Source organism: Ovis canadensis, chromosome 20 (assembly GCF_042477335.2).
Source record: "Ovis canadensis isolate MfBH-ARS-UI-01 breed Bighorn chromosome 20, ARS-UI_OviCan_v2, whole genome shotgun sequence".
Lineage (NCBI taxonomy): Eukaryota > Metazoa > Chordata > Mammalia > Artiodactyla > Bovidae > Ovis > Ovis canadensis.
Genome location: NC_091264.1, coordinates 41829613 through 42101833, shown reverse-complemented (window position 1 = coordinate 42101833; position 272221 = coordinate 41829613). Strand labels below are relative to the sequence as shown.

Below are 272221 nucleotides of genomic sequence, written 5' to 3'. Positions count from 1 at the left end.
CTAGAGAGGAGTTCTCTGCCTCAGGGGAACTGCAGAGAGAGGGTGGAAAGGGGCTGAGTTCACTTATCAACATCCCAGCTCTGTGGTCTGCTGGGCAGAAGTTAGTCTATCCAAGCAAAGCAGTTTATGGCACATTTCTGTTTATATTAACAAGAAAATACTTTAGGAAATAGAAAACTATCACTCAGCATATCTATGATTTCATCTGGATTGATATAGCTTTCTAAAAAATTGGATTGCCTTATCTTACTCGACTCTGTTTCATTTAATATGAGTAATTGTCCAACCATTCATAACTTTAGAGTGTACAAATATAATGAATTCAATATCGTACTATTTCTATGACACCCTGTACTTAAGGCCCTGCTTCCAAGCTCCTGTTCCAGCTTCTCCAACCAGTATCCTGTTCTTCTCTGAAAGCAGAGTTCGAATCCTAACATCTCCAGGCAGCTTCCAATCTAGAATCACTCTATGAACGTCCAGAAGACGTTCTCTTTTCCTTTTCTCCTGGGATGGCAGGCACTTCCCACCATATCTTCTCTCCTTCTGTGGATTCAGAGCTTCTCTCCGACAAGATGCTGCTCAATCCGTTCTTAGGCCGTTCTTTGCACAGAGCTTGGTGTGTGGTAAACAGTCACTAAACATTTGAAAGCTAAATAAATTGAAATGAACACTCACTGTTGCTGACAACTTTAATTGTTCTGTCCTCTTGGGGACACGTTGGGAAGACTTCCCAGCCTCCTTTCTTGCCACGGGATCATGTTGCTGTCAGTGGAGCAGGAGAGGACCTGATGTGTGTCCTTTCAGATCTGTCCCATCACAACCTCTCACGTGCGTTTCTCCACATTCTCACTCCTTCTGCTGAAGGATGCTGGTGGGGCTGAGGTCTAAGCCCCTGGGAATCCTGAAAAGCAGGAGGGGTTCAGAGGGCTCATGCTGGTACCAGGCACCAGTTTGGGGGTGGACTCCATGAGTGCTCTTGGGGGTGTCTCTAGACTGCTTCAAGAGTGATGCTTTCAACTTTGCCCCGCTCCTGCACCATGAGTGTCACATTTTGGGGACCATCTCAGTCTCCAACTTCCCTTTCCTCAGGATGAGGGACTTCCAGGAGTTCTAGCACCTCGGTGGCTATAGGAGATACTTTTACAATGTGGATATAAAGAACTTTCTAGGTGGTCCAGCAGCTAAGACTGTGTACTCCCAAGGCAGCAGGCCAGATTTCAATCCTTGGTTGGGGAACTAAATCTCACATGTTGCAACTAAAGGTCCCATATGCCAACTGAAGACCCCATATGCTGCAGGTAAAGAACCACGAGCTGCAACTAAGACCTGACCCAACCTAAATAAGGAAATAACTGCTTTTTCAAACTGGCGCATTGGGAAATAAGAGAAACATCAATGAAGTCAAGTACATTAAAAAAAATAAAGAAATAACTTTTTGTAAAAATGTGGATTTAAAGATAAGAGTTTTCCACTGATGAAAGAAATCAAAGAGGACACTAATAGATGGAGAAATATACCATGTTCATGGATTGGAAGAATCAATATAGTGAAAATGAGTATACTACCCAAAGCAATTTACAAATTCAATGCAATCCCTATCAAGCTACCAGCCACATTTTTCACAGAACTAGAACAAATAATTTCAAGATTTGTATGGAAATACAAAAAACCTCGAATAGCCAAAGCAATCTTGAGAAAGAAGAATGGAACTGGAGGAATCAACTTGCCTGACTTCAGGCTCTACTACAAAGCCACAGTCATCAAGACAGTATGGTACTGGCACAAAGACAGACATATAGATCAATGGAACAAAATAGAAAGCCCAGAGATAAATCCACACACATATGGACACCTTATCTTTGACAAAGGAGGCAAGAATATACAATGGAGTAAAGACAATCTCTTTAACAAGTGGTGCTGGGAAAACTGGTCAACCACTTGTAAAAGAATGAAACTAGATCACTTTCTAACACCGTACACAAAAATAAACTCAAAATGGATTAAAGATCTAAATGTAAGATCAGAAACTATAAAACTCCTAGAGGAGAACATAGGCAAAACACTCTCCGACATAAATCACAGCAGGATCCTCTATGACCCACCTCCCAGAATTCTGGAAATAAAAGCAAAAATAAACAAATGGGATCTAATTAAAATTAAAAGCTTCTGCACAACAAAGGAAACTATAAGCAAGGTGAAAAGACAGCCTTCTGAATGGGAGAAAATAATAGCAAATGAAGCAACTGACAAACAACTAATCTCAAAAATATACAAGCAACTTATGCAGCTCAATTCCAGAAAAATAAACGACCCAATCAAAAAATGGGCCAAAGAACTAAATAGACATTTCTCCAAAGAAGACACACGGATGGCTAACAAACACATGAAAAGATGCTCAACATCACTCATTATTAGAGAAATGCAAATCAAAACCACAATGAGGTACCACTTCACACCAGTCAGAATGTCTGCGATCCAAAAATCTGCAAGCAATAAATGCTGGAGAGGGTGTGGAGAAAAGGGAACCCTCCTACACTGTTGGTGGGAATGCAAACTAGTACAGCCACTATGGAGAACGGTGTGGAGATTCCTTAAAAAATTGCAAATAGAACTACCTTATGACCCAGCAATCCCACTTCTGGGCATACACACCGAGGAAACCAGAATTGAAAGAGACACATGTACCCCAATGTTCATCGCAGCACTGTTTATAATAGCCAGGACATGGAAACAACCTAGATGTCCATCAGCAGATGAATGGATAAGAAAGCTGTGGTACATATACACAATGGAGTATTACTCAGCTGTTAAAAAGAATTCATTTGAATCAGTTCTGATGAGATGGATGAAACTGGAGCCGATTATACAGAGTGAAGTAAGCCAGAAAGAAAAACACCAATACAGTATACTAACACATATATATGGAGTTTAGGAAGATGGCAATGACGACCCTGTATGCAAGACAGGGAAAGAGACACAGATGTGTATAACGGACTTTTGGACTCAGAGGGAGAGGGAGAGGGTGGGATGATTTGGGAGAATGACATTCTAACATGTTACTATCATGTGAATTGAATCGCCAGTCTATGTCTGACGCAGGATGCAGCATGCTTGGGGCTGGTGCAAGGGGATGACCCAGAAAGTTGTTATGGGGAGGGAGGTGGGAGGGGGGTTCATGTTTGGGAATGCATGTAAGAATTAAAGATTTTAAAATTTAAAAAATAAAAAACTAAAATTAAAAAAAAAAAAAATAAAAAAAAAAATAAAAAAAAAAAAAAAATAAAGATAAGAGTTTTCATTTATTAATATTTATAAAATTTATTTTACTGAATTATAGTTGATTTACAATATTGTGTTAATTCATACTGTATAGCATAGTGATTCAATTTTGTATATATATATACATGTTCTTTTTCATATTCTTTCCATTATTATTTATGAACAAAAAATAAGAATTTGTAATGTGTCAATCAGGACATTCTGAAGTAAATTTACTATTTTTTTCCCTGCAAGTAAGTTGTGGTGAAAATAATTACTATTGCAGTTTGCTGCCATAGTCTTCATTATTGTGAAGTTTTACCTCAAAGCAAACGTCAACATAGTGAAAAGTCACATCATATCTTAATAATACTGTGAAAGTAGGTTGCACCCCATGGATCTCATAAAAGGGTCTAAGTGATGTCAAGGATTTCAAAGACCACATTCTGAGAACTGCTGTTTCGAATAAACCAGTGACTCTCCCAACTGATCCCTGCCTTTGCCTCCTCTTCATTTTGGAAAATCCTTCTCCCTGAACTGGACTTCCTGCCTTCCCAAACTCAGCTGAGGGCCCTGCCCCTTGGCTGCTCTGGAAGAACACTCACCCCCTAGAAAGTGATGCTGGAGAGTGTCCTCAGTCTGGAAGGGAGGTGGGGAGACAGGTGTTTCCCCTTTGGGATTGGGACAGTTTGTGCCTGAAGGCACCACGTGCTCCTATAACTAATTTTGGTTTAGTTTCACACCAACTTACTATGAACTTCCCTGGTGGTTCAGATGGTAAAGCGCTTGCCTACAATGCGGGAGACCTGGGTTCAATCCCTGGGTTGGGAAGATCTCCTGGAGAAGGAAATGGCAACCCACTCCAGTATTCTTGCCTGGAAAATCCATGGACGGAGGAGCCTGGTAGGCTGCAGTCCATGGGGTCCCAGAGTCGGACACAACTGAGCAACTTCACAACTGACTATGTCTTCATATCCCAGACAGAAATATGACATAGTGTCTAAGAGAAATAATATTGACTGTTTCACCTCACATGGCTAATGCATCTGACTTGAGGCCCGCAAAGCATGAAGGGCAGTCCCGTCCAACAGAACATTCTGTAATGAAGGAATCGTTCTATATCTGTGCTGTCCAGTCAGGGAGCCACTAGCTGCATGTGGCTCCTTAGCACCTCAAAGGTGGCTATTGTGCTGAGCACTTTAATTTTATTTTCTGAGCGAACTTTTAAAATATTTTTATTTATTTTATCGAGGTATAATTGATTGACAGTGTTGTCTTAATTTCTGCTGTATAGCAAAGGGACTCAGTTATACACATATATATTTTCTTTTTATATTCTTTTCCACTATGATTTATCCCAGGATATTGAATACAGTTCCCTGTGCTATACAGTAGGATCTTGTTATTATCCATTCTATTTTTTTAATTTGTTTTTTATTTACTTGGCTCTGTCTGGTCTTAGTTGCAGCATGAATGATCTTTGTGTGTCATGTGGGATTTTTTCATTGTGGGGCATGTGCTCAGTTGCTCCACAGCATATGGGATCTCAGTTCCATGACCAGGGATGGAACTCTCATCCCCTGCATTGCAAAGGATTCTTAACCTCTGCACCAACACGGAAGTCCCCTGTTTATCCATTCTATACATAATACCTTGTATCTATTAACTCCAAACCCCCAGGCCATTCTTTCCCCCAACTCCCCTCCCCCTTGGCAACTACAAGTCTGTTCTCTATATCTGTGAGTCTGTTTCTGTTTCATTTAATTTAAACAGCCATGTATAACTGGTAGCCAGCATATTGGCCAGTGCATACCTACAGTTTTCTTAATTTTCAGTCTCTTCCTCCCAAAAGATACTGTGTGACTCACAGGTTGATATATATCAAAATTCAGTCTTCACATGGAAATCATGGATTTGTCTATGCAAGTCTTGTGTATTTTAACAACGAGAATGTTCAGACATTAAGTGAACCCTGGCTTATCACCTTAAGGTCGCAAGAGTTCAAAACTGCCCATCACTGGAGATAATCCTTGTCCTTATTACACTGAGCACTTGTTGCTTTCCTTAACCTACTTAAACATAAGTAGACACAGAAGTCTTCACTTAGCCCAAGAGGAAGTATTTAATGAACACAACAGATATCGAATATCTTATAGGCCCTGTACATACTTGTAAAATTAAAGCAGAAGAGGTAACCTTAGAATCCACCACCTTAAAATTATTTTTTCTAATAATTTTATATATGTATTTATTTTTGGCTGTGCTGTGTCTTCATTGCTGCATGGGCTTTCCTCTAGTTTCTGGGAATGGGGGCTACACTCTAGTTGCAGTGTGTAGTTTTCTCATTGTGGTGGCTTCTCTTGTTAAAAAGCGCAGGGCCTAGGACATGCGAGCTTAAATGGTTGCGGCTTGTGGCTCAGAAGTTGCAGCATGCAGGCTTTAGAGCACAGACTCAGTAGCTGTGGCATCCAGGCTTAGTTTCTCCACAGCATGTGGAATCTTCCCCGGCTGGGGTTAGAACCTGTCTCCTGCATTGGCAGGTGGAATCTTTACCACTGAGCCACCAGGAAAGCTCCACCTTAAAATTCTTAACTTCTTCTATACTTTCCCTTCAAATTCAATCAATTCTTTTTCCCTTCACCCTTGGACCCCTCTCTTGTAGACAAAAATATACATGAATTTTTTACACTTAAGGAACACAGAGTTGTATGACCCAAAGATGAAAAATCATAGAAAACCATAAATCATCTCTGTGTCAACCAGACACTCAAAAAGATACTAATATGAGCACATGCTCCTATTCAAACACAAAGACAGGACTTTGAGCTTGACAGGACTTCCTGGGCGGTCCAGTGGTTAAGAATCGCCTGCTAATGCAAGAGCATTAGGTTTGACCCTAGTCATGGAACTAAGATCCCACCTGCCATGGAGCAGTAAAGCCCATATGCCACCACTAGTGAAATCGGTGTTCCCTGCAGCCCGTGTGCCACAGTCTGTGTGCTGCAAGGGAGGCCCTACACGATGCAAGGAAGATCGCCCGCGCTGCAACTAAGAACCAACACAGCCAAATAAATAAATTCTATTTTAGAAAAAATAAGGAGAAAAAATAGAAAAAAATTATTAATTTGTTAGAAAAAATAAAAAAGGAGTGGAGGGGACTGAGGAGGGAGGTGGAACTGAAAATCCCCTCTTACTCAGGAGAGTGAGCTGACTTGGGAAATGGCATCTGGGGAGTGCAGGATGGGGGCCACTGAGGTCTGTGCTCATCAACTTAGAGAGAGAAACTTCAGGTATTTCCAACAGCAGGAGGATGCATAAGAAACAAAAAAACAAGCACAATGGAACAAAATATTTCCAACATGAGGATTACAGTTCTTTTTACTTTGTCATTTATCATTTTCAACACTTTATTACTTGTTTTACTGTGAATATACATTAAATCATATATCATACACTAAACACATACATCATAACCAGAATTATAAAGGGTTGTCTAAATTTTTAAGAAGGAAGGCAGCTAGGTAGAAAAGTGAACAGCTGGGGACACAGAGCTGGACCTGCTGGGCTCCATTCCTGGGCTCTGGGGAGTAAACTCGCACAGAATTTTCTTCTCTTCTCAGGACTGAGATCTCTGTGGAGGCCAAGCAGTTCTTTCCCTTCTTTTTAGGGTGTCATCATTTATTAGAACGCCATCACCTCTTTGATGCTATTAATATGGTCTTTGTATATTACATGGCATTTTCAGCTATTTGCAGTGGGCAGAATCCAGCCCATTTTTCCAGTGATGGAATTTCTATGGCAGAACAACTCAATCAAAATATGATGGGTCCTGGAGCAGAGAATGCGTGTCCTAACATGCAATCTGAAGATGATCAGTCAAGGGTTTTACAAGCACAAGAAGTTTTCAGGTCGTTTTTCAAAAGTATCTTTTCCCTGCCCGCAAGAGAGTAATGACGGTACACAGTGGCTCTCCATCCTGTCTGCTAGTTCATCTGGTGTTTCCCCAATGCACTTGAAAACTTATATCTAGACAAACCCCTGCACACCAGTGTTCACAGCAGATCCCCTCTTCAGTGTGGGCTGCACATGGTGACTTCCTTCTAAAGGTTACAGTATGGAGAGTGGGGAATTACAAATAAAAAGCTCACAAAGAGAAACCTGGGAATTGTACCTTAGCCAGGAGATGAGGTGAACTGATTAGTGATATTTGAGTGGACAAGTATACACCCTTGCTGCGTGGAGAACATCACTCGCCTCTGTGGTCTTCTTCCTAAAAACCCGAATCAAAGAGAGAGAGATTCTACAGTCTCCCCGAGGAGTTCTCAGAAGGATCAAGGTCATCAAACCCAAGAGAAGTGAGAGGGACTGTCTCAGCCAGAGGAGCCTGGGGAGACATGGTTGGGACTTCATATAATGTGTGACATTTTAGGGATGTGGTGAGGGTTGGTGGAGTTGACATGTGCGGTGCTCGGAACAGTGTCTGGCACATACTTGATGCTCAAGCCTTGTCTGCTCTGGTGGCTAGAGGGAAACAAGCGGGGAGAGAGGAGAGGACTGCCATTCCCAACTCCAGGGGATCTTCCCGACCCAGAGTCCAAACCTGTGTCTCCTGCCTCGGTAGGTGGATTATTTACTGCTGAGTCACCAGGAAAGCCACCCCAGAATTACTTGTATTTAATTCTGAAATCCATTCAGGAATTTTCTCAGCACGAATTTGGTGCTTGTTGGTGTTGAGCTGTTTGCATCTCAGCACCTGAAGGGTGAGTGTGCTGAGCGGGGTGTCCTCTTACACGAATGCTGTGCCTTGTGACGTTGCTCAGGAACCTGCGCTCAGAATCTGAGACAGCTGGTACAGAAGAGACCTGCAGGGTCATAATCTAACCCTCCATTTACAGGAAAGAAGCAGAGAACTGTGGCGGTTGAATAACTTGCCCAGTTAACAGAGTTCAAGCAAAATCCAAGTCTGCAAGTTCCCATCCAATGCTCTTGCAATACATCTTGGACCTGAGTAGGCATTTAGAGAAATTTACAGCAAACAGAAATTAAACTACAATAATTTGTTTTCCTCCTGAGACACTGTATCAGTTGCTTATTGCTGCATAATAAATTATTAAAAAATCAGCTACTCAAAACAACAAACATGTATCATCTTCTAGAAGGTCTCTGGTCCTGGGTCTCTCGAAAGGAAACAGTCAGCCAGGGTTGCATCATCTGATGGCTTGGCTGGGCTGCAGGCTGTTGGAACAGGGCCTCAGTTTCTAGCCACATGGACCTTTCCATAGGGCTGCTTATAACATGTTCCTTGTGTCTGTGCTTAGTCACTCAGTCGGGTCCAACTCTTTGTGGCCCCATGGCTACATAGACTGTAGCCCGCCACCCTCCTCTGCCCATGGAATTTTCTAGGCAAGGATACTGGAGTGGGTTGCCATTTCCTACTCCAGAGGATCTTTCTGACGGGATCGAACTCGTGTCTCTTGCATCTCCTGCATTGGCAGGCAGATTCTGTACCACTAGCCCCACCAGCATGCTTATAACATACCAGTGGGCTTTCCCCAGAACAAGTGATCTGAGTGAGAGAGAGCAACAAAGATGGGAGCTGAAGTGAGTGTTATGTCCTAGACTCAAAGTCACACACCATTACATCAGCCTTACTCTCTCAGGTAGAAGTGAGCCATTAATGTAGCCCACACTCAGAAGAAAAAAAATTAAGCTTCATCTTTGGAAGGCAGGGACATCAAAGCTTTCCTGTATGTGCTAAAACCAAAATTAAAATTAAATTTTTTTCGGGATTTTTAAAGTCAAATACTAGAGTAGATCGTATATATACTTTAACCATACTAAATAGCGCTATTTTGATTTCTAAAGTGCTGCTACCGAACACATCATTATAAATCAACTATATCACAGTTAAACAAAATGAAACAACAACAATAAAATGCTAGCACCAACTTAAGCTTTTATCAGAAATGTGTAAGTGTTCATGCAGCTGATGTGTTTGTTCTAAAAAACAGGTATACTATCATGTAAGAATCAAATCACCAGTCTATGTCGAATGCAGGATACAGCATGCTTGGGGCTGGTGCACGGGGATGACCCAGAGGGATGTTGCGGGGAGGGAGGTGGGGGGGGGGGGTTTCATGTTTGGGATCGCATGTACACCCGTGGTGGATTCATGTTAATGTATGGCAAAACCAATACAGTATTGTAAAGTAAAATAAAGTAAAAATAAAAATTAAAAAATAAAAATAAATAAAAATGAAACAAACTCAGATAAGGGAAGGAAGGAAGTGTTAGCCACTTCCTCGTTTGCACAATCAACCAGGCATTTTCTTTTCAGACAACTAGTTACTTCTTTTATTTTGCTTTTAGTCCATATAGCTTGGCATTATATTTTTAGTATATACAAATAGTGCTTCCCTTTAGTATACCTACGTAGTATTTTTTTATATCTTTGAAATATCCAAAAATAAGAATAAAGGAGGGAGGAGAGGAGGGAAGGAAGAAAGGAAGGGAGGAAGCAGAAAAGACAAAAGAAAATAAAAAATGAAAGAAGAAGAAGAGAGAAATTGGAAATGCGTATAAATAACATTTTCAAGTTGCAAGGAAATAAAACAAATTTAGGCAATACCTATAGAGTAGAGATTTATGAGAGCTTTGTTAGTTATCTGTTGCTGTGTATCAAACTACTTCTAAAACTTAGTAGCTTGAAACAATAAATATCTATAGAGAAGGACAAATATCATACAATATCACTTATATGTGGAATCTTAAAAAAATGAGACAAATGAGTTTATTTACAAAACAGAAATAGACTCATAGACATAGAAAACAAGCTTTGGGTTACCAAAGGAGAAAGATGAGGGGAGATATAAATTAAGAGTTTGGGATGAACATAAACACACTGCTACATATAAAACAGGTTAAAAACTGCTATATATAAGATAAGCAAAAAACAAGGATCTAGTTCATAGCACAAGGAACTATATTCAATATCTTATAATCACCCATAATAGAAAAGAATCTGAAAAAGAATATATATATTTATATGTATTTACTGAATCACTTTGCTGTACACTTGAAAGTAACAAAACATAGTAAATTAATTATACTTCAATTTTTTTTTTTAAATCGTCTATTACCTCAAAGAGATAATACAAAACAAGCAAAATGGTGCAAATGCTGGTAGGAGAAGTTGGAAAAAAAGGATTTTACAAAATGGAATAAGTATATTGGTATTGGTGTACAGATGGAAATTATTTTGTTAGTCCCAGTCCTCTAAGAAACAAGTGCTGGGACTTCCCTGGTGGTCCAGTGGTTAAGAATCCACCTTGCAATGAAGGAGACGAGGTTGGATCCCTGGTCAGGGAATTAAGATCCCACACGCAGTGGAGCAACTAAGCCTGCACGCCGCAGCTAGAGAGCTTGCACACCACAGCTAGAGAGCCTGCACGCCGCAGCAAGAGGTCCTGAGTGCTGCAACTAAGACCCAAAGAAGTCAGATAGGAAAATATTTTTAAAAAGGAGAAGAAACAACTGTCAAAATGGGATTAAGATCAGCAGGATTTTATTAGACACTTGTCAGAGAATACGGAGAGGGCATCAGTAAAGATGAGAGCTCGCAGACCAAGATCCAACTCTGATCCCAAGTGACGGACAGAAGGAGAGGCTTACTGGACTCTGCAAGACCATCAGACAATCTGACCAGAGTTAAACAAGGCCAGAGGGAGTCCTCAGGTCACAGCTGGTCATCTGAGGAGCCCCATGTCCCCCAGGAAGGAGCCTCCCCAGGTGTCCCTGCTGAGACCAGTTACTATCTGAGAACAACCCATGGGGAGCAGGTAAAGCGAAGTAAAGTGAAGTGAAAGTGTTAATTGCTCAGTCGTGTCTGACTCTTTGTGATCCCATGGACTGTAGCCCACCAGGCTCCTCCGTCCGTGGAGTTCTCCAGGCAAGAACACTGGAGTGGGTTGCCATTCCCTTTTCCAGGGGATCTTCCCAACCCAGGGATCAAACCCACATCTCCTGCATGGCAGGCGGATTCTTTACCATCTGAGCCACCAGGGAAGCTGAGCCTCTGCACAGATGCTGCCGTGGATTTCAGAGCACAGAAGCCCCAGCCCTTGTCCCTTACCTGGGAGTGTGACCTACATCTTCACACCTAATGAGTCTGGGCCTCTGGAACTCAAATCAACACTTCTGTTACTGGACTTAATTACATCCCTCCCAACCAAATTCTCATGCTGAATACTTAAGACCAATGAGACTGAATTTGAAGATGGGGCCCTTAAGGAGGCAACTGAAACTAAATAAGATGGTAAAGATTACCCCAAAATGATAGATTTGGGGCATTATGATAGATCTGGTTCTGTTCAGTTCAGTTGCTCAGTTGTGTCCGACTCTTTGTGACCCCATGGATTGCAGCACGCCAGGCTTCCCTGTCCATCACCAACTCCTGGATGGGTCTGGTATCTTGATCATTTTCCACTGCTCACAGTAAACCAACCCCTTTCTTCAGAACAACTGACCCTATAACCTCTCCTGTGAGGTGTGCAAGCTGAAATCTTCTTTTCCCAAATCCAGATAGTGTTACCTCAAATCCAGGAGTCAGCTCTCTGCTTGTAGTCTGCCGGGAGATAGAGAGGTGAGAGTGAGAGGAAGGGGAAGCCAGGAGAAGTTGAAAAGCAAAGGTAACAAATATATTCTGTTAGCACCACCAGGAGGTAACTGCATTAAGTCTGCACTGTACCCCTCCAAATGTTTCTTTAATGACATACAAGCATCTGTCCGCATATCTGAGGTTTCTTTGTTATTCTTCTTCTTACAGAAATAGGCTAATACTGTTCATGTGTTCAGTCGCTCAGTCGCCTCTGACTCTGTGGCCTGTAGCCCACCAGGTTTCTCTGTCCATGGACTTTTCCAGGCAAGAAGACCAGAGCAGGTTGCCATTTCCTTCTCCAGGGGATCTTTTAGACCCGAAAATCGAACCTGAGATCATTAATATAATGAACCTACTGTTCATAACAGTCTGTAATTCATAGATGTCCTTCTGTATGTACAGATTAAACTCCTCTCTTAAATAGCTGCGCGTCAGTCTATACTCTGGGTAAATCACAGTCTATCTAGTCTTTCACTTGATGAGTACTTGATCTGTTTCCAGTGCAACACTACAAATAAATCGACAATAAACATCCTTAGATGTTCTTAACATGAAGTCTCTATAGGAGATATTCCCCACTGTAGATTGCTGGGTCAGAGGGTGGTAGGTATTTTCATTTACATTGTTAGATTATGTTTATAATTAAGGAAACTGTCTCCAGTCTCCAAAGTTTCCATTTTAAAGAACACCCCTGTCCCTGTGTCTTTATCAGCTGTAGATGTTATGGCTAATCAGTTGAATGATCTTTCATGGGTCTGTAGACCATTTGGAGTTATAATTAAAGCTTTTAATGAGGCTGAACTGCCAAGTTTATCTCTGCCTCAAAGGGACTTCACCTCCCCTAGTGATTCAGCCAGGATCAGTGCTACTTTGTTCCTCAGCAGTCTGGTTCTGCAGCTGGCTAAGGACATGGTACCCATGCTGAACACCACAGAATGTAGTCAAGGGCTTTGAGGGGTTTGGAAGAAGGTTGGACCTAGAAGTGTGAAGGGTGGGCAGGCAGTGGTAACTAGTCGAAGTGACCTGGGCCTATGTCCTTGGGGAATGGTCTCTTCACCCCACCTGTCTTCCTTGTTCTGGAATGAGCTTGCTCATCTCTCAGGAAGCCTGAAAAGAATTCAGTCAGAAAGACATTATTTACCTGTGTCCAGACTTGAATTCCAGTAGAGTTCTGGAGCCTGTCATACCCTCTGTGTCAGCTCTATCCAGGTGCCCTTCCCTGAATTGTCCCTGTCCTCCCTGGTGGCGCTAGTGGTAAGGAACCTGCCTGCCAGTGCAGGAGCAATGAGTCTCCGGTTCGATCCTGGGTCAGTAAGATCCCCTGGAGGAGGGCATGGCAACCCACTCCAGTATTCTTGCCTGGAGAATCCCATGGACAGAGGAGCCTGGCACACTACAATCCACGGGTTGCAGAGTCAGACACAACTGAAGATATTAAGCACCCTCCCTCCAATGATGGGGATGGCACCCAATTTGAACACAGAAGATTATTGCAACCTTCTCTAGTGTCTTCATTCCCCCTAGGCAGTAAACTCTTTGAGAGCAGGAGCTGCCTTACTCCTCTGCTCACCCCCAGAGGCAAGCGCCGCTCCTGGCACTCAGTAGGCACTCAGCTGTGAGGCGGACGGACCAGTGTGGGGCACAAGAGTGGGAAGGCAGAGGCCCCAGGAGGAGAAGGGCCCACAGCGCAGAAGCAGTTTCTTCTTCCTTCCTTCCCGGTTCCAGCCGTTGTAGAGAGAGGGCTGCCCGGTGAGTCAGAGGGGACGAGTTTAGTTCCTTGGAGGGGATGGGGGAGGGGAGAGGAGGCTTCTCCTCTCTTTCTGTGCATATGCAGCTGATTCATTATCCCCAGTCTCACCACCCATTCAAAGTCTTCCTCCTTCTTTGGGGTCCTGAGATGGGATCATGGAAACAGGGCAGGCTTGGAGGGAGGAGTCCTGGGTACCCATCCAGCTTTGCTCCTGGGCAGTGTTGTAGACTGATTATTTAAACCCTAGAATCTCAGGTATAGATCTCTGAAATGGAAAGTTCCTCTTCACAGGAACACTGAGAAGATTAAAGGAGACAGTGATCTTAAACTCCTGTAGGGAATTCCCTGGAGATCCAGTGGTTGGGACTCTTTGTTTCACTGCCAGGGTTGGGTTTGATATGGGAAGCTAGGAAATGGCAGGCATGCCTCACAGCACAACCAAAACAAAACAGAAACAATTTTTTTTTAATTACAAACACAGGTAAATTAAGGTAGGATTTATGTATTTATGAATAGAGCAGTTCAGTGAATCTATTGACAATTTTTAACAAATACCTGCAGCAGTGTCATCCAGAGTCCTGTCAAAGTATAGAAAGGTGGACATTCCCTTTGCTCCCTTTCCTTCTCACTGGTCTGGTGACTGTCACCGTAGACTCGTTTGCCTGCTTTGAAACTTCACGCACATGCACTCACAGAGTGTGCTTCTCTGTGTCTGGCTTTCTGCATCTGCAGAACATCTCTGTGACCCACAGACACTGGGTCCAGGTTGTTATATGCATCAGCAGTTCTTCGCTTTCACTGCTGAGTAGGATTCCCTTGCTGGGCTTCCCCAGTGGCACTAGCGGTAAGGAGCCTGCCTGCCAGTGCAGGAGACCTAAGAGACCTGGGTTTGATCCCTGGGTTGGGAAGATCCCCTGGAGGAGGACATGGCAACCCACCCCAGTATTCTTGTCTGGAGAATCCCATGGACAGAGGAGCCTGGTGCGCTACAGTCCATAGGGTCCCTCAGAGATGGACGCAGCTGAAGCGACTGAGCACAGCATAGCACATTCCTTTGCAGACTGGACCACGATTTTTGGACATTTGAGGGTATTCCCAGTTTTTGGATACTACAAATAAAGAAACTAGAACATTCTTCTATATGGTTCTCAGGGACATATATCTTCATTTTTCTTGAGTAAATACCAAGGAATGTATTATAAACACTGGCCATAAAGTCTTTGTTGTTTTATTTTCTTTGAAGATCCATAACTTAATTTCCAAAGAGATTCTTTTATATTCTATAGGCAATGGAAAACAGTTCAGGTTATTTCACATTTTTGCCAACATTTTACTTTTAGCTTTTCTGATGGGTGTGTGGTGGTGGTTTAGCCGCCAAGTTGTGTCTGACTCTTGTGACCCCGTGGACTGTAGGCTGCCAGGCTCCTCTGTCCATGGGATTCTCCAGGCAAGAATAACTGGAATGGGTTGCCATTTCCTTCTCCAGGGGATCTTCCCAACCCACATTACAAGCAGATTCTTTACTCACTGAGCTACAGGGAAACCAGTGATTTCTAAATTTTGACTTTCTATTTTCCCCTGACTTTTTTTTTTTTTCTGAGAACTTTGTCACATACGAATTTCAATTCATGTATCTTTATTATAAGCCAGACACAGAGAAGGCCATACTCTGAGTGCCTTTGTATGAAGTTTTACAAGAGGCAAAACGACTCCTATGGTGATAGTTACCAGATCAGTGAAAATGAAAGGGAGCAAAGGGAATGTTCTAGGGTGAAGGCAACAGTCTTTTTTTTTTCCTTTTCTTTTTTCTGGGGAGGAACATTCTATACTGTGAAAAGGGCTGTGGATGACACCGCTGCATGCATTTGTTAAAAACCATCAGTAGACTCACTAAAGTGCTCACTATACTTACACTCGTAAAGCCCTATTTAAGTGTTTCACTCACTTGTGTTGTTTGTCTTTTTATTATCAAGTCATAGAAGTTGTTTATATACTCTGGATACAAATCCTTGTCAGATACTCTTACAGCAAACATTCTAACAAAGATCCCCCTGTTTTTTTTAGCACTTCAGGTAAGCAAAATCTACTGATTTTTCACACATTATCAAGAAAAATGGCCCAGAGCATGAGTTTCTAGCTAGCCCCCAGGAACTTCCCATTATTGTCTTTGTATTCAGAAACCAGGCCGAAGTACTTCATTTCTCTGAGGGACCCAGGGCTATTGGAGGAATTCATTCTTCAGTTTGTAAAACCTATTTCAGAAGATCTCTCTGAAGATTGTGGAAAGAGCTAAATAAATGTTAATTCCCTTTCTCTAGGCTCTGGATCCAAAGAATGCTCAGAATCCAACCCTGCCTCCCAGTCCTGCCTGCCCCACCCACCCCCAGAGTTTGACACCCAAGGCTTGTTTGTGCCTGTGGTCCTTACTTCATCCTTCTTTCTTGGTTTCAGTCACTTCCTTTGGCTTCTGCTCACATTCCTCAAGGAAGTCCTTCTGGTCAAGGTCACTAACAGAGTGTTGTTAATTCTAGTGGAGATGTCTATATCCTCATCTTTCTTTACCTCTCATCAGCCTTCCCCACATTTGGCAACTCTTCCCTTTATTTATTTTGTTCAGTTCTTCTGGATTTACTCCACAAATTTTTTACAAAGTAATTCTAGTTGGAAGAATAGAATAGAGAAAGAATTGTAAGAAAGTTTTATAGAGTCACCAGGTTTGTCAATTTGTAACATTTTAATATTGCTTGCCATATGTGATATACATAGTAAACAGTAGAAACTTATGCAGACAGTCTTCATTTGTGGTTTTGATATTCGTGTTTCAGTTAACATTTTCCTGGCCAGGATGGCCTGGGATGTGTGTGTATGTGTCTTGAATTTGATGGATGCTTTTATCTTACTAAGGACTTTTAGGAAAAAGGATTTACTAAATCCTTTTTGTTTGGCATGTTTTAAGACTCTGGGGAATTTCCTGGTGGTCCAGTGACTAAAACTCTGCTCTCCCAATGCTTGCCAGCTGAGTTTGCCTGTTGCAACTAAAAAGATCCTGCGTGTGGCAGCCCAGACCCTGTGTAGAAAAACTCTGTACATTGTTTCTTGTCAATCTATCATTCTGTAGCCTACTTTTTAAGTTACCATTGTGTATGAGATGAACCATGCTTATGGGAATAGTTCATTTGTTTTCATTGACAGATAATAGCCATGGTATGAATGCATGCTCAGTCCTTCAGTCGTGACTTTTCGACCCCATAGGCTGTAGCCTGCCAGGCTCCTCTGTCCATGAGATTCTCCAGGCAAAAATACTGAAGTAGCTTGCGGTTTCCTCCTCCAGGGGACCTTCCCAATCCAGGCATGGAACTCTTGTATCTTGTGTCTCCTGAATTGGAAGGCAGATTCTTTACCACTGAGCCACCTGGGGAATGGTATGAATATGCTACAATTTATCTCTTTTTACTTTTCATTGACTTTTCCTTTGCTTTTTATGGCAGACCTGCTGCCTGCAGTGAACTTTTGTCTCCTTGGTCCCTATGCGTCACGCTAGAATATGTCTGTAGGAGTGGAATTATTGCACATCTTTACCATGAGATGCCAAATGGTTCTCCAGAGTGACTGTATGAATTTATATTTATGATCCAGCTCCCCACCCCCACCCCATGCACCCTTAAAGCTATGACACACTGTTCTAGCTTTCTTCTTACCACACTGGCTGTTCCTTCCCAATCTCCTTTGCTGGCTCCTTTTGCTGTAAATGTTGGCATGTTTAAAAGCTTTACCTGGGCTTCTTATTCTGTTCTTACTAACTTCCTAATTGCTCTAGTTCTATCCAGCCCCAGGATTTTAAATATCATCTATATACAGATGGCTTCCCAATAGGTATCCTGCATATTTCCAATGGTTTCCCAGGTGGCTCAGTGGTAAAGAATCTGCCTGCCAGTGCAGGAGATGCAAGAGACCAGTGTTCAATCCCTGGGTTCAGAAGATCCCCTGGAGAAGGAAATGGTAATCCAGTCCAGTATTCTTGCCTGGAAAATTCCATGGACAGAGGACCCCAGCCGGCTACAGTTCAAGGGGTCACAAAGAATTAGACTCAACTAAGCACACACACACATACACACACATATATTCTCATAGTTTAAAAAATAACCATACCAAAACAGGTACTCAAATATATTACAGATGGGATTGTAAACTCGTAATGTTTTCTCGAAGTGCATATGACAATCTCTGTCTAAGTTTTTAAACCGCATACACCCAGCAGTACCACTTCTAGGAGTGTATCCAAAAACATACTGGCATATCTGCAAAATGACTGTATTCAAAATTATATGTTGTTGTATTCACTTTAAAAGAAAACAATCCAGATGCCTACAGGTAGGGAACTGGTTAAGAAACACTGCATATCTATAAATAAAGTACCATAAGAAATTTTTTAAAAAATAAAAGAACTTCCTTGGAGATCCAGGAGTTAAGACTGCTTCCATTGCAGGGGTTATTAGTTGGACCCTTAGTGGGGCAACTAAGATCCCACATGCCTCCTGGTGCAGCCCAACACAAACAAAAAAGAACAAAAATGAAAAATGAAGACATAGGAAGCTCTTGAAATGTATATTCATGGTATCTTGTTAAACGTAAAACAGCAAGTTGCAGGAAAGCATATAGTAAATCTTATCTGAAGGGGAAAAGAATATATATGTATAGAATTCTGTTTGCTTGCATATGCATGAAATGTCTTTGGAGGAATAAACAAGGAATTCGATCAGTGGTTGCCTGTTAGGGATGGGACAAGAGTGAAAGAGACTCCTATCCTTTTTGAAGCATTTGAATTTTGAACCAAATCAAAATATAAAGTAAAAGATAATTCCAAAGAAGAAAATTGGAACTGAAAAAACTGAAAAATAACTTGAAGAATTTTTACCTTCATTAAGGTTTTTATGGGAAATAGATGGGGAAATAGTGGAAACAGTGTCAGACTTTATTTTTGGGGGCTCCAAAATCACTGCAGAGGGTGACTGCAGCCATGAAATTAAAAGAAGCTTACTCTTTGGAAGGAGAGTTATGACCAACCTAGATAGCATATTGAAAAGCAAAGATATTACTTTGCCAACAAAGGTCCGTCTAGTCAAGGCTATGGTTTTTCCTGTGGTCATGTATGGATGTGAGAGTTGGACTGTGAGGAAAGCTGAGTGCCAAAGAATTGATGCCTTTGAACTGTGGTGCTGGAGAAGACTCTTGAGAGTCCCCTGGACTGCAAGGAGATCCAACCAGTCCATCTTAAAGGAGATCAGTCCTGGGTGTTCTTTGGAAGGAATGATGCTAAAGCTGAAACTCCAATACTTTGGCCACCTCATGCAAAGAGTTGACTCATTGGAAAAGGCTCTGATGCTGGGAGGGATTGAGGGCAGGAGGAGAAGGGGACGACAGACAATGAGATGGTTGGATGGCATCACCAACTCGATGGACGTGAGTTTGAGAGAACTCCGGGAGTTGGTGATGGACAGGGAGCCCTGGTGTGCTGCAATTCATGGGGTCGCAAAGAGTCAGACAGGACTGAACGACCGAACTGAAGGGAATTAAAGGTATTTTAATGTCTCAAAATTATATCATTCTCTGATAATCATTTCATAACGTATGTAAGTCAAATCAGTATGCTCTACATCTTATATGTGTACAGCACTACTCTATGCCAATTATATCTCAATAAAACTGGAAGAAAAATAGATTAAGGTATGAAAATAGGTATATTATTCCTTAAATCACTATCACCATTTTAGTTGAGTATGTTGTTTTTCTTTTAGTTGTATTTTCTTTCTTTACATATCTGTCTTTCATTCATTAAAAGGTAAAATAAGGGCACGATTAATCAACATGTGAAAGTTGTTTGCTCACGGAAATTGTCTATTTTATTTTTATTCTTTTGGCCTAGCTGTGTGACTCGTGGCATCTTAGTTCCCAGACCAGAGACCCTAACCAGCCCACAGCAGTGAAAGCGCCAAGTCTTAACCACTGGTGAAAGCGAAAGTGACAGTCCGACTCTTTGTGACCCCAAGGACTGCAGCCTGCCAGGCTCCTCTGTCCCTAGAACTCTCTAGGTGAGAATATTGGAGTGGGTAGCCATACCCGACCCAAGTATCAAAAGTGAGTCTCCTGCATTGTAGGCAGAATATTTACCATCTGAGCCACCAGGGAAGCCCCTTAACCACTGGACTGCCAGGCAATTCCCACTTTAAAAAATTATTATTTTTTTAATAGTATTTGACAATTTTTTGATTTAAGCAGAAAAGCCCAATCTAGGAGTTTCCCAGGTGGCTCAGTGATAAAGAATCCTCCTGCCCATGTAGGAGACCCCGGTTCAATCCCTGGGTTAGGAAGATCCCCTGGGGGAGGAAATGACAACCCAATCCAGTATTCTTGCCTGGGTTCCCACAGACAGAGGAGCCTGGCAGCCTGGGGTCATAAAGAGTGGGACATGACTGAGATTGCTCTCAGAGCCTACAAAGCATTCTTTTGGTGGTTGGACCCATGCTTGTAGTTTCAGCAATCTCAGATCGCCCTCTAGCGTCCATGTCCAAGTCTCAAAAATTAGATAAATCACTTCGCTGTTTCTCTTGTGTCCTTAGTCGCTCAGTCATGTCCAACTCTTTGCGACCTGTGGACTGTAGCCTGCCAGGCTCCTCTGCTCATGGGGGATTCTCCAGGCAAGAACACTGGAGTGGGTTTCCATGTCCTTCTTCAGGGGATCTTCCCAACCCAGGAATCAAACCTAGCTCTCCCGCATTGCAGGCAGATTCTTTACTGTCCAAGCCATCAGGGAAGCCCAAAAGGATGTGGGCTCCATCAGGATTTGAACCCAGGACCACTCACACCTGAAGCGAGAGTCACACTCCTAGACCAACGTGACTCTTTGGTGTTTCTCCTAGGACACCTGACTGAAGCCGTTTGCCAACACTTTCAGGGCCCTCATCATTAGCCCATTCTGTTAACCTGTAAGTTTGTCCATGCCTGTCACCTTATGTTACCCTGTCTGGATCAGAAAGTGTGATCAGAGCTCCTCTGTCATCAGAGGCCCAAACATTTGAGGTAAAGTAAGAGGAGGCCCTGGAAGTCAGCGTCCTGAGGGGTGAGGGAGGACCTGAGGGTGCAGGAGCCTGTCTGTGGAGCTGCAGCAGCCCCAGGTGCTGAGTGTCGAGCTGTGCTTCCGGGGCACCCTCTCTGACCTCCGCATCTGGTCCCTTCCTGGCTGTTTGCAGTTCCTGTAACCCCAAGGCAATCAAACACTGGGTCACTGGGGTAAGCGTGCGGCGCCAAGGTGGATCAGGTGTGGTCTGGTTTATTCTATATCTTATACCTTCCTTCTGATATTAGAAACCAACCTAGAGTCATAAACCCTTGCTCTTCCTGCAAGAAAGTGGTTCTAGTAGAGTTCTCAAAGTGCAGACCCAAAACAGGCTACACTGGCATCACCTGGGATGCAGTTTTCAGGACCTACCCCAGACCTACTGATGAGAACTCCAGGGCTGGGGGCCCAGGGCTTTGCATTTTAACAATCCCCCCAGCAGAATTTTCCTGTTCAAATCAAGCCCCGCCCTGCCCACTCTTCATCTCAATATTTAGTAATTGTGATTCCTGAGCAGTCAGATGTTGGAGGCATACTTTCTTGCCAGGAAAGAAACTGGCAAAGCTCCCCAGTCAGCTTAGTCTGAGTCCTGTCCTGTCCTAGGCAAAGGAATGCATGTCCTGGATTACGAGTCGTGTTCATTTGTCCTGGGTGTCCATTGGGTTCCCACTTATACTCCAAATGCAGCTCATATGCTGTCTCTTTTATCAGGTTTTTGTAACTCCTTGCTCAAAGCTGCCAGTCTACATTTATGTCCCCAAGGCACCTGTGCAGGTTGCATTTACCATTTGTCTTAACACTTCCTCACCCATATTAGCCTGAGCAAGACTGAGCCAACCTTGAGCGCCAGGAGAGTGTGGTTCCATCAGCCCCAGTTCCTGCTAAAAGCAGCGGCCAGCACACAGTAGATATTTAGCACATGTTTGCCAAATGAATGGTCTATAATTGAGAAGGAATTGAAACTCGAAACTATAAGCCAAGAATGGCTGGCAGATTTTCCAAGTCCTTTTGTTGGAACCCAGAGCTCACTGGGGTTTGCTTCTGGAATCTTCTCACCTGTCTTCTCTCATCAGGCATTTCCATCCCTTCCCAAAGTCCATCTAGAATAAAATATCAACTTTCAGGACTGCCTTCCCGATCAGCCAAGTCCAAATCCCCAAATAACTTCTGTCCTGGATCCACATGCTCACTACAACCCTGAGGGTAGTTTCACTGAAATTTAGATTACCAATGGGATGAGTCATGGGGTGGAGCGGGGGTAGGGGGACTCAGGTTGACCTTAATATTAGGAAAGTTATCTTTGCATTTTTAAAGAAAAGCCTGCTTGCATTGGAAAGAAGAGAGAGAAAAGATAGTTTTAGTATGTGCAGGAGTCTTCAGGTGAAAAACTGGAGACACCTCCAAGAACGCTAGGACCCACACTCCATGGCTGAATGACTCACTCATCTGTCACCCAGGTGGTGCCTAGGCGGGCTTCCCAGGAAGTCCAGAGTCATCTAAGTCATCAACATTTTCTGGGAATCCAGGCCACACATTTAGTATCTCAGGGACTCAGATTCTCAAGCTGTGAAAATGAAAGAATCCATTCTACTCTCTCAGATGTGGTGAGATTAAAATTATGTAACAATCAGTAATTGATGGTAAGATCTCATGGGTGAGTGAAAATCTCTCTGTCATGTCCAACACTTTGGGATCCCATGGACTATAGCCCCCCAGGCTCCTCTGACAGTGGAATTCTTCAGGCAAAAATACTGGAGTGGTTTGTGCCATTTTTTTCTCCAGAGGATCGTCCTGACACAGAGCTTGAACCCAGGTCTCCTGCACTGCAGGCAGATTCTTTACCATCTGAGCCACCAGGGAAGCCCAATAATAGATGGCATTCTTAGTGTTGCCTTCGTTGCTCAGCTGACTTCCAAATCCAAGAATGGATCACGGATTGTGGAGGAAGAGTTCAATTCTTTCCCCTGGAGGACCATCAGTAGGGATTTCTGCCCCATGATGTCAGAGGAGAGATGTTTCAAGGTGAGTTGGGAAAGGAGAGTTTAATTTTTCCATTAAAACTTCATTTTGCACATTTTAATACATCATAATAAGTAAGTTATCCCATTAGAAAAGTCAGGGGCTTCCTTAGTGGCTCAGTGGTAAAGAATCTGCCTGCTGATGCAGGAGACAGGGGTTTGGTCTCTAATCCAGGAAGATCCCACATGCCTTGGAGCAACTAAGCCCATGCCCACAACTATTGAGCCTGTGCTCTAGAGACCGGGAGCCGAAACTACTGAGCACCTGTGCCACAACTACCGGAGCCTGCTCACCCTGGAGGCCATGCTCCGCAAGAAGAGAAGCCGCCACAACGAGAAGCCCGTGCACCACAAGCAAAGAGTAGCCCCAGCTCGCCGCAACTGGAGAAAGCCCGTTGAGCAATGAAGACCCAACACAGACAAAAATAACTGGCCAACTAACTAATCATATTTAAAAAGTTTGTCAAAATAGAAACAAAAAAATAAAAGAAATAAAAAGTTTGTGACATTGTGCAGTCACAAACGATATATAACAATATATAAAAGCAAAAAGGTACGAAACCGTCAAATGTCTCCACGGGGAGGGACGTAGTAAGCTCTTTGGCAGGTCGTCACTTCTTAGCTACGCCCAGTTGCACAAACTGCTTCCCACGTATTTGCGTGTCTATACAGGACTGCATAGCTGTAGTTATACATTATGAATTATTTTGAGTCTTAATTTGAAAACTTCATTATAATCAATAAATAACTTTATATATTATAAACTCTCCTTAAAAACTGCTTTTACCAGCTGTATACTATTTCCAAAAAAAAAAAGAATATACCCACTCTTCTGTATCTTTTTTGTACCTTTACAAATAAAGTTTGATTAATTTATTTTTTATTTGTGGTTTCCCTCATGGCTTGCAGGATCTCAGTTCCCCAACCAAGGACTGAAATCAGGACACAGCAGTGTCCTAGTCTTAACCACTGGACAACCAGGGAATTCCTTGATTAATATTCTTGCTCTGAGGATATTCCTCTGTGCTCTAGTTGGGATTCAGAGCTTTCACTGCAGAGGCCCAGGTTCAATGCCTGGTTGGGGAACTGAGATACTGCTAAGCCACCTGGCATGGCCAACATTTTTTAAAAATAAAATTTGCATACCTAGACAGTATTCTGTATTTTATTTTAAAAATGATGGATTTCTTGAATAAAAATTACTGGGTCAAAGAACATGAGCATTTTTTTGTGGGGCTGCATGAGGTCTCAGTTGTGGCAGGATCTTTTGCTGTGGCACCCTGACCCTCTAGTTGTGGGGGGGTCCCGGCGCTCCAGGGCTCAGTAGTTGCGGTGCACTGGCTTAACTGTGCCCGCATGTGGGTGCTACTTCCTGGCCCGGGGACTGAACCGGGGTTGCCTGGATTACAAGGTGGAATCTTAACCACTAGATCACCAGGAAAGTTCTGCATGAATATTCTTAAGGCTTGTTATACGTGTTTTCAGGGCTTCCCAGGTGGTTCAGTGAGTAAAGAATCTACTTGCATTGCAGGAGACACAGGAGATGCAGGTTTGATCCCTGGATCAGGAAGATCCCCTGGAGGAGGGCGTGGCAACCCACTCCGGTGTTCTTGCCTGGAGAATCCCACGGACAGAGAAGCCTGGCAGGCAACAGTCAATAGGGTCAAAAAGAGTCAGACACAGCTGAAGCGATAGAGCACACTGGCAGCCTACATGTTTTCAAATTGCTTTTTGAAAGAACTGTGCCAGCCTATGGTCAACCCATATTTATTGAACCCCTGCTATGTACTGGGACTGAGCTAGATTCAAGAGATACAAGTGGTGACAAATAGATAAGGTTCCTGGTTTTTATATATATATATATAATTTTTAAAACTGTGCAGGTTTAAGGACCAATGGCAGAATAGAATTTGGTGATTGGTAACGTGTTGATGAACGCCTTGATGTAGGACCCTGAGAATTTGGGATAATCAATATTGGGACCTGCTTAATATATGCTGCTGCTGCTGCTAAGTCACTTCAGTCGTGTCCTACTCTGTGCTACCCCATAGACGGCAGCCCACCGGGCTCCCCTGTCCCTGGGATTCTCCAGGCAAGAACTACCAGTATTGAAAACCCACATCAACCACAACTATATTCCACATAATTCTTGTTAATGAGTTAATGGGAACAGATTCTTCTTAGTTTCATCATGGGATCAACATTTCTTTACAGACTCAACTTTTATTTATCACCTTTTCAGCTCTGTCTCACCTTACCCAAGCCTTCTGTGTCTCGTCATTTCTGTATTTATTTAGCCTTTCCATTCTCTGTCAGGTATGGTTGTGCCCTGCTGTAACCCACATGACACTTACCTTTCGAGTATGTTTTTATACTCCGTCCTTCTCAGCAGTATACAGATTTTTCTTTTTCAATCTTCTCTGCTGTACCCCACCTGTCATGTTAGTTCACCCTGACAGATTACGCTTGCTCACCCTGACGTACTGTGCATAGCATGCCCTGTACTGGTCCAACTTGCTCAGCTCTTTCTTCTCTGAGGCATCTCTCCCATACCCTATATTTTCCATCTCTTTCTGAATTCTATCTTTACCAAAATTTACCCTTCCCTGGTCAGCCTGCCCCTCTTGGCCTGTCTCAAATCTTTCTTACTGTACTGTTTGGCTTGAACCTACCCTATATTTTCCAGTGTGTACTACTGTAACTGAGTCCAAGCTCTCTCTGCTCACCACACAACAGGCCAATAAATCCAAGAGACAAGGTGTTAAGGCAAGGAATCCGACTTTATTTGGAGAGCCGACTGACCAAGAAGATGGCAGACTAATGTCTCTAAATAACCATCTTGTTGAGGCCTGGATGCCAGGTTCCTTTATGGATCAGAGATGAGGGGCTGTGAGGAAACAAAATAAAAAGACTACTTAATTCTTGCAAATACCTCTTAGAGCCTTAGGCAGGGGGCGTTGTTAGTTTTGCTTCCTTACAGCTATTTCAGAGGTGGTATGAAATGGAATATCTCCTGCCATATCAATAAACAAAGATGCGCCCCCTCTGCACCCGCCCCCTGCCCCTCCTGAACTTCTGAGCCACACGAGTAAGCATCAGACAAGTGGTGCCATTTCGCACACAAAGAACCCAAGAATGTCACAGTCCCTCCACAGATGGGCAGGCTCAGGTTATCTCCCTGTGATGTAAACAAAGGCACTTTAGTCTAAGGGTCAGGAGGAGGAGGACAGGGTTCCCTGAGGCAGGCTACTATATATGCCTATACTAACAGCAATGCAGGAAACCTGGGTTTGATTGCTGGGTTTGGAAGATCCCCTGGAGGAGGGCATGGCAACCCACTCTAGTATTCTTGCCTGGAGAATCCCCATGGACGGAGGAGCCTAGCTGGCTACAGTCCATGGGGTCACAAAGAGTGGGACACAACTGAGCACCTAAGCCCAGCATACATTTATTGATAGTTGTGCTGGGTCTTTGTTGCTGAAGGCAGACTTTCTCTAGTGGCAGCAAGTAGGGGCTTCTCTTGCTGCGAGCACAGGCTCCAGGTGCACAGGCTTCGGTAGCTGCAGCACTCAGGCTCAGTGGCTGTGGCACATGGCTCAGTTGCTCCACTGCCTGAGGAATCTTCCCGGGCCAGGGATGAAACCCATGTCCTCTGCATCGGCAAATGGATTCTTATCTACTGGACCATCACGGAAGCCCCAAGGTTCTTATTTTAAAGAATATATATTTCAATGATACAGATGACAAAAACAAATATTCTGATATCACTGATAATTGCTCTGGAGAAAACTATGGCTGGGCTAGAAGATTGGTAGTGGTGATGGCAGGGCCAATAATTCAGGGTTTGTTAGACACCACACTTCTGAGGCCTTGACCTTGGGCCACTGGACAGAGACCTGAATGGAAGAGGGGAGCCAACCAGGTGAGTTTCTAGAGAAGGGGTGCATTTGGGGCGTCACAGCCGGGCCAGGAGCCCTGGGCAGGACCGAGCGGTGTTAGAGGCCAGTGTGCGTAGACGAAGGAGCTGGGCTGAGAGTGGTGGACTGAGGCTAGGGTGGCCAGAGGGGCCCTGTCATGAGGGGCTTGTAGGCAGTGGTGAGGGGGTGGGAGTTCCTTCTAAGGAGGGTAGACACTGCAGTGTTCTTTGGGGTGTGGTGGTGAGGACATGCTCTAATTCACAGCTTAAAAGATCATGTCGTCTTTTAAAAGGTCAGTTTAAAAGACCATTCCCTAGCAGTCCAGTAGTTAAAAACCTGCCTTCCAATGCAGGAAACTCTCCCTGGTCAGGAAATTAAGATCCCAAGTGGCTGGGAGCAACTAAGCCCACAGGCTGCAACTACTGAGCCTGCAGCCACAGCTACAGAGAAGCCCTCCTGCTGTGAAAGATCCCATAAGTGGTAAGAAAGAGCCGGTGCGGCCAAATAAATAAATAGAAAGGAAGGTGCCATTCCTTGAAAAATAAAAACGAAAGGAAAAGGATCTTGCCTTCTGTTATGTGGGTAATAGCAGGGCTGGGAGCCCACCTGGAAGACTAGCCTCTTACTACTGAGCAGAGCATGGTTCTCGGATGGAAGCAGTAGAGGTGTGAGAATGACTGGATTTCAGTGTTGATACATTTTAAAGACGATGTTAGCAGAAAGCCTGTGAAGAACTACACATCTATTCACTTAATTTTACAGGTAATTTCAGATGGCTTACTGCCCCGGCCAGCACAGAGGGTGAGAAAGACCTGACATGGGGCGAGCGCATAATGAAAAGACAGACACGTTTAATTTGGCAAGCGGGAGAGTCAGGGGGCCTTGCTCTCCATGGCAGGAAGACAAAATGGCTCCTTTCAGCCTGTACTTTTATTCGCAGAAGTCACAGCAGATCATTAGGGAATAGCTATACTGGGGAGTTTGATTAGCACACCATCAAGAGTCAAGTTAAGGCTCTACAGTTGATCAGGAACATCTTGTTTTGTTTCCATGGGGACAGACACAGGGGTAGGCAGTGAAGGGGAGCAGAGAGCATGTCCCGCCATTTGGCATGCTAACTAGGACAATCAAGAGGGCACAATTTGCCGTATCCTTGAGTCACGGGACAGGTTCTGGTCTCTGCTCTGCCAGGCTGCAACAGCTCACTGCAACAAACTCATTGTGAAATACAGGAATTATGTAAAAATCAGGGCTTCCCTGGTGGCTCAGTGGTAAGGAATCAGCCTTCCAATGCAGGAGACACAGGTTTGATCTCGGATCTGGGAAGATCCCACTTGCCGCAGGGAAACAGGCCCATGCACCACATCTATTGAGCCTGTGCTCTAGAGCCTAGGAACCTCAACTACTGAGCTCAGGTGCCAGCAAATATTGAAGCCCGTGTGCCATAGAACCTGTGCTCTGCAGCAAGGAAATCTACAGCAATGAGAGGCTTGTGCCCTGCCACTAGAAAGGAGCCCCCATTCACCACAACTAGAGAAAAGCCCAGGCAGCAACAAAGACCCAGCACAGCCAAAAATAAATAAACATTTTTTAAATCAAAATCAAAATCATTGCCAACAAAATATAAATTTTAAATGTTAAGTCTGGGGTTCAAGTTAGAATGTTACTAGGCAAGCTGGGATATCTGAAACGTGTTGAAAAGGAGAATTTACTGTTTATCTAACCATGGATTTCATTGGCTCAAAATCTCTTAGGATTAGTGCATGAGTCATGGGTGGGGCGATGGTTCAAGGTCACTTTCTGGCTTCCTGTTTCCGGTTCTTATTTAGAGTCAAAGCAAATTAATTTCAAAATATTCAAAGATGACATCAACATCCACAATGTCACTGAGTAAATGTAAAATCCTCAGGAATTCAAGGAGATTCTACTTTTGCCCCAGCAATGACCTCACTGTGGGCAGCTGAAGATCCAGGGTCCTTTCTGAGGCTGCCAGGATGTAGGGGCTACTGAGCTATAGCCCTAAATAGAGTTATCCTTTCTACCTAACACGTCCCACAAAGAATTACAGCCAGCTTCAGAGATCTCATCTGAACTAGGATTTTGGTTTTCTGGTGTTGGTTCTGTTCAACCATTTGTGTGGGCTTAAAGTATCACAAAGATTTTCTCTTAATGATATTTCTTTGAGGGAATTTGACATCCACCCTAGGTGGCTCTGGGACTTCCCTGCTGGTTCAGTGGTGAAGAACCCACTCACCAATGCAGGAGACCCAGGTTCAATCCATGATTTGGGAAGATCCCCTGGAGAAGGAAATGGTAACCCACTCCAGTATCCTTATCTGAAAAATCTCATGAACAGAGGAATCTGACAGGCTACCGTCCATGGAGTCAAAAAGAGCTGCGCACAACTTAGCGATAAAACAACAATAGTTCTACATCTTCATCGTGGTGATGGTGACATGGGCATGTAAATTGCCAAAACTCAACCAGCTATATGTTTCCAATAGGTGTTTTATGTAAAGTATATACCTTCAAAGTTGATTTTTAAAATAGAAATCTCTTTGGAATGAGTCTTTTGGTTAGGTAAACTAAAGAAACAAGACACCTGGTCTTTTTGCTGAGAGCTATGCCTGGCACATCTGGAGGGAGAGACTGGGCAATTTACTCCCCAGTGGTTAGGCAGTAAAAAAACAGCCGTCTACTTATGCATTTAGAGAGAGATCAAACAGTTATGGCAAACTTTGAATAAAAGACAGACCTAGATAAAGAATAAATATGTTAGAAATCATAAAATTACACTGTTAAAAATTCATCTCCCCTGTAGCTTTTTTCTCCCTTTCTCTTATCTTTTTCTTTCCTCAAGCCTTTCCCCCTTCCCTCCTTCCCTTTCCACTCTTACCTTTACAGTTTATCCCCATTTTGAATCACACGTCTCTCATCTGGGACTGGTCCAGGACCAAAGCCCAAGTCAGAGCTCACTGTGGCATTTTGCCAGCATCTGCAAGGCTCTGCAGCTATTGTATCATTTCCGGAAGTCACCCTGGTCTTTGAAGAAAGTCACACTAGGTCTAGTGTGTATGTTTTCCTGGATCCTCAGTTTTTGCTTTCCTCTGGGGTGGGTGGACGGGATTCGAAGGCCAGCTCCGCGGCGGGCGCTTTCCTTCCAGAGGGGACGCGAGGCGGTAGGGAATGTACTTGGATCCTAGAATTCAAGAGCGGCCCCGTGGGCTCGGGGGCTCGGAAAAGTACCTCCCGATTCAGAATCGACCCAGAGGGTGCTTGAAATAAGTCAGGTTCCGGGATCTCCCTTCGGACCTACCACTGGGAATTTCCGCGGACCCGGGCAGATCTGCGTTTTCACAGCCTGCAGATGTTAATTGTTGAGCAGTTTGAGAACCAGAAACCTAAATGCAGCTCACTCCTCTCCCAACCTGCCCATAAATTCCTTCATTCTCCTTTTTTTTTCTAAACCCACGAACAGCGTTTCTTCCCTTTAAGCCAGAGTTGGAGGGGAGGGGTGATCCACTGAGGGTTCACCGAGCTCCGCCCTGGATTATGTAAACTCCCAACACTCAGATAGTTTTCGGTTTCCTTTCCCGACCCTGTAGTGGTCCCAGAGGTCAGCGGAGAGAAAGAGGCCCGTGTGCCGGTGAGTCCAGGGGTACAAAAGGAAGAATGGAGGAAAAGTAGTTTATAGAGCAAAGCAGGGGAGTCTGGAGGGCCGGGTGGGCGGAGGAAAAGCACTTGGTACAGCGGACTAGCTGCGACGTGTGATGTGGAAGGAGGCAGCCACGGCTAAAGCCAGGCGAGCCCCCAAATCTGAAGTCTTACTTCCCACAGAGAGTAGTTGGCTTTATCTCTCATTACAGGCATCCCGAAATTCTGGAAAACAAACGTAGCATGTTAACGATAGTATGAAAAGTCTTTGTGGGGAGAGGGAGAGGGTTCACCTAAGTGAACCAGTTTGCTGGAGCAGCCACACCCAGCAAGTCTTGGAAAGAAGACTGACTTGGGGGAAAGGGCTTGTCGAGCTGTCAGGAGAGCTGGCTTCCATCTGCCTCTCTATACCTTCCCGACTCCTTTCTTTCTTTCTTTTTGGTTGCCCTGAGTCTTTGTTGCTGCACGGGGGGCTTCTCTAGTTGCCATAAGCCGGTCTAGAGCTGGGAGGGGGGGGTTCAGTAGTTGTGGTGAACCAGTGAAGTTGCTCAGTCCTGTCCGACTCTTTGGGACCCCATGGACTGTAGCCTACCAGGCTCCTCCATCCATGGAATTTTCCAGGCAAGAGTACTGGAGTGGGTTGGCATTTCCTTCTTCAGGGGATCTTCCCAACCCAGGGATCGAACCCAGGTCTCCTGCGTTACAGCAGCCACTTTACTGTCTGAGCCACCAGGGAAGCCCAGTTGTGGTACAGGGGCTCCGTTGCTCCCGGGCATGTGGAATCTTCCCAGACCAAGGATGGAACCCATGTTCCCTGCATTGGCAGGCAAACTCCCTCCATTCTACTACTCGGTGTGGGGGGGGTCCACTTTCACTTGTGAGCTTTAGCAGTGAAAAAGAATCTCTCTGGGATGGGACAGGACCCAATCTCTGACCTGCTAAATAAATTATGATGGTCAAAGTAATTAACAAAAATGATGTGAAATCTAAGAAATGTTAAAACTTTCTCAGGCATGACATTTGGGTCCACAGCAAAAGTATTGCATAAAGGATCTTAGTGGAATGGTTAGTAATGAGAGGCAGAGTACAACTTCTTAAAAGCATTTGCAGGGACACAATCATGAAATGAACACAGTTCCTGATCCCAAAGTGACTCATTGTCTACTGGGGGGGATGTATAAAATGGTCAGATGGGGTTCAAGGCAGGGCACACTTTGTTCCATCAGGGAGGTTTCAACAAGGGCGAGACCAATTATTCTAAAACTGGAATCACTGAGGGGGCTTTAAAGGATAGGAAGCCTAGGTCCAACCCAAGGGATTCAATTGGTTTTGGCCATGGCCTAGAGATATGGAAGTAAAAACTCTCCAGGTGGTTCTATAAGCAGTCAAGTTTGAGGACCATGGTGTACATATTCCAAAGACCAAAAGATGTGCTTTGGGGATAAAGCACAGCTTTCAGTAAAAGAAGACTATCAGGATGGTATTATTGTTATTTTTGAAATATAGTTCATATATCACTTAATTCACCCTTTTAAAGCAAACAGTTAAAGAAAGAAAAGAAAATAAAAGGGTAAAAAAAAAAAGCAAACAGGTAGTTTTTAGTATAATCCCAAGGTTTTGCCACCCTTACCACCATCTAATTGGGATGCTCTTTTAGGATCTGTTGTTCTGATGGGCTGGAAGGCAGAGGAGAGTAACCCATAGGAGAGTGATGTGTAAGCAGTGGCATCCTGATGTCACAGAGAAGTGGAAAATGGTGCCACCTAGCTGGTTGTGGCAGCTTCCACTTAAGATGGAGTAGACACACTCTGTGTTAATTCTGCAGGTGGGGCAGCTGTGGATTGCTTGGGGGCATTATGGTTATAACTGGGGACAGACCTGTGTTTAGGAAGCCTTTGCAGTTCTCTAGGCTGAGGTAGATGAAAGCTTGGACTAAGGTAGCTGCTGTGGGATTGAAAAGGGGTTGGAGGAGCTGCCTGTGAGTCCATGAGAGGCAGGGGAAAGGGGATCAGAAGGGACCAAGCTGGTGATGCTTAAAGAGAACTAGGAGAGGCTGGTGTGTGGACTTTGCTTGTAGACCTGTTGGGTTTGAGGGGAGGATGGGCCCAGAGGTGCAGACATACTGAGGCAGCTTGAAAAGGGAATCTGGAGAGGCTGGTGTTGGAGTGGATCATGGGGAGTCATCTCACTAAACCTGTGATTCCCCAGGGGCTGAACCAAAAGTTTCCTAGGGAGAATGCAGATACTGATAGGCTGAGGCCACCAGAAGACACATAGCAGTCAGTCGGAGGAGGAGAAGGAGATTAGAGGGAGGGGACATATGTATATTTATGGCTGATTCATGTTGTTGTACAGCAGAAACCAACCACTGTAAAGCAGGTGTCCTCCGATTAAAGATAAATTTTTAAAAGAAAGAAGAGAGAGAAGGATTTGGTCATTCATCTGGAGTAGTGACTTCTGAGAGGCAGAGTTGCTGAAATCTACAAATCTGGTCTCAGTAGACTTTGTGTTTGTTTTCTCAGCTGCAGTGATTCTTCCTTGTGGCAATTCGTCTGTTCCTTGCTTGGCTGAGCTTTCTTTCCTTGCAGAGGGTGAGGGCTACTCTCCAGTTGGGCTGAACGGGCTTCTCGTTTAAGGTGACTTTCGCTGTGGAGCAGGAGTTCTAGGGCGTTCTGGCTTCAGTGGTTGCGGCTCAAGGGTTGAGTTGTTGCTGTGGGCCGGCTTAGTTGCCCCGAGGCATGTGGGATCTTCCCAGACCAGGTATGGAACCCGTGTCCCCTGTTCCGGCAGGCGGATTCTTAACCACTGGACCACTGGGGAAGACCCTGGCTGGTCTCAGTAGACTTTTGCCAGTAACTCTGCTGTGCGAGGTGGAGGGAGGTGGAGGTGGGTTGGATTGGAAGAGAAATTGTGTCTAAAGGAAGAGCCCCCAAAGGCCGGAAACGTTGAGATGTCTCTCAAGCTCACTCTCCGCCTCACCTCCCTGGCTTTTCTAGCCTTCAGGCATTTTAAATCACTGCAGATGGTGACTGCAGCCAAGAAATTAAAGACGCTTACTCCTTGGAAGGAAAGTTATGACCAACCTAGACAGCATATTAAAAAGCAGAGACATTATTTTGCCAACAAAGGTCTGAAGAGTCAGGCTATGATTTTTCCAGTAGTCATGTATGTTTGTGAGAGTTGAACTGTGAAGAAAGCTGAGCATCAACCAATTGATGCTTTTGAACTGTGGTGTTGGAGAAGACTCTTGAGAGTCCCTTGGACTGCAAGGAGATCCAACCAGTCCATCCTAAAGGAGATAAGTCCTGGGTGTTCATTGGAAGGACTGAAGTTGAAGCTGAAACTCCAATACTTTGACCTCCTGATGTAAAGTGCTGACTCACTGGAAAAGACCCTGATGCTGGGAAAGATTGAGGGCAGGAGGAGAAGGGGACTACAGGGGATGAGAGGGTTGGGTGGCATCACCGACTCAATGGACATGAGTTTGGGTGGACTCTGGGAGTTGGTGATGGACAGGGAAGACTGGTGTGCTGCAGTTCACGGAGTGGAAAAGAGTCGGACACGACTGAACTGAACTGAGGAGCAGAAACTGACGGGCTAACCAAGCAGAGGGACCGGGGGCGGGGCCGGAGCCGGGGCGGGGCCGGGGGCGGCCGGGGCGGGGCCGGGGGCGGGCAGGGAGCGGGGCCAGGGCTACGGCCCCAGCCGGTGAATGGATTTGCTGGCGCGACTTCACCACCGCTCAGTTCTCCGCCGCGGTTCCTCGGGTCCGCCAGCTTTCCTTCGGTCCCGGAGCCTCTGGCAGGGAGACAAGATCTGGGCCATGGGGCTCTCTCGTGTCTGGCAGTTTCTAGCCGTCGCTGCCTTTTTAGTGTCCCTGGGTAACGCCGCCGGTGAGTGGGGTTCTTTGAAGTCTCGGTCCGGACGGAGCCCGGGGTGGTTTCAGGGGTCCGGGTGGTTAATATTCGATGGGATTCGGCGAGCGTCGCGGGGACCGTCTCAATTGCGGGTGGGGTTGAGCGAATAGAGGAGTTGGGGTGGTGGGAGGAAGGTGGGGGGCGGGGAGGTGTAAGGTCCAGGGGCGGCCGGGAACTTCACACGTCGTGTGGCGAGCCCTGCATCCCACGTTTCAGTCTCTTTCCAGTTCCTAGCCTCTGCTCTCCCTGCCCCACCTGCCCTCCCCGGTGTCCTCATCACATGCCTGAGTTCTCAGAGTCTCCTGATTGACGAGGCAGCCTGGTCCCCACGCTGCTCCCTGCCTGCCCCCGTCCCGCCCCGTTGCTCTCTTGAATGGCTTTTCTTCCAGGTCCTCCCAGACTCAGGCGATCACTTCTTTGCCGTCTATGGGGCGCCCTCTTATGCCCCTGAAAGCTGTCCTCTCCTATTCTTAGCTCTGCCGTCTCTTCTCACTTCTGGCCACCGGAAACAAGGAGTTTCCAGGTTGGCGGCGCTCGGGGGTCCTCAGCCCCGAGAGTTGGGGCCCTTTTTCTAGTGACCAGGGCCTCTGGGAAGGGGCCAGCTCGATCCACACTGTTCCTACTGCTATGGGCACTGTGGCGGCTCCTGAATCACTGACCAAGGTTAGGTCTGAGGGCTTTGGGACCAAAGGATTCTTCCTGCGATTTCCGTGGTCTCCCCTCCCCTCCCCCCTTATTTCCCCCTCCCCCACTAACGTGAACTCTAATTTTCCGCTGTTCTTGTGGTCCCACGACTGAATCTCTCCTTACCTCCTCCCTTGCTAGCCCTGGAGCCCCCTCAGGATTTGCTGTCCCCGCTCCTTGCAGCCCCCTCCCCTCCCCTCCCTGCTGCCCCCTCCTCTCTACCGCTCTCTGATCACTTCCTAGGGCGTCCCCACCCTCATCCCTTTTCCCACTACAGGTCCCTCCTCCGCTCCCCTCATGGGTCTTTTCCTGCGAGGACTGGTCACCTGCAAGGCTCCTACCTCCCCTCAGCTTTCACTAACCTTACTTTTCTTGGGATGACTTTTACCCATGAATTTTCCCCTGCACCCCTCCACACTGCCCTATTTGCATCACCAGGGGGAGCTCTCCTGCCAATGATCCCTGGGCCTTGAGCACAGTGCCCAGCCCCTGGGGGAGGACTGTCCCCAACTTGACACCCACCCTCCTACCTCCGCCCCTTGCAGGCACCTGCTCTTGGCCCTCGTCCAAGGGGGGCCTTTCCCCCAACACGGCCCCTCCCCACTCCTGCATCCTGAACCTCACCCTCTGGATTCCTCCACTCTCCAGGGCACAGGTGCTGGACTCCACGAGCCCTGGTCCCTCTGCAGCTGCCCCCATGGCCCCTTACCCTGCTCCCACCCTTGTCCGAGTGCCTTGGGCCCTCACCAAGTTTTCATCAATCACAGGCCCCATGGTGCCCAGAATCTCCACCTCACTCTCACCCTCCCTCACCCAGGGCATCTCTCCTCTTTTGTCTTTACCTTAACCCAAGGGTGGGGGGGGGGGGTCAGCCCTGAGCCATGCTCATCCCTTGCCCTTCAATCCCAGGCCCTTACCACATCTCCTCTGCAGTCCCTTCCCTTCCCCCACATTAGGAATACTGCCCTTGGTCCACTGCCCACCTCCTTAGCCTTCATCACCCTCTCTTTGGTTCCACGACCCCAGTGGGCTCTCACTATCTCAATCTTGTATCTGAAATCCTTGTTTATGCCACTTGGTCAGCAGGCCTTTCCTACAGGGAGTCTTCTCCCAGGCTCACCCCATGCTTACTGGCTGCCTGACCCGAATCCTCTGAGGAGGTGTGACCTCACCCCTCCAGCCCCTCCCAGTGTAGGTGGAAGGGTAGGTGCTTCCCAGTGTGCACCTTGGCTCTCAGTTCCGTCCTCTCTTGCCACTCCGACATCTTAATTCTCCATGACCCCCGTGCGCACGGCACTGACTCCTCTCCCAGGGGACACTGGCAGGTGCAGCCACCTCCCCACCCAGGGCCTCACCATGCCTCTTTGCACTCTGAGCCCAGACCCACTCCTTCACCTCCCCCAGGTTACTGGCCCACCTTCATCTCTCTTGGGGCCACAGCCCAGCCCCTCAGGCCCCTCTGCCTCCTGCCTCACCCTCCCTGGAGCCCGCCTTGTCCATGATGAGCCTGCACCAGGAGTGGCAGCCCTTGGTCTCCATCTCACCTGGCCCCCCTCTGACCAGGGATCCCTCTGGTCCTGGGTCTGACACTGCCCTTCCCTCCCTCTGACTCCACCTCCCCTCACCCTGCTCTTCCTGCCTCTCCCCTTGCCCTCCTGCCTCGACCCTTAGGGAGCCGGTGCCTCCCTGCCCTGGCACTTATCCTACACGTGTGTCCATCACCCTCTCCGTCCACTCCTCGAGTCCCCTCTCCCTCCTTCTCTTTCCCATTTTCCCGTATGGAACTCCTCATTCTGGTCCCTTGTACACATGCATGTTCTGCATCCTCAGCACCTGGAGCAGGTCAGGACACAGAACTTGTCTGTTAAACATCTGATGTGCAGTTGTCTCCAGAAAGCAGTTTCATCTGTGGTTCCTCCTTCCCCAGGATCCCACAGTCTTTCTTACAGCATCAAAGTGCTCTCCCGGGATGGCTTTGTGCAGTCCGGGTGTTTTGCTGAGGGATACTTGGATCATCAGACCTTCCTGCACTATGATCACAAAAAAGGCAGGGCAGAGCCCTGGGGACGGTGGGCTGAAAAGCTGGAAGCAGAGACGTGGAAGACAGAGTCCAAGGACTTGAACGAGACCTGGAAGGAGCTTGGAAAACTCCTAGCAGAGATCTTGTCACTGCAGAAGGAGAAAGGAGGTGAGAGTGCAGAGGGGGCAAGAGTGCTGTGGGCCATTTTCCCGGAAGGTCTGCAGCCCAGAGCATGGGCCTCTTTCCTATGAATTTGGGGGTGGGGGTGAGGAAGTGGCCTCTGTGAGTTCAGCAGCACAGGGAAGACATGGAGGGGACCAGGGAGAGCCCTCTATCTGGACTTTCTCACTTGGGTGGGAGGACAGAGGCCCTGGGCACCAGAGGAGTCACTGATGGGGGTGGGGATGGGGCAGGCTTCCATTCCCTCCAGGAGACTGTGGGCTGCAAGATCCATGAAGACAGCCACCCCTGGGGCTTCCGGCTTCTCCACTTCAACGGGGAGCTCCTCCTCTCCTGTTCCCCGGAGGCCCATGGATGTGCCCTGCCCCAGTCCTCGGCTCAGACCTTGGCCGTGGAAGTGGTGAAGTCTTGGGACACAGACGGCTTTCTAAGCAAGCATTACCAGGCCCACGTGCAGGGAGAACTTTGTGGGAGACTGCGGGGCTACCTGGAGTCCTGGACGGGCTTCATGGAGAGGACAGGTACTGACGCTGGGCCAGGCCCTTTCTCTGCCCCTGTTCCTAAAGCCTCCCATCCCGACTTGCCCACGGAGACCCTCCCTGTCCTCTGGGTGCGTATGTGCTCTGTTGGCACGGTGTCTTGGGGTTTCTTTCCTGTTCTGTTAAATCCACTGTAGAAAGATGGTTGGGTTGGGGGGAAATGAACTGCCCCTGTGATAGTCATCCAGGGGAGCAGCAGGTCCTCTGACAGAAACTGTACGAGGGGAGGTGGGTGTCAGGCAGCAGAGGAGGCCCTTAGATAGGGGTGGCCTCTAGCTCCCAGCCTGCCTGATCCAGAAAATTCCCTCTAATCCCCAGGAGCCCACCCTTCACAGCCCCCTCCCCAGCATCAACAGTGGACCCAAGAGAGTGAGGCCCATGCCACCCCTCCCCTTCTCTGCCAGAGGACTTGAGCCCCAGGGTGCAGAACTTGGAGCAGGCCTGGGGGGATGAGGGCTCAGCCTGAGGTGGACAGTGAGGAGGAGCAGCCCTGTGCGCTCTGTCTTCCTTCGAGGGAGCAGGGCTTGGCCACAGGCCTCACTGGCTCTGTGCTTTCTCCCCACAGTGCCCCCAGCTGTGAATGTGACCCGCAGCCAGGACTCGGAGGGCATGGTCCACCTCACAGGCAAGGCTTTTGGCTTCTTTCCCCGGAATATCTCAGTGGTCTGGTTTCGGGACGAGGAACCCCTGAGCCAGGACGCCCAGGAGTCTGGGGGTGTCCTGCCTGATGGGAACGGGACCTACTACAGCTGGGAAACCATAAAAATTCCCCAAGGAGGGGAGCAGCCAGTCAAGTGCATTGTGGAACACAGCGGAAATCACAGTGCACACCTCTCACCCTTGGGTGAGACTGGGGTGGGCCTGGAGGCGGTTGTGACCCTGGGAGGGTCAGAGGCCAGGGTCAGGGAGAGGAGAGCAGGTTGTGGCTCTGGGGTGCCCGGGTTGTATATAATAAGGTCCTTTTCCAGGAAAGACCCTGGTGCACCAGATATCATGGTGGATCGTGAGCATTCCTGTTGTTGTTTTTATCATCGGATTTTGTGTCTAATGTTATATTAAGAAGAGGAAGACAGCATCAGCTACAGGGAGGCCAGGTGAGATATCTGGGCAGGGGCGCTCTGCGTGAGATTCGGCAGCGACGAGGATTTCAGCCCCCTGCCCTGTTCTCAGCTGTCTTTGTTTTCTGTCAGGCTCACGGGGGCCGGTCTGGGGAGCATGTGTTGGATTCTGTGCTGGTTGGGAGGGTCTAGGTGATCCGGGAATCAGAGAGAACCTTCAGTAAAGCGTCTGTACCTGGTGAGGAGGCGGAAAAACTGAAGAGGAATTCAGAGGAAAGGTGATGATTTAAGTGCCTGTCTGCATTTCTCCCCCCTGGGTTTTCAGTCATTATTAAGAATCCAAGTGAAAGAATCCTAAGGCTCAAACTAGGGGTCAGTGGATGGTCAGAGCCCTGCCTGTGATGTCCCCTTGCCAGGCCCCACTTAGAGATGTCTTGCAACCTCTCAAATTCCTCCTCCATGAACTAGCTTCTGAGTTCAGTTTCTTCCGGATCACCCCCAGCCTGCACCTTTCTCAAGTTCCCATCAAGTGCCCCCATGCTAGCTGGGCTCTCCTTCCCCGTAATATGGAGGACTAGTAGATATCCCTTGACCATTTGAGGAGAGGAGGCCAGTCAGTCCCCAGGCAATTGGGGTCACTTATTTCACCCTGTCTCCAGGTTTTTCCTATCTAGCCCCTTGGGATACTCTTTAGGGCAGGGCACTGGGTCTGCGCTTTGTGGCCTCATCCTGCCCCCCCGAGTCATTTCCCTTCCTCATGGCGGTCACTGCCTTGTAGATTTGGAGGAAGGAATGGGCTCTGTGACTACTTCCCCATAATCAAGTGGGTTGAGGGGAGAGGAAAAGAGAAGCAGAGCTTTGTGTGTGGCAAAGAGCAAAGGCAGAGCGTGGGACAGTGAAAAGTTGGCAGAGACTCGGCTCCTTCTGTCGAGGCCGCCTCTTCTGTGTCAGGTGCCTTGTTGGGGGCGTGGTTTCTTATCCCCAAAACTAATTCCCTCATCAGCTGGCCTTCGGCCTGGGCACACAGGGTGGTTAGTTCTCACAGCAGCAGACTCTGTCCGTGTAGCACCCAGAGCAGGGACCCAGCAGATCTGCAGTTCCTCCTGCTCTTATCTGGGGAACATCAGTTCTGGTGCCTCTGGGGCAGAAATGGTTGTCTTGTACGTATTGGGGCATTTGCTGGGAAAACCGTGAAAATCATGTGCTAATTTCTCAAAATCACTTTTGAAGTTTTTAGTGTGCACTAAAATTGTTTATGATTTCAGGTGACAAACCTTAATAGGATTTCCACGCATATTGAATGAAACAGGAATTCAAATGGGGCGCTCCCGCTGGGAGGTGGCGGGTGGGATGGCAGTCCCAGAGTGCAGAGGGGGCCTCATTCTGGGGAAATTTTCAAGAAGCCCAATCCACATTGAAAAGCAGATCCCCTGCAGGTAGTGAGGGCGAGTCCTGGTTGACTCCCTGGCTGAGCAAGGCAGGAGGGCCTGCTCTGCCTCAGCCCAGCCCAGCACTTGGAGTGGAGCTGGGATTCCCAGGAAGGTGCAGCAAGGGCCAAGTGCAGCCTAGGAGCCTGGGCCGAGAGTGAGGGTTGGGGCAAGGCCAGGGATGCTCCAGGGTCCGGTCAGGGGGAGAGTCTGTGGCAGCCCAGTGTTTCTAGACGGGGCTGCTGTCCCCTGGGCCTCTGGATGGGCTTTCTAGTTGGGAGCTGCTGGCTTAGGGCTGGGGGTGATGGGGAGGGGGGCTGCAGGAGGTGGAGGTCAGGGTTGAGGTGGAGCCGAGCGGTGGAGCAGGTGCTTGTGCGGGTGAGGAGGCCGACAACTGAGGAGGGAAAGGAGCTGTGCGTGTGTCCACTCCCGGGCTCGAGGAACATGGAGCTGGGTCCTGTCTGTGAGGCAGCCTCGCGTTGCATTAGAGAATGGATCTGGGTTCAAGGCGGAAAGGCCTTGGGTTTTCACTCCGGATCTTGTCCTTGTGTCCTGCGACTTCTGTCCCTGTCGTGGAGGGTGGTGGCAGCAGGGACAGGTGATGATGTTGATGGAGTCAGGGGAGGAGTTCAGCAAGAGCTGAGAAAAAGGCAAAGAAAGAACAGGTGTGTCTTCCCTCAGAGGAAGGCAGAATCTGACTTTGAAGCAACTGAAGGAGAATCTCTGAGGGAATAAAGAGCAATATTCTGCAACCACTTGGTCAGTGATTTATTGGTTTTTCTTTTTCCCCAGAGCCTATTAGCCTACAAGACCTGGATCAATTCCAGACGGAACCAACTGATCATAATGGCCTCACACACCCAGAATTTCAGTCCTTGTGTCAGACTCCGGCTCCATCAGTCTAACAGGGGAAGCTTGGAATCTGCAGCCAGGAGGCCTGAATTCAGTTCCTAGTTCTGGTCTTAATAGCACTTTTTCTTTGTTGTGTGTTCTGTTATTTATCTTATTATTTTAAAATTACTTTTATTTTTAACTGGAGAATACTAGCATTATAATGTATCAGTTTCTGCCATGCAGCACTGTGAATCAGCCATAAGTATACATTTATCTCCTCCCTCCTTCCCTGCCACCTCCCCCATCCCACCCCTCTAGGTCGCTGAGCACCAGGTTGAGTAGGTAGTCAGGTCCTGTCCCCTCCCTGCCTGGTGCACAGTAAGGTAATGGGAATAGAGGACTCATTCCGTATCTGTCTATCCCAGCATCTTTTTACACATGATAATAGATATGTTTCAGTGCTGCTCTCAGTTCGTCCCACCCTCTCCTTCCCTCACAAGTCCATTCTCCGCGTCTGTGTCCCTATTCCTGCTCTGTAAATAGTTCATCAGTACCATTTTTCTAGATTCCATATAGATGTATTTTTTATTATTATTATTTTTGAAGGTAGTTGATTCAGAGTGTAACACATTCCTTCTTCAAGTCTCCATTTCTTCATCTATGAAATGAGAAAACTAGTGTTTATTTCCAGTTATGGTTAGGGTGGTTAACACCAGTAATATATTTGAGGTGACTGCAGCTGTACCACACTGCTGCTGCTGCTGCTGCTGCTAAGCCGCTTCAGTCGTGTCCAACTCTGTGCGACCCCACAGACGGCAGCCCATCAGGCTCCCCCATCCCTGGGATTCTCCAGGCAAGAACACTGGAGTGGGTTGCCATTTCCTTCTCCAATACATGAAAATGAAAAGTGAAAGTGAAGTCGTTCAGTCGTTTCTGACTCTTAGCGACCCCATGGTCTGCAGCCTACCAGGCTCTTCCGTCCATGGGATTTTCCAGGCAAGAGTACCACACTAGTAACTAATATTGCTTTTGCTTTTTAATTATAATAGAGCACATGGACAATAAATTATTACCAATAAGCTTTTTTTGCCGGTTTCCTTACTGTGGCTTCTCCTGAGATGACTATGAGCAGATTTCTGCATATATGTTACTTCATGCCTGCAACATCTGTATAATTTCATATTAAAAGTTGTAACTGCTCTTTAAATATACACATCTGGATTGCATTTTGTTTCGTATGCTGGGAAGGGACAGTGTGTAAGATTTCTGAGTAAAAGGAGAGTTTTCTCTCAGCCTTGAGGAGGCTCTAATAATCCCCCACCTCTCTCCCTCTGGCAGGCTCAGCATAAAGGGCCAGGGGATAATGCAGTGGGACACCTGGGGCCAGTGTTCAGTGCCTGACCCTGGGGGCAAACTCCCCTGAACAGTTGTCACCCGCATGTGATGAAGCAGAGCTGAAGCGCGATGTCGGGGGAGGGGACCGGACAGGGTTTGGGGGCTTCTGATTAGGACTCGGGGTCAGTCTGTTTCGAGGGTGCCGGGACTGTTGGGGTGAGTGTCCTGAACTGAGAGGGTAAAGGAGCCCAGAATGTGGAGGCATCAATCAAGCAGCAGCATCTCCCTCCATCAGCTCAGACTGATTTCCACAGGGCAGACGGGAGGTGAGGCTTCTCCATTGGACCCACAGTTCTTCCTGACTTCTGGTCTGGGGGCACACAGGTGAGCGGTGCTCTCCTTGGTCAGGACAACCTTAGCCCCACCCAGGTAAAGCATCTGTGGCACGCGTGTTCTAAGGGGCACCTCCCACAGACCCGAGACGGGGGACAGGAGCACTTTCTGCAGCAGGACCTGACTGGAAGCAAGAGGGTGGTGAAGGGTTCTCCTAGGCAGGGCCTGTCCCCTCCCTGTCTGGTGCACACGATACACAGTAAGGTAATGGGAATAGAGAACTCATTCCAAATCTGTTTATCCGAATGGGATGATATATTCTTGCATGGTTTGATTCAAGGTTAACCTCATTCACGCAGTTTGCATGCATGTTTCGAGTATTCTTGCATTTTAGTAAACTTTCACGTGCCATTTGTTGTACTCAGCTTTCATTAAGCAAAACTTTCATCCTCAATCATTTTCTTGTGTGATAGTTTAATCAAAGGCACAACTGTCTGTAAATTAAGAAGTCAAATATCTGTGCTTGATTTCTCATGATACAGACTCTTATAATCCTGATTCTTCTCAATTTCTGCTTTCCCGTTGGAGACCACTTTGAATGATTTTTAGCTGATTCTTTTCGCTTTTCTTTCCAAATCTCTAAACCCGGTGCTTGTTGGAACTGCTGCTTGATTTTTCTGTCACAGCCACTGTCTGTCGCATAACACAGAGGCTGATGCAATAGTTCATGGTCACGGCTTTCTTTCACTCTTCCCATCCCTTCAGTTCCCACTTTATTTATATATGGATCATACTTAGTTCATTCAGCTTTTTCTTTTCCCTGACTAGTACACTTGTCAACTAAAAAGATGCTCAACTTAAGACTTGTGAGTTAAGTTTTACTTAGGGCAAAATGAGGACTGCAGCCTGGGAGACAGCACCTCAAATAGCTCTGAGAAACAACTCTAAAGCGATAGGGAGGGAAGGTCAGTGTATATGATTTTGGTGAAGAGGGGAGTTCAGCGCAATCAAATACTTATCTTCCAAAGGTTTTCTGCTAGTCACAAGGAGCTGATCTCACCGTGAAAGGACTTAATGCTTTTCTACATATGAGGAAGTGAAGAGAACCAAAGGCCTGGAAAAGGTCAGTTTTCATTCTGATCCCTAAGAAGGGCAATGCCAAAGAATGTTTAAACTATCATATGCTAGCAAAATTAGGCTCAAAATTCTTCAAGCTAGGCGTCAGCAGTATGTGAACTGAGAACTTCCAGATGCACAAGCTGGGTTTAGAAAAGCCAGAGGAACCAGAGGTCAAACTGCCAGCATTTGTTGGATCACAGAGAAAGCAACGGAATTCCAGAAAAACACCCACTTCTGCTTCACTGACTATGCTAAAGGCTTGGATTGTGTGGATCACAACAAACTGTGGAATAGTCTTAAAGAGATGGGAATATCAGACCATCTTACTTGTCTACCGAGAACCTGTATGCAGGTCAAGAAGCAACAGGTAGAACCAGACATGGAATTACGGACTGGCTTAATATTGGGAAAGGAGTATAATAACGCTGTTCACTGTCACCCTGCTTATTTAACTTATATGCTGAATACATCAGGCAAAATGCCAGGCTGGATGAATCACATGCGGGAATCAAGATTGCCAGGAGAAATAAATATCAACAACCTCAGATATGGAGATGATACCACTTTAATGGCAGAAAGTGAAGAACTAAAGAGCCTCTTGAGGCTTTGTGCGTGCTGATTATGTTCTATGAAGCTCTCATGAATCATGAATTCAGCTCTAATGATTGCTCTGTTTGCATGACTTTTTCAAGAAGTGGGGATACTTTGGATATTCCATCAGTTTTTCCTTTTTTGGAAATGTCATCCTGGACCCTGCTGACGTGCTCCCACCTGGTCTGGATTCCTCTGCATCGGGAACAGAGCCATCCTCCTAGGATCTCCCTCCACCACCATCTGGGCAGCACTTTAAAGTGCTGTAGATACTGCATAGCACAGGGAACACTACCCAGCACTCTCTAATCGCATATATGGGGAAAGAACCTAAAAAAGACTGAATATATTTAGAGCTGATTCACTGTCTTGTACAGCAGAAAGTGACACAGCATTGTACATCAATTACACTCCAGTGAAAACAAAACAAACAGGTAAGGAAGCATTTCTCTAGCCTGGATGGCATTTATTAGTCACTTATTCTTTCAGCCAAACCTGAGTGCCTGCAATGTACCAGGTCAAGTTCCAGTTCCAGATCTTTGCTATAACAATTGAAATTTGACATTCTTATCCATCCATCTCACCCCCTCACCTCATAAGGAGCATTTCCAGATTAGGAGAATTCCACACTGAAAGAGTCTTGGTAGGAGGCAGAGACCACCTTTCTCCATTAAAGAAGAAAATCCACTTTCCCAAATATTCTTGCCAGAGTGCACAGCATGATGCTGAGGTCCCACCACTCAGGTGACCACATGCCAGACTCTACTCAGGACACTGACACAGAGAAGCTGGAACTATGCAGGATGCACCTGACAAGGGTGTCAAGAGTGGCAGTCACACCACCTCCAGTTGTCAGGAGCCTCAGTGATGGCCGTCCTCAGCACAGGGTCCACGCCCAGCATGAGGGGCTCACTGTGTGAACAGGGACACTGTGCCCCAGCAGGGGCGAAACTGCCTTTGTGGGATCTGGCCTGGACTGGACACGGTGAATCCTGTTCCCGGGGAGCCATATATATATAGTACTGTATGTCTAACTTAATTTGGATCCCATTGTTAGCTCCAAGAATGAGTGAGGAGAACTCAACCTGGAGAATAGTTTCAGAGAGCAAAGATTTCATTACATTGAACTGTGAACCACTGCCTAAGTCTTCAGGTGGAATAAAAACTACATTATTTCTCAACATCACACCTCATAATTGTCAAAATAAATTCCCTTTTCTTTCTGAAGAAAAAAAATGCTTTTAAATGTGGATTTAAGGCTCCTCTCTGGCCACTCGCTCTCATAAACCTCATGGCTTCCCAAATTGGCTGATCATCAGAATTGCTTGTGGGGCTTTTTATGAAATGCTCAGCCTCTCCCCAGAAGCCCCTTCTCAGAGTATTAGGACAAGACCAAGGGATTGCTTCTTTAACAACCTCTGTGTGTGAGGCTGATACACAGCATGTGGGAATCCTGGTCTATGTTCGTTCTTGCTACTAAAAGTGTGATCTGAAGACCAGCAGCATCAGCCCCAACCTTATTACAAATTCAGATTCTCAGGCTCTACTCCCGACTGTCTAGATCTAATGAGGGTCCAGGGGAGCACCAGCATCCCCACCCTGGAGACCGCACTAATCCTACAGGCTCCACCACTGCATCGCTCACCCTTCACCTCCTGATTCTGCTCAGCAGTTAAACTGACGCTTCTAGCGAGCAGTCACACCAGGTCACCTTCTATTCAAACCATCTTATGAGTCCACATCTTTCACAGACATCAGACACCTTCTAATATGCTGGAGGCCCACATGATCTGGCCAGACACTGGATCTCATCACAGTTCCTCACTCCTCCAGCCACACCTGCCTCCTGGCTCTTCCTTGAACACACACACTCTCCTGCCCTCCTGCATTTGCACTGGAGGCTCCCCTGCCTGGAGGGCACTCCCCCAGACATGCTTGTGGACATTCTTTCATGTCCTTCACATCTTTACTCAAATATCATCTCCTCCACGAGGCCCACACTGACCACCCTAGTAAAACAGCCACATTCCCTGGACCCACACGCTTATTGGCAGACACTTCCCTCACTTATTAGGCTCACTTTGCCCCATCTCTCCAGAACACACTGCACAAGGCCACCGAAGTGTATCTGTTGTTAGTTCACTGAGGTTTCACAGATGCAAAAATAGAGCATCATCTATCAGGCACACAACAAATACCAGATGAAGGAATGATCAGGGTAGAAGCCTCTGTATTCTATCTTCATTAATGTGGACTCAGGCCACTTGACTCTCGCACAGCTACAGCACAACATCCCCTCACACTGACATCAGTGCTGCCTGTGCTTCCCCACCAGAGCGCATCACCCTCCCTCCCACACCGACTGTCTGCACTCTACACACAATGGTATTTTCTCTTCAGAAAAAGCGACAGGTCGTATATTCCTCCTGCTGTGACTATTAGGCACCGCTCTTTAAATCCAGGAGTTTGGACTGGAAGTGGTCTGCAGTCTCCCCAGCTCCTCACGTTATGCTACTTGGAGCACAGACACATTCACAAGCAGCTGCAGAAAGAAGAGTCCTGGGATCTGATGTCACAAAGTGGGACCAAGTATCACTCAGTCCCCACAAGGCAGCGCTCTCACACTATAGAGAAAAGAATCAGGAACCAGTTCAGGTAGGTCATGTAAGGGCTGACATTCTCCACAGCCCCCCACACGCTCACATGTCCCACTCAGAGACCCCCGCCACCAAGTATGTCCCCTCTGCCCCAACTCCTCTCCCAATATAGACGCCCCAGAGTCTCACCTATAGGAACCGTGAGAGACACATCAGAGCCCTAGACACCGTCATTGCCTGGAGGAGAACAAAACCAGGACGTGGTCAGAACCCACAGGAGAGAAACTAGAGATGGCACATTGAGAAGGGCGAGTCCCGCATGGCCTCCTGTCGCACCCTCACAAAGGTCTGAGGAATCACACCCTCCATACTTACTTGCAGCCTGGGTGTAGCCCCCTCCTATTTCACCTGTGAGAAGAAAGTATCATGTGAGCGACCAGGGAGAGACCGAGTCAGAGATCCTAGAACTCCCTAGTCCTGGACGACAAAGAACTTTTCAGAACTGTGACCAAAAATCCAGGAGAAGCTCAAGAAGGAGATGTGAGGGGACTGGACCAGCTGCCCTCCTGGAGGTCTGTCCTCAGCAGGGACATTCCCTCCTGACCTTCAAATCCTGAGAAACAGGCCCCCAGCTGGAATTACAAAGAGGAAAAATTAGTCTTTCATTTTCACATGTACTTTAGGAAAGGGTCAGTCTTAACATCAGCTCAGATTCCACATGTGTGTGGAGGCTACTTTACAGCAACAAGGCAGGCAAACTTCCACCTGGGCCAGAAACCTGCCCAGTGAGACAAGAAAACTCAGATCCCTCCCTCCTTTCCCTACCTGAGTGTTTTTTCCACCAAATCACAGCTCCAGTCACCACAGCTCCAGTGACCATGAGGAGAAGCAGGCCAACAATGATGCCCATGATGGGGATGGAGGGCTGAGGAGGTTCTGTGGAAGAAAGGGAAGGAGCCCAGACTTCAGGCTTCAGTCCTGACCTTGCCATTCATGTCCAGAAGGGCTCCTGCTTTATCTGAGAGGAAGCTCCATTCCAACCCCCTCCTTACCCCATCTCAGGGTGAGGGGCTCCTGAAGCCCCTCGTGCTGCACACGGCACGTGTATCTCTGCTCCTCTCCAGAAGGCACCACCAGGGCCGCCCACTTCTGGAAGGTTCCATCCCCTGAAGGCCTGGTCTCCACAGCCTCCATGTCCTGAGTCTGGTCCTCCCCATCACGCTGCCACGTCAGTGAGATCTCCTCAGGGTAGAAGCCCAGGGCCCAGCACCTCAGGGTGACCTCACGGTCAGAGACGGGGTGATGGGCCACATGTGTCTTTGGAGGGTCTGAAGAATCAGAAAATTCACATTCCATGGGCCACTGAAGCAGTACCACGTGACCATGCTGAGAATGGACGAGATAATGGGTTTGAAAAGAAGCAGCACAAACACTGGACACCAGCCTGGACTCCAAGATTCAGAAAAACTCCTAATCCTTGGAAAGTTCTGGAGTCAGGGTGAGTGCCAAGGTAGGAGACTCCATGTAAGGGGAAAATACAGAGTAACGGTCCTGATTTGGGAGGAGGCTGAATGTCTCAGAAAAGCTACAGTCTGGCCTCCTAAGATGGTCTCAGGGTGAGAACAGGCCTTGAGAGAGAAACTCATGATTCACAAGATGGCAGTCAGGGTCAAAGGGCACCGCTGACCAGTTATTTCAGGGATGGGTTAACTATCTTTCAGAGAAATGGGGCCACTGGTGTGTCACTGTCTTGTACAGAAATGAAAACCTGGGGGGATTCCCCCCTCTCTAGACAAGAAGTTGGGGCGGTGTTTCCAGAAGGACCCCATTTTCCTCTCCTCGTGGAAAGCCGGCTCCAGCCTGAGGAGATCAGGGAGGCCCGGTGCCCCTCATACCTGCCCGCAGCAGCGTGTCCTTTCCGGTCTCCAAGTGTCTGTGGAGCCACTGCACGCACTTGACCTCCAGGTAGTTCCGCTGGAACTCTGCCTCACCGGAGATTTCCCACTTGCGCTTGGTGATCTGAGCCGCCGTGTCCGCCGCGGTCCAGGAGCGCAGGTCTTCGTTCAGGGAGATGTAGTCCGCACCGTCATAGGCGTTCTGCCAGATCCCGCGGAGGAGGCGCCCGTCCGGCCCCACGTCGCAGCCAAACACCCACTGGAGGGTGTGAGACCCTGACCCGCCCCGACCACCCGCGGTGATTAAACCCAAACTAAAAGTGAAACCGGGTCAAGCCGCCCCCGCCCCGCCCCGAATCAGGGGGCGGTGAGGGTCCCGCAGTGTCGGGGTGACCCTCGACCCAGGGATTCGGGGTGACCCCAGCCGGTCCCTGGGGATGGGGGTCGTGACCTGGACCCGGGCCCGCGTCGCTCACCGGCCTCGCTCTCGTTGTAGAAACCGCGCATGGTGTTCAAGCCTGATCGCAATCTCTGTTGAGCTTTCTTGGCATCTCGCGTCATCTCCTCCCAAAATTCCGGCCCCTCCTGCTCCATCCACGGCGCCCGCGGCTCCATTCTCGGACTCGGGGCGTCGCTGTCGAACCGCGCGAACTGCGTGTAGTCCACGTAGCCGACGGCAATGAAACGCGGCTCCCCGAGGCCGGGCCGGGACACGCAGGTGCAGAAATAGCTCAGGGAGTGGGAGCCTGGGGGCGGGGAGGGGTGAGATCCGGCCCGATGTTCCTCCCGGCGCGGGTCCCGGGTCAGAGGTGATGGGCCCGGGAGTGGGGGGGAGACTAGGAGCACGTGAGACGGAAAAGGTCGGAGAAGGACCGGGACTTCTTGGGGGAGAGAAAAGGGGGCGGGAAGCGGGGGAGGGGCAGGACGGGACCAGGCGGGCGAGGACACGTCTGGGCGAGGGCGGCGGGGTGGCTCCTTCCCTGGGGGTCCTGCCCCCATCCACAACCCCCGGGCAGTCCCCTCGCCCCTTCCCGCAAAGGTCGTTCCCTCCCGACCCCGCACTCACCGGCCCAGGTCTCGGTCAGGACCAGGGCCCCCGAGAGCAGCAGGAGGAGGGTTCCCGGCCCCATGACCCGTATCCTCGTATCCTCGGGGTCTGGGGAGAAACTGAGTCCTGCCGGAGGGTGAGGGTGTGGGGGGATACAGGTGGAGACTTTAAAACCGGGAACCGCGGGGCCGCTGATTGGCTTCTAGAAACCAGACACCCAATGGGAGTGAGAACTAGGGCCGCGACACGAGTGTCCGGGCAGAAAGGCACAACACAGTTTGCGAAGAGAAAGTGAAACTCGAGGAGACTAGGGATCCCCCAACACGGACAGTTCCCTCCCCAAACAAGGCCTTTGACTCTGAGACTCTGAGACCTTGAGAACCGCAGCCAGTAACTGGGACTTTGCCCTGATCCTTCCTCTCCTGCACCGAGAACTCTGCAGTCACACTGTCCCCGAGTCCTGGCCCAGCGACTGTGTAGTCAGATTTTTAGAACATTTTGGTCAGGATATTTATACAGTCCTACAAATTCGTGAGGACCCCAAGGATAATTTTGTTTATGTGGTTACTTCTATCGATATTTTCCGTAGTAGAAATAACAGTTTAAATATTTTCACCTATTTTCTTTAGAATAATGTTAATAACCCATGTTTTTTATATGAAAAATAACAATTTCTGCAAATAAACTCTATAGTGAGAACAGTGGAAGTTTTTTCATTATTATATTTTTGCAAGTCTTTTTCTTGTCTGTCTCACTGGGTTTTATGTTTACTTTTGCATTGAATCCATTATTTTGATTGAAATCTATGAAAATAAAAAGGACCATACATATGTAGGAGTAATATTTTTAATAACCTTTCCTGTTACTTGTGTATGTTTATCTTTGATACAAAACTAAAACTACACAAGTGATAGTTTCTTGAAGGGTATTTTCTCAGTGGACCTGAAACATTATCACTATTTCCTATTCTGTTCCATTAAAATCCATAAGCCTATTTTGCACACTGGATGTCACTTGTACTAATGTAAGATATTTTTTTAAGTAATTCATTGTTTCACTAAGTTTTATAAATCTTCCAGTGTCATTCCTCCTTTCAAATAAAAATTGCATTCCATGAAAAAGAGGGTAGTTCAGCTCATACAAATGATTTTCCTTGGGACATAGGACTTTGGAATGTAGCAGAAATGCTTGATGTATACTTCCCATGTCATCATAGAAGATAGTTCTTTTTAAGAAAAATAACCATTTATTAGCATTTTGAGATACAACTACAGCCTATTATTTTCCTAAAAGAAGCAGCTCATTTTTACAGTAAACAGGAAACAGGAAAACAACAGAGCAATATTTGTGCAAGGCATGTATTAAGATTAGAACACCATTTTCGGAATTTTGCTTAAGCATGAAAAACTTGAAAGGCCAATATTCACACCAGTTGTTTTTTTTTTTTAAGTATTGATAGTTTTTGATACTTTGAAATAGCAAACCAGGGAAACAGGAGAGCAACCTGTATTAAATATTAGCAGTCAATAAAGTCTCAAATGATGGCAAGACATCAGCTACCAAGTTAACCAGCAAGATTGTTCTAAGGGAAAGAATTGCAAATGCAACATTTCCGAAGGAAGCATTAAAAACAGGTAGAGCATATATGTCATTAAAATGTTATATCTCAAAACGAGAAAGCTGACATTCAGATTGACACAAAATAATTCTAGACAAGCGGGTAAGATTCATTAATATTAAATTTCATTAATAACATTAATGAAAAGTTTATTAGGAAGAAATGTCAAGAATATACTGAAGAACTCTACAAAACAGATCTTAAAGACTCATCTAACCAGGATGGTGTGATCACTGACCTAGAGCCAGACATCCTGGAGGGTGAAGTCAAGTGGGCCTCAGGGAGCATCTCTATGAACAAAACTAGTGGAGGTGATGGAATTCCAGCTGAGCTATTTCAAATCTTAAAAGATAATGCTGTTAAAGTGCTGCACTCGATATGCTGGCAAATTTGGAAAACTCAGCAGTGGCCATAGGACTAGAAAAAGTCCATTTTCATTCCAATACCCAAAAAGGGCAAAGCCACAGAATCTTCAAACTACTGGACATTTGCACTCATTTCACACGCTATCAAGATTATGCTCAAAATTCTCCAAGCTAGGCTTCAACAGCGTGTGAACCAAGAACTTCCAGATGTCCCAGCTGGATTAGAAAAAGCAGAGGAATCAGAGATCAAATTGCCATATCCTTTGGATCATAGAAAGAGCAAGAGAGTTCAAGAAAAACATCTACTTCTGCTTCATTGACTACTCTAAAGCCTTTGACTGTGTAGATCACAGCAAACTGTGCAATATTCTTCCAGAGATGGGAATACCAGACCACCTTACCTACCTCCTGCAAAACCTATATGCAGGCGAGGAAACAAGAGTTAGAAGTGGACATGGAACAACAGACTGGTTCCAAATTGGGAAAGGAGTACGTCAAGGCTGTATATTGTCACCCTGCTTATTTAGCTTCTATGCAGAGTACATCATGAGAAATGCCAGGCTGGATGAAGCACAAGCTGGAATCAAGATTGCCAGGAGAAATATCAATAACCTCAGATATGCAGATGACACCACCCTTATGGCAGAAATCGAAGGACTAAAAAGCCTCTTGAGGAAGGTGAAAAAGGAGAATGAAAAAGTTGGCCTAAAACTCAACATTCAGAAAAGTAAGATCATGGCATCTAGTCCCATCACTTCATGGAAAATAGAAGGGAAAACAATGGAAACAGTGAGAGACTTTATTTTCTTGGGCTCCAAAATCACTGCAGATGGTGACTGAAGCCATGAAATTAAAAGATGCTTGCTGCTTGGAAGAAAAGCTATGACCAACTTAGCGTATTCAAAAGCAGAGACATTACTTTGCCAACAAAGGTGCATCTAGTCAAAGCTATGGTTTTTCCAGTAGTCATGTATGGATGTGAGAGTTGGACTATAAAGAAAGCTGAGTGCCAAAGAACTGATGCTTTTGAACTGTGCTGTTGGAGGAGACTCTTGAGAGTCCCTTGGACTGCAAGGAGATCCAACCAGTCCATCCTAAAGGACATCAGTCCTGAATATTCATTAGATGGACTGATGCCCAAACTGAAGTTCCAATTCTCTGGCCGCCTGATGCAAAAAGCCAACGCATTAGAAAAGACCCTGCTGCTGGGAAAGATTGAAGGCAGGAGGAGAAGGGGACAACAGAGGATGAGATGATTGGATGGCAAAACTGATTCAATGGACATGAGTTTGAGCAAGCTCCTGGAGATGGTGAAGGACAGGGAAGCCTGGCGTGCTGCAGTGCATGGCGTCACAGAGTTGGACACGACTGAGCAACTGAACAACAAAAAGAATGTTAAATAAGTTCCTTTCAGAAGAAGAAAGAAATTTGGAAGTTTGAAGACACACTGAGAACAATTACTGTTCTCAGATGATGTTCAGACTGCTAAAGGTCCCTAAAAAGACAGTTTATTCTTGCTACTTTTATCACCTTTCATTTGTGTTTCTTCATCTTCATTTTGTTCTATAATTCATTTTTTTCTCCAGGAAACTGTGCACGTGAAATGTCATAATAAGCTTTCATTTCAGTAGTTCCACATAAAATGTTGTACAGTTAGGATAAACATGAATAAAGAGAAAGCATCAGATCCAAAACTGTAAGAGTCCTCGGCTGTACTTGGTCTGCATGACTGGAAGTTTAAAGGGCAATGACTTAAGTTTGTAATGATTAAATATTGATCATCCTCTTTCACTTCTGACCTACCACCTTGAAGCCATTATACATTTATACCAAATGGACAAAATACTCCAATATTATCTTCTTTGACAGTTTCCTGGGAGAAATGTTTAAATCTAAACTGAACGAGTTTGTGAATACTTGGGGCAGCTAGAATACCTTTACAATGTAGACTACAAGCAACAAGAAACCCTTTCTGTCTTGAATCACAGCTAACTTCAATTTATAAATAACATCACTATGAACAAAGCTAGTGGAGGTAATGGAATTCCAGTGGAGTTATTTCAAATCCAAAAGATGATGCTGTGAAAGTGCTGCACTCAACATGCCAGCAAATTTGGAAAACTCAGCAGTGGCCACAGGACTGGACGAGGTCAGTCTTCATTCCAGTCCCTAAGAAAGGCAATGCCAAAGAATGATCAAACTACCGTACAATTGCTGTCATCTCACATGCTAATAAAGTAATGCTCAAAATTCTCCAAGCCAGGCTTCAGCAGTACGTGAACCGTGAACTTCCTGATGTTCAAGCTGGTTTTAGAAAAGGCAGAGGAACCAGAGATCAAATTGCCAACATCCGTTGGATCATGGAAAAAGCAAGAGAGTTCCAGAAAAACACCTCTTTCTGCTTTATTGACTATGCCAAAGCCTTTGACTGTGTGGGTCACAATAAACTGTGGAAAATTCTGAGAGAGATGGGAATACCAGACCACCTGACCTGCCTCTTGAGAAGTCTGTATGCAGGTCAGGAAGCAACAGTTAGAACTGGACATGGAACAACAGACTGGTTCCAAATAGGAAAAGGAGTACGTCAAGGCTGCATATTGTCACCCTGCTTATTTAACTTCTATGCAGCGTACATCATGAGAAACGCTGGACTGGAAGAAGCACAAGCTGGAATCAAGATTGCCAGGAGAAATATCAATAACCTCAGATATGCAGATGACACCACCCTTATGGCAGAAAGTGAAGAAGTGCTAAAGAGCCTCTTGATGAAAGTGAAAGAAGTGAGTGAAAAAGTCGGCTTAAAGCTCAACATTCAGAAAACTAAGATCATGGCATCAGTTCCCATCACTTCATGGCAAATAGATGGGGAAACAGTGGCTATTTTGGGGGGCTCCAAAATCACTGCAGATGGTGTTTGCAGCCATGAAATTAAATGACGCTCACTCCTTGGAAGGAAAGTTATGACCAAACTAGATAGCATATTAAAAAGCAGAGACATTACTTTGCCAACAAAAGTCCATCTAGTCAAGGCTATGGTTTTTCCAGTAGTCATGTATGGATGTGAGAGTTGGAATATAAAGAAAGCTGAGCATTGAAGAATTGATGCTTTTGAACTGTGGTGTTGGAGAAGACTCTTGAGAGTCCCTTGGACTGCAAGGAGATCCAACCAGTCTATCCTAAAGGAGATCAGTCCTGAGTATTCATTGGAAGGACGGATGCTGAAGCTGAAGCTCCAATACTTTGGTCACCTGATTTGAAGAGGTGACTCATTTGAAAAGACCCTGATGCTGGGAAAGACTGACGGCAGGAGGAGAAGGGGACAATAGAGGATGAGATGGTTGGATGGCATCACCTACTCAATGGACTTGATTTTGGGTGAACTCTGGGAGTTGGTGATAGACAGGGAGGCCTGGCGTGCTGCAGTTCATGGGGTCCCAAAGAGTCGGACACGACTGAGCTACTGAGCTGAACTGAAGAGAGGGAGGGAGTACTGGGCAGAGGTGGACTAATGTGGGATTGGACATGCAAGTTTACACGTCTGTGTATCACAGCGTCAACTTCTGTCAGGGGCTCACCTTAGAGTTGTTACTTACAGTGGACTTCCACTGGCGTCCAAATGAGATTAAAGACAAAAAGCAAACCAATGTACTTTAAAGAAATCCTCTAACTTTGTAAAACATGTTCTGCCAAGGCTAACTTGGAAAGGATATTTGAATGGGGCTGGTTTGTCATGAGCAGCTGCACACCGTCCTCTGGTGGCCTTGTGAGAAATGGCATGAGTGCTGCAGGGCTCCATGGCTTTGTCAGTAAAAGAGCCAAAACACAAAACTTTCCACCATCGCAGTCCTGCTGTTAGAGCAAACCCAGTTCTGTAAGATTCAGTGTTTTGGCGGTGCCTTCTAGAGGAATTCACTATCTTGACTAGGACACAAGAGGGCACTTCCCAAGTGTAGCATTTCAGGGAGTGTTGACTGAGCCCCTGAGTCAGGTGCTGGGTCCACAGTGAGACTAGAGAAGAGGTCCCTGCCTCAGGGGACCTGCAGGGAGAGGCTGGGGAGGGGCTGGGCTCACTTGTCTACACCCCAGCTCTGAGTGTCTGTTGTGGAGAAGTTAAGTCTATCCAAGCAAAGCAGTCTGTGGCACTTTTCTCGTTATATTAACAATGAAACAGTTTGAAAATTAGAAATTTTTCACTCAACATATCTGTGTGATTTCATCTAAATTTATATAGCTTTACAAAATATGGGATGAATTCATCTTACTGATATCGTTTTCACCTTATATTCAGTTCAATTCAGTTCAGTCGCTCAGTCGTGTCCGACTCTTTACGACCCCATGAATGGCAGCACGCCAGGCCTCCCCGTCCATCACCAATTCCCAGAGTTCACGCAAACTCATGTCCATCTAGTCAGTGATGCCATCCAGCCATCTCATCCTCTGTCGTCCCCTTCTCCTGCCCCCAATCCCTCCCGCATCAGAGTATTTTCCAGTGAGTCAGCTCTTCACATGAGGTGGCCAAAGTACAGGAGTTTCAGCTTTAGCATCATTCCTTCCAAAGAACACCCAGGACCGATCTCCTTTAGAATGGACTGGTTGGCTCTGCTTGCTGTCCAAGAGACTCTCAAGAGTATTCTCCAACACCACAGTTCAAAAGCATCAATTCTTCGGCACTCAAAGAGTCATTATTCCATCCATCTATAACTTTAGAATGTGTAGATTTAATGAATTCAATATCATAGTATTCCTTATGACACCTTGTACTTATAGGCCCTGCTTCTAAGCTCCAGTTCCAGCTTCCCCCACTGGTATCCTGATCTTCTCTGCAACTGGAGTCCAAATCCTATCATCTCCAGGCACCTTCCAATCTAGAATCATTCTATGAACTTCCAGAAGACGTTTTCTTTATCCTTTGTCCTGGGATGGCAGGCACTTCCCAACAGGTCTTCTGTGCTGTGGGAGAGGTTCTCCCAGACCAAGATGCTGCTCAGTCAAGTCTCAGGCTGCTGTTCGCACAGAGCTGGTGTGTGGTAAAGAGTCAATAAATATCTGAACACTTAATAAATTGAAATGAGTACTCACTGTTGCTGATAACTTCAACTGTTCTCCCCTCTTGGGAGGGGACTTCCCAGCCACTCTGTGGTCACAGGACCATGTTGCTGTGGCATTAGCAGGACCTGGAGTGTGTCCTTTCAGACCTGGCCCATCACTCCTCCCCACATGCATTTCTCCACAGTCTCGCTCCTTCTGCTGATGGAGGCAAATGGGGATTAACATCCAAAACACCTGGGAATCCAAGAAGCAGGAGGGGCTCAAAGGGCCCATGCTTGTCCCTAGGACAGGTTTGGGGGTGGGCTCCAGGTATCCCCTGGGGTGTCTTCAGACTCTTCAAACAATAATGCTTTCACCACCGTCTCTGTGCTGCTCCCCCCAGGGAGTGCCACATAGTGGGGGAACCATTCAGTCTCCAACTTCCCTTTCCTCAGGGTGGGGGGCTTCCAGCAGCTCCAGCAGCTCAGCGGTTACAGAAGATACTTTAAAACGTGGATTTAAGGATGATGAATTCAGGAGAGAGAAGACTTTTATTCATTTATTTTTAAAATTTATTTCACTGAGGTATAGTCGGTTTACACTGTTGTGTTAATTTGTGCTGTACAGCAGTGTGACTCAGTTATACATTTTTTTTTTCATATCCTTTTCCAGTATGGTTGACGAAGGAAAGATAAGAATTTTGAAATCGTCAACCAGGACGTTTTAAAGCAAACTTGCCTTTGTTTACCTGCAAGTAAATTGTAGTGAAAATGATTACTAGTGAGGTTTGCTGACGTGATCTTCGTTATTGCTAAGTTTTAACTCAAAGCAAATGTCCATGCAGTGAACAGCCAAAGTATCTCAGTGACCTCAGGGTTTCTAGAGACCACACTCTGAGAACTGCAGTCCTGAGTAAACCAGGGTGTCTCCCAACTGATCCCTGTCTTTCCCTCCTCTTTGAAGATCTTCTCCTTGAACTGGACTCCCTACCTCCTTAAACCCAGTGGAAGGCCTTCTTCTGGGCTCCTCTCCAAGAGAACTGACCCCCTGGGAACTGATACCAGGGAGTAGCCTCAGTCTGGGAAGGGGAATCAGGGGACGGGTGTTTCTCCTTTGGAACTGGGAACAGTTTGTTCCTAGAGGCCCTGCACACACTTATGACCTGGGCTGGTTTTGTTACATGCCAGGTTGATGTGTCTTCATATCCTGGACAGAAATCTGACATAGTGTCTAAGAGAAATAACAGTGACTCTTTCACCTCACATGGTCTAATGCATCTGACTTAGGTCCACAAAGCATGAAGGCAGGCCTGTCCAACAGAATGTTCTGTGATGAAGGAATTGTTCTATATCTGTGCTGTCTAGTGAGGGAGACACTGGCTCCATGTGGCTATTTCAGCACCTCAGACATGACTGTTGTGATGAGTATTTTTATTTTATTTAATGAATTAATTGTTCAAATATTTTTATTTATTCTGTTGAAGGCTAGTTGGTTTACAAGGTAGTGTTGGTTTCTGCTGTGTAGCAGAGTGACTCAGTTATACACATTTATTGGTTCTTCTTTATGTCCTTCTCCATTATGACTTATTCCATGGTGTTGAATACCTGTGCTATCAGCGTTTATTCATTCTATTATTTTTAAAAAATACTTATTTATTTATTTAATTGGCTGTGTTGGGTCTCAGTTGCAGACCACAGGATGTTCACTGCATCATGAGGGATCCTTTTCATCCAGGTATGCAGGTTCAGTTGCTCCAAGGCGTGTGGGATCTTAGTGCCCTGCGCAGAGTGAACCCTTTTGCCCTGCATTGCGAGATGGATTCTTAACCACTGGGTCACCAGGGAAGTCCCCTGTTCATCCATTCTTTATGGAATGGTTTGCAGCTAACTAACCCCCAACCCCCAGCCCCCTCCCCAGCCCCCTCCCAGCCCCCTCCCTCTTGGCAACCACAAGTCTGTTCTGTACCTGTGAGTCTGTGTCTATTTTAATTTTATTTAATTCAAATAGCCATATATGACTAGTCACCAGCATATCGAACAGTGCATGTCTGGAATGTCCTTCACTTTCAGTCTCTTCCTCCCAAAAGTTATTGTGTGACTCATAGATTGATGCATGTTAAAATATAGTCTTTGGTAGCTCAGACAGTAAAGCATCTGCCTACATTGCAGAGTCCCTGGTTCGATCCCTGTGTCGGGAAGATCCCCTGGAGAAGGAAATGGCAACCCACTCCAGTATTCATGCTTGGAAAATCCCATGGACCGAGGAGCCTGGTTGTCTACAGTCCATGGGGTCGCAAAAGTTGGACACAACTGAGCGACTTCATTTTCACTTTATATGAATATAGTGGGTTTGTCTATTTAAGGTAGAGCCTTAAAATGTAGCATGCACAGAAAGTTTCATTACTATGTGTTTTAGCAGCTAGAATGTTAAGCAGACTTTAAACAGACCATGGTATAGCACCTTCAGGTTAGAAGTGTTCAAAACTGCCCATCACGGGAGCGAATTCTTGGCTCTATTATACTGAGCTCTTGGTGTTTTCCTTAACCTGGTAAGCATAAGTAGACACAGAAGTGTTCATCCAACCCAAGACAAAGTATTTGTTAAACACAACATAAATCAAATACCTTGTAGGACTTGTACATACTTGCAACATTATGAAGCAGAAGATGTAACTTAAGAATCCACCACCTTAAAATTCTTTTAAAAAATAATTTTATTCATTTATTTTTGGCTGTGCGGGGTCTTCATTGCTCTGTGAGCTTTTCTCTATTTGTGGCGAGTCAGGGCTACTCTCTAGCTGTGGCACATAGCTCCTCGTTTCAGGGGTTTCTCAAGCTGGAAAGAATGGGTTCCATGGTATTCTTCCCCGTCTACACTTTCCCCTCAAATTCAAGCAATTCTTTTTCCTTCACCCTTGGACTCTTGTCTCCTAGACAAAAACATACATGACTATTTTACACTTGGGAAATGAAGAGTTGTATGACTCACAGATGAAAAATCATAGAGATCCATAAATCTTCTCTGTGTGAATCAAACACTCACAAAGACACAAACACACGCCCCTGTTCAAACTCAAAGACGCAGAAACAGTTGTGACAAGACTTCCCTGCTGGTCCAGTGGCTGAGAATCCGCCTGCCAGTGCACGGTCCACACCTGCAGTCCCCGGTCAGGAGCTGAGACCCCACAGGACACGGAGCTACTGAGCCAGCACAGCGCAGCTATGGAAGTTCAGCTGCTCCGGAGCCCCTGCGCCACAATCCATGTGCGGCAAAGGAGCAAGGACGCTCCCTCGTGCTTCGACTAAGACCCAAAGCAGCCAAACAAATACATATTTTTAAAAAAAGAGTAAAGAAGAGGGAAGGAGGTTGAAGAGGGGACTGAGGAGAGAGGAGGAAGTGCACTGAGTCAGGAAGTGGCTTCTGGAGAATGCAGGGTGGAGGCCCCTGAGATCTGAGCTCAACAGCTTAGACAGTGACGGTCCCAGCACCTGGGCAGCAGCCGGAAGATGAAAATAAACTAAAAGTAATGCAACCAAATATCTCCCGTGTGAGGATTACAGTTCTTTTAACGTTGTCCTTTATCACTTTCAACCCTTTGTAACTTATTTGACAGTGAATCTTTATTATATCATGTGTTATACACATACATCATAATCAGAATTATAAAGCTTCATTTAAATTATTAAGAAAGAAGGCAGGTGGGGAGAAAAGTGAAGAGCTGGGTCCTGAGGCTGGACTGCTGAGGTCCGTGCCTGGGCTCCGGGCAGTGACTCACACGGGCTTTTCTTCTCTTCTCAGGACCGAGTTCTCTGTGGAGGCCAAGCAGAATCTTTACCTTCTTTTGAGAGGTGTGGTCATCTGTTTGGACTTTGTCACCTCTTTGATACTTTTAGGGAAGTTTTTGTATTTTCCATGGCATTTTCAGCTATTTACTGTGGGAAGAATTGTCCGTACAAGTCAGCCCATCTTTTCCCGTGGTGGAATTCTATGGTGCAGTCAACATATGATGGGTCCTGGAGCAAAGAATGTGCGTTCTAACACGTGACTTGAAGGTGATTGGTCAAAGGTTTTACAAAGGCAAGGTATTTGTCAGCTCATTTTTCAAAAGCATTATTTAACTCCACACAAGAGGACTGAGAAGATACTCCAGCATAAACAAAATAACTAATTCACTCAAGTCCTCTATTTAGAAACCACTGCAGTTAGGAATTCCTTATTTCTCTTCTCAGAAATGTACATCTAGACGTTAATGAATACTCTTATGTCAGGGAAAGAGCTCAGGGCACAGGAACAAATTATTTGCAAACTCACATGTATGAAAAAGAACTTACTTTAGAATATACATAGAACCATTACATTCAACAATATAAAAATGAACAGCAATTTAATGAAGGAAACGTCTGAACAGACACCTCTTCAGGATGATATGGAAATACATACAAAAGATGCTCAACATCACATGTCATGAAGACATGCAAATAAACACAGCAATGATACATCCTCACACACCTAGTAGAGTAGCTAGAACCCAAGAACTGTGGATGCCAAGTGCTGACCAGGACATGGAGCAGGAGAAACCCTCGCTCACTGTGGCAGGAATAGGAAGCAGCGCGGTCGCTAGAAATGAGAGTCAGCAGTTTCTTATGAAGCTACACAGAGACTCTCCATCCAGCCTGCTCACCAGTCTAGTACTTCTCCATCTCACTGGAAAACTCATATTTGCACAAACCCCTGCACACCAGAGTTTATATCAGAGTGCCCCTTAAGTGTGGACTGCACGTGGTGACTTCCTTCCAAAGACTACAGTGTGGACAGTGAGGAAGTAAAAATAGAACTTCACAAGGAGAGACCGAGGAAATATACCTTAGGTGGGTGCTGAAGTGAATTTATTAGTGATATTCCAGTGGACAGTATAAACCCTTGATGCATGGAGAATGTCACTTAAGTCATCTCTGTGGTCTTCTTTCCTAAAACCCAACTCAACTAGAGAGACATTCCACACTATCCCTGAGCAATTCTCAAAAACATCCAGGTCATCAAACAAAAAGGGAAGTCTGGGAGACTGTCACGGCCAGAGGAGCCTGAAGGAGACATGATTAGAACCTAATTTATGTCATTTGTCTTGGATAGGCTCTTGGGTCAGCAAAAAGAAGATCCCACCAGGCAAGGAAGGCTTCCAGGGCCCAGCCTCCATCCTCAGACTCCCACTCTCTCCCACCTCAGTTCCCTCCAACCACCAGAGCAAAGAAGGCTTGAGCATCCAGTATGTGCCAGGCACTGTCCTGAGCACTTCCCATATCAACTCAGCCAGCCCTCACCACGTCCCTGAAACGTCACCCGTTTTGCAGATGCAGATGAGCACAGAGGGAAAATAACTTGTCTGGAGTAACTCAGCTAAGAGGGTGGGGGAGGACACGCTGGGGTGCAGAGTCCCCAGGTGGAGCGCCCACTCTCCAGTCTCCAGGGACTTGGTCCGTCCTGTGACACCACCACACCGTGCAATATACACACACGACTCCTTATCAGCGGTTTCCCTCTATATAGACCACAGCTGCCCCGTCAACTCCTGTTCATCCTCAAGGCTGATTTCAAATGTCCCCTCCTCAGGAAGGACATCCTGAGCTGCTCCCAGACTAGAGGCGCCCTTGCTCTCTATTCCAAATGCCTATTTTCCAGATGGACTATTTAGCATCGAAATACACAGGGCACGTTCTTAGGGTTCCCTTGTGGCTCAGCTGGTAAAGAATCCGCCTGCAGTGCAGGAGACCTGGGTTCCATCCCTGGGTTGGGAAGATCCCCTGGAGAAGGGAAAGGCTACCCACTCGATATTCTGGCCTGGAGAATTCCATGAGCTATACAGTCCATGGGGTCACAAAGAGTTAGAGCCGACTGAGCGACTTTCACTTTCACCTAATACATCCCCAGGGCCTGGCAGAAAGCATGTGCTAAGTAAATATCTCTTCAGTTATAGAAGTAATAAACTTCCTCAAAGCATCATTGGGATTCCCAGGTGGCCCTAGTGATAAAGAATGCGCCGGCCAATGCAGGAGGCGTTAAGAGACTCAGGTTTGATCTTTGGATTTGGAAGATCCCCTGGAGGAGGGCAAGGCAATTCACTCCAGTATTCTCACCTGGAGAAGCCCATGGACAGAGGAGCCTGGCAGGCTACAGTCTATGGGGTTGCAAAGAGGCAGACACGACTGTGTGACTTAGCACGCAAGCACACAAAGTGTCATTAGAGAGAACTTCATGTTTATAGTATTGATTGGCTGAAATATTTGGACCAAACTTCCCACTTAATAGCCTTTTTTTTCCCCCTGATGAGATATAATTTGCTTAAAAAGAGACTCTTCAAATTTGAAGAGTGTTATCTGAAGGCTTGAAAATTCTGTCTGACCATAGAATTCAAAAATAGGTCATTTCTGTAGAAGCATTAGAGAGACAGAATTGGGTTCATCATAAGGTATTGTTTTTATTAACAATTACAATTACACAGGAATCAGCTTCTTTGGGAGCAGCTGAATTCTCCATCACTAAAGGAGTTCAACTGTTTCCAGAGAAACAGTATATAGAGAAGGGTGATGTTGTGAGAGGATCAACCCCAAGGTCTCTGAAAGCCTCTTCCTCTCTGAAGTTGCCATACCAATGGGACACTGGGCTGGTTGTCTCAGGACCTGGCTTCCACCAGCTGTGTGATCCTGGGCTGGGCACTTCTGAGTCTCATTCCAAACACTTGATACTTAAGCTGTGATTATATCTGACTGACTTCAGAGTAATAAATGGAATAAATTGGATAGTACATGTACATTTTTGTTTTCTTTTCTTTTTTTTGCATCATAACAGGCAAAATCAGCTCTTTTCCTTCTTTCATTTTTTTCTGATAGCACACCACATACCAACAACAACAGCAAATAATTTTTTAAACAGAAAAAAATTCACCCGTAGTCTCACTACCTAATATGATAATAGTACCTTCTCCATTCTCTTCCAGTGTGACCAAGAATCTATTTATTCTTAGTAATCTATTGTAGGTTATTAAAAAAATTTTTTTCTTTTTTCTTTTTTTCACCATGCCCTGCAGCCTGTGGGATCCAGGTTCCCCTCCTCGACTGATCCCTAGTTCTGCAACCCTGCATTGGAAGTGCAGTCTTAACCACAGAACCTTCAGGGAACTCCCTATTGTAAGTTCATAAATTTACAGAAGTCAGAACATTGCACAACTATTCTTTCCACAAATAGCAGCACACTAACAATAAGAACAAAGGAAAAGCCAAACACACAGGCCTTTAAAAAATTTTGCAATATGAAAGTGATGATAAACTCACGATTTTTCTAAATCTCAGAGAGAAGAGAGTCAGGCTAGCCACACTATTGTCCAGACCACCTTTGGACTCTGTCTGTAACATCAATCCTTCCCCAAGTCTCCAGCCTGCTTGCCAGCCCTGAATCTTTGGACGCACAAGACCCTTAGACTCATGAGCCAAGTTTTAAAATAAATCTCTCTCTCTCTTTCACACACACAACACAACATTTCTCACACACTGGGAACGGATCATTACTCATAAATAGTAGAGTTTACTTTCAATCCACTGGTTCTGACCTCAGGATAGAGCTCTGCGGTGTTTTTGCACGGCTGTGTCTGAACCAGGTCCAGGAGTCCCTACACTTACTGCCTCTGGTTTGTGGATGGACACTTTCATCAGGAACTTTCATCCTCCAGAACAGTGAGGCGGGGTGGGAAGACTCTTGCGTGGTTGATGGAGGAGCCAAACTACTTTGTCGATGAGACCAAGCTCTTGACGAGTCAGGTGAGGATTTCCCACTAAATCTGAGAAATGTGCAGTGATATCACAGCCAAACCTGGAGACTGGTCTGAACAAAGAGCACCCACTGATGAAAGCAGGCAGGAGGCTGGGAGAAAGCAGGGGGAGCAGAGCTCTCCACCTCTCCCCAGTCCTCAGGAGTGAGAGGCCCTCGGGATGGGCTTCCCGTAGCATCAGGTGAGGCAGGGGAGTGAACACAAGTCATCACCTGAGAATGATGGCTAGGGTCTGTGTGCCATTAATTAATTATTAATTCAGCAATCTCACTGCTCAAGGATGCATGCTTAGCAAATAAGCTGGGGGCTCTGGAGATGGGGAGCCAGATTATAACCTAGTGTTGGTCATTAGAGGGCTGACAATGACTGTGTGGATGACACTCCCCTACTTCTGGGAACTCCTGATGGACCCTCTGGTGCATGTGCAGAGATGTCCCAGACCAGAACCTCCTTCAAGGCTAAAAGTGAAGCAGAGGAATAGTGTCCTAAAGTTCATAGGCCAGACACCCCAGCAGTTAGAGAGTTTAATGAATGAGGTGGAACTTTGGATAGAACTTCACCCATGTGGATGATTAGGATAATCATAAAAGACAAAAAGGAAAAGAATGAAAAAACAAAATAAGAAAATGAAGACATTGCAAGCAGTCAGGAGTTAGTGTGCAGCAAGGTGGGGGATGCAATCAGGCACAGTGGGTCCAGGGAAGATGTTGTAGTTTAATAATTTCTCATTAAAGTCACTTGAGGGTTCAGCTCTGTTGAAACAGTGTGTGGAAGGCCTTGCAACCAAGTCAAGACATAAACCAGAGGTATAATCAAAGCTGAATGGTGAGGCTGCTCAGCTCTTATCTGTTGAGTCTTACAGGAGCAAGAATTCAACCAAGGTTTCTCCAGTGGTCACATTCAGTTACCTGCACAGACCCACTTCTAAGGGCTCACAGTGTGAGAGGAGGGGGACACGCAGTGATGCTGGGAGTGTGTCAGTGCTGGTCTAGGACCTGGAGCTGGAGACTCTGGAGCCCAGGCAGGGTGTGTTGAATCCAGGCTGGGGCAACCCCACAGTTACTTGTATTTGATTCTGAAATTCATTCAGGAATTTTCTCAGCACCAATTTGGTGCTTGTTAGTGCCAAGCTGTTGTTCCTCAGCACTTGGAGGACAATTGTACTGAGCTGGGTGTCCTCCTCCGTGAATTCTGTGCCCTGTGACTCCGTGCTCAGGATCCTGTGCTCAGAATACAAGTCCACTGGCACAGAAGAGACCTGCAGGATCTAACCCTCGGTTTAGGGGAAATAAACAGAGAACAATGGGAGTTGAATACCTTGCCTAGTTAACACAGTTCAAGCAAAGTCCAAGTCTGAAAGTCTCCATCCAGTGCTTTTTCAAAACATCCTGTACCCAAATGTAGACCACTCCTCATGGCAAAGCTGACAGCAAGTAAAAGAAATCAGAATCAGGGAACTATATTAGTTTGTCCTAAAACTCAGCAGTGGCCACAGCACTGGAAAAGTTCCACTTCATTCCAATTCAAAGAAGGGCAATGCCAAAGAATCTTCAAAGTACCACACAGTTGCACTCATCTCTCATGCTAGCGAAGTCATACTCAAAATTCTCCAAGCCAGGCTTAAACAGTATGTGAACCGTAGATTTCTAGATGTTCAAGCTGGATTTAGAAAAGGCAGAAGAACCAGAGATCAAATTGTCAATATCCGCTGGATCATAAAAAGAAAGAGAATTCCAGATATTCCAGAAAAAATCTACTTCTGCTTTATTGATTATGCCATAGTTTTTGACTATGGATCACAACAAACTGTGGAATATTCTTCAAGAGATGGGACTACTAGACCACCTTACCTGCCTCCTGAGAAATCTGTATGCAGGTCAAGAAGCAACAGTTAGAACCAGACATGGAAAAAGAGACAGGTTCCAAATTGGGAAAGGAGTACGTCAAGGGTATATATTGTCATCCTGCTTATTTAATTAATATGCAGAGCACATCATGTGAAATGCCAGGCTGGATGAAGCACAAGCTGGAATCAAGACTGCCAGGAGAAATATCAGTAACCTCATATATGCAAATGACACTACCCTTATAGCAGAAAGGGAAGAGAAACAAAAAAGCCTCTTGATGAACATGAAAGAGGAGAGCGAAGAAGCGGGCTTAAAACTCAACATTCTAAAAACTAAGATCATGGCATCTGGTCCCATCTCTTCATGGCAAATAGATGGGGAAACAATGGAAACAGTGACAGACTTTACTTTGGGGGGCTACAAAATCACTGCAGATAGTGACTGCAGCCATGAAATTAACTGCTCCTTGGAAGAAAAGCTATGACCAACCTAGACAGCATATTAAAAAGCAAAGACATTGCTTTGCCAACAGAGGTCCCTCTAGTCAAAGCTATGGTTTTTCCAGTAGTCACATATGAATGAGAGTTGGACTACAAAGAAAGCTGAGCACTGAAGAATTGATGTTTTGAGCTGTGGTGTTGCAGAAGACTTTTAAGAGTCCCTTTGACTGCAAGGAGATCAACGCAGTCAGTCGTAAAGGAAATCAGTCCTGAATATTCATTGGAAGGACTGATGCTGAAGCTGAAGCTCCAATACTTTGGCCACCTGATGCAAAGAACTGACTCACTGGAAAAGACCCTGATGCTGGGAAACATTGAAGACTGTCAATATAAATTCCCTTTTCTTTCTGAAGAAAAAAAATGCTTTTAAATGTGGATTTAAGACCCCTCTCTGGCCACTCAGTCTCATATACCTCAGGGCTTCCCAAATTGGCTGATCATCAGAATTGCTTGTGGGCCTTCTTATGAAATGCTCAGCCTCTCCCCAGAACCACCTTCTCAGAGTATTAGGACAAGACCAAGGGATTGCTTCTTTAACAACCTCTGTGTGTGAGGCTGATACACAGCATGTGGGAATCCTGGTCTATGTTCGTTCTTGCTACTAAAAGTGTGATCTGAAGACCAGCAGCATCAGCCCCAACCTTATTACAAATTCAGATTCTCAGGCTCTACTCCCGACTGTCTAGATCTAATGAGGGTCCAGGGGAGCACCAGCATCCCCACCCTGGACACCGCACTAATCCTACAGGCTCCTCCACTGCATCACTCACCCTTCACCTCCTGATTCTGCTCAGCAGTTAGACTGACGCTTCTAGCGAGCAGTCACACCAGGTCATCTTCTATTCAAACCATCTTATGAGTCCACATCTTTCACAGACATCAGACACCTTCTAATATGCTGGAGCCCCACATGATCTGGCCAGACACTGGATCTCATATCGCAATTCCTCGCTCCTCCAGCCACACCTGCCTCCTGGCTCTTCCTTGAACACACACACTCTCCTGCCCTCCTGCATTTGCACTGGAGGCTCCTCTGCCTGGAGGGCACTCCCCCCAGACATGCTTGTGGACATTCTTTCATGTCCTTCACATCTTTACTCAAATATCATCTCCTCCACGAGGCCCACACTGACCACCCTAGTGAGGCAGCCACATTCCGTGGACCCACACGCTTATACTCGGGGTCACCTTCCTCACAGCACTTGCCAATCTCTCGGCAGACACTGAGACCCTTATTAGGCTCACTCTGCCCCCCTCACCAGAACACACTGCATGAGGCCAACAAAGGGTGTCTGTTGTTAGTTCACTGAGGTTTCACAGATGCAAACATAGAGCATCATCTATCAGGCACACAACAAATACCAGATGAAGGAACGATCAGTGTAGACGCCTCTGTATTCCATCTTCATTAATGTGGACTCAGGCCACTTGACTCTCGCGGCAGCTACAGCACAACATCCCCTCACACTGACATCAGTGCTGCCTGTGCTTCCCCACCAGGGCGCATCACCCTCCCTCCCACACCGACTGTCTGCACTCTACACACATTGATATTTTCTCTTCAGAAAATATCCCAGGCAGACAGGTTGCATATTCCTCCTGCTGTGACTATTAGGCACCGCTCTTTAAACCCAGGAGTTTGGATTGGAAGAGGTCAGCAGTCTCCTCACTTCTTCACATTATGCTAATAGGAGCACAGACACCTTCAGATGCAGCTGCAGAAAGAGTAGTCGGGGGTTCTGACGTCACAAAGTGGGACTGAGCACCACTCAGTCCCCACAAGGCAGCACTCTCACACTGTGAGAGAAAAGAATCAGGAACCAGTTCAGGTCGGTCATGTAAGGGCTGACATTCTCCACAGACCCCCACACGCTCACATGTCCCACTCAGAGACCCCCACCACCCAGTGTGTCCCCTCTGCCCCAACTCCTCTCCCAATCTAGATGCCCCAGGGTCTCACCTTTAGGAACCGTGAGAGACACATCAGAGCCCTGGGCACTGTCACTGCCTGGGGGAGAACAAGACCAGGATGTGGTCAGAACCCACAAGAGAAACTAGAGAAGGCACTTTGAGGAGGGTGAGCCCCCCATGGCCTGTCTGCACCGTCACAAAGGTCTCAGGAATCACGCCCTCCGTACTTACTTGCAGCCTGGGTGTAGCCCCTTCCTTTTTCACCCGTGAGAAGAAAGTATCACGTGAGTGACCAGGGAGAGACCGAGTCATGAGACCCTAGAGGAACTCCCTAGTCCTGGACGACAAAGAACCTTTCAGACTGTGACCAAAAATCCAGGACAGGCTCAGGAACATGAAGGAAGGACATGTGAGGGGACCGGAACAGCTGCCCTCCTGGAGGTCTGTTCTCCCCAGGGATATTCCCTCCTGACCTTCAAATGCTGAGAAACAGGCCCCCAGCTGGAATTATGAAGATGAAAAATCTGTCTTTCATTTTCACATGTACTTTACAAAAGGGTCAGTCTTAGCATCAGCTCAGATTCCACATGTGTATGGAAGGTACTTTCCAGTAACGAGGCAGGAAACATCCACCTGGGTCAGAAACCTTCCCAGTGAGAGAAGAAAACTCAGATCCCTCCCTCCTTTCCCTACCTGAGTGCTTCTTCCTCCAGATCACAGCTCCAGCCACCACAGCCACCACGAGGAGGACCAGGCCAACAATGATGCCCATGGTGAGGAAGGAGGTCTGAGGAGGTTCTGTGGAAGAAAGGGAAGGGGCCCAGACTTCAGGCTTCAGTCCTGACCTTGCTGAACGTATCCAGAAGGGCTCCTGCTTTATCTGAGAGGAAGCTCCATTCCAACCCCCTCCTTACCCCATCTCAGGGTGAGGGGCTCCTGAAGCCCCTCGTGCTGCACACGGCACGTGTATCTCTGCTCCTCTCCAGAAGGCACCACCAGGGCCGCCCACTTCTGGAAGGTTCCATCCCCTGAAGGCCTGGTCTCCACAGCCTCCATGTCCTGAGTCTGGTCCTCCCCGTCATGCTGCCAGGTCAGTGAGATCTCCTCAGGGTAGAAGCCCAGGGCCCAGCACCTCAGGGTGACCTCATGGTCAGAGATGCGGTGATGGGCCACATGTGTCTTTGGAGGGTCTGAAGAAGAAGAATCAGAAAATTCACATTCCATGGGCGACTGAAGCTGTACCACGTGGCCATGCTGAGAATGGTCGAGATAATGGGTTTGAAAAGAAGCAGCACAAACACCAGACACCAGCCTGGACTCCAGGATTGGGGAAAACTCCTAGTTCTTGGAAAGTTCTGGAGTCAGGGTGAGGGCCAAGGTAGGAGGCTCCATATAAGGGGAAAATACAGAGTAATGGTCCTGATTTGGGAGGAGGCTGAATGTCTCAGAAAAGCTGGAATCTGGCCTCCTAAGATGGTCTGAGGGTTAGAACAGGCCTTGAGAGAGAAACTCATGATTCACAAGATGGCAGTCAGGGTCAAAGGGCACCGCTGACCAGTTATTTCAGGGATGGGTTTACTGTCCTTCAGAGAAATGGGGCCACTGCTGTGTCACTGTCTTGTACAAAATATGAAAACCTGGGGGATTCCCCCTCCTCCAGACAGGAAGTTCGGGCAATGTTTCTGGAAGAACCCCATTTTCCTCTCCTCATTGAAAGTCGGCTCCAGCTTGAGAGGAGATCAGGGAGGCCCGGTGCCCCTCATACCTGCCCGCAGCGGCGTGTCCTTTTCGGTCTCCAAGTGACTGCACGCACTTGACCTCCAGGTAGTTCCGCTGGAACTCTGCCTCACCGGAGATTTCCCACTTGCGTTTGGTGATCTGAGCCGCCGTGTCCGCCGCGGTCCAGGAGCGCAGGTCTTCGTTCAGGGAGATGTAGTCCGCACCGTCATAGGCGGTCTGCCAGATCCCGCGGAGGAGGCGCCCGTCCGGCCCCACGACGCAGGCAAACACCCACTGGAGGGTGTGAGACCCTGACCCGCCCCGACCACCCGCGGTGATTAAACCCAAACTGAAAATGAAACTGGGTCAAGCCCCCCCACCCGCCCCCGCCTCCTCCCGAATCAGAGGGCGGTGAGGGTCCCGCAGTGTCGGGGTGACCCTCGGATCCAGAGATTCGGGGCGACCGACCCCAGCCAGTCCCTGGGGATGGGGGTCTTGACCTGGACCCGGGCCCGTCTCGCTCACCGGCCTCGCTCTGGTTGTAGAAACAGCGCAGGATGTTCAAGCCTGTTCACAACCTCTGTTGAGCTTTCTTGGCATCTCGTGTCATCTCTTCCCAATATTCCGGCCCCTCCTGCTCCATCCACGGCGCCCGCGGCTCCCTTCTTGGATTCGGGGCGTCGCTGTCGAACCGCGCGAACTGCGTGTCGTCCACGTAGCCGACGGCAATGAAACGCGGCTCCCCGAGGCCGGGCCGGGACACGCAGATGCCGAAATAGCTCAGGGAGTGGGAGCCTGGCGGCGGGGACGGGTGAGACCTGGCCCGACGTTCCTCCTGGCGCGGTCCCGGGTCGGAGGTGATCAGGCCGGGAGTCGGGGGGAGGCTAGGGGCACGTGAGACGGAAAAGGTCGCGAAGGACCGGGACTTCTTGGGGCAGAGAAAAGGGGGCAGGAAGAAGAGGAAGGACAGGACGGGACCAGGTGGGAGAGGACGCGTCTGGGCGAGGGCGGCGCGGTGGCTCCTTCCTTGGGGGTCCTGCCCACCCCACTCCCCCCCCCCCCCCCCGGCCCCCGAGCGGTCCCCTCGCCCCTTCCCGCAGAAGCCGTTCCCTCCCCACCCCGCACTCACCGGCCCAGGTCTCGGTCAGGACCAGGGCCCCCGAGAGCAGCAGGAGGAGGGTTCGAGGTCCCAAGACCCGTATCCGCCAGTCTGGGGAGGCGGAGGCGGGGTGGGTACCGGTGGAGACTATGACCTGGAACCGCGTGGCCGCTGATTGGCCTCTAGAAACCAACTCCCAATGGGAGTGAGAACTAGGCCCGCGACACGGGCAGAAATGCACAACACAGTTTGCAAGAGAAACTGAAACTCGAGGAGAGTAGGGATCCCAACACAGACAGTCCTCGCCCCAAACAAGGCCTTTGACTCTGAGACGCTGAGACCTTCAGAACCGCAGCCAGTACCTGGGACTTTGCCCTGATCCCTCCTCTCCTGCACCGAGAACTCTGCAGTCACACTGTCCCCGAGTCCTGGCCCAGCGACTGTGTAGTCAGAGATTTTCAGAACATTTTGGTCAGGATGTTTATACAGTCCTACAAATTCGGGAGGACCCCAAGGATAATTTTGTGTATGTGGTTACTTCTGTCGATATTCTCCGTAGTAGAAATAACAGTTTAAACATTTTCACCTATTTTCTTTAGAATAGTGTTAATAACCCATGATTTTTATATGAAAAATAACAATTTCTGCAAATAAACTCTATAGTGGAAACAGTGGAAGTTTTTTCATTATTATATTTTTGCAAGTCTTTTTCTTGTCTGTCTCATTGGATTTTATATTTGTTTTGCATTGAATCCGTTATTTTGATTGAAATCTATGAAAATAAAAAGGACCATACATATGTAGGAGTAATATTTTTAATAACCTTTCCTGTTATTTGTGGATGTTTTCTTTGATACAAAGCTAAAACTATGCAAGTGATAGTTTCTTAAAACTTATTTTTCCAGTGGACCTGAAACAATATCATTATTTCCTATTCTGTTCCATTAAAATCCATAAGCCTATTTTGCACACTGGATGTCACTTGTACTAATGTAAGATTGTTTAGAAGTAATTCATTGTTTCACTAAGTTTTATAGATCTTCCAATGTCATTTCTTCTTTCCAATAAAAATTGCATTCCATGAAAAAGAGGGTAGTTCAGCTCATACAAATGATTTTCCTTGGGACATAGGACTTTGGAATGTAGCAGAAATGCTTGATGTATACTTCCCATGTCATCATAGAAGATAGTTCTTTTTAAGAAAAATAACCATTTATTAGCATTTTGAAATACGACCATAAGCCTATTATTTTCCTAAAAGAAGCAGCTCATTTTTACAGTAGGGAAAACAACAGAGCAATATTTGTGCAAGGCATATATTAAGATTAGAACACCATTTTCTGAATTTTGCTTAAGCATGAAAAACTTGAATGGCTAGTATTCACACCAGTTTTTTTTTTTTTTAAGTATTGATAGTTTTTGATACTTTGAAATAGCAAACCAGGAAACAGGAGAGCAACCTGTATTAAGTATTAGCGGTCAATAAAGTCTCAAATGATGGTAAGACACTAGATACCAGGTAATCCAGAAAGATTGTTCTGAGGGAAAGAATTGCAAATGCAATATTTCTGAAGGAAGCATTAAAAACAGTTAGAGCATATATGTCATTAAAATGTTATATCTCAAAATGAGAAAGCTGCATTCAGATTGACACAAAATAATTCTAGAAAAGAATGTAAGATTCATTAATATTAAATCTCATTAGTAACATTAATGAGAAGCTTATTAAGAAAAAGTGTCAAGAATATACTGAAGAACTCTACAAAACAGATCTTAAAGACCCATATAACCATGATGGACTATGGACGGAGCTTCGTGACATTGTATAGCAGACAGAGATCAAGACCATCCCCACGGAAAAGAAATGCAGAAAAGCAAAATGGCTGTCTGGGGAGGCCTTACAAATAGCTGTGAAAAGAAGAGAGGTGAAAAGCAAAGGAGAAAAGGAAAGATATAAGCATCTGAATGCAGAGTTCCAAAGAAATACAAGAGATAAGAAAGCCTTCCTCAGCGATCAATGCAAAGAAATAGAAGCAAACAACAGAATGGGAAAGAATAGAGATCTCTTCAAGAAAATTAGAGATACCAAGGGAGCATGTCATGCAAAGATGGGCTTGATTAAGGACAGAAATGGTATGGACCTAACAGAAACAGAAGATATTAAGAAGAGGTGGCAGAAATACATAGAAGAACTGTACAAAAAAGACCTTCATGACCCAGATAATCACGATGGTGTGATCACTCACCCAGAGCCAGACATCCTGGAATGTGAAGTCAAGTGGGCCTTAGAAAGCATCACTACGAACAAAGCTAGTGGAGGTGATGGAATTCCAGTGGAGCTCTTTCAAATCTGGGAAGATGATGCTGTGAAAGTGCTGCACTCAATATGCCAGCAAATCTGGAAAACTCAGCAGTGGCCACAGGACTGGAAAAGGTCAGTTTTCATTCCAATGCCAAAGAATGCTCAAACTACTGCACAATTGCTCTCATCTCACACACTAGTAAAGTAATGCTCAAAATTCTCCAAGCAAGGCTTCAGCAATACATGAACCATGAACTTCCTGATGTTCAAGGTGGTTTTAGAAAAGGCAGAGGAACCAGAGATCAAATTGCCAACATCCGTTGGATCATCGAAAAAGCAAGAGAGTTCCAGAAAAACATCTATTTCCACTTTATTGACTATGCCAAAGCCTTTGACTGTGTGGATCACAACAAACTGTGGAAAATTCTGAAAGAGATGGGAATACCAGACCACCTGACCTGCCTCTTGAGAAACCTGTATGCAGGTCAGGAAGCAACAGTTAGAACTGGGCATGGAACAACAGACTGGTTCCAAATAGGAAAAGGAGTACGTCAAGGCTGTATGTTGTCACCCTGCTTATTTAACTTCTATGCAGAGTACATCATGAGAAACGCTGGGCTGGAAGAAGCACAAGCTGGAATCAAGATTGCCAGGAGAAATATCAATAACCTCAGATATGCCGATAATACCACCCTTAGGGCAGAAAGTGAAGAGGAACTAAAAAGCCTCTTGATGAAAGTGAAAGAGGAGAGTGAAAACGTTGGCTTAAAGCTCAACATTCAGAAAATTAGGATCATGGCACCTGGTCCCATCACTTCATGGGAAATAGATGGGGAAACAGTGGAAACAGTGTCAGACTTTATTTTGGGGGGCTCCAAAATCACTGCAGATGGTGACTGCAGCCATGAAATTCAAAGACGCTTACTCCTTGGAAGGAAAGTTATGACCAACCTAGATAGCATATTCAAAAGCAGAGGCATTACTTTGCCAACAATGGTCCGTCTAGTCAAGGCTATGGTTTTTCCAGTGGTCATGTATGGATGTGAGAGTTGGACTGTGAAGAAAGCTGAGTGCCAAAGAATTGATGTTTTTGAACTGTGGTGTTGGAGAAGACTCTTGAGAGTCCCTTGGACTGCAAGGAGATCCAACCAGTCCATTCTAAAGGAGATCAGTCCTGGGTGTTCTTTGGAAGGAATGATGCTAAAGCTGAAACTCCAGTACTTTGGTCACTTCATGCGAAGAGTTGACTCATTGGAAAAGACTCTGATGCTGGGAGGGATTGGGGGCAGGAGAAGAAGGGGATGACAGAGGATGAGATGACTGGATGGTATCACCGACTGGATGGACATGAGTTTGAGTGAACTCTGGGAGTTGGTGATGGACAGGGAGGCCTGGCATGCTGCAATTCATGAGGTCACAAAGACAAGGCTTGGGGGCTTCTGATTAGGAAGAATATGGTGTTAGGTAAAAGATGACCAGGAGACCAAAATATTGTCTAATAGGCTTTATTTTTATGTTTTATTTTTTGTCTAACAGGCTTTAATGGGGAAGCGCTCCCGGGCGGGGTTCCCGACCCGAATGAGGCAGGTTGAGGAAGTCCACGCCCGGACTGTGCTGGGGAGTGGTTTCTATGTGTTCCTTGTGGGGGATGGTCAGGCTAGATCGCCCAAAAAACCTACGGTTAATGGACGGGGTTCAGATAGGTCGCCAGGCCGAGGCGTTGAGGGCTGACAGGTCCTTTTACGTGGTTGGGGTGGGGCGGCTTTAGCTGGCGAAGTGTGCTGTCATTGGTCCCCGGGTTCTGGGAGGCTCCTTTCGTTAGGGACCTTCCCCACCAGTGGGAGAGAGGAAGGGCGGCCCAACATGGTCCGGGGTCCGGCCTTACATTCTGACCCTTTTGATAGGATAAGGGGTGCCATTATTGCTTCTGGCTACTTCCCGCTGACCTGGGGCATCGCTGGGGCTGAGGGTCGTGGCCGGATCCCGGTGACCTTTAGGGGCCCTCAGGGTCTCTGGACGGGAGTCTGGAGTATGCAGCCACCATCAACATCTGTCCAGTAGCCGTCTGGGTCAGCTCCCTGACCCTCCGGAGCATGATCTGAAAAATACAAGGTCCTATCCACAGGATGAGGAGCAAGGCCGCTAGGGGTCCGAGAAGCAGGAGACGCCATTTTGTCCAAGACGACTTCCACCATCTCGAGAAATCGAAACCGTCTGATTCGGCCTGTCTAATTCTGATGTTCTCTCTCAGCTCTTGGGTGGTTTAATTACAGAGAAAGAATATCCCGGGTTTTCTGCATATCGGAGGGTTTGGGGATACGGGTTCTCGTCTCGAGCTGTCACAGGCCACTGTGGTTAATGAAGTGTTGTTGGCTAGAACACAAGAGGCATTGGCTGGGAGGTACAGTATCTCAGAGGTCAAGGGCCCCACTGGCAAAGTTGAGCCTCTTATCCATTTCCTGGGGATCGGTTGGGCAAGGAACGGTCGAGGTCTCAAGGGAAGACAGAGCTAACATGAGAGGTTTGGTGAGGTTTCAGTCAGGGTCTGATAGGTGTCATTGAGGCTGGTGAAAATTTGAGATGAAGAATCCAGGGGTTTGAGCGCCTGATGAACCTGGTCTAGGAGTTTTTGGGTTCATGGTGTGGACCAGAGGCTTCAGTAGCCAACTTTATGAGGTCCTGTTGGACCTCATGTTGGATTTGTTCTTGCCTCCGATCTTGGCCCCCCTTCCCGTCTGTCATTCCGTAGTGAGTTTGCATGGTAAAACAGAGATCTTTGCCTCTAGCTTTATAGCAGTTAGAGACTGAGCTTGATTTGGCAGTCCCAAGGCTCTTGGCCATCCAATACCACTTTCCCCCACGGGAGCACGGCTGGGCGGGTGAGACATAACAGGCCCAGTGGACATAAGTGTAAGTTGTGAACCCAGTTCCCCAGTGGTCTCGTTGGGTGCAGCCCCGGGGCCAGGGCGTAGGTTGTCTTGCCCATGTTATCGTGGCCAAGAGGAATAGTGGCAAGAGCATGTTTAGCTATGATATTAGAATGAGAGTGATAAAAGAGAAGAAGTCAATTTGAGATTCTGTAAAAAGGAGGAAGGTCCCCTGTAAGTGCAGATCAGAAATTGCCTGAAAGAAAGAGTCACAGTCAATAACTGGAGTAGCCAGCCAGAGGTCCTGTAATAGGGTCAGGATAAAGTCTTCGAGGCAGGCTAGGGTGAGAGACATATGGCCAGGTCAGACGGTCCCAAAGGAATAGCACCCCAGGAGTAGTGAACAGATAATAAGGTAAGCAAGGGCCAGTGAAAGTCGAAGTGTGAGCGGCCAGTCCTGGGGGGACATGACAGCCAGTCCAATTGCCAAGAGTATGGCCAGAGTTGCGATCGGCAACAGCCACAGCGGATGAGGCCAGACAAGCATTGGACGGGGCGTGTCAGTCACTGGCGGGAGGCAGGGGTGTCTTAGTAATGGTGATCTTGGTAGGTCCCAAGATTTTAGAGGTGTAAGTCTCCAGGGGTTTGGGAGAAGGCAGACCGTGTAGTGGAGCCCATTTGAGCCATGTGATGTGATACCATGGCTCTTGTCTTCACAGTTTGGCTGCTGTAGGGGTGGTGAGGACCACCGTGAAAGGCCCAATCTACCAGGGCTGAAGGGGTTGAGGCGTCAGCGTTTTTAGGAGGACCTGATCTCCTGGTGCCAAAGCGGGGGATGGGATTGCCTGGGGGTGGTCTCTGACAGGTTGAGGGAGGACATGGTCAGCGTGTTCTCTAAGTAGGGACCTCAGGAAGGTGAAATAGGGCAAGTAAGTTCCCAGAGGGGGGGGTTGGGGGATCCAGAAAGTTAGTCAGCTTATATGGCCTACCGTACAGCAGTTCAAAAGGTCTCAAATCCGTCTTGGCATGAGGAGTTGTCCGTATGTGGGTCAGGGCTGCTGGCAGGAGATCGACCCAGGAGAGACAAAGTTCTGCCGTTAACCTGGTCAGATGAGCCTTGAGGATGCCGTTAGCCCGTTTACCTTGCCTGATGATTGAGGCCGTGGAATGAGGTGTGTTAAGAGAGTGTTGGCGATGGTATCGGCTGTCTCCTGGGCAGTGGGGAGTGCTTTTACCCATCTAGAAAAAGTGTCAACACAGACCAGCATATATCAGAAGGTCTGATGTCTAGGCACATGAATAAAGTCTATCTGCCAATCCTGTCCTGGCAGGTGTCCCCTCAACTGGTGAGTTTCTTGCGGCGGCCTGAGTCTTCCTTGAGGAGAGGTCTTGGCACAGATTAGGCAGCATTGATGGACTGCCTGAATGGTAGGTCGGAGATGTAATGGAGAAAAGAGAGGGCTAAGGAAGGTCAAGAGTGCACAGGGCCCAATGTGTAAAGAGTCATGGATCTGGGTGATAATGGACATTGCCTGTTTTTTGGGTAGGACTAGTTTGTCGTGGAGCGTGATCCATCCCGAGCGGTGTTTGGAAGTGCCCTCCTGTGAGAGGAGGGCCTCTATTTTGGCCTTTGAGTAGTTAAGTGTAAGGGAGGTCCTGAGAAATAGTGTAGGCAGAGGCCCCTGTTGTAAGGCTATCTGTCTGGCCACCTGGTCAGCCTTATTGTTGCCTAGGGAAACCGTGTTGTGAGTCGTCTGATGTCCTTTGCAGTGTAGGATGGATACCTGGGTGGGCTGTGAGATGGCCTCAGGAGCTTGGCGATTAGGGGGGCATTAGAGATGGGTGGTCCCTTGGTGGTGAGGAATCCCCTCTCTCTCCAAATAGCTGAATGTGAATGTGCAATCAAAAAGGCATATTTGGAGTCAGTGTAGATGTTAACCCGTTTTCCCGTTGCCGGGTGTAAGGCTCTAGTGAGCGCTAGTAGTTCTGCCTTTTGGGAGGTGGTTCCCTCCGGTAGCAGGCGAGCCTCGAGGATGTCATTGGTGGTCACAACTGCATATGCAGCAGCCTGGTGACCGTTAGGGTCTCGTTTTGAACTGCCATTTACAAACAGCGTGAGGTCTGGGTTTTGCAGCGGAGTAGCAAAAAGGTTCGGGGGCAGTTGGGTAAGAGTGTCCAGGACTTCTATGCATGAGTGAGGTTCTGTGTCTTTGCCTGAAGGATAGGTTGGAAGCGAGGGGAGAGAAGATAGGGGGTTTAGCTGGGAACTGCGGCCCAAAGTAACCTGGGGGTTATCCAGAAAGACCAGGTGGAATTGTTGGAGCCGAGAGTCGCTAAGGCCTGACAGGAATTTGGAAGCCAGGAGGTCAGCCAGGTGGTGTGGTGAGAATATAGTTAGGGGTTGATCTAGAATTAGCTTTTTTGCATCTGCGTATAGAGAAGCTGCTGCTGCCAGGGCACATAGGCAGGGGAACCATCCCCAGGCGGTGGGGTCTAACTGTTTGGAGATGAATGTCACTGGCAGCATTTTAGGGCCCGCAGGCTGTATGAGGGCTCCAAAAGTTATGCCCCCCCTTTTTTTTATTAGTGTACAGGTGATAGGGGAGGTTGGGATTGGGCAGGAAGAGTGGGGAAGAGGACAGCAAAGCTGAGTAAAGGTTGTAGAAAGCCTCCTGGACCTCTGTTTCTGAAGAGAGCGGTCCAGTAGGAGTGTCTTTTGTGGCTGCGTAGAGGGGTTTAGCCAAGGAAGTATAGTTGGGGACCCAGTGTCGGAAGAATCTTGTTATCCCCAAAAAGGACAAGATTTGTTCTCCAGTGGAAGGGGGCAGAGGTCTCGGAGAACGCTGAGTCTGTCAGTAGTCAGAGCCTTGGTTGTCGGGGTAATCTTTAGACCTAGGTAAGTCACAGAGGTCTGGGTGAGTTGGGCCTTTTGTTGAGATGCTTGGTATCCTTTAGAGCTAAGGAAGTTAAGAAGAATAGTGGTATGTGTCTGAGAGAGAGCTTGTGAGGGGCTGCAGAGCAGAAGGTCATCCACATACTGTAAGAGGACACTAGGGGCCAGCGGGCACGCAGCCAGATCCCAGGCCAGAGCCTGGCCAAAAAATGGGGGCTGTCTCTAAACCCATGGGGGAGGACCGTCCATGTTAGCTGGGAGGACTGTCGGGTTTCTGGGTCGGTTCATGTAAAAGCAAAGAGGAATTGGCAGTCTGGGTGTAAGGGAATAGTGAAAAAAGGCATCTTTGAGGTCTATGACAGTAAAGTGAGTCGTACTGCTAGGGATGTTGGAAAGTAAGGTATAGGGATTGGGGACAATCAGATAAGCAGGGATTACGGCCTCGTTTATCAGTCAAAGGTCCTAGACCAATCGGTAGGCGCCAGAAGTTTTCCGCACCGGGAGAATGGGAGTATTGCAGGGCAAGGTCGTGGGGACTAGGAAGCCCTGGCCCAAGAGATGGTCTATGATTGGTTTAAAACCTCGTAGGTGAGTCTGAGAGATGGGGAATTGAGGGCAGCTTGGGAAGCGGGAAAGATCACGTAGTTTAAGCAGGACTGGGGTGTGATGGGTTGTTACCAGAGGGATTTCAGTGTCCCAGATGGTAGGGTCGACAACTGGAGCCTCAGGGGAGCAGAGGAGGAGTAGGGGCAAGGTGAGAGATTGGGAAAATGAGAGAGGTAGGTGAATGGCGGTCCCAAGCTTAGCTAAAATGTCCCATCCCAGCAGGGGAGTGGGGCATGAAGGGATTATCAGAAAAGTGTGTGAACAGGAAGTGATCAAGCTGACAGGGCTGTGGCCCAGTCTGCAAGGGTTGTGAAGATGTGCCATCTATAGCCACCACCAAGACCTGGGAAGGATGCAACGTGTCCCCGAAGGAGGGAAGGACCGAGTAAGTAGCCCCCCCGTATCTATCAAAAAATCGATAGACTTACCCGCCACTTGAAGCATTACCCTGGGCTCGGCTTGGGTCATGGGGGTCCCCGAGTCTGGGTGCCGTCAATCTTCATCAAAGGAGAGAAGTTCTAAGGTGGGGTGCAGCCAGGAAATGTCCTTTTGGGGGCCCAGACCTTGGCCCAGTAAGGCCAGGGCCTGAGTCGCCTGGGGACGATCACTCGCCCAATGTCCTGGTTGTTTGCATCGAGGGCACGGCTTTGTCGGGGGTCGGGGGTCTGGGCATTGGCGGGCCCAGTGGCCCTCATGACCACATTTGAAGCAGGCTCCCGGCGGTGGCCTCTGGGGACCCACCTTTTGTCCCGTGGCTGGCCGCAGGGCTGCTACCAGTGTCTGGGTGTGTCCCTCAAGGAGGTTAGTCTGGAGTTCGGCTTTTTGTTTAAGCCTTGCCTTGCTGCTGGCTTTGGTGACTTCGTCTCAGGCGTTATAAACCTTAAAGGCCATTTTTACCAGGTCTCGGAGAGGGGTCTGAGGCACATCCTCAGCCTTGGAGAGTTTTTTTTCTTTCTGATGTCTGGAGCCGATTGGGATATAAAACGGTTGGCTAGGGTGGTGATTCCCACCAGAGAGTCTGGGGCAATCTGGGGATAGGTGGTGAGAGCCTCTGTCAGCCTGTTAAGAAAGGCTGCCGGGTTTTCATCGGGGCCCTGGGTTACTTCATCTAGCTTAAGTAGGTTTACTACCTTGAGGGAGGTGGTCTCCATTCCCTCCAATAGGCATTTTACCATGTACTGAATGTAGGCTCTTCCTCTCTGCCCCTCCTGATAGTCCCAGTCTGGGTCTACGTCTGGAATAGCAGCCGTTCCAGGTGGCCGGGCAGGGTCTGCTGGGTTGGCTAGATGTCTCCGGTCTGCTACCACTCTTGTTGTGGCCCAAATGGCCTTTTTTCCTCTGGGGTAGTAGTGGACCCCATGACAAATACGTCCTGCCAGGTGAGGGCATAAGACCGAGACAGCTGGGTAAAGTTTTCGATGTAGTTGGAGGGGTTGGCCGAATAGGAGCCTAGCCGCTGTTTGATATGGGCGTGGTCTTGGAGTGAAACGGGGCACGTGGACAGGGGTGAGAACCTCCACGCAGGCCACCTGGCGGAGAGGAAGCAGGGGAGCTGGCGGCAGATTGGGAGCGGTCTGGGACCTTGTGTGTGAGCTGACTGGTGAGTCAGAAAGGGGTGGGCGTGGAGGATGGGCGGATATTGAGGCGGAGCCCAGGGAGTGGCGAGAGGCGTAGTTACAGGAGAGCTGGTCTGTGAGGACGATGGGGGAGGGGAGGATAATGGAGGAAGTTGGTGAGGGTGATAAAGGGGAAGTTGGTGTGGGGGAGGTTGGTGAGGCAGGGCACAAAGGAAGGGGTGGGTATAGAGGTGGCTTAGTCAGAGGAGGGCTGGGCTGTGAGGACGATGGGGGAGGAGTGGATAGTGGATATGGAGGAAGCTGGTGAGGGCGATAGAGGGGGAGTTGGTGTGGGGCTAGGAAGGGCCACGGTTAGGAGAATTTCAGAAGGGGAACAGTGGGTATATAGGGTGGGACCGGAGCGCAACAGCCAGAAAGCCCGGACGTAGGGTACCTCAGACCATTTTCCCGTCCTCTGGCGGTAATTATCTAAGTCACGGAGGATGTTAAAATCGAAAGTTCTGGTTGGCGGCCATTGTGAGCCATTATCTAAACAATATTGGGGCCATGCCTCAGAACAAAGGAAAGTTTAGCGTTTCGAGTGAACTCCTCCAGAGATATGCAGAGTTCTGAGGCTGGTGAGTAAACATTCTAGTGGTGCAGACCAGGATTGGTCGGCCCTGGAGGCAGATGCCCCCATGGCGACTATGAAACGAAGGTCCTGGATCAATCGTTAGTGAGGCTGGAGGTGGTCCAGTCAGGTGTCCCCGAACCGGCCGTCAACCCAGCGAGGAGAGGGCCACTCAGCCAAGACGGACGTCTCCGAGTTGACCGACGCCAAGGAATAGCAGGCCTGGCCTGCGGAGGAGGGGTCTGGACGCGGCCGCGATTTAAAGGGACTGAGACACCCTAGGAATAATAGCCATGGGAGCAAGAACCCCCAGAACCCGACCGATGGAACTTACCCCATATCCTGCCAGACGGTTGAATGGTCCCGGAAGGGTGATGGGGTGACCTAGTACGGCAGGGGTCAGACCAGAGAGGAGCCGCAAATCCCACTTGTCGCGGGATGGGCCCTCACCTTGAGCCCCATGTTGGGCGCAAAATGTTAGGTAAAAGACGACCAGGACACCAAAAGAGTGTCTAACAGGCTTTAATGGGGAAGCGCTCCGGGCGGGGTTCCCGGACCCAAACGTTGCAGAGGAAGTCCACGCCCGGACTGTGCTGGGGAGTGGTTTCTATCTTTTCGTTGTGGGGGATGGTCAGGCTAGATCGCCCAAAAAACCTACGGTTAATGGACGGGAGTTCAGATAGGTCGCCAGGCTGAGGCGTCACAGGCTGACAAGTCCTTTTACGTGGTTGGGGTGGGGCGGCTTTATTTGGCGAAGTGTGCTGTCATTGGCCCAGGATCTGGGAGGCTCCTTTTGTTAGGAACTTCCGGCTCCGGCCTGGCCGGCGGGAGAGAGGAGAGGAAGCCCATCATGGCCCCGGGTCCGGCCTTACACGTGGCACCGTCTGCTTCAAGGGCGCCATGACTGTTGGGGTGAGTGTCCTGAACTGAGAGGGTAAAGGAGCCCAGAACGTGGAGGCATCAGTCAAGCAGCAGCATCTCCCTCCATCAGCTCAGATTGATTTCCACAGGGCAGACTGGAGGTGAGACTTCTCCATCGGACCCGCAGTCCTTCCTGACTTCTGGTCTGGGGGCACACAGGTGAGCGGTGCTCTCCTTGGTCAGGACAACCTTAGCCCCACCCAGGTAAAGCATCTGTGGCACGCGTGTTCTGAGGGGCACCTCCCACAGACCCGAGACAGGGCACAGGAGCACTTTCTGCAGCAGGACCTGACTGGAAGCAAGAGGCTGGCGAAGGGTTCTCCCTAGGCAGGGCCTGTTCCCTCCCTGCCAGGTGCACACAATACACACTAAGGTAATGGGAATAGAGAACTCATTCCATATCTGTTTATCTGAATGGGATGATATATTCTTTCATGGTTTTATTCAAGGTTAACCTCATTCATGCAGTTTGCATGCATGTTTCGAGTATTCTTGCATTTTAGTAAACTCTCAGGTGTCATTGATTGCAGTCAGCTCTCATTAAGCATAAACTTTCATCCTCAATCATTTTCTTGTGTGATAATTTAATCAAAGGCACAATTGTCTATAAATTAAGAAGTCAAATATCTGTGCTTGATTTCTCATGATACAGACTCTTATAATCCTGATTCTTCTCAATTTCTGCTTTCCCGTTGGAGACCACTTTGAATGATTTTTAGCTGATTCTTTGGGCTTTTATTTCCAATTCTCTAAACCTGGTGCCTTGTTGGAACTGCTGCTTGATTTTTCTGTCACAGCCACTGTCTGTCGCATCACACGGTGGCTGATGCAATAGTTCATGGTCACGGCTTTCTCTCACTCTTCCCATCCCTTCAGTTTCCCACTTCATTTATATATGGATCATACTTAGTTCATTCAGCTTTTTCTTTTCCCTGACTACTACACTTGTCAACTAAAAAGATGCTCAACTTAAGACTTGTGAGTTAAGTTTTATTTGGGGCAAAATGAGGACTGCAGCCTGGGAGACAGCACCTCAGATAGCCCAGAGAAACAGCTCCAAAGAGGTAGGGAGGGAAGGTCAGTGTATATGATTTTGGTGAAGGGGGGAGTTCAGTGCAATCAAGTTTATCTTCCAAAGGTTTCTGCTAGTCACAAGGAGCTGATCTCACCATGAAAGGATTTAATGTTTTTCTACATATGAGGAAGTGAAGCGAACCAAAGGACTGGAAAAGGTCAGTTTTCATTCCGATCCCTAGGAAGGGCAATGCCAAAGAATGTTTAAACTACCGTACAATTGTACTCACTTCACATGCTGGCAACATTTCTCCAAGCTAGGCGTCAGCAGTATGTGAACTGAGAACTTCCAGATGTACAAGCTGGGTTTACAAAAGGCAGAGGAACCAGAGATCAAATTGCCAGCATTTGTTGGATCACAGAGAAAGCAAGGGAATCTAGAAAAACACCCACTTCTGCTTCATTGACTATGCTAAAGTCTTTGAAAGAGATGGGAATACCAGACCACCTTACTTGTCTCCTGAAAACCTGTATGCAGGTCAAGAAGCAACAGATAGAACCAGACACAGAACTACGGACTGGTTTAAAATTAGGAAGGAGTATAATAAGGCTGTACATTGTCACCCTACTTATTAATTTATATGCAAGATACATTAACCAAAACGCCAGGCTAGATGAATCACAAGTTAGATTCAAGATTGCCAGGGGAAATATCAACAACCTCAGATAAGGAGATGATACCACTTTAATGGAAAAAAGTGAAGAAGAACTAAAGAGCCTCTTGATGAAAGCGGAAAGTGAAAGAGCTGGCTTAAAACTCAATATTTAAAAAGCCAAGATCATGGCATCCAGTCCCATCACTTCAAGGCAAATAGAAAGGGAAAAAGTGGAAGCAGTGACAGATTTTATTTTCTTGAGTTCCCAAATCACTGCAGACAGACTGCAGTCATGAAATTAAAAGACACTTGCTCCTTGGAAGGGAAACTATGACCAACTTTGACAGTGTATTAAAAAGCAGAGATATTACTTTGCCAACAAAGATCCATATTGTCATAGCTACAGTTTTTCCAGTTAGTCGTGTACAAATGTGAGAGCTGGATCACTAAGAAACCTGAGGGCCAAAGAACTGATGCTTTCAAATTGTGGTTCTGGATAAGACTCTTGAGAGTCCCTTGGACAGCAAGGAGATCAAACCAGTCAATCCTAAAGGAAATCAACCCTGAATACTCATGGGAAGGACTGATGCTAAAGGTGAACTCCGATATGTTGGCCACCTGAAAAGAAGAGCCGACTCACTGGAAAAGACCCTGATGCTGGGAAAGCTAGAACGCAAAAGGAGAAGGTGGGGACAGAAGATGAGATGATTAGGTAGCATCACCAAGCCAATCAACATGACCTTGAGCAAACTCCAGGAAATAGCGTAGGACAGCGAAGCCTGGCATGACATGGGGTCACAAAGAGTCAGACACGACTTAGCGACTGAACAACAGGAACAGATATGAGATGCGAGAACTGAGATCACAAAATCAGTTCTTGAAAATAATCTCTCTAAAGACCCATTCCACTAGCTTCCCTGGAGCACAAAGGGCCTCATTCTGCACTTCCTCAGGGTGTGTTGAAGGTCAACAGCTGTAGCAGCCCAGGATTCAATCTCTGGAGAGGCAGAGGACAGATGCCCTCAGCAAGTGCCAATTTTAGCGGACATACTCATGTGTAAACTCTATTACCTCTCACTTTATGCACAACCTCTTGTTCTCCCTGAGTTAAAAATCGCCTTTGTGTTTGCTGATTATGTTCTAAGAAGCTCTCATGAATTCAGCTCTAATGATTCCCCTGTTTGCATGACTCTTTAAGTAGTGGGGATACTTTAGATATTCCATCAGTTTTTCCTTCTTTGGAAATGTCATCCTGGACCCTGCTGACGTGCTCCCACCTGGTCTGGATTCTTCTGCATCTGCAGCAGAGCCATCCTCCTAGGATCTCCCTCCACCACCATCTGGGCAGCACTTTACAGTGCTGCGGGTACTGCATAGCATAGGGAACTCTACCCAGCACTCTCTAATGGCATGTATGGGGAAAGAATCTAAAAAAGACTGAATATATTTAGAGCTGACTCACTGTATTGTACAGCAGAAAGTGACACAGCATTGTAAATCAATTACACGCTAATGAAAACAAAACAAAACAAACAAGTAAGCAAGCAGATGTCTACCCTGCTGCTGCTGAGTCACTTCAGTCGTGTGCGGCTCTGTGTGACCCCATAGACGGCAGCCCACCAGGCTTCTCTGTCCACAGGATTCTCCAGGCAAGAACACTGGAGTGTGTTGCCATTTCCTTCTCAAGATCTCTACCCTGGATGGCATTTATTAGTCACTTGTTCTTTCAGCCAAACCCGAGTGCCTGCATTGTACCAGGTCAAGTTCCACTTCCAGTTCCAGATCTTTGCTCTAACAATTGAAATTTGATGTTCTTGTCCATCCCTCTCTCCTCCTCACATGATAAGGAGCATTTCCAGACTAGGAGCATTCCACACTGAAAGAGTCTTGGTAGGAGGCAGAGATCACCTTCCTCCATTAAAGAAAACCCACTTTCCCAGATATTCTTGCCAGAGTGCACAGCCTGATGCTGAGGTCCCACCACTCAGGTGACCACATGCCAGACTCTACTCAGGACATTGTGACACAGAGAAGCTGGAACTATGCAGGATGCACCCGACAAGGGTGTCGAGAGCGGCAGTCACACCACCTCCAGTTGTCAGGAGCCTCCTCAGCGCAGGGTCCACGCCCAGCACGAGGAGCTCACTGTGTGAGCAGGGACACTGTGCCCCAGCAGGGGTGAAACTTCCTTTGTGCGATCTGGCCTGGAGTGGACACTGTGGATCCTGTTCCCGGGGAGCCATATATATATAGTACTGTATGTCTAACTTAATTTGGATCCCACTGTTAGCTCCAAGAATGAGTGAGGAGAACTCAACCTGGAGAACAGTTTCAGAGAGCAAGTATTTCATTACGCTGCGCTGTGAACCACTGCCTAAGTCTTCAGGTGGAATAAGAACTGCATTATTTCTCAACATCACACCTCATAATTTACAATATAGGTATTCCCTTTTCTTTCTGAAGGAAAAAAAAAAAAGCTTTTAAATGTGGATTTAAGACCCCTCTCTGGCCACTTGATCTCATATACCTCAGGGCTTCCTAAATTGTCTGATCAGAATTGCTTGTGGGACTTCTTACAAAATGCTCAGCCTCTCCCCAGAACCACCTTCTCAGAGTATTAAGACAAGACCAAGGGACTGCTTATTTAACAACCTCTGTGTGTGAGGCTGATACACACCATGTGGGAATCCTGGTCTATGTTTGTTCTTGCTACTAAAAGTGTGATCTGAAGACCAGCAGCATCAGCCCCAACCTTGTTACAAATGCAGATTCTCAGGCTCTACTCCCGACTGTCTAGATCTAATGAGGGTCCAGGGGAGCACCAGCATCCCCACCCTGGACACTGCACTGATCCTACAGGCTCCTCCACTGCATCGCTCACCCTTCACCTCCTGATTCTGCTCAGCAGTTAGACTGACGCTTCTAGCGAGCAGTCACACCAGGTCACCTTCTATTCAAACCATCTTATGAGTCCACATCTTTCACAGACATCAGACACCTTCTAATATCCTGGAGCCCCACATGATCTGGCCAGACACTGGATCTCATCTCAGTTCCTCACTCCTCCAGCCACACCTGCCTCCTGGCTCTTCCTTGAACACACACACTCTCCTGCCCTCCTGCATTTGCACTGGAGGCTCCTCTGCCTGGAGAGCACTCCCCCCAGACATGCTTGTGGACATTCTTTCATGTCCTTCACATCTTTACTCAAATATCATCTCCTCCACGAGGCCTTCACTGACCATTCTAGTAAAACAGCCACATTCCCTGGACCCACATGCTTATACTCTGGGTCACCTTCCTCAGAGCCCTTGCCAATCTCTAGGCAGACACTTCCCTCCCTTATTAGGCCCACTCTGACCCCTCACCAGAACACAGTGCACGAGGCCAAGAAGGGTATCTGTTGTTAGTTCACTGAGGTTTCACAGATGTAAAAATAGAGCATCATCTATGAGGCACACAACAAATATGAGATGAAGGAAGGATCAGTGTGGACGCCTCTGTACTCCATCTTCATTAATGTGGACTCAGGCCACTTGACTCTCGTGGCAGCTACAGCACATCATCCCCTCACACTGACATCAGTGCTGCCTGTGCTTCCCCACCAGAGCGGCTCACCCTCCCTCCCACACCAACCGGTCTGTACTCTACACATAACGCTATTTTCTCTTCAGAAAGATGATCCCAGGCGACAAGTCCCACATTCCAACCTGCTGTGACTATTAGGCACTGCTTTATAAATTCAGGAGTTTGGGTTGGAAGAGGTGACAGGCTTCAGAGAAGATAGAAATCCAGCAAGAATGAAGACTGGAAACTATTGGGTCCCTCCTCTATGATAACCCCAGAATCTGGTACCTTAAACAAAGATGCAGAAAGGATGCCAAGAAGAATCCAGGAAACAGCCTGAGAAGGCTGGCAAGAGCTGAGTGAGACGAGAGTTTCCCTCTTGGCAGCACTGAGGATCCTCTACGCAGGACTTTAGGGACAATGACTCCTGTCCCTGTCAGATGGGGGAAACACATAGCAGAATAACAGAGCTCTAAACATGAGCAAAAAGCAACCATTATTCAGAAAAAGCCTAAATAAGCAAAATATAAACCCATATATACAAAAAAGCCCTGGGGGCAGGACCTAGGCTGAGCCCAGGCTATGTGGTGATGGAAGTCCTCAATGCCCACCATCCTAGAGACAGGACAAGGCCCAGGTGACTTCTGAGTCCCTGTGAACACAGGTCTTGGTGGGACAAGGATGGACTGAAGGGATAAGGACAAAGGGGCTGAGAATATGACCCAGCCCAGGAGTGACCACACCAAAGCCCACGATGCACGAAGCACTGAGTGGACACAGGCTCCGCGGACCTGCCCAGCTCCTCCTGTCCCTCCTGCAACAGATTGAGCACAGTAATCAAAACCATTCTGGAAGGTTCCAGGTGCTTCTGTTCATTTTCTCTCTTAAACTGAAGGAATCTTCTATTTTACTTTCCCAGTAAACTCTCTTGGCAGGTATTAGAAAACAGTAATTCAATATAGATTTTATTTCCAATAGGAAAATAAGACATCTTTACTCAGCACATGTGAAGCAAAGACAGCGATGGAGGACGTTCAGCTCTGTCTCTGCTGGAACAGGAATGTGCATGATGGAAGAGAACACAGGTCAGGTAAACCATCCCTGGGGGCTTCCCCGGCAGCTCAGAGGGTAAAGTGCCTGCATGCAATGAGGGAAACCTGGGTTTGACCCTTGGGTCGGGAAGTTCCCTGGAGAAGGAAATGGCAACCCACTCCAGTATCCTTGCCTAGAAAATCCCATGGATGGAAGAGCCTGGTGGGCTACAGTCCATGGGGTCACAAAGAGTTGGACACGACTGAGTGAGCTCACTTCACTTTACGTTACGCTAATAGGAGCACAGGCACATTCAGATGCAGCTGCAGAAAGAGAGGTCCCGGGATCTGACGTCACAAAGTGGGACGAAGCATCACTCAGTCCCCACAAGGCAGCTGTCTCACATTATGAGAGAAAAGAATCAGGAACCAGTTCAGGTTGGTCATGTAAGGGCTGACATTCTCCACAGACCCCCACACGCTCACATGTCCCACTCAGAGACCCCCGCCACCCAGTGTGTCCCCTCTGCCCCAACTCCTCTCCCAATCTAGACGCCCCAGGGTCTCACCTTTAGGAACCGTGAGAGGCACATCAGGGCCCTGGGCACTGTCTGCCGGGGGAGAACAAGACCAGGACATGGTCAGAACCCCCAGAAGAGAAACTAGAGAAGGCACTTTGAGGAGGGTGAGCCCCCCATGGCCTCCTGTCTGCACCCTCACAAGGGTCTCAGGAATCACCGCCTCTGTACTTACTTGCAGCCTGGGTGTAGGTCAGTCCTTTTTCACCTGTGAGAAGAAAGTATTACGTGGGGACCAGGGAGAAGACAGTCATGAGACCCTAGAGGAACTCCCTAGTCCTGGATGACAAAGAACCTTTCAGAACTATGACCAAAAATCCAGGACAGGCTCGGGAACATGAAGGAAGGAGACGTGGCGGGACTGGACCAGCTGCCCTCCAGGAGGTCTGTCCTCAGCAGGGACATTTCCTCCTGACCTTCAAATGCTGAGAAACAGGCCCCCAGCTGGAATTATGAAGATGAAAAATCTGTCTTTCATTTTCACATGTACTTTACAAAAGGGTCAGTCTTAGCATCAGCTCAGATTCCACATGTGTGTGGAGGGTACTTTCCAGTAATGAGGCAGGCAAACTTCCACCTGGGCCAGAAACCTGCCCAGTGAGACAAGAAAACTCAGATCCCTCCCTCCTTTCCTTACTTGAGCGCTTCTTCCTCCAGATCACAGCTCCAGCCACCACAGCCACCAGGAGGAGAACCAGGCCAACAGTGATGCCCATGATGAGGAAGGAGGTCTGAGGAGGTTCTGTGGAAGAAAGGGAAGGGGCCCAGACTTCAGGCCTCAGTCCTGACGTTGCTGAACGTATCCAGAAGGGCTCCTGCTTTATCTGAGAGGAAGCTCCATTCTGATCCCCTCCTTACCCCATCTCAGGGTGAGGGGCTCCTGAAGCCCCTCGTGCTGCACACGGCACGTGTATCTTTGCTCCTCTCCAGAAGGCACCACCAGGGCCGCCCACTTCTGGAAGGTTCCATCCCCTGAAGGCCTGGTCTCCACAACCTCCATGTCCTGAGTCTGGTCCTCCCCGTCACGCTGCCAGGTCAGTGAGATCTCCTCAGGGTAGAAGCCCAGGGCCCAGCACCTCAGGGTGACCTCATGCTCTGAGATGGGGTGATGGGCCACATGTGTCTCTGGAGGGTCTGAGGAAGAAGAATCAGAAAACTACTCACATTTTGCATTACCTCCGTGGGCCACTGGAAGCAGTATCAGGTGACCATCCTGAGAATAAGCAGGAGAGTGGGTTTGAAAAGAAGCAGCACAAACACCAGACATCTGCCTGGACCCCAGGGTCTGGGAACAGCTCCTAGTCCTTGGAAAGTTCTGCAGTCAGGGTGACAGCTAAGGGAGGAGGCTCCGTGTAAGAGGCAGAATACAGAGTAATGGTCCTGACGTGGGAGGAGGCCGAATGACTTAGAAAAGCTGGAGTCAGGGCTCCTAAGATGTTCTCAGGGTGAGTACAAGCCTTGAGAGACAAAGTCACGGTTCACAAGATAGTGGCCAGGGTCAAAGGGCAGCACTGACCACCTTTTTCAGGGATGGTTTAGTGTTTCTTAGTCAAAGACACTGGATTCCTTAATTGTCCTTCAGAGAACTAAGATCATGGCATCCAGCCCCATCACTTCACAGCAAACAGACGGGGACACAATGGAAACAGTGACAGACTTTATTTTCTTGGATTCCAAAATCAATGTGGACAGTGACTGCAGCCAGAAAATTAAAAGCCATTTGCTCCTTGGAAGAAAAGTTATGACAAATCTAGACGGCATATCAAAAAGCAGAGACATCACTTTGGCAACAAAGGTTCATATTGTCAAAGCTGTGTTTTTTCTAGCAGACATGTATGGATGTGAGAGTTGTACCATAAAGAAGGCTGAGTGCTGAAGAATTGATGCTTTTGATCTGTGGTGTTGGAAAATACTCTTGAGAGTCCCTTGGACAGCAAGGAGTTCAAACTAGTCAATTCTAAAGGAAATCAACCCTGAATATTCATTAGAAAGACTGATACTGAAGCTGAAACTCCAATACTTTGGCCACCTGATGTGAAGAGCTGACTTTTTGGAAAAGACCCTGAGGCTGGGAAAGATTGAAGGTAGGAGGAAAAGGGAATGACAGAGGATGAAACTGTTGGGTGGCATCACCAGACACAGTGGACATGAGTTTGAGCTTAGCTCCCGGAGTTGGTGATAGACAGGAAAGCCTGGCGCGCTGCAGTCTATGGGGTCGCGAAGAGTCGGACACGACTGAGCGACTAAATAACAAGTGGGGCCACTGGCGAGCCACGTCTTGTACAGAATATGAAAACCTGGGCGCATTCCTCCCTCTGCTGAGAGGAAGTTACGGCGCTGTTCCCGCAGGGACCCCATTTTCCTCTTTTCATGGGAACCAGCTCCAGCCCGAGTGGAGATCAGGGCGGCCCCGCGCCCCTCGTACCTGCGCGCAGCAGCGTGTCCTTCCCGGTCTCCAGGTATCTGCGGAGCCACTCCACGCACTTGCCCTCCAGGTAGATCTTCACACGCGCCGCCTCACCTGCCGCCTCAGCATTGCGCTGGGTGACCTGAGCCGCCGTGTCCGCCGCGGTCCAGGAGCGCAGGTCCTGGTTCAGGGCGATGTAATCTCTGCCGTCGTAGGCGAACTGCTCATACCCGCTCAGGAGTCTCCCGTCAGGTCCCACTTCGCAGCCGTACATCTCCTGGAGGGTGTGAGACCCTGACCACCCCGACCACACTGGGTGATTAAACCCAAACTGAAAATGAAACCGCGTCAAGTACCCGCGAGCTCCTCCCGGGTCGGGGATCGGGCGGGTCCGCAGTGTTGGGGTGACCCTCGGACCCGCACACTCGGGCGACCCCGCCGGTCCCTGGGGATGGGGGCGAGACCCGGCCCCGGGCCCGCGTCGCTCACCGGCCTCGCTCTGGTTGTAGTAGCCGAGTGCGGTGTTCAGGTTCGCTCAGAAACTCTGTGCGTGGCCCTTGGCTGATCGCGTCTCCTGATCCCAATACTCCGGCCCCTCCTGCTCCGCCCACCGCGCCCGCGGCTCCATCCTCGGATTCCGGGCGTCGCTGTCGAACCGCACGAACTGCGTGTCGTCCACGTAGCCGACGGCGATGAAGCGGGGCTCCCCGAGGCCGGGCCGGGACACGGCGGTGAGGAAATACCTCAGGGAGTGGGAGCCTGGGGGCGGAGAGGGGTGAGACCCGGGTAGAGGTGACCGGGCAGGGAGCGGGTGACGGGGAGAGGAGCTCGCGAGACGGAAACGGTCGGAGAAGGACCAGGCCTTGGGGGTCGGGAAGCAAGGGAGGGACAGGACGGGACCTGGCGGAGGGGGCGGGTCTGGTCGGGGAGGGCGGGGTCCTTCCCTGGGGGTCCTGCCCCTGCGACCCTCGGGCGGTCCCCTCGCCCCTCCCCGCAGAGGCCGTTCCCTCCCGACCCCGCACTCACCCGCCCGGGTCTCAGTGAGGAGCAGCGCAATCAGGAACAGCAGGAAGAGAGCTCTGGGTCCCACGCCCCGCATCCCGGGGGTCTGGGAAGAAGAGAGTCCGGCGGGTGCTCAGAGACTTTGTAACCGGAAACTTCGGGGACTACTATATGCAAATAGGGCTCGACACAGCTTGTGAGAGAGAAAGTGAAAGAAAGGCAAGACTGAAATCCCCAAGATGGAGCGTCCCCGTCCCAGACGCCGCCCTTGACCCTGAGACCCTGAGACCCTCGCCCTCCGGGAGAACTGGGACTTTGCCCTGATCCCTCCCCTCCTATACGGAGAGCTCCTTGTCACACTGTCTGCCTGAGTCCAATCGACATTTTTCATGGTAGAAATAATAAAGTTTGAATTGTTTAATTAACTTGTTTAGAATAATATTAATAATCCATGCATTTAATATGAAAAAAAAGTTATTTCCCAAAACAAACATAGTAGTGAGAACAGTGAATTTTTTTTTTTAAACAAATGCTTCATTTTATTTCATGGTGGACAGATGCCTGTATAGGCTGCAGGAAAAAGGGGTGACTGCCTAGGGCTGTGGGCAGGGACTAGTGGCCTCCGTAGTTCTGTATGAGCTCCAAAACTGCTTGAACAATCATCAGGGAGCCTGTGGACACAATGATGATGAGGACGGTAACCAGAAGGACCCCAGGACCAGGGCACAGATGGAGGCGTAGCTCTGGGCCCTGATATGTCTCCAACCATCTTCCGGTCCCTAGACTCCACAGAGTAGGCGAATGCCACGAAGCCCGGGCAGCACCAGTGCATGAAGATGGTTTTGAACAGGGACCAGACGATGTGGTCGGGCACAGAGGTCTGGCTGTGGATGTTGATCACCGTGGTCGTCACGGGGGCCTGGCTCTGGGGACCCCCCAGCACGGCCACCTCATGCTCCTCCTTGAGCATCTCATAGGCTGGGGGCACCGCACCGTGTGCCCCAGTGAATAAGGGCTGGGTTGTGCGGTTCATGGTGGGGACAGAGCAACTGCGGTCCAGATGCCAGCACACACTCAGGGGGCTCTTTCTTTACTCAGGAGTTTCAATTTCTCTGAATTTCCGTTTCCTGGCTTTTGGGAAACAAGGAAGCTTCTTCAGTTCAGTTCAGTTCAGTTGCTCAGTAGTGTCCGACTCTTTGCGACCCCGTGGACTGCAGCGCTCCAGGCTTCCCTGTCCATTACCAACTCCTGGACTTTGCTCAAACTCATGTCCATCCAGTCAGTGATGCCCTCCAACCATCTCATCCTGTGTCGTCCCCTTCTCCTTCTGCCTTCAATCTTTCCCAGCATCAGGGTCTTTCCCAAAGAGTCAGTTCTTCTCATCAGGTGGCCAAAGTATAAGAGTTTCAGTTTCAGCAACAGTCCTTCCAATGAATATTAAGGGCTGATTTATTTTAGGATTGACTGGTTTTATCTCCTTGCTGTCAAAGGGGCTCTCAAGAGTCTTCTCCAATACCACAGTTCAAAAGCATCAATTCTTCGGCTTGCTTTTTTAATAGTCCAGCTCTCACATCCATACATGACTACTGGAAAAACCATAGCTTTGACTATATGTACCTTTACCGACAAAGTAATGTCTCTGCTTTTTAATATGCTGTCTACATTTTTTACATTTTTGCAATTCCCTTTCTTGCCATCTCATTAGAAGATCACGGGATTTTCATGTTTGCTTCTACATTGAATCGGTTATTTTGATTGAAATCTATGAAAGTAAAAAGGCCCACACATATGTTGGAGAAAGAAATGGCAATGCACTTCAGTATCCTTGCCTGGAGAATCCCATGGTCAGAGAAGCCTAGCAGGTTACAGTCCATGAGGTCACAAGAGTCGGACATGACCTAGCAACTACACCACCACCACCACACATATGTAGGAGTAGTATTTTTAATAACCTTTTCAGGTAATTATGTAAGTTCATCTTTGACACAAGTCTAAAACTACAGAATTGGTAGGTTCTTAAAGGTTATTTTCAAAGTGGACCTGAAATTCTATCACTGACTGTTTACTGCTCTGTTACATCAAAATCCCTAAGGCTTTTTTCCGTATTGAACCTCTTATACTAATATAAGATTTTTTGTAAGTAAGACATTGTTTTGCTAAGTTACATAAATCTTCCAGTGTCGTTCACTATTTCAAGTGAAGACTGTATTCCACACAAGAGAGGGTAGTTCAGCTCATACAGATTATTTTCCTTGAGACACAGTACCTTGGAATGTAGCAGAAGCTCTTAATGTATACTTCCCATGTCATCATAGAAGATACTTTGGTTTTTTGAGAAAAAGAACTATATTAGCATTTTGAGATGTGACCATAAAGTTGATTTTCCTTAGGGAAACAGCTCGTTTTTGCAATAAGAAATGCAACATAACAATATCTGTGCAAGATGCATGTTAAGATTAGAACACCATCTTCTGAATTTCATCTAAGCATGAGAAGTTTGACAGACCACTATTCACTCTTTTTCAAAATTACTCTAGCACAAGTGAATAATAGCAGATTTTAGAATTATCATAGCATTCTATATCGCATTATAACATGACATGCTTTACTTCAGTTCTCTTGCAATGTGTCAGGTCTTTTAGAGCATCATCAGAGAAAGTACGACATTCACCAAACATGCTTACTTCAAAGGAAGCACATACCTATTTTATGCATTAGGTTTACCATTCATTGTTCAAGAAGGTTCAGTTCAGTTCAGTTCAGTCGCTCAGTCGTGTCCGACTCTTTGCGACCCCATGAATCGCAGCACTCCAGGCCTCCCTGTCCATCACCATCTCCCGGAGTTCACTCAGACTCACGTTCATTGAGTCAATGATGCCATCCAGCCATCTCATCCTCCGTCATCCCCCTCTCCTCCTGCCCCCAATCCTTCCCAGCATCAGAGTCTTTTCCAATGAGTCAACTCTTCAGATGAGGTGGCCAAAGTACTGGAGCTTCAGCTACAGCATCATTCCTTCGTCAATTAAAGCCCATATTTAAGCTTTAGCTCCATAGGAATACAGTGTATGCTGTTGTTGGCAGAGAACAAACCAGGTAACTCAAATCATCACCTCATCTCTCTCTCACAATTATTACAATCATTGCTCATTATTCTCACTCTGATGTTTCTTAGAATATAGAGGATTTTAGCAAAGTTCCCCCAGGAAGGCAGACTTTGTGCTCTGGGGACAGGAGACAGTATGGACCTTGGCTCTGCTCAGCAGATCTCCCCCTTTGCCTGACTCCACTTTGATCTACTGCCCACCTTCACGTGGTCTCCTAGGGTGTCAGGGACATTCCCATTGTCTTCTGAGCAGACCACTTGGTACCCAAAGATTCATATCACAAAGCAGGGGCAACATGATTGAAAAACATCTCTAGTACATTACATAGACTGTCAAAAGCTGTTTTACACAAATAGCTGTTTATAGATGGCTAGAGAGACAGGACGGAGGTGGACACGATGAGGGACTGGACACATAATTTTACATGTCTGTGTGTCACAGAGACAACTTATGTCAGGGGCACACCTTGTATTTGTTACCTGTAGTGGACTTTCAATAGCTTCCAAGAGAGATTAAAGAAGAAAAGCAAATCAATGTACCTTAAAGAAATCCTCTACGTTTATAAAACTCTTATAAGGCTAATTTGGAGAGGACAGCTAGCGAATGGGTCAGTGTGTTTGTCATAAGCAGCAATACACTGCCCTCTAGGGGCAATGTGAGGAATGGTAGACTGCTGCAGGGCTCCTTGACAAATCAGCAAAAGAAGCCCATTTTCCAACTTGCCACCATCACGGTCCTGCTGTTAGAGCAGTCCCGTCCAACAGAACATTCTGTAACGAAGGAATCATTCTATATCTGTTCTGTCCAGTCAGGGAGCCACTAGCTTCGTGTGGCTACTTAGCACCTCTAAAGTGGCTATTGTGCTGAGCACTTTAATTTTATTTACTGAGTGAACTTTTAAAATATTTTTATTTGTTTTATCGAGGTATAAAATACAGTGTTGTGTTAATTTCTGCTGTACAGCAAAGCGACTCAGTTATACACATATATATTTTCTTTTTATATTCTTTTCCACTATGATTTATCCCAGGATACTAAATACAGTTCCCTGTGCTATACAGTAGGATCTTGTTATTATCCATTCTATTTTTTTTAATATTTGTTTTCTATTTACTTGGCTCTGTCTGGTCTTAGTTGCAGCATGAATGATCTTTGTTGTGTCGTGAGAGATCACTTCATTGTGGGGCACTTGCTCAGTTGCTCCACAGCATGTGGGATCTCAGTTCCCTGACCAGGGATGGAACTCTCACCACCTGCCTTGCAAAGTGGATTCTTAACCTCTGGACCAACACAGAAGTTCCCTGTTTATCCATTCTATACATAATAGCTTGTATCTAGTAACTCCAAACCCCCAGGCCATTCTTTCCCCAACTCCCCTCCGTCTTGGCAACTACAAGTCTGTTCTCTATATCTGTGAGTCTGTTTCTGTTTTATTTAATTTCAATAGCCATGTATAACTTGTAGCTAGCATATTGGCCAGTGCATATCTCAGTTCAGTTCAGTCACTCAGGCGTGTCCGACTCTTTGCAACCCTATGAACCGCAGCACGCCAGGCCTCCCTGTCCATCACCAACTCCCAGAGCTCACCCAAACCCATATCCATTGAGTCGGTGATGCCATCCAGCCATCTCATCCTCTGTCGTCCCCTTCTTCTCCTGCCCCCAATCCCTCCCAGCATCAGAGTCTTTTCCAATGAGTCAACTCTTCGCATGAGGTGGCCAAAGTACTGGAGTTTCAGCTTTAGCATCATTCCTTCCAAAGAACCCCCAGGACTGATCTCCTTTAGGATGGACTGGTTGGATCTCCTTGCAGTCCAAGGGACTCTCAAGAGTCTTCTCCAATACCACAGTTCAAAAGCATAAATTCTTTGGCACTCAGCTTTCTTCACAGTCCAACTCTCACATCCATACATGACCACTGGAAAAACCATAGCCTTGACTAGATGGACCTTTGTTGGCAAAGTAATGTCTCTGCTTTTGAATATGCTATCTAGGTTGGTCATAACTTTCCTTCCAAGGAGTAAGCATCTTTTAATTTCATGGCTGCAATCACCATCTGCTGTGATTTTGGAGCCCCAAAAAATTACGTCTAACACTGTTTCCCCATCTATTTCCCATGAAGCGATGGGACCAGATGCCATGATCTTCGTTTTCTGAATGTTGAGCTTTAAGCCAACTTTTTCACTCTCCTCTTTAACTTTCATCAAGAGGCTTTTTAGTTCCTCTTCACTTTCTGCCATAGTGCATATCTAGAGTATTCTTAATTTTCAGTCTCTTCCTCCCAAAAGATACTGTGACTCACAGGTTGATGTATATTAAAATATAATCTTCAAATCATGGATTTGTCTATGCGGGTCTTGTGTGTTTTAACGAGAATGTTCAGACATTAAGCAAACCCTGGTTTATCACCTTAAGGTCATAAGAGTTCAAAACTGCCCATCACTGGAGATAATCTTTGTCCTTATTACACTGAGCACTTGTTGCTTTCCTTAACCTACTTAAACATAAGTAGACACAGAAGTCTTCATTTAACCCAAGAGGAAGTATTTATTGAACACAACAGATATCGAATATCTTGTAGGCTCTGTACATACTTATAAAATTAAAGCAGAAGAGGTAATCTTAGAATCCACCACCTTTAAATAATTTTTAATAATTTTATTTATGTGTTTATTTTTGGCTGTGCTGTGTCTTCATGCTGCACGGGCTTTCCCCTAGTTGCTGGCAATGGGGGCTACACTCTAGTTGCAGTGTATAGTTTTCTCATTGTGGTGGCTTCTCTTGTTGCAAAGCACAGGGCCGAGGACATGCGAGCTTAAACGGTTACAGCTTGTGGGCTCAGAAGTTACAGCATGCAGGCTTTAGAGTACAGACTCAGTGGCTGTGGCATCCAGGCTTAGTTTCTCCACAGCATGTGGAGTCTTCCTCGGCTGGGGATCGAACCTGTCTCCTGCACTGGTAGGTGGAATATTTACCACTGAGCCACCAGGAAAGCTCCACCTTAAAATTCTTAACTTCTTCTATACTTTCCCTTCAAATTCAATCAATTCTTTTTCCCTTCACCCTTGGACCCCTCTCTTGTAGACAAAAATATACATGAATTTTTTACACTTGGGGAATACAGAGTTGTATGACCCAAAGATGAAAAATCATAGAAAACCATAAATTGTCTCTGTGTCAACCAGACACTCACAAAGATACTAATATGAGCACATGCTCCTATTCAAACTCAAAGACAGGACTTTGAGCTTGACAGGACTTCCTGGACAGTCCAGTGGTTAAGAATCCACCTGCTAATGTAAGATATGCTGGTTTGATCCCTAGTCATGGAACTAAGATCCCACCTGCCATGGAGCAATGAAGCCCATGTGCCACCACTAAGTGAAACCATGTTCCCTGCAGCCCGTGCACCACAGTCTGTGTGCTGCAAGGGAGGCCCTACACAATGCAAGGAAGACTGCCCACGCTGCAAATAAGAACCAACACAGCCAAAGAAATAAATTCTATTTTAGAAAAAAATAAGGAGAAAAAAATTATTAATTTTTTTGGAAAAATTTAAAAAGGAGTGGAGGGAGGTGGAACTGAAAATCCCCTCTTACTCAGGAGAGTGGGCTGACTTGGGAAATGGCATTTGGAGAGTGCAGGGTGGGGGCCACTGAGGTCTGTGCTCATCAACTTAGAGAGAAAAACTTCCAGTACTTCCAACAGCAGGAGGATGCATAAGAAACAAAAAAGAGGTCTGTGCTCATCAACTTAGAGAGAAAAACTTCCAGTACTTCCAACAGCAGGAGGATGCATAAGAAACAAAAAAACAAGCACAATGGAACAAAATATTTCCAGCAGGAGGATTACAGTTCTTTTTACTTTGTCATTTATCACTTTCAACACTTTATTACTTGTTTTACTGTTAATATACATTAAATCATATATCATACATTACACATATACATCATAATCAGAATTATAAAAGTTTGTCTAAATTTTTAAGAAGGAAGACAGGTAGGTAGAAAAGTGAAGAGCTGGGGACACAGAGCTGGACCTGCTGGGCTCCATTCCTGGGCTCTGGGGAGTAAACTCACACAGCCTTTTCTTCTGGGTTGCCATTCCCTTCTCCAGGGGATCTTCCCAACCCAGGGGTCAAACCCACGTCTCCTGCATGGCAGGCGGATTCTTTACCATCTGAGCCACCACGGAAGCTGAGCCTCTGCACAGATGCTGCCGTGGATGTCAGAGCACAGAAGCCCCAGCCATTGTTCATTACCTAGGAGTGTGACCCACATCTTCACACCTAATGAGTCTGGGCCTCTGGAAATCAAATCAACACTTCTGTTACTGGACTTAATTACATCCCTCCCAACCAAATTCTCATGCTGAATACTTAAGACCAATGAGACTGAATTTGAAGATGGGTCCCTTAAGGAGGTAATTGAGGCTAAATAAGATGGTAAAGATTATCCCAGAATGATAGGTCTGGGGCATTATGATAGATCTGGTTCCATTCAGTTCATTTGCTCAGTTGTGTCCGACTCTTTGTGACCCCATGGATTGGAGCACACCAGGCTTCCCTGTCCATTACCAACTCCTGGATGGGTCCGGTATCTTGATTAAAAAAAAAAAAAAGAGGCACCAGGGATAGCTTTCTCTCTCTCTCTCTCTTCCCACCACTCCCCACTTTTTTGTGTGTGCTCATCGAAATTTGCGGGAACTTAGTTCCCTAGCCAGGGATCAAACCTCTGCCCCCTGCAGTGAAAGCATGGAGTCCTAACCACTGGACCATCAGAGAATTTCCTCTCTTTTTCAATTCCCCTCTGCTCACAGAGGAAAGGTTAGTAGCCACAAGAATTCATTGCTGAAAATCTTTAAACTTGATACTGAGAATGCCTTTGTGAGGATGAAAAGTTGAAAAATGTTGAAAGGCCTCTTTTTGACCTCTTCCTCCCAAGGACACAAAACATCCTCCCCATTTCTGACACACCTCTCCTCGTGGGGCATACCCCAGTGGATAGAAATGACTGGGAAGTTCTGCTCCACCAGGAGCTGGGCCAGGGCAATGTAATGCTGCACAGACCTCATATGGATCATTACGTGTGTGGGTGTGTATATAAGGGGTGGGGGTTGGTGAGAATGAGGGGATGTGGGTTCCCAGGCAGGCTGCCTTAAAACTCCCTGAGCCCACAGCCTCCCTTGCACATGGCCCTCCACCAGAGGGCCCAGGATGCACCCCACAGACTGGCACAGGTGCTCGACCCAAGACTCCCAGGGCCCTGCAGCCAGAGACTCCTGGACCAAGCTCCACTCCTCGGTGGGCAGGCACCAGTCCCAGGATACTCTGGGCGCAGCACCACCCACCAGCCAGCTGATGCTAGCCTAACAACCAGCCTCACAAACCAGTCAGCAGGCGCCAGCCCCGTTCACCAGCGGCAGTACAACAGCCATTCTGGGACTAGAGGTGTGTGCTTGTTTCTGGCCCTGTCTTCTGTCGCGCTGATCTATATGTCTGTTTTTGTGCCATCTAGTCAATTAATCTACAACAAAGAGAGCAAGAATATACAATGGAAAAAAGACAGTCTCTTCAATAAGTGGTGATGGGAAAACTGACAGCTACATGTAAAAGAATGAGATAAAAAAAATTTCCTCATATCATACACAAAAATAATCTCAAAATAAAGACCTAAATGATGTCAAACTGATCAGTCCAAACTGATCACATGGACCACAGCCTTGTCTAATTCAATGAAACTATAGCCATGCTGCGTAGGACCACCCAAGAAGGACGGATCGTGGTGGAGAGGTCTGACAGAATGTGGGCCACTGGAAAAAGTGAATGGCAAACCACTTCAGTATTCTTGCCTTGAGAACCCCATGAACAGTATGAAAAGGCAAAAGATATGACACTGAGAGAGGAACTCCCCAGGTCGGTAGGTGCCCAATATGCTACTGGAGAAGAGCGGAGAAATAACTCCAGAAAGAATGAAGAGACAGAGCCAGTGCAAAAACAACACCCAGTTGTGGATGCATCTGGTGATGGACGTAAAGTCCGATGCTGTAAAGAGCAATATTGCATAGGAACCTGGAATGTTCGGTCTATGAATTAGAACTAGTCAAACAGGAGATGGCAAGAGTGAATATCAACATTTTAGGAATCAGCGAACTAAAATGGACTGGAATGGGCAAAATTTAATTCAGATGACCATTATATCTACTACTGTGGACAAGAATCCCTTAGAAGAAATGGAGTAGCCCTCATAGTCAACAAAAGAGTCTGAAATGCAGTACGTGGGTGCAATCTCAAAAATGACAGAATGATCTCTGTTCATTTCCAAGGCAAACCATTCACTATCACAGTAATCCAAGCCTATGCCCCGACCAGGAATGCTGAAGAAGCTGAAGTTGAATGGTTCTATGAAGACCTACGAGACCTTCTAGAACTAACACCCAAAAAAGATGTCCTTTTCATCACAGGGGACTGGAATGCAAAAGTAGAAAGTCAAGAGATAACTGGAGTAACAGGTAAATTTGGCCTTGGAGTACAGAATGAAGCAGGGCAAAGGCTAATAGTGTTTTGCCAAGAGAATGCGTTAGCCATAGCAAACACACTTTCCCAACAACTCAAGAGAAGACTCTACACATGGACATCACCAGATGGTCAATACCGAGATCAGATTGATTATCTTTACAGCCAAAGATGAAGAAGCTCTATACAGTCAGCAAAAACAAGACTGGGAGCTGACTGTGGCTCAGATCATGAACTTCTTATTGCCAAATTCTGACTTAAATTGAAGAAAGTAGGGAAAACCACTAGACCATTCAGGTATGACCTAAATTGAATCCCTTATGATATTATACAGTGCAGGTGACAAATAGATTCAAGGAATTAGATCAGATAAAGTGCCTGAAGAACTATGGACTGAGGTTCATGACACTGTACAGGAGGCAGTGATTAAGACTATCCCCAAGAAAAAGAAATGCAAAAAGGCAAAATGGTTGTCTGAGGAGGCCTACAAATAGCTGAGAAAAGAAGAGAAGCTAAAGGCAAAGGAAAAAAGGAAAGATATACCCATTTGAATGCAGAGTTCCAAAGAATAGCTAGGAGTGATAAGGACGCTTTCCTCAGTAATCAATGCAAAGAAATACAGGAAAACAATAGAATGGGAAAGACTAGAGATCTGTTCAAGAAAATTAGAGATACCAAGGGAACATTTCATGCAAAGATGGGCACAATAAAAGACAGAAATTGTATGGACCAAAGATATTAAGAAGAGGTGGCAAGAATACACAGAAGAACTGTACAAGAAAGATCTTCAAGACCCAGATAACCACGATGGTGTGATCACTTACCTAGGGCCAGAAATCCTGGAATGTGAAGTCAAGTGGGCCTTAGGAAGCATTGCTACAAACAAAGCTAGTGGAGGTGATGGAATTTCAGTTGAGTTATTTCAAATCCTAAAAGATGATGCTGTGAAAGTGCTGCACTCAATATGTCAACAAATTTGGAAAACTCAGCAGTGGCCACAGGACTGGAAAACATCAGATTTCATTCCAATCCAAAGAAGGGCAATGCCAAAGAATGTTCAAACTACCACACAATTGCACTCATCTCACATACTAGGAAAGTAATGCTCAAAATTCTCCAAACTAGGCTTCAGTAGTAAGCGAACCATGAACTTCCAGATGTTCAAGGTGGATTTAGGAAAGGCAAAGGAACTAGAGATCAAATTGCCAACATCTTTTGGATCAGAGAAAAAGCAAGAAAATTCCAGAAAAACATCTATTTCTGCTTTATTGATTACACCAAAGCCTTTGACTGTGTAGATCACAACAAACTGTGGAAAATTCTTCAAGAGATGGGAATACCAGACCACCTTACCTGCCTCCTGAGAAATCTGTATGCAGGTCAAGAAGCAACAGTTAGAACCAGACATGGAAAAACAGACTGATTCCAAATTGGGAAAGGAGTACATCAAGGCTGTATGTTGTTGTGAAGAGGAACTAAAAAGCCTCTTGATGAAAGTGAAAGAGGAGAGTGAAAAAGTTGGCTTAAAGCTCAGCATTCAGAAAACGAAGATCATGGCATCGTCCCATCACGTCATGGAAATAGATGGGGAAACAGTGGAAACAGTGTCAGACTTTATTTTGGGGGGCTCCAAAATCACTGCAGATGGTGACTGCAGCCATGAAATTAAAAGACGCTTACTCCTTGGAAGAAAAGTTATGACCAACCTAGATAGCGTATTCAAAAGCAGAGACATTACTTTGCCGACTAAGGTCCATCTAGTCAAGGCTATGGTTTTTCCAGTGGTCATGTATGGATGTGAGAGTTGGACTGTGAAGAAAGCTGAGCACCAAAGAATTGATGCTTTTGAACTGTGGTGTTGGAGAAGACTCTTGAGAGTCCCTTGGACTGCAAGGAGATCCAACCAGTCCATTCTGAAGGAGATCAACCCTGGGATTTCTTTGGAAGGAATGATGCTAAAGCTGAAACTCCAGTACTTTGGCCACCTCATGCAAAGAGTTGACTCATTGGAAAAGACTCTGATGCTGGGAGGGACTGGGGGCAGGAGGAGAAGGGGCCGACAGAGGATGAGATGGCTGGATGGCATCACTGACTTGATGGACATGAGTCTGAGTGAACTCTGGGAGTTGGTGATGGACAGGGAGGCCTGGCGTGCTGCGATTCATGGGGTCTCAGAGAGTTGGACACTGCTGAGCGACTGAACTGAGCTGAACTGACCCTCTCCTCCCTGCTGTGCTGATCGTAGCTGTAGGAGCCCGGCTCTTCATTACTGGGCTGATTGGCTGCTCTGCCACCTTCCAGGAAAGCTGCTGTAGACCTGCCACATTTGTCGTCATCCTACTCTTAGGTTTTGGTCACAGAAGTTGTTGTAGTGGTTTGGGGATACATTAACAGAGCGAAGGAGAAAAATGAGGTTGATCGCAGCGTTTGGAAAATATAGAAGACCTACAGTGGAACCAACCCTGTTCTGCTAGCTGGGATATTATGTTCCGAGACAGCCGTCCTGTTGTCGCATTCACAACTCTTCTCACTGGGAAAACACAGACTGGTTCAAAGAAACCAAAAATCAGAGTGTCCCTCTTAGCTATTGCAGGGAGACCGCCAGTAGCTGCCATGGCAGTCTGGTCCACCCCTCTGACCTCTATGCCAAGGGGTATGAGGCTACTAGAAATTGTGAAGAAGCTACAGGAAATCATGAGGCATGTTGTCTATGCGGCTACTGGGCAGGCTCTGTGCCTGCATCCTGTTGTGCAGAAGTAGAGAGCCTGCTTACAAGCTCCTCATCACTGGCAGAACCTATGCATATAGAAAACTCACCTGAGCTTTTTAGTCTTGTTCTGATTTGGAAGGTGAATCAAGCAAGTCCATTGCTATTGGCTTCCTGAGTTCATTTAGTTAAAGCACAGGTACATACACAGGTGTTGAACAGAAGAGCTTAGCTCTTCCTGTGTCCACCTTCCTACCTACCCACCTATGGCTTTTCCTCTGTTCTAGCAGACTCTCCATGTCAGTGAGTGTGTAAGCACGCCGGTAAATGTTCTAATCTCAGAACTGTTTGCGAGTTGCTTAGTGTGGTAGAATTAAAGGCAGATGTGGGCCTGCTTCTGTCACTGCCAAGCTGTAAGGGAACTGCTGACGAAGTATCACAGGGTCCTTTCAGTCTTCACAGGGGAGCACTCTTGGCCAGAGGTTTTTGACAGGAGAGGGAGGCAATCAGCTGTCTGGTAAAAGTTATTATTATACCAGATGGTGCCCCTCATCAGTGTCCTTTAAAAAATATATACTACAGTCCAGTAACTAGCTCAGTGGCTATCTTACAAAATGGCTAGAATAGATTTTAGAATCATATGGTATGTGTCTTGGTTCATCTTCAAAATCAGACTGATCTTTGAAACTAGCGGTTTTTAAGCAAAGCTGGCTTTATGTGTGTGTCTGCTCAGTCACTCAGTTGTGTCCAATTCTTTGTGATCCCATGGACTGTACCCCACCAGGCTTCTCTGCCCATAGGATTTTCCCAGCAAGAAGTGGGTTGCCATTTCCTCCTCCAGGAGACCTTCCTGACCCAGGCATTGAACTGTCTCCTGTGTCTCTTGCATCGGCAGGTGGATTGTTTACTACTGAGCCACCCGGGAAGCCCAAGGAGTATAATGTATGCTGCTGCTGCTGCTAAGTCGCTTCAGTCGTGTCCGACTCTGTGCGACCCCATAGACAGGAGCCCACCAGGCTCCCCCGTCCCTGGGATTCTCCAGGCAAGAACACTGGAGTGGGATGCCATTTCCTTCTCCAATGCATGAAAGTGAAAAGTAAAAGTGAAGTCGCTCAGTTGTGTCCGACTCAGCAATCCCATCGACTGCAGCCTACCAGGCTCCTCCATCCATGGGATTTTCCAGGCAAGAGTACTGGAGTGGGGTGCCATTGCCTTCTCCGCTGTTGTTTAAAAACAATTGTTGTGAGTTAGAAATAATGTATCCATGTAGACTAGCAAAATAGTATGTAAATGTGATCTCAGTTGTAACTAGAAAAATCTAATTCAATAAACTCTGTATTACTCTCAAAAAAAAAAAAAAATAGCTTTGCTGTTGTTATTTGGCCACCCTAGGTGGCTTGTTGGATTTTAATTCCCCAACCAGGGATTGAACCCAGGCCCTCAGCAGTGAGAGCTCGAATAGCTAACCGCTGGATAGCCAGGGAATTCTCAGCTTTGTTGTTATTACTACCTTTGGAACAAACCCTATTTCAACAAAAATAATGTTATTGAAACTTACTTCAGGGGTAACATTTTCTTATACTGGGAAACTAATCAAATATCTGAATTATATGAAGAGCACATTTATCACTGTTCTTAAAGTTAGAAAACTTTCTAAGTACAGCTTTCTAGCGAACAGGTATTTTATAAACAGTTTTGCTGTACTACTATATTTTTAAAATTATACATTTAAATATTAAATCTAGCAATGCTTAAGAGAATGAAAAGACAAGCCATAGGCTAGGAGAAAAAACCTACAAAATACATAACTGACAAAGCACTGTTATCCAAAATATACAAAGAACTTAAAGTTCAACAATAAGAAAAAACTTGGTTAAAAAATGGGCCAATGACCTTAACTGATACTTCATGAAAGAAGACATATGGATGGCAGAACAGGACATGAAAAGATGCTCCACACCACATGTCATCAGCAAAGTGCAAATTAAAAGAACAGAAGAGTACTGCAACATACTTATCTGGACAGCCAAAAAGCAGATGTGGAAACACCAAATGCAAATAAAATACGAAGAATAAAGAAATCTCATTCATTGCTGATGGGAATGCAAAATGATACAGTCACTTGGGAAGAGAGTTTCGCGATTTCTTACAAAACTAAACATATGCTTATACAATCCACTAATTGTGCTTCCTGCTATTTATAAAGAGGAGGCAAAACCATACACACACGGAAACCACACCCAGGTGTCAATTTTTCTATCCTGAGCTGATTTAGCATAAAAGAACAGCAAGATTTGTGATTTATAGACTTTCCTTTTTGTTTGTAATTTAAGAACTGAAGGCTGGCATTCACTTTTTGTTGATATTCTCTAAGCTTCACTGTACACACACAGCTTCTGTCAGATAGAATTGCCCATAATTAGCTGAAAGTTGAACTACTCAAACTAAGATTTCAAGTTAACATTATATCTTTTTCTTTTTCTTTTTTTTTGCAGGGGTGGGGGCATACCGCAGCATGTGGAACTTCCCCAACCAGGGATGGAACCCATGCCCCCTGCAGTGGGAGCACAGAGTCTTAACCACTGGACCATAAGGCAGTTCAAAGTTAACATTATATCTGACCAGAAAGTAGAGTGAATCATTTACTTTAAAAATAAAATACATAAAAATTACAAGGACTTTGTCAATCTAACATATGATCTCAAAAGGCAATGGCTCAATTAGGAACCACTCAGCCACTTTCAAAATATGTTTTTCAAAATGATATTTTTTACACAGGTTTATTGAGGTAGCACTTATATACAACAAAGAACTGCACATATGTAAATAAACAATACGATGATACACAAACACCTATGATACCATTACGCAATGGTGGGGGGAAGAAATGGAGGCCATTGTGGGCAGGGGTGGGTCAGCCTCCCCACTTTCTCACATTACACTATTAGGAACACAGACACATTCAGACACCTCTACGAAAAGAGAAGTCTAGGTTCTGAAGTCATAGAGCGAGGGCGTGAACACAACTTTCTTCACTCAGTTCCACACAAGCCATCGGTTTCACACTATAGAAGAAAATAATCAAGAATAAATTCAGGTCAGTCATCATAGGTGGGGACATTCTGAACAAATTTCCACTACTCAAAATGTTCAAATCCAGACATCCCCATAACCCAACCCCTCTCCCACTTCAGGCCTCCAGAGTCTCACCTTTAGGAGTCATGAGAGATACATTACGGCCTCAGATACTGTCTTCTCCTGGGATAGAACAGAACTTGGTCAGAGCCCACAGGAGTTAAGACTAAAGGAGACAATACAGGGTGGGTGAACCCCCCCAGGGGGCTCCCATCTACGCTATCTCAAGAGTCTCAGGGTTCACCCATACACACACCTGTCCATACTTACTTGCAGTCTGAGCATAGCTCCCTCCATCTCCATCTGTGGGTAAAAGACATCATGTGAGAGGCCTGGGGGGAGGCAGCGCCATGAAGTTCTATAGGAATCCCTTAGTCCTGAATCCCAGGGAAGTTTCCAGAACCGTGAATGCAGATCCAGGGCAGGATTGAGAAACATGAGGAAAGAGGGTTTATGGGAACGGTAGCAGTCCCCTTTCCGGATGTCTATACTTAGCTGCTAGAAATCAGATCCCCATTAGGGCAATCATCAAAGTGAGAATGTAATCCTCTTTTACACACATGCCTTTCAAAAGAGTGTTAGAGGGCTTCCCTGGTGGCTCAGTGATAAAAAAAAAACTTGCCTTGCTGATGCAAGAGACACAGATTTGATCCCTGGTCCAGGAAGATTCCATATGCTATGAAGCAACCGAGTCTGAGCCACAACTCTTGAGCCTGTGCTCTGGAACCTGGGAGCTGCAACTACTGAGCCCACACGCCCTAGAGCCAGAGCTCCACAACAGAAGAAGCCATGCAGTGAGAAGCCCGCACACGGCTAGGGAGCAGCTCCTGGCTCACTGCAGCTAGAGAGAAGCCTGCGCGGTAACAAAGACCCAACGCAGCCATAAGTAAATAAATACAGTTATTTTCAAAAAAGAGTGTTAGAAACAGGACCTCAGACTGGGTAAGCACATGTATGTAGATGGTGTCTCCCAGCACTGAGGCAACAGACTGGACATTTTCTGTCTTGAAACCCCCTGGGGGCACAAGAAAACTCAGATTTCACTCCTCTCCCTACCTGAGCGTTTCTTCCTCCAGAGCACAGCTCCAGCCACCACTGCCAACACGAGGAGAACCAGGCCAACAATGATGCCCATGGTGAGGAAGGGGGTCTGAGGAGGTTCTGTGGAGGAGAGGGAAGAGCCCTGACCTCAGGCTTGAGCCCTGACCTTGCAGAACTGAGTCCTGGAGGGCTCCTGCTTTATCTGAGAGGAAGCTCCATTCCGACCCCCTCCTTACCCCATCTCAGGGTGAGGGGCTCCTGAAGCCCCTCGTGCTGCACATGGCACGTGTATCTCTGCTCCTCTCCGGAAAGCACAACCAGGGCCGCCCACTTCTGGAAGGTTCCATCCCCTGAAGGCCTGGTCTCTACAACCTCCATGTCCTGGGTCTGGTCCTCCCCATCACGCTGCCAGGTCAGTGAGATCTCCGCCCGGTAGAAGCCCAGGGCCCAGCATCTCAGGGTGACCTCATGGTCAGAGATGGGATGTCGGGTCACATGGGTCTTCGGAGGAACTGAGGAGAAAGGTGAGAAAATTTAGGAACTTTGTATTAACTCTAACAGCCCACATGAGGGGGCACTTCTGTGACCATTCTGAGAATGGAGGGAATAAATGGTGTGAGAGGTGACAGCGCAAAAGACATGAGCCTGGACCCCAGGATATGGGAAAACTTCTTATGCTTTGAGAAGCTCTAGAAACAGGATAAGACAGTCCAGGGTAGGAGGCTCCAGGTCTCTGAGTGAGACAATACAGACTTCTGGTCCTGACCTAGGTGAGACCGAGTTGACTCAAAAAATCTGGAGTCATGTGGCCAGTGAAAAAGTCATGGGGCAGAGAAAAAGGTGAGAGAATAAAGCACTAAGACTTAGGCCAAAGTCAAAGAAATCTGCTAATAAATTAGTTCAGAGACCTCCACATCCAGAGAGACATAATCCTTTAATTGTCCTGAAAAGGACATTTGGTTTTTAAGCAGCCTCACAGAACACAGGGAAAACAAGATGTAAAGAATACCTGTTAAGTAAATGAATGTAACAACGTATTTAAACCTGAGAGTGTCACTGCTTTAGAATTCTTTACATCTTCTTTTCCACACCTCTTGCTTCTCTAGCCCTTCTCTCTGTTTCTCACATCCCTCTTCCCCCTTAGTCTCCACCAACTTCTCGTCCCTGAACTGTCGCACAAGAACCACCACCTCACCTGCCACCCATAGACTATTCTCTCCACAGTGGTCAGGAGTGTCATTTCAGACACTGAGTAAGAATCTGTAAGCCTTACTCTAAGGATCCAAGTGGTGGGGGAGAGGGGGAGGAATTCTAGTGTCAAGCCTATGCTTCTCCCCTTAAGGTTGGGCTAGTTGGAGGTACAGCCCCAGCCTGAGGTGAGATCTGGGACGGCCCGGGGCCCCTGGTACCCGCGCGCAGCAGCGTCTCCTTCCCCTTCTCCAGGTATTTGCGGAGCCAGTCCACGCACTCGGTCTCCAGGTATGCCCGGTACCGTTCCGCTGCTCCCTCCACCTCCCACTTGCTCCGGATGATCTGAGCCACCGTGCCCGCCGCGGACCAGGAGCGCATGTCCTCGTTCAGCGTGATGTAATCCGCGCCGTCGTAGGCGAAGTGCTCGTACCCTCGGATGATGCGGCCGTCCGCCCCGACATCGCAGCCAGCCAGCCAAAGGAAGCTGTGCTATTCTGCCCCGCCCCCGCGGTTAGCACCGCCCACTTAGCCCCGCCCAGCGCTCAATTTAGCTTCCCTCCGGCTCCAGACTCCCGGGCGGTGATTGCTCAGAGCCCGTTTTTCTCCTAAATTGAAAACGCAATCCCTGCGAATCCTAGTTCCTAGTGGGCTCTTCCCAGACCGAAGAGAGGTCGGAGGATCTCCTGACCTCGGGGCGAAACCTCGGACCAGGGAACTCAGGGGGACCCCGGCTCATCGCAGGAGAATGCGGGGCTCGAGACTCACCCAACTCGCTGTGGTTGTGGTTGCCAACGATGACCTGCAGGTTCGCCCGCGAAGCCTGCGAATGTTCTCTGGCTATGTTGCTTTGCCTGTCCCAGTACTCCGGCCCCTCCTGCTGCATCCACGGCGCCCGCGGCTCCACCCTCGGATTCGCGGTTTCGCTGTTGTATCTTACGAACTGAGTGTCGTCCAAGTAACCGACAGATTGATAAAGGTCCCTCCCGAGGCCAGGACGCGATACCAAAATATGGAAGTACCTCAAGGAGTGGACCCCTGGGACCGGGAGGGGCTGCCACCCGGGCCGATGCTCCTTCGGGCGCGGGTCCCCATGTCCGAGGTGAATGTGACCTGTAGGGGATAAGGGGACGAGGGGGCGTGCGAGACGGAAGAGGGCCGGTGGGAGACTCGAGTGGTGAAAGGAGAGGGCTGGAGGCTCGGAAGGGACAGGGGAGGGTCAGGACGGGACGGGGACGAGGTAGTGGGTCTGGTCTCGGGGCCATAGAAACGCGTCTTCCCCGGCTGTCCTTCGCCCCAGACAGGCGGTCCCCTGGCTTCTCCTGCAGAGGCTATTTCGTCTGGACCCCGCACTCACCCGCCCAGGTCTCGGTCAGGGCCAGGGACCCGGAGAGCAGCAGGAGGAGGGTTTGCGGCTCGGTGACCCACATGCTTGGGATTTGGGGCGAGTGTGAGTTCGAACTGGTCTGAGAACTTCATAACAGGGAACCGCGGTGGCGCTGATTGGCTTCCCTAAAAGCCAATAGACCGAGACCTGGAGCAGGTCATAGATGTCCAGGAAGAAGGACCCGACACAGCTTGAGAGAGAAGTGAAACTGCGGGGAGGGAGATGGGGAATCCTCAGTGCTTAGCTTCCATGTCCCAGACGCCAACCCCCGCCCCTAGAACCTGAGACCTTGAGCGCCACACCCAGGGCGCCTGGGACTTTGTGCCCCGGCCCTCTCCTCGAGGCTGCACCGAGAGCCTTTTGTCAGTCTCCCTGGCCCTGGCACTGTTTGAGAAAACCAAGGAGAAATCCCCAGGCTGGGCTCAGCCCCTTTGTCTTCCCTTCCCCAGTTACCTCTCCCTGACTTGCACCCCTTTTCACTCATCCCTCGGGCACTCTCCTAGGAAAAACAAACTTCCAAGGAATAGGGTGCCAGAGAGCAACCTGGTCTTAGGAAAGCTGGTGAAGAAACAATGGTATGCTCATTAAACTGGGGGCAGTTGTGTATGTAGAGATACCTATAGAGACCAGCTTCCTGTTTGCTTGTTAACCATAATCCTGATGTCCCCTGAATGACTGAGCATCTAATCTGTAAAAGTAACGATTTTACCCTTCCCGTGTGAAGGTGTCTAAACACCTCTGCAATAACCAAAGTTCATAACTTCACTTTCCCAAACTGTGGCTCCAGGCTTTGATTCTTTAAAATTACCTTTATTCCATAGCCCCGAGTTTTCCTGTCAGAGTCTCAGCATATGGTCAATACAGAAAAGCACATAGAAGCGCAGTTACTTCCTGCAGAAGGCCTGTGCCTACTCAATAATTTACCACAGTGACTAGGTGATGACAGGAGAGGCTAAACCATTGAAAGAAGATTTTTTACTAATTACACTTTCAGAGAGGAGGGGGCATGGCATACCACAGAGGGCCACAGGAGGAAGCACCAAGGTTGACCAGAAGGTGAAGAAGTGGGAGCAAGCATGGCTCAGAACTTTCATGGCGTTTTCCTCAGGGCTGAGGGAAAGCAAAGGAGGGCTGGAGAAACATCTTAAGATTGGCTGGTTTGAATAAGGTCATTGGCAGGTTCTGGGAGACAGGGCCTGTCTCTAGGTGCCTGGTACCTACCTAGCCCTGGATAATGAGAGCAGAGGAATATTGCTTCCTGGAATGTAAGACCTGATAGAAGTGTGTATATATGTGTGTTCGTGCTCAGTCATGTCCAACTCTTTGCGACCCCATAGACTGTAGCCCACCAGGCTCTGCTATAGAAGAGGTGGTTCCAGATATGGACTCTGGATTGTCTCGTTTGCAAAGAAAAGGCTGCTCCTGGGCAAGCCCTTTGTTGTCTCTAAGAATTGGTCAGCTCTAGAGCACAAATCTCTCCCCAGTTATCCAGACCACAAATGGCAGAGCATCAGGAATACAGAAAATAAGAAATATTAGTAACACATTATATTTCAACCAGAGTGTACAAACTTTAATCCTCTCAAAGTTGCAAGTGTTCAGTGCAATCAAAGTGCCCTTCACGAACACTCCTGCGTCATCTATGTTTGTGATCCACACCTAAGTGATGTGCACATTTTATTGGGCACTTGGTATTATTTTCTTTAACCTGATTGACATAAGGAGACATTTGGTTTTTAGGCTGCCTCACAGAACAGAGCAAATACAAGATGCAAAGAATACCTGTTAAGCAAATCAATGTAACATCATATTTCACCCTGAGAGTGTCACTGCTTTAGAATGCTTTACATCTGCTTCTTCTCCACACCTCTTGCTTCTCTAGCCCTTCTCTCTGTCTCTCTCATCCCTCAGGCCCTCTTCTCCCCTTAGTCACCACCAACTTCTCATCCCTGAGTTGTGGCACAAGAGCCACCACCTCTCCTGCCACCCAGGGACTGTTCCCCCCACAGTGGTCAGGAGTGTCATTCCAGACACTTTTTAATATTCCAGTGGCTCCATCTCACTCTCGGAAAGCTTCTAGAATGTAAGGCACATGAGCACAGGGGCTTTGTGTTAAAGCTGTTTTGGTTAATCTGTACCTCCAGCATGTAAAGCTATGTTTGATACATAGTGAGCACTAGATTAATCATTGTTGAACAAATGAAATAAACAAACCGGATTGTATTAAAGTCTGATGGCATCATATACAAATCAGAAAATTGTTTAAAGTAGAAAAATTAGGAAAGATTTTATGTTGTTCAACTAGTATATGTGAGAGTTCATAAATTCATTCCAGTGGAGAAAATGTTTTATATGTTGCACAATTGAGCCTATGCATTAGTTTTCTATTGCTGCATAAAATGTTACCCCAAATGTAGTGGGCTCTAACAAGAGCCATTTCAATGTTCACAGTTCTGTGGATCAGAAGTCCAGGTGCGGTATGGAGAGGGTCTCTGTTCAGCATTTCATGAAGTTGTGTTTGCAACTAGAGCTTAAGGTCCTCCTCCAAGCTCATGCAGAACTCTTTGCAGAATTTTACTTCTTATAGTCGTAGCACTGAGGTCCCCATTTCCTTTCTTGAGGTCGGTAGAATGCTGCTTTCAGCACCTCTGGCCACCAGCATGCCTTGCTATGCGGGCCCCTCCATTTCAAGCCCTCCCTCACACTGAATCCCTTTCACTCTTTGTTCAGTAATAACCTAGTCTGGTTAAGAGTTCACTTGATTAGGTCTGGATTACCCATGATCATCCCCTGTTGTAAACTCTACTGATATGAACCTTAATTACATACGAAAAATCCCTTCACAGTGCCACTTGCATTAGTTGTAAGGTCGGACCCCGCGGGCCATGATGGGCCGCCCCTCCTCTCCCTCCCGCTGGCGAAAAAGTCCCTAACGGAGGATCCGCCCAGATCCCGGGGACCAATGACAGCACACTCCGCCAGCTAAAGCCGCCCCGCCCCAGCCGAATAGAGAAACCTATCAGCTCGCGACGCCACGAACCAGCAGCCTATCCAAACCTCCATCCGCTAGCCCAGCCATCCCTCGCAACGTGCATATATAAATAACTTCCAAAGCGGTCGGGCACGCGGATTTCCTCGACCTGTCCCCTTCGGGTCCAGGAGCCCCGCCCGGGAGCGCTTCGCCATTAAAGCCCGTTAACCATTTTTTGGTGTACTTGGTCGTCTTTTACCTAACATTAGTGGGAGAAGGTGAATAACCAGCAGCTGGTTATCGCTGGCTGTTTTAGAATCTGCCTAATATAGCCTTGTTCTTCCTTTCTGGTTATCGCTGGCTGTTTTAGAATCTGCCTAATATAGATTTGTTCTTCCTTTGGGTTTAATTGGGTTACAGTTGGTAATGGAAATTCAAATAAATAAAATTTTGTAAATAGTAATAGCATGCTGTCCATTTAACCATGGGGATTCTTCTTAAATCTTAAAACTAAATGGTATGTTTAATAAAAGTGTTAGTTGCTCAGTTGTGTCCAACTCTTTGTGACCCCACAGATTATAGCCCACCAGTCTCCTCTGTCCATGAAATTCTCCAAGCAAGAATATTGGAGTGGGTTGCCATTTCCTTCTCCAGGGGATCTTCCTGACCCAGGGATTGAACCCAGGTCTCCTGAATTGCAGGCAAATTCTCTACCATCTGATACACCAGGGAAGCCCTATGTTTAACATCCTATTAATTTACAACAGATCAAAAATAAAATGCAATAATCTGTTGGGAGCCGCGTTAGGCATTACTGACAAAATGGAGGCACGGCCCTAAACCTCCTCCCTTTGTTCCGTAGGCATGGACCCGGAATGAAGGAGTTAGGTTTGTGATTCTGACTTGTTTTTTCCTTTCCTCGGCTGAGTTGACTGAAGAGAATATTAAGGTGCTTATTGTTTTTGAGAGGAGCATGAGAAGGCAGAAAGCCTTCTGCAGCTGTGCTCAAAAAATAATTTATAAAGTTAATCATCGACAAAGTTCAAGGACTTTTACAAAAGAGTATTCCAGGGTGAGCACAGAGGCTACAGCTTGAGGCCATGGGAGGGATTGCTATCTGAAGCCTATTTGTGAGGAAAGTGTTTGTGGCAAAGGAGTTTGCTGAATTTAGGGCTTAGGAATAATTAAAATAGTTAGAAGCTAAGGATTTAAGGGATGCTGTAATGTTAGCATATTCTACTATAGTTTATAGAGATTAGGGACTTTAGAGATATTTATAGCTAGAAGCCCTTTCTTAGAAATAGTGAGCTTAGGATACTAGGGGCAAACAGGACTTAGATAAGAATTAAACTGAGGAATGTAGTATGCAGCCCAGATATTAGCATGAGTTACAGTGTATTCACAAGGACACATAAGAAAAAGTAGATAAGAGAATCACTGAGGAAGGAACTCCTTTTGAGGTGCAACAATGATTTTTGGAGAAAAATAAATTGCGGGAGGCGCTCTGCAGAAAGAGAGAGGCAGTGGAACTTCCCTCAGCAAAGCCAAGGGGTCCCGAAGAGAGGTGAGCCTGCTTTCTGCCAATCCAGCCCCTCCAGGAGCAAGAGACAATCCTACGCCACAAGGGGTCCGCTTTATTGCCACAAACGCTTGGTTTATATAGGCAAGCAAAGGGGGGGGGGGGTGTATGTGAGGGACTTTCACCAATCACATTAAAGGTCAAATCTTAATATGCCATAGTTGCACCAGTCACGTTAAAGGTCAAGTCATCAGGGGCCTTCATTGTAACAGGAGTCTATCTCCCTCTGTCAATGTGCAGAGAAATCAAGAGAGCCAATCAAAAGTTTTGACAAACAACTTAGGACGTGCCCTCATCTCCTCCCCCAGGTGCCATCTTAGCTCTAAACCGCAAAGCCAGCCCTTCTTTTTTCAAGGTTTCCTATTTAGGGCTCCACAATAAATCTGGGTCAATGGGAACTAAAAATATCAAACCTCTGACCTAATGCTTTTGTAAAAGTATAAAAGAGAATCATAAGCTTGAAATAAACAAGCAGTCCAAGAAAACTGAGAGGTTGCCTCAGTTTCTTGCAGACACTGCTCACCCCTTCAGGTTGAATCCCTGGCTGCTGGAGCTGGACTCCAGCAATAATCCATTATTTTCTTTGGATGCTGTAATAACTGTGTATAGCTGTAAAAGTGAGAATTCTAAAAAACAAATAATTATTATGTTCCACAGTTTTCCAGAATCAGAATTGCAGGAGAGGTTTACTTGAATTCTGGTTAGGGCCTCTGGTTAGTTGCGATGAAGCTGTCAGCCAAGGCTGCATCATCCAAAGGCTTAACTGGGGCAAGAAATTCACATTAAACATGGTCACCCATATGGCTGTTGGAAGAGGCCCCATTTCCCTCCTGGATGGTCCTGGGAGGCCTCAGTTCCGAGCCATACCAACTTTCCTTAAAGCAGCTAATGACTAGGTAGCTATCTTCCCCCAGAGCAAGTGATCTGAGGGAGGGCAGCCACGATGGAAGCTGCATTGTGTTTGATGTCATAGGCCCAGAGTCACACACCATTACGTCAGCTTACCCTGTCAGTTACAAGAGAATCATTGGGACTTCCCTGGTTGTCCAGTGGCAAAGACTCCATGCTCCTAATGCAAGGCACCCAGGTTGGAACCTTGGTCAAGAAACTAGATCCCACATGCTGCAACTGAGACCTGGTGCAGCCAAACAAATAAAAAATTTTAAGTGAATCACTAAGTCGAACCCAAACCCAAGAGCAGAAAATGAAGCTCCACTTCTGGAAGGGAGGAATATAAGACAATTTACCCACACGTTAAAATCAAAATTAAATGTTCTTTCAGGATTTTAAAAATCAAATGCTTCCGTTAGTCAATTATTCTTGAGTGCTTCAAACTCCTTTTTGGAACATAATAATAAAAGTTTGCAGGTCTTCCCTGTAGCTCAAACAGTAAAGAATCGGCCTGCAATGCAGGAGACCAGGGTTCACACCCTGGGTTGGGAAGTTCCTCTGGAGAAGGGAATGGCAATGCGCTCCAGTATTCTTGCCTGAAGAACCCCATGGACAGAGGAGCCTGGTGGATTACAGTCCGTGAAATCAAAAAGAATCGGACACAACTGAGTGACCAACACTATTACTACTAATAAAAGTTTGAGACAGGGAAGTGAGGTATGCCAAGGTCTCTAAGATTTCCCTGCAAATTCTGTACACTGAAAACATATAGTAGCTATATGCAAATGATTATGTAGCTATGGACAATCGAGTTCAGTTCAGTTCAGCCGTTCAGTCATGTCCGACTCTTTGTGACCCCATGAACCACAGCACGCCAGGCCTCCCTGTCCATCACCAACTCCCAGAGTCTACCCAAACCCATGTCCATCGAGTCTGTGATGCCATCCAACTATCTCATCCTCTGTCGTCCCCTTTTCCTCCTGCCCTCGATCTTTCCCAGCATCAAGATCTTTTCAAATGAGTCAGCTCTTTGCATGAGGTTGCCAAAGTATTGGAGTTTCAGCTTCAACATCAGTCCTTCCAATGAACACCCAGGACTGATCTCCTTTAGGATGGACTGGTTTTATCTCCTTGCAGTCCAAGGGACAATTCTGATCTAGGTAAAACTTTGTTCCTAGATCAAAATTAGCCATTCCTGTCTAATGAGTCACATCAAAACTGTTGTCATGATACTAAGCTTGGAGTGGGGAGGGAGACTAAAGTAAGAGATTCTTATTTTTCTTTCCTTTCAATTGAAGAATAATTGCTTTACAGTATTTTGTGGGGTTTTTTTGTCATACATCAACAAGAATTAGCCATAGGTACACCCATGTCCCACCTTCCTAAACTTTCCTCCCATCTCCCTCCCATGAGATTATTTTTCTAGTTAAAATGAAATCTCATCAGGTAATATTATCAAAGATGATATTCCTTTATATTTTACCAGCTTAATTTACACTGAGAAAAATGCACTTTTTGGTTCCATAAATGTATTGAAGCCAGGTGAATGTGAAGTTAAGGTAAGTGATGTGTCTAAGCCATCACAAGACCTTAAGCATCAGATTAAACATTGTGTAGCAGAAAACTGACAGAGATGCCAGTGAACAAAAGAGACCTAGACAAAGATATTTCTATGGCATCCTGGATCCTCTCTCTCAAATACGGTTCACAACATTTGGCTATGGGTTAGTTCTACTGTGAGTAGGTCTTACTAAGGATCCTTGGAATAAACTTTGGTATGTAATTTTCCCTTTCATTGAAAAAAATTAATCTGGAATGGTTCACAAAATCCAGTTTCAAAAATATCAATTTAAGGAGTTCTGATACTCCTTGGGACCCACCTCTGAGATAAGATGTGAAGCTAAGGAGACTTGGCTGATGGTTCAGTGGTTAAAACTCCATGCTTCCACCACAGCAACTACGGGTTTGATCCCTAGTTGGGGCACTAAGATCCTGCATGCCCTGCAGTGCAGCCAAAAAAAAAAAAGAATCAGAGACTAAGAAGCTACCGTGAGCCACTTCTCAATCCCATCTCCCATATATAACCTCTATCCTGAAATTTGTGTTTACTGTTCCTTTGAGTTTCTCTAATGATTTTACAGTAAGTGCATATACCCCCAAACCAGATGAATGTTATTTAGTTTGGCCTGTTTTTGACCTTCCTGTTCAGTGAACACATACAGCTTATATTCTTCTGTGACTCAGTGTTATGGGTAGGTGAGTGATCTGATAACTGATAGAAAGATTCACTCATTTTACTGCTGGAAAAGCTTTACAGTTTGTGATTGTACCACAGTTATTTTCCTTTGGATGAACATATGGTGTTTCAATTTTTGTCATAAACATTAGTGTCCATGTCTCCTGGGACACATAAGCAAGCAGCCTCCCAGAGTGAATGATCAGGAGTTGGGTTATAAGATATATGTACTATAACAATTCTAGGTAAGTCTAATTTGATTTCCAAAGTTCTACTATCAATTTAAATTTTCACCAGGGCTGTGTAAGTGTTCATGTTGTTTGTGTGGTTGTTCCAGAGGAAGCTGTTTTCAGCAGAAAGACAGAAAGCAAGAGGTAAAACCCACCTCCTGTGTTGAAACTCACTTGCTGTGCAGATCACCCTGGCATATTTTTCTGACTCTAACAAAAACTTCATTTCTTCTAGTTTTATTCCGTATATCTGGCATTGTACTTTTAAATTTTATTTTTATTTAAGTAGAGTTGAATGGCATGTGGTGTTAATTGAAAAAGAATGTGTCGGCGCTCCCCGGGTGGTTCAGTGGTAAAAAATCCTCTTGCAGGAGACAGGGGTTTAATCCCTGGTCTGGGAAGATCGCACATGTGGAGCAACTAAGCCCGTGCACCACAACTGTTGAGCGTGTTCTCCAGAGCCCAGGAACCGCAACTACTGAGCCCACGTGCCACAACTACTGAAGCCTGAGCGCCCTAGGGCCTGTGCCCCACAGCAAGAGAAGCCATCGAGATGAGAAACCTGTGCACCACAATTAGAGAATCGCCCCAGATGACTGCACTAGAGAAAAGCCTGTGCAGCAACAAAGACCCAGCACAACCAATAAATATTTTTTTTAAAACAGAAGAAAAGGAATGTGTATATACATGGTATCACACTTTCAGCATATGGCTCCTGAGAATGCTTCCTTTTAGCACAACCATATAGCATTAATTTATATATTTGGAGTCCTCAAATTAAAAAGAAAGACAGGAAGGAGGAAGAAAGCTGAGAAGGGGGAGAAGAAAGAGAAAAGTCCAAATTAGTAAAAGAGAGAACAAGAGGAGAGCAATTAGATATATATAGATAGCATTTTTAAAATGCAAGGAAATAGATTTAGACAATATCCATAGAATAATACTTAAGATAGCTTTATTACTTAGCTTTATTGAACAGAAAATTATCCTAAAACTTAGTGTCTTAAAGCAACAAATATAACTCAGATACTAAAAAGACAAGCAAAATGAAGCAGATGTCGGTCAGAGAAGCTGGATAAAGAGAAAGGTTTTATAGGCTGAAATAAGTAATCGGTTATTGGTGCACAAATGAAAATGATCTTGTTAGTCCCTGTCCTCCAAGAAGCAGTTGCCAAGTTGAGACTGAACTCACCAGTGTTTTATTAGGGGAAACACTTGTCAGAGAATGTGCTCCTGCTAAGTCACTTTAGTCGCGTCCGACTCTGTGGGACCCCACAGACGGCAGCCCACGAGGCTCCGCCATCCCTGGGATTCTCCAGGCAAGAACACTGGAGAGGGTTGCCATTTCCTTCTCCAATGCATTAAAGTGAAAAGTGAAAGTGAAGTAAGCTCAGTTGTGTCTGACTCTTCGCGACCCCAGGGACTGCAGCCTACCAGGCTCCTCCGTCCATGGGATTTTCCAGGCAGGCAGAAAACACTGGGAGAGGCCGCAGGACTAAGATGCAATCTGACCCCTAGAGGCAGACAGGAGAGGTTCACTGGACTATCCTAGACCCCTAGGCAACGGAAGTGAAGTTGAGCAAGGCCATAGAAGAGTCCCTGAGCCACAGACGGCTTTAGGAGGAGCCCTGTGTCTCCCAGAAATAAGCCTCCCTTAGGGTCACTGTTGCGACCTGTCATTGTCTGGGAACAGCCCGTGGGAAGCAGGGTCTTTGCATAAATGCTGCCTTGGATCTCAGCGCACAGGAGCAGGGGCCCTTGTGCCTCACCTGGGGGCTGTGTCCACCTGCGGCGTCTGGACCCTTGGAAATCAAACCCTTCTCAGACTGGGTCACCGCACCCAACATTCACAGTTTCATTGGGACAAGGGAGAAGCAGCGAGCGCCCAGGTCTCTCACCTGAGTTCCCCGTGGAGTCCTCCTGCACCAGTTATGTAGCAGCAACTCGTCTCTCCTGAGGACCAGACTCAATCCCTCCTGCCTAGAGAAGAGAGGACCCCTCCTCTCACCTGCTGGTCTTTGGCACATGGAATCCAAGCTTCCCGGGTGGCAGTCACAGGTTATGGTTCAATGGGACCCTTGTCGTGTCCCCTTGTAAGAGTGCCACCTTTGAGGAACTGAGACCTCCTACCCTGCAAAACCCAGAGTTGTGTAGACAGAACGTGTCACAGTTTCAAGGATTTGTCCATGGACCACACTGAGGGCCACTATTCAGCCTACACATCTCATGGTGAAATCACCCGAGACCAAGGAGCTAGCATTGTCGGAGTCAGTGATCATGAGTCAGGAGCTGTGAGAGAGGAGGAATGCGGGGAACAGCCTGGGTGTCCATAGGGAAGGCCCACAAGGAGCAGCGTGGGGGCTCTGACCTGATGTCAGACCAGAGGATGTTAGGGAAGGGGGCGGGAGAAAGGTCTGCAGGGAGTCATAAGGAGAAGGTACAGGCATATGAGGTCCATGGACGAGGAAACAGTATCAGAGGACTTCAGGGGGACCGTGTCCTCGGGAAGACCCAGGTTTCTGTCAGAGCTGTGAGGGGAAGGGAACATCCTGAAGGAGGACTTTGGAGAGTTTGCTGGTCAATGTCTGAGAACTCCAGGGGGTACTGTGGAAACCCTCAGGAGCTGAGGAGGAGCGGGAGAGGAGACAGGAGAGAGGTGTGCCGAGCCTCTAACGCAGACGAGAGGCCAGACTATGTGGGGCTTGTCATGACTAAGACAAACAGGGAAAGGGCATGAGGAGATTAGTCCTGCTGGGTCAAGGCAGCTGACAGGGAGATGAAGGTGGAGGGGATCAGGGGTGTGGGGCTCTCCCTTGGGCTCTGGGGTGAAGAAGATGGTGGAGATGACAAGGGTTGAGGTGGCTGGGTCTTTGTTCCTGTGTGTGGACCCCTCTGGATCCCCTGACTCTGGGATGGATCGCCTGAAGGGGAGGATGGTCTTCGAGGATTACGTGAGTTCACTCTCACCCTGAGGGCTCAGGTCTGCCTTGACATCCGCTGTTGGAGGTGTGAGTTCTCGGGGAACCAGGGGTGACCCTGGCACAGGGGCCCCTCTTCTACCCTCATAAGGAGAACAGAAGGCCCAGGGCAACTGTGTCCCAAGTCCCAACTCCCAACTGTCCCAAGATGCTCATCGCACTGTGGGATGTTATGTAGACATTAAGATGTTGCTCCCAAACAAGAGATGATTTATGTCAGAAAACTGAGTGTCAAAAAGCTGCAAAAGAAATAGAAAAAAAATGTGTCTACTTTTCAGTTTCATTTATTAGGGGCTGGAGAGAGAGAAGAGAAGGAAAATTCAGAGATAGCACAACCAAGTGCTCCTCTCTCCAAATGAAAGGCACGTGGAGGATAATTAAGAGAATTTTATATTACACTGACATTTTATAATGTTAGGGAATTACAGTTATTTTCAGTATGATAATAATATTATTTGAAGACAGTTTCCTTTTCAAGAGATGACACTGAAATAGCTAGGGGTGAGGGTCAGGATGTTGACAAGTGATTTTAAAGAATTTCAGCAAAAATCATGGAAATACAATTTATTACATACACAAAGAAAATATGACAAAATATTAACATCACTATATCTAGGGTGGCTATTGTATTATGCTTTGAAACTTGAGATATCTTTGAAAAGTTTCACAATAAGTTGGAGAAAACGTGTAGAAATAATAATGCATGGGAAATGTCCACAACCTAATGTTGAATGAAAATTAGGCTTCAGGAGTGTGTGCATGTGAGAGTGTGTGAACGTGACAGTGTGGGTATGTGAGTGCATTCTGCGTGTGTGTGTGTCAGTGTGGGTGACCGTATGTGTGTGGCAGTGTGTGTCTGTGCATGTGCCAGGCTGCTTGTGCATTCACTCACTCACTCACTCAGTCACTCACCCACTCACTCAGTCACTCACCCATTCATTCAGTCAATAAGTATTTCTAAAGCAACCACCAGGCACTGCTCAAGGAGATAGGAATGCAGCTGTGAACAATCAAAGTCTCTGTCCTTGTGCTCATAAAGCTTATGTTCTAGAGGAAGGAGAGAAAATAAACCATTAAATAATGACACGTGAACGTGTGCATTAGTGACCATGGTGTGAGGCTTCCCAGGTGACTCAGTGGTAAAGAATCCACCTGCCAATGCAGGAGGTGCAAGTTCAATCCCTGGGTCAGGAAGATGCCCTGGCAAAGAAAACGGCAATGCACTCCTTATTCTTGCCCGGAAAATCCCATGACAGAGGAGCCTGGCTGACTACAGTCCATAGGGTCACCGAGTCAGACATAACTTAGCGACAACAACTAGGGTTTAAATAAAATCAACGCAGGGCAGTGGGTAGAGGGAGGCTGGAGACCCAGATGCGGTGAGCCACGCAGGGAGGGGCTCTCGGTAAGGACAATTGAAGAGAACGTCAGGAAGGGAAGTGCTGTCTGCGGGTCAAGTTCTCAGGCCAGAGAACAGCCTGGATGGCTCTGAGGGGTGAATACCCTGCGAGTGCTGGAGGGACCACACATGTGAGGCCTGAATCATGTCATAGGACCACAGCGTGTGAACTGCAAGTAAATAGGAAAGAGTCTCATAAATGAGAAAGATTTTTTCTTTTATAGATTTTCTTTTCTTTATATTTTTCCTTATTGTTACTGAGAGGGATTTGTGTGTGTGTGTGTTTTGTGGTTTGTGGGATTTTAGTTCCCAGATCAGGGATTGAAAGTGGGCTGCTCTGCAGTGAAATTGCAGAGTCCTAACCACTGCACCGCCAAGGAATTCCCAAGAGGGATTTCTGTTTGATTTGTTTTGTTTTAAAATGTATTTATTTATTAATTGAAGGATAATTGCTTTATATAATAGTGTTGGTCTGCCAAACATCAACATGAATCAGCCATAGATATACACATATACCCTCCCCCAAGAGGAATTTTTAATGCAACATATTTTTCAAAAATCTTTCAAGATATTCCAAAGGATTTGCAAGTGGAAAATTTTCCTCCCTCCCCAGATCCCTGGCACCTAGGTCCTCTGCCAGAGGTGAGCATTTTATCAATTTCTCACGTATTCTTCCTGAGAAAAAACTTATACAGGTATTGTTACTGTTGCTACATCAAGGAGTACTAAAAAGAAATAGAGTAGAAGAAAATACTTATTTTCCGTTTTCCCAGGCGTTGTCACCAAGAGGCAGAAGAGTCACAGGGTAGGGATGGTAACGTCAGAGTTAGCATAAGAACTCTATTCTCCTTCCGTCCCTGGACCACCCCTGACCCTGACACCAGTGGAGTCCAGAGCTGCTCAGAAGATGTTTCCACACTGGTACTCAGTCCTGAGGTCAGCCATCTCTGACTAATCTGGAGCCCAGACCCTTCCAGCCCACGCAGAGCAATGTGTTGGCGCCCCCGTGTGGCCACAGGGCTCAGGACAGGAGACGTAGCTCTCTTTCTCCTATTCAGCCAGAACCCTCCCAGGGTCTGGGCGGCTCCCAGGGTCTGGGCGGCTCCCAGAACCAGAATATGGCTTTAAACACAAGAAGGGGCCTCCATCCTCTATCAGTTTGGGGAGTATGAGGTGTTTCCCCAAATTCCACACTGACACACGTTTCCTTCCCACTGAGTCACCGTGGACTCTGCCTCAAAGCACAGTGCCTCCAGGCCGTAACAACCAGTTTCCAGGTCCCAGATGGACCCCACAAGAAACACAGTTCCCTCAGTCTCCTGAGATGGGACCTAGGCCTCCTGAGTCCTTATCGCTTGCTTGCTTCTGCTGCTGCCTCGAGCTGGAGGACCTCTGCACCTGGGAATCAGTCCAGTGCATTTCAGGACAGGGGGTGGGATCCTGGAGTGGAAAGAGCCCCCAGTGAGCTGGGTTCAGGAAGGAGCCGATGCTCCAGGGAAGTGCGGGTAGGGCAGAAATAAGGACATCAGGGAGCTGAAGGTTACAAGGAGGAGAGAGGAAGGAGCCAGGGAGGAGCGTGACCTGAGAAAGGCCAGTCTAGGGGACACCTGCGGTTTGGGTTTGGAGAGTGTTTCTGGGTGCTGGGCCATAGACAGTGAAGGGCAGGTGCTGGGCTGTCCCTGTGGGGACCAACTCTGGCATCAAATTCCCAGGGTTTCCAGGGTCCCAATTCCTGTGCTAGGACCTCACTGCCATGTCTGGGCCCAGCCTCAATGAATGGTTTGTCACGTTCTTCAGTTATCCCTCCCTCCTCTAGACAACCAGAGCCTCCATGTCAGGTCAAGGGGCGCCTGAGGATCATGTGCTCCGCACGCTGTGGGGACTGGACACCACCATGGGCTTCAGGGACCTCAGCAATGAGACCCAGATGACCAAAAATACCCACTTCTTAGTGGCGGTCCCTATACCCTCCACAGCTCACTTCCAGAGGACTCTGGAATGAGTCCATCTCCTTCCTCTCTGGTGACCCAACCACCCAGATCCTCAGACTGGACCCCTCAGGCCCTGCTCCCTGCGACCCCCACGCCCTGAACTTAGGAGCTCGGCAACCCCAGCCCCAAGTCTCAGTTCTACCCTGATGACTGATCCAGGGCTTCAGCTGCCATAGACGGAGTGTTTGTGTCCCCAGAAATTCTTGTGCTGAAACCAAATCCCCAGTGTATTTGGAGGTAGGGCATTTGGGAGGTCAGGTCACGAGGGTGGAGCCCTCATAAATGGTATATGTGTCCTTATAAAAGAGAGGTTCCGGAGAGCTCCCTTTCCCCTTCCACATGGGAGGTCACAGTGAGAAGACAGCCATCTGTGAATCAGGAAGAGGGCCCTCATTTGACACCAAATCTGCTGACACCTTGATCTTGGACTTCTCATCCTCTATGATATTCCGTTATAGCAGCCTGACCAGACTCGGGGCTCACAAGCCAAGGAAGGGTTCCCCGGAGCCCCCATGCAGCAACTGAGCCATGGCTGCAATTTGGACAGCAGCCACCCATGACCCCACAATCTAGACGGACCCCACTTCCCTGGCCCAAGAGACATCAGAGGCAGTTGATGGTGGGTAAGGCAATGGCAACCCACTCCAGTACTTTTGCCTGGAAAATCCCATGGACAGAGGAGCCTGATAGGCTGCACTCCATGGGGTCGCTAGGAGTCAGACAGGACTGAGCGACTTATCTTTCACTTTTCACTTTCATGCATTGGAGAAAGAAATGGCAACCCACTCCAGTGTTCTTGCCTGGAGAGTCCCAGGGACGGGGGTGCCTGGTGGGCTGCCGTCTCTGGGGCCGCACGGAGTCGGACACGACTGAAGCAACTTAGCAGCAAGACACAGACACAGCCTGTCCATTGAGCTTATGTGGCAAGACCAAGAGTTTGGGGTGGCCCTGAGAGAGGAGAGGCTCAGGAAACCAAGACCAATTGGTGGGTAACAAATACACATCTCAGGAGACCCCAGTCATGCACTGAGTTGTAGCCCTCAGAATCCATATGTTGAAGCCCTAACCCCCTCTGTGTGATTGTATTTTTTAATTGAAGTATAGTTGATGTACAATAAAAGTTCCAGGTGTTCAACATGATTCATAACTTTAAAGGTTATATTCCATGTATAGTGATTGTAAAATATTGGCTATATTCCCCATGTTGAACTTTATCCTTGTACTTTATTTTATACGTAGCAGTTTGTACCCCTTAATCCCCACCCTTGTCTGGCCCCTATTCCCTCCTCTCTCCCCACTGGTGACCACTAGTTTGTTCTCTATATCTGTGAATCTGTTTCTTTTCTTTCTTTCTCTCTTGTGTTTTAGGCCACACTTCATGGATGCGACCTGGGCCACAGCAGTAAAAGCACCAAGTCCTAACCATTGGACTGCCAGGAAAACCCCTGTTTCTTTTTTGTTATATTCACTAGTTTCTTTTACATTTTACGTTCCACATATAAATGATATCACACAGTATTATTTGTCCTTCTCTGTGCCTTATTTCACTTAGCGTAATACCCTTCAAGTCAATCCATGTTGTTGTAATGGCTGAGTGGTATTCCACTGTGAATATGCATCACATCTTCTTTATCCATTCCTCTGCTGATGGACACAGGTTTTCTCCACACTTGGGCAATTATAAATAATGATGCGTATGAGTATTGGGGTGCATGCATCTTTTCCAGTTAGCTTTAATTTTTTGAATATGTATCCAGGAGTGGAATTATTGGGTCACATAGTAGTTCTCCTTTTAGTTTTTTGAGAAGCATCCACACTGTTCCAAAAAGGCTGCACCAATTTACATCCCCATTAACAGTTTACAGAATTCCCCTTTCTTCCACACACATCCTTGCCAATATTTGTTATATGTGTTCTTTTTGATGACAATCATTCTGATAGGTGTGGGGTGATATCTCATTGTGGTTTTAATTTGTATTTCTCTAATGATTAGTGATGTTGAGCATCTTTTTATGGACATCTGTATGTCTTTTTTGGAAAAATGTCTATTCAGGTATTCCACCCATTTTTTTTCCACCCATTTTTTAATTGGGTTATTTGTTTTTTGTTTTTTGTTTTTGTCAAGTTGTATGAGCAGTTTATATATTTGGGATATTAACTTACTGGTCATTTTATTTGCAATATTTTCTCCCATTCCATAGGTTGTCTTTTCATTTTGTTGGTGGTTTCCTTTCCTATGTAAAAGCTTTTAATGTTAATTAGCTCTCCTTTATTTTTGCTCTTATTCCTTTGCCTTAGAAGATAGATCCAAAAAAAAATATTGCTACAGTTTCTGTCAAAGTGTATTAAACCTGTGTTTTTTCCTAGGAGTTTTGTGGTTTCCCATCTTACACTTGTAGGCCTCCCAGGTGGCAGCAGTAGTAAAGAATCTGCCTGAGAACGCAGGAGACACAAGATATACGAGTCTGATCCCTGGGTCGGGAAGATCCTCTGGAGTAGAAAATGGCAACCCACTCCAGCATTCTTGCCTGGAGAATCCTACAGACAAGGAGCCTAACAGGCTACCGTTCACGGGTCACAAGGAGTCAGACATGACGGCGTACGTGCACACACACTCAAGGTTAAATGAGGTCATAAGGGTGGGGCCCTCGTCTGAGAAAGCTTGCAGTTCTGAGAAGGAGACACCAGCTTGTGCTCTCCTCCCTTCCACCCCCACTTTGTACAGAGGAGAGGCCGTGTAAGGACATAGCGAAAAGACAGTTACAAGCCAAGAAGAGAGCCCTCACCAGAATCCAAATTTCCTAGCACTTGGATCTTGGACTTCTAGTCTCCAGAACTGTGAGAAAACAAATTTCTGTCACTTAAGCCACCCAGCCTGGGGTATTTAGTTATGGCAGGCTGAGCAGACTAAGACAACCTCCAAAACCAAACACCAGCAAACTCCCCTCTTCCAAGCCTCAGACCCAGCTTTAAGGAATCTTGTCACAGCATGTATTCATCCCTTCACAAATAGTTAGTGAGTGCCTCTGTGCTAGGCTTTGTTCTAGGACTGATGGCTATTTAATCAAAATTGGCAAAACACTTGCTTTCCTGATGCTTACAGGTTGTTGATTCAAGAGGGGAATTAGCCCTCAGCTGTCAACAGGGGATGGAGAGGTCAATTGTAAAAGAGCATGCAGGGCAGTGCTGCTGAGGTCCTCTTTGAGAAAAGAGATCTGCACAGATGATCATGATGATGTGATCACTAATCTAGAGCCAGACATCTTGGAATGTGAAGTCAAGCGGGCCTTAGAAAGCATCACTACGAACAAAGCTGGTGGAGGTGATGGAATTCCAGTTGAGCTGTTTCAAATCCTGAAAGATGATGCTGTGAAAGTGCTGCACTCAATATGCCAGCACATTTGGAAAACTCAGCAGTGGCCACAGGACTGGAAAAGGTCAGTTTTCATTCCGATTCCAAATAAAGGCAATGCCAAAGAATACTCAAACTACCGCACAATTGCACTCATCTCACATGCTAGTAAAGTAATGCTCAAAATTCTCCAAGCCAGGCTTCAGCAATACGTGAACCGTGAACTCCCTGATGTTCAAGCTGGTTTTAGAAAAGGCAGAGGAACCAGACATCAAATTGCCAAAATCCACTGGATCATGGAAAAAGCAAGAGAGTTCCAGAAAAACATCTATTTCTGCTTTATTGACTATGCCAAAGCCATTGACTGTGTGGGTCACAATAAACTGTGGAAAATTCTGAGAGAGATGGGAATACCTGACCACCTGACCTGCCTCTTGAGAAATCTGTATGCAGGTCAGGAAGCAACAGTTAGAACTGGACATGAAACAACAGACTGGTTCCAAATAGGAAAAGGAGTACGTCAAGGCTGTATGTTGTCATCCTGCTTATTTAACTTATATGCAGAGTACATCATGAGAAACGCTGGACTGGAAGAAACACAAGCTGGAATCAAGATTGCTGGGAGAAATATCAATAACCTCAGATATCCAGATGATACCACCCTTATGGCAGAAAGTGAAGAGGAACTAAAAAGCCTCTTGATGAAAGTGAAAGAGGAGAGTGAAAAAGTTGGCTTAAAGCTCAACATTCAGAAAACGAAGATCATGGCATCTGGTCCCATCCCTTCATGGGAAATAGATGGGGAAACAGTGGAAACAGTGTCAGACTTTATTTTGGGGGGCTCCAAAATCACTGCAGATGGTGACTGCAGCCATGAAATTAAAAGACACTTACTTCTTGGAAGAAAAGTTATGACCAAACTAGATAGTATATTCAAAAGCAGAGACATTACTTTGCTGACTAAGGTCCATCTAGTCAAGGCTATGGTTTTTCCAGCAGTCATGTATGGATGTGAGAGTTGGACTGTGAAGAAGGCTGAGTGCCAAAGAATTGATGCTTTTGAACTGTGGTGTTGGAGAAGACTCTTGAGAGTCCCTTGGACTGCAAGGAGATCCAACCAGTCCATTCTGAAGGAGATCAACCCTGGGATTTCTTTGGAAGGAATGATGCTAAAGCTGAAGCTCCAGTACTTTGGCCACCTCATGCGAAGAGTTGACTCATTGGAAAAGACTTTGATGCTGGGAGGGATTGGGGGCAGGAGGAGAAGGGAACGACAGAGGATGAGATGGCTGGATGGCATCACGGACTCAATGGACGTGAGTCTGAGTGAACTCCAGGAGATGGTGATGGACAGGGAGGCCAGGCGTGCTGCGATTCATGGGGTCGCAAAGAGTCAGACACGACTGAGCGACTGAACTGAACTGAACTGAACAGTATATTCGAAAATGATAGGGGATACAGAGAAAAAATAATACAAAGTCAACAATCAATGCAAGGTAATGGGAGAGGTGGCACTTTTAAAGAGGGTGGTCAGGGTGGGCCTCACGGAGGTGACAGCTGAGCAGACTTGAAGCAGGTGAGGAACCGAGTCATGCAGATATGTGAAGCAAGAGCATTGCTGGATCACCCTCTGCATACCCAGGACTGCCCCAGGTGGGCAGTAAAACCTCAGTGGGATTGGATGGGGCGCCCTTGTGAACAGGCTTCTTATGGAAAGGTGTGGGCTCCTGGGTCTCTCCTGCTCTGGCCTTTGAAAGTCCTGGGGTGGGGGAAAGAGAAGGCACTGCTTGTGGAGGAAGACTGGGGGCAGGGAGGAGGTGAGGCGGCAACCGCCCTCCCTCTCTCTGCCCTCTCTCTCTGGATCCATCCCCGCTGCGCTCTCCACCCAGGGTTGTGGTCACTGACAAAGGAGGACCCTGAGGGCAATCACGCTCTGAGAGGCTGAACTGTCAACAGAGTGCTGACCCGGCTGCAGGAAGGGAGGGAACGAACGGTGAACTCAGGACTCAGGGCCCCGCTGTGGAGGGGTGACAAGACTTACCAGAGGTGGGCTGCTGTGGGGGTCCTCCTTGAAGAAGACCTGCAATACCTCTGGCTGGTGGAGCACCTGGGCCTGAAGGGCCCCCTCAATGTGTTGTGGGTGAGGTGTTGTCAGAGGATGGGTGAGGATGGGGGTGAAGCTCATCCAGACCCGGGCAAGGCTCTCTGCTCCTGTATCCAAGGGCCCTCCCTTCCCTCCTAAATGGAGACGTTGGAAATGTCCTCACTTGCCCTCTGGTCACTTACATTTCACCCTCATTTGAAAGCCCTTCTGGTTCTAACCTTTTTTTTTTTTTTAATTGGAGTATAATCGTTTTACAATGTTGTGTTACTTTCTGCTGTGCAATGAAGAGAATCAGCTATATATATTCATATATCCCCTCCCTCTTGGACCTCCCTCTCAGGGCCCCTTTGGGTCACCACAGAGCACGGAGCTGGGCTCCCTGTGCTTTATGGCAGGTTCCACCAGCTATCTGCTCTACACACGGCAGTGCATGTATGTCGGTCCTAATCTCCCAGTGGGCCCCACCCCCACTTCCCTCCCTGGTCCACAGGTGCATTCTCCACACATGGGTGAGAATCACATGTGCCTTCTCTCCACGTGTGATTCTTGCTGCACCTTCTCCCACATCCCCAGGACCCGGCCTCTCTTCTGCCCTCCAGTGGTAAGAATGGCTACTTCTCCCTGAGGAGCAGGCTCCAGGCAAGAGGCTGGGCGCTAGCTGAGGTTGGAGGAAGGAAAAGGCTGACTGGGAGAGAGGATGGGCACAGACAGAGCAGAAATCAAGGCATTTGGGAAAGGCAATTCCATACCATTATTTTTCTCTCAGAGTCTGAGAGCCATCCTTCCCCCGCCCTGCCCGGCGCAGGGACATGGAAAGAGCAGCAGGAATGGAGGAAAAATGGAACTGATTCCTCCCTCTGCCATCTTTTCCTCTTGGCTACTCTACTTTTCTAGGTGGAACTTCGTAATGAAACTTGAAATTTTTCTTCCAGCAAAGTCTCCAAATATCAGGAAATTAAATTATTAATGTTTCAGCCCTACAGGCTAAAAATAAAAAAGCCCAGAAGCTTTAAGGAATGAAGGCACATATGGAAAACTGGCCATTGTGTTAGGTAGTAACGCTTGCCCTAAATAAGCTCTAATGTAGCGCTGAAAGGACAGCCTCTCTTTGCCTGTATGAGCTTGGGCAGCTCTGGGAAACTCTGTCCTCTTTAGAAAAGTGAAATGAGCACTCAATGCCCAGATCTTGGCTAAAACACCCTCCAATAAAAGGAACCGTGGGTCTTTAGAAAACTAGCTGACTGTAGGCTTAAGACACAAAAAAAATACAAGATGAGCCTGGAACGCCTTGTAATGCCAGAAAGGAAGACAGTTCCCCAAAATCGAGCATGCCAAAGGGACACAGAAGCCAAACTGAAAAAGCTCCCTATGAACAAAGCTGGAACAATTTCAGCAGCAAAATAGCAATAATATTGGATTATAACCCAAAATAAAAAACATTGAGTTCAGGGACTTCCCTGGTGGTCCAGTGGCTAAAACTCCATGCTGCCAGCGCAGAGGGCCAGGGTTTGACACCTGGTCAGGAAACTAGATCCCACACGCCACAGCTAAGAGTTTCCATGCCACAACTAAGACTGGTGCGGCCAAACAAAGACAATTTTTTAAAAAAGATTTGAGTTCATACTGGAATACATGAATGACTGGAAAACATTTTAAAGGGAGGGAGAAAGGACACACTTTCCTTACAGAAGAGTATCAAGTAATATATGAAGAGAATCCCCATTTTCTTATAGAAGAGTATCAGGTAATATATGAAGGGAATCCCCATTGCAGGAGATGGAGTTTTATTTTCCCTCCCTTGAGTGTGGGCTGGACTTGGTGACTCATTTCCAAACAATAGAATGTGCTGTGTGCTCAGTCACTCGTGTGTGTCAGGGTCTTTGTGACCCTTTGGACTGTAGCCCCGTCAGGCTCCTCTATCCACAGGATTTCCCAGGTAAGAATACCAGAATGGGTTGCCATTTCCTTCTCCAGGGGATCTTCCCAACCTCGGGATTGAACCTGCATCTCCTGTGTCTCCTGCACTGGCAGTCAGACTCCTTACCACTGAGCCATCTGGGAAGCCAAAAATAGAGAATGGAAAGGGAAAAACTACTACTGAGTGGAGAAACTTGGCAGATAAAGATCATGTTGATATCTTGTACCCTTGATACGATGTGATAAGAAAGGCCTTTCACATCTACAGTGCTCTTCCCTAAAACCCATAAACCCAATTACTATAATCATGAGAAAAGATCAGACAAACCCAGCCTGACTGATATTCTCCAAACGTTCTATCTGGTACTCTTCAAAATGTTCATGAAAACAGATAGAGTAAGAAACTCAACAGATCAGAGGAGACCAAGGAGGCATTACAGCCGAATGCATTAAGGTTCCCTGGATTGGATCCTGAAATGGAAAAAGGACATTAGTGGAAAAACTGGTGGAATCCAAACAGTCTATAGCTTAGCTAATGGTACTGTACCAATTTTAACTTCTTAGTTTCTTGGTCTCAACACAGTTTTGATTGACATTAACATTAAGGGAAGCTGGGTGAAAGGTACCATATGATATTATCCATATGTGGAATGTAAAATATGACACAAATCAACCTAGGAACAGAATCAGGTGAGAGTGGTGGAAGAGGGTTGGGTTAGGAGTTTGAAATTAGCAGATGCAAACTGGTGTATATAGAGTGGATAAGCAAGGTCCTACTGTATAGCACAGGAAACTATATTTAATATCTTATGATAAACTACAATATGAAAATATACATATATATAGCCAGTCACTTTGCTGTACAGTAATTAATACAACACTGTAATTCAACTATACTTCAATAAAAAATAAATTATACTGGCATTTTTTACAAATCAAAGGTTTGTGACAACCCTGTGTTGAGCAAGTCTATCAGCGCCATTTCTCCAACAGCCTTGCTCTTTAATTAAGGTATGCACATTGTTTTTTAGACATAATGCTATGACCCACTTAACAGACTGCAGTATAAAGTATATACGGGCTTCCCCAGTGGCTCAGAGATAAAGAATCTGCCTGTCAATACAGGAAATGCAGGAGACACAGGTTCAATCCGAGTGGGCAAGATCCCTTGGAGAACAAAATGGCAACCCATTCCACTATTCTTGCCTGGAAAAGTCCATGGACAGAGGAGCTTGGTGGGGTGTAGTCCATGGGGTTACAACTTAGTGACTGAGCCCACACACGCACACATTGTATAAATATGACTTTTGTGTATTTAAATTGAGAAACCAAAAAATTCATGTGACTCACTGTATTGCAGTCTTCACTTGATTGCAGCGGTCTGCAAAGCCATAACACTTCCCAAGAAGGCCTGTATTGACAAACTGATTCTAAAATGCGTATGGAGAGGCCAGAGAGCTGGAACAGCCAGCAAACTATAGAACAGTCAGTGGACACTTGAAAACCCTACCTGAGTTCAAGACTTCCTATAAAGCTATGCTAATCAAGACAATGTGGTATTGGTGAAAGAAAAAACAAGTAGGTCAGTGGACAGGACAGAGAACCCAGGGATAGAATACATAAATGGTGCTGGGACAACCAGACATTCCCATGCCAAAAAAAGTGAAATGAGAAAGTTCTCTTGAAAGGTTACCGTGAAGGTCACCTGCGACAGGAACAAGAAGTGCCTCTCGGTAAGCTTCTCAGATTAAAGCAGTGGGTGAACTTAAACATACCTAAGTACCCATCTCCCCAAGTTTCGCATGAAGGGTACGTGACTCACGTCAGTCCCCCCCAGGCCTGCCCATCCACTGGGCAGGATGCGGTAGTGAAGATGGCATCGGCAGGGCAGCCCCTCGACCTTGTGCCAGACACCGCCCATAATCCTCTGCTTGTCCCTGGCTGAAGACAGGCCCCTCCCACAGAGGCCAAACCAGACCGCTCATTTGATTACGACTATGAGACATAAATAAAACGGCACCACATAAAGAAAGAGGCTATTAGCCCCTCAGGAATAACAAGAATAAATATACACAGTGACATAACTCTAGGTTTACATTTATCTACTTTCATCCCTTCATTTCCGTGACTATGAGATCCACAGCTCACCCAATCTGAACTGATCCAAATACCAGTCTTTTCTTTTTTAGCTCTCCCAGACAAAGCCAAATCCAGACTCTACTATAATTCGTGGCTTAGGACTGCCTACTGCAAATCACTGGATGTTGGTCCGTTTTGGAGTTCATAACCTGCAACAGAAATTCAGATGATAGAAAAGTCTAATCTTCAGGTAGGATACTTTGTTACTAGTGCCTCATCTAGACTGTTTTACAGAAGTTTCTCAATTAATAGCTGCTAATCTTGCTTTTAATTTATAAATGTGCTTAGTTTCATTTCAATGTTACTTGTGGCTTGTTTAACCTTGTACTAGTTTCCCTTATTTGGGCCTCTTATGTCTCAACAAGTAAGACTTACAGCTGTGCACACACTGCAGTTCAAAAATGAGCCCCCACATATAACCCTATCACTGAGACAAGAGGGAAGGCTTGTCTCCTCCAAAATTGAACAGGGACTCTCCATTCTTTTTCCACTAAAAAATGGGAACCTGCCAACTAATGGGGAACCCAGAGATCTCTGACTTCATCTAAAGTTGCTTCAGCCCAAGTTCAAGAATCACTGACCTCCAGGAAGGTCTCCCTCTCTGCTCCTCTGACCCCCACACTATGGCAGAGGCCATCTTCCCTCCAAATTCAGTGGTGTCCCAGATAGCAAACTGCAGCTGTCCACTGTCCAGCAACCTTGCTTTCTGGGGCATGTTTTTCTGAGGACCTACTTTTTCCTAGATCAAAGGTGGAACCATCCACTCTGTGAGCCAGGGGTATGGCTGTGCCCTCTAGCCACAACAGGACATTTCAGAACACACTGCAGAAGTCCAGTATGTATACACAAGCCTCAGTGAGGGGACAAGGCTTTTGTTCTAGTGCGGATTTGATGGGAGGGCTCACCAGTTCAACCAAGCTTGAAACCGGTAACTGTATATGGTGCCGGCTTAACAGAGGAGGCAAACCCCAACAATGTACAATGTACAACAGGGACAAGAGAAAGGTCACTGGCAAGAAGAGGAAAGGGAAAATCAATACTTGAGCCAGGTCAAGGGTGTGAGCTTTCAAGTCTGGCAGACCTAGGCTTTTCCAACAGGCTGTGGAGCCTTGAACACATCCGGCCCAGAGCAGGTTCCAGCCCATACTTGCTGAATGAGTGAGTACTGAATGAAGTTCTGAGCATTTCCTCATCTGCCAACCAGTCATGTAATTCATTCTCCCTTGCAGAACTGAGAGGAATGAGTAAGACACACACTGCTAAGAATTACTGACACAAGACATGGTAGGCTGGGGACCAGAGTTCTAAAGCAAATTTTGCCTGGCAGGAACAACTTCACACTAGGGAACCTGAGTTCCTGGACTCTGGGGCCAGGTTGGGAGGCGGGTGGGTGCAACAGAGCAGGGCAGGGGCAGGGCCAGGCATTGAAGCGAGGCCACAGCCCGGAGGGAGCCAGTTCCTGGTGGCTGTGGAGTGGCTCAGACAGCTCCCTGCCTCACCCGCCATGGTCCTCCCTCTGGCCTGGCTCTCCCAATGCTGCCGCCGCCTCCTGCCATCCTGGGCCCCCACACCCCAGGGCTCCTGGAGGTGCTGCTCCCAGAAACCCAGGAGCAGCACAGCAGAGACGAGCTCCACACGCAGTGGGAAGATGTCACCTTCCAGGGTAAGTGGCACCAAGGAAGGTGGAGGGGATGAGGACAAATTTGTACTGGGGAGCAGAGAATCCCTTCTGTGTCACCAAAGGTCAGCAGAGAGCACACCCGGTGGCTCAGATGATAAAAGAATCCACCTGCACTGCCAGAGACCTGGGTTCCATGGCTGGGTTGGGAAGATTTCCTGGAGGAGGGCATGGCAACCCACTCCACTATTCTTGCCTGGATAATCCCCATAGACAGAGGAGCCTGGAGGGCTGCAGTTCATGGGGCCAGAGTCCTAGATGACTGAGCGACTAACCACAGCACAGCACATGCCCCCCACCCCCACCCCATGTTTGTGGCCTAGTCCCAACCCTCAGTTCCCTAAAGCACCCTCCCTGCCCCCACTCCACTCGAGACCACAAGACACCCTCTACCTGCACCCTGCCCTCCTTGCAGTTCACAAAGTCCTTGAACAGAATAACTTCCCCTCATCTATCAGTTAATTATTTCTCAGGAGGGTTGGGACAGCCGGTTCTCCCCTTCCCAAACGCACCTTCAAGTCCAGTTACAGCACCTGGGCTGTGATCTCTACCTACCACCCCACACCCCACTCCAGGACTATGCCCAAGACAGGAAACTGCTTTGACTCTGCAGTAAGATGACCTCAAATTAATGGGGCAGAGGTAGAATTCCTGACTTCCAGTGAGCCTCAGCCTACAGCCCTGGCTGATGACCTCTCCCTAATGCCCTGCCCTCCCAGGAGTGCCAGCCCCGCCCCACAGCTGAGCTGGCCCAGGCGGAGGAGCTGCTGGAGCAGCAGCTGGAGCTGTACCAGGCCCTGGTGGAAGGGCAAGAGGGGGCCTGGGAAGCCCAGGCCCTGGTGCTCAAGACACAGAAGCTGAAGGAACAGATGCGGAGACACAGAGCCTGGGAGAAGTCGCCTAGGCATTCCATCAGTGGCCCCTTCACCCTCCAGCCCTGAAAACTGCACGCCACCCTCCCCAGCCCTTGGATCAGGAACATCCCAGCCTCTCCCAGGCCCTAAGCAAACAGACGAAACTGCCACAAAAGGGCCAGAAATTGGATAGTCATGAGAAGTCATGGCCTCTGCAGTCTTTTCACTCACATCCCAATTCAACACCTCCCGCTGACCTCAGCCCACAGCAGGGCACAGCATCCCCACAGGAATTTACTCTGGATTATGCCCCAGAACCACCTCACCCCAAATCCAATAAAGGGATGGAATGCTTATAGACACCACAGACGCATAAGTTTTTTAGTTTTGTTAAAAAAAAAAAAATTCCGACAAATCGGGGTAATGGGTTTTAGGAGTGGTGGTGATGGCAGAGGGAGTCATGGGGTGGGGGCCGGGGCCAGTAGTGTCTCCTTCACCCCCACGCCTGGTGCGCTCTCCTGAAGAGGACTGTCGCATTCCAGAATGGGGGCTGAGTCCTCTACCGCGTCTGTTCAACTGAAAAGAAAATACAGCAGTTAGACTAGATCGTGGGGAAAAATTTTTTTAAAAAATCAAAGTCGGCACAAACAGCCCTCTCCCAACACATCCAGATGTCTGTGTGGTATGTGGGTCAGATAGGTCTGGGGATAGACAAAGAGAAATAATTTGATGAGAAGAGACCTCCACACAAGTCAACTAAACATCCCAACAGAGCATGAAGGTGGGGGCAGCAGAAATATGGATGACAAACTTGTCAAGTGGCCACCATGCACCAGGGGCTTTAAGAAAAAAACCCACTAAGCAATGAAGAGAATCTAAAGGACTGGGGGAAGCAGCTTCATGAGATCATTACTCACTGTAGGAGGAGATGTCTATCTCATCAGGCAGCTCACTTATATTGACTTCAAAGCGATCCTGCACATCATTGAGGATCTTGGCATCATTCTCATCTGACACAAATGTGATGGCCAAGCCCTTGGTGCCAAACCGACCTGCTCTGGCCACCTGGAAGGAGATATGTGATAGGACCAGCAGGCCCCACAGCAGGAAGACACACAAAAGGAGGGATGAAATGCGAGATATGAAAAGATAAAGAAACTGAAGGATGGGGAGAGGACACTGGGCTATCCTCCAGGTGTGGGGCTTACCCGATGCAGGTAGGTGTCTGAATCCTCAGGCATGTCGTAGTTAAAAGCAATGTTCACCCGCTCGATGTCCATGCCTCGGCCAAACAGGTTGGTAGCCACAAGAATCCGTCGTTGAAAATCTTTAAATTGCTGATACCGAGAAAGCCTTTATGAGAAAGGAAAGCAGAAAGTGTTGAGATTCTCTTCTCTCAATGGTCCCTTTTGCTCACAAGGACACAAAACATCTTGCCCATCTCTGACTCACCTCTCCTCCTGGGGCATCCCACGGTGGATAGCAATGGCTGGGAAGTTCTGCTCCACCAGGAGCTGGGCCAGGGCAATGCAACGCTGCACAGACTTCACAAATATCACCACCTGTGTGCGTGCGTGGTGTGTATGAGATTGGAGGGATGTGCGTCCATGTGGGTGTGTGTGAGAAAAATTACGAGCAGGAGTTCTCAGTAATTACACTCTTCTAAAAGAACTCCTTAGTCCCCATCACATAGTTCCTCTTCTGCTCTAAATACTAAGTCTTTCCCGCTTGGCTCTGACTTTTCCTGAGCAGACAAACATGCTGCAGAGGATATGGAAAACAGTAACCAAAACTACCAGATACATTAGGAGACAAGAATGAAGCCACCACATGAGAACGGTAAAAACCTGACGTAAGTCTGGAAAGACATGACCATTATTCCCACTCACCAAAACATCAAACATAGTAAGAGCTTATAGAAAATGATTTTTAGTGCAAACAAATCACACTAATGAAACACTTCTCCCTGGTGAGCAGTGCAAAACACAAATTTAAGAACCTGTCTAATTATTGTGGGACTCTCATTAACTTTAAGACTCAAGATTTTATAATTTGAGGTTTACTTTCTGTATCAGGCATGGAACAGAAAAGCAGTTCCCATTGCGCTCACGCTCAGCCCCTAAGTCTCTCATTTAAAAGACTTTTTCCACTATTCTCTTTCACATGGCATACGTGGCTTCCTCAATAAAAAGGTTTCTGCCAACAGTTGGAGATGTACTCATTCTCCCTACTGGACCCTGGACAACTAACCTGGTTGAATTCAAGGACATCCAGAAGGTCAAAGAGCTTCCGGTTCTTCTCGTTGTCCTTCAGTTTCACGTAGTACTGCTGCAATCCATGCAGCGTCAGCTTCGTCTCATCATCCACGAAGATCTCCATTGGCTGGGGGGGAGGGGGGAGGGAAGGGGTGGGGAACGGGAGGAGGGCAGAGTGGGGGGGTTAAACCTGGGGGGGTGGAGGAAGTTGATCTCCAATACACCCCATGGGGGGATGGGGAGAAGAGAGAAGATTGAAAACCCAGCCCCACCCCCAAAAATACCCACATTTTAATGTGGTCTTTTGGACATTAGATCTGATTTCCTTCCTATCAGTTGAGTTTTAAGATTTCCCAACTGAAAATTGCTATAGGAAAGGAACTCTGCAGGGAGGAAAGGGCAGAGTCCAACCACCAAATGGCAAGATGCCATTACCTCAAACGGAGTGGTGGAGGAAAGAAAACAAAGGGAAGTGGTTCTCAAAGCGAGAACATGAAGCAAACACCTGGGAAATCATGGCAACAGTGACTCGAGGTCAGAATAACTCCATTAGAGCTGGTTTAATACAGAGCAGAGCTCCATTTGCATATTCTCTCAACTAGGAGAATCATATCTCCATAAGGTAGGTAGATGTCTTCCCATATCTCCATTAGGAAGGTGGAAGATCAGAATACTTCAATGGACTTAACGTCAAAATGCCATGAAAAGAGAGGCAAAGATTGAGTAGCAACTTGCTCTCGGACCACAAGGAAACAGTTTGAGAGAGATTGGTCTCTGAACGAAAAATCAAACCATCTATAGTGTTACGAGGAAGGTACAATGAGTGGTGGTAAGAAGCAAATTCAGAGCAGCAGAGTTACTCAGTCATCTTTAAAAACAAAACAAACACACACAACCCTTGAAGGGAAGGTAGATCGCATTTACCAAAAAAAAAAAAAAGTGGTAATTGACACAAGAGTCAACTCTAAAGCCCAATTTCCCTTGTGTGCTGTGCTTAGTCACTCAGTCGTGTCCAACTCTTTGTGACACCATGGACTGAAGTCCACTAAGCTCCTCTGTCCATGAGGATTCTCCAGGCAAGAATACTGGAGTGGATAACTTTTCCCTTCTTCAGGGGATCTTCCCAACCCAGGTCTCCCGCATTGCAGGTGGATTCTTTACCATCTGAGCCACCAGGAAGCCATGGTTAACGTAAAACCCCAGGGTACAAGATTTGGGGAAAGGGTAAGTGTGTCATAAGCGAAAACCAGAAGCTGAACTTCAGAATGCAGACTAGCAAAGGAAGGATTTCCAAAGAGAAGTTCCATGGCTTCCTTCCAATCTAACTTGAACCCCAAATACAGCTAAAGGTAAGAGTTATGGTCCATGGGAAGGAGCACAGCAGGGAGGGAGGGAAAGAACACACTCCACTGCTTACACAAGGGCCCGCCTAGCCCAGACCCTACCACCACCTGGTTACACCCAAGTGGAGCGCTTCACTTTACTTTTTCCATATCCCTCTGAGTATTAAAAAAGTTAAAAAGAAGAAAAAATAAAAATCTACCACCCTACTCAGAACACCCCTCCCCACCAACACAAACGGAAAGAAACAGGGAGCACGGCACGCCTTGGGTTCAGGAAAAAAACCGGGAACAGAAAAAGAGGCTGGTTTGGTCCTCAGCTTCCTGGTCAGGTTCCCCGCGGCCTCCGCTGCCGCCATCCACCGCCGGGTGCGTCCGCATTCCCCCGCCGCGCCACGGTGCTTCTCTGCTGCTGGTTCACATCAACCGAGGTTCCGACGGGTGCGAGGAGGTACGGGTAGGAAGGAGCATGGACTCGGGGATTGAGGTGCCAAAGGCCCCCACCCCTGGAGGTGGGGAGGGAGCGGATTCGTGTGTGCTGTTTGCTCTTCTTTTGGACATGCCCTGCCATCTGTCTGTCCCTCTCTTGCTCTCCTGCCACCGGGAGGTTATGACTTTGGGGAGCAGAAGGCTCCGGCTGTATGCTTGACGCCACCTGGAGGGTGCGTGGCTGTAGGGGGTATGTAGAAGACGATGGGTGGGTGGTAGGGCAGAAAATCCTGCCCTCCCCCAAAAGGGAGAAGAGGTTCAAAAATGCTTTGATGAAAAAAAAAAGTCGAACACTACCCGCTCTCACGTTAACCCGACCAAGTCTTCCGGAGTTTCCCTGGCGCCGCGCAGACCCTAACACTAACTGTCTCTGCCTCTGTGTGTCTCTTCAAGGAGTCATCACTTTCAAATGGGCGCGTGCCCCCTTCTTGGCGCTTGAAGGACAAGGGAGTCTGGAGGAAGAGGGCGCGGAGGGGGAGAAGGCAGCGGGCGGGGAGTGGAGGGAGAGAAGGTAGAAGGGTATTTACGTCTTGCATGAACTTGCGGCAGACTGGACGAATCTCTTTGCTCAAGGTAGCACTGAACATCATGACCTGCTTCTCATGGGGGGTCATGCGAAAAATTTCCTGGACATCCCGACGCATGTCTACAGGAAGAAGAAAAAAAAATTATGGTAGAAAAGAGACATATTATCATAAATGAAGATCAGAGACAGGCTTATCAATGAGGTAAGGACTGCTGGAAATGGGTGAACCGAGAGTTGCGGGTCAGGGTTAAGATTTGCCTCGGGTCTCTCTCTACTCTATTATCTCCAACCGCCATGTAATCACGTCCAGGGCTGCAATACAGTGGGAACAACAGTGCCTATGGACCAGGTTCCAGCCGTGTATTTTAACCACGAAAGAAATTAGATGAAATCCCAAAGCCCACAACTGGAAAATGGGGATAAAGCCCACTGCAGAGACTCACAAAGATTAAGTCCTTACAAAGCCCTTCTCCCTACTCCTCTCTCCCCAAGCTCCAACTGTCTACCAATATCGCGCACCTATTATATTCCAGCTGTCAGAGTCCATTCCATGCTTCCTCTGGATCACACTGTCCTATCCAGTCAGGCAAATATGACATCTCTACTTGGAGCCCACTTTATAGCTCGCCATCTAGAATAGCCAAAGATCATTTGGAATGACTTATCCCTGGGTATATGCCCATCCCTAGTCTCATTCACCAAATTTGAGTTCTCATAAAACATCTTCCTTTCTTCACAGCACTTAGCACACTGGAACACCACACCACACAGACTCCCACACACACTCTCCACATTCATTCCAGAACTTAAGTCGAAACATTTATTCAGCTATAATCTGATGATACATCCTGAGTTGAGGATGCCAAACAAGTAGACTGTCTCCTTTTCCAGCTCCATCGTCTTCCCTTTGACACCCACTATAGAGATTTAGAGGACACAATGGTGGTGTGACTAACATCCAAGATTAGCTAAGTCCCTCCTCTCAAAGATAAACATCTACCACAAAAAAGAAGAACATGATCCCCTTCTCCTTGATCACCAAGGAAGCTTAACAAGCCTAACAGAGACTGACCAGGGAAGCCAGAGCCATCAGTCATGGGTGATAGATTAAGAGTCGTCCTGGCACTAAAGTGCTCCAGTATCAAATAACCATCATTTGGCTCCAAAAGGCAACTTCCCAGATCACTAGACCAGCCCAGCCCGACTGGGACAACTCACCGAGCTGTTCAAGCATCTTATCGCATTCATCCAAGATAAAGTGTTTAATGTGTTTGAGGTTGAGGCTCTTATTTCGAGCCAGGGCTAGGATGCGGCCAGGGGTCCCCACGACGATATGCGGGCAGTTCTTCTTCAGCACCTCTTCATCCTTCTTGATAGACAGACCACCAAAAAACACTGCAACCTGCCAACCCAGAAGAGAACAATATTTCACAAGGAAGGAAAGGGTCAACCTTCCCAAGGTTCCCATCCTTTCAATTTGCTCTAAACCAATTCTCAGAACATTTCAGAGCTACAGGGAACATGAGATCACCTAATCTAAAAGTATCGTATCCCCCAAACATTGAAGCTAAGAAACAAAAGTGACCTGTCCTAAATTACATGGCTGATCATGGCTCTGAGGACTAGCATTTAGTTCTTCTGACTTAATCTAACAATTTTCCTTCTCCAGCTCCAAAGCCAGACTTCACTGTAAAAATGAGGATGGCAAGAAATTAAGTGTCAAGTACCAAAAAAAAAGCTCACAGGTATCAAGTGTTCCTAACTGACCCTAGATTTTTAAATTCCTTTGAATAGACCCTGTTTAGGCTAGACATATTACTCCACCTTAAAACCATTCAGGAAATGGCTGTTGAGCCTTTTAATACAGCATCAGAAACTGCTTTTTTAGTTTCAAAGGGGGAGACCAATCAAGGGATCAGACTATCACAACCTTAAGTCTAGGGTAAATCTAAAACCATTAATTGTGGGATAAGTGGTCTGCAACAAAACAGGAGATACACAGCATCATCTATGAAGAATTCTTGCCCAAAATCTTTAAATTGAATCAGTTAAGCTTTCAAACGTAACTTTCAGTTTAGGGACTTCCCTGGCAGTCTAGTGGTTATTGCACTTTCAATGCAAGGGGCATGGGTTTGATCCCTAGTGGGGGAACTCAGATCCCACACACTAGGTGCCACAGCACCAAAAAAAAAAAAAAAAATTCAGTTTACAGGAAACACTGGGAGCGAAAAACAAGTTAAAACACCACAACAGGAGAGTAACCAGACAAATCCAGAGGTAGGACATTTTGCAGAACTAGCCCAATCTCTTTATCAAATCACTGAAGCATAATATTGAACAAAAGGACAAATAGACTAATCAAATTTATATCTGATCTTGACACCAAGAACACTCTTTTGAGTCCACAGGTGATGAATTAAACCTACTGAGGTGAAACTACATCCTAGCTCTCTATTGAGCTCAACAACAAATGTTTTCATAGTCTTAACAATGGAAAGTTGTGGAAACTCCACTTGCTAAAAGGACAGAAAGTAAATGCTAACGAAACCGACACTGTATGAACACAGATATACTTCACACACACACACACAGAGCTTTGACTATATTTAGAAAATTAAACAGTTTTCCCAAGTTCTGGGAAAAAGAACCATGTAAACAAGCTAAACAGTCTTACATGAAAAGTTAAAATGGCTTTTAAGTAGACAAATTGAGAAAATAGTGCCTAATACTTGGTTTCACAGAACATTAGAAGTAAAAAAAAAAAGTTAACAAGTGATACTCTGTGTGAAGTATGATTAGACAGGAGAACACAAATTCATCATAAGATCTTTTGGATTAACTACACATTTTACCAAGCGCAAGTACTACTACTACTATTTTAAACAAATTACTTTTAGTTTACGGCTACTACTCAAATATTCCTAGTTCTAAATATAATAATTAAGGGGGAAATTTTTAATCTGAACAAAACTGTACTTTTTCACCCAAGGAGAATAAAAAATTATATACATCAAGCATATACATATGCGTCTCAAACTCCAATTACCTGAGAATCTTGTTAGAATGCATGTTCATACTGGATAGGTCTGGGTGGAACCCATGTTATCTATCTACATTTCCAACCACTCCCAAGTGACACTGAAACCACAGAGGTCTGGGAACCACACCTTGAATATCACAGCTACACAATGCACACCCATATTGACACAGTGTATATACATGCTGATACAATGTATACACACATCAATACAATATAGGAGGCACCTCTAACAAGTATAATTCATATCAGAACATAAATCTCTTAGACACCTAAGTTGCAGGAACTTACTATGTCCTACAAGTTTATTTGTGTACAGGTATTTAATACCTGTGGGACGTGAAGACTACTGATCTAGCAAGTTCCCAAGGCCTCCAACTCTCCACACCCTCATTCCCCCAAGCCTCTTACCCTGGCTTACCTTGACGCTGGGCATGTATTTGGAGAAGCGCTCATACTCCTTGCTGATCTGAAAAGCCAACTCCCGAGTGTGACACATCACCAGTACAGACACCTGGGGGGGGGGGGGGGGGGGGAGGCGGGCAGTAGTTGGAGACACAGACAGTATATCCCTTCACTAGGGACGCCACAAAAGCATACCCAGCAGATCACAAGCGGCTACAATTCCGGGTCTAAATCATTAACCCCATGATTACTACAGAATATTCCCCAGAGCTCTCAGTCAAGAGTGATAAAGGTCATTTTAGCAGCAAGAACTCACAGCTCTGAAAGCATCATGTAGCTGAGACAACACCCCTCCTGAACACTACTGGCCAAGAGGCCTTGCCCAGCACTCTCCCAAAGTGTACCTGTCCAGTAACTGGCTCCAATTGTTGTAGGGTAGCCAGCACAAACACTGCTGTCTTTCCCATGCCTGACTTGGCCTGGCATAGGACGTCCATTCCCAGGATGGCTTGAGGGATGCACTCATGCTGGACTAGAAATAGGGAAGAAAAGGTAAATTAGACTCCAATCTCCAGAGAACTCCACCACATTTTTGCACCAGGCCAAACCCATTTCTCACCACTCAATTCTTAAGTAATTCTTGTCAATTTCTATACCCTCTCTCTGCTCTCTCAATCAAAGTGAAAGTGAAGTCGCTCAGTCGTGTCCAACTCTTTGTGACCCCATGGACTGCAGCCTACCACACTCCTCTGTCCATGGGCTTTCCCCGGCAAGAATACTGGAGTGGGTTGCCATTTCCTTTTCCAGAGGATCTTCCTGACCCAGGGATCAAACCCAGGTCTCCCGCACTGTAGGCAGACGCTTTACCGTCTGAGCCACCAGGGAAGTCCCTCAAAGTGATTCCCAAATCAAGACCGTCCCAGTTTCTTCTAGTATCAGCCTCTTCTAACTCCAGGGCCCAAAGTCCTGCCATCAACCCTCTGGGCATCTACCAATCGGTCATCTTAGGTGCTCCTCTGTCCCAATGCTCCTTAATCTGTAACAATCCATGACTTTTGAGGGCCTGTCACAGGCTACTTCTCCTACTTAGATTGTCATGCTTTGGGTGACATAACTCTGCAACCTTGGGCAAAATGAAGAACCCGGTGAAAGTGAAGTTGCTCAGTCATCTCCGACTGTGACCCCGTGGACTATAGACTGCCAGGCTCCTCCGTTCATGGGATCTTCCAGGCAAGAGTACTGGAGTGGGTCGCTACTTCCTTCTCCAGGAGATTTTCCCGACTCAGGGATTGAACCCAGTCTCCCAAATTGCAGGCAGACGCTTTACCGTCTGAGCCACCAGGGAAGAACTTAGTACTTGACCCAAAAGACAGCTATCTTTAGACCAGCCATAAAGGTTTACAGAGACCAGAGGTGATTTGATCCAAGGGTCCAACCAGCTCCTCTTTGGAAATTTTAAATTAAAAGACAAAATTTAAAACAAGGAGACAAGGAGAAAAGCCACTCTAAGTTGCTTTGAAATCACTAGCACTTACATACTATCATGAACAAAGACAAACCTATATAAACATCTTCTACTGCTGAAATAGGTTCTGGTACTTATTTCCTGATCTATCCTATATATAAAACTGTAAGGGACCATGGCTATTATCTGTTTTCTTGTATCCTTAAAGCACCAATGAGTACTCCATGCCCAACAGGAAATTTACCTTCTGATGGATGCTCAAAGCCACAGTCAACAATGGCCCGGAGCAACTCTGGCTTGAGCAGGAAGTCACGAAAGCCAGAGCTGTGGATGGAGACATAGGAGCCCTTGACATCCTTCTTGGCAGGGGCCTCAGCCCCATCTCCCCCAGCTGCCGTCTCCACCTCATCATCTTCATAATCCAAGAGCTCATTGTCCACATCGTTCTCCGCCATAACTGGGCCGGCAGGAAAAGGGGAAGGGTCTCCGGATGGGTTAGCGCAGAATAAAGGAAGACAAGAGGAGGAGAGTGGGGGCTTGAGGAACAGAAGAGGAAAAGAAACACACTAGTTTCTGACAGAAGAGCTGGGAGGGGGGAAAAACAGGGAGAAGACATCAGTCATGAGTAGAGCCTTCACCATCTATCCCGTCCATCCCCACACTCTTCCTTTCCCTAAACTGACACATGTACCTGGAAACAAAAGTAACAAAGGGGGAAAAAAAGTAACAAAAAAACACAAGACAAAGAAACAAAAGGTAAACATAACACACGGAATGGGAAAAGTGTGTTTCCCAGGAGTGACGATTAGGACATAGGTTCCCAAAAAGATAGGATCGGAGAAGCAGAAACCGGAAAGCTAGGAAGGCCAGGCCAGCTTCTCAATTCCTGCTCCAGGACAGCAGTAAGGATAAAAATTAAAGACACATAAAAAACAGACTGCTACTAACAATTTACAAGACTGGAGAATGTTAAGTGACAAAATGAAAAATCCTCAACGAAAGACCTTGTGCTTTCCCGATAATCTCAAGGTGTGGAGAGCAGCCATCAGTCAAGGGTGATAGATTTACGGTCGTCATTGCGCAAAGCGCTCACTTTTCAAAATGGAAACATCATATGGCTGCCATCCACCTCTCCCAACACTCCAGTCTCCCACTCCTCAGACACCTCACACTCGCGCGTAAAAAATCCTTCGGCGGTGGTGGCGGAGGAGGGTGGGGGCTAAAGAATGTCTCGGCCAGAAGAAAAAAACCCACTCCTCCATCACTCCTTAGGTATGGCTCGTTTCCGAAAAACACACAATGACACCACTCGTAAACATTTAGGAAATGCTCCAAATAACGGTGGGCAAACCGGGCCGAGAAACGTCCAGGTAGGCCTAGAAGCCGGCTCCTCTTCCTATTCCCGCCGCGGACCGAGGACCCAGAAATAAGCGGGAAAGTGAGAAGACCCCGCCCTCCGCAAATACCCAGGACCAGAGGACGCCTGGCGCCGCCTCTCAATGTCACTGGGGCCTCGAGTAATCGAGGGGGGCCACCGAAGGAGCGAGAAGCAAAGAAAACACAATGGCGCCGGGGCCACCATCTTGGATTGGGCCCCCCTAGCTTCCCTACCTCCCCCCCAAAGTTTCTTCATCTCGAAAAAGATGCAAGCGATGGAACTAACGACCCAATCAGACTCCAACAACCAGATCATGGCCTGTGCAAGGGCTATCAGGAGCTCGTGCGACAGGATGGCCGCAGAGAAACGCAGATGGAGGCGGATGGTGCCGAAGGCCCAAAGCTTACCTGAGCAAGGCAAAGACGTATGGCGGCGGCAACAGCGACGAAGAAGGGAATCTGCCTTCACTTCCGGTTCCCGGTTTTCCCTCCACCCGGCCTCCCGCCTTCGCTGATGCGAGCGCGCAGGCGCAAAGAACCGGAAGACGGGCCTTCTATGGTTGTGTAGTTCTGCTCGTTCTAGGGTTGCCTTTAGAAAATGCCTGCGTGAAAAAAAAATTTTTAAGCCACTTCTTACCCTTTTGCTACTACCAGTAACAAAATGCATCAAGGAAACTATAATCCTTCCCATTGTTATCTTTTTTCCGCGTGTCCAGTTCTTTTCCGCGCCTCTCTCTTCATTTAGATTCTTGCCATTCAGGTCTTCTCTCTGGGCACCCCTCCTCTGGGCGCAGGAGGACCCAAGCTGGCGGGACTTCGATTTCCCACGGGGTCCTTGGCCCGGTAGTCAAGGTGACCTGGGGGCGCTGGCGCTGGAGTTAGGGAACGGCCAGCCCCAGGTGTAGGTAGTGAATAGGTCTCACGGAACCTACCCCCTACCTTTTCCCCAGCCTTGGAACGGCATTTACCCAAAGTAATGGTTGGCTGATGTATCTGATGTCCTAAGGGCCGTGGGCTTGGGCTGTAAGTTAGGAAGGTGTTCTGAAGCCACTGCTTGCAGGACTGGGGGTCTAGATTCTGCCCCAAGTGTTAACGATAAATACTAGGGCATGAGGGTTACATGGTGGTGGGTTAGTCGCTAAGTCGTGTCAGACCCACCAGACTCCTCTGTCGATGGGATTCTCCAGGAAAGACTACTGGAGTGGGTTGTCATGCCCTCTTCCAGGGGATCTTCTCCACCCTGGGGTTGAACTCAGGTCTCCTGCATTGCAGGCTGGTTCTTTACCTACTGAGCCACCAGGGAAACCTGAGTGTTACGTAACATTTTATAAATGTTATTTCAACCAGAATGTGCTTAACCCTTTACCCAATAACCCCTCCCTTGGTTCATCCTGGATATTTTTCCTGAATGAAACATTTGATATCTCCCGCCTCACTTTTATATGCTACAGAAGTCAAATGTGACTTAACAAAACTGATAACAAACGTTTGACCTTTTACCTATTATCACTTAACCATTTAACACCAAGGTGTACCATTATTCCCATTCTATATCAAGCAAACAGATTCAAAGAAATAAACATGTCCAAAGTAATACAGCTAGCAAGGTGACAGAGCCAGAATGGAGACACCACTTTATTCTCTACTGTATCCCGTCTCCCTGATTAAAGAGTGCTTAATAAATACCCTATAGATAACCTCACTGGTTCAAGGCTCGTTTTCTGTGGCCAAAAGAAATAACAGTGATTCAAGGATGATGTTACAGAAGGGCAGTTTTTCCAACACACAATATCTTTTTTTCAATAGCATTTATCAACTGCCAGTCCTGCGTCAAGTGCTAGCCTAAGATCTGGGTACATAGCAATGAACAGCCCTATCATCACAGAGTTCATTTAACAGGGGAGACATGTCAAGTACGGATAAATGCTATGAAGAAAAACAAAGGAACGTTCAGTTCAGTCGCTCAGTCGTGTCCGACTCTTTGCGACCCCATAAACTGCAGCACGCCAGGCCTCCCTGTCCATCACCAACTCCCGGAGTCCACCCAAACCCATGTCCATTGTGCCGGTGATGCCATCCAACCATCTCATCCTCTGTCGTCCCCTTCTCCTGCCCTCAATCTTTCCCAGCATCAGGGTCTTTTCAAATGAGTCAGCTCTCCGCATCAGGTGGCCAAAGTAATGTTACTACCTTTACTTTACTTTAAAAAGTAACGGCATTACAAAGTAATGCCAAAGCAATGTTACTACCCCTCAGATTTTCTCTCTAGTTACCATCTACTGTCCTCAGGTTTGCAAAGGAGGAGCCATGTGTTTCTCACTTAGGAGAAAAACTTACGCGCCATTTGCTTTTGTTTCTCCAACAAGCTTCAAAGGACATCCCTTTTGAGTGGGGAATACATAAGCAAGGAACAAAATGACTGAAAATGATAAATGAGAAGCAAAAGGAAGCTGACTCAACCCACCAGTTGATTTGCCCATAATTATTTTATTGACACTTTTATTGTTACAAAGGGAAAGTGTTGAGGATGTAAAAGGAAGGTCATGCACACAAGGGGACGCAACATCACTTTAGATCTCAGGAAGCAGTAAGCAACTGATGGTTCTTTGGGGAAATAGGAAAAGGGGGAAAACCAGTAAAGAGAAAGACCAACTTAAGAGAGACAAAAAGGCTAAAAAATGCAAACAGCTTCCTGGAACCACAATAGAGAAGCTAAATAAAGCCATCATTTCATCTTTTTAGGGATCATAAGGTCTTTGGGAAAAGAAAGATTGGAAGAACCAATTCTCTAGAGAATTAGGAGGGTCACAAGATGAATGAGTAGAATTAGAAAGCCACAGACAGAAGTGAGAAAACAGCTGTGTTTAGGTTTTGGCAGGTGAGCAGGGGGTCATTATAATATCACAGATTTGTCACTTATTGAATCCAGCTATTAGAAGCCATGCTAGGCTCTTTACAGAAGGCTTTCTAGTTAATGCAACAACAAGGTAGCATTATTCCAGCCTTACAAAGGACACGGGAGTTACAGTTTAAGTAGCTTGTCATGGATGCCCAGCCAGCAAGTGGCAAAGTCAGGGGAGGGACCCAAGCCTGCCTGGCCCTGAAGTCAGTGTTTTCCACATCCCTACTTCTCCAAGCTAAAAATTTCACAAAGGATCTGAGTGAAGGTGACTTGGCAGTTTACATGGTCCTGGTAAAAGAGCAATAAGGAGATTCTGGTCTGAGCAGGGTATGTCTAAGTTTCACAGGAGAATCATTGGATCCTGCTTCCTAGAATTTCTAGGGAATGCAAGGGAGAGAAGGATTATGGTGGAAGTTGGTTTTGACTTGAGGATTTCTTGGCAGGAGGGAACTGGGAGGAGGAGTCAGGCCCTAGGTTAGGTCCTAGGCAGCAATCCGGTAGTTGGGGTGGACCTGGGGCCTGACGTCACAGACCATGCCGAGAAGCTGGGCCAGGACACGTTCACGGTTTCTCTGCTGGGAGCTCTGCATGCCCTGCACCTGGCGCCTTGTAGCCTGCTCCACCTCAGCTGACAAGTTCCCTTGGGAGCCCATGGCCTGCAGAGTGGGAGAAAGGGTGGAAGAGAGAAAAGAAAAAGCAGAAACAGAGAAAGAAGCATCCAGGCACGTGGAAGGAAGGGTCCTGGAGCAAGGCCAGGAAGGAAGGCCCTCTCCAGAGTCATGCCCACCCTTGGAAATGTCTAGATAGACACCACTCGCATCCACAGAAATATCTGGACACCAAAGAGACCAACATTATGCCCTCTCCTCTAAGATCTGACATGCAGCATCATCCTACAACAGACTGTAGGATCCTCACCATCTGTGCCCATAAAACTCTGCCCTCCACCCCAAATGTCATCATACCCTGCATAGACCTCAGCCATTCCCCCACCTGCACCAGCTACACGAGTCCTTCAAAACTCCCAAACTCTCTTACATACAACTAAGCTTGACCTCACCAGTGACCCTTGACCACCTTTTTTCTTGTGGAATCACCCTGGACACATCCCACCAGATATCCAACATGCACACTGGGGGTCCCATCTCAACTCCCCCACGACTCACTGCCTGCTGCTTGCTCTGGAATTCTTGCTCTCTCTCTCTGCGGTACTGGTCCACCTCCATTTGTGCCTCCTCCTTTGCCTGTTTCAGACGCCGGGCCTTCCCTGGAGGCAGAAGGACGGACTGAAAGTGGGGGTAGGACCCCTGCCCCATACACACACACTGTGAGAGTACGGGGTCAGTCTCTCCCCCAAAGTTACTGCCTTCTCTCTGTCAGCCAAGAACTGGATTCTCATCACCCACCCATTTCTTCCCTCCTAAAAGCAACCGCAGCCCCCAGCTCTCTCTCCATCAGTCTTGGGTTATCCCAAGGACTCAAATGTCTGCTGTCCCTCTACCTCCAATTTTCTCTCCAGAATTCTAAGGAAAAAATGAGACTCACTCTTTCTGGCATCTGCCACCTTCTCAGCCGCCCGCTTCTCGGCTTGCAGGAGCTGCTGGATACCCTGGGATTGACTGGCCATTTCTGTTGTTAAGACCGATGTTGTTTGTTTCAGAAGCCACCAAGGTACCAGATGGCTCCCCCTCTTCCCTCTCCCCACAACGCCTAATCCTCCTTCAGCTGTTTGCTGCAGACTTTCACTCCCCCTGGGTCTTAGTGCTCCCCTTTTCGCTCAGCCTCCTGTGCCGGGTGTCTCCCCCAAACTGATCCTCCCATTGATGGCTGGTCCTCCTTTCCCACCTCTCACACTGGCAGTACTCAGAATTACCGCCTGGTGGCAGCAGAGACCATGTCCAAAGCTGCCCGCTAACTACAGCAGGTGCAGAGCTTTCCCAGTTGGAAGAAATGGGGGGCGGCGGCCGAAAGGAGAAGAATGTTTAGGAAAGAAGGCGGCAGAGAGAGATTGAGAATGGGGTAAGGAGGTAAGGAAATTATGCGTGGTATGTTGGGAATAGAATATCTGAGCTTCTCTGAATTCTTCCAACTTCTCTTCCACTCTTTTTTCTCCCTCCCATTTCCATCTTTTTTCGCTACATCTTTCCAATTCCAAATTTCTCCATTCATCTCATTTGCTTTGTCCTACAGTTGTTTTCCTTGTCTTTTACTGTATTTTTCTTCTATGATCTGTCCCTTCCTTGGCCTTACTGTGGTTTGGGGTTTAGTTTTGCATTTTAACTGCGGTTTTTTTCTTGTCTTTATCTCCTCTGTTTTCTCTCTCGTCTCATCTTTTCGTCTATCACTGAACCATCTCCTCTCTCCTCCCAGTTGAAGGAGGCGGGGTTAAACTCTCCAAGAGCCTTTGCCTCTGTTCCTTTTCCTCGCCTGTCTTCCAGACTTCCGGTTTCAGACGGACCCTTTATCTTAAGTTCCCTAGTTTCCCCCCGGAGGCTGGGCCAAGTAAATACCTCCTGCCCCCTCGGGGAGGAACGACATCCGGTAACACGCCTCACAGTTCATTTCCGCCCTTTACCTGCTTCTGGGCTTGCGCCACTTCCGTCAGTCTAGAGTGTCTCCGCCCTTCCCGCCTCCCTTCCTCCGAGCTTCTTAAACACGGGCTTCGGGCCTACTGCTCCGGGGGTACTTTGGGGGCGGGGGGGGGCAGGGGGGGCAGGTCTGATGAGTAACCCCTCCCCCCAAGTCCCAGAGGGAGAAGCCTCTACATCTGTCTGCCGGGTACATTATATTCAATTTCTAGATCATTATTTGAAATTGTCTGTGACTTTTTAAAATTCAGGTATCTATTGATAAAAATTTCCCCCATCATTCTGTTTTGTATTATATAACAATCCTTTATGGAAATTTACCTGGGCTAATGAGCCTCTAAGTAATCATTTATCCTTTTCTCAAATTTTACATTTAAAAAAAAATGTGACCCCAGCGCCCCCAAAATTTTTTTCAAACTTCTCATCTGGTAAAGGGACGAGGGTTCGGATTGGCCTCATTTCTTGTTGAAAATTGTCAGAAGCAATGGGGAACCGAAGGGAGAAACAGAGAGAATGCCAGAGATGGAGGGGGAGGGACCATCCAAGGCTGGGGTCCTGACTGCTGCCTTCTTATCCTTCTTCCTCAGCCCAAGAGTTCCATGGCCTCCACTTCCCGTCGCCAACGCCGAGAGCGTCGCTTCCGTCGCTATTTGTCTGCAGGACGGCTGGTCCGGGCCCAAGCCCTTCTCCAGCGACACCCAGGCCTTGATGTAGATGCTGGGCAGCCCCCACCTCTGCACCGGGCATGCGCCCGCCATGATGCCCCTGCCCTGTGCCTTCTGCTGCGGCTTGGGGCTGACCCTGCCCACCAGGACCGCCATGGGGACACGGCGCTGCATGCCGCTGCCCGCCAGGGCCCTGATGGTGAGTCTGCCTGGTGGGGAACAAGGTCATGAGCAACTGATGGGGTCTGAGATGAAGGCCAGTGGTAGAAGAAATAAGCTAGTTTTTTGGTCCTGGGACTCAGGGAAGTATTTGACCAAGTTGGCTTATGGCTATCATTTATGCCTTCACATTACTGAGCTACCACTGTCTGAAGGGCCCAAGATTACCCAAACAGCAACTGGTACTCAAGCTTCACATCTCTCTAGATTGTTGTATGTTAGTTGCTCAGTAGGGTCCGACTCTTTGCAACCCATAGACTGTAGTCCACCTGGCTTCTCTGTCCATGGGATTCTCCGGGCAAGAATACTGGAGTGGGTTGCCATTCCCTTCTTCAGGGGATTTTCTTGGCCCAGGGGTCAAACCTGGGTCTCCTGCATTGCAAGCAGTTTCTGTACGGTCTGAGCCACAATATCTAGGTTAGTAGCTTACTTCTTTCTCTTAACTGGTTGTTTGCTTGTAGTATGAAAAGTAAGATAGAGGGTACTCTCTGCAGTTACAATGCATGGATTCAAATCCCAGCTCCACAATTAACAGCTGCGTGTTCTTGGGCAAGTAACTAAACTTTCTTGATGCTTAATTTGTCCCCGTGCAAAATTAATTAGTAGCAACCTTTGCTGTGTGCCAGGCACTTCTCATAAAGCAACTCATTTAGGGCTGCCCTGGTGGCTCAGACAGTAAAAAATCTGCCTGCAGTGAGGGAGACTTGGTTTCAATCCCTGAGTTGGGAAGATCCCCTAGAGGACGGTATGGCAACCCACTCCAGTATTATTGCCTGGAGAATCCCCATGGACAGAAGAGCCTGGCGGGCTACAGTGCATGGGGTTGCAAAGAGTCAGACACAACTGGGGGACTAAGCACACAAGCACTTCTCACGAAGCAACTCATTTAATCCTCACAACTACCCTGTGAAGATATAAGCACTAACATCAACCTTCACTTCTCAGATAAGGAAACAGTACAGAGAAGTAATTTGCCAAAGTCAAACAACTGTTAAGTGGTAGAGCAAGGATTGTATCCCAGCAGCCTAACTAGATAGTCTCTGCTCTGTCGTACTTTGTAGAATTACACAGTGATAACACCTGTGTTCAAAGCACCCATGTCGTGACAGATGTTTTTAGCATCAACTGACACAGTACATAATGAAGCACCCAGCACGTGATAGCTCAGTTCAGTCGCTCAGTCGTGTCCGACTCTTTGCAACTCCATGAATCGCAGCACACCAGGCCTCCCTGTCCGTCAACTCCCGGAGTTCACTCAAACTCACGTCCATCGAGTGAGTGATGCCATCCAGCCATCTCATCCTCTGTCGTCCCCTTCTCCTCCTGCTCCCAATCCTTCCCAGCATCAGAGTCTTTTCCAATGAGTCAGCTCTTCGCATGAGGTGGCCAAAGTATTGGAGTTTCAGCTGCAACATCAGTCCTTCCAATGAACACCCAGGACTGGTCTCCTTTAGGATGGACTGGTTGGATCTCCTTGCAATCCAAGGGACTCTCAAGAGTCTTCTCCAGCACCACAGTTCAAAAGCACCAATTCTTCGGCGCTCAGCTTTCTTCACAGTCCAACTCTCACATCCATACATGACCACTGGAAAAACCATAGCCTTGACTAAACAGACCTTTGTTGGCAAAGTAATGTGTCTGCTTTTTAATATGCTGTCTAGGTTGGTCATAACTTTCCTTCCAATGAGTAAGCATCTTTTAATTTCATGGCTTCAGTCACCATCTGCAGTGATTTTGGAGCTCAAAAAATAAAGTCTGCCACTTTCCACTGTTTCCCCATCTATTTGCCATGAAGTGATGGAACTGGATGCCATGATCTTAGTTTTCTGAATGTTGAGTTTTAAGCCAACTTTTTCACTCACCTCTTTCACTTTCATCAAGAAGCTCTTTAGCTCTTCTTCACTTTCTGCCGTAAGGGTGGTGTCATCTGCATGCCTGAGGTTATTGCTATTTCTCCCGGCAGTCTTGATTCCAGCTTGTGCTTCATCCAGCCCAGCATTTCTCATGATGTACTCTACATGTAAGTTGAATAAGCAGGGTGACAATCTATAGCCTTGACGTACTCCTTTTCCTATTTGGAACCAGTCTGTTGTTCCATGTCCATTTCTAACTGTTGCTTCCTGACCTGCATACAGATTTCTCAGGAGGCAGGTCAGGTGGTCTGGTACTCCCATCTCTTTCAGAATTTTCCAGTTTGTTGTGATCAGCACATGATAAGCACTCTAGATACTGGCCATTGTTCCTGTGGGTATTAATAGATCCATACTCCTTTACCCACAGTTCTGAAACTCAGAAACACTCTAAGAACCATATTTTTTCATCAGCTTGCCACCAAACTCATTTGGTGACAAAAACCTAACCTAACCTGAAGCTAAGCTATTTATGATATGCTGTTATCCTACTGATGTCAATATTCATCCATTTCACTGCAGAAACATTCACATGTTTGGTTACCAGGGCTAGCCATGCTCTCCCAGACTACCTGATATACAGTGTACCATTGTCTCTTGGTATCTGAGAGGGATTGGTTCTAGAACCCCCCACTCCCAGAATACCCAAATCTGCAGGTGCTCAAGTCCCTTTTATGAAATGGTGTGATGTTTGCATATAACCCATGTACTATCTTCCTGTAGATTACTTAAAATACTTAATCCAATGAAAATGTTATGTAGATAGTTGCAGGCAAACTGCAAATTCAAGTTTTGGCTTATAGAACTTTATGGAATTTTTTTTTTCCCCCTGAATATTTTAGGTCTGTGGTTGGTTGACTCTGCAGATGTGGAACCTGAGGCTATGGAGGGTCAACTATATGTACTTTCAGATCAGCTCTTATCAAATCTCCCAAATATCTGCATTCTGGAAAGCCTTTGATATTGATGGGGACTTGTTGATACTGTAGTGGCAGTGGAGGCAGCTCAGAAGAGGTGCAGCTCTCCCTAAGAAAATAACAGGTGAAACGCCATTTCCCCTTTTAGAGACTTTCCTTCTAGAGTAAGAACGTTAGATGAAAATCTCTTGGTGGATGAGCAATCTGAACTCAGTTTGATTGCTATTGTCATCCCCCCTAGCTCCGCAAGACTTATGTACAGGAACCTCACCTACACCCCGAAACCTCCCCCATATAGTCAAAAATCCCCTATTGTTTAGTTCCCCTAACATAGTGAGATAGGCTGACCTATTCAGATATTTTTTAAACTTAGAACAAAGAGACGAGGTTTACAAAGTGCAGGCACCCAACTTGACAGTTGATACTGTATATGACAACGGAGCAGAATGGCCCGAGGCAGACCTCAGACCCCGTTAAGTCCCAGCCCTGCCGCTTAATGGGCTGTGTGTCAAGCCCTCTCCAGTTTAGCCTGCGTGAACCTAATTTGCTTCTCTAGAATGGAGGTTGTGGCGAGTGAGGCAAGCACTTGGTGCAGTTTTGGTATTCACTAGATGATAAGTAGGGCTTCCCTAGCGGTCAGCAGTAAAGAATCCACCTGCAGTACAGGAGATGTGGGTTCGGTCCGTGGATCTGGAGGATTCCCTGGAGAAGGAAATGGCAACCCACTTCAGTATTCTCCAGAAAGTCCTACAGACACAGGAGCCTGGCGGGTTAGAGTCCATGGGGTCACAAAAAGTCAGATACAACTTAGTGACTAAACAACAGCAAAAGATGAGAAGTGCTGTTATTTTTATTCTTTTATTACTCGGTTAAGGCTTCGTTAGTGACAGAAGTGTCTTTTATGGTAGGTGCTTCCTTCAGTGTATTGAATTCTAAGAAGCATGTGAGGTTGATGTTATGGTTCCATTTAAGGAGGAGGAAAACAGGGCCCAGAAACTTCAGGACCTTGCTGAAATTTCACCTACACTCAGGTCACTTCCAGGCCCTCTCAGGCTTTCCTTCCTCCTGGTCCCCTGCCATCCTTACCACCAGGTGGCCTTCTAACTCCTTGGTAGGAAGGCCCATCTCTAGGGACCATTCTGCCTTAAAATCCAGGTATTTTCTTTGAACAGGTGAAATGACCCAGAATCTTCTGGGGGAGGGTAGATTTCCCTTCAGTTCCCATGGTGGGTCCAAGGGATGTGTCAGTTCGTTCTGAATTGGCTGGGCTGGGTTGTCACACCCAGTGAGATGCCAGTAAATGGCCACTACCTTTGAGGCTTTTGGTAACACTTCCTAGGGAGGTGGTCTTAGCTGTCAAAGACCCTGTATAAACATACCTTAATCCAACAATAGCCATTCTCTGCCTTCAGCAAGAATGAGTGAACAATGACAAACAGGGTCGTTTTGTCACCATCTTTGCAAAAAGAATAAGTCCAAAGCCAGCTTGATTTTTTTGTTTTTATCTCCTCAGTGTAGCATTCACTGCACCTCTGCCCTGTGCCAGCACAGTATGAGACATTTCCCATCCATTACCCACTTTGATCTGCTCAGTAGAAGTAGGCTGTGGCCCTGCTTTACAGATGACTGGGCCATCCGGTTTACGTTCCTTTTGCCTTTCCAACTTAACCTCCCACGGCACACCCACAAACCTGAGACTCCTGCTCCATGACTGTCTTCAGTGACCCCGAGCCTGTTTTCAACAAGCAGGTCTGTCTTTTATCTGCCTCTTGCCTGTCGCCTTCCTGCCCGCCCTAGTAAGTTTTCCACCTTGCTAAGTTATTCTCCCTTCACAACCCAGTGTAGGCCCCCACCTCCTGCTAGAAGCCCTCTCCTACCAGCCCGCCCACTGTTACCTTTTCTTCCTCTGCATCTCAATCATCACTGAATATAAACTTCTGATCTGGCATTTTTTTTAAGTGTTCTGTACCAATTAGTATCAACATCTCATTAAGACAGAAATCGTGTCTCATTTTGGGGTGAAGAACAGTGCTTCCATCACTAAGATGAAGTATGTGTTTACGCCACAAAGCTTTTTTTCACATTTATTTTTCCCAGTATAAAAGTACAACATATGAATTACGGAACATTGGGAAAAGTTGATCCGTACTGTTAAATTGTCAGTAAATTTGGTGTTTCAAATAACTGGAGAGGGTGGTGGTGAACTATTTAATAAATGATACCAGACCATTTGTCTTCTCTGGAGAAAAATAGTCTTACCTTACACCCGACTCAAAAATAAATTGCAGCAGATTAAACATCTAAATGCAACAGGAAAGTCTCAAATTCACGAAAGGGTTTTCTCTGGGGAGATAAAACCTGGAAGACAGTATCAAAGAAAACTTTAGTTTTATCTCTGATGGTTTTTTTTATATAAAATTATGTTGCAAAAATGAAAATACATTAACATACCTTGTGGTAGGAATAGGTTGCTTATCATATATACTTGGTACTTTTTTCCTTTTTTGAAAAAAAATTTTTTTTTCTAGGAATAAATATAGTAGGAAAAAACACAAGGGCATAATCTTGGAGTGGAGAAAAACCCTTCTAAGAATGAAATAAAAGTCAAAATCTGTAAGTTGAAAATAGACACAGATTTAATGACAAAAACTTTGAAAAGACAGAGGAAAATATTTACAATATATGTGAAATAAACACAAAGGATGGGTATCCATATTATATAAATAACTTTCATATCTATCTGTATATTATCCAAGGGAAAAGTAGACAAAGAATATGAATATGAAAAACTTTCATTAATAAAGTCATTTTTTTTAATCTATCAGATGGGCAAAATTTAAAGGGTTGGTGATATTCAGATTTGATGAAGGACTTCACAGACACTCATAATTCTTTTTTAAAATACTTTGATAATTACCTAGTTTATTTCAAGAATAATTGAATAATATTCCTTATCATATATAAAAAGTTTCCTAAAAGTGATAAAACTATAATTTCATTAGGCACTCCTATTTTCTTGATGGAGTGTACCTTGGCACAAATTTTTTTGAAAGCAGTTTGGCAAAATTGCACATTTTGTTTGACTCAGAAATTCCCCTTCTGAGAATCTACCCCACAGAAGTAGTGTAAGGAGTCCACAAACACATATGTATAAGACTGATCATTTTTGGAAACAAAGTCTTTCTATTGGGGGTGGGAAGATTTGTTTCATACACACAATGGAACACTACACAGTCACAAAAAAGAATGAGGTAGTCTATGTATACTCCTGTGGAAATTATAAATGAACTGCTAAATGAAAAAAGCAAGTTACCAAACAACATGTAACTCTTGAAAAGAAATTGTCGTGCATATGTGTTTATATACACCAAGACACGACTGAAAAGGGACCACACCTAGCTGTTAACAGTGATTAAATTTGTTCTTCAATCTTTAAAAAGAAAAGAAAATTTCATATTAATTATGTCCTTTTCACATTAAAATATCAGGTACAACTTGGAGGGAAAGCTACTCATAGTCTACCACCCTGAAACTAGAATTTTCACATATTTCTTTCCAATGCTTTTTTCAACCATTGATTTGGTCTCTTTTTTCACACAATTGTGATTGGATCCTATATACAGTTTTGCAGTCTGCTTTTTCCCCACACCAACATAATCTTTAGTGGCCATTTAATATATATGCTGTACCAGATTTTACTCAGTGTTTTATAGTTGGAGGCCTTACCCCTTCAAACCTATGAATTTAAAAACCTCCCATGCAGACCTGAGCACCCACCCACCCTCACACCTGCAAATAAGCTGTTGAAAGACAAGGCCAGTTGCTGGGTGGGACAGGTTGGGAGGGCTTGTGACAGGTCACATCAGTACTAAGGAGAAGTTCCCCCACCCCCCATCCTGATGTGGTTTGCGTTGAGTGACACTCAAGTGTGCCAGGAGATGGGTGGGGGGCAGTGGGCCTTGGCCAGCCAAGGCTGGACCCATTCTCTCTTGTGCCTTCCTTGTATTGACAGGACAGCCCTTCCTTTGTCCCATCGTTTTGCCAGGCAGCCAGTATGTTCTAGCATCAGTGAATAAAGATTGAAAGACTGCTGGCCCACTTCCTCCTGCCCTAGGGAGAAAAAGTAGGTCTACAGGAAGAGAGGGCGCCTCATTCACCTTCCTCTGTCCTGGGAGTGCAGGGGGTGTTGGTGGCTGTGGCGGGGGGCACTGGTAGGTGCAGTGTTGGCACTCAGCTGATAATGGACCAGGTGCGTTGAGGTCAGGACTCAGGAAGAGGGGAGCTCAGGCATGTCAGTCCCTTTCCTGGTTTCCCCCAGCCTCCTGTCAGCTAGGTTGGGAGCATCTGTCTCAACCCCTTTCCCCTGCCTTAGGTCAGCAGTCATTTGGAAAGAGTTTGCCTTGCTGCTGGGAACATCAGTGGCTTAAATTCATTACTGGACTACCTCTCTATTACCCTCTCAGCATCCCCTGGCTAAGGCTGGCTGAGAGAAATTTCCCTGAGAATATTTATTTTTCTCAGTTTATTGAAAAGTGATATAAAAAGAAAAATATTATGTATTTGTATATTTATAATGGTACAGATCAGGGTGTTCTGGTATTCTATATAGGATATAGTTTTGGATGAGGAACACAATAAAAAGTATAAAGTAACAGTATTTTTCAAGCCAAAAAATGGAATATATAGGCAAAGGGAGGCAAGCTAGAAAATATCATTTGATGTAGCGGAGCTCCCAGGACACCAAATTGGTCTGCAAAGACAGAATATTTTAAACTACCACAGTTACTCATGAGGTAAAGTATCAATAAGTATTTGTCAGTGAGGATGATTGCATAGTACCCAGGAGGCATCCGTGTGGGCAACCCTTCCATTGTTCTAAGACCAAGGGAGTGAATGACCTGCCGGATTCAAGATGGCGGCCCTCCTAGCTAATTTGTGCTCACTGCTCTCCCGTCAACAGCCTACACGGATTTCTTCCTGCCACTGCTAAGTCGCTGTCCTTCTGCCATGGGAATAAAGAATAAGGATGGGGAGACCCCAGGGCAGATTCTGGGCTGGGGACCCCCCTGGGATTCTGCTGAGGAGGAGGAGGAAGATGAGGCCTCTAAGGAACGGGAATGGAGACAGAAGCTGCAGGGAGAGCTGGAGGACGAGTGGCAGGAGGTCATCGGGAGATTTGAAGGTAAGGATGCCATTTCCATCCACAGCCGCCCTTCTTCCCCACTGGCTTCCTGTGCTCCCTTCTCCCGTGCTGCCCATCACCTCCTCACGGCCTCTCCGAGACCACCCCCACCTGCCCTCCCAAACAGATGATGCTTCCCATGAGACCCAGGAGCCCGAGTCCTTCTCAGCCTGGTCAGATCGCATGGCCCGGGAACATGCCCAGAAGCGCCAGCAGCAGCGGCGTGAGGCAGAGGGAGCCTGCCGACCCCCACGGGCGGAGGGCTCCGGGCACAGCTGGCGGCAGCAGGAGGAGGAGCAGCGGCTCTTTCGAGAGCGAGCCCGGGCCAAGGAGGAGGAACTGCGTGAGAGCCGAGCTCGGAGGGCGCAGGAGGCGCTCGGGGATCGCGCTCCGGAGCCGGCCAGAGCCGGGCCCCGGGCAGAGCACCCCAGAGGCGCAGGGCGGGGCAGACTCTGGCGCTTCGGTGATGTGCCTTGGCCCTGCCCTGGGGGAGGGGACCCAGAAGCCATGGCTGCAGCACTGGTGGCCAGGGGTCCCCCCTTGGAGGAACAGGGGGCTCTCAGGAGGTACTTGAGGGTCCAGCAGGTCCGCTGGCACCCTGACCGCTTCCTGCAGCGATTCCGAAGCCAGATTGAGACCTGGGAGCTGGGCCGAGTGATGGGAGCCGTGACAGCCCTTTCTCAGGCCCTGAATCGCCACGCAGAGGCCCTCAAGTGACTGAGGGGAGAACGAGAAACTGCAGGAAGGGCAAGACAGTAGGAAGGTTAAGGTCAGGAGGCCAGTACCGAAGGGCAGAGGATATGGGGTGGGAGCAAAACTTGTAATGAGTGGGGGTGGGGGGATGCGGGCCACCACCCTGCTCCTTGACTCTGCCATTTCCTAATAAGACCTGGTTCCACATTGCACACCCGGTGTCTCCTCTGCCTTTTTCCATCACTGTGGTTTTCATCACCCATGACTTCTCATTTCCCACTCCACATGCCAAAACCTGCAGCTCCTATACCCCTGCACCATGCAGGCGCATACTGACTGGTGCCCTCTGCTGCAGACTAGAAGCCCCCTGCCCACCCATAAGGGCGGCGCTAAGAGGACCCAGCTTGTCTGCCCTCCAGTCTCTCCCCTTCATATGCTGGGCTCCTCTCCACTCTTCAGTCAGCAGTTGGAGGAATAGATGTGAACAGAGGCAAAAAGGGGAACAAAGCTAGTTTCCCTCCCCTCCCCAGCCAGAACCACATCCTCCTCCCCACTTAACACCCTCTTCCCCTAACACAGGGCTTTCCCTCTGCTGAGTCACTGAATGATCTGAATTGGGGGCACCTGGAGCTGGGGGACCATGAGAATGTGGTGGGAGGATGGGAGGTAGAAGCAGAGAGGAGAAGGGAAGAGCCCTTGTGGGGGAGTGGAATTTCAGCTACTAAAATTAGGAGCAGGGGAAGGAGGCGGAAAGAGCCAAATTATGTAACCTGGGTTGTCTGTTCTTGGGCAACCAGAGATCCACACCCGAGGCCATCAGTCCCAGGCTTCTCAGTCCTGACTCTCCTCCAGGGCTCCAGTTCTCAACTCCTCCAGCCACCTTCTGCCCCCATCCCAAACCTGGGCTCCATCTCTGGGCAGCCCAGTCTTGGCCTTCCAGATAAACATCCCCTTTTCCTGAGGTTAAGGAAAAGGTCCTGGCAGGTGGTGGGAGAGGGTCTAGGGTTCCTAAGATGGGAGGGTAGTGGGAGTACCATCTCTTCCACTCTTCAAACTCAGTCCCCTCTTCAGCTCCCTTGAACGAGGGTAGGAAGTTGCAGACAGCTCCGCACCCTACACCACCAGTGGAATCCCACAGTATTGGCAGGACACAGGAGAATATGGGTATGCGCCGGCACATGCGAAGTCCACACATGTCTGCACCAGAGAATGTTGTGAATCAGAACTTATTTTTCAGGTTTGGAATGGAATGCTGGTCTACACAGGAGAATCCCAGGTGTGGAAGCAGAGGGCGATGGGGGATGGGGAGGGGAAGTCTCTGGAAGCATGGGCACACGAGGTGGGTGTGAGACCCTCGGAGAAGACAGAGAGCCAACAGGCCCCAGGTCTCCCAGGACCTGGCAGATGTTCAGGGGGCAGGAGGAGGGAGGGCTGATGAGAAAGATCCTGTGAGAGGAAGCTGCCGTGATTCAGAGAAGAGACTGAGCTGTTAGCAGCCCAAGCGTCCGGTTCCTCTCACAGGCCAGAGACTTCGGAAGTAGCATGCAAAGAGCTCAAGTTCGAAGTGGCGGGGGTGGAGTTGGGGTTAGGATCTTTAAGCTGGGGCTTGAGAAGTGAGCAACAGAAAACTCTGGTGTCCAGATTTGTTCCTTCACCCAGGAGACAGTCTGGTTTTTAAGCACATCATTGGCCCCTCTGTGCGAGTCACATAAAACCCAAGCAAAGTAAGTCCCACTCTCTGGCCCCCCGACCTCCCTCTTTTCAACGTCTCTCCCGGGTGTCTGGCCCCCAGCCCGGTTGGGGGTTCCCCTGAGATGAGGGCTGTTCACTTTCTCTGACCACACGGTTTCCGCTTCTGTGTCTCTTATTTCCTAAGCTGATAAAAATACTGAGCCCTAGAGGCCCTGGCTTCCTCTGACCCCCTGGGGCCAGGAGGCAGGCATCCTGTCTTCCACAGTTGGGGTGGGGAGGGGAAGCAGGGATCCCCAAGGGGTGACTCAGAGCCTTCCGTGCAACCCTGGGGACATGGACGTGTGCAGCCTTGCTCTAGAGCTGGAACGAGAAATTGCTTCTCAGTGGAGTGTGCATTGGGGCTCAGTTAGAGACATGGGGTTGGGAATGAGACTGGTGAGATTGAAGAGGGTCCCTTGGGAGATTGGGGTTGGGGCAGATCTGGTTAAATCAGGAAAAGGGTGTGGGAGGGACTGTCTTCAGTGCAGTTCAGCTGAGCATCAAGTAGCCCAAAGATGCAAACTGCTTCAAATTTGCTGTCCGGTAGGGGATGCAGACCTAATCAACTGATCAAGGCATGCTGAGTGAACCAGATAGAGTAAGATACAGTGGCTGTAGAAGGTAAGGGGAGGGGGGAGGGGTGTTCCATCTGGAAGCACCCAGCAGGCTCTGAGGGAGGGGAGGGCATTTGATGAACAGGTGGGATTTCTGGGGGAGGGGTTGAGTGAAAGGGCCCTGGAGAGGAATGAAACAGCTTTAGCAGAGGCTGAGAGTCAGAAAACAGTGTATGTTCAGGAAAGGCGAGCATCCTGCGGTAGGTGGAGTGCAGGTGTGTGGGAGCATGTGCTGAGGAAAGGACAAAGAATGTCAAGATAAGGGGTGTGGACTGGCAGCCAGTGGCACTGTGACAGCTGTAGAGAAGGGGGCAGGGACTACTTCACGTGTACAGCCAAGGAGTAAAGAAGACAGGTGCCGTGGGCAGTGGGGGACACATTCTACGTGTTAACCATGTCACACCCTTTTCCCAACATCAGAATCCTGCCGGCAGCTGTCCAGAAGGATCTCCGTTATACAGATGAGACTGAGGCTCATAAATGTACTGTACCTTACAGTCAGACAGCTACAAAGTAATGGAATTAGCGTTAAACTCATTTTACCCCAAAGCCTGTGTACTCTCTACTTAAGTCCCAATAACTCCAAGTGGCATTAAAGGAAGGGACAAATCTTACAACTTTGAGAGGGGTAAGTCATTAGGGTGTGCCAGCTGATTGGATGGTGGGAGTGAGGGAAGACGAGTCCTAGATGGCTCCAAGGTTCGAGCCAAGGGGATAAGAAAGCCCAGAGTACCCTAAACCAAGGAGGTATGTGGCTGAGGGGAAAATGAGTTGGTTTCAGACAACCAAATTTTTATCAAGTACCTGATGGGAGCAGAGTGCTCTGCTAGACAATGGATATAAACGAAATAAAGTCACTGCCCTCAAAGGGCTTGCAGTCTATTGAAATATACAAACAAGTGGGCTTCCCAGGTGTGCTGGGTGGTAAAGAATCCACCTGCCAGTGCAGGAGATGAAAGAGACTCAGATTTGATCCCTGGGTCGAGAAGATTCCCCTCAAGCAGGAGATGGTAACCCGCTTCAAGATTCTTGTGGAGAAAATTCCATGGAAGATGATCCTGGCAAGCTACAGTCCATGAGGTGGCAGAGTCAGACACGGCTGAGCACACGTTTCACGTTTAGGCTACAGTGAACCAAATGATCTAATGTGGGTGGAACAAACTAACAGAAATCCTAGGGAGTTCTCCAGGGTTCTGTGTACAAGCAAGCACCAACCACATATGACGGGAGGCGCACCTGCTCAGAGTAATACAGTGCTCAGGAATGTCCTGCAGGGTTGGAGGTAGCAGCATGACCCTGAAGTGCAGGTTTCCAGCAGCAGGTCTGGAGCTCAGAAGAAAAGTTGGAGCAGCTGGAGACAGATTTGGGCATCCTTTTCTGAGTGGACAGGATCCCTCCAAGAGAGGGTGATCAGAAGAACCTTGAGGATGATCAAAGGGAGGGAAGCCAATAAAGGAGAGAGATTGAAGGGACAGAAAAGTAGGGCAAGAGAGGTGTGCCAGGCAGAGACCTGGCAGCCACATCTGACACTTCAAAGAAGTCTAATAGGTGACAGTTCAGAAGATCTTCTGGGTTCAGGACTAGACGATTACAAATTTTGAGAAGACAGTTTCCACTTATCAGAGGGGCAGAAATCGCTTTACATAGGTTAAGGGATGAGTGGGAGGTGAGGAAGAGGAGCTGAGTACAAAGTCATAGAATAGTGAATACTGAAGGTAACCGAGAACCATCTCTCAACCCACAAATTTACAGTGAGGAAAATTTTACCAGTTCCCGAAAAAGTGGTTGGTTAGAGGGCTAGTCGCGAGACATCACACAGAAAAGGAAGATGGGAGGTGGAATGGACATTTAAGGGGGAGAGAGAGAGTCCAGGAAAGGCGTGTTATTTTTGAGAAGTAAAGTTGAGTATCTAAAATGAAGGCACATGGGAAGAGATACTGAAAACAAGAAGGGAAAGGGAATGGTAAACATGGGGAAGTGAAATACGGAGTACAAAGAGGCTACCTTAGGAGAAAGAGTCCTCTGACTCGAGAAGAAAAAGGAAACACGAAGGGAAAATAAGGCAATAAAGGGTACTCCTTAGATGACCCTAAGTTCAATAAAAACCTAATTGCATCACTGAGAGTAAAGAGCTAGGGAGGGATGTAGGTTTAGAACAAGGAGGAGTAGATATAGTACTCCTGCAGGAGTAGAACTAGGAAGTCAACAAAGATAGGGGACCTTAAGGGCTTCCTGAGATTAGATGACCAGGATTAATAATAGGCCTCTTACTGTTTCATGATCTTTTCCTGAGCCCCGTCTAGACCCACAAGGTTGCCTCTACAATCTTCTGGAGAGACAACCAGAAAGTAAATGGCCTTGGGAGAGAAATACTCTATAATATCCAACCCCCTAATCCTACACACTACTGGTCACACTGGAAATCTTGGGGAAGCCCAACTCCAGTCTGGGGGTCCCAGGAGGTCGTCACACCTCGACCTGCCCAGGGACCCAATTCTCGGGAGGCCGTCATGCCTCAGCCTGCCCGGGGATTCGATCTCTAGGAGGCTGTTACGCCTCAGCCTGCCTGGAGATCTGCACCCTGACCCGGTGACGCCTGGCTCTCAGGTTGCAACAGTTCTGGGTAGGATAGGGCTTCCCTGGTGGTGCAGAGGTTAAAGCGTCTGCCTGCAATATGAGAGAACTGGGTTCAATCCCTGGGTCAGGAAGATCCCCTGGAGAAGGAAATGGCAACCCACTCCAGTGTTCTTGCCTGGAGAATCCCATGGACGGAGGAGCTTGGTGGGCTGCAGTCCACGGGTCACAGAGTCGGACACGACTGAGCGACTTCACTTCACTTCACTTCTGAGGATATGACTCGCTTGGCAGTCCAGGAGAAGGACCTAAGAATGAGACCACTGAGTTTCCCCAGATCAACTTTTTCAAGATCTTACTGGTAGAATATCAGGTAGGGAAGGAGAGGTGAAGAAAGACTGATCTGGATACACAAATTGTTGGATGCGTGGTAGAGATGATGGTGGAGGAGGTTGTGTTATGAAGACCAGAAGGACATGGAAGATTCAAAGGCATGGATTTCAAGAGAGGAGGAGATTATCAGTGGTGCCAAGGGGAGAGGATAACAGTGCCCTCTCCTGCCCCTTGCTCCTAGTGATGGGTGTGGAAGAAAGGGCAGCCTTCACCATAGACAGAATGGACGTTCTTAGGGAAAAGCCAGGTTTCAATGTTCCAGAGGAATATGCTTTCAAAAGTGAAATAGAGGATTTAAAGAGATGAGGAGTTCCATAAAATATTGTGGAATGGGTTGTTACAAGCATCCTGTGTTGGATAGGGGGTCGAATCCAGGGAGGTTAAATCCCAGTGAGAGTTCTAGAGAAAACTAAGTCTGGAGGGTTTTGCTTCTAGAAGAAAGAGGTTGCTGGCTTCTGACATTTAGAATAGGAGATACATTGCATTTATCATGAAGGAAAACATAAATACCTCGAAGGGATCTTAGGAGTGTGTGTAAGGTATTTCTTCCATCTCCATGGCTGGCTTTGTGCTGACAGTTCCCACCATTGACAACCTAGTTCTGACATTGCCTCTGAAATCTAGACTCACATATATTGATAGAATTGCCAAGTGACATTTCTTCGCAATTTCTTGGCAACATAACTCAAATTTTATCCAAGACTTCGATATCTGGCCAATAGATTTAAATCCAAAATTGAACTTCTGGTTCTCCCATCCCATCAGAATCCGGCTTCTCTTTCAGTCTCCCCATCTTCCACCTCCCTCATCATCAATCCGTCATCTGGGCCTGTCAGTTCTACCCCTGAAATGTATCTCAGTATGTCCCAGATTTGTCTCCTTCTGTCCCATCTCCATGGCAGCCACCGTCTTCTCCCGAGGGTCACTGCAGTTGTCTGCTACCTGGTGTCCCTGCTTGCAGTCTTACTCCCCACAGTCCAGTCTAAACACAGGAGCCACAGTGCTCTTTTAAAAACGTGAATCCAATCATGTCTATCTCACACCTTCTCTCCTCGCCCCACTCGCCCACATACATGGACACACCCTGACACCCTCCAGAGCTTCCCCTGGTTGACGACAATTCAGATGCTTTACCTGCCCTTGCAGGGCCTGCGTGGTCTGGTCTCTGCGGTGCCCCTGTTCTCTGAGCGTGTCCACCTCCCACTCTCTCTGCTCCAGCCTCACTGGCTTCCTTTCTGTTCCTCAGTACCCCCAGCTCATTTCCATCCTCCGGCCCTTGCAGTAGCTGTTCCCTTTGCCTGGACTGTTTGTCCCCCAAACCTTCACTCAGCCACTCCTGTCATTTAGGTCTCAGCTTAAAATGCCACTTACTCGGAAAGGACTTTTCTGACCACGGTGTCTAAAGTAGATCCCTGCTGCTCTTAGCACATGTCCCTATCTTATTTCCTCATAGCACTACTTACTGCTTTCTTCTTCAGTGTATTTCCTTTCTCCCTTGCCTCACTAGAAGGAAAGCTCCCCGATGGCAGGTGCGTTGTCTGCCCTGTTTACCGCTGTATCCTTACTGCCTGGAACAGTGCCCAGCACGCAGTAAGCTCCCAATCGGTAGGTGTCCAATATGCTACTGGGGAAGAGCAGAGAAACAGCTCCAGAAAGAGTGAAGAGATTGGGCTAAACCAGCAATGTCACTGTCTGGTGGTCAAAGTCAAGTCCAATGCTTTAAGTTCCCAAAAAAGACTCGTTAAATGGAAGCATGAATGAATAATGGGGAAAAGCAGGATAAAGCTCAACTTCAGGTATGTAGCTCAGACTGAACTTATATTTCAAGTCAGGTTTAACTATCGGGTTAGGAATGGAGATGAGTTAATTCCAAGATGAGCTCTAGAAACAGCGCTGGGTTAGTTTAGTGTATAAGTTTATTTAGGGGGTTCATTATTGAGATATGTTTAGATTTGAGGTTAGGGTTGATTTTGAGTTGCGATTTGGGTTGAGGTTAAGCATGGGTTAGGATCAAAGTTGACATTAAATCCCAGTTTAGGTTTTGAGGCTAAGTTCAGGTTTGAGGCTGGTATCATTTCAACCTCATTTTAGAGGGCTCAGCAATTTCACTAGTTTTCTCCACAGAGACCACTGTAGAAACTGTACTTCCTTGGGTTTGGAGCACAAGACTCTAGTCATCACCCCTCCCACTCAGGGAAAGCCCCAAACCAACTGCTGGCCTCCTCAAGAAAGAAACTGAATTTCACACAACCTCCGAAACTAAGATTGAAACCAAGATTGGTCCATCTCCAGGAGCGTCCCTCAGCGCATCGCAAGCGCCTGTGACACAGACCCAGCTCTCCCCTTTCCTTCCTCCCTCTCACGTCTCCCTCTCCTCCTTGCCTTCCCCTTTCGCCCTCCCATGTCCCAATTTTTCTCTCTGACCAAAGCTTCTCCACTTCTGTTTTTCACCATTAATTGCAACGTCATTTAACACTTTATTAATAATACAGCTGAGGTCTCCAAGTCCATCAGCTCCTACCACTGGAGAGGCAGAAAAAGACAGCAGGAAGGAAAAGGGACTTCAGAGAAAGAGGGGCCCAGAGCAAAGGGAAGGAACAGGGACCAAGAGGGAGGCCAGCAGGGACACAGGACACAGGTGAAAAGAAAGAAGCTGATGCCAGTAGAGATCAAGATGCTTAAAAAGAGGCACCTGTGGCTGCCCTTCTTCCACCATTGCACCTGGTAAGCCACCACCTGTAGATTTTTGCCTAGAAACTCTCTCCTTTCCATTCTCCTGCTACTACCTCAGTTTATATGCTGCAGGCTCTTGTCACCTCCTTGCTGAGTTGTTGCAAAACCTTCCCAACTGGTCTTCTCACGTCCAGTTTCCCCTCCAGACCCCAGCTCCCATACCTCAATTCATTCTTCCTGTAGCTTCCAGACTCGTGTTTTAAATATACCAATCTGGGTGGGTCCCTCTCTCACTTAAAAAATTTGGTGGCTTCCCCTCAGAATGAAATCCAAACCAATTAGAATGAAATCTTTTCTTGGCTCTAAACCCCCCAGAATGTGTTCTCAGCTTGCTGTCCAAGCCTCATCTCTGTCCCTTCTGTCTGTGTTCACTTGCACATGTTAGCACACTTCGTACCCTCTTTTACCTTCAGTCTTTGCACCTTCTGTTCCCTCTGTCAAGAATGCCCTTCATCATCTTCTTTACCTTGATACTTGATGCCTGGATCGCCTCTCCCCCAGGTCAAGTTAGATGGCTTTACTGTGGACTGTGAGAATCCCAGGGACAGGAGAGCCTGGTGGGCTGCTGTCTATGGGGTTGCACAGAGTCGGATATGACTGAAGAGACTTAGCAGCAGCAGCAGCAGCCATAAGCGCGCTGTCAGAAAAGCTTACCACACTTTATTACAATTTTAACTAACCTGTGTCCCACACTGGTCTTTGAGATCCCGGAGGTTAGGAGACTGTCTTCCACACATGTTTCCTCAAATGCCATGTGCAGACGCTTGATAAATGTTTGTGGAATAGAGAGAAAGCTGAAGAGGTGGAATGAGGGAATTCCCTGGCAGTACAATGGTTAGGACTGTGCACTTCCACTCCCGTGGCCCAGATTAAATCCCTGGTCATGCATGGAATTAAGATCCTGCAAACCACGAGGCATGCCCCCATGCTCCCAAAAAAAAAAGAATGAAAAGAAGTAATTAGACTAGGAAGGCATGAAAGGCAAAGTTGCAGGGCCTCAAGTAGGGGGAGAAAACCAGGAGAACTAGCTCATACACACCCTGAATGTGACTTACCGCCACAGGACACCAAGACCCCTCAGGGACTTTCTGCTGGTGCAACAGAGGGAGGGCTTGAATTTCCATCACCACCGTCCTCGGCCCCAGCCCCTCCAAAACCTTCCACATGAAAGCATAACAAGTCATAAGAGTAATAATAATATTTGAGGGGGCCAATTGTTTTCTCAGTCTTATGAAATGTGATTAAAATCATCTTTAGAAACGTTGCTGTTTTTTTTTTTGACCTGCAACCTACAAGCTAAGCGAAAACTCACTCGTGTTCAAGAATATTCATATCATCATTTTTCATACTAGCCCCAAGCTAGAAACAAACTGAATGCCCACCAACAGAAAAATGGATAAATGGAGTATATTCACACAGCATCACATCACAATGAAATAATTGCTACTGACACACAACTGTGCAGATGAATCTCACAAACATAACACAAGAGAAAGGAGCCAAACACAGGTGAGATGTCTGTGTGGTTTATTTATATGAAGTCCGGAAGTAGGAAGAACTGGGATTTCCCTGGTGGTCCAGTGGCTGGGACTCCAAGATCCCAGTTCACGGTGAGTGACTTCAGTTCCTGGTCAGGCAGCTGGATCCCACATGGCACAACTGAAGGTTCCATGTGCTGTGACTAGGACCCATCACAGCTAAGTAGATAAAAAAAAATTTTTTTTTAATAGGAAGAACTAATCTGTAGTTGTAGAGGTCAAAAAGTTGGTTGGTTATCTTTGGGAGGTTTGAACTGAGAGAGGGCATGAGAGAACCGTCTGGAGAAGGTTCTAAAAATATGTTGAACTGGATGGTGGCTGCATGGCTATAAACAGATGGAAAACGTCATCAGGCTGTCTACTTAGGAGAAGTGCACCTCACTGTACCTTAGTTCTAGATCGACAGAAATGGGAAATCCTTAATGATTTTAAAGCGGTGTACGGGGGATTCCCTCATGGCTCAGTGACAGAGAATCCACCTGCCAACACAGGATTCCGGGTCCAGGAGAATCCCAGCTGCCATGGAGCAACTGGGCCCGTGCACTACAGCTGCTGAGCCCGTGCTCTAGAGCTTGGGAGCCACGACTGCTGGAGCCCATACGCCCTATAGCCGGTGCTTCGCAACAGAGAAGCCTGCACCCTGCAGCTAGAGAATAGCTCCCGTTCACCACAACTAGAGAAAAGTCCATAGAGCAACAAAGACTCAGTGCAGCCATAATGGAAGGAAGGAAGAAAATTATGAAAACAACACAATGTATTGGCTTTACAAATGCAGCTTCAAGACAGGTCATTTTGCTATCCCCCACCCCATCCTAGAACACCACCCTTGACCTCCACCTGTGTGGAATTCTGAAGCCTGCAGTGTAGAGCACTTGAGCAGTTGATGCTGGAATGTGTTTGTTTGGGGTTATATAAATCTGATCTTCCGAGCCCACCTAAGGTTGGGATGAGGTGGAGGGAGTCCTGCAGTAAGATGAGACCTCATCATACGTGAGTTCATAGCCTCATCCCTGAGTGGGATTTTCCAAACCAAGACACTTCTGAGAGCAGAATGGAGCTCCACAGATGTTTCCACCAGGACAACAGGCATAAATCAGGATGTCCCAGGTGGGAGGGTATATACTGGAACTTCTTGATATGAAACCCGCCAGATGACCTGGAAAATACACAGACTGGGACAAGTTGACTTGAATCTTTTGGGACAAAGACGTGGGGTACGAGAGGAGGAAACATGCACACACAGAAGGCTGCAATCAGTCAAGGGTGCAGAGGTGTTACACAAAATCACTCTTCAGGGAACCGGGCCTCCAGCCCACGCCCTGGCAGCTCCCCTTCTCCTCTGAATTTACTGTCCCTTCTCTAGAACTCCTAAGCCTGACCCCGCTCCCTGGCCCTCCCAGCCCACGATTCCTCTGACCCCACTCCCTTTCCCAGAACTCAGTCGTCTGAGCCCCCAGCCTGCGGTTCTGTCCTAGGCCTCAGCCTTTCCTGCCTTCGACTGAAACAGCAGCATCTTCTAAGCCCTGGGGGCTTCCCCAGGCCCCAGCCCCGGCCTAGAACCCGCCCGCCGCCTGCCACGCTGCCACTGCCGCTTCCTCTATAAAGGGACCCAGGCGTCCGGGCCAAGGGGCCCCCGCACAGCAGGTGAGACTCTCCCAGCCCATCTCCTCGGGCTGCTGGGGCGGTGGACTCCTTCCCCGGGGGCGTTCAGTCCCTCCTCTCACACCCCAGCCCCTCCTGCACCTGCAGCTAGGGCCAGGGCCTTGGTGGGGCTGGTTTTGGTTGGTTCCCCTCTCTCTGACTCCATCTGTCAGTCTCTTTCTCTCTGTCTGTGTCTCAGGTCCTGAGCCCTTTCTGTTCCCCTCCTATCTGTCTCTCTCTCTCTCCCCCTGCTCACCTCGGGGTTTCCCTGATTGCATCTCGTCCCCTTCTCTGTCTGTCGCGCCGTGGGTCTCTCAGGGTGGCTGTCTCCACCGGCAGGAGGCCCGTCTTCCTCATCGCGCCCCGCCCCGCTCACTGTCTCTCTCCCTGCAGGTTCTCCCCATGACACCACCTGGACGTCTCTGCCTCCTGAGGGTGTGCAGCACCCCATCCCTCCTCCTCCTCCTGGGGCTGCTGCTGGCCCTGCCGCCGGAGGCCCAGGTGAGGCAGCAGGACCAGGGGGTGCCGTTGGGGGCGGCCCAGCCCAACCCTGGGCCTTAAAGCCTGTCTGACTCTCTCCTCCCCTAGGGGCTCCGTGGCGTTGGCCTCACACCCTCAGCTGCAGAGCCTGCCCATCAGCAACTCCCGAAGCCCTTCACCCGTGGCACCCTCAAACCCGCCGCTCACCTTGTTGGTAAACATCCACCCGCCCTCCCGACAAGTAGCCCCCAGCCCTCCTCCTGCCCCTTTCAGAGACCCAATATCCACCCCCACCAGCTCACCCCTCTCCCACTCCCTCTGTCCTCCCAGCCATCCCTGGGAACTCAGTCCAGCACCTGTTGCCTCAGGGACTGAGACCACTGACCCCCAAGTCCTTGAGCATCATCCCCTCTGGCTCTTCCCAGGAGACCCCAGCACCCAGGACTCGCTGCGCTGGAGGGCAAACACGGACCGCGCCTTCCTCCGCCACGGCTTCTCTCTCAGCAACAACTCCCTCCTGGTCCCCACCAGTGGCCTGTACTTCGTCTACTCCCAAGTGGTCTTCTCTGGGAAAGGCTGCTTCCCCAGGGCCACCCCCACTCCTCTCTACCTGGCCCATGAGGTCCAGCTCTTCTCCCCCCAGTATCCCTTCCATGTGCCTCTCCTCAGCGCTCAGAAGTCCGTGTGCCCAGGGCCACAGGGGCCATGGGTGCGCTCGGTGTACCAGGGGGCTGTATTCCTGCTCACCAGGGGAGACCAGCTATCCACTCACACAGACGGCATCTCCCACCTGCTCCTCAGCCCCAGTAGTGTCTTCTTTGGAGCCTTCGCTCTGTAGAAACATCCAGAAAGAAACAAATAGGCTTCAAGGCCTTCTCCCCATTTTGCCTCCATTCTGACCACTTCAGGGGTCACCGCACCTCTCCTTTGACCATTCCAACAGTCTTGAGTCTTCTCCCCGCCCGGATCTCAGCACCTGGAGCTTCCAAAGAAGGAATTCTAGGCACACCAGGGGACCAGACCTCCCTGGACCACCCCAGATGCTCAGCCGAGGACTTCAAGCCTGCCTCGAAATGCCCTTCCAGATCCCTTCCTTGGCCCTGCCCATCTAGGGGGCCTCGTCCTGGACATAGAGAGGGGAGCTGACACATGAGGGAGCTTGGGTGGATGACTAAAGGCAGGGAGGGGGGGCTTATTTATGAAGGGAAAACAATTAAATTATTTATTTATGGAGCAAGGGAATAATAGCGAGACATCAGAAGAAAGAGCTAATACACCCAAGAGATGACAAGTGAGAGGGCGTGGGCACAAGGATGACCCAGTGGGAGAGAGGAAGCATGGCTCTGAGGGACCAAGGGGTTCTGGAAGGAAGTGAAAAGCTCTTAAGAGCCAGCCGCTGCTTACTGGACACCCCAAAAGGAGATGTCTGACCCTCAATGAAGCCAAATAAACTTTTTTCTGAAATGCTGTCTGCCTGTATGTCTACTGGGAAGGGGAGAATTCCCCAGATGTTTCTGAGGAATGGAGGGAGGACAGGAATCAGAGAGGCTTGAGGGGCTCTGGGGAAACGCTGTGGGCTCGCGGGGTGGGGCAGCCAGCTCGCTGCAGGGGAACCAGAGGATAAGCTGAGAAGACAGAGGCATGTCCAAGGTCTGGAGAAGTGGGGTCGGGGCCCCCTGAGGAATGGGGGTTACAGGAGGCTCCTAAGGAGCACTGACAACACTAAAGAGAGTTCAGGAGGATGGGGGGGAGCATGGGGCCCCCCTGGAAGACATGGCCATGCCAGGGCCCCGAGAAATGGGACAACCTCCAAGGCTGGGGGTTGGAGAACACCAGGGGCATTTCAGGAGACCTGGCCACACACACGGGGGCTCTCAAGGGCAGTGCTGTCTCCAGGAAACTGGAGGGAGCAGGGATTTTTTGGGGGATACATGGCCACACACAGGGACTCTGAAGGGGGAGGGCTCCATGCAAAAGTTGGGGAGTCACATTCCCTTGGAAACCAAGACTGAAACCAGCCTCAGAGGTTCAGTGAGTCCCTGGTCAGAGTGAAAGGAGAAGCCCAGCCGTGCTGGAGTTCATGAATTCCCAGCGTTACTTTCAGCCCCTGGGGCTGTCCCAGGCTTGGACCTGCCATCCGCCCCCAGTTCTTGCAGAGCCTCAAGCTTCCCTTTCTCCAGCTCCTCTCACCCCCCAGGGCCCCAAACACACATCTCAGGACCCAGCACAGCTTCCTCTGAGTTTTCTCTCCATGAAGGACTCAGCTTTATAAAGCCCCTCCCATTTCTAATTCTGCCCCTACATGAGTCCTGTCTGGAAATCAGAAGGAACAGACCACAGAACTCACTCCCACCCCCAAAGAAATGGAAACAGTGGGAGCTGGAGGGCAGAGGGGAAATGGGTCCAGCCCTCAGGGTCCCATATTTACAGCAGTAACTGGCCTAGCGAAGCCCACTCAGAATCCGAGCGGGGGAGTGTAGGAAGTATCCTTGATGCCTGGGTGTCCCCAACTTTCCAAACCCCCGCCTCCGCTATGGAGAAGAAACCGAGACAGAAGGTATAGGGCCCGCTACCGCTTCCTCCAGATGAGCTCATGGGTTTCTCCACCAAGGAAGTTTTCCGCTGGTTGAATGAGAGCCTTTCCCCGCCCTCTTCTCACCCGACAGCGTATAAATGCAGCTGTTTGCACACCCAGCCAACAGAAGCTCCCAGAGCGGGGACACCAGGGGACCAGCCAAGAGAGAGACAAGCAGCTGCAGAACCCCCTGGAGATAACCTCCCAGACAACACACCCCCGAGAGACAGCCAGGCAACTTGCTCTCTCATACACCCTGCCACAAGGCTCTCCTGTCTCCCGTCTGGACTTGGATCCTTCTGAAAAAGACACCATGAGCACCAAAAGCATGATCCGGGATGTGGAGCTGGAGGAGGGGGTGCTCTCCAAGAAAGCAGGGGGCCCCCAGGGCTCCAGAAGTTGCTGGTGCCTCAGCCTCTTCTCCTTCCTCCTGGTTGCAGGAGCCACCACGCTCTTCTGCCTGCTGCACTTCGGGGTAATCGGCCCCCAGAGGGAAGAGGTGAGTCTCTGGCCAGCCTTGGCTCATTCTCCCACCCAGAGAGAAATGAGAAAGAGGGTGAGAGATGGGGTGGGGAAAGAGGTGTGCTGATGGGGAAGAATGGGGAGGAAAGTAGTGGAGAAAGATGGGGAGGCAGGAGGAGACATGGAGAGAGTGGAGGGAGAAAGGGAGAAGGACAGAGAAATAAGACCCTTGGCACGTGGGGGATGCCCTCTAAATATTTGTTGGACGAATGAGTAAGCAGACGTACAGACATAAAGAGAGATGTGTAGACAGATAAGGGGTGTGAGTGGAAAGATGGAGATTCAAAACAAGTGATCTGGATGAAGATGATGAGACAGAAAGAGATACAGACAATATGAAGAGAGATAAGGAAAGATGAAGCTAAGCGTGTCTGGCACGTGGAAGGAACTCAATGAAAGAGCTGTTAAATGGATGAATGAATGAAAAAAATGGATGAATGGAGAGAGAAGACAAGACCCATCTGGGCAGAGAGTACAGGCTAGAGAAGCAGCCAGCAGTTTCTCCTTCAGGGGTGACTTGCTCTAACACTCATCCTCCTTTTTCTCCCCAGCAGTCCCCAGCTGGCCCCTCCTTCAACAGGCCTCTGGTTCAGACACTCAGTAAGTGTCTCCACAACCTCTTTTCTAATTCTGGACTTGGAGGGTGGGTGTGGGTGGGGTTCAGTCCAGGGATGGAAGCAGTAGGGGAAATTAAGGGTTTGGGATCGGAGGGGAGAAGGAATGGAGGTTAAAGTATGGGATATTCTCTGGGAAGCTTACCTTTTCCTTTCCTCTTTCCTCCTCAGGGTCATCTTCTCAAGCCTCAAATAACAAGCCGGTAGCCCACGTTGTAGGTAAGAGTTCTGAGGATGTATCTGGGGCATGAAGAAGCAGAGAGACAGGGCGGGGTAGGATTGGGGGGCTGAATCCAGACTGAGACAGTGTGAGGATTCACAAGCTCAAGGGGAGGGTGGAGGATACTTAGAACTTGAGGGGGCTACTCAGAACCTCATGGCCAGATGGGATGTGGGAACACAGACAGAGGGGACAGGAACCGGATGTGGGGGGTGGGCAGAACTCGAGGGCCAGGATGTGGAGAGTAGAACTGACAGGGTCGCACTGACTCACCCCTCCCTGTTCTTCCCCCTCCCTCCAGCCAACATCAGCGCTCCGGGGCAGCTCCGGTGGGGGGACTCGTATGCCAATGCCCTCATGGCCAACGGCGTGGAGCTGAAAGACAACCAGCTGGTGGTGCCCACTGACGGGCTTTACCTCATCTACTCGCAGGTCCTCTTCAGGGGCCACGGCTGCCCTTCCACCCCCTTGTTCCTCACCCACACCATCAGCCGCATTGCAGTCTCCTACCAGACCAAGGTCAACATCCTCTCTGCCATCAAGAGCCCTTGCCACAGGGAGACCCTAGAGGGGGCTGAGGCCAAGCCCTGGTACGAACCCATCTACCAGGGAGGGGTCTTCCAGCTGGAGAAGGGAGATCGCCTCAGTGCTGAGATCAACCTGCCGGAATACCTGGACTATGCCGAGTCTGGGCAGGTCTACTTTGGGATCATCGCCCTGTGAGGGCGCAGGACATGCATCCTCTCCCACCTCAGTTACCTTATTATTTACTCCTTCAGACCCTCCTCATCCCCTTCTGGTTTAGAAAGGGAATTAGGGGCTCAGGGCTGGGCTCCAAGCGTCCAACTTTAAACAACAGCTGCACTTAGAAATTAGGGATGTAGGGAAGTGAGGCCTGGACAACGGGCCACCAACCATCACCAAGGACTGGAACTGGAACTTCCAGAACTCCCTCGGGTCCACAAGTTTGGGTTCCCGGATGCAACCTGGGACACCCAGAATGCAAGGGCCAGGGTTCTTACCGGAATACTTCGCAACGTTCCTTGAGAAGATCTCACCTAGAACTTGACATGGGTGGGCTTCAACTCTCCCTTCCTGCCAATGTTTCCAGATTCCCCTGAGGTGGGAAGCCCAGCCCCAACCCCACTGGGCCAACTCCCTCTGTTTATGTTTGCACTTATGATTATTTATTATTTATTTATTATTTATTTATTTACTAATGAATGTATTTATTCAGGAGGTCAAGGTGTCCTGGGAGACACAAACTAAGGGCTGCCTTGGCTCAGATGTGTTTTCTGTGAAAACGGAGCTGAACTGCAGGTTGCTCCCACCATGCCTCCTGGCCTTTGTGCCTCCTTTTGCTTATGTTTTTTAAAAAATATTTATGTGATCAAGTTGTCTAAATGATGCTGATTTGGTGACTGATTTGTCGCTACATCACTGAACCTCCGCTCCCCAGGGGAGTCATGCCTGTAACCGCCCTACTGGTCAGTGGCGAGAAATAAAGTGTCCTGAGAAAAGAAACATGCCTCTATCTGGAAATTAATTCTGCATGGGCTTCTTCTTGGGGGTGAAGTGAAGTGAAGTCACTCAGTCGTGCCTGACTCTTTGCGACCCCATGGACAGTAGCCTGCACCAAGCTCCTCCATCCGTGGGATTTTCTAGGCAAGAGTACTGGAGTGGCTTGCCGTTTCCTTCTCCAGGGAATCTTCCTGACCCAGGGATCGAACCCAGGGCTCCCGCATTGTAGACAGACGCTTTACCATATGAGCCACCAGGGAAGTCCTCTTGGGGGTGAGAGGCTGCTAAGTGAAATTCTTCTCCACAGGGCTTAAGATCCCTGGATCTTACTCCTTGGACTTCTGGGGCTCAAGAGATCCTACCTAAGATGAAGCCCAGCTGAATATACCCCTACCCCAAGAAAGGAACTTGAACTTAATTACCTCTCCCTCAGGACAAGGGAATTTCCAACTCTGGGAATTCCTATCCAGGCGGGGCAAATCCTGCTCAGGTGAGATTTCCGGCTGTTGTGGCCTGAGAGAAAGAGCCAGGGAGTGGCCAAATTCTCAGGTACCTGAATCACAGCCAAGGGACTTTCAGACAGTTGGGCAACTGGGCTCTTGAAGCTTCTGCTCCCGGCCCTCCCTCTGCCAATCCAGTCCTAACTGTGCAACTGAACTGGACCTCGGTCTACCAAAGGTTCATTATCAGTCACTGAACCTCATCTATCAAAGAGAAGTAGGGACCCCCACCACACGTGGGGCCACACGAGGAACATGAACAAAAGACCTAAACGACACCGGAGCGCCTCACGGAGGGCTCTGTGCATTCTGGCTTTCTCCCTTTGTCTAGGCCCCAGTCTTCTACCCGCTTCCACCTCTCAGTGGATGGAAGTGAAGAGGAGGAAGAAGATTAAAAAACAAAGAAAGAAACAAAAACAAAGAATAAGATGTAGGTGAAGGACCGCCCTGCTCCCCCCATGCCAGCTTGGTCTCCCTGATTTTTGGTGAATGATGAGAAGCACATGAGATGGGTGAAGTGGAAAGAGAAATGCATTGTACCCCTCCAGGAAGCCTCTTCCGGACACAGAGTCAAAGACAAATATGGAGTCAGAAATAAAGACTCAGAGAGTGGGACCCCTTGCTGGGCTTTCCTTCTTGCTAGGGTTGCCAGGCAAGGGGAAAAACCACGCGGTGTGCCGCAGAGGTGGGGTGACCCACTGGGGTAACCTAGATAGAGCCTTGGCTCCTCCTCCATCTCCTCCAGCCCCAGGCTGAAAGTCAGTCATGGAGCGAGGGGTCTGGTGTTGCTCACCCTGAGGCCCCCACACTTGCCCACTCATGGAAAAGGAACCTGAAGTGTGAATGAGTGGTGAGGATGTGCCATCTCTCCCTGGACAGGGCCAGGTGGCATCAGTTTTTCTTCCTCTCCCTCCTCTCCAGGTTCTCCCTGGTGTCCTCAGGCACCACTCCCCACCCCACGTCCCCCGCAGGCCCCGCATCTCCCTTTCTCCATCACCCTCCCAACTCTCTGCTTCAGCCTCCTCCCTTTACCTCATCCTTCTCCACCACCCACCCACCCACTCCTGCTCCCCCAGCTGTGGCTCTTGACTGTTGCTAACTGGGCAGCTAGCAGAGCAGTGCTGATCTCCCCAGTGCTTCACCATCAGCCCTATTCAGGTTTACTCTGCCGACTGGGCCACTCTGAGTGGTGCTTGCAATGACCCCACCACTACTGGGATGGACCCAAGAGAAAAGAGTGCAGTGCTGAGTCTGGGGGGACCATGTGGCCTTGAGAATCAGGGTGCTGGGAGATGCTTTGGCATTTGTGGAGGGCCCTTTCCTCCAAATGGGCTAATGTCAGGGAAAAGTCATTCAGAGGCAAGGGTGGGTGGGACCCACAGATCCCCCACCCCAGGGAACAGAGGCCATGCCAAGTACTATGAATTGTTTCAAGCAACGAGAAAAATAAGAATATTTAACCCACACTTGTGTACCTACCCTGAATGAAGACACCTTAGCATCTCTGCGTTTGTATTGGCAACACTGAAGTTTACATTCTTTATTTTCATCCGGCTCAAAAATCAGTTTCCAAACAGTCATCTACATTTTCCCCACAGCCATGGGGTCCCCGGTGTCTGGGTCCCCAGTAACTGGGCTGTGTCATTCACATACTCTCATCAGGCAGTAGCTGTTCTTAGGGATGCAGCTAGCCCTCACCCCACCATCACCGCCCCGAAGAAGGTCTTTCCCCTCCTGTAGTCCACCATGTCGGGGTGACTGATATTGACGTACACCCTCTCGCCCCTCCGGAGCTGCACCAGGCCACCGAACCCCACGCTCGTGTACCAGAGGGGCCCATAGTCGTGCCTCCTGGCGGGGTCCGAGACAGGTGTCACGGTCTCCGCGCCCTCCAGCAACAGCTCGGGGGTCCCCGATCCATAGGCGCCCCCCGCCCGGTACAGCCGGCTGAGCAGCGTGACCGAGCGGTCCAAGGGCTCCACGGCGGGAGGGGGCGCCCGGCCCCGGTAGCCGACGTGACAGTAGAGGTAATAGAGGCCGTCCTGCGGGAGGGCCAGCCCTTCCGCACCCGAGAACAGCGTCCCGCTGCTCAGAAACGCCTCTTCTTTCTTCGCCTCCCAGCCTAGCCCCTGCCCCGTGGTCCAAGCGCCTGCAGAGAAACGGGCCCGTCGGCTCTCTCGGAAATCAGATCCTGAAAGGAGTGATCCAGGCCGGGGGCTTCTGGGAGGGTGGGTATGGGGGACACTGGGGGCTTTTAACTCCCTGCAGGAGCCCAGCTGGATAGGGGAGCGGGCTGATGGCGCTCTCCTGCAATGAGTACGAGTTGGGATTGAGGGCACCTGGGTGTGCGGTGCCGAATGCTGAGGTGGGGCGATCCAGGCCGGGTTTTCCCTCCTCCCGGGAGTGGGGCGGGGAAGCAACAGGCTAGGATGCTGGCGGAGCGGAAGGGTGGGCGAGATAGCTGCAGTCAAGTGGGTGGGCAAGGGAGCACCGCAATGACAGAGCAAAGGGACTCTAACCGTGGGTGAGCAGAACTGGCACCCCTGGACCCTTCAGGACGATGAGGTCCTTACCAATGAGATGGGGTCCTTATCAGTGAGATGGGATCCTTACCAATGAGATGGGCAGCTGGGAGCCTAGGGCTGAGATCAGTTTCTGAGTCCTCCTCCGGCAGCTCCCCAGACTCTGGAATGGGTAGGAAGAGTCCACAGTTGGGGGCAGGGCGGCCACCCACGCATGGTCACCCCCAGAGGACAAGGTGCCAGGGCCCAGGGATGGGGCATCTGGATTCCTGGAGAAAGAGAGTATCTGGGGATGCAGATGGTTGGGAACCGGGAGTCCCTGAGGGGCAGAGCCAGGGGAGGGAGGGTAAAATGGTGGGCTCTTACCAAATCGCTGATGGGCAGGTGCCTGGGCGCCTGGGTCAGCTGTCCCTGTTACCTGAGAGGGTGGGGTCACAGCGCCCAGATTTCCCTCTTAACTGATGCCAACCACCAGCCCTCCCATTCCTAGCATAGATCCAAGCTCCAGACTTGGGGTTTCTCCCACCAGCCCCAGCCTCCACACACACCTCCCTGGAATGGAGAGCAAGCGAGGTGGCTGTACTTGAGCAGAGAGACAGAGGCCCTAGTATGTCTTGGGAGGAGAAGAAGAGACATACAGATGACCAGGAAGGGGCTTGGTGACACCAGGACACAATAGCATCACACGAACATGAAAAGAGGACCAGCAAAGCGACAGACAAGACATCCCCACACGGGGGACAGCCAAGCCAGCTGAGCAGGATAAGGCAAGGGGCATAGCCAGAGGTGAGTGAGCATTGGCAATAGCCGGCCCATGGAGGGTTTATTGTAGCCACTCACCAATCCTCCCTGCTTCTGGGGCACCAAGGCCAGCACAGCCACAACAGTGATGGGCACGGCCAGCAGGAGGGTCACCAGGGAAGTGACTCCTGCCACAGCCAGCAGCAGGCATCCTTTCCTCTGGGGCCTCCTACCCCGGCCCTCCAGCCCCCGTTCCCCCATGGAGACTGAGCTAGGGCCCGGGCAGGGGGGCTTTCATACCTCAGGGGTGGGGCCACCCTCTCCCCAAAGACCCATACACCTGGCTGGGACTTTCCGCACACCCCTCACCCTGCTTCCTGTTTACCCAGAGCTGGGGTGAGGCAGCTGGATGCCTGGGTTCTCTGAACTGGGGAAGGAGTCGGAGGTGAAGAGACAGGCTTTCAGGGTAGAGCTGGAGGGGGACTGAGAGATCTTCTGACTCAGTGGGAAGGAAAACTGACTGAGGCCCTGGGAGGGAAGCTGGCTTGCTGTAAGTCAGGCAGCTACAGTGAGAACACACAGATTGCTCCAGATTGCCAGTGGGGTCTGCAATCTTCTGTACCCCAGAGGTGGGTGCTGAGGGGAAAGGTGCACCCACACCCCTGAGACCAAGGGCAAGAACTGGAGTCTTCAGGGATGGGTGTCTGGGTCCCTAAGAAGAACTTGTTCCCATGCTTGTCCTCTTCCCATTCCCTTGCTCCCTCCAACCCCCCAGACCTGGGTGAGAAAGACAGAGTTAAGCCAGTCCATGGTAATGGTAGCTGAAGAGGTCCTCAGCCTCACCACAGACTCTTAACTCACTGATGAGGGATGGAAATAGAGCATCACTTTCCTTGTTACGCAGTGTAGACAGGAGTTCGATGAGCACCCACCCACAAAGAGCTTTGCAGTCTAGGATGAGCTGCATGCTGACTTAGTCAGCATGAGTAAGCAAAAGAAAGCAGTAAGGACAAAATGAATGGTGTAGGAGACAGAGCAGCAGGAGATGAAGGGAAGAAAGACCAGGTCAAGGGAGTTGGGAGTGGTCCCAGATCATTTCCCTTTCTTGATGTCTCTGTGGGTTCCGTTCAGTTCAGTTCAGTCACTCAGTCATGTCCAACTCTTTGCGACCCTGTGGACTGCAGCATACCAGGCTTCCCTGTCCATCACCAACTTCTGGAGCTTGCTCAAACTCATGTCCAATGAGTCGGTGATGCCATCCAACCATCTCATTCTCTGTCATCTCCTTCTTCTGCCTTCAATCTTTCCCAGCATCAGGGTCTTTTCCAAGGAGTCAGTTCTTCACATCAGCTTCAGCATCAGTCCTTCCAATGAATATTCAGGACTGATTTCCTTTAGGATGGACTGGTTGGATCTCCTTGCAGTCCAAGGGACTCTCAAGAGTCTTCTCCAACACCACAGTTCAAAAGCATCAATTCTTTGGCACTCAGCTTTCTTTATGGTCCAACTCTCATATCCATACATGACTACTGGAAAAACCATAGCTTTGACTAGACTGACCTTTGTCAGCAAAAGTCCTCTGTGTGTTCAGATAATAATAACATAGCTTATATATATATATGTATCATTTGGTATGTGCCTGTCACTGATCTACACACTTTATATACAAGAATGCTTTTTCGGGGGAAACACGATGCACAACATACAGGATCCTAGTTCTCCAACCAGAGATGGAACCCGTGCACCCTACAATGGAAGCACAACTTCTTAACCACTGGACTGCTAGGGAAGTCCTATATAATAATGCTTTTAATCCTGATAAACACTCTAAGAGGAAACTGAGGCACAGAGAGGTTAAATAACTTCTATAAGGTCACACAGGAGTGGCAGAGTCAGGATTTGAACCCAGGTAGTCTGGCTCTATACCGTTAACCACAAGACAGTTTAAAAACTGAGTGCTGACTTCAGATTTGTCCATTTCAGGGTATGTAAATCTTGCCTTCCTCACCAACCCCCTAAAAAAGAAATGGGGAAACAAATACTGAACTCGAGTCAATGATAAGCATAGTAAAGGGTTTAGAGGTAAAATGTACTGATGTCTGCAACTTTGAAAAACATCAAAAAATGAGATGGATTGATAAGATATGTGATAGAGCAAATATATGGAAGAATATTAATTGTAGAATCTAGATGGTAGGAACAGTTTCATTGCATAGTTCCTTCACATTTTTTCTATTTGAACATTTTAATAATAAAACATTAAAAAAAAATATTGGCCTACTGTCCTGCATGGGGAACACTGTGGATGGGGGAGGGAAAGAAGTAGCAGAAAGCTTCTGAATTTGGAGAAGGAAATGCAAATGCTTATGGGCCCAGGTACCACGTGAGCTCCCCCGTCTTCACCTTCCTCAAGGATGAGGTGTGCCATCCTCCAGCATCCATCATCCCTCTCCTTCATCCAGGTCTCTGTCCAGAAGGCCTTCGACTACTTTCCTTACTTACTTTTGCGCTCAACATCAGAATGCTGCTCCCTGCAGGAAATCCACCTGGATTGCCTACAGCTCCTTTCCCAGCACCAGCTTGTCATCAACTTTCTGTCTTAGGTCTACCAGCAGTGCTCATGTGGATCTAGTCTGGCTGTCTCTGACTCTCCTGTTGTTCATCCGTCAATCAAGTGCCCTGTTAGATTCAGCTCCAGAATACCAGGAGAGTTACCCAAATCCACCAGCACTCCCAGTTTGTCTTGGGAGCTGGGGGTGTATGTCCACACATACCAGGATCATGGCTCTCAGGGACCCAGTATAACTGGGAAAAGTGAATCAGGGCAGGCATCTAGAAAGTACATGATCACTGACGACTTGCAGGATCAATAGGAGGGCTGGGGTGGAAGGGGATGACAGGCTGAGTTACAGTCCTGGGAGTCTGAAAGGAAAAGACGTTGTAACCCCAACCCTCAGAGCCTAACTTCCTCTCCCAATCATGCTGGGGAGGAACCCAGGCTGGGGGAGAAGTTAAACCAGGGGAGGGGCAGGAATGTCTGAGGCGGCAACACCACTCCAGGGCGGCAGCACCACTCCAGGGCAGCTCCGGCCAGTCTGCAGTCCATTCATCCGCAGGCCACAGGCTCTGGGTAAGCTGGGACCCTCCAGGGGGAAACTCAGGGAGAGGACAGTCATACCCCAGAGTGAGGTGAGTCTAAGATAAGGGAAGGGAAAATACAGTTTTGAGGTTCCCTGGGCCCTGGAGGACTCCTCCTGTCCAGCCTCTGTCTTTGCTCCTCAAAGAAGTGTAAACCATCCTCTTCTGCCCCCGCTTCCCAGCATGGCCTCCTCAGGCCCTCCTCTCCACCTGTGTTTCTGCTCCCCACCCGCCACCCCTACACATCCCAGGAATCCTCTTGAAACCAAGTCGGTCTCAGTTTCCACACACTGGTCAGTGCATCTGGCTCTGGGTGAAGTCAGCAGCCCCCTCTTTGCCCTCAAACAGGAACCAGTGGTTGTAAGACAGGAAGTGCCTTAGGGGAAGTTATGGGCCCCAGACACTTCTCCATGCCCCACTTTAGCCCCAGCAATATCTGCTCAAGGGGAGCGGCTCTCCACACCAGCCAAGCTGGGGCCCCCTTTTCCTGAGTTACTCTGCCAGGTGGTGCTGGACACCGCCCTCCCTATTTTTCTGCCAGGCCTCGGCTCCTCCCTCAGCCCCCTCATCAGAACCTAGAGCTACCTGATGCTGGAAAGTCTTCTATGAGCCAGCTCATCAGCTTAGGGTAGGGGAAAGGTGGTAGGCTCTGGAGCTGGACAGAGCTGACCTTGAACCCCAACTCTGCCTCTTCTGGGCTGGATGTCCTTGTCAAGATCCAGCCTCGAGTCTCAGGTCCTTCACCCGGGAATGGGCACCATAGTACCCTATATTGTTATGCAGATTAGCAGTGACAAACAGAAAGTGCCCCGTTCAGGGTTAATACAGAGCTAAGGCTCCTCGGCTTGGGAAACTATTGTAATAGAGACACCGGAGTTTACGGATGAGGAACTTGGGGCACATGATTCACCCCAGGCCATTTAGCCTGGAAGAGCTGTGTGAGGTTTCACAACCTACAGGCTAGTCTTCAGTCCTGAAAGCATGGGGGAAATGGCAAGGTAACCCTCTGCAAGGGGCGGGGCGGGGGGGTGGGGTACACAAGGAGCAGTGGGTAAAAAGTGGCCGGTGCGGTTCGTGGGTAGGTGGCCAGGGCCTCTTGGGACCAACCAGTGCTGGGGGGCAACAGACCTCATGGGGAGGCCCAGAGATGGCAGGGGTGGCAGTGGTAAGCTTCTGGAGGGTGAATGGTCTTGGGAGCGAGTGAGGTAACTGGTGAGGGATGGCCACCTATGGTAAGAAGTGAGTCAACACAGTCTGGGGTGAAGAATCTCTGGGAGAATTTTTTTTGTCTCTAAAACTATTAGAGGGAGAAGCTGAGATTCACAACAGATGAGGGGGATGGAGTGAAGTGAAGCGAAAAAAGGTCCCTCTAATATTTACCCCTTTTCCCTGCAGGAACATCGTGGGGAAAAATGGATTATTATTACCTATCTGGGGGCTTAGGGCTGGGGGTGCTCCTTCTGCTTGTGGTTGTTCTGTCCATCTGCCTGTGTCGGCTCCACAGGAGAGGTGAGCCCCACCTGCACCTCCCTCATGCCCCCTCTGTGAGGAAGGGGGCAGAAGTCAGATGGAGCAGGGCGGAGAGAGTCCAGAGAGAGAGGCCGTGGCTTTGGCCGTGGGAACCCCAGGGAGGTTGGCAAGTGAGGAAACACCTGGTGGGGGTGGGGAGAGTGAGTGAGCAGGGCTGGGAGGTGGCACCAGGGGGGCGGGGGCACGGCCAAGCTGAGCTTCTTCTTTCCTTCCAGTGAGGAGGCTGGAGAGAAGCTGGGTGAGTCTGGGGGCAGGGGAGAGGGTGATGGGGCAACAAGACGGGGTGGAGTTGGGGGAGCAAAAGGCAGAAACAGGAGCATGAGGGAGACAGGAAATAAGAGAAACAGAAAGAGGGAAATAAGGGATGAGAAAAAGAGAGGAAAGGAAAGGTGTGGAGATGGAAAGAGGGAATAAGACAAAGGAGAGAGGGGGGAAGAAATGAGGGAGATTGGAGACGAGTGAGGCAGAGAAGTCAGAGGGAGAATGAGAGACACAGGGAAAATGAGAGAAACCAAGAGAAAAAGGAAGAGAAGGAGATTAAGCGGGATGAAGTGGGAGAAAATGAGAGAGTGAGAGAGACGTGAAGAGGAAAGGACAAGACAGACTAAAAGAGAGATGAAGAGAGAGCTATGGATGAGCACAAAGAGAGGCAATGAGGTAAAAAAAAAAAAAGTGGCAGTGGGGGCAGGGAGTGGCAGAACTTAGGGAGGGGGTGGACAGGGCAGGGAGGCTCCTGGGGACCCTGTCAGTGCTCTCTGCCCGGGCCCCAGGTCCAGGCCTCAAAACAGGAGCTCCACTACGCGTCCTTGCTGAGGCTGCCTGAACGGGAGGGACCTGACGTCCGAGAAAGGGAAGGCAACAAGGAGGACCCCAGCGGGGACTATGCCTGCATTGCCAAGAACAAACCCACCTGAATACCTGCAGATGCCCCTTCCCCAACCCACAGCCATCCTGTGGTTCACCCAGTAAAGACCATGGTCTTGCCACCCTCTGTGTCTCAGGCTTCTTCATCTATTTCAAGCCCCAGCTCCACAGGGCCAAGGTCAAAACCGAAATTAGTGGGACTTCCCTGGCTGTCCAGTGCTTAAGGCTCTGGACACTTCCACTGCAGGGAGCGCAGGTTCGATCCCTGGTCACGGAACTAAGATCCCACCTGCCGAGTGGCCAAAAATAATAATAAAGTGGCCTTTCTTAAAAACAAAACAGAATCCCAAGCGATTTACCCTCCCACTCATTCTGGGATCAGGTAGGGGAATTCACTGGGTGAGGAAGGGTGTTTGGGGACCCAAGCAAGCTCAGAGAAGAGTATTTGCCTGTGGGCCATTGACAAGTAGGACCAGTCATGTCAGATACTCTGCTCTTCTCAGGACAAAAGGCCTTAGCCTCCTGGGCAGGAAGGAGAAGTGTGCTGAGTCCCAGGATGGTGGTGGGAGGGGGCAGGATTACTAGAAAGCTCCCTCCTTGGGCCCTTCCAGGCCAGATTTAGTAGCAGGAGGTAAGAGTTGGGAGAATCCAGAATGAGACACACTGGAGCATCTGGAGATAGAGCAGGAAATACACAAGACTCATAAGAAGGATGATGGTGGGGTAGAGAGGAATTTATTAGGGTCTCTTGAAGAACTTGGGATCACTGGGGTCTGGAATCACTCATCAGAGGCCATCCAAGGAGTGACAGGGTGTTCCCTTGTGACAGTGGCCTGGAGGAGAGGCCACAGGAATTGCTCAGTGCTGCAGCCCTCCTCCTCTTTCTTGGTCTCTATGTCTGCCGGCTCCAGGCTTTTCACTTGCCCTCCCATCTCCACACCCATGTGTCCCAGCTCCAACACTCACATTTGCCCTGGTAATACATGCTGCTGCCCATAAACACCGAGAGAAAGCTGAAGGCATACAATCCAGCCCGAAGGAGGAGCACTGTGCCAGCTGCTAGCTGAGCAGATCCTGCATGTTGCGGTGGGGGGAAAAGGGGGAGAAGGGCTCAGGAGAGGAGGCCCTGGGTAGAAGGGTGCAGTGGCTTGGGGAGGGCAGCAGGCCTCAGGGAGGGACTCTCCAGTATCAGGGAGGGTGGGGCCTCCAGTCAAGGGAACATGGCTTTCTGGCACCTCACCTTCCTCCACCACCAGCAGGGTCCCATTCCCTGTTCCGACACCCAGGCCCAGCACCTCCACCCTGCACACGTAGACTCCGGCGTCACGGCCTCGGGTGTCCCAGATGTGCAGCTCAGCCTGGTGGTCACAGAGGAAGCGGGAAGAGGGGAGAGGGGCCAGGCGGCCCCGGAACTCGGCGGTCTCATTCCTTACCTCCATCCCTGGGGCCACTTTGTCCCGGTACCATGTGACAGAACCAATGGCCAAACTCCCTTGGCTGGCATTGAAGGAACAGGGCAGGAAGGCAGGGGACCCCTCTTGGGTACGGACTTCAGGGAGCTGGGACACCCAGAGAACACAAGATCCTTGGGGCAGAGAGAAGACCCAGAGGAGTGCCTTCGCAGTTACTCCAGAGAGAAAGACCTGACAGCTTGTGGTAGAATGTCCCCACTGTACCCCCACCCCCAGAGGGTTCCCAGGGACAAGCACTTTAGATGTCCCATTAAACCCTTTTTACCAATCTAATTGCTTATTAAATAGTTTTTCAAATTCTTTCTCATACCAGCTCTCACCCTCTCCCATCATTCTCTAGCTCCGTCCACTAGTAACATTTTGCTGAAATTTAACTTGTCACAGTTAAAGTGAAGCTCATTAATGAATGTGGCTGCCTAGTTGACTAATATCATTAATTATATTATGCCAGGTATTATTTTAGTACTAATAGCATTCCGCACCATTACTACTGTGTTTTTTTTTGTTAAAGATCATTAAGCAAATCTCCAGGTGAAGCTGTGGCTATAATTGACAGGGATCCCTATTGAATTCATCTAAATCGATGAATTATATCAACTATTGAAATTCTTGATTAAATTCTCTAGTTAATGAAATTTACCACTCATTCTTTTGTTTCAGTGATTCTCAAGCTTGAGAGCTCATTGGAAACATCTGGAGTGTTTGTTAAACCAGGTTCCCAGGCCCCACTCCTGGAATATTTTATTCTGTGGTTTTGAATAAAATATTTGAATTTGCCCTAGGTCCCTGCTGATGCTGAAGCTGTAGGTCTGGAGTCCACACTGCATTTAGTTAATGAGTAGATCAGATAATTAAAATCAGTTTCATTAAGAAACTTAACTTAGAGTTAATTAAATTCCTAAACTCCTAATTATGTCTAAACCCTAGATAATAAGCCTAGTTTAATAAGCTTATTAAACTCATCGAATTAAAACTGACCCCTTAAAAAAATCTGACCCCTTCCTTCAAGCCCTTTTTACTGGTTCTTTAGACTTTATCTTGTTAGGAAGGTGACTGGGAAGAAAAAGGCTTCCCTGGTGGCTCAGATGGTTAAAAATCTGCCTGCAATGTGGGAGACTCATGTTCAATCCTCAGGTCGGGAAGATCCCCTGAAGAAGGGAATGGCAACCCTCTCCAGTATTCTTGCCTGGAGAATCCCATGGACAGATGAGCCTGGCGGGCTGCAGTCCATGGAGTCGCGCAAAGAGTAGAACACAACTGAGCAACTAACTTTCACTGGGAAGAAAAGAATTCTGGTGTGGAAGCTGGGGAATGACCCTCCCAGCGGGTGATATGGAGGGAACTGCAAACTGGAGGAGTGCACTGGGTTTCAGCTTTACAGAGGGACCCCCTGCTTTCAGCCCCCACCCAGTCTGCTCCCCCTATGTCCAGCCTCCCCCATCCTTCCTCCTCCCAGCCCCACACCCCTCAGGTTCCTGGGAGAAAGCCCTGTCACCTGGATGAATGGTGATAAAGATGACCAACAGCATCCGGGCCATTTCGGAGGGTGTTCCTGTTGATGAGGGACATGAGCAGTGAGGTCTGGGTGAAGGAAAATGACCCACTACTTGTGACCAGGCCTTTGGTCACTGGAGGGGAGTGGGGAGCTTCCTATGACACACAGGACTCACACATCACTTACCAAGGACCTTAACTCCCTGGGACCTCAGGCATCGAACGCATCCCTCCCTGAGGAAAGAGGATGCTGCTGACGGTGATATCTGCATTGCTAGGAGGAGGGGGCAGAGTGGGGGCGGTTGCATAAGTGGTTGAGGGGAAGGGTGTGGCTTAGATGGCTGGTAATGCTTAGGTAGGTGGGTGGACGGGTGAGATCAGGATGTGGTTCCCCCATCTTCTAAGGTTCAAGAAGACTAACCCTTTACCAAGAATAAGCCTTCAAGAGCTTTTCTGAGCCCAGAGCTAACCCACTTCCCCTCCCCTTGGCTCAACAGCACCCAGGTCCACCCCCATTCATTCCCTCCCCTCAAGTTAGGGCCCTCTGCCAGGGCTGCTCAAGAAATTCTGTAAATGAGAGGATTAGCAGAAGTCAGCTGACTGGTGGCGGCAGCAGTGAGTTGCCAGGGGCTTTGTCTAGAAGCTGTATTTGCACAGCAATCACCCTGTTTTGCTGGTAGCTCAGATGGTAGAGTCTGCCTGCAATGCAGGAGACCTGGGTTTGATCTCTGGGTCAGGAAGATCCCCTGGAGAAGGAAATGGCAACCCATTCCAGTATTCTTGCCCGAGAAAATGACATGGACGGAGGAGCCTGGTGGGCAACACTCCATGGGGTCACAGAGAGTCGGACACAACTGAGCGACTAACACACACACTGTTTCACTTAGGCTGTGTTGATTTGGGTAGAGCTGACAGAGAAGTTTGGATTCATTCAGATTCAAATCTCCATTAAAGGAATATACTTCTCAAAGAGGTCCACTTGACCAAGTGTGTTCTACACAGATTTAGGTAAAGTCACTCATCTTTATTATTTTATTGATTCGTTAGCTAACATTTCTTGAGAAATTACAAGGTGCCCCCACTATGGGAAATGCAGTTTTTACAGACACAAAGGAAAGGAGACACACTGCGGGACTTCCCTGGTGGTACAGTGGGTAGGAATCTGCCTGTCGATGCAGAGGACAAGGGTTCAATCCCTGGTCCGGGAAGGTTCCACCTGCTGCAGAGCAACTACTCTAGAGCCTCCTCACTGCAACTACTGAACCCAGGTGCTGCAGCAACTGAAGGCCACGTGCCTGGACCCTGTGCTTTACAATGACAGAAGCCACTTCAATGAGAAGTCTGCACACCGCAACCAGAGTAGCCTTTGCTCTCCACAAATAGAGAGAACCCTCGCACAGCAACAAAGACCCACACAGCCAAGATTACTTAATTTTTTAAAAAAAGACAGTTTGTGTTACACATAGGTCCAAAGTTACACAGGGATTAGTACAAGTGTGCCACACACTTTTGTACATGTATAAGCCACCTACATGAGATAACACAACACATAGAAAAGAAAGACGACATATACGAATGCGGGGTGAAATCTGCCCAGCCCTCACCGCACATTTTCTCTGTGACTCCTTTTATAGAGGTCCATATTCTTTCTTTCTGACCAAGTTTCTTGCTGTTTCACAGCACACTCACGGATCATGCCGTTCTCCATCTTCCACAGCAGTGATCTGGAGCTTTTTTTTTTTTTTTTGATAAGTTGTAATTTTATGGTTAAGAATGCTGACTTGGAGTCAGGCTGTGGTCAAAATGCCAGCTCCCCTACAAACTAGTTACCTAATTGTGGACAAATTATTGAACCTCTCTGAACCACCTGACAACCACAGGTACCTCACACTCTGGGAAGGACTGACTCAGCCATTCAGTGAGTGGAGTGGCAGCCTCTTCAGGGCCATCTAACCAGTGGGTGTGGAGACATAGCAAGGCAAGGACCGCCCCCTGGTGGCCACAGAGCATGGGGCAGCCTGAGGCCCTACTACACGGCTCTTCACAGCTGGGCCTTAATTGTAGCTTTCGCTCTGTTCCATACCTTGCCTTGTCCTGTCAATAACCCATCCTCACACCCAAAGGGTGAATGTGGAGCAAACACTCTCTTCCACTCAACTGTGAGAATCCCATGGTTTGGGAAAGAAGGGAAGTTCACCCCAGCGGAGTGGGGGTGAGGGGCTGGAATGGGCAACTGGCCTGAAGATAAAACTCCATAATTCACAGACTCAATCACATGGCACTACTCCATGTCTCAGGGCAATGAGGCTTAGAAGTCAAGGCAACATAAACGGGAATCATGGTTCCACTACTTACACATCTGTAAAATAGGAGTAGCTTTTGTCGGTTTCCAGACCCCACTGTAGCGGAGGGTCAGTGTATGTTATGCTAGCCTTTATGTCCCTCCCAGTCCTGGGAGAGAATGACCAGTGGTACAGTTGGGCCTGAACTCAAAGGTTTTTTGCTCTTTCCACCTCTTTTTGCTACCTAAGATTTCCAATACCCCAAAATGTTGTGGATTCTGAAGACAGGACTTGGCTTGTTTTAAAGACCATCTAGAATAAATCCTGATGTATGTGTGGATTCAAGGACCCTTTTCAATAAATCTGAGAGCCTCTAAAGAACTTTAACCTGTGCTAATTAGATAAGCAAACTCAAGGATGGAATTTTTCTTTCTTTAATAATTTTACTTTAGGCTGTGCTGGGTCTTCGTTGCTTTCTGCAGGCTTTCTCTGGTTGCAGCAAGCAGTGGTTACACTATGTTGCAGTGTGCAGGTTTCTCATTGCAGTGGCTTTTCTTGTTTCAGAGCACAGGTTCTAGGAGCATGGGCTTCAGTAGTTGTGGCTCGTGGGCCCTAGAGTTCGCGGCTCAGTAGTTGTGGGGCATGGGCTTAGTTGCTCACAGCATGTGGGATCTTCCAGACCAAGGATCGCACCTGTGTCTCCTCCATTGCAACGCAGATTCTTATCCACTAAGGGAGTCTTTGAAAGCAATTTTTCAAAAGAAACTTTTACCAGCTACTTGAGAAGAAAGGTAAGAAGTATGAATAAAAAAGTTGTGAAATGGATGTATACACATCTCTTGTTTGATAAATCTGGCAGTGCTCTGCCTTGAGGGTGGTCAGGGCCAATAAACTCCCACCTTAGAACAGGAAAAGAGGTGAAAAACCAGAAGAGCTTCTGGAATCATAGCACAAGTGACCCCATCTCACCTAGTGTTTCCTCCTCTAAGTGTTGGCAAGGGTGAGATATGGGTAACTTCTCCAGTCAGTCAGTTCAGTTCAGTTCAGTCACTCAGTTGTGTCTGACTCTTTGCAACCCCATGGACTGCAGCATGCCAGGCCTCCCTGTCCATCACCAACTCCCAGGATTTACTCAAACTCATGTCCATTGAGTCGGTGATACTATCCAACCACCTCATTCTCTGTCGTCCCCTTCTCCTCCTGCCTTCAATCTTTCCTAGCATCAGGGTCTTTTCAAATGAGTCAGTTGTTCGCATCAAGTGGCCAAAGTATTGGAGTTTCAGCTTCAACATCAGTCCTTCTAATGAATATTCAAGACTGATTTCCTTTAGGATGGACTGGTTGAATCTCCTTGCAGTCCAAGGGACTCTCAAGAGTCTTCTCCAACACCATAGTTCAAAAGCATCAATTCTTTAGCACTCAGCTTTCTTTATAGTCCAACTCTCACATCCATACATGACCACTGGAAAAACCATAGCCTTGACTAGACGGACCTTTGTTGGCAAAGTAATGTCTCTGCTTTTTAATATGCTGTCTAGGTTGGTCATAACTTTTCTTCCAAGGAGTAAGCAATTTTAATTTCATGGCTCTAATCACCATCTGCAGTGATTTTAGAGCCCAAAAGAATAAAGTCTGCCACTGTTTCCACTGTTTCCCCATCTATTTCCCATGAAGTGATGGGACTGATGCCATATCTTAGTTTTCTGAATGCTGAGCTTTAAGCCAACTTTTTCACTCTCCTCTTTCACTTTCATCAGGAGGCTCTTTAGTTCTTCTTCACTTTCTGCCATAAGTGTGGTATCATCTGCATGTCTGAGGTTATTGATATTTCTCCCGGCAATCTTGATTCCAGCTTGTGCTTCTTCTAGCCCAGCGTTTCTCATGCTGTACTCTGCATATAAGTTAAATAAGCAATCTACAGCCTTAACGTACTCCTTTTCCTATTTGGAACCAGTCTGTTGTTCCATGCTGTTTCAACTTCTCCAGTCAAGTCCTTATAAATATTTTTTTTGCTAATTAATGGCTCCCAGGTTATACTCTCAATCTCTGGCCATGACTTCTCAGAGGTTCACCCCACCTTTGGCCTTTTAAAAAAAAAATTTACTTGGCTGTACCAGGTCTTAGTTGTGGCATCTTTCAGTTGTGGCTCATAGGATCTTTAGTTGAGGTGTGTGGGATCTAGTTCCATGACCAGGGATCCTACCTGAGCCCCTGCATTGGGAGTACAGAGTCTTAGCCACTGGACCACCAGGGAAGTCTCTTGCCTCTCCTTCTCGCTGTCATGGTCCAACTCCCTCACATTCACCAAGAGCAGAACCCTGGCTCTCCAGCTTTCTATTTCAACCTCTGCCATCTCTCTAGAAGACTTAATGTCCATGTATATGATATTTTTATATACAGATATAAATATATACAGTAAAGTTCAGTTCAGTCGCTCAGTCTTGTCCTACTCTCTGCAACCCCATGTACTGCAGCACACCAGGCTTCCCTGTCCACCACCAACTCCTCAGTTCAGTTCAGTTCAGTCGCTCAGTCGTGTCCAACTCTTTGCAACCCCATGAATCGCAGCATGCCAGGCCTCCCTGTCTATCAACAACTCCCGGAGTCCACCAACTCCTACAGCTTGTTTTTTCACCTCTTTTCCTGTTCTAAGTTGGGAGTTTATTGGCCCTGACCACCCTCAAGACAGACCACTGTCAGATTTATCAAACCAGAGATATCTGTACATCCATTCCACAACTTTTTTATTCCTACTTCTTGCCTTTCTTCTTGAGTAGCTGGTAAAGGTTTCTTTTGAAAAAATTCCATCCAAGGACTTCTCTGGTGGATAAGAATCTGCTCTGCAATGGAGAAGACATGGGTGCGATCCCTGGTCTGGGAAGATCCCACATGCTGTGGAGCAACTAAGCCCATGCACCACAACCACTGAGCCCCAAACTCCACCACCCGTGAGCTGCAAATACAGTAAAGTACAAAGATCTTAAGTGTAGAGATAGATGACCTCTGGCAAAGACATGCGCCCATGTACAGAGCACTGCAACTGATATACAGATCATTTCCATCACCCCAGAAAATTCTCCTATGCCCCTCTTGTCAATTCTTTTCCTCTCCCAGAAGCAACTACCGATTTATACCCCTATAGATTAGTTTAGTCTGTTCTGTTTTTTAAAAACAAAACAAAACAAAAACAAAAAACAAAAAACAAAAAAAAACAACAATATTTGCTGATTAGGCTGCGTCAAGTCTTCGCCGTGTCATGCCGGATCTTTCTGCAGCAGCACACAGACTCTCTAGTTGTGGTGCACCCGCTCAGTAGTTGCTGATGGAGGGCTCCAGAGCACATGGGCTACAGTAGTTCCAGTACACAGGCTTAGGTGCTCTGAGGCATGTGGGGTCTTAGTTCCCTGACCAGGGATCGATCCTGAGTCCCCTGCATTGCGAGGCAAATTCTTAACCACTGGGCTACCAGGGGAGTCCCAGTTTAATCTGTTCTTGAACTTCATACAAATGGAACCATATAGCGTACACTCGTGGATCCAGGTTCTTCCATTCTGCATAATGCTTGTGAGATTCATCTGTTTTGATCCAGGTACACCAGTAGTTTGTTCCTTTTTGTTGCTGAGTGGTATTTCATTTCTGGATGTATCACAGCTTGCTTATCCATTCACTTGATGATGTATTCGGTTATTTCTATCTGTTGGATATTATGCATACATCTCCTGTGAACATTCTTGCACATAACTTGCCAATTATTTTTCAATACACCAATTTCACAGGTGCTTTGCCTTGTCTACTCCAGCTACCACCTTGACTCTGTGTGACCTATACCTCGGATCTTTTCTCCATCTTACCTCTTCTTTCTCAAGGACACAAAAGCAACCAGACCTGAGTCCCTCCCAGCTCCTGAAGCCGCCACACGTGCTTTCACACCATTCTCCTTTTGGTAGACTTTTGGGTTGTTTCTCCTACTTTCGTTCAACTAACTGAGCATCTACCATGGGCTTACCCAGGCAATTCTCTCAAGATGCTTCCCTGGTGGCTCAGATGGTAAAGAATCTGCCTGCAATTTGCGAGACCAGGGTTTGATCCCTGGTTTAGGAAAATCCCTTGGAGAAAGGAATGGCACAGCCACAGTTTTAACTAAGGCTATTCTCAACCTGTATCTCCATCTCAATCTGCAACCTTTGCCTCAGGCCTTTTCCTGAAATCTGAGTCCAGAATATCCAACTGCCCTCTAGGCATCTCCCCCAGAATGTTCCACAGGCATTTCAAAATCATCAATGTCCACCCAAACTGGGTCAGCCTTCTACATTCCCCACCTCAGTGAATGGAAACACAATCTACCCAGACATTCAAAGCAAAATCCTGGGACTTGTCCTATGCTGCCTTCTCCTTCCGTTACTCCATCCAAACAACACCCAAGTGCTAACCACTCTGCCTCTGGGATATCTAAGGGTCTTTCTCTGTCTCTTGGTTCTCACTTCTAACTAAGGCCCTCATCATCTCAAGATGAAACTAGGACATTGCTTCTCTGATGGTCAGTGGGTTTCTTCTCAATATCCATTCCATGCCTCCCTGAGTATCAAGGCTCATCCATCTATTCAACTATGCCTTTACTAAGTGCCTTCCATGTGCTAGGCACCCTATCTTTATCCTCCCCGATCTTGCTCTCACCTCTATCCTTGTCTCTCATACGTCTCTGTCCACAAGTCTTTTCTGTCTCACCATCTTTATTAATATCACTAGTGTCTTCCCTATCTCCCTACCTACATGCTGCATCTCCTTCTGCTTTCCCGTCTTTCTCCACATTGTCCCTCTCCATCAGAACACCTCTTTCCCCTACTCCGTCTCTCACCCTCTTTCTCCCTGATTTCCCTTTGAGTGGGAGAATGAGTTAAGGATGGCAAAGTGCTCACCTTTCCTTCTGGGGCTGATCTCCCCGCCCCTACCACCCTCACTGAGAAGCCTTTCCTAACTCTGCCACTTAGCTGGCTGGGACCACTTCTGGGTGCCCGAAGACTCTTGTGCAAGGATTCTTTTTTTTTTTTTTTAATGAATATTAGAGGAAGGCTTTAACTTACATCTGTCAGAAACTGATAAATAAGCACATAATTACTAAAGACATGAAAGAGTGAAAACAGACAATTAACAAGCTTGATCGAATGGGACTACATAGAATATTAGAATAATTAGAAAATATCCATTATTTTCAGGTACACAGATAGATGTTAAAAAAAAAGAATCAAAATCATTTAGAACACAATTCCTGACCAACATCCACAACAACATAAAATAATAACAAAGAATATTTATCATGGGCTTGGAAAATTTACAACTGCATTTCTGGGACTTCCCTGGTGGTCCAGGGGTTAAGACATCACCTTCCAGTACAGGGGGTGTGGGACCAGTCTCTGGCCAGGGAGCTTAGACCCCACATGCCTCGTGGCCAAAAACCCAATAAAGCAGAAGTAATACTGTAACAAATTCAATAAAGATTTTAAAAAAGAAGGCAAACTTTCTTTTTAAAAATGCACTTTTATTATATTTATAAGCTTTAAAAACATACTTCCAAACAATTGAAATGTTAAAAGAAAATATAATGGAATTTAAAATATTTTGAATGGGAGTTTACTGGTGGTCCAATGGTTGGAATCCAGTGCTTTCATTGCCAGGGTCTGGATCATCCAGGAACTAAGATCACACAAGCCACAAGGCATGGCCAAAAAAAAAAAAATTTATTTTCAATTGAATGGCTGAAAACACTGCCTATCTAAACTCCTGTGAGATGTAGCTAAAACAATTCATGGAAGAAAGTAAATGTGAAACTTAGGAAAGAAAGTTTGAAAATCAATGAACTGAACAGATATTTCAAGAAATTAGAAAAAGTACACAGAATAACGACCCAAAATTTAGGATGGAAATAATAAAGAAATTAATGAACTAGAAAACAAACAAACAATAGAGCAGAAAAATACATATTTACAGAGACTACTTATACTAAAAAATCTCCCATCAAATTGGTAAAGCATGAAGAGAAAAGGCATACACATATACACAGAAAAGTAATTTATAGGGAATGCAATATCTGATACATTAGATATTTATATTACAAATTTTGATAAGACAAAATAACTTTCTAGAAAAATATATAACCAAAACTGACTCAAAAAAAAATTAGAAGCCTGATATACCTAAGACCATTAAAGAAGTTGAATCAGACATTCAAAATTTAACCACCAAAAAGATCACCAAGCCCAGATAGCTATAAAATCATCAAAACAGAGGTCACTCCAATCATATAAAAATTATCCTGAAAGTGAAAGTTGCTCAGTCATGTCCGACTCTTTGAGACCCAATGGACTATATACAGTCCATGGAATTCTCCAGGCCAGAATACTGGAGTGGGTAGCCTTTCCCTTCTCCAGGTGATCTTTCCAACTCAGGGATTGAACACAGGTCTCCCACATTGCAGGTGGATTCTTTACCAGCTTTATTAATATTTTTCTTGCATCTATGTTCATGAAGGAAATTGTTTAATAATTTTTCTTTCTCAAAAGCCTTGCCTAGCTTTTGGAGCAAGGTTATATTAATCTTGTGAAGTAAGTTGAGAAACTTTTTCTGTTTTCTGACCACCACAAAACTTTTTCTGTTTTCCGATGCTTTTGAACTGTGGTGTTGGAGAAGACTCTTGAGAGTCCCTTGGACTGTAAGGAGATCCAGCCAGTCCATCCTAGGGGAGATTGGTCCTGGGTGTTTATTGGAAGGACTGATGCTGAAGCTGAAACTCTAATACTTTGGCCACCTCACGCGAAGAGCTGACTCATTGGAAAAGACCCTGATGCTGGGAGGGATTGGGGGCAGCGGGAGAAGGGGACAACAGAGGATAAGATGGCTGGATGGCATCACCGACTCAATGGACATGAGTTTGAGTGGACTCCGGGAGTTGGTGATGGACAAGGATGCCTGGTGTGCTGTGATTCATGGAGTCGCAAAGAGTCGGACACGACTGAGTGAATGAACTGAACTGAACTGAATGGTCAGAAAACAGACCTAAAAAACCTAAAATCAGAATTTACTAAATAATATAAAACTTAACCAGGAATTCCTTGGTGGCCTGGTGGTTAAGACTTCTTGCTTCCACTGCAAGGGGCATGGGGACAATTAGAGCATTTTACAAAAGCTGTTCATGATAAACAACGACTTAGATTTTTAAAATAGAGAATATTTCACAACAGTTATTTATGATTGAAAAAATTAGGACTGTATATAAAATGCTTCCTTCTGTCATTAAATTTAGTGTATATTTCTGAAATGACTGTCTTTTTTTCCCTTCTACACCTCTCCTCCTGTTCTTGTTAATACCCCCATGTTACCCATCATCTTTTCTGGGCATACTTGCATTTCTGACATGTGTCCTTCCTTCACGGCTAGAAGTTGACATTAAGTTTTGTTGTTTTTCAATTCATGATGAATTTTGGGTAACAATTTCCACCTGCTGTTAGCAATACATTTCTGGTGTGTTGTCATCTTTTGGAAAATTGTGTTCCTCTTCTTTACCTTTTTTCCCGCCCCACCCCCCATAGTTAATTGAACAGAAGCTTTGGTCATTTCTTTTTGTTACTCATCCAAATAAGCCAGAGGGCTTCCCTAGTGGTCTAGTGGTTAAGAATCTGCCTGCCAATGCAGGGGACACGGTTCCTGTTCCAGAAAGGTTCCACATGTGGAAGAAACTAAGCCCAGGTACCACAGCTACTGAGATCGCCCTCTACAGTCTGTGTTGTGCTCAACAAGAGAAGCCCTCACACTGCAATAAGGACCCAATAAGCCAGAAATAAATGTCTTTTAAAAACCAGAAAGAGAAACTTTTAAGTTAAAAAAAAAAAAAAAAAGAGCTAGATTCTTCTAAACTATTAGCAGGAGGGCCTTTGGGGCAGGAGGCAAGATGGCTTTCCAGATTTACAAGTTCAAGGACTCCTTCTCTTTGCCATGTGCTGTGCTGAGTCGCTCAGTAGTGTCCAACTCTTTGCGACCTCATGGACTGTAGCCCGCCAGGCTCCCCTGTCCACGGGGATTCCCCAGGCAAGAATACTGGAGTGGGTTACCATGCCCTCCTCCAGGGGATCTTCCCAACTCCGGGATTGAACCTAGGTCTCCAGCATTGCAGGCAGATTCTTTACATCTGAGCCACCAGGGAAGCCCCTCTTTTGCCATAAGAATGGATTATTTCCTTAAAATTTGGTACCTCTGTATAGCCACAACCTCTGAGAACCTCTCCCAGTTAAGCAAGCATTTACCACCCACCCCCAACCCTAGGCTTCTTTATTTCACAGAAGACCTCACAGGCTGCCATCTCCCAAGTTCACCTAAGGTGATGAACTTAATATTAAAAGGAGAATTTTGCTGGCACTTTCTGAGATCTGCTGCCTCTGGGTCCCTCTGGGTGCTTTAAAACATTCTCTCAGATTTCCCTGGTGGTCCAATGGTGTTGAAGAAGACTCTTGAGAGTCCTTTGGACTGCAAGGAGATCCAACCATACAATCCTAAAGGAAATCAGTTCTGAGTATTCATTGGAAGGACTGATGTTGAAGCTGAAACTCCAATACTTTGGCCACCTCATGCGAAGAACTGACTCATTGGAAAAGACTGATGCTGGGAAAGATTGAAGGCAGGAGGAGACGGGGATGACAGAGGATGAGATGGCTGGATGGCATTACCGACTTGATGGACATGAGTTTGAGCATACTCCGGGAGTTGGTGATGGACAGGGAGGCCTGACGTGCTGCAGTCCATGGGGTCGCAGAGTCGGACGTGACTGAGCGACTGAACTGAACCAGTGGCTACGATTCCACGCTCCCAGTGCAGGGGGCCCAGGTTCAGTCCCTGGTCAGGGAACTAGGTCCCACATGCCACAGTGAAAATTGAAGATCCCGTGTGCCTCAACTAAGCCCCAGCACAGACAAATAAAGAAATATTTTTTTAAAAACAGAAGCATTCTGTCTCCACCTTTACTGGTATTTGAATCTGCTCAGTCAGCACTGCTCTCAGATATTCTCTCCGGGTGTTAGGCCTTTCCTCCCAGGAAGGAATATTTGCTTTTTTTAAGCAGTCACTGGGACCCTCCCTATTCGCCTGGTTTTCTGGAAGGATGCATGGGACTGCCTGCTCAGTGGGGAATTTGGTCACACAGATGCATAAGTTGGAGCTTGGAGGCACTGTATCTCCTAGCTTCACTGAAAATGTAGTATGTGTGTGTATTTCCAATCTCTTTACAGGTGTCAAGAAGAGAAATTTAGAAATAAACTGCTGCCATGTTCCCCTCAAAGCTCCACAAGGAGGCTTTTTAGAAAAGAGAAGTCCTTGGCAGTAGCAACCTTGGTGAGTTGGTTATGGTTCTATGGAGCTGTCCCTTGTCAGCTCAGAATCCTCACTTGTTCTCCAGCCTCAGGGAGAGCCTTTTGTTAACCGATTCCTGTCTGGTGCAAACACCAGGGTGCCCTTTTGTTCATTTACAATAAGAAATAAGCCTGTACGCCAGTCTATATCTGACGCAGGATACAGCATGCTTGGGGTTGGTGCATGGGGATGACCCACAGAGATGTTATGGGGAGGGAGGTGGGAGGGGGGTTCATGTTTGGGAACGCATGTAAGAATTAAAGATATTAAAATTAAAAAAATAAAAAAATAAAAAAATTTTTTTAAAAAAGAAATAAGCCTGTAGAGACCAGAGACCTGTTACTTCCCAGTCCCCACAACTCTCTCTCTCTCTTCTCTCTCTCTCTCACACACTCACACACATACACACACACACACACACACACACACACACACATCATTCAGGGGCCCGGCTGGAAATCACATCCTCAAATTTGATTAATTTGAGGAGATAATTTATTTACAAGGGTGTAGTGGGGTTTGTGGAGAAGGCAATGGCACCCCACTCTAGTACTCTTGCCTGGAAAATCCCATGGATGGAGGAGCCTGGTGAGCTGCAGTCCATGGGGTCGCTGAGAGTTGAACACGACTCAGTGACTTCACTTTCACTTTTCACTTTCATGCATCGGAGAAGGAAATGGCCACCCACTCCAGTGTTCTTGCCTGGAGAATCCCAGGGACGGCGGAGCCTGGTGAGCTGCCGTCTATGGGATCACACAGAGTCGGACATGACTGAAGTGACTTAGCAGCAGTGGGGTTTGAGGAGATAGTGTATTTACAAAGGTGTAGTGGGAGTTAGGGGCTTCCCTGGTGGCTCAGATGGTAAAGAATCTGCCTGTGATGAGGCGGACCCAGGTTTGATCCCTGAGTAGGGAAGATTCCCTGGAGGAGGGCATCGTAACCCACTCCAGTGTTCTTGCCTGGAGAATCCCCATGGACAGAGGAGCCTGGTGGGCTACAGTCCATGGGGTCACAAAGAGTCGTCTGCAACGGAGTGACCATGCACAGCACAGCACAGAGGGGTTTAGGGAATCACACGGGATATTGCACCCCCGGCCCAAAGGGATGAGCAGAGAAGAGATTACAGCAGAGGCTCGAACTCATTTTGTGCCACAAATCTCTTTGGCATTCTGGTACATCAAATTAAAAAAGACATAACAAAGTAAAACCATTACACTAAGTTTCAGTTATCAAAATATCCATAAATGTTGGGATAGAATAAACCATGTACTTACTACCACATGATAAGACAAGAGATTTAAAATGCAGGCAAGTTGAAGTTAGATTTTAATAAAGGTATATCTTTATAAAAGACATTGTTGCTGGCTTGAGTAAGAACTTTAGGGATTTCCCTGATGGTCCAGTGGCTGAGACTCTGTGTTCCCAATGCAGGGGGTGCAGGTTCGATCCCTGGTCAGGAAACTAGATCCCACATGCTGCAACTAAAAGACTAGGGCAGCCAAATAAATACAATTAATTTAAAAAATAATTTTAAACTGTGAAGTGGTCTTTGACAAGGTGACACATGTAATGCTGGATTTGAGAAGAGTATGTACTTTCTTATCTTTTCCAAATTCACAGACCTCCTGAGACTTATTCCCTGGACTTCTGAAACCTGGAAAAGGACAGAGTCATGTAGAGCAGGTTGCCTGGAGGGGAGCCTTGCCCATAGATGGAGGTGTGAGCCAGCCCGAGGTGGCCTTGTAGGAAAGGAGCCAGAGGGATGAATACCCTTAACTTAATGTTCTCCCGCCCTGCTCTTTCCCTGCCAGGCTCCCCATCAGCCGAAACAGCCAGAAGTCAGAGGTGCCCTTGGCATGGTCTGTACAGGTTAGTCTCTTGGGACAGAGAACAGAGTGTGAGAGGGAAAATGGAGGGGACAAGCAGAAGACATCATGCCACCCCTCCATACACACACACAGACAAGCTTTGTGGCCAGTGTATTTTCTTTGCGGAGGTACCCAGGGGGCCTAATTCTAACAGGGTTTCCCCTGCAGAGTGTAGAACTATATCAAGGCCCCCCTACCCCTTAGCAACAGGGCACCAGGCTCATAAAGGATGCTAACCTCACAGGGTTCTAGAGGGCCATCTCCTGAGCCAGCTCAGCATTCTCTCCCTGACTGCTTGGCTTGGAGACTAACAACCCTGGTCTTGGAGACACTTCCTTTTTTCTGCCTCCAAGACCCACAGCCCCACCGCCCAATGTCACATACTTCAGCCACAGTTATACCTTTGGTGAGTATAGCAAGTCCTGCAGGCTGGGGAGTCCAATCACTTCAGGGCCTGTGGCTCTCAACCTTGAGTGTGTGTCAGAATCATCTGAGGCATTTGTTGAAAAGCTATTGCTGGATGCCACCCCTAGAGTTTCTGATTCGGTAGGTCTGGGATGGATCCATTTCTGACATATGCTGGTGGAAGGATCACTCATTGAGAGCCACTGCTTTAAGGAGACTGCTTGTCTCTGCTGAGATCTAGAGTTTGCAGCCTCACTGTCAGAAAGTTACCCACTTGCCTTATTTCCAGGTTCATGGTGGATTCCTGGCTCCCTGGCAGCTCTGTGCCCAGAGGCCCCACCTCCCCTTTAGCTCTGACTGCAGACTCTCTGTGGTCTGTGGAGGATGGGGTGGGGTGGGGTGGGGTGGGCAGAGGCTCCTGGGTTTGGGTGGGAGGCGTCTTCTTGCATCACTGCTCCTCACAGGCTTTCCCATGTCTGTGTTTATGCTGAGTTTCACTTATTTGTCCATCTTGTTGCTCTTTGCTCTTCACTTTTGTCCCATGGTCAGAGTAGCTATCACTTTCTCTTTCCCAGGGAGTCCTCCTGAGCATCTCAGCTCTGCCTCACCCTGGTCATCTGCCAAGTCACCTTTAGGGAAAGGCTGCGTGGGGAGGTAATCTCAGTCCAAATAAAAGCCAGATTCTCTCCAACAGCCTACAAGATTCTCCCCAACAGCCTACAAGGCTGTAGGCAATCTGGCCTCATCTCCTGCCTCTGTTTCCCCTCACACACCCAGCTCCAGCTACGCTAGCCTCCTGCTGCTTCACAAATACTCAGACATCCAGACATGTCCTCACTCTAGGACCTTTGCATTTTTTGTTCCCTGTGCTTGAAGTGCTCCTCTCCTGCATATCCACGAGGCTTGGTCCTTCACCTGCTTGAAATCTTTGCTGAAATATCCCTTTCTTAGGGAAGCATCCCTGAGCACCTTATTTATTTATTTTTAAGTAATATTTATTTATTTCACCACACCCGATGTTAGTTGTGGCACACAGGATCTTCGATCTTCACTGAGCCCTGAGAACTCTTAGTTGTGGCACGTGGGATCTAGTTCCCTGACCAGGGATCAAACCTGGGCCCCTGGCATTGGGAGCACAGAGCCTTAGCCACTGGACCACCGGGGAAGTCCCCCTGAGCACCCTATTTAAATCTGCAGTCCATGCAGCCCTTTCTATCTCCCTCCCTACTTTGCTCTTCTCCATAGGCACCTACCATCTTTGATATACTTGTTTTTCTTATCTGTCTTCCTTAATTAGATTGTCCATGAGGACCTCATTGGGCCAAGCAAGGCGCCTGGCATATAGTAAGTACTCAATAAACATTTGTTGAATGAGTGTATGAATTTAAAAAATGGATTTCCCCCACTAGGCACTGAGACCTTCGGGAGGGCAGGTTTGCAGTCTTCCCTGCAGAGGAAGAGATAGCAATAAAGGGAACTCAAGAGGCTAGAGTCCCCTCCAGCATCTCCCCAACCCGTATGGGTCAGGGCAAGGGCAGTGAGAAGTGAAAACTCCCTTCTGCAGAAGGGGAAATAGGTTGGGGTGGGGGTGGGGATCAGAGAAAAGGAAAGGTGTGCCCATCAGTGCTAAGATTGTGGCTGGAGCTCAGCGCAGGGAGTTTAGACAGAAGTGTCTCAGTGAGGGGGATGCACAGTCCTCATCTCCCCTAAAGCCACTAGCCCAAAGGAGTGTGCCTAGGAGGGCATTTATCAGGGGCTGCTGCCCACTCTGTTGAGTAAGGAGTGGGGAGCTACTCCCACTCTGCCGAACCCACAGTGTCCAGCATCCTTCACATCCTTAAGGTTAGCCTCACCTTTGGCTCTTTTATCCACTAACACTGTCTTTTTCAGCACCACTGGCCTCCAAAGAATCCACTGTCTTTTTTTGACTGTGGCATGCAGCTTGTGGGATTTTAGCTCCCCGACCAGGGACTGAACCTGGGCCTGAGGCAGTGAGAGGAGTCCTAACTACTGAATCACCAGGGAATTCTCCCACTTAAGAATCTACTTAAATTCTCAAATTTCAGAGATCTGTAGACTTCACTGAAAATTTCAAAGGAGATAAGATGAAGGGATTACATTGCCTATCCTAAAGCAAACAAACTAAGACTCCCTTGTCAGACACTTCCGTATTTCCAAGTGCCTCTCTGGAGCCACCAGGCCGGAAGTGAAGTATCTCTCCCTTTCCAGACCCTGCACTCATCTTGCCACCCTCCTGGATCTGCCAGCGACTTCAGGTTCTTCTCCGGTCCAGAGTACAGAAAAATTTAGTCTGCCTTCCCTCAGCTTCCTATCCAAACCTGTGTGTCCAGACTTGTGAAACCTGGGCCTCAGTCACCTGAAATTCCAGAACTGTTCAGAGATCCTCTCTTCCTGAGAATCAATGCCCCTGGGGTCTTACAGACCTTCCCCCATGGTTTATCAGAACATTTCTTACATGTACACCCTGGGCTCTCCTTTAGAGGAATTAAGAATGTTGTTTTCTCGTCTCCTTTCTAGACCCCACTCCCCCTTCTTCTTGGGCGCTACTGTCAGCAGAAGCTGATGAGGAAGTGAGGCCTGGGACTTAGAGGAGGAGGGAATGAGGGGAAAGGGGAAGTTTAGGAGGCAGGCCTCCAGGAAGCTGATGGGAGAGGAGAGCTGGCAGGCAGAGAAGGCACCCAGTCTGGGTTGTTTCCTCCAACATCTCAACCAGCACCTGCTGAGCCATGAGCGAAACTAGGGATTTACAGGGTAGGGAAGGTGGAATAGGCAGGATTCTAAAATGGGAAAAAGGAATTGGACAGTACCGGGCTCGGGGGCTGGGAAGCTGGCCTATGAAAGCAGAACTGTAATGGCTTCAAGGCTGAGCTGGGAGTGAGGAGAGGAAAGTGGGGGTGAGGCTACATTAACCTTTGCGCTCCTTCAGGAGGAAAAGCCTTTGGGCTGCTGAAGGCCCAGCAGGAAGAGAGAATCAATGAAATCAACCAGGTAAAAGGAAGGGCCTTGGCCAGGGCGGTGGGTGGGGTGGATGGGGGGAGTGTTGCTGGACCGGGGTGGGGTCCCTACCCAGGTTCTTGCTTTCCCCTTACAGCAATTCCTGGATGATCCCAAATACAGCAGTGATGAGGACCTGCCCTCCAAACTGGAAGCCTTCAAGAGTGAGGGGACAGCTGTAGGGGTGGAGAAGGGGGTGACGAGGGTAGGATTTCCCCAGGAAGAGAGAGGACAGAAGAAACAAAGTCTATTTAAAAAAAAATAATTTTATCTATTAGTATTTATTTTTATGTATTTTGGCCGAGCTGGGTCTTCATTGCTCAACAGGCCTTTCCCCAGTTTCGGGGAGCAGGGGTTACTCTCTAGTTGTGCTGCATGGACTTCTCATTTTGGGGGCAAGAGGGCTTCAGTAGTTGCGGTTCCCTGGGCTCTACAGAACAGTCTCAGTAGTTCTGGCACTTGGGCTTATTTGCTTTGTGGCATATATGGGATCTTCCTAGGCCAGGGATCGAACCCGTGTCTCCTGCATTGGCAGGCCGGTTCGCTACCACTAAGCCACTAGGGAAGCACACAAAGTCTACTTTTGAGGTGGGAAAAAGGAAGGTTGCCTCTGTTGCCGCCCTAGTAACAGCCCCTTTCCCTGGCCTGCCCCTCTCTCAGTACCCTCTCTAGTTCCCTACACCTTAACAGGGCCCCTTAGCTCCCCAACCCGTACTTCCTCTACCTGCCCCATCCCCTCCTCCTCTTCTCCTATCTGCAACCCCTTTCTTAATCCCTGCCCCGCCTCTGCCTGTGACCCTCCAGCCAGTGCTGACCCTCTCTGCTTTCTCCCCTCATCCAGAGAAGTACATGGAGTTTGACCTGAATGAAGATGGAGGTATCGGTGAGAAAAGGGTGATTTGGGGGAAGTGTGCAGATCTAGGAAGAGGGAGGTCTTTCCTACAGTGCTTCATTTCCAGTGGTTTGGGAGAGATGACAGTGACCAGAGTAGGGTGTGTGTGTGTGTGTTAGTTGTGTGTGTGTGTGTGCGTGTGTTAGTTGTGTGTGTGTGTGTGTGCGTGTGTGTGTGTTAGTTGCTAAGCTGTGTCTGACTCTTTGCGATCCCATGGACTGTAGCCTGCCAGGCTCTGCTGTCCATGGAATTCTCCAGGCCAGAATACTGGAGTAGGCTGCCGTTTCCTTCTCCACCAGAGTAAGATGGGGAATGGTAATGAGGAGGTGGAGGTAACAGAGAGAGAGAGAAAGGCTTCCCTCTTCTCACCCCCATCTTCTGCGCCTCCAGATATCATGTCCCTGAAGCGAATGATGGAGAAACTTGGGGTCCCCAAGACCCACCTGGAGCTAAAGAAATTAATCATGGAGGTATCCAGTGGCCCTGGGGAGACTTTCAGCTACTCTGACTTTCTCAAGATGATGTTGGGCAAGAGATCTGCCATTCTAAAAATGTGAGAGTCCAGTTCCAGCCTCTCCTACACTTATCTGTTTTCTCTTCCCCCTGCCTCCATCCCCAGGCTCACCTTCTACACATAGCCCAGAGTGCATTTCTCTTCTGTCTTTTGAGAGACCCTTCCCAGGTCCTATTCTTATTCATGATTTTGGTCCCCACAGCCCACAGGACTCTCACTCCTGCCCTTTCTCCTTCTTCTCCCACCCTCACAACCCTCATCCTTTTCTGGACTTTCACAGCACACTAAAACTTACTCTCTTGAGAAGATTGTCCTCTAATCCCCGTGTCTCTTCCCATCTCAACCAGGATCCTGATGTATGAAGAGAAAGCAAGAGAACAGGAGAAGCCAACAGGTCTCCCAGCCAAGAAAGCTATCTCTGAGTTGCCCTGATTTGTGGTGAGGGAGATGTGGTGGGATTGAAGGGGCTTCTAATGACTCCAACATAGAAAAAGAAGACAAAATTGTGAACCAGACCCAGACTAACTTAAATAAATTACCCTCCTTCAGATGAATTCAGTTTGGTCACTGTTTGATTTTTTCCCCCTGGGTTTGGGAAGGGGTGAAGCATCTTTGAGAGAAAGGTAGCAAGGATTTGCCCATATGAGCAGTCTATCAACAATTCTGTAGTATATTTACCACATAGCAGATGACTTTGTCCATCAGGGGGGATGTATAAGATAGCCTGACCTCAAGGAATTTAAGTGGGATGAAAAGACATGTATAGACCAAAAAAAAAAAATCACTCAAGCTCATGATGAAGAGCAAAGATTACTTTGAACCAACATCCTCTATTACTAAAAGCTTTGTAACCTCAGAAAATCCTTCAGCCTCTCTGAGTCTTTCATTTGAAAATGAGAATAAGAGGATCTACCCTGGAGCGCCTGACATATCATAAGCCCTCAATAATATTTAAAACTTGAATGGATGGATGGATAGAGGAAAGAACTGGTGTTACTCAGTTAAGGATTCACAACACTATAATGGCTGATAATCTAAGCGAAAATGAGTCTTGAGGTCCTTTCGGAGGCAAGCTACAAAAACTGAGCCTAATAAAAGGAAAAGGGGCTTGTACTAGGAGAGTATTGAGGGCAGATTCCAGGAATACAGGATCCCTGGAATGGCAGATAGGATTAAATAGCCAACTTCAGGAAAGGCAAGAAGCCTGAGTGTTCCCAGGCCTTTGGTGAGGTTATTCCTGAACTTTTCCCCCAAAGGGTCCAGTCCAGTTAACTCCAGCAACTCTGAGTTGCTGGCCACTGTTTCAGATTTCCCTACTCCCTGGAAAGCAAAAATCAAATTGGCCCAGCTTGTTTCAGGTCCTTAGGAGAGACCAGGCCCGTCAGGTCACATGTATTGGCCCTTTCCAGTGGTAAAGCCAGGTTGGCATCTTAAGAGTGCTACAGTAACTGTATAGGACTTCAGATGAGGAAGAGATCAATGTGGGTTCAATAAAATATCTGCATATAACAAAATTAATAGCTAACCTTAATTGAGCACCTACTATATACTGGGTAGATGCTTTCTGTGTATTAATTCTTCCCAACAATTCTGGTGACACAAAGGACAGAAAGGATCTGGGGCTTAACTTTGTTCATTCAGGATAAACTGGGTTATATTCATACAATGGACTCTTATTACATAACAATAAGAATGCACAAACTACCACATGCAACAATGTAGGTTAATTCCAATAATACAATGTTGATAAAAAGCAGACAGAAAAGAACCCTCACTGGACGATTCCATTTGAATAAAGTACAAAGCAAGCAAAACTAATATATATTATTAGAAATCAGGATAATAGCCTTGGAGGAGGACACTGACTAAAAGAGCCCTTGGCAGCTTCTGTGCTAGTTAAGGCTCTGTTTTTGGTTACATGCTCTGCTCAGTTCATGAAAAGTTATGAAAATTTCATATATATATATATATATATGAGAAAGGCATGGCAACCCACTGCAGTATTCTTGCCTGGAAAATCCCATGGACAGAGGAGCCTGGTAGGTTACGGTCCATGGGGTCGCAAAGAGTTGGACAGGACTGAACTGACTTGGCATGCATGTATGTATATATGTATAATGCACACACACACACATACTTTGATAAGATTTTAAAAATCATTTATTGGGCATTAACTATGTTCCATCCCCTATTCCAGGTGCCTGGGATATAAAAGTAACAAAACAAAGATCCCTGCCTTTATGAAGTTTATCTTCTACTGCAGTAACTGGTATGGGAGGAGGACAGATAATGAAGAGTAAATATCATTTTAAATTTCTATGCTCTATTTAAAAATGACAGTATTATGAAAAAAAAAAGAGCAAGTTAAAGGGAATCAGGGGTGCCAAGATGGTCAGGGAAGATTAAAATGCTGAAAGGGTAATCAGGAGAGGATTTGGTGAGGAGGTGACCAACACTGAACAAAAACTTCAAGAAAATACAGCAGCGAGCCACGCGGGTTTCTGGGCGAAGAGCCACTTGTGCACAAGGAAAGGAGCAGAGAGGGCCCTAGAGTGAGAAAGGCCTGTGCAGATAAAGAGAGTGCTGCTGCTAAGTCACTTCAGTGGTGTCTGACTCTGTGCGATCCCATAGACAGGAGCCCACCAGGCTCCCCCGTTCCCGGGATTCTCTACGCAAGAAAACTGGAGTGGGCTGCCATTTCCTTCTCCAATGCATGAAAGTGAAAAGTGAAAGTGAAGTCACTCTGTCGTGTCCGACTCTTCACAATCCCATGGACTGCAGCCTACCGGGCTCCTCCGTCCATGGGATTTTCCAGGCAAGAGTACTGGAGTGGGGTGCCATTGCCTTCTCCGATAGAGACAGTAATAAGATAAAGAGAGTAATAAGAAAAAAAAAAAACCAATAGGGGGCTGATCAAATCAGTCAATCCTGAAGGAAATCAGAACTGAATATTCACTGGAAGGACTGATGCTGAAGCTGAAACTCCAATACTTTGGCCACCTGATGCGAAGAACTGACTCACTAGAAAATACCCTGATGCTGGGAAAGATTGAAGGCAGGAGGAGAAGGGGAAGATAAAGGATGAGATGGTTGGGTGGCATCACCAACTTGATGGACATGAGTTTGAGCAAACTTCGGGAGTTGGTGATGAACAGGGAGGCCTGGCATGCTGCAGCCCATGGGGTTGCAAAGAGTCAGACATGACTGAGCAACTGAACTGAACTGAACTGAATAGGGGGCCAACTCATCTAGGGTCTTGTAGGCTGCAGTAAGGACTTCAGCTTTTATTCTGAGAGAAATGGAGTGGCATTGCAGGACTCTGAGTAAAGGAATGCTCTGCAACCTCCTTTGAGAAAAGACCCACTCTGACTTCAGTGTAGAGAACACTGTAGGAGCAGAGGTAAGCACAAGATGACCAGTTAGGAGGCTGTTCCTGTAAACCTGGTGAGAGATAAGGATGGCTCAGATCAAGGCAGAAGCAGTGGAAGTGAAAAGGTGGGATTCTGGATGTTTTCTCAAGCTAGGATTTCCTGTCTGATTGAAAGTGTAGCGTGTCACAACTAAAGGAATTGATGAGGTTTCCAGGGTTTTTGACTTAACTGGAATTTTCATTTTTATAAAACATTTACTTATTTATATTTATTTATTTGGCTGTGCTGGGTCTTAATTGTAGCACACAGGATCTTTGATCTTCGTTGTGACATGCAGGATGTTTAGTTGTGGAATGTGGGATATAGTGCCCCAATCAGGGATCGAACTCAGACCCCCTGCATTAGGAGTATGAAGTGTTAGCCACTGGACCACCAGGGAAGTCCCTGGAATTTTTAAACTGTCATCAGCTGAGATGGTGAAGGTTGTGGACAGAGAAGTTATTAAAAGACTAGAGATAAAATTGAGAAGGAAATGGCACCCCACTTCAGTACTCTTGCCTGGAAAATCCCATGGACGGAGGAGCCTGGTAGGCTGCAGTCCATGGGGTCGTAAAGAGTCGGACAGGACAGAGCGACTTCACTTTCACTTTTCACTTTCATGCATTAGAGAAGGAAATGGCAACCTATTCCAGTGTTCTGGCCTGGAGAATTCCAGGGACAGAGGAGCTTGGTGGGCTGCTGTCTATGGGGTTGCACAGGGTTGGACACGACTGAAGCGACTTAGCAGCAGCAGCAGCAGAGGTCAAAATGTTTGCTTTTGGACATACTGAATTTGAAGCCATCTGTCAGACATCTAAGAGGTGATGGCAAGTACACAGCTGTGCATACAAGTCCGGTGTTGGAAGTGAGGTCTCTGACGAAGATACACACTGGGAAGTTATTAGCATATAAACATTATTTCAAGCCATGAAGCTGATATCCTTGACACTTGCAGTTTGAGTAGAAGGTGGGGATGAAGACTTGACTGGAGTGGCTTTAGCAAAGAAAGAGACGAGAGAAACTGGAGATAGTGAGTACAGAGAGAGCTTCCAAGAAATTTTGCTGTGGTAACTGTCCAGGGGAAGGGGACAAGAGAATCATTTGAAAGTTTGAGAACTGAAGTCATCTCAACCATCTTAATGAGCCTTAATAACCATCTTATCCTGAGCCTCAGGATAAAGTTCTTACCAGATTCTTACTAAATTTTCCACTCTCATTTTCCATAATGGACAGGCAGGCGTAGGTTCCAAATCCATGCCTCTGCTTATCAGTTCACAGGGCCCGAGATGTGCACTCGCTCCTCAAAACTGGCTAAATCTTAACAAGTTCTTCGTATCAGTTAATAACTTTCCCTAATCACTTTCAGACTTTCCCAGAAACATTTCTGAACCTACCCAGGCACAGTCTGATTCTTATTCCTCTACTTCTATAATATAAATTAGTAACTAAAATGGATGAGAATGGGTGAATTTAATTCAGATGACCACTGTATCTACTCTGCGGGCAAAAATCTCTTAAAAGAAATGGAGCAGCCTTCATAGTCAACAAAAGAGTCCAAAATGCAGTACCTGAGCAATCTCAAAAATGACAGAATGATCTTGGTTCATTTCCAAGGCAGACCATTCAACATCAAAGTAATCCAAGCCTATGCCCCAACCACTAATGCTGAGGAAGCTGAAGTTGAACAGTTCAAGACCTTCTAGAACTAAGACCAAAAAAAGATGTTCTTTTCATCATAGGGAACTGGAATGCAAAAGTAGGAAGTCAGAATAACAGAATACCCAGAATAACAGGCAAGTTTGAGCTTGGAGTACAAAATGAAGCAAGGAAAAGGCTAACAGAGCTCTGTCAAGAGAACACACTGGTCATAGAAAACACCCTTTGCCAACAACCCAAGAGATGACTCTACACGTGGATATTACCAGATGGTCAATACCAAAATCAGATTGATTATATTCTTTGCAACCTAAGATGGAGAAGCTCTATACAGTCAGCAAAAACAAGATACGGAGCTGACTATGGCTCAGATCATGAGCTCCTTATTGCAAAATTCAAGCTTAAATTGAAGGAAGCAGGGAAAAATACTAGACTGCTCAGTATGACCTAAATGAAATCCCTTATGATTATACAGTGGAGGTGATGAATAGATTCAAGGGATTAGATCTGGTAGACAGAGAGCCTGAAGAACTATGGACAGAGGTTCATGACACTGTACAGGAGGCAGCGACCAAAACCATTCTAAAGAAAAAGAAATGCAAGAAGGCATGATGATTGTCCGAGAAGGCCTTACAATAGCTGAGAAAGGAAGAGAAGCAAAAGGCAAAGCAGAAAGGGAAAGATACACCCAACTGAATTCAGAGTTCCAGAGAACAGCAAGGAGAGATAAGAATGCCTTCTTAAGTGAACAATGCAAAGAAATAGAGGAAAACAGTAGAATGGGAAAGACTAGAGATCTCTTCAAGAAAACTGGAGATACCCAGGGAACATTTCATGCAAAGATGGGCACACTAAAGGACAGAAACAGCAAGGACCTAACAGAAGCTGAAGCTATTAAGAAGAGGTGGTAAGAAGACACAGAAGAACTATACAAAAAAGGTCTTAATAACCTAGATAACCATAACAGAGTGGTCACTCACCTAGAACCAGACATCCTAGAATGTGAAGTCAAGTGGGCCTCAGGAAGCATTATTATGAGCAAAGCTAGTGGAGATGATGGAATTCCAGCTGAGCTATTTTAAATCCTAAAAGAAAATGTTGTTAAAATGCCACACTCAATATGCAAGCAAATTTGGAAAACTCAGCAATGGCCACAAGACTGGAAAAGGTCAGTTTTCATTCCAATCCCAAAGAAAGTCAAGGCTAGAATGTTCAAACTACCATACAATTGTACTCATTTTACATGCTAGCAAGGTAAATGGCAATCCACTCCAATAATATTGCCTGGAAAATCCCATGGACAGAGGAGCCTGGTAGGCTACGGTCGGTCAGTCTACGGGTCGCAAAGAGTCGGACACGACTGAGTGACTTCACTTTCACTTTCAAGGTAATGCTCAAAATTCCTTCAAGCTAGGCTTCAACAGTATGTGAACTGAGAACTTCCAGGTGTACAAGCTAGATTCAGAAAAGGCAGAGTAACCAGAGATCAAAATGCCAACATCCACTGGATCATAGAAAAAGCAAGAGAATTCCAGAAAAACATCTGTTTCACTGACTACACAAAAGCCTTTTACTATGTGGATCACACCAAACTATGGAAAATTCTTTAAGAGATGGGAATACCAGACCACCTTACCTGCCTTCTGAAAAGCCTGTATGCAGGTCAAGAAGTAACAGTTAGAACTGGACATGGAACAATGGACCGGTTCAAAACTGGGAAAGGAGTACATCAAGGCTGTATATTGTCACCCTGCTTATTTAACTTATATGCTGAGTACTTCATGCTAAATACCAGGCTGGATGAAGCACAAGGTGGAATCAAAATTGCTGGGAGAAATATCAACAATCTCAGATATGCAGATGATACCACTTTAATGGCAGAAAGAGAAGAGGAACTACAGAGCCTCTTGATGAAAGTGAAAGAGGACAGTGAAAATGGTGGCTTAAAATTCAACATTAAAATAACTAAGATCACATCATCTGGTCCCATCACTTCATGGCAAATAGATGGGGAAATAGCGGCAGATTTTATTCTCTCAGGCTCCAAAATCACTGTGGTTGATGACTACAGTCATGAAATTAAAAGACGCTTGCTCTTTGGAAGAAAAGCTATGACAAACCTGGACAGCGTATTAAAAAGCAGAGACATCACTTTGCTGACAAAGTGTATAGACAAAGCTATGGTTCTTCCAGTAGTCATGTACAGATGTGAAAGTTGAATGATAAAGAAGACTGAGCACTGAAGAACTGATGCTTTTGAATTGTGGTGCTGGAGAAAACTCTTGAGCATCCCTTAGACAGAAAGGAGATCAAACCAGTCAATCCTAAAGGAAATCAACCCTGAATACTTATTGGCAGGACTGATGCTAAAGCTGAAGCTCCAATACTTTGGCCACCTGATGCAAAAAGCTGATTCAATGGAAAAGACCCTGATGCTGGGAAAGACTGAGGGCAGGAGAAAAGGGGAAGATAAAGGATGAGATGGTTAGATGGCATCAGTGACTCAATGGACATGAGTTTGAGTAACCTCAGGGAGAGAGTTAAAGACAGAGGAGCCTAGCATGCTTCGGTCCATGGAGTCGAAAAAGCTGGACAGGACTGAGCAGCTGACTGGACAACAACTTCTAAAATTTTCTGTGCATATCTCTGGTGCCTTCAGAACATAGTTGTTGTTAATGGGTCACTGAAGAAATCAGAGGAAATTAAAACACAGCTGGAGGCAAATGAAAATGAAAACACAATGATCTAAACTCCATGGGATGCAGCAAAAATATTTCTAAGAAGGAAGTTTATAATGATACAAACCTACTTCATGAACCAGGAAAAACCTCAAGTAAACAATCTAACTTTACACCTAAAGGAACTAGAGCAAGAAGAACAAACAAAACCTAAAATTAGTAGAAGAGAAGAAATAATAAAGATAAGAACAGAAATAAATGAAATAAAGAAAAAAAATACTAATGAAACTAAGAGTTATTCTTTGAAAAGATAAAATCAATAAACCTGTAGCCAGACTCATCAAGAAAAAGAGTCTAAATCAATAAAATCAGAAATGAAAAAGAAGTCAAACTGACACCACAGAAATAGAAAGAATCGTAAGTGAAAATGAAAGCTGCTAAGTTGTGTCCGACTCTTTGTGACCCCAAGGACTATACAGTCCATGTAATTCTCCAGGCCAGAATACTGCAGTGGGTAGCCGTTTCCTTCTTCACTGGATCATCCCAACCCAGGGATCAAACCCAGGTCTCCCACATTGCTGGAGGGTTCTTTACCAGCTGAGCCACCAGGGAAGCCCAAGAATACTGGAGTGGGTAGCCTATCCCTTCTTCAGCAGATCTTCCCGACCCAGGAATCAAACTGGGGTCTCATGCATTGCAGGAGGATTTCTTTACCAGCTGACCTACTAAGGATCATAAGAAATTGCTACAAAAAGTTATATGCCGACAAAATGGACAACCTAGAAGAAATGGACAAATTCCTAGAAATGTTCAATCTCCTAAGAGTGAATCAGGAAGAAACAGAAAATATGAATAGACCAGTTACTGAAATTGACTCAGTAATTTAAAAAAAAAAACACCTTCCAACAAGCAAAAGTTCAGAACCAGAATGTTTCTACCAAAGATGAATTCTACCAAACATTTAAAGAAGATTTAACATCCATCTTTCTCAAACTATTCCCAAAAACTGAAGAGGAAGAAACACCTCTGAACTCACTCAATGAGGCCGGTATCACCCTGATATCAAAACCAGATAAAGATATCATGAAAATATAAAAATTATAGGCCAATATCACTGATGAACAGAGATTCAAAAAAAATCAGCAAATGGAATTCAACAATACATTGCACATGTACACCCTGATCAAGTGGGATTTATCCCAAGGATGCATGGATGGTTCAATGTCCACAAATCAATCAATTCGATACACCACATTAACAAACTGAGGAGGAAAAATCATATGGTCATCTCAGTAGATATAGGAAAAAGCTTGTGACAAATTTAACATTCATTTATGATTAAAACTCTCTGGAAAGTGGGCAGAGAGGGGATACACCTCAACATAATAAAGGCCATATATGGCAATCCCACAGCTAACATCATACTCAACGGTGAGAAGCTGAAACATTTCCTTTAAGATCTCACCACTTTTATTCAACATAATATTGGAAGTCCCAGCTATAGGAAGTCAGACAAGAAAAAGAAATTAAAATTTCAAATTAGAAAGGAAGAAGTAAAACTGTCAGTTTGAAAATGATACACATAGAAAATTCTAAATGAATTTGGTAAGTTTAAAAATTTGCAACTTTACCAATGAATCTGGTAAAATTGCAGGATATAAAATTAATACACAGATATCTGTTGCATTTCTATATACTACCAATGAACTATCAGAAAGAAAAAGTAAGAAAACAGTACCATTTATAATTACATCAAAAAGAATAAAATACCTGGGGACAAATCAAACTAAGGAGGCAAAACACCTGTACTCAGAAATCTGTAGGACACTGATGAGAGAAACTGAAGACAACACAAACAAATGGGAAGGCACCATGCTCAGGGATTGGAAGAATTAAAATTGTTAAAATGATCATGCTACTCAAGGCAATCTGCAGATTCAATGCAATCCCTGTCAAAATACCAATGGCATTTTTCAAAGAACTAGAACAAATAATCTGAACATTTGTGTAGAAACACAAACACACACAAAATGAAAAGTCACAACACTGAGAAAGAACAAGATTAAAAAATGGGCAGAGGACCTGACTAGACATGGAGAACAACACAGAGATTCTTCAAAAATAGAACTACAATACAATAGAGTAATTCTAGTCCTGTGTCTTTATCTGATGGAAATGAAGACATTAATTCAAAAGATATATTTACCCCATGTTCACTGAAGCATTATTTATAATAGCCAAGATATGGAAGCAACCTAAGTGCCCACCGATAGGTGAATGGATAAAGAAGATGGTGTGTGTGTATGTGTGTATGTGTGTCAGTGTGGTGGAATATTACTCAGCCAGGAAAAAGAAAGCAACCTTGCCATTTGTGTCAACATGGTGGACCTAAAGAGTATCATGCTAAGTCAGACAAAGAAGACAAATATTGTATGATTTCACTTATGTATAATCTATAAAACAAATGTAACAAAGCAGAAATAGACACAGATACAGAGAACAAACAGGTAGTTGGGGGAAGGGTAAGGAGAGAAATAGGTATGGATTAAGCAACAGAAACTTCCGGTTACAAAATAACTGAGTCCTAGATATGAAATGTACAGTTGTAGGGAATATAGTCAATAATTATTCATGGTGACAGATGATAACTAGACTTATGATGATCATTTTGAAATATTGATATTTAATCACAGTGTTGTATACCAAGAACTAACATAGTATTGTAGGCTAACTATACTTCAAAAACAAACAAACTCATAGAGAAAGAAATCAGACTTGTGGTGGAGAGAGAGGGAAATGAATGAAGGCAGTCAAGAAATATCAATTTCCAGTTATAAGTAAATACTAGACATGTAATATACAGCATGATAAATACAATTGAAACTGATGAAAGTTGTTAAGAGTAAATTGTCAGAGTTCTCATCACAAGGAAAAAAATACATTTTTTTCTGTTTAAGCTTGTAACTGTATGAGATGATGGATGTTCACTAAATATGGTAATCACTTCATGATGTTTGTAAGTCCAATCATTATGCTATACACCTTAAATTTACGTAGTTGCAGAAGGCAATGGCACCCCACTCCAGTACTCTTGCCTGGAAAATCCTATGGACAGAGGAGCCTTGGTGGGCTGCAGTCCCTGGGGTCGCTAAGAGTCGGACAGGACTGAGCGAATACACCTTAAATTTATGTAGTACTGTGTGTCAATTCTGTCTCAGTAAAACTGGAAGAAAAAATAATGTATCACCGTTGGTGCATCAATTGTAACAAACGTGCCACACTAATGCACAATGTTAATAATAGGGAAAACTGAGGTAGGGGAAGGAATATACTAGCATTCTCTGTACTTTCTGCTCAATTATTCTGTAAACTTAAAACCGCTTTGATAAAAATCTATTTTACGTGTGTGTGTTAATCGCTCAGCCGTGTCCGACTTTTGTAACCCCATGGACTGTAGCCTGCCAGAATCCTCTGTCCATGTAATTCTCCAGGCAAGAATACTGAAGAAATGGAGTGGTTGCCATTTCCTTCTCCAGGAGATCTTCCCCACCCAGCGATCCAACCTGGGTTTCCTGCGTTGCACGCAGATTCTTTACCAGGGAAACCCCTATTTTTTTAATATATACTAAATGGGTAAAAAATAGCTGTTGAATGATTTGCTGAACAAGTAGGGGGTATGATTAGAGCAGAATAAATCCATGGGTTTGCAGAGTCGGAGGACTCAGCACGCGGGCGAAAGCTCTCTTTCTCTCTCTCTCTCACACACACACACACACACACACACACACGTAACAGAGCTTCCCAGGTGGCTCTCTGCCAGTGTGGGAGATGCAAGAGACATGGGTTCGATACCTGGATTGGGAAGATCACCTGGAGTAGGAAATGGCAACCCAGTTCAAGATCGCCTGGAAAATTCCACCGGACAGAGGAGCCTGGAAGGCTACAGTCCATGTAGTCCCAGTCCATGCGGTCCCAAAGAGTCAGACACGACTGAGCGACTACACACACACACACACACACACACACACACACGGAGCGACTACACACACACACAGACGACTGAGCGACCACACACACACACACACACACACACACACACACGTAATAGGAGACAAAGGAGGGGAATGGTACTGCATTCCGCAGAATTAAACCCGTTATGAAGTAAACGGAAACTGTCAATATCAGATATATAAATATACTCATGAAAATTATAGATTATAAAGTTAAATGCCTTAGTCATTAGTTGCCAATATTTTGAGGAATAGGTTATTTGTACCCTATCTTTGTCCAAACGATTTGCATATATTATGCAAATATTATGCAAATAAGTAGAACTACTCACAGACTGCCTATGTTCCGTGATGCATTCCCTGGACTCTTGGATTGGCCTGTCAATCTACCTTATTTGCATGACGTGATTTAATAAATAAAGGCCCCGCCCCCTCATGCTTTCACCTCTCGCGAAGATAAGCGTGAGTTGGAGCTCTTCCCTGGTTACGTCAGCTCCGCCCTCCGGCAGCTAATCCCTTCCGCCCAGTCTTCTACCTCTTCTCCTTCGCGGATAGTACTATAAGCCTAGCATCGTTTCCTTCCACTCTTGGCGTCTCTACGTCTGTCCGTTCCCATCTTTCCACGAACGCACTACGCACGCTCCGCCTCCTCTTTCTCCCCCTAGTCGTCGTGCAAATTCTGCGTCCCAACAGCCTGGCCGACCGGCACCGCATTCCCGCCCCCTCTACACGTCTCAACGGCCGACGCCGGGAGCCTGCCTCTTCAGCCAACCGGCTTCCTAGCGCCTATAAGTCCCTCCTCCTTATGCAAATAACTTATGTCAGCTTCGCACGCTCTGCTTTTTTTTTAAAAAAAGGACAGCCCTGGAAGTAAAGAGGGATAGGGTAGAAAGCGCCCCGCCCTTTATGCAAATAAAGGGGCGTGTCTAGTCGCGGAGGGAGGCGGGAGGGGGGGCGCTCCCGGGGGCGGCGGTTGCCCGGATGGGCCGTTAGTCGGAGCCCAGCCGCGGAGTGAGCGAGGGAGACGGGAGGAGCCGAACCCGGCGCCATCCGCCGCCATCCGCCCCCGCCCCACCGCCATCCCACCCCGGGGAGGCCCCTAGGCCCCGGTCCCGGACCCCCGCGCACCCGGCCAGGTGAGTCTGGGCGAGCCGAATGCTAACGCCCTTTTCCGGCGCGGGAGCGGTGGTGGCAGCGGCGGCGGCGGCGGCGGCGGGCCGGGGGGAGGAGAAGCTGCCATTAGCCGCCGCCATTTTGTCCTCCTGCTGCCGGGCCCTGCCTGCCCCTCCCCCTCCGATACTCCCACCCTGGGACCCGCATCTCTAGCCCATCTCTGAGTCTATAACCTCCCCGTACCCACTCACCTTCTGGCTTCATGGGGAGCCCTCCCCCCGGCTCCTGGGCCGTAACTCCCCACCCGCCTTGCGCTCCTGGACTATCACCCCTATTTATGGGTCCCCTTCCTTAATGCCGCTCTGGGGTGGGCCGCGCCTGACTGTCCTACTCTCCCAAGAGTCTTCTTTCCTCCATAGTGGACCCCTCCCATCACCCAGCGCTAAGGTCCCCCTTTTTTGACTCCCCACTTCGCGTCCAGTCACTCCCACTCTGGAACCCTGCTTTTATCCCGCATCTGTGCTTTCTACGTTCCTCAATATCTTCTCTGCTTTTCATCTCATCTTCCTTATCACCTTTTTATCCTAACTCCTCCTTTCTCCTGAGTCTCCTGACATTGCTCCATTTGGTCTGCATCCTTTTCCTGCCATTCCCGCTTACGTGTATTATTTTCCACCTGCTTTCATAATTCTCTTATTAATTTAGTTTTTTTCATTATTCTATCCCCGTTCCCTTCATAAATTTTCAAAGACTGGCCTTAAACACCTCCAAAGCAACCCCCATCTCCTTTAAGTTCTTGATTTTAGTTATCCCGGTCTTGTCTGGATATCTCACCAACTCCCTATTTCCTTTACACTGTTATCTACAAACAAATGCCTGGTCACTCAGGAACACTAACCGATGTTGGAGAGTATGGTCGGCTTGGGGAGCAAGGAGAATCAGGGAAAGAAATGACTGCTGATGGGGTAGGGGGTAGGAAAATGAAGTTGATTCTAGCCTTGGCCCCATGGTTACTTGGTGTTATTGACGTGGATCCATAATGCTTTGTTTTACCCACGTGTATGTAGGGTAAACCAGAGCCCACCAGTATTCCATCTGGAGACAAACTTTTTTCCAGGAGCTGGGATGGGGGCAAGTGTAGGAAAAGATGGAATATTGAAAATACTTGATTCTGTAGCTTGGGAGTATGTAGTGCCCCAGTTGTTCCCTGAGGAATTCTCTGGCACCAACCCCCAGTCTGGCTGAGCAAGCTCATAAAATCCTTAAACTCCTGCATACCTTCCTGCAAAACCTCCCCGGATGGGAGGGAGACTGCAGGAACTAGAACCCAGGGCAAACTTAGGAAGCTGGTGTCTAATGAGGGAGAGCTAAACCTCTCTTCCTTACATGACGGAGCTGTATGCCTCTCTCTGGTTTGCTCTAGGGCTTGGACTTGCTGTTTTTATTGTAGGTACCTGAAATGATCTTGATGGAGAGAGATTATTACTTGTGGGCATAATGAGGTTGCTACCCTTTATAGACTGGCACAAAGGGGAGAGTGTTTATACTAGGAAGATACTGGATTTTTATTTGGGATTCCTTGGTAAGGGGTGTCTGGGGGAAAGAGGGAATATGGCATATGGGCTTTGTGGGGAACTAAGAAGATATGATGGTTGCTTAAAGGAACTGGGGTGTTTGAATAGGCTGGAGGAAGAGGCATAAGAGGGCCATATATCTGGGCCCCAGTAAGAATAAAAGGGAGCATCTAGGCTTCTATTGGGAGGCCCTTGGTGGAGCAGGGAGTGAAACACTTGGTGTCTGGTCACAGGCTCCGGCACGTTTTGGGGGAGGCGCCTGCAGGACCCAACGTACTCAATGAGCTTCCAGCGCAATGTCCGATCGCTCGGGGCCGACTGCCAAGGGGAAGGATGGAAAGAAGTATTCCTCGCTCAACCTGTTTGATACATATAAGGGCAAGTCCTTAGAGATCCAGAAACCCGCTGGTGAGGGTCCTGCACTGATGTTCCTAATTATTGGAGGATGAGTATGAATGGGTTATGTATTTCAGAGCTCTTTGAAGGGAACACCTGTAATACATATATCAGAAGGTTAGAGGAACACTAGAGACTTTCCAGTTTTATCTTGGATCCCGTAGGGGACGTTGTGCTTTTGGTGAACACAAGCATCCTCCTACAAAGGCGTGTCTGTGGTTTCCTGTCTTTGGACACGTAAGAATTGGAGGCAAAGAAATGTGGACTTGGAGAAGTCGAGGGCCAGCTTGCTCCTTGCAGGCTCAAGATCAACCATCCCACAAAGAATTACTGAGTGTAAAGCCTTTCAGCCTTCCTTGTTGATAGAATTTCAGAGATTGCCTAGGGCAAAGGGAGAGAAGCTTTCTAAGAGAAGAGGTTGGGGATGTCTGTAAACGGGGCCTCGGGTAGGATGCTGTCAGATTTCCCATTAGAGGCATTTTCCATTCTCTCTCCATCTTTTCTCCAGTTGCCCCTCGACATGGCCTACAGAGTCTTGGGAAAGTTGCCATTGCTCGGCGTATGCCACCCCCGGCCAACCTTCCAAGCCTGAAAGCCGAGAACAAAGGCAATGACCCCAATGTCTCACTAGTGCCGAAAGACGGAACAGGATGGGCAAGCAAACAGGAGCAGTCCGACCCCAAGAGGTAGGTGGAAACCTAGGGGATCTAGAGTTAGGAATATTTTAACTTTGAACTTGAGGATGAATTGGGGCTTGGTCTAACGTGGCCAGATGAAAGTCAGAGACAAAGAAGAAAGACCCTCTCCTGCCTATTGCAGGACTCCTGTTAAATGACTAAGGAATGGTACCTTTAGCTTTTTGTCAGGCGAAAGGAAAGCTTGAAGAACAGATGACGGTCTATGCAAGCTTGATGCGCTTGTGGTATTTTGTCTTAAAACTTGTAAAAAGTAGTGAGAAGGCCTGGGTTCGGTTCATGTCCCCCACCAGTTGGAGAAGCAGAGGAGCTGGTACCGTCTCAGACTCTGAATAACCTTCCCATCTTACCATCCCCTCAGTTCCGATGCCTCAACCGCTCAGCAGCCGGAATCGCAGCCACTGCCGGCTTCACAGACGCCTGCCTCCAACCAATCGAAACGACCGCCAGCAGCCCCCGAGGTATCTGAAAAACTGGATGTTTTTTAGGGAGCAGGGGCAAGAATGGCTTGTAGCTCCTCCTCATGTCACCATTATCTCTCTGCTTCCCCAGAACACTCCTTCGGTTCCAAGCGGGGTAAAGTCCTGGGCACAAGCCAGCGTCACCCATGGAGCACATGGAGATGGTGAGTGCAAGGCTGTTTGAGGAGGTCTCTTTGGGCACCATAGTAGGCAGGAGTCCTGCACTATACCTTGAGCAAAGTGTCCTCATACTCTTTGCAAAATTTTAGATCACATTTATTTGGTTTCTTGGGAAACATGTGAGCAAGGTTTGTCGCAGATTTATATGAAAGTGAGAGGTGGGTATCCCCAAACTGATTTTGTTTCTTAAGGAATGAACACTTAATACATAGGGGGTAAGTTTGGAGGCAGAACTGGATCTGGTACCTGTCAGAGCCTTCCACTTTCACAGTGCATCCTCAGTAAAGATACTTTTGTCTCACTCTGGTGCCTCAACCCCAACAGGTGGAAGGGCATCAAGCCTACTGTCACGATTCTCTCGAGAGGAATTTCCGACCCTGCAGGCGGCTGGCGACCAGGACAAGGCTGCCAAGGAAAGGGAGTCTGCCGAACAGTCGTCTGGGCCCGGACCAAGCCTCCGCCCTCAAAGTGAGTGGCCACTATTAGTGAGTGAATGGATTAGGAACCCACCTTTTGACCAGGACATCACCTTATTCCATTTCAGAGCGAAGTGCTGGCTTATTCATTTTTCTCCCCGTTGGTTTCAGCTATGTTCACTCTGTCTTTTCCAAAATACAGATTCTACAACTTGGAGGGACGGAGGTGGGCGTGGCCCTGATGAGCTGGAGGGCCCGGACTCCAAACTTCATCACGGCCATGATCCCCGGGGTGGACTGCAGCCTTCGGGCCCACCCCAGTTCCCTCCCTACCGCGGAATGATGCCGCCCTTCGTAAGTTTGGATATCTTGTTTTGGATTAATTGTGCTGGAAGCTAGAGTTAGGAGTTACAACTTAGTCTTTGGCAGGGACAGCTGGATAGCAGAGGTTTGGGAGGGTGGGAGGATGAGAGGCTTAGGGCTGTGGTAGGCTGTTGGGCTGCTCCTCTAAGCGGCTACTGTTGGGCTCTTGCAGATGTATCCCCCATATCTCCCGTTCCCTCCGCCCTATGGACCCCAGGGGCCTTACAGATACCCCACCCCTGATGGGCCCAGGTGAGTAATCTAGGTCTGGATTTGTGCCTGGGGACAGGGGAAGCCTGCTGAGGAGGAGATGGTTCTCTAGCCAGGAGGCTCGGTCTGCGATTATACAATCCAGCCTTCTTTTATCTTTTTCTCTCCTTTCCCTATTCATACACAGCCGTTTCCCCCGTGTGGCAGGCCCCCGAGGGTCAGGGCCGCCAATGCGTCTTGTAGAGCCTGTGGGTCGGCCTTCCATTCTTAAAGAAGATAATCTCAAAGAGTTTGACCAGTTGGACCAGGAGAATGATGATGGTTGGGCAGGTGAGTGGATGTTAAGGACCAAGTATTTCAGTTTTGTTTTGGGGCTTTGGTTTGGTTTGGGCCGCACTGTACAGCTTGTGGGGTCTTAGTTCCCTGACCAGGGATTGAACGCAGGCACTTGGCAATGAAAGTGTGGATTCCTAAGCACTGGACCGCCAGGGAATTCCCAAGTGTTTCAGTTTTAAAAAGCAAAATCTGATGAGAAAACAATGGATCATTATGGGAATAGACATTGAGAGATAGGGCAGATACCTGGAGGAAAGCCGCATCCTGGTGGAGAAGGAGTCAGAGGAGTGAAATTGACAGTCGTGGTGGATCTGGATGCCAGCGAGAAGAGGGCAGGTGGCCTTGATAGCGCATCCAATCGTGTAGTGATACTCGAGATGGGAGAGCAGAATGCTTGGGTTACCATGCTTCACTTTTCCCCTTAGGGGCCCATGAGGAGGTTGACTACACTGAGAAGCTCAAGTTCAGCGATGAGGAAGACGGGCGAGACTCCGATGAGGAGGGAGCTGAGGGCCAGTGAGTTTAGGGCTCTCTGGGGGGTGGAGGGGCTGTTTGTCTCACGGTAATAGACTCTTAAAGGAGCTGGGTTGCAGCTGATTTTAATTCTACTGTTGGTCTACTCACAGCAAGGAGTCCCAGTCAGCTGCTGGTGAGGAACGGCCCCCTGAAGGAGATGGCAAAAAGGGCAACTCCCCCGGCAGCGAACCGCCCCCTCCCAAGACGGCCTGGGCAGAGACCTCTCGGCCTCCAGAGACAGAGCCGGGGCCTCCTGCCCCAAAGCCTCCCCCACCCCCACCCCACCGAGGCCCCGCCGGGAACTGGGGCCCCCCTGGGGACTACCCAGTGAGTGTCTACAATGAGGGGTTGAGAGGGTCATTTTGGGGAGACTAGTTTCAGCTGACTGATTGAAGCAGCAGTAATAAGAGGAAGCTGGAGGGAGGGCCAAAAATGGGCTGCAGTAAGTGTAGAGCTGTGGAGCATATCTGAAAAGGTTTGGAACATCGTTGGTGTTAGGCGGGTTAGGGTGAAGAGAGAAATTGGAATGCTAGTTAGGAAAAACAAGGACACCTGTGGTCTTCGGGTCTTGAAAAAGAAGAAAAAAAGATGATGATGATGAGTTTGTCCCTACCATGAGAGGCCATCAACCCCAAGGCCTGGTCTTTGTACCCGCAGCTAGAGACAGTTGATTAGTCTGTGAAAGAGATCATAAGAAACATAGTAACTGACACCTCTGGCCCTGCTGGGTTTGCCCACTGACAGGATCGCGGGGGGCCTCCCTGCAAGCCCCCAGCACCCGAAGATGAGGATGAGGCTTGGCGGCAGCGGCGAAAGCAGTCTTCGTCTGAAATCTCCCTGGCTGTGGAGCGGGCTCGGCGCCGGCGAGAGGAGGAGGAGCGGCGCATGCAGGAGGAGCGCAGGGCAGCCTGTGCCGAGAAGCTCAAGCGACTTGATGAGAAGTTTGGGGCACCTGACAAGCGGCTCAAAGCAGAGCCTGCTGCACCACCTGCTCCCCCTCCTGCTCCCGCTCCACCACCTGCAGTCCCCAAAGAACTCCCCACGCCTCCAGCTCCTCCGCCGGCCCCAGTTCCGACACCTGAAAAAGAACCAGAAGAGCCGGCACAGTCCTCTCCTGCCCAGTCCACCCCTACTCCAGGTGTGGCTCCGGCTCCCACCACAGTGGGTGGTGGGGGCAGCACCAGTAGCCCCAGCAGTGGTAGCTTCGAAGCCAGTGCAGGTATGATGGAGATGGTGATGGGTAGACCTTCTGTCTGCTTGGGGTTGAGGGTGCAGGTGGTAAGGATGTGAGTAAAGGAAATAAAAGGCAGTTTCGGTTCATTGGACTGTCACTGGTATGGGTGAAATGGATCTTTTTGCTTCTGTGGACATCTGAGGGGGAAAGGTTTTCTTACCTGAGTTCCTGAATAAGTAGTAACCTAAAACCACTTCTCTATAGGCCTAGAGTGGAGCAAGGGTGAAGGAAGTGTTACTTTTGATGATTTCATGGGAAATTAATGCCACCACCGTTGGCTTTTGAGAGACCTTGAAGTGTTTTCATGGATTTTAAATGGGATGATCTTATTGTTAGAGGGGCTGCTAGAAGTGAGTGCTGAAATTATGGGGTGTTCATGGAATATCTGTTGGTGGACTAGATCGCTCTGATTATTTTTTTTTCAATGCAGTGGAACCTCAAGTACCCTCAAAAGAGGGTCCTGAACCACCAGAAGAGGTTCCTTCCCCTGCCACACCCCCAGCCCCAAAGGTGGAACCCAAGGGTGATGGAGTTGGTCCCACCCGGCAGCCCCCCAGCCAAGGCTTGGGCTATCCCAAATATCAGAAATCATTGCCTCCTCGTTTCCAGCGGCAGCAGCAGGTGAAACTAAATTACTTCTCTTAAGGGCTGCTTCTCTGCTTGGTTTCAGTATTTAGCCTACCCATAAGTTACTTCCTGGGTCCCTCTACCAGTTGTCTCCGTTGAGTCACCCTAGTTTCTGTCTGGTCCTAGTGTCGCATCAGTGTGGGTTTTGTTTTTGCTAGTCCTGCGTTCTGGTTGGTCCTTGATGCATCTCACTCCCTTTTGTCCTTCCCCAGGAGCAGCTTTTGAAGCAGCAACAGCAGCAGCAGTGGCAGCAGCATCAGCAGGGCTCTGCCCAGCCTACCCCAGTGCCCCCGTCACCACCGCAGCCTGTGACCATGGGGGCTGTGCCAGCTCCACAGGCTCCGCCCCCGCCCCCCAAGGCCCTATACCCAGGTGCTCTGGGCCGGCCCCCGCCCATGCCCCCTATGAACTTTGATCCCCGCTGGATGATGATTCCTCCTTATGTGGACCCTCGGCTCCTCCAAGGCCGGCCCCCTCTGGACTTCTACCCTCCTGGTGTACATCCCTCTGGTAAGGCACCATAGACAAGGTGGGGTGTCGGGGACCCCTTAGTCTTGGGAAGTAGGTATCCTCATCTTGCTATGGGGATGAAGGGCAACCAATCAAGAGGTGAGCTTAGCACTCCCGAGATAACTGTGTTGCAGGAGTAAAGTAGGGATGCCCCTACACCAAGATTCCCCTGGGTGGAGGGACTGATAGATTGATCTGCAGGGAAGCTGAGTGGTTCACCATGTTTTAGGAGAGCAGGCACTGTCTCCCAGGAGATGGAGGCACTGACATTGACCGGACTGATGTGGGGGATTGAACTGGGGAGGTGCTTTGGGGGCTGGAGGGCCTGTAACATAAAAACGATACTTTTTCTCATACTGTTTGGTTTTCTCAGGCCTAGTTCCCCGGGAGCGTTCAGACAGTGGGGGCTCAAGTTCAGAGCCATTTGAGCGCCACGCACCCCCCCTCTTACGGGATCGGGGCACCCCACCAGTGGATCCAAAGTTGGCTTGGGTAGGAGATGTCTTCACCACCACACCTGCTGACCCCCGCCCACTTACTTCACCACTGCGCCAGGCTGCTGATGAGGATGAGAAGGGGATGAGGTGAGTGTGAGTAGAGAAACGGAAGGGTTTCTAGCAAACGTATCTAGAAGAATAGGTACTTTGGATTATTAGTGAAGCGATAGGAATAAACATGAAAGGAGTGTTTGGGTCATAATAATAAAGTGTTCTGTTTCCCCACCTAGTTCGTTTTTCTTCTCTTGAGATACTTACTTCCATTTTTTCTGTCTCCCTCTTCAGGAGCGAGACCCCTCCAGTACCTCCTCCACCACCCTATCTGGCCAGTTATCCAGGCTTTCCTGAGAATGGAGCCCCTGGGCCCCCAATCTCTCGCTTTCCTCTGGAGGAGCCAGCTCCCCCAGGGCCCCGTCCACTCCCCTGGCCCCCAGGCAATGAGGAGGCAGCCAAGATGCAAGCTCCACCACCCAAGAAGGAAACCCCCAAGGAGGAGGCTCCACAGCTGACAGGGCCAGAAACTGGTCGAAAACCTTCCCGAGGAATTGGAGGCCAAGGCCCCCCGCCACCTCGCAGAGAGAGCCGCACGGAGACCCGCTGGGGCCCACGCCCAGGCAGCAGTCGTCGTGGGATCCCTCCAGAGGAGTCAGGGGCCCCTCCCCGCCGGGCCGGGCCGATAAAGAAACCCCAACCGCCTGCGAAAGTTGAAGAGCTGCCCCCCAACCCCAAGCCCCTCGAACAGGGGGATGAAACCCCCAAGGCTCCAAAGCCAGACCCATTGAAGACAGTGAAGGGGAAGATAGCTGGCCCCAAGGAGACCCCACCCAGTGGGAATCTTTCCCCTGCCCCAAGGCTTAGGAGGGACTATTCCTATGAAAGAGTGGGTCCTACCTCTTGCCGGGGTCGGGGCCGAGGGGAGTATTTTGCCAGAGGGAGGGGTTTTCGGGGGACCTATGGGGGACGGGGGCGGGGAGCCCGAAGCCGAGAGTTCCGCAGTTACCGAGAGTTTCGAGGAGATGATGGACGTGGAGGTGGGACAGGGGGACCAAACCATCCTCCTCCCCGAGGTCGCACTGCCAGTGAGACACGGAGTGAGGGCTCGGAGTATGAAGAAATCCCCAAGCGGCGCCGGCAGCGGGGCTCAGAGACAGGCAGCGAGACCCACGAGAGTGACCTGGCCCCCTCGGACAAGGAGGCCCCCACTCCCAAGGAAGGAGTACCTACGCAGGTCCCTCTTGTTCCCCCATCATCAGGAGCACCCCCTTCACCAGCCCCAGCCCGCTTTTCTACTGCCCGAGGTGGGCGAGTCTTTACTCCCAGAGGAGTGCCATCCCGTCGGGGTCGAGGGGGTGGGCGGCCCCCTCCCCCCATTTGCCCCGGCTGGAGCCCCCCAACCAAGTCCCTGGCTCCAAAGAAGCCTCCAACAGGTCCTATGCCACCAAGTAAGGAGCCTTTGAAAGAGAAGCTGACCCCGGGGCCTCTGTGCCCTATGGCCCGAGGAGGCAGCAGTGGAGGCAACAATGGAGGCATGGGTGTGGAAGACGGGGAGCGGCCCAGAAGGAGACGACATGGGAGGGCTCAGCAGCAGGACAAACCACCTCGTTTCCGAAGACTGAAACAGGAACGAGAGAACGCTGCCAGGGGAGCTGAGGGCAAGCCCTCCCTAGCTCTTCCAGCCTCTACACCCGGGTCAGAGGAGGCCCTCACGACAGTAGCGGTGCCCCCACCACCTCGCCGGGCAGCGGCCAAGTCTCCTGATCTGTCAAACCAGAACTCGGACCAAGCCAACGAGGAGTGGGAGACAGCCTCTGAGAGCAGCGACTTTGCCAGCGAGCGGCGGGGGGACAAGGAGGCTCCGCCACCAGCACTGCTGACCCCCAAAGCTGTGGGAACTCATGGAGGGAGTGGAGGTGGTGCTGGGCCAGGCATCTCAACCATGTCCCGTGGAGATCTGAGCCAGAGAGCTAAGGATTTGAGCAAGCGGAGCTTTTCGAGTCAGCGACCTGGCATGGAGAGGCAGAACCGGCGCCCAGGCCCAAGCAACAAGTCTGGTGGTGGTGGTGGCAGCAGTGGAGGAGGTGGCGGGGGTCCTGGAGGGAGGGCCGGCCCAGGGCGAGGGGACAAGAGGAGCTGGCCCTCTCCCAAGAACCGAAGGTGGGTACGGGCAGGTGGTTAAGTTTATTCCTTTGAGTTGTTGGGTTGGGGGAGAGGAGAAAACCTGTTAGAGAAGCCGGGTTGGATGCAGTGGAATGGAGGTCAGTACATGGAGTGAGCTGTTAGGGCACCAGGGATCTGTGTTTAGGTGACGTGGCTGGAAAGCAGTGGACAGCATCGGAAACACCCGTATTCCTTGTTTTCCTTTGTGCACCTGTACGAGTAAAATTTCCTTAGAAGTATGGGAAAACAAGGATTCCCTGGCAGTCCCAAGGTTAGGACTCTGCGCCTTCATTGTCCGGGCTTAGCTTTGATCCCTGGTTAGGGAACCAAGATCCCAGGAGTTGGGTGGTGCGGCCAGAAAAAAAGTTCTCCAGAAACACCTGGATTTTAGCACAGAGAACAGGTTGAAGAGAGTTGTAGGGAAAATGGTAACAGTTTTGTAAATACTGGAGCTGATTCTTTGTTCTCTTCAGCCGTCCCCCAGAGGAACGTCCCCCAGGGCTCCCTCTGCCTCCCCCTCCCCCCAGCAGTTCTGCGGTCTTCCGCTTGGACCAAGTTATCCACAGCAACCCTGCTGGCATCCAGCAGGCTCTGGCTCAGCTCAGCAGCCGCCAGGGAAGTGCAGCTGCGCCAGTGGGGCACCCAAGGCCGAAGCCTGGGCCTCCCCAAGCCCCTCAAGGCCCCTCTCCTCGGCCCCCCGCCCGTTATGACCCTCAGAGGGCCAACAATGACGACGTCAGTTCAGGTAAGCTGGAGGGGCTAAGGGTTCCCAGGGTGTTGAAGGAGGAAGTGTGTGGCCCAGGAGTGATGGTGCTGGGTGTCTACTGAGGGTGTAGGACTGGGAGGTGGAGTACAGAGGGCAAAGCTCTGTTTGGTGATAGTCAAGGCAGACGCTGATGAATTTCCCCTTCTCCCCAGACCCCCATTTTGAGGAGCCAGGGCCGATGGTGAGGGGGATGGGCGGGACGTCCCGGGACTCTGCTGGAGTTAATCCCTTCCCCCCTAAACGGCGAGAGCGGCCACCTAGAAAACCGGAGCTGCTGCAGGAGGTAAGGGGCTGGGTTGGAGTATTTCACTGCTCTCACTTTTGAGAGCTCTAACTTGATGTTTTCTCCACTCTTTTTCCTATTTCTGCTATTGTGTTTTCACCCCAAGTTCTCAGTGTTGATCACTGCTTATTTCTCGTATCTCCTGTTTTGCCCCACACGTGTGGTTCTCTGTCCTACTTGCTTGCATTGCCCAGTCTTGTTTCTGGACTCTCATTTTTAGGAATCACTGCCACCTCCTCATAGCTCTGGATTTTTGGGCCCCAAACCCGAGGGCTCAGGCCCTCAGGGGGAGTCCAGAGATGCAGGAACAGAGGCCCTGACCCCTCACATCTGGAATCGTTTACATACTGGTGAGTTCAGCTGAAAAGGAAGGACTGTGTTAGAGGACTTAAGAACAAGGTGGGCCGTAGAACTGTCTTCTCTCACTTCTGTATGTTGGTGCTTTTCCCAGCCACTAGCCGAAAGAGTTACCAGCCTGGCTCCATGGAGCCTTGGATGGAACCCCTGAGTCCTTTTGAGGATGTGGCTGGCACAGAGGTGAGTGAGAGAGGGAGGGAGTGTCTGAGCTGGGATGTTGTTGAGTACCGGCCCTACTTGCCCAACTGTCCTGGGATGAGCGTGGGGCTGTTCCATCACATAGTCGTCTCCTTTCTATAGTTTGTCTATGTGTGTACCTCATTCAGGTATTGGGGTGCTTCCTGCTCTGACTTAACTCCTTCTCCACTCCTCTCAGATGAGTCAGTCTGACAGTGGGGTGGACCTGAGTGGGGATTCTCAGGTGTCATCAGGTCCCTGCAGCCAGCGAAGTTCCCCTGATGGAGGACTCAAGGGGGCAGCAGAGGGGCCCCCCAAGCGACCTGGAGGCCCCTCACCCCTGAATGCTGTTGCTGGTGAGGGTCCACCTGGCTCTGAACCCTCTGAACCTCCTAGGAGACGGCCACCTGCCCCCCATGATGGGGACAGAAAGGTAAATGACCAAGAAAGGATAAGACGAATGTTTCTGGGACTTTGGCCTTGCTTTTGTCTCCCCTTTCCTCTGCCTGTGTGTGCTGATTTGAGCTTCCTTTTCCTCCCCCGACCCCTACTTCACTGTGTTGCCCCACTCAGGAGCTGCCCCGGGAGCAGCCTCTGCCCCCTGGGCCCATTGGCACAGAACGATTGCAGCGTACAGACCGAGGTCCAGAGCCTGGTTCCCTCCGGCCGTCCCATCGACCTGGTCCTCCAGTCCAGTTTGGTACCAGTGATAAGGTCTGTGTGGACTGGATCGGGGTGTCTTGGCTTGGGTGGAGAGAGGGGAAGGACTGGAAGTGGGGGAGGACACGTGTCTGAATCATGGACCATCTCCCCTGCCTCGTGATCACAGGACTCAGACTTGTGCCTGGTGGTGGGAGACAGTTTAAAAGCAGAGAAGGAGCTAACAGCATCAGTTACTGAGGTAAGTGGGAGAGTGAGGTTTTGATGACAGGCTTTGGACACCTGGAGGAGAGTGTCTGGGAGTGACCTGGGCATCCAGGTTGCACAGATGGCCCTCTTGACAAGACTTCTCCTTCCCAGGCCATTCCCATGGCCCGAGACTGGGAGCTGCTCCCCAGTGCTTCTGCCTCAGCTGAGCCACAATCCAAGAACCTGGCTTCTGGGCACTGTGGCCCTGAGACCAGCTCCTCAGGCCAGCGCTTGTACCCGGAGATCTTCTATGGCAGCCCTGGGCCTCCCAGTTCTCAGGTGGGTCCTGCCTCCTATTCAAGGACCCCTCTCTGTTTGCTGTCCCCTAAAATCAAGCCTGTCCCATTTGCAGTTTTTAAAATTTTTCTTCCTGCTTTTGCTGTAGTGGGTGGGGTGGGTGAGTTTTTCTTGACCAGGAAAACTGGAGCTGTTCCGTTCTTGCTTTCCTGCAGGTCTCAGGAGGAGCCATAGACTCTCAGTTACATCCCAACAGTGGAGGCTTCCGTCCTGGGACACCCTCACTGCACCCTTACAGGTAAGACTTATTTCAGAAGGTCATGGAACTGTGTTCAGGGAAAGAGAGAAGGGGAAGACACTTCTAGGGTACCTGGAGGGTGGTGGACTTCCATTTCAGACTAAAGGAGTTGACTGGTTCCTGATACTTCTCCGCCTTGACCCAATTTCCTTCCAGATCACAGCCCCTGTACCTCCCCACGGGCCCAGCCCCACCCTCGGCACTGCTCTCGGGGATAGCTGTCAAGGGCCAGTTTCTGGATTTCTCTGCACTGCAAGCAACAGAGCTGGGGAAGCTGCCGGCTGGAGGGGTTCTCTACCCTCCACCTTCCTTCCTCTACTCTCCAGCCTTCTGCCCTAGCCCTCTGCCAGACCCACCCTTGCTTCAGGTGAGAGGCGGGTGGATGCTGGGCTTAGGGGTAGGAGTAGGGTGCTTGGGGGGAGTTGACATTGTCCTCCCTGTTCCCCAACAGGTGCGACAGGATCTGCCATCCCCCTCAGATTTTTATTCGGCTCCTCTGCAGCCTGGTGGCCAAAGCGGCTTCCTCCCCTCAGGGGCCCCTGCCCAGCAGGTACCTTTTATCTTCCCAGTCCCCTTTGTGCATTTTGCCTTCCAACTCTATAGCGTTTTTTGTTGCTTGTTTGGACTCTTGCTGGTTTTCTGACATTCCTCCCTGCCCCCAACACACACTCCCATGTTCCCATGTTTCTCATTACAGATGCTTCTGCCCATGGTGGACTCACAGCTGCCTGTGGTGAACTTTGGCTCCCTGCCACCGGCGCCGCCTCCTGCCCCACCCCCCCTCTCTCTGTTACCTGTGGGCCCTCCTCTGCAGCCGCCCAGCCTGGCTGTGCGGCCCCCACCTGCTCCTGCTACTCGGGTGCTGCCTTCACCTGCCAGGCCCTTCGGCCCTAGCTTGGGGCGAGCAGAGGTAAGGTACAGGAGCTGAAGTGCTAGGGAACCCTGAGACTCAGGGGTAAGGATTCAGTATCAGGATGAAGACGTGGAGAGGCAGGATGCTCATGAGTCTTTTTTCCTTCAGTTGCACCCAGTAGAACTGAAGCCGTTCCAGGATTATCGAAAACTGAATAGCAACCTTGGGGGACCTGGGTCATCACGGACTCCCCCATCTGGAAGGCAAGAGAAGGGAATGGGGGTGCAGACTGCCCATCCATCCCCAAGGATTTACTTTCTTTGGGGACCATAGATGGGTCTGAAGGTTGCCTCAAATACCTTTCCTCCAGGTCTTTCTCTGGCCTCAATTCCCGTCTCAAGGCCCCACCTTCCACCTATAGCGGAGTCTTCCGCACACAGCGCATCGACCTCTACCAGCAGGTGAAGGAGAAACCCTTGTAGGCACAAGTCCAAGTTGAGGAGTTTCCCCCTAAGTTCCCGCTCTTCCATCCCTGACCTCCCTGTTTGACTTAATTCTTCCACATGTGCCTGCCCCCCAGGCCTCCCCACCAGATGCCCTGCGCTGGATGCCGAAGCCTTGGGAGCGGACAGGGCCACCTTCTCGAGAGGGGCCATCCCGAAGGGCAGAGGAGCCTGGGTCCAGAGGGGACAAGGAGCCTGGATTGCCCCCACCCCGCTGAGGGAGTTCCCTTTGCCCCCCACCCCCCGGGGCTTGTATATAGATTATAAATATATAAGGGGGAAAGGGGTGGGTGGGGAAGGGTTGTGGGGCTGGTGCCTCGCTTCCCCTCCTCTCCCCTCCCCTCGTCCCCTATCCCTGGGGCCGTTTGTTAAAAAAGAATAAAAGGATTAAAAAAAAATTCCCAAATGATTTGGGGGGATGGGTTGGTTGGTTGCAGTCTCTTATGGTATATTCAATGCCAAGTGATCTGTAGAGTGGTTTCAGTTAGGCAGATATTTGTTACTTTACCTTGGTGACCACTTCTAACTACCTCAAAACAAGCGCTTGGTGTTACCTTAGAAATTTCGTGGGCCAGGAATTAGATTTTGTTTTTTTGTGCCAGTGAGGTTGGTTTGTACCTGACGGCTGGGTCAGTCCTATAGAGCTTTGCTTGCATGTATGGGGCCATGGTGGGACATCTGGATGGTAGAAGGCCATTAGATTGTCAACCAGTGTCTTTACATGGCTTCTCTAGCAAGATATTCTGAGTCATCAGGCCTTTCACGTCCCTGAGCCAGCATTCCAGAGGTCTTGGCAGACGCTGCAAAGGTTATGACTTGGCCCTAGGTTTCTGCCAGGTTTTGTTTGTCCAGCACCAAGCTCGCTAAAGGAGGGGCATGACAACTGCTTCTAAAAAGAAATAGTGGACAGCCCATAGCCACATGTCACTTTGGTCCTGTCTGCAAACCAGAAGTGTCTTTATAGTCAGACTGATCAAACAGGAACAGTGGGCTGCTTGAACTGGGTAGACCAGTTCCACCATAATCAAACTTGGCTGAGTTACCCTGGTACCACTGCCTGTTAGTTAAGCCAAGACTTACATAGGTCTGCAGCTACTTGGCAATTAAGTGGTTTTTTACTGTTTTGAGAACCCTATCCTAGTGTGCACCTGAGCAGGTTTCTTTCACCGTTTTTGCATGGAAGTACTCCTTGAAAATGGCCAACTCTAAAACAGGATATTGCTCATCTGTTCATGGTAAAATGTTAAAAGCTGTCTAGTATAGCTTGGTTGCTGGAAATTATAAAACCAACTTCATAGAAGATTAGAGCATTAAGACTATTTAATGAAGACAATTTACAGACAAAGAGCCAGGAAAATCTGACTTTTTATTTCTTAAATACTGTAAAGGAAGAAGGAGGGGAAATGGTCCCCTGATGATGGAGGGCCATCGAGCTAGGGATCGTCAGCAAAGGCCCTGTGGGCATTCGGGAAGCGCTGGGGGCTGTAGTTGGGGTCTTCCTGCAGTCGCTTTTGTATGTCAGCCCGGAGCTAGAGAAAGCAAAGGAGGTTGGAGTGGTGCCATCGCAGACCCTAAGGCCCCAGCAAGCACATGAGCCATCCCTTAGGAGGTACCATTTCCCCCACCAGCCGTACACTGTCCAGGAACCCAGTAATAGCATCACTGAGCCTTCCCAGATGCCTCCAGTAAAACAATGTAAAACCAAGTGGTAGTCCCAGACTCACCAGTTCACCTCTGAAGGGATCCAGGGAAGAGGGACCCTAGCCCAGCCCCTCCCACTAGACCATCCCTATGCTGCTTCAAGGTGGGGGCACCTGCTGCCTGTAGCTCTCCTGAACCTCTGGTGCCTCCAGGTCCCGGCTCAGGCTCTCGGGGCTCGTCAGGGGCCGAGCTCCGGCTGCCTTAGCTGCCCGGCTCACGGCCTCTGAGAGAAGCAGCTGGGGGCCCTCACCCTGCATCGTCTGGGGGACAGGGGGTTGAGAGGGAAAAGAGGATCAAGGTCAGATCCAATGCCACCACCCAGCTCACCCTTTGCATGAGTCAACCACTGAGTCTCCATGCTAGCGGAGAGAACGGAGACAATCCATGTGTAGTTTTGACAGCAGAAACGCCTTCCTAATTTTGTCCGGCTCTGGCCAAAAATGGCATTTGAATGTGCTGGACTTGGTCTCCAAAGAGAGAGAGGATGGGTCAAGCCATCCAGCATTCTCAGCTAGCCCACAAGAGGATGCCTGCCTTAAGAAAGATGGGCCCTAGTCAAACGGGGTTTGGGATTGTGGGGTGATAAGACTGCTGCAAACAGCAATGGAAAGGTCCCAGAAGGGTTTGTCAATTAAACGAGGGGACTAAAAACCAGGAATGTCTCTAGTTTGATTCTAAGCACAACAGGGGAAATCGGATACAGAGGGATCCTCAGGGAAGAGGCAAACCAACCTTGCGTCTCTTGGCAGGCATACCACTGAGGTAGGCATCGCTCAGGGGAGGCTGCGGTTTCACTTTCCGCTGGCTCTGAATGTCCTGCTGGATAATAGGGACCCATTCCTGGGGAGGGAAGGACGATGAGAAAGTAGCAATCACCACAGCCTTCAGCTGCCTTAACCCAGCAACCCCCTCCTGACACTCACTGGGGGGACTGCAGCTGCCCAAGGTTCTGTCTCAGCGGAAGCTCCATCCTGTTCGTCTCGGGAGCCCCCTTCAGGAGCAGGAGGTGGGCCTCGGGACATGGCCTCTTCTGCTGTTGTTCCAGGGGCCGGGGAAGCATTTTCCCGCTGGGAGTCAGACAGTAGGAAGACCCAGGCTTCAGATTTCTCAGCCTCCAGCCCTTCTGCCCAGCCCTCCAATCCACGTTAGCTGGCTCCTCAACCTCTCCCTGGTACCTGAGGCTCAGGGGAAGATCTCTCTGATCCCTGAACTTCCATTGGCTCCTCAGGAAGTGTCTGTGAAAGGGGGCAGAGAAGGAGACCACCACGAAAGGCCCTCTCAGATCTCTCTGGTTCCAAGTCCCCTAAGCCCATAGCCCAAGAGGGCCCTCTTACCTGAGGAGGATCCCCAACCCTGCGAACGTATCTGAGAATGGCATCAGGGCCTACAGGCATGTGTTCCAGTACCACCTGCAGCCTCAGTCCCATCATAGTGGTCAGCCAGCTCACCAAGGACGGATTCACTCCACGAGACATGCGACGCTGTGGGTAAGAGTGCAGACTCGATACAAAACCCTCAGCTGGCTTTTGAACGGCGCCAAAGCATAAAGGGTGGCAGTTTGGAGGAAAAAAAAAAACTGCAGGATACCAAAGAAAACCTGAGGAAAAGCAAAAGGCTAGGGATCTGGGGCTGAGTAATGCTTACAATTCGGCCATTGATGACAGCAGCAAGCTCCATCTGCTGTCCCCCCAAGCAGTGCAGGTTCAGAGCCAAGCATTCAAACAGGCCCTGGTTACACAGCTCCAGCAATCGGGCCCCAAATCCACTGTCTGTGGGCAACAAAGAAGGACAGATTACTGGTACCTGGCAGCCCTGCACATCCAACATGCCCCCTCACCCTGGCTCAGCCAGCCCCTGACCTGTGCAGTGCATCACATGAGCAGCAATGCTATTAAATTGCTCTTGGAGAAATTCCAGGTTTGTTCGGATGATGTCCACACCTGGCTGAACTTGCACCAGAGACTGAGAAAGATGACACACAAAGACCCCCAAATCAGAAACCAGACAGACTGGGAGTCAGGGAAGAAGCAGCTGGAACAACAGCCACCCTGACCACAGTCAGGAAAGGAGCGGCTGGAAAAGGGATACTCACAAAACTCTCCCGCACATACTCTTCAAGCCCCGTGATCAACGCGTGGGTTGCCGTCTGTGGGCAGGTGGAGACAGCACAGGTTAGAACAAACCCCACTCCTCAAGACATGTCCCCCTCCTCCCCTAGCAAGCCCAGAGTTTTGACTGGGGCAGTCACAGCTTTAGGCAAGGCGTAAACGAAGTCAGAAATAAGTAACAAAAGGTGAGATGGAGAACTCTGGGCCCAAGGTCTTCATTTACCCGGATGTTACCAGGTGTGGGCTCCTGGCCACCCAGGTAGTGCTGGTGGAAGAAAGATCGCAGCTGGGGCTGGAGCCGCTGCAGGGGCTGGAAATGCCCGTGGAGCAGCATCACCACATCCACCATGGAAAAGTTCTGGCATAGAAGAGAGAGCAGGGCCCCGAAGAAGCCTAGGGACAGGGACTGAGGTCAGCAGTGGCCTTTACCACCTGGCCTGCCCTCTAGCCCATCAGCCTCATCCCACCATCAACAAAGGCTACCCACTCTCCCCTGGCTGCCCGATCCCTAGAGAAGGCAGGGCACCCTTATCTGCTCACCGAGAGCCCCATCAGCCCCAGGCTCAAAGATGTTGCTGGACCCACTGAGGCGCTGTATGAAAGCAGCGATGCTCTCACTGCTGCCAGCCCGGGCCCCCAGGGAGCCCAGCAGCGAGCTCAGCACACCCTGCACCACTGAGGTGAAGAACTCCAATGGCAGGCTCTCAGGACCCACGCTGCCAGGACTCCCACTGCCACCAGAAGGGGACCCCGGTGGGGGTGCTGTCTGCTGCTCTGGGGCTGGAGGGGGCGGTGGGGGTGGGGGCGGCGGAGGAGGGGGAGCAGCTGTCTGTGTTGCCTGCATGAGAGGGACGGAATAAAGAACAGAGAGTGAAATTAGAATAAGGACATAGAACGGCATTATGCTTAGCTGCTCAGTCAGTCGTGTCGGACTCTGCAACCCCATGGACTGTAGCCTGCCAGGCTCCTCTGTCCAAAGGGATTCTCCAGGCAAGAATACTAGAGTGGATTGCCATGCCCTCCTCCAGGGGATCTTCCCAACCCAGGTCTCCCGCACTGCAGGCAGATTCTTTACCAGCTGAGCCACCAGGGAAGCTCATGAATACTAGAGTGGGTAGCCTATCCCTTCTTCAGGGGAGCTTCCTGACCCAGGAATCGAACCGGCGTCTCCTGCATTGCAGGCAGATTCTTTACCAGCTGAGCTACCAGGGAAGCCCCAAAAACGACACTGGGGAAGCACAAATCCACAGGAGTCTGGAAGGTATGGCGCGCTGTTCCAGTCTTTGTGCCTTATAGCAGAATATACATGGCGGCTTTTCATAAGCTGAGTTGGGTTGAGCAGGTACCCTCTGAACGGGTTAGCTCAGGAAAGCAGTGACACAATTATCATGCTTCTCTCTCCCAGCCCGTTTTCCTCATCTACCAAATGAAGGGTGCTAAGACAATCAATTCCCAAGGTTCCTTCCTAGTGGCAACAAGACACCCAGGACCTGGCTGGGCTCAGAAAGAGGCAGACTGAAGCGGAGAGTCAGCCAGCCACTCACCTGCAAGAAGTCCGTCATGCCCTGGAGAAAGGCGGGTACACCAGGCATCGCCACAGTAATGGTGGGAGAAGCCACACCAGGCCCTCCAGTTCCCGGCCCAGCAGGCCCCAGCAGGTTCCCCAGGAGCTGAGAGAACTGAAGATCAGAGGCGGAGGCTTGAGGAGGCTGAGGCTGGGCGGGCCCCCCTGGGGCAGGGCCAGCTGTGGTAGCCGTGTTGGTGGTGCCAGAACTAGCTGACGCAGTCGCAGGGGCTGGAGATGGAGCCATTCCTGGGGTCCCCTGAGCTAGAGAGCAAAAGAAGACAGCGGAAAGCTCAAGGAAAACAAGACCCCACAGCATCTCCATTCTGGTGGAGAGAACTGGGAAACCGCTTCCATCTGAGGTGAGGAAGGACACGGACTCACCCACAAGGACAGGCTGCATAAGAAGCTGCCCCACGAGGCCGCTCACCATCTGGGCTAAAGAGGCGTTGGTACCCAAACCAGCACCCGGCTGAGGGAAGAAGACAACGGCAGGCTTTCAGACTTGGCCTCTCCATGCCCTGCCACAGGAGTCTCTCCACACTCTTCCCTGATGGGACTACCCCACCCCTAACTCACCAGAGCCCCCGAGACCGGGGGCCCCCCAGGATGGGAAGGCCGAGCCTGTGGAGGCGTGGGCCGGGCAATCACCAGCCGGGTGGGAGCTGTCGGGAAGCCTGGCACCTGCTGTCCTGTGGGCGGCAGAGGGGAGAGACCGAAGACGGCTGAGGGCCCAGTCCGAGCAAGCCAGCAGACGACGCCCACCACCGTGGACTGGGCCCCACCTCCCAGGCTTCCCCTTTCAGGTTGTTACCTGTGGCCGCGGAGGCAACAGCTGCCACCATGGCCTCATGAGTGATCTGGTGGGCGACGGCGTGCATGAACTCAGGGGGCAGGGAGGGCAGCTGGATGAGGGTGGAGCCTGGGGGGTGGGTCTGATGTAACCTTGACCCTGGACCCCCTTCAACCCACCCACTCAGCCCTACCCCTTCTCTACCCAGAGCTCAACCTGCTCTGATGCCCTCACTCTTACCCAGGGTCTGGCCATGACCAGGGGGTCCTAGGGGGCCAGTGGGAGCACTCGGAACTCCACCAGGCTGTGTGCCAGAATCTGGGCAAGGAGACAGAGAAAGTGGCCTGAGACAGGCGGGGCCAAGGTCTAATTGGATCCTCCCAAGATCAGCGTGCTTCAGGCCTCCACTCCCCCGACCAGAAAAATGGCCTTTCACTCCATCTAGATGGGGAGGAGATGCTCCCTTCACCACGCACACAACTCTCTGAGGACAAGCCGTTCTTCCTGCCCCTCCCGACACACACCAACTTAAAGAGCCTGTGCTCTGCTCTGCGCCATCAGCCACCGCCACCAGCCCTGGCCTCTCCTTTCCCACCCTGGCACCCCCACATCTCAGCACCAACCCAAGACCCCTCCTTGCACCGCTCTGCTCTGCCAGCAGCTATTCCCAGCTCACCTTGGATGTTCATGTGCATCATGACCACGGGTTCCACACTCTGATGGGAAATCCGGATGACCCTCGGGTGGCTGGTGGTCGGTGGGGGAGCTGGTCCCGGCGGGGAAGCCCCCTCATTCGAAGACTCCACGGCGGTAGAAGAAGGGGCCAGGGACGAGGCCTGCCCAGCACCAGCGGGAGGTGCCTCCGCACCTGGAGTCGGGGGGAGCCGTGTCCCGTTCCCCGTCATGGTCACAGTGGTCCCCACGTTGATCTGGACGACAGAGACAACGGGGCAGATGTGAGTGAAAACACAAGCGCCTAACCCAGAGCACCCCATGACACGCTTCTAAAGTCTCCTCCATCCTGGGTCACCATGTTTGCCGAGTCTGCTCCCCTCCCAACCTCCTTGGAGCCCAACAGCTACGATGGATCACTTCATCAACAGCCCCCCATCTGTCCGCATCCAGGCTCTCCTGATCCACCTGGATGGGGATGGCCGCCTGCTGGAGCACCATGGGGGTGGTGTAGTGAGACATGGGCCGGACCACGTGCAGATGACGAGGGGGCGCACAGGCCAGATTGCAACGCAGGTCAGACAGTGCCACGAAGGTGTTGCCCAGCAGCCGCAGGCTCTCCCCCACCAAGTTGATCAAGCGCTGATCCTCCTCACGGCCCTCTTGCTGTACTCCCCGGGGCCAAACACAGAAAAGCAGAAAGCATTAGGCTAGGATCCACCTTGTTAAAAAAGTAATGCCTTCTTGAGATTGATTATCACATCCTCTCTGTCTTTTGAAGAAGGAAATGGAAACCCATTTCAGTATTCTTGCCTGGAAGACCCTATGGACAGAGGAGCCTGGCGAGCTACAGGCCACAGGGTCACAAAGAGTTAGACACAACTGAGCAAGTGAGCACTATGTCTTTAGGTACATCCTCTGAAGCTTCTGTATACACCAAATCTTTGCAAGTAAGCTCCAGTTTATACACACAAATAGCTTCCTTTGATAATAAATCCTACAGTGAATCAGTAAGCGATCACCTGCTAATCTCCCTTACATTATAAACTTGCCAAGTAACTAATTTAGGGGATCATGAAAGTGAGAAGACAGTGAACACCATAAAGATGTCAATGAGGAAAAGATCCTGTGTTCCTGTCAAGGAGGAAACAATCACTTCCTTCCTAATCTAAAGAGAAGCTGCTCTGTAGAAGATGACATCTTTTGGGGCACGGGGCAGGGGAAGTGATCTACGCTTCGCCCTGCTCCATCTGGGGGTGCTGGAGGTGAGGGGGTGGGTGGGCTCACATTGTTGTTGTAGTCTGTGGTGGCAGCAGCACCCAAAACCTCATAGTAGCGCTGCAGGAAGGGCTGGAGGCGGCTCTCAAGCCGCTGCAGCTCCTGAAGCACCTCGACGTACTCCGCAGGCGAAGGGTGGCTGTGGGCAAAACCCAAAGCGGCCGTGAGCCGAGGCTTCCCTCAGACTCCTGCCCTTGCCACCCGTGCCCCACTTCTCCCTGGCCTCCCAGAGCCCCAGCCTAACCTCCCACCCCACCCCCTGGAACTAGCAGAGCTTCTGTTCTTTAACCTCACCCAGGGGGGAAGGACAGGAAAAGACAAACTGCTTTCACCCTTCCCACAACACAATCCTGTACCTATAATGGCAAAACACCAACTCTTAAAAACCAGATAGGGCCTCTGGGTACTCAGGGGAGAGATGCTTGCCACCTCCGGGAGCACCATGTGGATTTCCTAACCCAAAGAAGGGCAGCGCCTCTAGCTCAGTGGCCAGTCTCAATCTCATTTACCTACTCCAGAGCCCCCCGCACCGCCCCTCAACACTAACTCTACAAGCACCACCTCTGAACAATGTTTTCTCTCTCGTCAACCTTCTCCTGGTCCTTACACTTCACTTAGAATCCCCAACCCACTCCCACCCCAAAAGGTGCTCTCCCTCTCTCACTTGGGTGCATTTGTCTCTGGGGCAGATGCTGGGCCCGCTGGGGTTGGGCCAGAAGGGGTGAGCTCCGGGCTCTGGGCAGGGGCACGCTCCTCCACTTCTTCCGCCTCCATGGGCTCCCGAGGAGGCACTTCACTTTCAACCGGTTCTGACGTTTGGGAGGTCAAGGCCACCGGCTCTGGGGCCACCGTTGGTGTCTGGGGTGGCGGCTGACTGTGCTGGGCTTGGGCACCCCCTCGGCACTGAAGCGGGAGGAGTCAGGACAACAAAGGCAACGTGAAACTGCAGCAGATTACTCAAGTCAGAGCAGCCTGAGTGGAGAAGGGGCACTAACTAGCCGCCCCGAAGGCAGGGCTCTGCATCTGAATCTGACTCCCTAAAACGTACACAAATTAGACGTGTGACAAACACCTATGATACTTACAAATAAACTATTAACAAAAACTAGGGATTGTGGTTTCCTAGCCTCCAAGAGGAAAGAAGGACAGGACACTGGCTGCAAATACACACTAATGAAGCTAAGCCATCCCAGCATCAAGTATGACAATCAAGGAACAGGAAGGCAAGGAATCCTTCTTTAATTGCAAAGAGAATCAGCAGGGACAGGACAGCCTCAAAAGAAAGATACTTTTTCTGCCCAAAAGAGCACACACTGCAGAAAAGAGATTAGATTAAGAGGGGAGAACCCAGTGGATGTGACCAGTCATCCCTAGGCTGAGACAAAAGGGGTAGGGAGGATAGAGTGAGACAGGCAGTGGCCAGCCTTGCCCACTCACCTCCATCCGGGAGAGTAAGGTCTGTATATCCCTGATCATATGCTGAGCCATCACCAGCCGTACTCGGGGCTCACTCTACAATGAGAGAGAAAATCAGGACAGGTTGGAGACAAAGCCACAAGCTCCATTACCTACTAAACCAGGACCCAGCCCCATCTCTTCAGCCAGACCCATCCCCCACTTTGTGGCCTCCTTCTCCCAGATCCCCTTCCTTGACCCTCCCAGGCCCTGTGATACCTGAATTGGGGCCTGTTCCATGTTGATGTGAACATCCACAGCAGAGCCGTCACTCTGAGGAAAGGGTAAGGGAAGTTGCTCTGGGAGAAGCCAAATACTAAGGCCCCCACGCTTCCAACTGATTCTCTGGTGCCCGACCCCTCTAGATTATCAAAGACAGAGGCTGTTACCAGACCAGAGAGCCCACCAAAGCCCTTCTAAAGATTGACACACCTCTCTTATGAACTCTTGGCTGCTACCACAACCAAAACTGACCCCACAAAAACCCTCCCGTGAGGAACACAAGCTTACGGGAAGATTGAAGGTTCCAACCATGACATAGCTGTTGGCATTCCGGTCATGAACAGAGGCCCCAGGCCCCCGAGTACCAGGCGTGGGTCCCCCACCATGGGTGGCTGAGGTGGACCCTGTTCCAGAAGATGCTCCAGAAGGGAGCTGAGTCTGAGGAGGAGCCCGTTCCACAAGGTGAATAACCTTTCCCCCAACATCTGCAGAAAAAAGATACACACCAAAACATTACATGATCAGGGAAACCCTTGGCCTCAGCTCACTGCTCTGGACAGCAGCCTCAAGCTCTGCTCTGCCTCCCCCACCCCCTTACTGTATTCTTGGAGCTTCTTATCATCCTGCAGAACTCGTCCCTGGTAGATAAGCCGTTGTTTCTCAGACGGGATGCTAACAGAAGCAGCAATATGTTCCTTAAACTCCTTTACGTTCATCTGTAGGGAAGAAGAAACATGACGAGGAATTGGGGGTGGAAGAAAAAGGACAGAAGGGGGACAGCTGACTTGTAAGGGGTAAAAACCATCCCATCCTAAAATTACTACCCACCTGTCTTAATTGTGAGGTAATTATTGAGCAAAGCCCTGAACTAGGGCAACACTTGTCAAAATACATACAATAAACATAACGAACTTCAGGTACAGGCCCAGGAGAAAACTACAGGGCTGAAGACCAGAAACACCAACTGACATTCTCTTCTCTCCCTCTCTGCCTGGCTCCAAAAGGAATGTGTGTGCCTAGAGATACCGGTGACCCCTCCACAAACACAAAATCATACAACACTGTAACCTTAAAGATAAAAGCAATGACAAAGAAGATGTGGTAGAGAATCAGGTTAAGGAAGGCAGACTCAAGCAAGAAGAAAAAGGGGCAAAGTCAGAAAAATATTTTTCCTAACTAGACAACTGACTTGTGAGAAGTATCCAGCTGTTTACAAACACCTAATCACAAAAGCCTACACAGTCTCATTAAATACACGAAACAATGTGTTTAAAACTATGGATCAACCTCCTTACGGTTTTGTCTATTAAGGATCTACCTGCATTATGAGCATTATGGGATCCGACTCCTATCCTTTAAAAACACAGCATAGACCTCATCAGTTTTTAAGACACTCTTCTACTTTAGGTCCTAGTGTTCTGTTTGCCTTCCCAAAGGCAGGAGCCACATCTGTCCCTTTGGGCTGGGGTTCATCTATCATGTTGGCATACAGATTCCTCCTTCTTTCTTTCCCTCTGCATTGAGTTTTATCGAGGTGGAGGAAGGCAAAGAAAATCTACCTCACCCAACAAAAGCCAAAGAGGAAACATCAGAAAATGTTCTGGATACAACATGAACAAAAGAACCAATGAGAGAAAATTTGAAAACCATAATATCAGGCTCTTCTTTCAGTACAAAGAACCTTTAAGAGGAAGAGTTAATGAGTGTCTCCCAGAAGTACTGGGGTCTCACCTGGGCCCCCACAATAAAGGTCCGGGTCTGAGAGTCCAGGGTCTTCACCAGCACCTCCAGGCTGTCAGGATCCTCCATACTGGTACTGGTACTATCACTGGGCTCCATGGCCGACAGCTCTCTAAGGAAAAATGTTAGGAGGAGGCCCGCTGTCGCCTAGAGCAGATTTTTATATACCCGGAAGCCTCCCCTGCCCGAGACTCCGCCCCATACCTAAAGAGTTTCTCCCACACAAGCACACACACTCACACCCGCCCCCATCCCCCTTCTGATTCCGGGGCACAGGGAGAGAAACACAAAGGGTAAGAGATAGACGGCACGGGGAGCTGGAGGGCGGCAGGTGGGAGGGGCTCAACGACGCCAATCACAGTAAGGGAGGGCCAGAAGAGCTAGGAAGACGGGAAGGAAGGAAACACGAGACCGGTGTCATCACCGGTCGCGGTAGGACAAGGGCTCGAGAAGTCGGCAAACCCAGGGGACAACCAGAGAGCGAGGGTCGCGCCAGACTCTGCGGAGAAAGTGGTTTCGCGCACGCGCGCCACGCCACGCCCATCGAACCCGCTTAAGTCACTAGAGACCCGAAATGACGAACACTCACGGGGGGCTAGATCGGCGAGCTGTCTCCCTCTTCCACGTACCCTCGGTGTTCTATCAGAAAGGCACAACCAACACACTCCAAACACATACACACACTCCAAACACACACACACATACACATACACACACACCCTACCACCCAGCTCCGCCCCCGACTTCCCCACGGTACCGTCACTTCCGGTCTCCCCCAACCTGGCACCGACGGCCACTTCCGTTTCCCCGATAGTATTTGGGGATCGCGAGGCGGTACTTCCGGCTCCCCCCAGGTCCCCAAGCTTTACTTTTGTGGGGCTTTTCCAGAAAGTCCGCGGCCCCAAACAGTGAGTTCCTGGGGGCGAGACGGGCCGGGGCCGGCCTAGATGGGAGGGAGCCGAGCACCCCGAAGAGCCGCCGCCACCGCCGTCGCCCGGGGGACCGTACTGCGCCTGCGTGCGTCCTACTACGCATGCGTGCACACTTAGGCACCTCCCCACCACAGCTGGCGCTGTTCAGTTCTCCCCTGCGCGCGCTTAAGCAATAGGGGGGTTGTGGTGGCCGCTATAAATGCCTGATAAAAAACACGAGATGGGACTCTTCGACTGCCTCGAAAGAGGCTTTGAGCCGTTGTGTGGATCTTGGAGTCTGGAGGCTGGGGATTGTGCCTCGCAAATCTATGCTGAAGTCTTGGTCGGCAGAGAATTTGAGGCGGCACTGTCCAGGCCACCTAGAATCCTGTCTTCTCTTACCGTCGTCCTCGTTGAGCCACTCCTTCGGCGTCTCCGGAAGTCACCCTTTCCATAGGCGGTTGGAGGTGGTTCTCGAGCTGATTTACGTGCGGTGGCGTCGTTGGGCCTGACCTCGGTTTTGCCCGGTGGGCGTTTTGTGGCGCCATGTTCTTCCCCGGCGGTTGCGGCCGAGGGCACACGCCATGTTTTGGAGAAACCAAGGATTTAGGACCTTTCAGGACTTTTATCTTAAAAAGGACGACTCCGAGTTTGGGAATTGGAAACATGGGGTCAGACTGGAGTGAAACACAAGACTCTGACCCTGGGGGATTGAGAGGGCCGCCTAAGGGCTTCTACAGGTGGAAGGTCCGGTATAGTTACCGTCCCTCTGCCCTCTTCTCCCCCCGCCCCTCGGGCAAGGGCCTGGGCCCCTCAGTGCTGCCACTCCTCCAGCCAAAGCCGTTGCTGCCGGTGTACCTGCCTCCGGTGCCTGTCCTTTCTGGGATTTGTAGCTTCTACTTAAGTCCCGGTACTGAAAGTTTTAATAAGCATATGTATAGTGAGCCCCTAGTTGGTGCCAGCCGGTTTGCTGAGGGTTTCACATACTGTCACATTTAATAGCCTTTCAACATCTATTACATCCCTTTATATAGGTGCATGTAAGTGGCAGAACTGACAAATCAGGCCTACCAGACTCCCTTGGGTCAAGCACTTCTATTTTACTGCCCCAATAGCTTGCATTTTAGTTTTTTGTTTAAAAATAAAATGAACCCTCAGCTATTCATCACCCAAATTTTATTCCTTTAGCTAAATCGCAAGCCCAGAGCAAGCCTCACCTCTCAGAACAAATCTTTATGGCAGCCTGTGGGTTATAAATAATCCAGGAAGTACCATCTTCTTGGCAGTACCCAATGATTGCCTCTTGACAATTCTTTGCCTACTTCCTATTACTTGAGAACATAATACCCACGAGAGACTAATAAGTGCTTTACAAACATTACTATTAATTATAGGGAATATTTACTTTGGATTTATGTGCAGGCCTTTGCTAAGGGCTTCATATGCCTTAGCTCTTCTAATCCTATGAGATTGATGATTTGCTCATTTTATACATGAGAAAACAGGCAAGATTAATAAGATTGTCCAAAGTAAGGGTTTGGACCCACCCTGCTTGACACCACTGTCTATACTCTAACCACTAGATTCTGTAGCTTCTTGCAGTAATAAACATTAAGTGAATGAACTCGTGTGTCAGCAGACTTTTCTGGACGGTGTGCATAGTTTCTCCAGTGAACAACTTGAGAGAGAAAGCCTCCCATCCACATACTTCAGCACCTGGTACATACCTGTTGTAAAGCACTTACCAGGTGGTATTGCAATGATTTGTTTACACAGCTAGTTCTCCTTAGATTGACTTCTTCAAGGCCAGGGACTATGTCTTACTTTTATGTTCCCAGGGCTTAGCCAGTTCCTGACAAACAACTGGAACTCAAAAACAGTTTTCTCAATGAGTGAGTGACTGGTAGAATCAATCCATCTCTCTTCAGTGCTGCACAGCACAGCAGATATCCCAGCTCAGATAGGGTCTGAAAGATCACCTGGAGGTCTCAGCTGTCTTAACTCCTGGGAGACCCTGGACGTGCCAGTATGTACTGTGGAGTGGTTGCGTTTCGAAGAGGGGGAGGAAGTCCTGAACACTGTAAGTAATCCATGGTTGGGTTGGAAAACAAGATTGAAGTTACTCATTAGCGGGTGAAAGGGTCAAGGGTCGAGGCAAGGGGGCTGGAAGCAGACTATACTGAGCAGCGAGCTGGGGAGAGCAGTTAAGGCACCAGCCACTCCACACAGAGCACCAGCTCCCTCCTGCCTGAAGATGTTCCACCACATTTGGGCAGCTCTTCTCTACCTCTATGGCTTTCTCCTTAACTCCATCTACCAGTGCCCTGAGCACAGCCAACTGACAACTGAAGGAGTGGATGGGAAAGAGGTATGCACTGAGCATGGAAGCTGCTGAGTTGGGGCTGAGGGGGCTCTGATGGACTAGGGTAAGAGGCCCAGCATGACCAGAAAGCCATACTGGAAGGAAGAAAGGGTGTGAGTGTTGTGATGATGAAAGCAATAAGTTAAAAATATATGTAAGTACTATGGCCATCAATGTGGAGACATGTAGAACTGGAGAGTGGGGTTTACTGAAGAGGAGCAAAGAGGAAAAGTCATTTAGTGACTCCTTGTCACGGATCCAGTCTTTAGCTGGAAAAAGGCAGCCAACACCCTCATCCCTAAGTATTGTCATTCTGACTGATGAAGAGGTTGGATTCTGTAGTGAGACCCACCTTCTTCTGTTCCCTTCCTTGTCTCTCCAGTTCCCAGACCCCCACCTGGGCCAGTGGTACTTTATCGCAGGGGCAGCTCCCACCAAGGCGGAGTTGGCGACTTTTGACCCTGTGGACAACATTGTCTTCAACATGGCTGTGGGCTCTGCCCCCATGCAGCTCCAGCTTCGAGCGACCATCCGCACGTGAGTGGTGAGGAGGCAGAGGCACCAGTAGGTGCGGTCTCTGTGTAAAGTGTGAGCACCCGTCCACAAAGAGCTGGGCTCTTTGGCATACCATTATTCTTGGCCCACTTGAGTTCAATAGCTTTGTTAGTTTCCCTCCAGAGAGAGAGGGACCTAACCATCCCTTCATAACTTGAAACCCAAGGGGACCCAGGGTTCCAGAAAGAGTAAGATGGAATAGAGGCTGGCACTGAGTGGTTGAGGTGTCACTGTTTCTCCTCCTTGCCACCACCACTTCTGCAGGAAAAACGGGCTTTGTGTGCCCCGGAAATGGATCTACCACCTGTCTGACGGGAGCACAGATCTCAGAACCGAAGGTTGGTTTTCTCCAGCCCTCACTCTCCTTAGGCCCCCTGGGCAGGCTTGCTTGTCTTCACACTAACCGCCCCCCAACCATGACAGGCCGCCCTGACATGAAGACCAAGCTCTTCTCCAGTGCATGCCCAGGTGGAATCATGCTGAAAGAGACAGGCCAGGGTTACCAGCGCTTCCTCCTCTACAGTGAGTGGGGAGGCCAGGCAAGATCTGGGGAAAAAGAGAGGAGGAGGGATGGGGGTTGGGAGGAGGCAATAGAGTCCCTTTATCTGGGTCCTGTGACATCATCCCAGGAAGGGCTGGCTGCTTCCCTGAGGTCCTCACCAGGGGCTGTGCTGAGAAGCAGGGGCTTTGATGAGCCTGGCCCTCCCTTTCCAGATCGCTCACCCCACCCTCCTGAGAAGTGTGTGGAGGAATTCCAGTCCCTGACCTCCTGCCTGGACTTTAAGGCCTTCTTACTGACCCCCAGGAATCAAGGTGAGGGGGTAAAATCTTACAGAAGATAACTAGGACTTATCAAGTCTTCTGTGAGAGCTGGATGAAAGGGACTCAAGTGATGTCACCAGGGGGCATGGCCGAAGGCTGACATCATCACACTGGCTATGTTGACACTTCCACTTGTGTCATAGACTGATGGTACCAGAGGGAGCCAGGATGGACTCTGGGCTATTGCAGTGGATAAAAGGGGCAGAAGGTCAGACAGGGGCAGAGGGGCAGAGGTCTGCAGGGGGAAAAAGACCTCAGAGACTGTCTGACATGGGGTGTGAGACTGCATTCTGCCTCATCCCGTTGCCATCAGCCTTGCCTGTCTCCCTGGGTCTCCCTCCTGTCCACCCTCCTTTCTCTCTCCTCCCACCAGACGCCTGCGAGCTGTCCAGTAACTGACCTGTGGCTTCACCTATGCCCCCCAGATGGATACAGCTGGAACTTATATGGTGAGGGGAGAAGCTGGAGTCTCCCAACTCTCTTTCAAAAGTAATAAAGATGATTTTCCAATCCTCATCTCATTTGGGGGTTTGTCTCCCAACATCAGTCCCACTGCCCTCATTTCAGTCCTCCCCCTGGACCTTCTCCCACCTCAACCCCCAGTTGGACGGCGTCAGGAAGGACACTGAGCGGTGGTAACTCTTGCTTTGTAGTGGTATATTTAGCATTTGGTGTGACACAGTTATTTATTGTTGAGTGAGCAAACCCAACCCCCTAGTGGGGTCTGCAAACTCCAGTGCTCCCCATGCTGCCTGCAAGCTGCCAGCCCCTATGAGCTGGCCGTCCTGCCAACACTGCCTGCACCCAGCCCCGCTCCCCCTGGCTCCTAGGAATCCTCAGGTCCTCCCTTCAGGCTCCCCATCACCTGTGGGAACCCCATCCAGACTCCCTAATCTACCCACCTAGGAGTGCTCCTCTTCCCCAGATGGTGCAGATCCCAGGATCCAAGGGATCCCCCGAGTCTCTCAACCACCCTCTTACCCCACCCAGAGGTCTGTCTGTCCTGACTGGTTTTCTCCACCCCTGGAGAGTTTTAAAAGGTTGAGAGGACCCTTCAGTCTTTATTCTCACCACCACACTTTTTTTTTTTTTCTTTTAAAAAGTGGAGGTGGAAGAAAAAAACAAAGTGGGAAAAATGTAAAAGCAAAAATTAACAACAGCTGGTGAATTCAAGGGCGAGGCCCCCACTGTCCATAAACACAGACACCCTGAACAGCTCTCCTGTGTGTGGAGGGGGCTCTGTGCCCTCATACTCTGGGGTTTCTGCCCCTTCCCTGAGGTCCCTGTGCTTACAATTTGGATCATACCTCCCACACTATCTTCATCCTTGCTCCCACCCCACTGAGGGTAGGACCCTGGGTCACACCGTACCCCTTGGTCACAGCCCCTTGCCTGGGTCTCCCCTCTGCTCCTCCCCCTCCCTCCCTAACTTCTCCCCCTCCAAGTCAGTGGCCTCTTCATCCCCAATGGGCTCCCGGAGGCTGACGGCCAGCACCAGGGCCTGTAAAAGACCAAAGAGGCAGGCAAAGTGCAGGGGGTGAGCGGTCAGTAGGCTCAGCACGGCATGGAGTCCATGCAGAGCAGCCAGAAAGGACAGCAGCCCATGCAGCCAGAGGCCCAGCGGTCCACGCAGGCCCAGCGCGTCCAAGGCTGCCCGCAAGGGCCTTGAGCAAAGCCCCAGCAGGGCTGAGGCCAGCAGCTCCAGCAGGTGCAGGGTCAGGTTGGTGGAGATCTGCAGACACTCCTCTGGGTCCCCCAGATACTGGTGGGGAGCCCCTGCTCCCCCACCTGTATCCCCCCGCAACCAGCCCAGCAGCTTCTGACGCCGGCCAGGCTTCTCCACCAGGGCTTCAGCCACTGAGGGGTTCAATTCCTCTTCAGGGGACCCTCCATGTTTCCCGGTGCCATCTGAGTCCACAGGATCCTGTCCTAGTTTGGGAATGGTCTCCCCAGCCTCTGGTCTCCCAGACTCTTGGGTGCTGGAAGCAGTCATCTCCCACTTGAGAGAATCCATTCTTTTGTACCCCAGTTGCTCAACTTGGGCCTCCCTGCTTGGTTCTGGAGCAGCCCCAGAGCTCCTCTGTGCACCTGAGTCCTGGGTCTTGGGAGACCCCAGATCTCCCATGGTTTCTGGGGCACTGTCCCAGTCACTCCCTGAATTCTCAGAGGAGCTGTCCATCCGTCTGGGTTCTGGGGTGGGCAGGTCAGGTCTTGTCGACTTCCGGCGGCCCCAGGGGCGAGGGAGCCAGCCACCAAGGCGTCGGAGGAACATGGCTGGGGTGTGCAATGAGCCCTCCAATTCTGGGGCTGCTTCCTGGCACGGCTTAGGTTCTTGGATGGAGGACTGAGGATTTCCTCAGAAACCAGAGTGTGTTTAGGCTCAGAAGAACAGGAATCTGCTTGGAGAGTCCTACTCTGAACTCAGAAGTGGCTCTCCTCTTCCCGGGATGGTCATGCAGCCTGAAGCGGCTTGTTTCCGTTTCAGTTTTAAGGTAAAGAGAGGCACATTCAAATCCATTCACCACCACCCCACTATGCACACACACAAGATTCCAAAAGTCTACGGATCTGACAAAGCCTGGGACACCGTCACAGTGTCCTCCCTGTCTTCCAGGTTTCCTTCCCAGCAGGCAGCACCCCAAGTTTCACTCACCAAGGCCACGCCCCAAGGTGCCCCAGAAACTGGGGAGGCGGTTCTCCATCCAAAAAGGAAGGAAGGAAGGAAGGTGGCCTCGGTTCCTAGATGCTCCCGATCGACCAGGAGAGTCCTAACTGCTGCCCTAAGGCAGCTCAGAAAGAAGTCTCCTGTTAAGTGAGTGGGGGGTGAGGTATCCGGCAAACTCCAGCCAGCAACGTTCCTGCTTTGATTCAGAGGGCTGTGATTCCTATAACGTGGCCCCACTGGCACCCCAGCCCGCAGCTGAGATTCAGTCTTCGCAAGGTCAGGCCGGAGATGTCTTGGGAGATCCCGGGAGCGAGGCAAAGCGCGCGCCTGCCTGGGGAGCCTGGCGTCCAGGCATCCAAGCGATGCAGCCCCTCCCGGGCCCAGCGTCGGGGCCTCGGCCTCGCGAAGCCGCCCGGAGCGCAGAGCCCGGAAGCAGCCGCACCGGGACTAGAGGACAGGCGGAGGCGGAGCCCCAGCTCGCGGGGCGGACCCTGTCGATCGACCGCCCCCCAACCCCCGCCCCCGGCCCGAGCTGCCTGTGCGCGCCATGAGAGCGCACCGGCGGTACCGAGGGGCGTACAGCCGAGGTCACAGGAGCCAAAAGCGTGAATATAAGCCCAGGCTCCATTTTCGTCGCCTAGAAACCCCCGGCCGCTGGTATCCCCTTAAGCTTGCCCGCCCCCTTTAGTTCCCTTGAGTTCTTCCCTGCATCCCGCTCCACTCTTCTAGTTCACGATTTCATGAAAGGCTTTTCCAGAATAGAAAGCTGAGAGGAGGCTTGGGGCTTGAGTAGCCCTTCCTTGCTCCTCCATGCACAGATGTTTACCTCTTGGATTTGACAACAGTGGGCACTTCATATGCCTGGCACCTGGTATGAGGCAGGAGAAGCAGGAGAGGAAGTATGGGGAAGACAAGTGTAGACAAACAGGATGTGCTTCCTGCCCTTAGGAGTTTTCGGGTATCAAAATGAAGAACCTTGGCTTAAAGTGTAGCTTTGGGAGGCCAGAGTTCTGGTTCCAGCTCAGCTAACAGCCTACAAGCTACATCTTTGGTCTTCGTATCACACTGCCCTCTTCCTGCAAGACGCCACCCGTGATCATTTCTGAGCCTTTCCTGACTTCCCCATCACCATGCATTCTTTTTATCACATCGTGTCTCCTACAGGTGCGAGCAGCCTTAAGATTGGGCTTGTCTCATTCCCATTCATAGCACATAGTATACAAACTTGTGAAATCAGTGATTGAATTGGCTAGAGTGGACAGAGGGTGCTTTCTGTGGGAGGTCAAACTTGCATGAAAGTGTTAGTCGCTCAATCATGCCTGACTCTTTGCGACCCCATGAACGTAGCCCACCAGGCTTCTCTGTCCATGGGGTTCTCCAGGCTAGAACACTGGACTGGGTTGCCATTTCCTTCTTGAGGGGATCTTCCAACCCAGGGATCAAGCCTGGGTCTCCTGAATTGCTGGCAGACTCTTTACCATCTGAGCCACCAGGGAAGCTCTGCATAGACTTGCATAGAGATGGGTAATTCCTGGTTCAGGGGTTGAAAATAGGTGGGGCACTAAGGGCAGTGGCTGGGGACTAGAAGTGAACCAGACTGGCAGAGGCAACCCTATCAGGCCACGTAGAGGAGCTGCCTCTTCTGGTTCTGGTAGAATTTCATGTGGTCCTGTCTCATTTGGCTTCCCTGCAACAGCTTCCAGAAGTGAATAAAACACCAAGACGGAGAAAAGCTTGATTTTATTTCTCAACTTTTGGCTTCTTTCTACTGAAGGCAGAGTCCACTAATCAAAACCAGAAGGTGTGGAACCTGGGCAGACATCAGGAAGTAGAAGCCCAAGTGTCTAAGTTCGGGGCCCAAGTTCAGACTTCAGCAACACACCAAGGTCAGAACTTGCCCAAGTCAGAACTCGAGGTTCATGTATGTCCGCAGATCCCGCTCCCAGGCCTTGTCCTTCTCTTCCTGCCTTTTCTCCTCCCTGCGGTTCAGTGTGGTCACCCTAGGGGCTCTCTCCCTCCCAGCCACTGCCCGTATATCCCGAGCTGGGAAATGTGTAACTCGGGGCTGAGGTGCTGGTCTGTAGCCTAACCCCTCCTGGTCCCTCTTGAGGACAGTGGGGATAGGGTTGGCACGGCCCTCACCCCGGGGTCCTAGCCCCATTCCAGGCTCCCAGCCCCCCCTCAGCAGCAGCTTGAAGCCTGGGCTGGAGGTAGAGACCCCAAGTGGTAGGATGGGGGGCCGGAGATCCCGGGACAGCGACAGCAGGTGAGCAGTGGATGTACAGTGGTTAGAGTCTTGAAAGTGGGCATCACAAGTCTCACAGTACTGGGGGGAGGGGGATCGGGACCTGGAGAGAAAAAAAGAGAAAGGTTAAGGGTAACACAAGGGTTTAGGCCTCAGAGGTGGGTGGCAGGGTGGGACAAGGTCCTTCCAGTATCTCTGCCAAGAAACAAATTGTCTTTCCTTCCCAGTTAGCAACAGTGGACCTGAAGGAATGGTTAAGGCCTCACAACGTTCTTGGGTGGGAAATAATAATTACTATAGTTAACATTTGTACAGTGCTTACTATGCTATTAAATACAAGCACTGTTCTAGTATTTTATGTATATTAACCCATTTAATTAACCCTAACAACCCTATAAGAAGTATAGTCTAATTTCTTAGATAGGAAAACTGAGCCACATGGACGCTAGGTTGCTTGCCCAAGAAGTACAATCAGGATTTAAACCCAGAGAGTGTGTACAACACAGAAATTTAGCAGATATTTTACAATAACTATAAACAGAATATCACTTTAAAAAATCCTGAATTGCTATATTGTACATATGTAATTTATATACTTGAATTATGCTTCAATAAAACAAAAATAGATTTAAAAGTTTAAACAATATTAAAAGATAAGGCTTCCCTCACCGGTTCTCTGGACTCCTTGTCTCTCCAGGGCTCTCTCTGACCATGCGGGCCACCTCAGGGAAACCTGCTTCTTCAGCCAACTGAGCAGCATCTCTGCCCCCCAGCTCACAGACCCCTACCCAGGCAGCCCCACGGCCCAGGAGATAGCGCACAGCTGCCCCCTGGCCTGCTCGGGCGGCACACATCAGAGGGGTCCACCAGAAAGCATCCCGAGCATTGATATTCCCTCCAGCTCCCCCTGCCTCACGGGGATCCAACAGCCTTTTTAGTTTTGCCAGGTCCCCCTCCTGGGCTGCCCTCAGTATCTGCTGGGTCGTCTTGTCCTTTGTGTCAAGGGATCTCCTTTGTCCATGTCCTCCTGCTGCTCCTGCTGCAGTCTCCCTCATCATTCTTCTTTTCTTCCTCTTCCTGGCAGGCCCAGCCTGAGCTCTCTGGGTTTCAGGGGTGCTGCTCTCATCTTCAATCAAGGCTTCGTAGAAAGCCCGGGCTGCAGCCCCCTCCAGGATGGGCTCCAGCTCTTCAGGCTGTGATTGCAGCTGCCCATCTTTCCACAGATCACTGGGATCAGTGGCTGGGGTAAAGTTAATGAGGGAAGACCCAGACATGGCTTTTGGGAAATCTAGGAAAATGAGACTAGGAAGCCAAGCCCCTGGTGGTCCTGCAGCGACCAGAGCCAGTTCCAGACACCTAATGAGATAAACAAAAAGTATCCTTAGCGTCAAAAATCCCCTCCCAACCCAAAAGTGACCCCACAACCTGGGACCCTGTAGGGTCAGTAACAGACAATGCCCCTCAATAAAGGTAAGAAAGAAGTCTCCGTAAGACAGTTGCCCAGACCGTGCGCTCCGCCCCTACCTCCATCCGCACCAACAATACCAGCCTCTCTGAGACAACTTTATCACAGCGTAAAACATACCATTAAGAAAAACAATCAAACTGGCTCTTTAAATCTTCCTATTTCAGGGTAAGTTCTTCCCAAACAAAAACAAACGCGACACGTCTCCGGAAGCAGGAAGCAGCTTTCAGGAAGAGGTTCCAGTCTGTGTCGCTTTATAGCTTCCGTACTGCAAAATGGCGCTACTCTAAGCAAAGGAGTCGACAAATAATCACAGGGCACAAAGACGCATGCGTGGCCGGGGAAAAAAACAAAACAAAACAAAACACCTGAGGGTGCAGGCGCGCGCTAGCGCCGGGTTTTTCCCGCCCTGGAATGTTTCCATAGCAGAAGCACAACGCACCACGTGCCGGGGCAGCGCGAGGACTGAGAAAGATCCGTCGGTTGGGGTTCTGTTTTTACATAACGCCCCCACAATGCCCTTCGCCTCCTCCCTCAACGTGGCCCCCGCTCCGAGCTCATTTTCTGGACCTGGGAAATCACTCTCAGGGTTAAAAAAGGCTCTGAGGCGGAGAATGCCCAGAAACCCTGAAATGAAATAACGTCACGCAGCCCCTCACCATTACTCTGACCAGGGTTCGAAGGTCGCATTTAGCGCCCACAGCAGCCCCGTTCAAGCCCTAAGAGGAAATGGAGAAGTGCAAGGGGACAAGCAGCAGAATGGCTGGCACCACCTCAGGTTAGCCCACGGGGCCGTCCTGGTTCTCACACCGCTCAGCTCATCCCAGTACACCCTACCCAGGACCCTCAGCATGGAACCCGGCCTCACCTCCCGCCTCCGCTGCGCGAACCCCGGATGAAACATGGACCCCGTCGCGGGTCTCCTTGGCGGGCTGACTCCAAGGAGCAAGGCAATAAGGGCCAGGAGGGCTGGCTGGCTGGGGATGAGGTCAATGCCCCGGGCAGCAAAGTCTCGCCGAGGCCTGAGGCTCGCTGTTTGATGGGAGAAGCAAGAAGCAACCAGCCAGCCTAGTTCCTCTCCCGGCCCACCCCCTCCCCTCCATGGCCCTGCAGTCCCCGGAATCACACGACTATATTTCCCAGGCTACCTGGCCCAGAACGCGGTACTGTTTCCGCTTCCGGTGGCGGCTCGCAGTGCCCTGCTGCGCCCCGCCCCCAGCGTACCCCTCCCCTGGGGCCTCGTGACACCAGGGTCGTGCGCGGGTCATCCTGGGATTTGTAGTTCGCTTTTCCCTAGTTTCGTCAGTTTCTTCTTCCCAAGGACTCCATTTCCCGGCATGCACCGCGGCTCCTAACTCTAAGCACTTGCGCGTTGCCCTCTTCCCCACCCTCCCCAGTTTCCACTCCCCCCACCCCACTTCGCCTGCCGCGGTCGGGTCCGCGGCCTGCGTTGTAGCCGTCGTCGCGGTCTTTGGAAGCAGAAACTCCCCTTCCCCTCCCCGTCCCCCGGTCCCAGTCCCCGTCCAGTCGGTGAGTGTGGTGGTCGTCGCCGCGCCATGTCCCCTGTCCCTGGGCGCGGCACATGGGGTCTCCGCGTCTTGATGTGGGGGTGGGAAAGGAAATGACCCGGTCCGGCACCGAGGGTAGGAGAGGTGGCCCAAAGGGTGGAGGCGGGATGTCGGGACTTCTATGAAACGGACCTGACCACCACCTATAGGCCATGAGAAAAGGAGGGCCCAGCTCTTGCTTGGAAAGGATAAACTTCGGAACCCTTGAGAATGGGGCCAGAGACCTGCGGGGGTAGGGAGCTTGAGCCACGGCCCTACCGGAGTTGACACGGAGGAGAGAGGGGCCTGGCTTTCAGGAGCGTCAGGGATGGAGGTAGGACTAGTGGGGTCAAGACCTGTCGGTTTCTCACAGCTGGTGGACCCCGAAGAATTTCTCTATGTAATCTCAGTGAAAAGGGGCTGGAATGTAAATAAGAGGAGCTAGAGAGACGTGCTCCAGTCTCGGGTTCTTTAAGAAAAGGGTAGCCCCAAATTCTTCCATGGTTTGAGGGCAAAGTGTGGGAGGAGTGAGGATACCAGAGGTTGGGAGGGAGAGCTTAGGCTTATACTCTTCTGTCTCTAGCCGACGTGAAGATGAGCAGCTCAGAGGAGGTGTCCTGGATTTCTTGGTTCTGTGGGCTCCGTGGCAATGAATTCTTCTGTGAGGTGAGTTCTCCTCAACCCTACCATCCACCTCCACATGTAATCTGGCCACATAATCTCCTGCACATAAAGCTTCCACACACTTCTCTTACATACTTTAGTAAAAACTCTTGTCAAGGAGGAGTCTCCTTAGTAGCGCTCTCTAACTTGTGGTGAAGGGTCAAGACTGAGACCCCAAGTCAACCCTGCCACCCTCCAACAGCCTAACGTTGGACTTGTCAACCTGTGTTTTTTTTTTTTTTTTTTTTTTTTTTTTAAACCAGGGAAGTACTGATAGTATGTATTTCTGGTAGCTATTAGGAGAATTAAAACACTTCACGTTAAAATGTTTTATAGCATGGCTGTGTTTTAACATAAGGGAGTGTAACTGACTTCAGAATCCAAGCTGTTCAGCCCCCACCTTCCTCAGAGAGCCAGCTGCCCCTCAGGAGAGGCCAAAACTGATTCCTAGAGCTAGGAACAGGAATCAGGACAGGGATCTTGAAAGGACTGCCTCTGTAAGGAGGGGATTGCTTATGTTTAGGAGAAAAAAGCCAGACCTCTTCTGGGTGGGCAGTATACACGAACTAGGGAGAGAGGTTCAAGTACTTCTGCTGAGTTGGGAGTGTGGAACAAAGGGAATGAAGCAGTTGTGTTGAAGATAAGGCACGAGTTAGAGCACCCTGCCCAGGTCAAAGCTGAGGATTCTGCTTTGGGTTTCCTTTTGACTTCACGTCCTGACAGGTGGATGAAGACTATATCCAGGACAAATTCAATCTCACTGGACTCAATGAACAGGTGCCTCACTATCGACAAGCTTTAGACATGATCTTGGACCTGGAGCCTGGTGAGACACCCTCAGGGTTGTTTTGTGTGTGTGCTGTTTTTTTCCTATTCACACCCTGTTTATCTGCTTCATGAATTTCTAAATTTCCTTTTGGTTCTCTAACCCTTTTAACCCCAAATCCTTTACTTCATTTTGATTCCATACCTCACTCTTGCCTAATTTTGTGACTTCTACACTTGTTCTCATACTCTGATCCTATAACTTAGCACTTATCGAAAATGCTAGTTTCTCCATGGGTGTTATCTTCTTCCTTGCCCCTTCCAGGTTAGAGTTCTATCTTCCGTGTTGACATCTTTGCATTTATTTATTAAAAAAGAGAAGGAAGCAGAGGCTGAGAGGGATGGAAAGAAACCCTTGGGTTGGTGGAAGGGGCAGAGGCCCAGGCTGTGGGTGGGGTGAGGCTCCAAGTTGGGTGCTGGGCTAAAGAGCCAGCAGCTCCCGGGAGTAGGCAGGGCACCTTAAAAAGTTGTAAGACAAGTGGTTGCATTTGGCTGGTGCCATGTTTCAGATGAGGAGCTGGAAGACAACCCCAACCAGAGTGACCTGATTGAGCAAGCAGCCGAAATGCTCTATGGATTGATCCACGCCCGCTATATCCTCACCAACCGTGGCATCGCCCAGATGGTGAGGCCTCTCTACTCCTACTCGGTTCCTTCAGAGGCAACAGGGAAGCAGAGTTTCCTTCAGCAAGAAGTCACTCGTTTCAGCCTTGTCACGGAATCTAGCTGAGAAGAGGGGAAAGAACCCCAGAATCTGGGCCTAGGGGTTAAGACCTGATTGAGGGTTGAGGTGAAGGGAGTGTTTTGGGGGAGGGAGATGTGACCTACAGCAGAAAGTTGTAGACTGCCTCTTCCTCAGGGAATAAGCAGTGAATGTCTGATGATCTTCAGACTGCCTGACTGGATGAAAGGAAGCAGGGGAGTCTGAAGGCCCATCTGAGCCAGAGAAGGGGCCTCTGGACATTAAGAGGCAGAAGGAGTTGGGGACACAGTGATGTGGATTGGGCTGAGGAGCGGGTTGCCTCTTTTCTTCATACCTACCCACCAACTCCTTCAATTTCATTCACATCAGTTGGAAAAGTACCAGCAGGGAGACTTTGGATACTGTCCCCGTGTGTACTGTGAGAACCAGCCAATGCTTCCCATCGGTGAGTGTTGGGAAAGGGAAAGGAGGGCCATGGCAGGCTGGGATGGAGTTGGGGCTCAGCAGGTTGGGGCCTGAGTCCAGGAGGGAGGTTGGGCAGGCTTGGGTAACCTGGCCTGCTGAGTCTGGCTGTCTCCCAGGCCTTTCAGACATCCCAGGTGAGGCCATGGTGAAGCTCTACTGCCCCAAGTGCATGGACGTGTACACACCCAAGTCATCGAGGCACCACCACACGGATGGCGCCTACTTCGGCACCGGTTTCCCTCACATGCTCTTCATGGTGCACCCCGAGTACCGGCCCAAGAGGCCCGCCAACCAGTTTGTGCCCAGGTGGGGAGCAGGGACAGAGTCACCAAGGGTCAAAAGAAGTGCCTTGGATCCCCCAGAAAGAAGGGAGGATGAGGCAGTAGCTAGCCTTGTTGCCATTTTGTGTGCTCAACTTTCGCTAGGAAATTCTCAGAGCCACGGTTGAAGTGTATGATCTTCCTGCAGTATCATTTTTGCTCTGGTGTAGAAAAAGAAAGTTCAGCTTTTATATTAAAACAAGTACTGCCGTGTATATACTCATGTATATATGTACAGACACATATTTGTAGCTTTGAATTTGAGTTTTAATAGATATTTAAAATACATTTCCAAATATTCTTAAAGGGAGAAGTTGGGGAACCGCTGCCTTGAAGTACTGAGCAGGCCCATGAAGAAACTGGGGTAGGGGGGAATGCAGGCCACTGGCAGGCCAGGATGGGGCTCACTGTGCTTCCTCTCTCACCTCTGCCCCAACCCAGGCTTTACGGTTTCAAGATCCATCCAATGGCCTACCAGCTGCAGCTCCAAGCCGCCAGCAACTTCAAGAGCCCAGTGAAGACGATTCGCTGATTCCCCACCCCACCTGTCCCTCGGTCTTTGACACTTTCATTCCTTTGCTGCCACAATTTCAGGAACCCTCTATGGTTTTTAGTTTAAATTAAAGGAGTCATTATTGTGGTGGGAATATGAAATAAAGTGGAAGAAAAGGCCATGGGCTGATTGGCTGGTGTTTGGGGTTGGGGAAGCACGGGTAATGGTATGCTGGGCCCCAGGAGCCCTCCTGGCTCAGCCCACTCTCTTCAAGTGGAAAACCAGCACAGATTTGTACCCAGTAGATTTGGGTGATGTTTTTAGGACTGGGTGTAGGGATGTACGGAGATCACGAGGCAAAGACAGAAATCGGATTTCAAAGACTGGAGAAATATTTGCTCTTTTTGTGTTGCCTGCAGTTGGCTGTTTAGGGGATGTAATCAACATCACTTTGAGTTTTATAAAGAAAGTGGTCCCAAAATAAACTGAACTGTAAGGGGTGGGGAGAAGAGGTTCAAGGTCCAGAATTGCTGTTTTGTGTCTATGTGCCCCCTCCTGGGGAAGCTGAGACATGCTCATCTCAGAAGGATGAAGGTCACTGGGTTCCTGGTTAAAGTTTCTCCCAGAACAATAGGGACTGGCCCTGTTGTGTAGGGAGGATGGCAGATGGTACCAGAGAATGAAACTAATCCATGGACCCTGGAGGGGCAGGAACAGATCTTTGAGGGACACTCAGGACAAAAGTAGACTGCTGGATTGGGGCCCAGATATTGCACCTGTCTGGGCTGCCGCTCCCACATTCAGGAACCAGACCAGGTGGGTGAGGACATGTTTTCCTGCCAAGCTAATTGCTTCCTGCCCCAGGGAGGAGTATAGCTTTGTACCTACAGCAGCTCCTGCCCAGACTACCTGTCAAAACCACCCTGCAGTTCAGGCTCAAGGAGTGTGGTCACGGGGTTTCTAGGCACCCCTCGGGGAATGCCCCTCTCCCCAGAAGTCCATGATGAAGGCCCACATGCTTATAGGTGCACTGGTCATGGTGGGCTTCACGGTGGGAAAGGGTAAGTGGAGCAGGGGCAGGGCAGGAGGGGTGGCTGAGTACAGGGAGAGGGTGGCGGTGGATGAGCGGGATGTTGCAAGGCAGGGAACTTGGAGTGGGCCAACACCACCATCCGTGTCTTCCGCTTCCCCAGCTCCTGTTTCTGAAGTCCGGACCTGCCACCTCTGCCTCTTAGAAAATCCTGCTGTAGGATGCATTTCAGGCTCAGAGAAGTGCACTATCAGCAGCTCATCCCCGTGCATGGTGATCAGCATCAACCATGGTGAGTTGAGTCAGGCAGGGAAGGGGCCACTGGCAGGACAGCCTATGGCATTGTCTCCTCTTGTAAATGAGGGCTGCTTGGGGCCTGAGGTCTAAGGAGATGGAGGTTTCTGGTAGGGGAGGGGTCTGGAGTTCTGGGGAGCCGATTAAGCTAATTTCTTCTGGCCTCTTCTGCAGGAGTCTGGAAAGGAAATTGGGTCTAGGTGAGGGATGGGCAGGTCTGTGAAAGGGGTAACAGTTCTGGTGACTGTGGGAGGCAACAAGGGTTATTAGTTGTCCCTTCTTCTCTAGAGAACAAAGCTCGCTTCTTAATCCGAGGCTGTGGACAACACAATTCCTACCGCTGCCAAGAAAACCTCCCCACCTACATCTCAGAGTACTGGTACTCGGCCCAGTGCTGCCAGTATGACTACTGCAACTCCTGGTACAGTCCCCAGCTCCAGAGTGCCTTGCCTGAGCCCCCTGACAGGTCCCTGGCTCTGCCCCTGTCTCAGTCCCAGATCCTGTGGTTCTACCAAACCCTGAACCTGTCACTGCCCCTGCCCAGCTTCCCTGCTGGGGAGGAGCCTTCTGAAGGCCTGGACCCCCTGGCTGGCCCACCCGTGAATCTGAGTTTGTCCATTGCTGACCTGCGCAGCATATACCTCTTCCTCAACAGTTCTGGACTTTTGACTCTTCCCTGGGCTGGTCCCTGACATCTTTCCCTGCGCAGATAGATTTCTGTCTGGTCTAGCGTCTCACTCCTGGCACCCCAGCATCATGCATTGTCTTCTCAGAACACTCCCACTCTTGGGTCTGTAAGTTCTCAGTCTTCCTTTCTTTTGCCTTTCCTTTGTCCTTCCGGTGTCCGTATGGTTTTGGTCTCGTCTCCTCCCCGAAAAAAGCAGTTGGCAGTGTACCCAGAGCCCTTCGACCACCTAGAATATAATCTCAAATGCGGATTCTGCCTAGGCTGACCTGGGTAAAGGCACAATGGTTTTCTCAACACTGTCCTGTTAACTGAATGTCCCATCACCCCCACCCCACCCCCCATCTTCCTGATCTCTCTCAGTCTGGCTGTTTCCACTCTGCTATACCTAGCTAGTTCAGTCTGTGCCAGACTGAACTTGCATCAGAAAGGGTGAGAGCTGGACTTCGTGCAGGTTTCCTGACTGAGCACTGTGGCGCCCCTCCTTCACTGTCTACCCGCCATGCTCCTGCCTGGTCAGCTGCCTGCTCTCATCTCTTTTCCCAGTCTCTGGCTTCCTCAGCTCCGCTTCACATCCCTGAGCCATGACACCCACTTGCACAGATTCCCAGGGAGAGGAGGGGGTCTGTCCCTTGTTCTGCACTCCCTAGTCCTCCTCCACAATAAACAAACTGCCCAGAGTCCTTGTCATGTTTTTGATGGGGGCAGGGTCAGGTGTGGGCAGGTGTAGACAAGTTAAAGGTAACTGGGCGTGGGGTTCAAACAGCATTGCAGAGCCCTGCCCACTACACTTGGCCTTGTGGCTTCCTCAATGGCCTGCCTCAAACAGCCCACATCCATCCCACCCTCTGCTCGGCTGGAGATCAAAGTATGAAGATTATGAATCTTGCCAGCCTTAAACATACCCTCCAAAATCTAGGAAGTTCACAGGTGATGTCAGGTTTTTCCACAAGAGGAAGGAAAAAACCACCACGAAAACACAAGAGCAAACACAACAGGTCTGCGTCTCAGAGTCCCCTGGAGCTGAGGCACCTGCGTTCTTTCCAGGGTCCTGGCAGCCAGGACCGGCTGTGTGGGAAGTCTTAAGTGAAAGAGGTGAGGGAGTACAGAGTACGCAGGTAGGCCCGCAGAGGCAGGCCCTTTGATTTTAATTTGAAGAACTGCAAGCATGCAGAAAGCAATAATGAATTTTCATAACTCAAGCCTTCCCCATGCATTCAGTACATACTGGACATACCGCTCTGAGCCAGGCCTGGTATTAAGAAGCACCAGGACATGCAGGTGAGTACAGCCAGGTATCCACCCCTCTGAATCTGGTGACCCAGTACCAGAATTATGAAACGTTCTGAAAAGTAGTGCACCCCTGTGGCTGGGAGGCCCAACCCCAGCTCCTCTGTCACCTGGGTAAATCGGTCTCGGCCTCACTATGGTCACCTCTAAAGTAGAGATAGTGTGTCAGGATTGAGAGAATGTGTATCAGTGTGTGCACACAAATAGAAGTTACGGGCTCAAAAGAAGTTATAGGCTCAAAAACAGATATGCCTTAGAGACAAAGCACACTGGTTTTGCCCTATTTAGTTTTAAACCATTTTGGCCATAGAGATGTTTGCACACTTTTAGATGGGTTTTTGTGAACTTACACGCCTGTGTTATACCACTCGCCAAGTTAGCATAAAGGCCTTTATCAGCACCTAAAGCTGCCTTCGGGCCCCCTCTTAGAACCTCCCCTGTCCCAACCCTCAGGAGTAGCTACTGTCCTGAATTTCATCGTGTTCTTGGTAAAAGTGACATCACACAGGATATACTCTTACCTATACAACATTTTGCACTTGGATTTCTGTGGCCCCTGTGACTGCCTATGTGCTGGTGGGAGAAACCAATGTTTGTTTCTAGATCAGGAAGCAGTTGGAGGTAAAGAGGTACAAGCCACTATGTTCCTCTTTTGCCTGCATCTTTTCCCCCATGACCTCTGACTTCAGTATAAGTCAAAGGCCCAGGTCTGTACAGCTCTAGCAAGTCAAACTGGAAGGCAGCCTTAGAGGCTGAGAAGCCCAAGGCCCGAAATTGAGGTGAGTTACCGTGATCCTTGAAAAAGGAAATTAGCCTGGGATTAGAGAGGACACTAGGCCTTAGCATCTCTCCACAGAACTCCTTCCCTACCCTCTCCTTCCTGGGACTGGTTCTT

At 48.4% G+C, this 272221-nt stretch overlaps 19 protein-coding genes, 4 long non-coding RNA genes, 3 other non-coding genes and 5 pseudogenes across 104 annotated transcripts; 14 read left to right on the top strand and 17 right to left on the bottom strand.

Annotated features, from left to right (window-relative positions):
* Positions 1-25560: 25560 nt before the first annotated feature.
* LOC138425536 (uncharacterized) lies at positions 25561-30214 on the bottom strand. The gene is made up of 3 exons (XR_011251260.1): positions 30033-30214; positions 29613-29915; positions 25561-25686 (listed from the first exon to the last, which is right to left on the bottom strand). It is a non-coding gene; the product is annotated as an uncharacterized lncRNA (long non-coding RNA).
* A 3818-nt stretch (positions 30215-34032) lies between these two features.
* LOC138425535 (MHC class I polypeptide-related sequence B-like) lies at positions 34033-42242 on the top strand. The gene is made up of 6 exons (XM_069563508.1): positions 34033-34263; positions 36899-37159; positions 37405-37692; positions 38276-38335; positions 38679-38804; positions 40988-42242. Exons 1-5 carry the CDS (start codon positions 34083-34085, stop codon positions 38756-38758), a joined length of 870 nt encoding a protein of 289 aa, XP_069419609.1. The 5' UTR covers positions 34033-34082; the 3' UTR covers positions 38759-38804; positions 40988-42242.
* Positions 39999-50315, bottom strand: LOC138425534 (BOLA class I histocompatibility antigen, alpha chain BL3-6-like). 5 transcript variants are annotated; one of them, XR_011251258.1, is made up of 9 exons: positions 49966-50182; positions 49376-49645; positions 48900-49175; positions 48057-48332; positions 47830-47940; positions 47380-47412; positions 47194-47241; positions 46913-47031; positions 39999-40834 (listed from the first exon to the last, which is right to left on the bottom strand). XR_011251258.1 is itself a non-coding variant. In XM_069563507.1 (8 exons), exons 1-7 carry the CDS (start codon positions 50027-50029, stop codon positions 47225-47227), a joined length of 1047 nt encoding a protein of 348 aa, XP_069419608.1. In that variant the 5' UTR covers positions 50030-50315; the 3' UTR covers positions 39999-40834; positions 47194-47224. The 5 variants fall into 5 exon arrangements, 2 of the variants coding, with proteins under 2 accessions (XP_069419608.1, XP_069419607.1); XM_069563507.1 differs by lacking the exon at positions 46913-47031 and having other exon boundaries at positions 49966-50315; XR_011251259.1 differs by lacking the exon at positions 39999-40834 and having other exon boundaries at positions 44853-47031; positions 47380-47636.
* A 9338-nt stretch (positions 50316-59653) lies between these two features.
* On the bottom strand, positions 59654-73646 carry LOC138425148 (BOLA class I histocompatibility antigen, alpha chain BL3-7-like; annotated as a pseudogene).
* A 1998-nt stretch (positions 73647-75644) lies between these two features.
* On the bottom strand, positions 75645-83289 carry LOC138425533 (uncharacterized). Of its 7 annotated transcripts, none has more exons than XR_011251254.1 (5): positions 83043-83289; positions 81694-81893; positions 80950-81018; positions 78012-78261; positions 75645-76528 (listed from the first exon to the last, which is right to left on the bottom strand). It is a non-coding gene; the product is annotated as an uncharacterized lncRNA (long non-coding RNA). The 7 variants fall into 7 exon arrangements; XR_011251253.1 differs by having other exon boundaries at positions 81694-82050; positions 83043-83248; XR_011251255.1 differs by lacking the exon at positions 81694-81893 and having other exon boundaries at positions 83043-83239.
* A 52-nt stretch (positions 83290-83341) lies between these two features.
* Positions 83342-94309, top strand: LOC138425532 (uncharacterized). Of its 5 annotated transcripts, XR_011251249.1 has the most exons (8): positions 83342-83620; positions 83719-83788; positions 89845-89956; positions 91133-91509; positions 92305-92559; positions 92825-92970; positions 93098-93613; positions 93880-94309. It is a non-coding gene; the product is annotated as an uncharacterized lncRNA (long non-coding RNA). The 5 variants fall into 5 exon arrangements; XR_011251248.1 differs by lacking the exon at positions 83719-83788 and having other exon boundaries at positions 83459-83620; positions 89845-89951; positions 92058-92559; XR_011251246.1 differs by lacking the exon at positions 83719-83788 and having other exon boundaries at positions 83459-83620; positions 91133-91274; positions 92058-92559.
* Positions 89819-94303, bottom strand: LOC138425528 (BOLA class I histocompatibility antigen, alpha chain BL3-7-like; annotated as a pseudogene).
* Positions 94310-94424: 115 nt separating the features above from the next.
* On the bottom strand, positions 94425-94917 carry LOC138425530 (interferon-induced transmembrane protein 3 pseudogene; annotated as a pseudogene).
* A 10810-nt stretch (positions 94918-105727) lies between these two features.
* On the top strand, positions 105728-106402 carry LOC138425531 (tetraspanin-3 pseudogene; annotated as a pseudogene).
* A 2555-nt stretch (positions 106403-108957) lies between these two features.
* Positions 108958-113059, bottom strand: LOC138425529 (BOLA class I histocompatibility antigen, alpha chain BL3-7-like; annotated as a pseudogene).
* Positions 113060-137970: 24911 nt separating this feature from the next.
* MCCD1 (mitochondrial coiled-coil domain 1) lies at positions 137971-139640 on the top strand. The gene is made up of 2 exons (XM_069563292.1): positions 137971-138406; positions 139141-139640. Exons 1-2 carry the CDS (start codon positions 138248-138250, stop codon positions 139360-139362), a joined length of 381 nt encoding a protein of 126 aa, XP_069419393.1. The 5' UTR covers positions 137971-138247; the 3' UTR covers positions 139363-139640.
* DDX39B (DExD-box helicase 39B) lies at positions 139629-150710 on the bottom strand. 6 transcript variants are annotated; one of them, XM_069563279.1, is made up of 11 exons: positions 150578-150710; positions 149037-149377; positions 147732-147859; positions 147344-147436; positions 145104-145287; positions 143887-144005; positions 141526-141657; positions 140728-140837; positions 140484-140628; positions 140193-140340; positions 139629-139851 (listed from the first exon to the last, which is right to left on the bottom strand). In XM_069563279.1, exons 2-11 carry the CDS (start codon positions 149245-149247, stop codon positions 139835-139837), a joined length of 1287 nt encoding a protein of 428 aa, XP_069419380.1. In that variant the 5' UTR covers positions 149248-149377; positions 150578-150710; the 3' UTR covers positions 139629-139834. The 6 variants fall into 6 exon arrangements, with proteins under 6 accessions (XP_069419380.1, XP_069419383.1, XP_069419382.1 ...); XM_069563282.1 differs by having other exon boundaries at positions 150404-150584; XM_069563281.1 differs by lacking the exon at positions 150578-150710 and adding an exon at positions 149741-150401.
* Positions 144970-145046, bottom strand: LOC138426087 (small nucleolar RNA SNORD83). Its single transcript, XR_011251513.1, has one exon. It is a non-coding gene; the product is annotated as a small nucleolar RNA SNORD83 (small nucleolar RNA).
* On the bottom strand, positions 149833-149911 carry LOC138426086 (small nucleolar RNA SNORD83). The gene has a single exon (XR_011251512.1). It is a non-coding gene; the product is annotated as a small nucleolar RNA SNORD83 (small nucleolar RNA).
* A 1926-nt stretch (positions 150711-152636) lies between the features above and the next one.
* ATP6V1G2 (ATPase H+ transporting V1 subunit G2) lies at positions 152637-155627 on the bottom strand. Of its 2 annotated transcripts, none has more exons than XM_069563290.1 (4): positions 155582-155627; positions 154617-154700; positions 154238-154338; positions 152637-153727 (listed from the first exon to the last, which is right to left on the bottom strand). In XM_069563290.1, exons 1-4 carry the CDS (start codon positions 155607-155609, stop codon positions 153554-153556), a joined length of 387 nt encoding a protein of 128 aa, XP_069419391.1. In that variant the 5' UTR covers positions 155610-155627; the 3' UTR covers positions 152637-153553. The 2 variants fall into 2 exon arrangements, with proteins under 2 accessions (XP_069419391.1, XP_069419392.1); XM_069563291.1 differs by lacking the exon at positions 155582-155627 and adding an exon at positions 155322-155485.
* NFKBIL1 (NFKB inhibitor like 1) lies at positions 154950-165457 on the top strand. Of its 4 annotated transcripts, none has more exons than XM_069563287.1 (4): positions 154950-155098; positions 156247-156523; positions 164331-164552; positions 164680-165457. In XM_069563287.1, the coding sequence occupies exons 2-4, from the start codon at positions 156259-156261 to the stop codon at positions 165267-165269; spliced, it is 1077 nt and encodes a 358-aa protein (XP_069419388.1). In that variant the 5' UTR covers positions 154950-155098; positions 156247-156258; the 3' UTR covers positions 165270-165457. The 4 variants fall into 4 exon arrangements, with proteins under 4 accessions (XP_069419388.1, XP_069419386.1, XP_069419389.1 ...); XM_069563285.1 differs by lacking the exon at positions 154950-155098 and adding an exon at positions 155645-155849; XM_069563288.1 differs by lacking the exon at positions 154950-155098 and adding an exon at positions 155661-155753.
* A 10657-nt stretch (positions 165458-176114) lies between these two features.
* LTA (lymphotoxin alpha) lies at positions 176115-178413 on the top strand. Of its 2 annotated transcripts, XM_069563276.1 has the most exons (4): positions 176115-176472; positions 176863-176970; positions 177058-177163; positions 177375-178413. In XM_069563276.1, the coding sequence occupies exons 2-4, from the start codon at positions 176872-176874 to the stop codon at positions 177785-177787; spliced, it is 618 nt and encodes a 205-aa protein (XP_069419377.1). In that variant the 5' UTR covers positions 176115-176472; positions 176863-176871; the 3' UTR covers positions 177788-178413. The 2 variants fall into 2 exon arrangements, with proteins under 2 accessions (XP_069419377.1, XP_069419379.1); XM_069563278.1 differs by lacking the exon at positions 176115-176472 and having other exon boundaries at positions 176475-176970.
* On the bottom strand, positions 176707-181053 carry LOC138425413 (uncharacterized). Its single transcript, XR_011251205.1, has 2 exons — positions 180806-181053; positions 176707-177781 (listed from the first exon to the last, which is right to left on the bottom strand). It is a non-coding gene; the product is annotated as an uncharacterized lncRNA (long non-coding RNA).
* On the top strand, positions 179646-182404 carry TNF (tumor necrosis factor). Of its 2 annotated transcripts, none has more exons than XM_069563275.1 (4): positions 179646-180023; positions 180598-180646; positions 180832-180879; positions 181182-182404. In XM_069563275.1, the coding sequence occupies exons 1-4, from the start codon at positions 179838-179840 to the stop codon at positions 181601-181603; spliced, it is 705 nt and encodes a 234-aa protein (XP_069419376.1). In that variant the 5' UTR covers positions 179646-179837; the 3' UTR covers positions 181604-182404. The 2 variants fall into 2 exon arrangements, with proteins under 2 accessions (XP_069419376.1, XP_069419375.1); XM_069563274.1 differs by having other exon boundaries at positions 179754-180023; positions 180601-180646.
* A 2006-nt stretch (positions 182405-184410) lies between these two features.
* LTB (lymphotoxin beta) lies at positions 184411-188170 on the bottom strand. 3 transcript variants are annotated; one of them, XM_069563260.1, is made up of 4 exons: positions 186264-188170; positions 185790-185841; positions 185515-185586; positions 184411-185050 (listed from the first exon to the last, which is right to left on the bottom strand). In XM_069563260.1, exons 1-4 carry the CDS (start codon positions 186423-186425, stop codon positions 184596-184598), a joined length of 741 nt encoding a protein of 246 aa, XP_069419361.1. In that variant the 5' UTR covers positions 186426-188170; the 3' UTR covers positions 184411-184595. The 3 variants fall into 3 exon arrangements, with proteins under 3 accessions (XP_069419361.1, XP_069419362.1, XP_069419363.1); XM_069563261.1 differs by lacking the exon at positions 185790-185841 and having other exon boundaries at positions 184411-185208; positions 186264-186516; XM_069563262.1 differs by lacking the exon at positions 185790-185841 and having other exon boundaries at positions 186264-186499.
* A 1006-nt stretch (positions 188171-189176) lies between these two features.
* LST1 (leukocyte specific transcript 1) lies at positions 189177-191818 on the top strand. The gene is made up of 4 exons (XM_069563273.1): positions 189177-189294; positions 190698-190811; positions 191048-191070; positions 191603-191818. The coding sequence occupies exons 1-4, from the start codon at positions 189198-189200 to the stop codon at positions 191744-191746; spliced, it is 378 nt and encodes a 125-aa protein (XP_069419374.1). The 5' UTR covers positions 189177-189197; the 3' UTR covers positions 191747-191818.
* Positions 191819-192409: 591 nt separating this feature from the next.
* On the bottom strand, positions 192410-225374 carry NCR3 (natural cytotoxicity triggering receptor 3). 6 transcript variants are annotated; one of them, XM_069563266.1, is made up of 6 exons: positions 225231-225374; positions 194850-194896; positions 194664-194720; positions 192937-193281; positions 192663-192770; positions 192410-192529 (listed from the first exon to the last, which is right to left on the bottom strand). In XM_069563266.1, the coding sequence occupies exons 3-6, from the start codon at positions 194704-194706 to the stop codon at positions 192483-192485; spliced, it is 543 nt and encodes a 180-aa protein (XP_069419367.1). In that variant the 5' UTR covers positions 194707-194720; positions 194850-194896; positions 225231-225374; the 3' UTR covers positions 192410-192482. The 6 variants fall into 6 exon arrangements, with proteins under 6 accessions (XP_069419367.1, XP_069419365.1, XP_069419366.1 ...); XM_069563264.1 differs by lacking the exon at positions 225231-225374 and adding an exon at positions 225118-225134 and having other exon boundaries at positions 194850-194936; XM_069563265.1 differs by lacking the exon at positions 225231-225374 and having other exon boundaries at positions 192937-193054; positions 193130-193281; positions 194850-196078.
* AIF1 (allograft inflammatory factor 1) lies at positions 211211-213585 on the top strand. Of its 3 annotated transcripts, none has more exons than XM_069563270.1 (6): positions 211211-211382; positions 211558-211619; positions 211723-211789; positions 212467-212508; positions 212908-213070; positions 213379-213585. In XM_069563270.1, exons 1-6 carry the CDS (start codon positions 211358-211360, stop codon positions 213461-213463), a joined length of 444 nt encoding a protein of 147 aa, XP_069419371.1. In that variant the 5' UTR covers positions 211211-211357; the 3' UTR covers positions 213464-213585. The 3 variants fall into 3 exon arrangements, with proteins under 3 accessions (XP_069419371.1, XP_069419372.1, XP_069419373.1); XM_069563271.1 differs by having other exon boundaries at positions 211219-211382; positions 212467-212502; XM_069563272.1 differs by lacking the exon at positions 211723-211789 and having other exon boundaries at positions 211242-211382.
* A 271-nt stretch (positions 225375-225645) lies between the features above and the next one.
* PRRC2A (proline rich coiled-coil 2A) lies at positions 225646-241798 on the top strand. 2 transcript variants are annotated; one of them, XM_069563213.1, is made up of 31 exons: positions 225646-225921; positions 227706-227880; positions 228377-228554; positions 228925-229024; positions 229116-229188; positions 229529-229672; positions 229823-229974; positions 230156-230235; positions 230381-230523; positions 230955-231045; positions 231156-231372; positions 231790-232264; positions 232710-232900; positions 233119-233416; positions 233790-234000; positions 234199-236067; positions 236544-236815; positions 236989-237119; positions 237340-237469; positions 237571-237656; positions 237853-238086; positions 238227-238367; positions 238483-238554; positions 238674-238841; positions 239015-239097; positions 239254-239464; positions 239549-239647; positions 239795-240007; positions 240119-240213; positions 240321-240411; positions 240531-241798. In XM_069563213.1, the coding sequence occupies exons 2-31, from the start codon at positions 227769-227771 to the stop codon at positions 240669-240671; spliced, it is 6501 nt and encodes a 2166-aa protein (XP_069419314.1). In that variant the 5' UTR covers positions 225646-225921; positions 227706-227768; the 3' UTR covers positions 240672-241798. The 2 variants fall into 2 exon arrangements, with proteins under 2 accessions (XP_069419314.1, XP_069419315.1); XM_069563214.1 differs by having other exon boundaries at positions 240296-240411; positions 240531-241748.
* On the top strand, positions 228063-228193 carry LOC138426092 (small nucleolar RNA SNORA38). The gene has a single exon (XR_011251518.1). It is a non-coding gene; the product is annotated as a small nucleolar RNA SNORA38 (small nucleolar RNA).
* A 2-nt stretch (positions 241799-241800) lies between the features above and the next one.
* Positions 241801-253503, bottom strand: BAG6 (BAG cochaperone 6). 36 transcript variants are annotated; one of them, XR_011251203.1, is made up of 26 exons: positions 252744-253017; positions 251978-252098; positions 250845-250962; positions 250535-250731; positions 250244-250297; positions 250007-250081; positions 249234-249472; positions 248579-248708; positions 247760-247957; positions 247296-247548; positions 246860-246937; positions 246641-246748; positions 246406-246518; positions 246211-246298; positions 245807-246090; positions 244803-245100; positions 244486-244655; positions 244247-244300; positions 244014-244116; positions 243799-243923; positions 243489-243635; positions 243330-243389; positions 243078-243221; positions 242887-242994; positions 242482-242688; positions 241801-241982 (listed from the first exon to the last, which is right to left on the bottom strand). XR_011251203.1 is itself a non-coding variant. In XM_069563222.1 (26 exons), the coding sequence occupies exons 2-26, from the start codon at positions 252083-252085 to the stop codon at positions 241887-241889; spliced, it is 3495 nt and encodes a 1164-aa protein (XP_069419323.1). In that variant the 5' UTR covers positions 252086-252098; positions 252744-253017; the 3' UTR covers positions 241801-241886. The 36 variants fall into 36 exon arrangements, 30 of the variants coding, with proteins under 30 accessions (XP_069419323.1, XP_069419325.1, XP_069419324.1 ...); XM_069563222.1 differs by lacking the exon at positions 242482-242688 and adding an exon at positions 242268-242414; XM_069563224.1 differs by lacking the exon at positions 242482-242688 and adding an exon at positions 242268-242414 and having other exon boundaries at positions 252767-252984.
* On the top strand, positions 252201-257152 carry APOM (apolipoprotein M). 7 transcript variants are annotated; one of them, XM_069563254.1, is made up of 7 exons: positions 252201-252279; positions 254736-254977; positions 255642-255796; positions 256079-256152; positions 256238-256336; positions 256529-256627; positions 257010-257152. In XM_069563254.1, exons 3-7 carry the CDS (start codon positions 255744-255746, stop codon positions 257033-257035), a joined length of 351 nt encoding a protein of 116 aa, XP_069419355.1. In that variant the 5' UTR covers positions 252201-252279; positions 254736-254977; positions 255642-255743; the 3' UTR covers positions 257036-257152. The 7 variants fall into 7 exon arrangements, with proteins under 7 accessions (XP_069419355.1, XP_069419358.1, XP_069419360.1 ...); XM_069563257.1 differs by having other exon boundaries at positions 252247-252279; positions 254826-254977; XM_069563253.1 differs by lacking the exon at positions 252201-252279 and adding an exon at positions 252832-253807 and having other exon boundaries at positions 254736-255265.
* Positions 257153-257272: 120 nt separating this feature from the next.
* Positions 257273-260170, bottom strand: C20H6orf47 (chromosome 20 C6orf47 homolog). Its single transcript, XM_069563251.1, has one exon. It carries the CDS (start codon positions 258906-258908, stop codon positions 258015-258017), a length of 894 nt encoding a protein of 297 aa, XP_069419352.1. The 5' UTR covers positions 258909-260170; the 3' UTR covers positions 257273-258014.
* An 852-nt stretch (positions 260171-261022) lies between these two features.
* On the bottom strand, positions 261023-264228 carry GPANK1 (G-patch domain and ankyrin repeats 1). 3 transcript variants are annotated; one of them, XM_069563249.1, is made up of 4 exons: positions 263880-264228; positions 263132-263297; positions 262216-262902; positions 261023-261649 (listed from the first exon to the last, which is right to left on the bottom strand). In XM_069563249.1, the coding sequence occupies exons 3-4, from the start codon at positions 262818-262820 to the stop codon at positions 261205-261207; spliced, it is 1050 nt and encodes a 349-aa protein (XP_069419350.1). In that variant the 5' UTR covers positions 262821-262902; positions 263132-263297; positions 263880-264228; the 3' UTR covers positions 261023-261204. The 3 variants fall into 3 exon arrangements, with proteins under 3 accessions (XP_069419350.1, XP_069419351.1, XP_069419348.1); XM_069563250.1 differs by having other exon boundaries at positions 263132-263279; positions 263880-264207; XM_069563247.1 differs by lacking the exon at positions 263132-263297.
* A 24-nt stretch (positions 264229-264252) lies between these two features.
* On the top strand, positions 264253-268206 carry CSNK2B (casein kinase 2 beta). Its single transcript, XM_069563212.1, has 7 exons — positions 264253-264541; positions 265142-265224; positions 265945-266047; positions 266556-266671; positions 267119-267194; positions 267331-267520; positions 267976-268206. Exons 2-7 carry the CDS (start codon positions 265153-265155, stop codon positions 268064-268066), a joined length of 648 nt encoding a protein of 215 aa, XP_069419313.1. The 5' UTR covers positions 264253-264541; positions 265142-265152; the 3' UTR covers positions 268067-268206.
* Positions 268207-268934: 728 nt separating this feature from the next.
* LY6G5B (lymphocyte antigen 6 family member G5B) lies at positions 268935-270716 on the top strand. The gene is made up of 2 exons (XM_069563211.1): positions 268935-269349; positions 269640-270716. Exons 1-2 carry the CDS (start codon positions 269028-269030, stop codon positions 270041-270043), a joined length of 726 nt encoding a protein of 241 aa, XP_069419312.1. The 5' UTR covers positions 268935-269027; the 3' UTR covers positions 270044-270716.
* The last annotated feature ends 1505 nt before the right edge of the window (positions 270717-272221 follow it).

Excerpts from the sequence above, each read along its gene's own strand:
- LOC138425535 (XM_069563508.1), top strand. The coding sequence starts at position 34,083 with ATGGATTTGCTGGCGCGACTTCACCACCGCTCAGTTCTCCGCCGCGGT. Across the intron at positions 37,160-37,404 it reads ACTGCAGAAGGAGAAAGGAG|GCTTCCATTCCCTCCAGGAG; the intron begins GTGAGAGTGCAG and ends GGGATGGGGCAG. Across the intron at positions 37,693-38,275 it reads GGGCTTCATGGAGAGGACAG|TGCCCCCAGCTGTGAATGTG; the intron begins GTACTGACGCTG and ends TTCTCCCCACAG.
- LOC138425534 (XM_069563507.1), bottom strand. The coding sequence starts at position 50,029 with ATGGGGCCGGGAACCCTCCTCCTGCTGCTCTCGGGGGCCCTGGTCCTG. Across the intron at positions 49,646-49,965 it reads CCTGACCGAGACCTGGGCCG|GCTCCCACTCCCTGAGCTAT; the intron begins GTGAGTGCGGGG and ends CCCCGCCCCCAG. Across the intron at positions 49,176-49,375 it reads CTACAACGAGAGCGAGGCCG|GGTCTCACACCCTCCAGTGG; the intron begins GTGAGCGACGCG and ends GGGGCGGGTCAG.
- MCCD1 (XM_069563292.1), top strand. The coding sequence starts at position 138,248 with ATGGTCCTCCCTCTGGCCTGGCTCTCCCAATGCTGCCGCCGCCTCCTG. Across the intron at positions 138,407-139,140 it reads GGAAGATGTCACCTTCCAGG|GAGTGCCAGCCCCGCCCCAC; the intron begins GTAAGTGGCACC and ends CTGCCCTCCCAG.
- DDX39B (XM_069563279.1), bottom strand. The coding sequence starts at position 149,247 with ATGGCGGAGAACGATGTGGACAATGAGCTCTTGGATTATGAAGATGAT. Across the intron at positions 141,658-143,886 it reads GCCGCAAGTTCATGCAAGAC|CCAATGGAGATCTTCGTGGA; the intron begins GTAAATACCCTT and ends CCTCCCCCCCAG. Across the intron at positions 140,838-141,525 it reads ATGTCCTTGAATTCAACCAG|GTGGTGATATTTGTGAAGTC; the intron begins GTTAGTTGTCCA and ends GCACGCACACAG.
- ATP6V1G2 (XM_069563290.1), bottom strand. The coding sequence starts at position 155,609 with ATGTCGTTCCTCCCCGAGGGGGCAGGAG. Across the intron at positions 154,701-155,581 it reads CCTCCCCGAGGGGGCAGGAG|AAATGGCCAGTCAATCCCAG; the intron begins GTATTTACTTGG and ends TCTTAACAACAG. Across the intron at positions 154,339-154,616 it reads GGTGGCAGATGCCAGAAAGA|GGAAGGCCCGGCGTCTGAAA; the intron begins GTGAGTCTCATT and ends TTCTGCCTCCAG.
- NFKBIL1 (XM_069563285.1), top strand. The coding sequence starts at position 155,793 with ATGAGTAACCCCTCCCCCCAAGTCCCAGAGGGAGAAGCCTCTACATCT. Across the intron at positions 156,524-164,330 it reads TGCCCGCCAGGGCCCTGATG|CCTACACGGATTTCTTCCTG; the intron begins GTGAGTCTGCCT and ends TCCCGTCAACAG. Across the intron at positions 164,553-164,679 it reads GGTCATCGGGAGATTTGAAG|ATGATGCTTCCCATGAGACC; the intron begins GTAAGGATGCCA and ends CCTCCCAAACAG.
- LTA (XM_069563276.1), top strand. The coding sequence starts at position 176,872 with ATGACACCACCTGGACGTCTCTGCCTCCTGAGGGTGTGCAGCACCCCA. Across the intron at positions 176,971-177,057 it reads CCCTGCCGCCGGAGGCCCAG|GGGCTCCGTGGCGTTGGCCT; the intron begins GTGAGGCAGCAG and ends CTCCTCCCCTAG. Across the intron at positions 177,164-177,374 it reads ACCCGCCGCTCACCTTGTTG|GAGACCCCAGCACCCAGGAC; the intron begins GTAAACATCCAC and ends GGCTCTTCCCAG.
- TNF (XM_069563275.1), top strand. The coding sequence starts at position 179,838 with ATGAGCACCAAAAGCATGATCCGGGATGTGGAGCTGGAGGAGGGGGTG. Across the intron at positions 180,647-180,831 it reads GCCTCTGGTTCAGACACTCA|GGTCATCTTCTCAAGCCTCA; the intron begins GTAAGTGTCTCC and ends TTTCCTCCTCAG. Across the intron at positions 180,880-181,181 it reads GCCGGTAGCCCACGTTGTAG|CCAACATCAGCGCTCCGGGG; the intron begins GTAAGAGTTCTG and ends CCCTCCCTCCAG.
- LTB (XM_069563260.1), bottom strand. The coding sequence starts at position 186,425 with ATGGGGGAACGGGGGCTGGAGGGCCGGGGTAGGAGGCCCCAGAGGAAA. Across the intron at positions 185,842-186,263 it reads CCCAGAAGCAGGGAGGATTG|GTAACAGGGACAGCTGACCC; the intron begins GTGAGTGGCTAC and ends CCACCCTCTCAG. Across the intron at positions 185,051-185,514 it reads CCCAGCTGCCCATCTCATTG|GCGCTTGGACCACGGGGCAG; the intron begins GTAAGGATCCCA and ends GTTTCTCTGCAG.
- LST1 (XM_069563273.1), top strand. The coding sequence starts at position 189,198 with ATGTCTGAGGCGGCAACACCACTCCAGGGCGGCAGCACCACTCCAGGG. Across the intron at positions 190,812-191,047 it reads GTGTCGGCTCCACAGGAGAG|TGAGGAGGCTGGAGAGAAGC; the intron begins GTGAGCCCCACC and ends CTTTCCTTCCAG. Across the intron at positions 191,071-191,602 it reads GGAGGCTGGAGAGAAGCTGG|GTCCAGGCCTCAAAACAGGA; the intron begins GTGAGTCTGGGG and ends CCCGGGCCCCAG.
- NCR3 (XM_069563263.1), bottom strand. The coding sequence starts at position 194,970 with ATGCAACCGCCCCCACTCTGCCCCCTCCTCCTAGCAATGCAGATATCA. Across the intron at positions 192,771-192,936 it reads CCTGCTGGTGGTGGAGGAAG|GATCTGCTCAGCTAGCAGCT; the intron begins GTGAGGTGCCAG and ends CGCAACATGCAG. Across the intron at positions 192,530-192,662 it reads CATGTATTACCAGGGCAAAT|GCCACTGTCACAAGGGAACA; the intron begins GTGAGTGTTGGA and ends CCTCTCCTCCAG.
- AIF1 (XM_069563270.1), top strand. The coding sequence starts at position 211,358 with ATGAGCGAAACTAGGGATTTACAGG. Across the intron at positions 211,790-212,466 it reads CAAACTGGAAGCCTTCAAGA|AGAAGTACATGGAGTTTGAC; the intron begins GTGAGGGGACAG and ends CCCCTCATCCAG. Across the intron at positions 213,071-213,378 it reads AGATCTGCCATTCTAAAAAT|GATCCTGATGTATGAAGAGA; the intron begins GTGAGAGTCCAG and ends CATCTCAACCAG.
- PRRC2A (XM_069563213.1), top strand. The coding sequence starts at position 227,769 with ATGTCCGATCGCTCGGGGCCGACTGCCAAGGGGAAGGATGGAAAGAAG. Across the intron at positions 229,975-230,155 it reads GCGGAATGATGCCGCCCTTC|ATGTATCCCCCATATCTCCC; the intron begins GTAAGTTTGGAT and ends GGGCTCTTGCAG. Across the intron at positions 240,214-240,320 it reads CGGACTCCCCCATCTGGAAG|GTCTTTCTCTGGCCTCAATT; the intron begins GCAAGAGAAGGG and ends CCTTTCCTCCAG.
- BAG6 (XM_069563216.1), bottom strand. The coding sequence starts at position 252,085 with ATGGAGCCCAGTGATAGTACCAGTACCAGTATGGAGGATCCTGACAGC. Across the intron at positions 245,101-245,806 it reads GCATGACGGACTTCTTGCAG|GCAACACAGACAGCTGCTCC; the intron begins GTGAGTGGCTGG and ends CCTCTCATGCAG. Across the intron at positions 243,222-243,329 it reads GATCTTCCCCTGAGCCTCAG|CGGGAAAATGCTTCCCCGGC; the intron begins GTACCAGGGAGA and ends TCTGACTCCCAG.
- APOM (XM_069563252.1), top strand. The coding sequence starts at position 253,444 with ATGTTCTTCCCCGGCGGTTGCGGCCGAGGGCACACGCCATGTTTTGGA. Across the intron at positions 255,797-256,078 it reads CTTCGAGCGACCATCCGCAC|GAAAAACGGGCTTTGTGTGC; the intron begins GTGAGTGGTGAG and ends CCACTTCTGCAG. Across the intron at positions 256,337-256,528 it reads CCAGCGCTTCCTCCTCTACA|ATCGCTCACCCCACCCTCCT; the intron begins GTGAGTGGGGAG and ends CTCCCTTTCCAG.
- C20H6orf47 (XM_069563251.1), bottom strand. The coding sequence starts at position 258,908 with ATGTTCCTCCGACGCCTTGGTGGCTGGCTCCCTCGCCCCTGGGGCCGC.
- GPANK1 (XM_069563249.1), bottom strand. The coding sequence starts at position 262,820 with ATGTCTGGGTCTTCCCTCATTAACTTTACCCCAGCCACTGATCCCAGT. Across the intron at positions 261,650-262,215 it reads ACAAGGAGTCCAGAGAACCG|GTCCCGATCCCCCTCCCCCC; the intron begins GTGAGGGAAGCC and ends TTTTCTCTCCAG.
- CSNK2B (XM_069563212.1), top strand. The coding sequence starts at position 265,153 with ATGAGCAGCTCAGAGGAGGTGTCCTGGATTTCTTGGTTCTGTGGGCTC. Across the intron at positions 266,048-266,555 it reads GATCTTGGACCTGGAGCCTG|ATGAGGAGCTGGAAGACAAC; the intron begins GTGAGACACCCT and ends GCCATGTTTCAG. Across the intron at positions 267,195-267,330 it reads CCAGCCAATGCTTCCCATCG|GCCTTTCAGACATCCCAGGT; the intron begins GTGAGTGTTGGG and ends GCTGTCTCCCAG.
- LY6G5B (XM_069563211.1), top strand. The coding sequence starts at position 269,028 with ATGATGAAGGCCCACATGCTTATAGGTGCACTGGTCATGGTGGGCTTC. Across the intron at positions 269,350-269,639 it reads GGTGATCAGCATCAACCATG|AGAACAAAGCTCGCTTCTTA; the intron begins GTGAGTTGAGTC and ends CTTCTTCTCTAG.